This window comes from Actinia tenebrosa, unplaced genomic scaffold (assembly GCF_029948245.1).
Source record: "Actinia tenebrosa isolate PJP-AT-01 unplaced genomic scaffold, QUT_ActTen_1.0 PGA_scaffold0__85_contigs__length_37466705, whole genome shotgun sequence".
Classification (NCBI taxonomy): Eukaryota; Metazoa; Cnidaria; class Anthozoa; order Actiniaria; family Actiniidae; genus Actinia; species Actinia tenebrosa.
The window spans coordinates 1,405,301-1,688,614 of NW_028292569.1; the positions used below are offsets into that span (position 1 = coordinate 1,405,301).

The 283,314-nt window shown below is 37.4% G+C and overlaps 30 protein-coding genes, 1 long non-coding RNA gene and 1 pseudogene across 43 annotated transcripts; 17 read left to right on the forward strand and 15 right to left on the reverse strand.

Annotated features, from left to right (window-relative positions):
- Positions 1–959: 959 nt before the first annotated feature.
- LOC148913172 (phosphatidylinositol N-acetylglucosaminyltransferase subunit Y-like) lies at positions 960–2,808 on the reverse strand. The gene is made up of 3 exons (XM_089026155.1): positions 2,678–2,808; positions 1,703–1,880; positions 960–1,288 (listed from the first exon to the last, which is right to left on the reverse strand). The coding sequence occupies exons 1-2, from the start codon at positions 2,786–2,788 to the stop codon at positions 1,749–1,751; spliced, it is 243 nt and encodes an 80-aa protein (XP_088882281.1). The 5' UTR covers positions 2,789–2,808; the 3' UTR covers positions 960–1,288; positions 1,703–1,748.
- Positions 2,809–2,890: 82 nt separating this feature from the next.
- On the forward strand, positions 2,891–17,640 carry LOC116302052 (adenylosuccinate lyase). The gene is made up of 13 exons (XM_089026156.1): positions 2,891–3,046; positions 3,574–3,777; positions 4,317–4,361; positions 4,442–4,521; positions 4,946–5,117; positions 5,396–5,533; positions 5,700–5,769; positions 5,853–6,000; positions 6,355–6,445; positions 6,930–7,019; positions 7,328–7,504; positions 7,928–8,029; positions 17,499–17,640. The coding sequence occupies exons 1-12, from the start codon at positions 2,897–2,899 to the stop codon at positions 8,012–8,014; spliced, it is 1,452 nt and encodes a 483-aa protein (XP_088882282.1). The 5' UTR covers positions 2,891–2,896; the 3' UTR covers positions 8,015–8,029; positions 17,499–17,640.
- LOC116302053 (neo-calmodulin) lies at positions 8,361–12,458 on the reverse strand. Its single transcript, XM_031711250.2, has 2 exons — positions 11,637–12,458; positions 8,361–9,473 (listed from the first exon to the last, which is right to left on the reverse strand). Exons 1-2 carry the CDS (start codon positions 11,942–11,944, stop codon positions 9,200–9,202), a joined length of 582 nt encoding a protein of 193 aa, XP_031567110.1. The 5' UTR covers positions 11,945–12,458; the 3' UTR covers positions 8,361–9,199.
- On the forward strand, positions 15,267–18,048 carry LOC116305988 (neo-calmodulin). Its single transcript, XM_031716009.2, has 2 exons — positions 15,267–15,856; positions 17,499–18,048. The coding sequence occupies exons 1-2, from the start codon at positions 15,573–15,575 to the stop codon at positions 17,728–17,730; spliced, it is 516 nt and encodes a 171-aa protein (XP_031571869.1). The 5' UTR covers positions 15,267–15,572; the 3' UTR covers positions 17,731–18,048.
- Positions 18,049–18,838: 790 nt separating this feature from the next.
- Positions 18,839–20,321, reverse strand: LOC148913173 (uncharacterized). Its single transcript, XM_089026157.1, has 2 exons — positions 20,230–20,321; positions 18,839–20,108 (listed from the first exon to the last, which is right to left on the reverse strand). The coding sequence occupies exon 2, from the start codon at positions 20,091–20,093 to the stop codon at positions 19,404–19,406; it is 690 nt and encodes a 229-aa protein (XP_088882283.1). The 5' UTR covers positions 20,094–20,108; positions 20,230–20,321; the 3' UTR covers positions 18,839–19,403.
- Positions 18,839–23,531, reverse strand: LOC116305984 (uncharacterized). The gene is made up of 6 exons (XM_031716004.2): positions 23,283–23,531; positions 22,797–22,907; positions 22,312–22,381; positions 21,793–21,925; positions 21,221–21,329; positions 18,839–21,149 (listed from the first exon to the last, which is right to left on the reverse strand). The coding sequence occupies exons 1-6, from the start codon at positions 23,418–23,420 to the stop codon at positions 21,006–21,008; spliced, it is 705 nt and encodes a 234-aa protein (XP_031571864.1). The 5' UTR covers positions 23,421–23,531; the 3' UTR covers positions 18,839–21,005.
- An 810-nt stretch (positions 23,532–24,341) lies between these two features.
- LOC116305983 (uncharacterized) lies at positions 24,342–26,986 on the forward strand. The gene has a single exon (XM_031716003.2). The coding sequence runs from the start codon at positions 24,764–24,766 to the stop codon at positions 26,510–26,512; it is 1,749 nt and encodes a 582-aa protein (XP_031571863.2). The 5' UTR covers positions 24,342–24,763; the 3' UTR covers positions 26,513–26,986.
- Positions 26,987–27,136: 150 nt separating this feature from the next.
- Positions 27,137–37,642, reverse strand: LOC116305954 (glutamate receptor ionotropic, NMDA 2A). 3 transcript variants are annotated; one of them, XM_031715961.2, is made up of 14 exons: positions 37,376–37,632; positions 36,762–37,289; positions 34,510–34,900; positions 33,957–34,143; positions 33,361–33,701; positions 32,729–32,860; positions 31,825–32,003; positions 31,142–31,471; positions 30,642–30,796; positions 29,961–30,178; positions 29,370–29,572; positions 28,982–29,083; positions 28,594–28,658; positions 27,137–27,564 (listed from the first exon to the last, which is right to left on the reverse strand). In XM_031715961.2, exons 2-14 carry the CDS (start codon positions 37,221–37,223, stop codon positions 27,408–27,410), a joined length of 2,922 nt encoding a protein of 973 aa, XP_031571821.2. In that variant the 5' UTR covers positions 37,224–37,289; positions 37,376–37,632; the 3' UTR covers positions 27,137–27,407. The 3 variants fall into 3 exon arrangements, 2 of the variants coding, with proteins under 2 accessions (XP_031571821.2, XP_031571820.2); XM_031715960.2 differs by having other exon boundaries at positions 36,762–37,293; XR_004198211.2 differs by lacking the exon at positions 27,137–27,564 and having other exon boundaries at positions 28,595–28,658; positions 29,365–29,572; positions 36,762–37,293; positions 37,376–37,642.
- A 5,387-nt stretch (positions 37,643–43,029) lies between these two features.
- Positions 43,030–44,932, reverse strand: LOC116305955 (GPI-N-acetylgalactosamine transferase PGAP4-like). Its single transcript, XM_031715963.2, has one exon. It carries the CDS (start codon positions 44,910–44,912, stop codon positions 43,701–43,703), a length of 1,212 nt encoding a protein of 403 aa, XP_031571823.1. The 5' UTR covers positions 44,913–44,932; the 3' UTR covers positions 43,030–43,700.
- A 3,700-nt stretch (positions 44,933–48,632) lies between these two features.
- Positions 48,633–66,338, forward strand: LOC116305956 (uncharacterized). The gene is given in 11 exon segments (XM_031715964.2): positions 48,633–49,094; positions 58,581–58,853; positions 59,000–59,053; positions 60,734–60,826; positions 61,339–61,408; positions 62,589–62,706; positions 63,326–63,365; positions 64,195–64,232; positions 64,731–64,761; positions 64,889–64,939; positions 64,941–66,338. Coding segments are annotated over 11 exon segments (933 nt in total). The 5' UTR covers positions 48,633–48,983; the 3' UTR covers positions 64,995–66,338.
- Positions 66,339–68,336: 1,998 nt separating this feature from the next.
- Positions 68,337–72,978, forward strand: LOC116305975 (uncharacterized). Its single transcript, XM_089026158.1, has 4 exons — positions 68,337–69,039; positions 70,986–71,121; positions 71,549–71,678; positions 72,347–72,978. Exons 1-4 carry the CDS (start codon positions 68,429–68,431, stop codon positions 72,430–72,432), a joined length of 963 nt encoding a protein of 320 aa, XP_088882284.1. The 5' UTR covers positions 68,337–68,428; the 3' UTR covers positions 72,433–72,978.
- Positions 72,604–78,211, reverse strand: LOC116305977 (glucose-induced degradation protein 4 homolog). Its single transcript, XM_031715989.2, has 6 exons — positions 78,020–78,211; positions 77,834–77,893; positions 76,095–76,169; positions 75,635–75,667; positions 75,412–75,513; positions 72,604–74,088 (listed from the first exon to the last, which is right to left on the reverse strand). The coding sequence occupies exons 1-6, from the start codon at positions 78,161–78,163 to the stop codon at positions 73,894–73,896; spliced, it is 609 nt and encodes a 202-aa protein (XP_031571849.1). The 5' UTR covers positions 78,164–78,211; the 3' UTR covers positions 72,604–73,893.
- Positions 78,212–78,798: 587 nt separating this feature from the next.
- Positions 78,799–85,550, reverse strand: LOC116305980 (GTP-binding protein 1). The gene is made up of 12 exons (XM_031715999.2): positions 85,227–85,550; positions 83,965–84,159; positions 83,695–83,803; positions 83,383–83,563; positions 82,998–83,206; positions 82,816–82,859; positions 82,314–82,446; positions 81,636–81,837; positions 81,112–81,256; positions 80,505–80,687; positions 79,874–80,009; positions 78,799–79,487 (listed from the first exon to the last, which is right to left on the reverse strand). Exons 2-12 carry the CDS (start codon positions 84,142–84,144, stop codon positions 79,156–79,158), a joined length of 1,854 nt encoding a protein of 617 aa, XP_031571859.2. The 5' UTR covers positions 84,145–84,159; positions 85,227–85,550; the 3' UTR covers positions 78,799–79,155.
- Positions 85,551–85,670: 120 nt separating this feature from the next.
- LOC116305944 (josephin-1) lies at positions 85,671–88,600 on the forward strand. Its single transcript, XM_031715947.2, has 2 exons — positions 85,671–86,228; positions 86,682–88,600. The coding sequence occupies exons 1-2, from the start codon at positions 85,978–85,980 to the stop codon at positions 86,983–86,985; spliced, it is 555 nt and encodes a 184-aa protein (XP_031571807.2). The 5' UTR covers positions 85,671–85,977; the 3' UTR covers positions 86,986–88,600.
- A 102-nt stretch (positions 88,601–88,702) lies between these two features.
- LOC116305945 (kinesin-like protein KIF19) lies at positions 88,703–101,559 on the forward strand. Its single transcript, XM_031715949.2, has 20 exons — positions 88,703–89,134; positions 89,269–89,343; positions 90,966–91,076; positions 91,544–91,768; positions 92,354–92,476; positions 93,008–93,100; positions 93,891–93,998; positions 94,357–94,435; positions 94,719–94,777; positions 95,072–95,194; positions 95,728–95,875; positions 96,133–96,226; positions 96,800–96,877; positions 97,373–98,019; positions 98,217–98,356; positions 98,768–98,819; positions 98,933–99,074; positions 99,261–99,805; positions 100,117–100,368; positions 100,765–101,559. Exons 1-20 carry the CDS (start codon positions 89,096–89,098, stop codon positions 101,022–101,024), a joined length of 3,393 nt encoding a protein of 1,130 aa, XP_031571809.2. The 5' UTR covers positions 88,703–89,095; the 3' UTR covers positions 101,025–101,559.
- LOC116305970 (uncharacterized) lies at positions 101,406–107,789 on the reverse strand. The gene is made up of 8 exons (XM_089026159.1): positions 107,448–107,789; positions 106,184–106,582; positions 105,268–105,948; positions 103,673–104,389; positions 103,245–103,448; positions 102,677–103,144; positions 102,413–102,538; positions 101,406–102,252 (listed from the first exon to the last, which is right to left on the reverse strand). The coding sequence occupies exons 1-8, from the start codon at positions 107,662–107,664 to the stop codon at positions 101,825–101,827; spliced, it is 3,240 nt and encodes a 1,079-aa protein (XP_088882285.1). The 5' UTR covers positions 107,665–107,789; the 3' UTR covers positions 101,406–101,824.
- Positions 107,790–108,577: 788 nt separating this feature from the next.
- LOC116305971 (uncharacterized) lies at positions 108,578–129,299 on the reverse strand. The gene is made up of 18 exons (XM_089025978.1): positions 128,990–129,299; positions 127,289–127,690; positions 126,717–127,202; positions 125,822–126,520; positions 124,923–125,450; positions 124,651–124,854; positions 123,827–124,309; positions 123,454–123,570; positions 122,444–122,851; positions 116,323–116,396; positions 115,435–115,711; positions 113,431–113,829; positions 112,776–113,342; positions 112,007–112,534; positions 110,584–110,787; positions 109,959–110,444; positions 109,573–109,698; positions 108,578–109,151 (listed from the first exon to the last, which is right to left on the reverse strand). Exons 1-18 carry the CDS (start codon positions 129,204–129,206, stop codon positions 108,781–108,783), a joined length of 6,576 nt encoding a protein of 2,191 aa, XP_088882104.1. The 5' UTR covers positions 129,207–129,299; the 3' UTR covers positions 108,578–108,780.
- LOC116293770 (uncharacterized) lies at positions 115,855–118,159 on the forward strand. The gene is made up of 2 exons (XM_031701236.2): positions 115,855–116,254; positions 116,578–118,159. The coding sequence occupies exons 1-2, from the start codon at positions 116,040–116,042 to the stop codon at positions 116,993–116,995; spliced, it is 633 nt and encodes a 210-aa protein (XP_031557096.2). The 5' UTR covers positions 115,855–116,039; the 3' UTR covers positions 116,996–118,159.
- LOC148913174 (THAP domain-containing protein 2-like) lies at positions 118,019–120,893 on the reverse strand. Of its 2 annotated transcripts, none has more exons than XM_089026162.1 (2): positions 120,308–120,893; positions 118,019–119,897 (listed from the first exon to the last, which is right to left on the reverse strand). In XM_089026162.1, exons 1-2 carry the CDS (start codon positions 120,635–120,637, stop codon positions 119,646–119,648), a joined length of 582 nt encoding a protein of 193 aa, XP_088882288.1. In that variant the 5' UTR covers positions 120,638–120,893; the 3' UTR covers positions 118,019–119,645. The 2 variants fall into 2 exon arrangements, with proteins under 2 accessions (XP_088882288.1, XP_088882287.1); XM_089026161.1 differs by having other exon boundaries at positions 120,308–120,822.
- Positions 129,300–131,612: 2,313 nt separating the features above from the next.
- LOC116305953 (uncharacterized) lies at positions 131,613–161,034 on the forward strand. The gene is made up of 4 exons (XR_004198210.2): positions 131,613–131,711; positions 151,524–151,605; positions 152,141–152,254; positions 160,894–161,034. It is a non-coding gene; the product is annotated as an uncharacterized LOC116305953 (long non-coding RNA).
- Positions 146,654–148,124, forward strand: LOC116305952 (uncharacterized). The gene has a single exon (XM_031715959.2). It carries the CDS (start codon positions 146,851–146,853, stop codon positions 147,766–147,768), a length of 918 nt encoding a protein of 305 aa, XP_031571819.2. The 5' UTR covers positions 146,654–146,850; the 3' UTR covers positions 147,769–148,124.
- LOC116305951 (ras-related protein Rap-2a) lies at positions 160,244–174,466 on the reverse strand. Of its 2 annotated transcripts, none has more exons than XM_031715957.2 (5): positions 174,319–174,466; positions 169,850–170,372; positions 168,503–168,559; positions 161,794–161,867; positions 160,244–161,582 (listed from the first exon to the last, which is right to left on the reverse strand). In XM_031715957.2, exons 2-5 carry the CDS (start codon positions 170,211–170,213, stop codon positions 161,136–161,138), a joined length of 942 nt encoding a protein of 313 aa, XP_031571817.1. In that variant the 5' UTR covers positions 170,214–170,372; positions 174,319–174,466; the 3' UTR covers positions 160,244–161,135. The 2 variants fall into 2 exon arrangements, with proteins under 2 accessions (XP_031571817.1, XP_031571818.1); XM_031715958.2 differs by lacking the exon at positions 174,319–174,466 and adding an exon at positions 170,535–170,702.
- Positions 174,467–178,865: 4,399 nt separating this feature from the next.
- On the forward strand, positions 178,866–208,008 carry LOC116305947 (uncharacterized). 3 transcript variants are annotated; one of them, XM_031715951.2, is made up of 23 exons: positions 178,866–179,024; positions 179,141–179,307; positions 181,456–181,501; positions 181,584–181,681; positions 182,270–182,415; positions 182,813–182,908; positions 183,396–183,520; positions 183,971–184,079; positions 184,648–184,756; positions 185,302–185,402; positions 186,356–186,409; positions 186,545–186,608; positions 187,048–187,125; positions 188,181–189,461; positions 190,260–190,364; positions 199,182–199,234; positions 200,547–200,663; positions 201,014–201,112; positions 201,866–203,000; positions 204,524–204,793; positions 205,477–205,542; positions 205,818–205,926; positions 206,431–208,008. In XM_031715951.2, the coding sequence occupies exons 2-23, from the start codon at positions 179,214–179,216 to the stop codon at positions 206,534–206,536; spliced, it is 4,461 nt and encodes a 1,486-aa protein (XP_031571811.2). In that variant the 5' UTR covers positions 178,866–179,024; positions 179,141–179,213; the 3' UTR covers positions 206,537–208,008. The 3 variants fall into 3 exon arrangements, with proteins under 3 accessions (XP_031571811.2, XP_031571813.2, XP_031571812.2); XM_031715952.2 differs by having other exon boundaries at positions 178,869–178,988; XM_031715953.2 differs by lacking the exon at positions 204,524–204,793 and having other exon boundaries at positions 178,868–179,307.
- LOC116305948 (single-strand DNA endonuclease ASTE1) lies at positions 207,066–211,039 on the reverse strand. Its single transcript, XM_031715954.2, has 3 exons — positions 210,351–211,039; positions 208,756–210,017; positions 207,066–208,405 (listed from the first exon to the last, which is right to left on the reverse strand). The coding sequence occupies exons 1-3, from the start codon at positions 210,770–210,772 to the stop codon at positions 208,179–208,181; spliced, it is 1,911 nt and encodes a 636-aa protein (XP_031571814.2). The 5' UTR covers positions 210,773–211,039; the 3' UTR covers positions 207,066–208,178.
- Positions 211,040–211,092: 53 nt separating this feature from the next.
- Positions 211,093–215,930, forward strand: LOC116305950 (target of rapamycin complex subunit lst8). Its single transcript, XM_031715956.1, has 10 exons — positions 211,093–211,324; positions 211,577–211,628; positions 211,907–211,956; positions 213,011–213,123; positions 213,379–213,454; positions 213,537–213,611; positions 214,116–214,193; positions 214,280–214,404; positions 214,580–214,722; positions 215,551–215,930. Exons 1-10 carry the CDS (start codon positions 211,202–211,204, stop codon positions 215,667–215,669), a joined length of 954 nt encoding a protein of 317 aa, XP_031571816.1. The 5' UTR covers positions 211,093–211,201; the 3' UTR covers positions 215,670–215,930.
- Positions 215,931–216,332: 402 nt separating this feature from the next.
- On the forward strand, positions 216,333–230,033 carry LOC116305969 (exportin-6). Its single transcript, XM_031715982.2, has 23 exons — positions 216,333–216,631; positions 217,433–217,523; positions 217,925–218,037; positions 218,467–218,664; positions 219,059–219,332; positions 219,653–219,883; positions 219,965–220,136; positions 220,454–220,580; positions 221,106–221,227; positions 221,779–221,887; positions 222,369–222,461; positions 222,933–223,002; positions 223,538–223,700; positions 223,998–224,090; positions 224,716–224,866; positions 225,191–225,337; positions 225,585–225,659; positions 225,995–226,268; positions 226,812–227,098; positions 227,490–227,645; positions 227,734–227,832; positions 228,407–228,637; positions 229,082–230,033. The coding sequence occupies exons 1-23, from the start codon at positions 216,629–216,631 to the stop codon at positions 229,181–229,183; spliced, it is 3,381 nt and encodes a 1,126-aa protein (XP_031571842.2). The 5' UTR covers positions 216,333–216,628; the 3' UTR covers positions 229,184–230,033.
- Positions 230,034–230,189: 156 nt separating this feature from the next.
- On the forward strand, positions 230,190–231,058 carry LOC148913175 (dynein light chain 2, cytoplasmic pseudogene; annotated as a pseudogene). Its single transcript, XR_016119090.1, has 2 exons — positions 230,190–230,309; positions 230,429–231,058. The product of XR_016119090.1 is annotated as a dynein light chain 2, cytoplasmic pseudogene (transcript).
- Positions 231,059–232,383: 1,325 nt separating this feature from the next.
- On the forward strand, positions 232,384–236,290 carry LOC116305972 (meiotic recombination protein DMC1 homolog). The gene is made up of 19 exons (XM_031715985.2): positions 232,384–232,443; positions 232,548–232,592; positions 232,716–232,766; positions 232,872–232,946; positions 233,059–233,079; positions 233,154–233,236; positions 233,341–233,354; positions 233,443–233,481; positions 233,569–233,610; positions 233,684–233,748; positions 233,838–233,845; positions 234,003–234,094; positions 234,181–234,254; positions 234,655–234,769; positions 234,892–234,923; positions 235,182–235,200; positions 235,340–235,349; positions 235,630–235,746; positions 236,179–236,290. The coding sequence occupies exons 1-19, from the start codon at positions 232,384–232,386 to the stop codon at positions 236,246–236,248; spliced, it is 1,032 nt and encodes a 343-aa protein (XP_031571845.2). The 3' UTR covers positions 236,249–236,290.
- Positions 236,291–236,562: 272 nt separating this feature from the next.
- Positions 236,563–283,082, reverse strand: LOC116305979 (QRFP-like peptide receptor). Of its 4 annotated transcripts, none has more exons than XM_031715994.2 (3): positions 282,882–283,082; positions 243,172–243,441; positions 236,563–238,162 (listed from the first exon to the last, which is right to left on the reverse strand). In XM_031715994.2, exon 3 carries the CDS (start codon positions 238,065–238,067, stop codon positions 237,012–237,014), a length of 1,056 nt encoding a protein of 351 aa, XP_031571854.1. In that variant the 5' UTR covers positions 238,068–238,162; positions 243,172–243,441; positions 282,882–283,082; the 3' UTR covers positions 236,563–237,011. The 4 variants fall into 4 exon arrangements, with proteins under 4 accessions (XP_031571854.1, XP_031571855.1, XP_031571853.1 ...); XM_031715995.2 differs by lacking the exon at positions 282,882–283,082 and adding an exon at positions 244,046–244,167; XM_031715993.2 differs by lacking the exons at positions 243,172–243,441; positions 282,882–283,082 and adding an exon at positions 241,581–241,648.
- On the forward strand, positions 246,185–248,503 carry LOC148913176 (uncharacterized). The gene is made up of 2 exons (XM_089027367.1): positions 246,185–247,784; positions 248,432–248,503. The coding sequence occupies exon 1, from the start codon at positions 246,187–246,189 to the stop codon at positions 247,453–247,455; it is 1,269 nt and encodes a 422-aa protein (XP_088883493.1). The 5' UTR covers positions 246,185–246,186; the 3' UTR covers positions 247,456–247,784; positions 248,432–248,503.
- On the reverse strand, positions 264,802–269,739 carry LOC116309044 (uncharacterized). Of its 3 annotated transcripts, none has more exons than XM_089026165.1 (6): positions 269,563–269,739; positions 269,262–269,407; positions 267,962–269,002; positions 266,873–267,866; positions 266,618–266,798; positions 264,802–266,539 (listed from the first exon to the last, which is right to left on the reverse strand). In XM_089026165.1, the coding sequence occupies exons 3-6, from the start codon at positions 268,955–268,957 to the stop codon at positions 265,828–265,830; spliced, it is 2,883 nt and encodes a 960-aa protein (XP_088882291.1). In that variant the 5' UTR covers positions 268,958–269,002; positions 269,262–269,407; positions 269,563–269,739; the 3' UTR covers positions 264,802–265,827. The 3 variants fall into 3 exon arrangements, with proteins under 3 accessions (XP_088882291.1, XP_088882289.1, XP_088882290.1); XM_089026163.1 differs by having other exon boundaries at positions 269,553–269,739; XM_089026164.1 differs by having other exon boundaries at positions 267,962–269,019; positions 269,553–269,739.
- LOC148913177 (uncharacterized) lies at positions 278,678–282,665 on the forward strand. The gene is made up of 2 exons (XM_089026166.1): positions 278,678–279,345; positions 280,714–282,665. The coding sequence occupies exons 1-2, from the start codon at positions 278,850–278,852 to the stop codon at positions 281,535–281,537; spliced, it is 1,320 nt and encodes a 439-aa protein (XP_088882292.1). The 5' UTR covers positions 278,678–278,849; the 3' UTR covers positions 281,538–282,665.
- Positions 283,083–283,314: the final 232 nt, after the last annotated feature.

The following is a 283,314-nucleotide window of genomic DNA, read 5'->3' on the forward strand; positions in this document are numbered from 1 at the left end:
CTCAAATCAACCAGCAAGTCTCCAAAAATTATCAAAGAGATCTACCCAAAAGTTTCAAACAGATTGAAAAAAAATTTTTTTAAAGTCTTTAGAATCGAAAATGCAATTAAAATATTTGAAAGAATAAGAAAGATTGTTAACAGCAGGATGTACAAGTTCCCACACTCCTCGTCTTTACTCCAGTTATCTGAATTCCCATTGATTCAGCTGAACAAGACCTTAACACCTACTTGGAAAAGAATGTTTGAAAAGTGTCCTTTTTGTATGAAATTCTTTTATAACTCTGTTGTATCCTTGCTACAGAAACATTTACCTTAAAAAGTCCAAATCCAATCTTTTGGCTTAGTCGCTAGTATTAGTGTGTTTGTATGATTTCTAAATTGATATCAAATTGTCTTTCATGATTGTAATATTTTAAATAAAGATTTAAAAAAGTAAATTCATAAATTGAATTTATCAAGTCTTTTCACATATTTTATGTCAAACTAGTGAAAGTTAATTAAAGTTATTGGGAATATTTTTTCTTTTTTCCCTTAAACTCCTCCAATCATTTAGGGTTGAAGCTCCAAAAAGTCAATAAGTCAAGTTTCTTTTTCATATTGTCAGATCAATACCCTGAAACAACTTTTGGACTGATCAAAAGGCATGGCTAACTTACAGATTGGACCCTGGAACAACCTTTATGGGCTGGTCAAAAAGGCAAAGCTAACATAAGCTAACTCACAGATCCAACCTTCAAACAACCTTTGGGCTGATCTAAGTCAGAGCACAAATAATTTGCAGATTGAACCCTGAAAAACCCTCTGAACTAATCAAAGTCAGGACATGGCTAATTCACAGGTTGAATTGGGATTTAACTTTATAGAATTTGTGGAGGGAGAAGCAGTGGAGAAATTTGATAAAAACCCTTGAATCATCAAAGATATATAGTGTCCAAAATACATATTTTTTATACCAAATGAAGTCCATACTAGATTTTTACTTCTTAATTATTTATGTATAATTTTATTTGTTTTACAAAATATTATGGAAGCATATGGAAGGTGGATTTTTTACAGTATTAAATCTTTTAAATCATATTTAAATTTTATCACGTATTTTGTACTATGTTCAAAAAGTATCAAATATCAAGGTATCATTTTTCACCATCCTTCATGTTTAGCTTAACTTGCTGCTTGTCTGTACAAACTTGTCATGTGATATCTTGGAACTTGGGTAAAGTTGCCCAGCAAATTATCATCATCGTTGATTCTCCAGTGGCTTGTAATGGCTCATTTTGTGCTGATGGCTTATGAATGAATAGCAATGAAAAACTCCAAGTGGTTTATAATTTGTTGAGATTACAAGCAAATATTTCTAACTTCCTAATAGCAGCAGTATTTTAGTTAATTGTATTCCGGCATTGAAAAAATTATATAGGTCAAGTCCAGGGGGCCTGGGGGGGGGGGACTCAAAGGTAAAAGTATCCTGTATGCTTGTTGTATCTTTTAGGGATAAAAATTAGCGATTTGGTATCTTTTATGGTGTTGACATTGAAATTTAGAATTTCAGCATTTCTTGTTTTTTTTTAGGGTATCTCTTAGGGGTTAAAAACTGTCCAACCACTCCCTTTTTAAAAGACTCTTGGGCTTTTAGGGGTATTAGAAAAAATACCCCTAAAAGCCCTTCAGGCCTTTAATTTTAACTACCTATAGCTACCTACCCAATAATTGCCTGTAGCCAGCTTCAGAAAGCTCCAGTCATTTGAGTTAGTTGTGGGTGAAAAATTTAAGTCCCATCCAGTTGAAATACATGAAAATGACGAAGATAGGAACCAAAACAGGAAGGATTAGCCCCATGTAACATGTCGAATACTGTTGAAGACATGCCTCTGGAAAATCCTGGTGTAAAATCATTCAATATCATTGAATAAGTTATCCATTGAATATCAGTAATTTAGCAATGCTCATCCCTAACCATCCCCCCTAAAAAACACTGGCCCTTTGCCTCCCCCCTCCTGTAACAAAAGTCAGTTCATTTAGGTCTGATAAACCATAGTTGATAGATATTAACTATTATTATCTATTATAAAATAACTGTTATAAGTCTCACATTCTGATTGGTTGGGAACGCATGCTTTATGAAAGCATGCAGCACGCATGCGCACTTTCAGTTGTGTCATTCCTATCCAAAAAAACGGTTATTGAAATTTTTATTTCATAAAAGAAATAAAAAACTTGCTTGCTGTGCTGTGTGCAGCTATAAAGCACTTGGGGATTGGAAGAACACTCAAGAAGTGTCCAGAAGCACCATTCCATTATGCGTCATGCTCCTCCTAACGCTTTTCTTGTGTTCTGCCAATCCCCATGTGCTTTATAACTGCACACAGCACGCGCGCACGTTTTCTATTTCTTCATTATCTATGGATAAACTATGACTATGTTGAATGAAATTGGATAGGAAAAGAGAACAAATGAAATGGAAAGGCAGAGCTAAATATTGGGATGATAAAGACAAAGATATGTAGAATGACACCATATTTAGTTATCAATGAATAGATTCAAGAGTTTTTTTTTTAATTGAAAAAAGAATTGAAACGAATTATTATTTTATTTTTGTAATAGTGGGTTTCCTGTGCATAAGGATTCTAATGTAAAAGCCTTGAAAATATATGCACTATCTTACAAGCAAAACTTACCGTAGACGTCAGAAATGAGTAACCAATCCCAGATAAGCAAAGAACAACGAAAAGAATCGATATAACAAGGATAAAATAAGCATAAAATGTTGAATCTCCAACCTTCGCCATTAAAATCACTTCCAACACCGCTGAACAATAAACCGCGGCTCATATCTTTATGATAGTTACTGCTGGATAACAGCTGTGCTGGCTCACGTTTGGCGCGATTTTTTCAAAATGGCGGCAAGTGCAGACTGTGTGCATGGAAAATATAGAAGTCCCCTTACTAGCCGATATGCCAGCCCAGAAATGGCATATAACTTCTCTGAAGACAAGAAATTTTCGACCTGGAGGACTTTGTGGCTTTATCTCGCTAAAGCTGAAAAGGTAAAAGTGGTTGGGTTGGAAATTGGGTTTGAGAGTGATCCACGTGACTGCGAATGGGGAGTTGCACTTTTGATTTTTCGAGCGTATTTTTGAGTTCAAAGTTTTTACGTGTTAGGACATTAGGTTTTTTAGTTGTTTGACGTATAGTTGAAAAATAAACCCTTTTTAACTTGGACGTATTAAAAGTTTTCCCATTTCGGACCATGTATCATTCTCTTCAGAATACGATTCTCTGTTTGAGTTGTAGTTGTTAAGCAAAGAAATGATACTCTATGGAATAAGGTCAATGATAAAGAGGTAAAGAGGTCAATGTTTCTTGTACTATCATTAGATTTAGGTCAGAATTTCAGTGGAGGGCAGAAGTTACATCGTCCTCCCTCTTTTTGCCCCCCTCCCCACTCCCTCCTCCCCCCTCAACTTTCAGGATTTCCAGGGTCCACACCTAATTGTCTTATCATGTACCCACCTACATGTTACCTCTGCCATCTCTACCAAGACTAAAACATGAGTTTTGTTTTGTTGTCTAGGAACTAGGATTAGACACTACTGAGGAGCAAATTACAGAAATGGAGGCCAACCTTAAGAACATAGATTATGAAATGGCCACAACTGAAGAGAAGAAACGTCGTCATGATGTCATGGCACATGTCCATACCTTTAGTGCTTGTTGCCCTAAAGCTGCTTCTATCATCCACCTGGGAGCTACGTCATGTTATGTTGGTGATAATACGGTATTGATAATGATGATAAGATAGTATGCCGTCATCACTAACATCATTACCATCTTCCATCACTATCATGTTCATCCATCAACATCATCTTTATCAACAACATTTTTGTCAATAGTAATATCATCATCATAACCAGCCAACAGCATCATCTCTATCTTCAGCACCACTAATATTAATAAATAATAATAATAAATTATATTTTATATAGCGCTAATTCCTTAAGTTCAACAGCGCTTTACAAACATTTAAGACTAAAAAATGTTTTAAAATTTAACGCTATCCTAATACTATAAGATATAAATGGGGGGTGTCTGCAAAAAATTCCTCCATGGGGGGGGGGGGGGGGTGGGTATAGATAATTTCTAAAATTCGTCACATCGTCATTATCCATTTTTTTTTTTATCATATCTGACATCATAGTCATGATCCACCATCATCATCATGTCCACCACATAGAGCTAATTAGTTGTTATCTAATTTTCATTTTACTCTACCTTCTTCTTTTATTATCGATATTTCATTTGTATTTATGCCCACAGGATCTCATAGTAATCAGGGATGCATTTGATATCCTGCTTCCTAAGGTAACCACTTCAATATTTATATTGGTTAATAAATATTTTATCAAGTCTCATAACTGAATGATTTATTCCATGACATTCAGCTTGCCAGGTGCATCAAGAGATTGTCAAATTTTGCTGAACAGAACAAGGCATTACCAACCCTTGGTTTTACACACTATCAGTAAGAAATATAAACTAGAAAATATCCCTTATTAGCCCTTCCAAGGTTGAGGGATAAAAACTGGGTCAAGTTGGCATTGCAGTGCATTGTGGGACTGCTTTGGGTGCCATATTGCCAATGCACTGCAATGCACTCCCTGTACCCCTTCCCTAGATCTGCCCTCATTACTTCCATGTTTAGATGAAAGAATATATTTTATAAGACTTTGAAATAGCATATCATCATATTTTCTATATTGATTGATATTTTGGTCGATTGATGTATTTCAGGCCAACACAGTTGACTCCCTGTATCCCTTCCCTAGATCTGCCCTTGTTACTTCCATGTTTAGATGAAAGAACATATTTTATAAGACTTTGAAGTAGCACTTCATCATATTTTCTATATTGATTGATATTTTGGTTGATTGATGTATGTATTTCAGGCCAGCGCAGTTGACTACGGTTGGTAAGAGAGCATGTCTGTGGATATCTGATCTTCTGATGGATCTAAGGAATATTCAAAGGGCAAAAGATGACCTGAGGTTTCGTGGGGTGAAGGGGACGACAGGCACTCAAGCTAGCTTCCTTAGCTTGTTTGATGGGGACCATGAAAAGGTGAGCTAGTGAATGAATGGATGGGTGGGAGAATGGTGTATGGATGGATGGATGGATGGATGGATGTATGGGTGAATGGATGGGTGAATGGATGGATGGATGGATGGGTGAATGGATGGATGGGTGAATGGATGGATGAATGGATGGATGGATGGATGGATGGATGGATGGATGGATGGGAGGATGAATGGATGGATGGATGAATGGGTAGATTGGTGAGTGGGTTGATGGACTATAAAATAAAAGCAAAAGAAGTCACATATTTATATCATACACAGGTAGAGAAGCTAGATATGCTGGTTACAAGTATGGCAGGTTTTAAATCAGCATATATAGTGACAGGTCAGACCTACAGTCGTAAGGTTGATCTGGACTGCCTCTCAGCACTCAGTAGCCTTGGTGCTTCTGTTCATAAGGTAAATAAACAAATAATATATGTTGGAATATACTTTACTATATAAACTACAGGGTTTTACAGAGATTTCGGCCACTGAGAAATATTGTATCTAAGCACACATAAATATAGTATATTTGTTCATCTCTGACATTTGCTTCATGCTCTTTGACTTTAATTTTCCTCAGATTTGTACAGACATCAGACTGTTGGCTAATCTGAAGGAGATCGAAGAACCTTTTGAGAAAGACCAAATAGGTACAGTAGGTGCAATAAAATTTAAAAGTTTGTGGTGACTAAAGATAAATAGTTTAAACAGTTTTTACCAATAATCTTTATAGGTTCTAGTGCTATGCCATATAAGCGTAATCCAATGAGAAGTGAGCGTTGTTGTAGCTTGGCCAGGCATTTGATGGTATTAGTGGGTGATGCACAGCAAACGGCAGCTTTGCAGTGGCTGGAGCGAACACTTGATGACAGTGCAAACAGGTATTTATCATCATCATCATCATCACCACCATCATCATCAGCATCGTTCTTATTTATAAATTCTCTTCTGGTTTTAATAACATGGTGCATTAGTGAAGTGTGGATGGCATAGTGGTAAAACCCTTGCCTTTCACATCTGAGGTCCAGGGTTCAAACATCAGTTCCTCATGTAAGCTGAGCTGGTTCTCTTTCAAACTCCAAGGGTTCTGATTCAAACTGATTAGAGCTGTGCTCTGGGACGTCATTCATGGACTGTATAGAGGCTGCCAGCTACAGTATGTTGAGCTGCAACACTGCTTTACTTGCGGTAGTGATAGGCCACAACAAGTTATTATTATTATATACATTCAACAGGCGTATCAGCTTAGCTGAAGCATTTTTGACCGCAGACATCTTGTTGAGTACCCTGCAAAACATTTCAGAAGGGCTGGTGGTATATCCAAAGGTTAGAACAATTTCACACCTAAACTTCAAACATTGCTGTGACTAGGTTGATTTGATATAGTACGGTACGCAATGTATACGGTACACTTGCAAGGGAGTGACAAGGACCGCAGAGCTAGGGGGCTGGGTGGCTATAGCCCCTCCAATGATGTTGCAAATGACCCTTAAAACATGGAAATCCCATTTCTAAGGGTCTTAATTTCAAAAATTTTTTGATCCCCATAGATGCTCCTGCCTTCAGTGGTTGTTAGCCCCTCCCCCCAATCAGAATTACGCTTCACGGTCCCTGAGTGACTAATTCCAATATGTTGACAATTCTGTAACACGACAGTGTTTTTTGTCCTTCCAAATATGAGAAATGACTAAAAAAAAAACAACAAATACTGAGACAATAATATGAGGAAAAAAGTGCTTTTTCTTTACATAGTCTATTTTTCTTTTTTCTTCATTTCTTGACATAATTACTTTTTGCTCTGTTTTGTTAGGTGATTAAGCGTCACATTATGCAGGAGTTGCCTTTTATGGCTTCAGAGAATGTCATCATGGCCATGGTCAAGATGGGAGGGAATAGACAGGTAACCCCTTAAATTTCAATAATTGAACAACTGTGGTAGTAATTACAAGATCCAATTTTCTTGGGAACTCGTAAAATATCAGCACAGGGCCCGTTTGTATGAAGGGTGGATAGCACTATCCGATGGATAAATCTTATCCAGTGAAAAAATTTATTGGATAACAGCATCAAATTATACACTGGATAAGGATTTATTCGTTAGATAGCACTATCCATCCTTCGTACAACCAGGCCCAGCTCTAAACCATTAAGAAGCTCTAAAAAATTGTACCAAGACCACAGGTAACCCAGTCAACTGATTTCTTTCAGGAGTGTCATGAAAAGATCCGAGTTCTGTCACAAGAAGCTGGTATGGTCGTCAAAGAAGAAGGCAAGGACAATGATTTGGTAGAGCGAATCAAATCATGTCACTATTTTGCTCCTATTCATAATCAACTTGAAAAACTACTTGATGCAAGCACCTTCATAGGCCGTGCACCAGAACAGGTATACATGTAACACAACTAATCTCCTCTCTACAGTACTTTACTTTACAATACCGAACCCTGAAACAACCTCTGGGCTGATCTAAGTCAAGGCACAGCTAACTCACAGATCTAACCCTGAAACAACCTCCAGGCTGATCTAAGTCAGGGCATGACTAACTCACAGATCAAACCCTGAAACAACCTCTGGGCTGATCTAAGTCAGAGCATGGCAAACTCACAGATTGTAACAACCTCTGGGCTGATCTAAGTCAGGGCATGGCTAACTCACAGATTAAATTGAAATTTATTGTGTTAGGGTGAGACCCCAGAGTTGAGAGGCAAGTTAACTACCACTACACTACCCTTGATTCCAAAAGTTTAAATAAATATTTTTTATTTAAACTTTTGGAATATGAATAAAGAAGTATACAATGGTTTCCAGGTTGATAGGTTTCTGCGCGAGGAGCTGACACCATCACTCAAACCTTATGAATCCCATCTTGGAGGTTCCTCGACCATAAATGTTTAGATACAACTGTCAACCGTAAGTAACACCCACTAGTAAATATACATTTCTATCTTAGTTTGTGTGGTCATTCTTGTCTGTTTCCTTTCTCTGCCTTATTTCAACTTGAAAACCTACAGTAGTTAGTAATGAGATGCACGATTGGTGTGCACCACTTATATCTCCTCTCACCAGGGTTAAATTCCCAGGCTTGCCGTGTCATGTGAGAAGAATCCACCTTTTTCACGTTAGCCATCATGTGTTATAAATATGTATTGGATTGTGTTATTGCCACCAAAAAGTTCTGACATTCTCAGATTTCGGATTTCCATGTCTTGACTATGAAGAAGTTGACTCTTCTACGCATAACTTTGATTAACATTGAAATTTATTGACAATACTTCTCAGACTTCTCACATATAGAACAAAAGTTTTTCCAATTTTTAGAACATTTATCTCTACTATTTACAATATGCAATTTTTTTTGAAATGAATATGCTTATCATTAAATAAGAAGATAAATTTATCGATTACAGTTGAATAATTATTTTTTGCTTTTTATTTTTTGCTTTTTTAGTCTTTTTTCGTTGTTGGAGATATTTCTGCCTCTCGCAGGGCAAATGTTATTTAATAACTATCTAACATTTTAAAAAATAATGGTGTACAGAACAGGAGTTGTAATAATAATCTGAGTCAGAATGAATATTTTCGTGGTAATCACGTATGACAATATCCCTTCATACAGTAGCTCAAGGATCGGTAGTTATGTGGTGCTAGCCAAGTCTGAATTAGACATTGCATGATGATAAATCACGTGACCTTGTATTTTTGTGCTGTCACGCAAGTATAATATTATCTAAACAACATAAAACCAAGAGAACATAAATAAGAGAGGGAAATTTCTTAATAACGCGCGCGCAATGGAAATTCCCGGTTGGGCTATTTTTAGTAACCGGATGCAGTTTAAATTTCGCCTTACCCTACTCCCGTGCGTCATCAACTTGCGCACGCGCACTCTTTCCGTTTCGCTTTTAGTGATCAAAACGATAAACGGAAAGAGCGCATGCGCGCAAGTTGATAACACACCCGGTAACTAAAAATAGCCCAACCGGGAATTTCCATTGCGCGCGCGTTATTAAGAAATTTCCCTCCCTTATTTATGCTCTCTTGATAAAACCTAGTATTGACGTTACTTAAATGAAAATTACGTTACTTGTGGTTCTCGAGAACTGCGTTACTTTCCTCCGCGTCTTCATGCTTTGTGTCGTCTTGGCTATCGTCTTGTCCGTTATCTTCTAGTTCTAACATGCTTGTCTTGATGAATGTTACGAACTCTTCCCAGCTTAGCTGGCCATCCTTGTTGACGTCGAACATGTCTATCAGTTCTTCTGCTTCGCTCTGCGAGAATTTCTCGCCTGTGTTACACACCACGTAACGCAACTCCTCAGGGGAGATGTAGCCACTTCCGTCACGGTCGAATTTCCTGTGATGGAAAGAAATGGCGCTAGAAAAATGACCACAGCAAATTCTATCCATCCACCTATCCTTCCTTCCGTTCGTCCATCCAATTATCCATTCATCCGTTCGTCCATTCATCTATCCTTTCACTGACTCATTCGTCCTTTCGCCCGTCCTTTTGCCCGTCCGTCCATCCGTTATTATTATTATTATCATCATTATCATTATTATGATATTATTAATTGACTAATAATCGAAATTTGAAACCCATTTGAACATTTTATGCTAATTTTCGCTCTATAAATGCACAGACTATTCCTAATTCCTTATTCCTACTTATCATAGGTATAAAATGTTTTATTATTATTATTATTATTATTATTATTATTATCAATATTATTATAATGATAATAAAACAATAAAAAATAGATTATGAACATAAAATAACAAATATATGTACAAATTACTTAATTATCGATGAAAACATTTGTAAAAAAAATTCATAGCTCAAAGCACAAATATATAGTTTTAATATAATATTATTAATATTATAATTATTTTAATTATTAATATTAATATTATTTTTATTTATTTTTTATTTAATATTATTATTACCATTATTATTATTATTACTACTATCATTATTATTAGTGTTAGTGTTAGTATTAGCATTAGGGTTAGGGTTAGTATTAGCATTAGCATCAGCATCAGCATCAGCATCAGCATTAGAATTAGTATTAGTATTAGTATTAGTATTAGTATTAGTATTAGTATTAGTATTAAGCCATCCCTTTATGTTCAGTCTGATTCCCTCAAGGACAAGCTCTTTTTGTAAAATGCAAAATTTCGTTTAGTTTATAAAAAGTCAAGATTTAGTTCCATTAAACACACTTGATAATGAGGTCAGCATGACCTCGAAACGTCGCGAATTACTGTCTGTATCGTTTCTTATATTATTGATCTCAAAATCCTTACTTATCAAGATATTGTTAGTATTATCATCATTATTATTATATAAACAGTTTGGATTGTCGAAAATTATTATGTATATTTTAGGCGGACGCAGCTCCTTCACTCGACAATTTCCTTTCCTTTTCTTTTTGTCATCGAGTGTTTTTTCAGCTTGCCTTTGGGCAGAATTACTATGGCACTTCCAGACTCGCACCCAGGTTTATTCCTTTTATTCTCGCCTTCAACCACAGCGAGTAAGAGACGCGTCTGGGTACGAGTCTGCTACCAACAATCTGTCTGTCTGTCTTTCACGATAGACTAATACATATATGTAGATACTTCAAACAAATAAATCCACTCCAAATGAAACAGACATGTTTCTTCTTCTCGCACCTGTCGTGGGAATGTCGGTTACCATAGCAACCTGACGGAACCTGATGCTGGACATCCTGTACATTAGCGCGGGCTTTGGCGGCCAAAGAATCGCCTCGAATTGAAATTCAAACAATATTAACGCTTTGAAAGCCGATGTTGTTATGAAACCTTTTATTATTTAAATAAGAGTTAATTTCTTTTTTTTTTTTTTGGACCTTGAGAATTATTTTGCATGAAACGCAAGGCTGTCTCGACAACTGAAAGCTCTTTGACAGTTTTTCTTTCACAATTTGTATCAAACTCTCTTGTAAATTCAACTTCTTATATATTTCAAACGCGCACCAGGTGTCTCAAAACCATTATTTCGTACCAAGGAAAAATAATAATCATGACCTTTGTTTCTTCTTAATAATAGCTTTCTTAATTTGGTCCACTTTACCATACACTACATCAAATAAAAAATAAGAGTCATACTTTTTTTTAACGTGAATGTGAAATCAAGAGCTTAGAAAGCTTTTGGAAAAAAATATTTAACTAATTTTCGTATGTACTATGTTTTTGAATTATTCAAGTGTCTTCATTGGTCTGCTTAATTTTACGACTTGGTGTGTCTAACTCTGTTTTCTCTTAAAACAGGTGTTTTGGGGTGGTAATTTAGTGTCTTTTTTCTCTGTTCTCATAAAATCTTTTACATCTTATTCTGGTCTTTCAATGTTCAATGACAATTTTGACCGAAAATGAAAACGAAAAGAAAAAACGTGCTGCCCAGAAGTTATGACATTTCACTACTGATTTTCGTGAGTAATTAAGAATGTTTACAAAACAACGGTAAAAAAAAAGAACTTGAATGAACTGAGCTTACTTGAAAGCCTTTCGCAAGGTTTCTTCATAGTCCTTTTCGCTCCCTTCTTCAAGGTAGGACATCATATCAACGAATTCATCGAAGTTGATTCCACTCTCATCTGTCTTATCAAAGTGCTGGAACAGCTCGTCTAGTTCGTCCTCTGTTGGATCTAGCCCAGCGGCTTGAGCGGCGGTTGAGAATTGAACGCAAGGGATTCTTCCTTTTAGATCGCTGTCCGCTCTCTGGAATGCTTTTCTCATCTTGTTGTTAGGTTCTTCAGTTTCCAAGCCATCTTTGGGCGAATCTGCCTCTATACTAGTAGCCATTTTTCTAACTTCAGTCTTCAACGCGCGAGCACTGACGTCTAGTATCGTCTGATTATCTTCAGGTCACATCAAATTGTATTGAATTACGAAAGTGTGTACAGCGTAGTCAAAAAGGAAGTTAATGATAACTCGAAATGCTTTTGTTGTTTTGATTCCGCTAGTCCAATCCTGTTCGACCGATATGATAATACTCCTCCGCAATTGAACAGGGCGAATATTTTGATCTACTAAATAAGCCTTCTAGCGTAACGAACCAACAATCCCTACTGGGTAGATGAAGGATTGACACGGCCAGGTATTTTTTCCTAGGGTGAATGTAAAGTACGAAAATCGAGGAAGCGTAGTATAGCGAAGGAAGATACTCGCTGAGTTTCTCATTTAATTCATTTTTTAGTGTGATTGTTTACTGTAAGTTGAGTATTAGTCGTTAAACATCGCGTGGTTTCTAGAACAAACTTTCTACTTTCTGGGTGTGGGGTACAATTTGCTCTAAATAAAAACTCGCTCCCAGCCAGACGCAGGAAGTACAAATTTGCATGTCCGCATAAGAGATTAACGTGTCAAGATATATTTTTTAGGGAATTTGGATCTTATTGAGCCAATAAAATGAGTTTTATAACATCATATTTAAAACAAAGCTAAGGACATATTTATTTAAACTTGTTTATCAATAATATATAGTTTTACTCTAGATGGCATTATGCTACTTATGTAAATTCATGTTTTGCGCTATTTCCATCTACTTTTTTTATGTATTTATATTGCTTTCCATATATTTCATTAGTTTTATTTTCTTTTTCTGCTTTTATAATTTTCACTTTTTATTGTAAAAAGCATTGAGTTTTAGAAATGCGTTTTTTCAAGAAATAAAGTTATTATTATTATTTTTTTAACATATATTACTCAGGATTAGTTTTTACTAAATAGATTTTATGGTTATGCATTAGTAGATATATTTTTATTATAGTATATTTTATTATAGTTTTTCTTTTTCTCTTTTTTTTATATTATAAATAGATATGTTTTTTATTGTAGGATATATGAAGAGATAATCTATACTTCGTATATATCTATATAGATACCAAATGCAATTGTTTTTTTTTTTCTAAAAAATTATTATTATTATTTATTTTTAAAAAACTTTAATTATTTTTGTATATTTAACAAATATGTTTTTATCGATAAATAAGTAATTTGTTCATATATTTGTTATCTTATATTCATAGTCTCTTTATTAACCTTATAATAAATATTATTATTATTATTATTATTTATTTTTAAAAAACTTTAATTATTTTTTATATTTTACAAATATGTTTTTATCGAGAAATAAGTAATTTGTACATATATTTGTTATTTTATATTCATAATCTCTTTATTAACGTTATTATAAATTTTATTATTATTATTATTATTATTATTATTATTATTATTATAATTATAGAATGAGAGTGGAGACACTATTTGGTTACTAGAAGGCATGTAGGCCCTAATGTCATCATCGATGATAGGAGAATAAAGCTCTGTGAGATGAGAGTCAGGTGCGAATAATAAGGAAGGGGAGAAGGTACGGGAGGAATGGATGGAATTAGAAGTGCGACCCGCAAAGTTTGATGTCTTATCCGCCGACTAGCATTTCAAAGACCGTCAATCAAAGAACCGAAATCAAAAACACGATATCTTGAAGGAGATTTGAGACTGAATTATGAAATAGTTGGGATACTACGCGCGCTATGATTGGTCCGCTACGCGTCGTGGTTTCCTTCGCTCCTCTCGTGTTCTCTCAACATCCCGCGTGTTTTGATCAGAGTATCAAACACGGAAAACTGTTTTTGATCTGTTAGTTAAAAACTTTAATCCTCTAAAATCTTTAATTCAGTCCAAAATCTCCATCATATTAAGGTGTTTTTTGTGTGTTTTTTGATTGACGCTCGTTCGATCATCGATCGTACGAACAACACTATTATTTAGTAGCACCAGTCATTTGTCATCTATATTTTCAATCGATTTCTCTCACTTTTTATTCCATTTGTTTCACTGTTTCTCATTTTATTTCACGTTTCTTTATCCATGCCTTTCCTTTATCTTTCATTTTCATTTCCGTTCCGCATGTATTCCCATTCGATTTCCTCTCCGGGGTGAATATAATTGAATGAATAAATGAGAGAATGAGAGAACTGGCGAGTGCAAAAGTAAAATTAAAATGAATAAAAGTATAAAGAAAAGAAGAAATAAAAACATAAATAGGCGAATGAATGAATATATAGATAAATAAATAAATGATATATGAATGAATGAATGAATGAATATATAAATAAGTAAATAAATGAATAAATAGATAAATAAATAAATGAATAAATAAATGAAGTAATGAAGTGGCTAAATGAAATGAAGTTATTCTATCTCTAGGGAATTTTCATTTATCTCAAGTATTTCACAATTCATGATCGAGCTCGACAGTAGAACAGATGGCATCATATCAGACACCAATACAAGATTTATAATTACAGCTACCATTATTCATTTGTCTTCTATTTGTTCTAAGTTTTTTTACTCAAAAACTTATAATCAGTATAATCAGTTTCTGTTGCCACGCGAGCGCACTTTCAAAAGCGGGTCAGTCAACTTTGTGTTAGAACTCTCTTCATGATAAGACCAAGTTTACTTGAGTTCGACACTTTTAGGATTAATTCGCTGCTATGGCGACTTTACTCACCCGAATATAAACAGCTTTTATTTGTTCAAGTCAAACTACCTAACTACGAAAAGCACCTGTCGCGATGAACAGCCAATAGCATCGAGAAAGTTCTGGTTTGCTACGAATTGCAAGACTTTCATTTGGTAAAAAATTACTGATAATAAAAATGAGAAGAAACAGATTGAAAATTAAAATAAAGAAAGAGAATGAAGGAGCGAAAGGTGCAGAAGCATCTTTAGAAGTGAAGAATAACTTGAAATTTCAAGACCAAAGAAAAGGAATCAATAATATTTTCAATTTTATCTGGAAGTTAGCAATCCGTCGTAGGCTGCAACTGTTTGTTTTTTAGTTTTCTATTCTAGATTCGCTGTTTGTTTATTTTAGACCCTTGAATGGAAACTATAGAGAAAATAAAAACAGTCTTAGTTTGTAAGGGGGAACAAACGAACAATAAAAAAAGACTATAAATTTGAAGTATTTTAACTGACTGTTCGCTGTTTAATTTATAAGTTCAAACCGATCCTCTTGTAGCTGCTCTTAGTGCAAAGAACCATGATACTGTTTCCATGGAGACGCATTTACGTTTGTAATTTCGAATTTTTATTATTGATCACTAACAAATTTGTGCTCCTGTAATCTTTCCTAGAAACTAGGGAGTATAATATATGATAATGTTTTCGTCACTTTAGATCATAAAATCACCTAAAGCGAACATTTGTTATGATATTGTCGACTAACCTTTTTGAGACGGCGTAAAACTTTTTCAGTTTTTCACGACCCGAACGATTTGTTGTCAAAGTAATTTCGTTTGAAAACGGTATCCAGAACGCTTTGAAACAAAACAATCCTTCCAGTTAGCCATCTGCACTAGAAGGGACTCTTCATAGTTGGGTAACACCTGTTTTGAAATCATTAGTTGTTCGGTTTAAGATGAGTCTTGAAGACACTATTTCTGCGACCGAGCTTCATGTTATGAAGACAGCGTTCGGCCTCTTCGATGGAAACGGTGATGGAAGGATCGATTTAATCGAGTTTGGCAGCGTTATTCGAGCTATTGGATTCAACGCGACCAACGAACAAATCTTATCTACCTTCAAACATTTCGATAAAAATGAAGATGGTGGGATAGACTTTGATGAATTTGTAGTCATGTCGAGAAACTTCGCCGGTTGCAGTCGAAACAAACTCGAAGAAAATCTTCGTCAAGCTTTCAGGTAAAATTTTTTTTCTTTAAACTTTACTGCGTGATCTTTTGAATTTGATATCTTACTTTATTTCCCTAAAAATTAGCCAGAAAAATGTTTATTTTGGCCGTTCGAGCTTGATATATTTTGACAGAACTTTAAAATAAATATACAGAAGAAACGACCAAAAGATGAAATCGAAAGCCTCCGTCATTTTGTTCAATATCAGAACAAATTTCTTTTTAAAGAAAATAACTGATAATTGCACACGGTTCTAATCGTTCTTAATTCCGTTAAGGTTTTATAAAGTAGTTATACTGGAAGTTGCTCCAAAAAATATATTATTTATTGCAAGTTTTAGTGCTCTAAAGTTGGTGCAAAAGTTGTTTTTTTATGTATAAGTAATGTTGAATTTTTGGCCCTTAGAAACGAGGGGCAAATGATCGAGTTCTGTACTTGAAATAATTCGTGTTGAAATATCTTACTGTCGTACTATTTATTTTATTTTATTTTATTTATTATTTATTATTTTTTAAAAAATATTTTGCCGTTTGGTTTTGCATCAATTTTGGACATCTATCTGCGACGGGGGAAACAAGAAATATATATATATATATATACATAACCTTTATCGGTTTCCTTTTCATTAAATGTGATTGAAGGATTGAAGTTATATTGATTCAGTTGGTTTTGAGATTTTTTATCTTTTTTCTATGAATTATAGTTTTATATAATGTTCATAAAACATGCCTCAGGAAAGAAAGAGGAAACACTAAAGAAAGAAAGGAAGGAAGGAAGAAAGAATGGAAGAAAGAAGGAAAGAAAGAAAGAATGAATGAGTGGAAGAATGGAAGAAAGAAAGAAATAAAGAAAAATAAAGAAGGAAAGAAGGATCGAAAGAAAGAAAGCAAGCAAGCAAGCAAGCAACAAAGCAAGCATGCATGCGCACAAGTGGGAAATGTTCCAGTGAAAATAATAGCCTTAGAATGAAAACTTTATAACATCCTCTTTTTCTGGGTTTTCTTTCGATTTTTCTTTCGATTTTAATTTTAAGATATCTACAGATCTTTAATACTTTTTCTCCATCAATATTTTTTGTCCAACAATAAGAATGATTTCATCAAATATTGACAACAAAGTAGATATTAGACGTTAGAACTCGTCACATGTTTTGAGTGCTCTATCAATCAATGGTCATAGGAATACAATATTTAGTTTTCTTAACGACTTTGACGAACGCTTAACACTCGTGGTTCAATATTACTAAGAATAAGAAATATAATAGAAGTATTCTTGGGTTGACAGGAGAGCGTTTCTTGCGCATTCATTTTCGTGCGTCTCTTTCTTTCTTAGTTAAGAGGCCTCTTAAGATCAAGCTTTTTTTATTGACCATTTCTTAAGGCAAGGCCTCCCACTGTCAACGCTCGACCAATCACAGCGGGCGAAACTCTATGTAAAGGCTTACCACCATCACGTGATGGCAGCCATGACAGGAGGCACAACGAAAAGAGTCTTTCGTATTCCCCTGGGAAACTGAATTCTTTCTCGTGTAGATCAGATTGGACCAGATTCAGTTGTTCCTGCCTCCTGTCATGGCTGCCGTCACGTGATAGTGCAAAGCCTCTATTCAAGTCTAAAATTGTTCTAATAATATATATTTGTAATATTTCAGAGTTTTCGATCGTAATGGAGATGGGTACATATCAGCTGACGAACTACGTTATGTCTTAACTACCATGGGTGAAAGATTGACCCCCAGCGAAGCAGAGGAGCTCATAGCAATGCTGGACCAAGATGGCGACGGTCGGTTGATGTACGAAGAGTTCGTAGTGATCGCTAAGAAGTCAATGAGCGAATGTATCAAGTCTTTATCTCGAAGGGGGGAGGAGTTAATTGTACCTTGAAATTATTGGGTTACCTGCAAGAGACCATGAAGGACAGACAGTCCTTCACGGTCTCTTGGATACCTTTGCTTTTTAGTGTTCGAGCGAGACTCGGCACTAATAGTTTAACACCGGAAACCGAGAGAAACTGGAGACCATTCTAGTACCATTACGCAGGCTGAGCTATTTCCACGTGATCTCATGCAAATTAGATCTGGGACTGGACTAGCTAAATTAGATTTTTTCCCCTCTATTTGCAAAGATGTTATTGATGTTTCTTTATAAGCGTTTCCTAATAATGTAAATTCTAAATAGCTATTAAAAAATACAAAAGGAAAATCGCTGGAAATGTAATAGCAATTCTTTGGGAATCAAGGCTGACGTAGCGGTAGTATACTCGCATCTTACCTCTGGGGTTTATGGTTCCATTTGGTAAGTCTCTCTCTTGATGCAAGATCTTTTCCTCCAGATTCTCTGATTTTCCTCCATTCGCAAAACCCAACGCGCTAAATTCCGAGTTCTGTGAAAAATCTGTGAGTTAGCCGTGCCCTGACTTTGATCGGCCCAGAGGTTGTTACAATCTGTGAGTTAGCCGTGTCCTGACTTAGATCAGCCCAGAGGTTGTTTCAGGGGTTGATCTGTGAGTTGACCATGCCCTGACTTTGATCAGCCCAGAGGTTGTTTCAGGGTTTGATCTGTGAGTTGGCCATGCCCAGACTTTGATCAGCCTAGAGGTTGTTTCAGGGTTTGATCTGTGAGTTAGCCGTGCCCTGACTTTAAATCAGCCTAGAGGTGACTCTACAGAAGTAGAATCGAAACCTGCAGCTTAGAGCATGCAAAACGTTTTGTCATGTCTTGAACACGTCTGTAACATGGCGGCGATGGGGATGAAAAGGCTTCCCATAAAGTACCCGCAGTACGCCATGCATAACATTGAAATGGCTTCGCATAGAGCGGTTTTTGTACACGGTATAACATTGCATAACATTGAAATGGCTTCCCATAGTTCGGTTTTTGTACACGGTATGGCATTGCGTAACATTGGGATGGCTTCCCATAGAGCGGTTTTCGCGTATGAGTGGGATCGGAAACGTACGGTACTGCATCGAAATGTAAAACCATAAAGCGGTTTTCATGAGTGGGAAACGTACGGGGATGTATTGAAGTGGCTTCTCATACAATTTCATCCAGAGCAATAGATTAAGGACAGCTGTTTAAATACCATCGATCCTACCTGTCCTAGAGCTAGAATTAAACAGTCCTACACTATCTATAAATTATCCGTTTCAGACAATAACGAAGGTCAATAGGATTAGTGCGTCGAGACGTGAGATTATCCTCCGAGGTTCGTTCTGTCAGTCATCATCAGTTATCTGACTACCTCTAAGCTGTTTCATCAATCATAGTGTATTCCTAACATTGTAACTTTTCGTATTGCTTATTCCGTGCTTCTACGAGTGTTTTTATTTGAAGGCTAATGAATATCGGTCAATCAGTTTTAAAATCGTCAAATAAATTTTGAATCGTTATATAAATTTCATATTTCAGCCATATTTACATTTTCATCATTACGACATTCTAAACTATAACAGCGAATAAAAATTATACTATCAACTTTTTCGTTAATACCATCTTTCCTATGCGGTACAATTTTTCTTTTTTGTACTGTTGGATTCCCCGCTTTTTCTTCCCAATTACTTCAAAACAGGTAACGGTGTTGGAGTACGATAGACTACAAGTCTATTTTCTTCTGTTCTAGGTAAAATTTCATAATGTTCCGCTATCGGTGGTAAAGAAGTTTTAAACGAAGCAGTTGGTTTCAAATTCTTTTTTCTTGAGTGTCCGCGTTCTTTTGTTCCCAATTTGAAATCCTTTTCGATTCGTTCTTGAGCGCTGGAATCTGCCTGTTTTGAAATATTTGGTAAAAAGTTATATTCTTTTTCGTTTAATGCTGTGTGTTCTTCTCTGGAGCTTTGTCCTTTTTTGTGAAGTTCTTTAGAGTTCGGTTTATTCGTCCTGTTTGAGCCACCTTTGTCACAAGTTTGATTACTTTTCGTAGAATAACTCTCATTTTGCTTGCATGAATTTTTTCCCAAAACTCGTTCTTGAAACCTTTCCTTTATAGTATGAAACCGACTAGATGTTCCTGTAATAAGAAGAGAACCGGTACTGGTAGTCCTTGAAGATTTTCTTCGAAATTTAAACTGTCTTTTGTTTCTCTCAATAAATGACGATGTTCGACGAAGTCTTTTAGCTTTTCCTTCGCTATTTTTTGTAGTTCTTGCAGGACTCAGGTCTTCTACTTCAAGTTCTAGTTCTTTCATTGTCAGTTCAACGTCAGAATCCCTTTCCGAATGAATTATAACTTGCCTCGTAAGCTCCATAAAGCTGTTTTCTTGCTGTCGGTTGCCGAAAAAATAAATTAGCACTGAAAATTATTAACATATGCATTCCAGAAATTGAAGAATTTTGCCCAAAAGGTAAGGGAAAAAGTCAAAATTTCAAAACTTTTGTCTATACCTTTAAGTTAAAGGACGAATAGCAAAAATTTCAAGAAAAGAGGAATAAAAAAACTATGTCTGTGTCGGGCCGAGCAAATGAATATAAGTTATCAGACGAATTATTTGTAAAGAAATTATTTCGTCTTGATTTATTCACTGACACTGCTAAACTAACAAGAGAAGGATAAGTCTCATTAATTTATTAATACATTAAGTCCGAAGATATTTAAAAAGTGGTTTTTTCTCCCACATCAAAGCAAGAATCCTGCAGGGCTTCCGAAATTATTTTTTTAAACCAATAAAAAAGCCGTCAGTTTTGAATGACTTTTGAACTCGTTCGAGATAAACTTGGTGAATTTTCGAATAGTTGAATAAAGGCTAATCTCCGGTCCTTTGAGCGAAGTTCACCAGGATTTATTTTACGCACACAATAAAATCCTTTGACGCTTTCGTCTTAAAAGTGTTAATCTTAATCTTTTTGTCGCGACAGGCAACAGCAGAACTGCTTCATTAAAGTTGAAAACCTTACGGTAACCCAATGGTAAAAAACCCAGCTTTTTTTCTAATTGTCCTGATTCTTTAGAATCGTACTTATAACTCTTTTTCATAGGCAAAAAAATTATTTGGTGCTAAAAGTTTTGAGAAAGAAAGTACCTTTGCCACAGAGTGTTGCACAAAAAAAAAAAAAAAGAAAAGAAAAAAAGAAAAAGTTTAACGATTTGCTGTGTTATTTTGTCATGGAGTTAGTAGAATCTTTCTGTTGTGCTGAAGTAATTTCTCGGAATATTGCCTTCCTTAATTATTCTCCTTGTTAGGCAGAGAGTTCTCTTTTATAGTAATGTTCTGAAGCTTTTCCATCGCTTTTCTTCCTTTTATTACTGCTCGAAAATGATTTTGAAGATCTGCAAAAGACGCTTCAATACCAACAAGGACATTTTCCTGCAAAAAACAGCAAAAAAGATTTTTCAATTTACTATTACTAATTGTCGAGGAAAATGTACTTTGCTTACCAGCTGTCCATCAGTTAAGGAGAATCTTTTGGCCCATTCAAGGTTTTCTAAATGTTCTGGTAAAGTTGCTAGACATGTTGCAATCCTTGGAAGTGATGAAGACACAGAGCTGGGAAAAAACAGGACCTTTAGCAGTATTTGCAGATTAGACGTTTCATTTGAGTGATGAAAGTGTCTGTGTTGGAACAGTTGATTATTGATATAAGGTTATAAAAGATGTTGTAGGACAACTTTTATCATTTCCCCTTTAAGTTTTCCTCTTTCTTCTCCTTCTGTTCTTGTGATATTACACTTCCCATTCATTTTCCCATCCATCCAGTAATTTAGAATTTAAATCCCTCTAGCTTTTTCATTTCCATCTTATTTTAATTCTTTGGTTTTCTATGATTTGGTAAATATTTTGGACCCTAGATGTTAACAATCTTCAATCTTTTCTTCACCACCTCCTTCCCCCAACAGAACAAGATTGGCTGCAATGAGGGGGGAGGCACTGAGAGGAGGGAGGGGGGGGGGGGGTGAGGAGTCAAACTAGTCAAACAAACTATCCAGACCGCACCCTACAGATCACTCACTAATGATATGCTGAATCCATCTCAAGATATTCCCCAATGAAAGGCTGTTGAAGTCTAGCAATAAGGTCATCCTTTTTCTCAACAATGGAGGATAAATGTGATGCCATCTTCTCCAGTTTATGTGCTCTTTGCCCTAAGAGTAAGATATCATAAAAACCGAATTTGATATTAAAATATAATATTTACGAAAATTATTAGGAACTATTAGTAAAATCATAACCAGTTACTAGCATGTTCTATAGCAGACAGTGGTCTTACTAATATCAGATTAAATTTTGATGGAATTCTTATGTACAGTTTGATTTTAGAAATATGAACCTTTCTTTAGTTAAATTCGAAATGCTCTTCATTACCAAGGAATGAAGCCTTCTGATTGGCTAAGAGCCATGTCATCTGAGAATGTGTTTTGTTTGCTTGAGTAATAATTAATATTTTATCTAAAACAATATGAGTGACTTCCCCTCCTACCTCTGTGGTTTTACGACACTAACAAGTACTTTTCATTACATCAGTTCATACCTAATGTATCAATGTCAGTCACGTCTTGCGTCTCAGCATTCCTGATTAGATTCTGGAGCTCTCGATTAACCTTTAAACAAACAAAAAATAATAAATAGATAAATGGGAATTTGCAGTGGTTACAAAAAAAATGGTAATTCCTCCATTGCAGTACATCAGAATGCAGCTCAATTTGGAAGACATAGCAACAGGTTATCATGGGATTGAAATTCTTTTGTTTTGTCCTCCAAAAAGACCTTTTGTTTTGTCCTCCAAATAGACTTTTCCTGAATTTGCTTGAGTGACCACAAAACAATGGCTTCAAGTTGAGGTTGGCCCTAACATTTTCATACATTTACTGTATTTTATCAAGTCCAACCATGGTTTTGGGTCACTCAAGTGAATTAGGAAAAGGACAATTGGATTTTAGAAAATGATTTCAAATGGCTAAACATCTTTTGAAAATTTGAGTGAGGATTTCATAAATCAATACAGGAACAATTTACCTTGTTTAGTGCATGTCCGAGTTTTGTAATATCCTTAAGAATTGTTATCATTTGTATTGATGTCGATGTCAGAGATGCTCGCCTTGTGATTTCTTCAGTTTCATCTGACCTCTGAACAAAATAGAATCAAAAGCAATGACTGTTATGCCTAGAAAATGTACATAGGTACCTCCCCCATGGATGGGGATTAGAATTTCTAAGGGGTGGGGAGGGTCTGAGGAGGGTATATTGTATAGTTCCAGAGAATATCAATACCTCCCCCATGTAGGGGGATTGGAATCCCCAAGGGGTGGGGAGGGTCTGAGGAAATATTTAAAATCTCAATCAAACAATATACAAGTTTTTGAATTTTTAAACATAAATCAATAACTTAGTTTTAACCGAAGCATTAAGAAAATAGATGCACATATTTTGAGAACCAAGTTTGGTCTGTAGATATATAGTTTTCCACCTGTTCCTATAAACCTATAAAAAGTATTTACTTACTCTTTCCAAGTGTCCTGTTCTCTCTGCTAAAGAAATAACTCTCTGCAAAGAACCAACATCAACGAAAGTTGAAGATGATGACCAAGGATTTGAACGCAAAGGACTCTCTGGATTCTCTAACAAAGATGATCTCAGCATCTTTATCTTATATTCTTCGTTCACATAAGATCTTAGTAAAATCGGTCAAAGATAAAACGATAAAATCTGCTTTTTAAAAGAGCTTATTTGAGTTTGGTTTTTCGTTTAACAGTTTTGCAGTTCCCGCGCTCTTGATTAAAAGTACTGGGGACTAGGAGCATAATAATAGATATATAGGGAGGGGAGAGTAGTATTTTGGCAACATTCTATATTTATTCATAAAATTTAGATTTTTCTTTGTCATAGAAAAGATAATCATATAAATTCATTAACTTAATGCATTACTCTTCTATTTCTGTTATTGATTGTAGGAAAAGCTTTTTTCTGTGATAACGTCGCGAATAATCGCGAATAATTCGTACGGGAGTGAAAAATGTTGGTAAATATTCGTTGCGAACAGACTCCCGTACGAATAACAATCGCGAATAATTTGTACGGGAGTGAAAAATGTTGGTAAATATTCGTTGAACAGACTCCCGAACGAATAACAATCGCGAATTATTCGTACGGGAGTTGTCAGAAATCCTATTGCGTGACATTTCCCGCCGTGACACAAGGGAGCACGTTAAAATTTTGATTGTGTTGCAGGCGTTCCTTGTAGTTCCTGTTTACGTGCGCGCGCTACACTTCATGGCAGGCGTTCCTTGCTTTAGTCGGGCTAGCGAATTTACTAGTATACTCCGGATCGGCCGAAACCAAAACACTACGAGGAACGCCTGTTACATGATGGATTGCGCGCGCTCGATAGATCAATAAAGAACAACAACTTTCTTTACATAAACAAAATTTTAATGTGCTCCCTTGCGTGACACTGACCTCAGACTACACGAAAAAAATTCTAACATACTGGTCAAATAAGTTTGAATCAAAATAACATCACTGACATAAATCTCCTAACTGGTCTAAACAGAAATATCGTTATTAAGTTGGAAAAGAATACAGAGTTCCCGAGAAAATCGACGAAATTTTTGACTCCCGTACGAATAGCAAAAACAAGTACGAGTGACGTACGAATAGCCACCAACCGCTGTTCAAGGGTACTTACTTTGATAAACAAAAGAAAATGGCGGACGAAAGGCGAAGAAAAATGGGTTGGACCGTGTATTAGCGATATTTTCTTGCAGTTCTCCTTGAACAGGGAACTAGTTTATCAACATATCGACGACATGGTTAACAGAGGATCTTTATGGATCGAAAATGTGTGGTATTTTACGTAAAGCAAGTATTTTGAACGAAGTAATCCAAGCTAGCTAAGTCAAGTTCACTTACAGAAACGTTTGTGTTACACAGAAAAAAGATGGTTTTCTTAAGAGCCGTTTGGTAGAGTATTAAAGAAAGACGAGATGGAAAGCAAAAGCTACTCAAGTAATTTACCAGATGAATTATGGTTGAAAATTTTCAAGAACTTCCATCCCATTTACGACAATATCTTTCATTTGGCCTTAGTTTGCCGGCAATGGCGAAATATTATTATAAAAGCGCCAGATCCTTGTCTCTGGGAAACGATCGAGCTGGCAAACATAAGAAATTGCTATCTTGATTCTCCTTTTCTTAGTAGATTTACATTCATTTTAACGAATTTTGGAAAATATGTCAAAGTTTTGAGGCTCCGTCGATGTCATTCTTACTTCACTGATGCTTTAAAGGGTCACGCCAGAAGGTTGTGTTCACTTCAGTTCTTAGAGATAAAAGGAACGAGCTGGAATAAGAAGATACTTAAAGAATTGTCCTGTTATAAGACACTGAAGAATATAGAAATCGAAGCAGCTGATGGTGATTTGGATAGAACATTCAGAGAACAAGACTTTTGTAGATTGATAGAGAACTTTCCCAGGCTTGATCAAATAAGCTTGCAGTACTCAACATTTAAACGAGAGACCTTAAGTTATATTCAAGACCTTGTAACATGCAGATATAGCAGTAGAATAACTGATTTGCAAATTGAGAGAGCTAAGATAGACCCTCTTGATTTGAATGAAGTTGTTCAGAACTTACAAGGGTTGAAGAGTTTTACCTATGGAAATGATCAAATCCATGGGCTGCCCTCAATTCAGTGCTTGGCCCTAGAGTCAAAGTCTATCAAGGAGATGAATCTCTTTCAAATAGGTGACCTTGCAGAGTTCAGATTTGATCTCCCACACTTGCAAAAACTCACTATAAATTTATCAACATCACTACAAACATTAACTGTTTATGCTCCATCGCTTAGGGTTCTAGACTTGGTTCATTGCTCTGAGCTGAGAAAACTTAGCAAAGTTTCTTCAACATCACTTCATGAGGTCAAAATACGTAGATGTTCGGCACTGAGTTCTTCTGAGCTGATTCGATTTCTTGTACAGAATCCTGACATTAAGAAACTAGATCTTGAAGTATGTTTTGCTAATTTAAGGCTGGACCAGAATTCAAACCCTTCACTTGAGATGTTATCTGTGTTTGACAGTGGGTGTGGTCTGATCTCTCTTGACATTCGGTGTCCAAAGCTTAGAGTACTGACATTTATGAAATCTTTGATCCACTCCTCACTGCTCAAGGTGGTTGCAATAAGATCAGAAGAAATGGACAGCATAGTCATAAGAAATGTTCCTCACTTACGAAAACTTATTTTAAATGCCAGCAAGGTTAAGCACCTAGAGTTGGATTTTGACAGAAGGGTTCGACAAATAAAGCCAGCAAGTTTTACGACAATTCATTTCCAGTCCAATTTAAGTATTGGTATGTTAGTGCTCAAGAAGTTGAATATACGGTCCATAGTTATTAACAAATGTTATGTGAAACAAGCTGTTATGGACTTGTGCAATCTTGATGCATCACTGACTGACATGCTTGACCATTTTTATGAAATTGAATCCCTGGCCCTACAGAACTGCCATGGTCCCTGTCAAATAACAGTGCAGAATGACTCACTCAAAGAATTACAAGTCAGTTCCTGTACGTCTGTGTTGATGGATCATATCAATGTACTGTGTCCATTGCTTGAACGGCTCTGTGTTCATGGAACTTCTATCTTACCCTCCAAGAAAGAAGTAGAAAGCACAGCAAAAGCTTTGAAGAAAGTTTGCCCACAACTGCTGGATGTTAACTTTTCTCATTAATTACAATTTGCATTACATGTACAGTTATGGTGTAATTTTGCTTTTTGAATAGACAATTATACTAGACTGCAATTAGACAAAATATGTACAAAATATTGATTAATTATTCTTGCAAATTAATTATTATTTACAAATTAATATAGTAATAATTCATGAATTAGGTTAATTGTAAATATGGCACAATAAAATTAAGGTAAATTTTCACAAATTTAATGGACCTTGATCTCATGCCTTCATGTTCCTTCCTGGCAGAATAGAACCCTCATCCAGTAACACTTGATTGTAAGGCTATGCAGGGAAAACTCTATTGTTCCAGTAAACATGGCTGCCACTTGAGAAAGGTCCATTGTCAGATATGACTAGTTTAATAAATTTGCAACAATTTTTGAATTGAATTTGAAAAAAAGCAATACACTCTGATCAAAATGGAAAATCAAATATTGCTATTGAATTAAAAGTTAATAAAAATTTAAATGAAGTAATTCTTTTTTCTGTAATAATCTTAGAATTCAAAACTTTTTATGTTTTTGTAACAGTAAGACTAACAGGCTTGGCTGACAGACAAACAGAAAGACAGGGAATAAGGGACAAGGAGAAAGATTTACAAAATACAGAACGAACTGATAAATCATCAAAACATTTTATTTGACAACCCTTTTTCCAATTTAGTATATTTTACTAACCATATAATCTCAAACCAAACTATCTAGTTATGTAAAATGAAAAAAACTAAATTTCATTTCATTCTAGTTTTATCATTACCAATAAACTCGATTGAATTTGATTAGCCCGAACTTTCGCGCCAAAACCGCGCGCGCGCTACATTGATACCATAAACGGTGGAGAGATTTCCACGTGACCATCTCACGCCCTACTTGCGGTACTATTGTCCCCGCTATACTACTGACTCTCTTTCTACTTTAGAATTCTTGAATTCTTCCAGTTTCATTGATTCAATGGCACTTTTGACTTCACTGAGAGTCAAACCCTCTAAAATGTCATCTTGGTTGCTGTCTGATCTACTGTTGTCGAAAGGTGTGAGGAAATGGCGACTGCAAAGAATCGAATATTATGTTATGAATGTTAATCCTTAATGCAGCTAACAAAACTGTAGCCCACCATAATAATAGTCAGAGGCAGCGCGCAATAGTACGGTGGTACTAGCCAATCAGAATACCGTGGAACTGAACTTATCAGATCCTTCCGTCCAGTTTCCCTCTCCAGGCTTGGGCAAATATTTTTCGCGCGGGGACTGAGAAACCCTTTAATTTGGGTATACAGTAATCTCATTGCCATATAAATTAAACATAAATTAGTACACACTATTTCTAAAGAGATAGCCATTGTAAGGGTTTCAATCCAATCCAATTAAAGCAAAAAATTTCTTAACTTGATAAAAAAATTAAAATTAAAATGAGAAAAAAGCAAAAGCACCGCAAAAGAAAAGGAAGAAAAAAGAAAAAGAAAAAAAAAGAAAAAAAAACGACTCCACTTTGCCATACCCCCGAGACATCCGCAGAGCTGAGGCGGCGTATGGACTTCGGACCTGACGGCGATTAAATCCTTCTGCCCTTGGGTGTACGAATTACGCAAGAAAATGTTCTAGCCGGAGCATCAGGGGAGAGACCAGCCGGCCCCCAGACCATATCGGCTGACCCCTTGCATCTCTGCAACGCACGGAATCGGTTGAAAAAACAATGTTAAAAAGTCTAGTCTATTCGGTGCATTGTTTTCACGGCTATTGTTATGCTGATTCACCTGGAACCGTGGTCCAGTGGAAAAACCTTTGGGCTTCCAAAACACTGAGTCAAGCCCGGTCGGGCAGGGTTAGTTCTTGGATGGGCCGCCAAAAACTTATACCTACTTAAATTTTATTTTTTATTTATTTATTATTATTATTTTTTAGACACAGGTATCGAAGTTTGATGTTTTAATTTTGCTCACTACTGTATTCACCATATATTTCGTAACCGATTCCTGTCCACTCAAAGGCTAAGCCCCAGTCTCCGAGCGACTGATTCTCACCACCCAGGTTACCATATTTCTTTTTGTCAAGGACATTTTATATAATTTATAAATACCGTGTGTCTAACATTGCTTGAACGTCCCGAAGCTCTTGAAGAGTCTCTTGTAATTCTTTCTCCACCTAAAAGTTATATATTATGAGGTATAATTTTAGACTTTAATTTAGAGTTTCTCGAGCTATGGTTGGTCGAGCAACCGGTGATTCTGAGACGATAATCACCGCTGGAGTAATGCTAAAAATATATTATAAAATGGCGGGAAATGAACACGTGACCTCATCCTCTTTAAGGCTTAAAATACGTTTTCCTTGAGAGAGAATTTATCCTTGGCGCAAAAGTATTATTGACGTCACGTTTACAAGATGGCGGGAAATGATCAGGTGAGTAGGCTTACCTTCCTTAGTGATGCTTATTAATAATTAATTCAAAGATCGTTTCCACTTGCCTTTGACAAAAATACTACTTGTTGATCTCTGTAGTAGTTATCATCTAAAAACTCTCTCACTTCGCCCACTTTCTTTTGTAGTTCGAGCCTTTCAGCCCCATTCTAGAAATCCAAGAATTACAAAATCATGAGACAAATTGTCTTTTGCATCGACTAAAAATATCAAAAATCAAAGCAGAGCTGTCACGCAGTGCTAAAACCATAACATTGATTTAGTTAGTCAATCACATCGCCATTGTTTACTTCCTTGTCCAATCAGAATACTATGACATGACCGTGTTACGACGGCCACGCTGCGTTTCTTCATAATCATACTCATGCCAAATTGGTTCCTTTAGAATCATAGAAAAGTCCTGGATTCGCCCCTGATACAAATCGCGCACCTTACCATAGGTGACCGTGTATTCATTCTTCTGTTCTCTGTCTTCTTCTGGAACATCCAGTAAAAGTTTTCTCCGATGAGCACCAAGAAAGACAAGCCAATACCAACAGCCAACAGGTAAAACACTCCTGACAGATTCACATAATCCAGTCGATCTATAGAAAAGGCTGCCTTGAAGCGGCCCGCTTTTGGCGTTTGTTTACAGGATCCTGTGAATTTGAAATAATAATGATTTTGGTCAGAGAAAAACTACAAGGACTGAGCGACCTTACGAAACATACAGCTTGAAACCAAGGGGGGCGTAGTGTCACTTGTCTCTCATCTCTGAGGTCTCTTGTTCGATTCGTAGACTCAAAAAATCACTTGTGAGTAGAGTTTGTTAAGTCGAACATTTGATTTGAAGATTTTTTTCCGGTTTTCCTCCCTCCGCAACATCTAATTCGATCTGAGATTTAGCTGTGTCCTGCCCAGAGGTTGTTTTTAGGTTTCGATAAAATTTCAAAAATTTTAGATTTTAATATTTTAATGTCAAAATGTAACGTTTATATTTGAAATTGCCTCGTGTGAATTCCAGGTTCCATTCAAAAATATCCCTACCTTCCTGCCATTTTTCAGCCATTTGTCTGTATTCTTCCGATGTCTGGTACTCCATAATCTTCTCGGACACCTTCTTCGTCCATTCAGATCCTTTACTAAAGACTGCAGCGAAGCCGTTCTTGTCGAACTGTTTCCCAACCGTCAGTAGGTTACATCTGCTGTCATTTGCAACGTATCGATCCAGGGTGACCGCTTCCCAAATAAATGCATCAATTTTACTGCAAAGAACAACCCACTTTGAATATTGACCATTTTAGAAACGAGTGATAAACTGGGGAGAGTGTCGTAGCGAAAAGGCGTTTGGAGTCGTTGCGCAGGACGCCTTTGTTTCATCTCGTTTCAAACGATTATCAGTGTAATATCAACAAATATGGCTATATTCAACTCTTTTATACCTAGATGCAATAATGAACAAGTAATATAAATATAAATTTTATACGATATTCCGTTGTAACAAGCCAAGACGGTTTTCGCGCGACTTACTCTCCCAAGTCTATCAATCGTTTCTAAAAATTCAGTTCTAATTTGCCTCTCAAAAAAAAAAAAAGATACAAAAATGATGGAAAAGGTTCTTGAAAATATATATATTCCTCACGCAAAATCCTGACTAGAACAACTTCTACTCATGAATGCACCACCACGTGATGATTGACGTCACAGTAACGCGTCAATATGACTTACCCGTCTTTTACAGCTTGCACACCATCGGACGAATGGTTGAATTGGTACTGTCTCATGTATTTGAAGATCCGTGGATAGTTCACTTTGAAGTAGTTCTCTACGCTTGTATCGCGGATGGTTGTGAACCTGAGAAGGCTTTTTGATGGGTTTTGAATCTACACACAATAAAGAAAAACATAGTACTAAATCAACTGTAGTGGCAGATCTGATATTTTTCAGTTTTTTTGGCCATGCAGTGTAGAGCTCTAGTGTAGTATAATATGTACTGAGTTTGACATCACTTCCTGTCATGTGCAGAAGGCTTATCAGCTCGATTACAAGTTTTTAACAGAATTCTTTTTGGCAGTAATTGCGAAGTGGTCAGTGCTTGACCACCATTTGGAACAATAATGAGATTTAAAAATAATAGTACTTTTTGGGATGTCTGTGTTTGCCGATAAGCACAGGCAGCCCAATGGAAAAAAGAGCGGTCAAATTTGAAATCCAATGTAAATACTCACGATTGAGTCATTGATGCTGTCTATGTAGTGTGCTTGTTCCTTCTGCACCATAAATGCTGCAAGATTTGCGGTATAAAGGGCGATCAACAGCAGGGACGAAAATGCCCAGGAGCTTAGAACCACCCTACTACTAACAAACCTCGGCACATGCGCATCAAGATTACCGCTGAACAATCTGGAATAGATGAGCCAGATAGACACATGAATGTCGAACTGACCAGCGAGGTGTTTGTGTTTTGAACGCTGAAGACCAGGATTTTTGGACTCAAAAATGAAGATTACGAACGCCACAAGGTAAAGAACTCCAAATATAAATAACCAGGATTCAAGCTGTGGGAAAAGTTTAGAGCATTGAGTGAATGTTGAGTGAATATTTTTGTATTTAATGGGGATTCCGTCCGTGTATCAATTTGTTATAAATTCGTATTATAAAATTATACACGATATGACTAAAAATAGCTTTAAAAAGCCTAAATAATTAAGTTTCTTTAGTATCTATAACCTCGTAAACTGTAAAACATCTTTGCTCTTTTCAGTCTTCAACTTAAAATTACTAGTTTATCAACTTTACAAAACTTTCGTTAACAAACAAAAAACAAGAGAGAAATGTTGTTTTGAGTGACTTGCCCCCTCCCCCAGAGGAAATTTTTAGACTAAAAAGATTAAAAGCCAATATATTAGACCTCAAAAGGTCTAAGGAATCCGTCTCCTTTGAAACTTCCCGGTCGCTTAGCAACCAGTATGGTAGATCCCGTATGTAGGAAGGGTTCTGTAAAGTCGATAACTTTGCTTCTTTCTTCGGTGATGCTGATGGACGACATTCCCATGTCTGCTTCTCCGTAGAGCACTGAACCTACTAAACCTGAAAGACAAAATAAGAGAATATTTGAATGCACTGAAAAAGCCTACTTTAAAAGTAATGCTTGTCAATCAAGATATACAGTAAAATAGTGTTCTTAAAAAGTGACGTCTGTCAAAAATGGAACGCACTTAAATGCCTATCATTTACAGGAACGTGATTGCTGCCTACTATGGAATGGAAGTAAATTATATTATTTAGGACTGACGGCTGTCAATCATGGAGTACGGTTGTTTTCATGGATTGAACAGTGATGTCTGTCAATAATAGAAATACACCGAAGTGGTGTACTTCAGAAGTGACGTCTGTCAGTCATAAAAGACACTTCAATGGCAACTTTTAGAATTGACATCTGTCAATTATGGAATACACAGAAATGGTATATAATTAGAACTTCTAATCATTTTGTCGTTCGAGCGGGATCCCTGCGATCTTAAACGTTTTGGGCTTCCTTTCTCAAAGGCCAGGTCTCTAAGCTAAATTCAAGATGGTGGACAATTTCGAGTGTTTCTTCACTACAATATCTGCAAGTTTTGATTCATATTTTCTTCATTTTAAAGCTTTAAATGGCGGACAAATCACCAAGAAGAAATCTATGTTTACTTCCAAATAAGGTAAGCTTTCCAAATATTGATATTTAGTTGATGTCTCACGTGAACGACAGTTTTAGTTGGGAAACGTTTGATGTTGAAAGTAAGGCACTGACACTGGCCTTAACTAGGTCCTACCTGTCCATTTTCCATGTTTAAAGGAACCCGCTCGACCTCCTTCAATAATACGAATGATAGGATCAAAATCAAGGTCTTGACTCAACATGTTGATCAGATCGATACACAGCCCGTAACAGCACCTTGGCACCTCTATAATATCAGAACAGAATGTTTCTTTAGTTAATATAGTTTCTTTATTAGTAGTTTCTTTATTTCATGTCAGCAATGAAGAAATTATGCAGGAAAAAGTGAAGACAGAGTTTGGGAAAATGTTTATTTCGCTGTAACCTTTTGTTGAATTGATCGCCCATAGCGCATTTTTTACTTGGTATGCAGCATGAAACAAAACCTTCACCATTCTTTTTTTTAATAGCTGTATTTGAATACGAGACTCAACCAATAAATCTTATTCCAAGGGGACAACTACACCCTGCAATCAGAGGATGGTGTGAATTCAATACACTGCTTTAGCTTTGATGTAATGTTTTCCCATTCCAGACCACGTGTCTGATTCTCTTGATAATAAGATTATTTGCTTGAGTTCGTATCCAGTTCATTTGTCTTCGTAGTGGTCTGAAATGGGGAACCGTGCCCAACTAAAATCATTTTAAAGCGCGTTCAATGCGATAATATCAAGTATATGCGTTCACCTTTATTTTCTTTGGTTACAAGTGTACATGTGATGCCCTGTTGACATTCTTCCGTCGAGTCACTCTCTTTAACGTATATTAATGGCGCCACCTCGTACATCACTACGCGCAGGCTCGCACGGGGAAGACCGCTGGGAGTATGTACAACATCACCAGGCCAAACTATTTGTTCTAAAGTCACGTGATCATTTTCCAGGAAGCCAACGTTTTGCCAGAATAACTTCTGGGTGTTTCTTTCTTTGCGGAGATTTAGGAAGGCGTACTTGGCGCCTGTTCGATGGCCCTCTTCGTCGAAAGATACTATCCCTGTTTTTCCTTTCAATGTAACGTTAATCATTTTCCTTGGGAGAAAAAATGGCATGCAATAAATAAGTAATGAAAGTAGAAGTAAAATTATACATATTTTTAATGCTTCGTCACTTCCAGTTGTCGTTATATTGGTTTTACCAAATATCTTCAAGTAATTGTCACGCGATGGTCTGCAAACATGATGTCATTAACTAATGATTACGTGTCGTTCCCCGCACTGATGTCATGAAGCTAAGTAATTGTCACGAGACGTTCCCCACACCCGAGGTCATCACGTGACATCTTACCGGTATAAAGGTGAAACTGAAGAAACTGTTGTGTTGTCACAATTTCCTTTTAATTTATTCATATTGGCTTCACTATCTGTCATGTGATTGATCCCAGAAGCAATCACGTTAATTGCGTCGGCTATGTGGTCAGCGGTCTTGTCTTTCATTACGTACTCGACCCCAATCAAACCAATGGGAAAAGATTCTATCAATGAAAAATAACCGTAAAGGAAAAAGCTTTTCCTTTATCTTTATTATGCTGCTGAACGACAACTTCTAAAGATTAATGAAATTATCATAAATATTTCAAATGTAAACAATTGAATGTTTATTATTATGATTGCCACTCACCTCGAGTCTTCACCACCCCGTTTATGATGATAACCACCGCAATCAGCACCATCATCGTCATTATTACCACTATCATTATCACTAATATCTTCATCACTATCATCATTATCATTATCATCAGCATCATCATTATCATCATCATCATCATCAACGTCGTCGTCGTCGTCATCATCATCATCACTGTCATCTCCATTATCATCAACTATAAAAAAGGTCATACCTGGTACATTTCCCCCGCGATTTTCCAAGATCATCTCTCCCACGATCCACGCATGCTTTTTGCTCGTAAGCCGCTGTCGGCTAGCAATTTCTAAAACACTTTCGGCACTCATACTACTGCAATAAAGAACGAAAACCATGGACTTCCCATACACCCTCTTCAGACCATCAGCAATGGTAACATTTGTCCCATCCAGTTCGATCACGTGATTAAGAGACAAATCTCTCTTTTTCATCCGTTCTTTTAGGTCCGCGACGAGAGAAGCAGTCGAAGGTTTTGTATCATGAATAAGGCAGATTAACTTCCATTGGAATTGAACGAAAAGTTCGATCACAGCGTCGTTCTGTAAGTATTTAGCAGGTGAAATATCTAAAAATGAGGTGGGTTCTTTCTGTGGTAAAATAAAATAAAAACGTTTTAATGGCTTAGTCCAGTGCGCACTGCATTGTGGGATATATATCCAAAAAGCGCGCCATTTTCTGAGGCATTAGATTTAAGACTTGTGACGCAAATGCTCTTGAAGCTTGGGGCTAAATTACGGAATTTTTAAAACGCACCCAAAAATTAGGGCGATTGATATCCCATAATGCATTGAGATTTAAGAATCGTAACGCGAATGCTCTTGAAAATTGGGGCTGAAAATTAGGGCGCAATATGGCGGAATCTCTAGATCACGCCCAAAAATAGAACGCTCCTCACGTTCCGCTCCTCCGCGGCTCAAAATAAGGGTGATTTTCGCGCTTCTTCGCTCAGACAGAGAATATGATTTTAATATTTTGGCTTTCTTCAATAAAATTCTCGATCTTGTGATTTAGTATTTTTGATAAACTGAAGCTAGAACCAGCAAAAAACCTTGAAATAATAAAACAAACATAAAAGCGAATTGGAGGCTCACAGTTTTAAAATTCCATACGAAATATCCACCGCAGATTCGACGGTGGAAATAATGTGCCATATCCGAAATGACGTTATTACTCCTCACAGTGTATAATTTAACTTTTTATCATTACTCAGTTTCATTAGAAACACCGACGCAGCTCACACTAGTTTCTAGCTAGTTATCTCTTCTTGTTACTCCTCAATTAACGATGAGCCTAATTATTTAGCAGATGAAGTTGAAATTGATCCAAAAAATATATATAATTGTTAAAAATTTTTTTGAATATCAATGCAGAAGAAAGCCAATCAGTAAAGACTAATTTGTTTAGAATAAAGCTAATGCAGGTATAAGGTTTTTTCATTAAAGCTTGTTGTATAAAATGTCTAGACAAGTACTATGTTATGGTTTCGATAATTTTTTTAAAATTTTTTTTACCCATTCTAATAAGATAATTTTTTTTGCCAATTCTAATACATATTTTTTGAATTTTCTTTTTTTTGGTAATTTTTTCTAAACTATAGCTTGATTCTAATGTCTCATTAAAACCATTCTAAAAATGGTTTTAATGAGACATTAGGATCAAGCTATAGTTTAGAAAAAAATACAAAAAAAATAAAAAAGAAAGAAAATTCAAAAAATATGTATTAGAATTGCACAATTTAGATAACTAAATTCTAAATTTTATTTCTAGATTTTGTCTTTCCTTCATTGTTTATATATTTAACAAATTATAACGAATGTTGTTCAACTTAACCTTCAGTAATCAGTAATTGTTTTGGCATGAAATTAAGATCCCAGTCAGTAACGGAGATGAATTAGAAACGAAGGTAAACAGTAGTTAGTAAGATAACTATATATTACTCGCTAAGACGTAAGCATTTAATCTATTAAGGTAGTCATCAGTATCAAGCTGTCTCTAGATAATTACCCAGTGAGTAAATCTTGCCTTTTTCCTTTTTTTCTTCCGGTTTCTCTTATTCTTCTAGATAAAAAAACGTTTAACCCTCCAAGGAATTGATAATTAAAATTAATCCCGATAAAAAATTTGGCGAAACATTTGGCGTTGTCAATTGAGCGAAAATTGTTATGAGCATAACGTAAAGTAAGTTAATTTTAACTTGAAAACACTACAATGTTTAGACTTAGAAGCATTATTAATGCATTAGATAAGTCTAACCGAGGTTTAACTGGTATTACGCTGAATGATTGATAAAGAATAGTATGCAGTAAAACCATTTCACTTTTCGTTTAATACGAGAAAGTATACAATTGAAATAATAAAAGCACTACACTTTAATGCGTTAGATGAGTGTGACCAAGGCTCAGTAATTATAAACGATTGATGATAAAAAATAATCTAGTCAAAACTTACTGGGAATATCAGAGAACGTTCGGTGCTTCGCCCCTTGACCATAACACCTGACCAACCAAGTAAACTGGCAAATGAAGTCATTTCTGAGCAAGGCTCCTCACAGATAAATGCTAATCCACTCACATCTTTACCAGTAAAATTACATATCGCCTGTAGAACGGCGTATGGATTGTTCTCCACGACTTTTGGTAGCATTTTAACGCTTTGTAAAATAGAATTCTGGAACAGCATTGCTTTCTCAAAATAAGGATACATTTCTTTCTCGATTAGTATTCCAATTTTACCATCATTTTGGACGCGTTTAGAAGTACTAGAGTTTCTCCACGTTGTTAGGGCAGATTTATTCAAGGCAATCTGGTTAGTTCCTGGAAGTTGTCTTCCTTTAGGCGAAGTTGTTATACCCAGGACGCAACGCTGTGCCGTAATTTGAAAAATGAGAAGAAGCAAAATGCCACAAACCATGATGGTGACTTTCCCGCTTGTTACTGACGAGCTGTGTGCTTTACCGGAGAATTACAAATTCCCTACCTGTCTAAAAACGATTGAAAAAACTCTTTTTAGTAACCTGCTGTTTGGATTAAAGAAAAAAAATATGAAAAGTAATTTTGACTAACCCAATTCACAAGTAAAAACAATTTTTTTTGACGACATGCAGAGACGGAGGCGATTCATTTTTACTCTTTCACCAAAAACCAAAACTCGTCGCTTCGATTCATCTTCTTCAGTTTGCTATACAAGAATTAACCACTTTTTTTCCAGATGTTGTTTCATTAAGCTCCTTTCTTCTACAAGGGCGACATTATTGAATTCCAAACTTCTTTTGAAAAAAATGCGATTTCAAATAAATTAGAATTTTAAATCCCTTCCACTTTATAGTTCAATTCACGCTGGTTTGGAGACTTAGGTTCTGGCTGTAAATTATTTCGTAAAATGTTGATTGATATTATGAACGCATACTAAAACGTCATTAAAAAAAGCCATTATTAATTATTCAATAAATAGTAATAAAGCCTTTGAATTGCGTTGTTGATAAGCTTTTTAAATAATCTTGTAATCTTGAGTCTAATGCATTATTAATTAATATTAGAGAGCGTTCTCTAAAATAGAAACGTGGAATTTGTCGAAAAGACTAATACTCCTGTTTCATACCGACCTATTTATTATAGAAAATTTTGTGAGAAATACTGAAATAAAATGCAGATCATTCGGCGACACGAACGATAAGACAATTGCCTCTTTCTGACCGGAAGATTTAAGTTTCAAATGGAAAGTCTTGTCAAAAGTACTAATCGCATTTCAAACTACAAGCTTAATCAGACTGACATGTCATTTTTGGATTCTTTTTGGAATTATTTCTGCGACCTTCAAAATGACTAGAAAACTAAATAACCAAAAGCTTTTTTCGTCTTTTTCGAATTATCACTTCCTAGTTGTAACTTTGAAACCTACGACTGGGAAGCACTGCTGCGAACAACTCTCTAAAACACACCTCTCTCCACCTCCCTCCCTTCAATCCAATGCTTCACAACTTGAAAGCCCCATTAAGAACACTCTTCGGAAAATTCAATTAGCCACTCAGGAAAGAACTCAGTCGACGTATTTCTAACATGGCGTCTATTTTGTTCCCTAACGTTCCACAATGCACTGATATGCCAACTCAAACCAGTTTTTTTCTAAACCTCACAATGGCTAGTAGTAACAAAAGGTCTGATGACATCACTGAAACATAATGGCGTCATTTGACAAAATTTATCATTTGTAATTAGGTACTAGTACATGTAAGTCGTTAACGTTAATTCATTTGCCATTGACAGTTTTATGTCTTATAGTGTCATTACGTTACTTGTATTGATCTTGGATTGCTCATGAATTTAAAAGAGTCCTTTATGGTTTTACTGATACCCTGAACAACTTCGGGGCTGATCCAAGTCCGAGCTTGGTTAACTCGCAGACCAAACCCTGAAACGACCTCTGGGGTGATCTAAGTTGTAGGGCATGGCAAACTCACAGATCGAACCCTGAAACAGCCTCTGGGCTGATCTAAGTCAGGGCATGGCTAACTCACAGATTGAATTAAAAATTGGCTTGTCGTGTGATATTCAAACTCCCAACGTCTTTGTTTGCCATTCTTTTCAACAGCTGTTATTCTTGGAATTTCATTTTTCCTCGCACCTTTTCGTCAATCTTAGCAACAATCGATTGATCTTTTGTTTTCGGACGTTTAACACCCTCTTTACTACACAGTTCTCGTATCTATTTACCTACCAGAATATAAGACTTAATTAAGCCTTCCTTGTACGAAAGAATATAGCAGACCTTGTTGACTGATCCTCACTGAGGCCAGAGAAAAATGCGAAAGAAGAATTCATCAATATATCTTGTTATAAAATGTTGCTTTCTAATCCGATCCATGACAACGTAATATATACGCTGTCGTTACAAGTTGAATTGTCAAATATAAAGTACAAACATTCAAGCTTATCTTTATATGTATATTGGAGTACGAAAGGTTGATCAGAAGACATTCATATGCCTTGCAATATATTTTTTCAACTCAGTTCTAAAGAAAGAGCTAAATCTTTACTTGACTAAAGTGCCCTGCAGTCCCTCCAAGGGTGGATCCAGGGTAGTTTACGTGATTTCCGTAAACTACTCAATTTTTTTCAAAGCTACACATTTCTTTCTAAATAATGACAAAATATGTGTATTACATTATTCTAGCAACTACTAGAAACGACTCACTTGGTTGTTTTTCAGTTAATTAATTAAAGAAAAGTCAAACAAAAATGAGTAATCTCGTCATTTCTGCCGATTTCTTACCGATTCCCGCAAAAAGTTTCGGGTTTCGGATATCTCCGTCGGTACGCATCGGAATGCTATCGGAAAACGATCGGAAAACAGCCTTTGTCAAATAGAGCCTCAGGGAGTGAGCGTGCGTAGTTGTAGAGCTAGGCCGGTGTGATAATCGTAAACTACTCAAAGACTTCTCTGATTGGCTGGAAACACATTGATTGTTTTGGAAACCACTCAAACCCTTTTCTGATTGGCTATCTACTTTGCAAACTACCTCATAAACTACCAGCAAAACTATAAAAAGCTAGGCCTACCCCCGTTGGGTCTCTTTCGTTCTTATGATTAGAGTCATAGACTTGCTGTAGTTTGAACGAAGGATTTTGAAGTAAAGAATATTCTACAATGCGTGGCGACCCGATTTGCAGGAGGGAGGACTGTTCTCCTTTCGACATTGGCTTGTACTTTAAAAGAAATTGGCTCTTCATCACCACAAGATAAGCTGGGGTTCATTGAGAATGTGTGGAAACCAGGTGAGATTTTTGATTTCCCAGTGTCAATAGAAAATAGAAAGCCTCGTAAGTTTGTCTTTGAATGGCTTAGAAGATATCCCTGGCTTGCATACTCTAAATATCTCGATGGAGCATTTTGTTTTCCGTGTGTTTTGTTTGGAGTAGAATCTGGTAGAAATGCTCATAAATTAGACAAGTTGTTGAAGTCACCACTCAAATGTTGGACTTCAGCGGCTTCGAGACTTACAAAACACGCCAGCGGTAAATGTGAGATGCACAATTTTGCTGTAATTGCCATGGATAACTTTTTGAAAACAATGAGGCAGCAAGCGGTCCCAGTAGATCAGCAGTTGAATAACATTATTCAACAGCAAATCGATAGAAATAGGACGGTCCTTAAGTCTTTGTTTGAAACGATAATTTTCTGTGGGCGAAACAACATAGCTCTCCGGGGTCAACGCGATGATGACCCAACAAATGCTAGTCTATCAGGAAATTTTCAGGTCCATTTCAACCCTCCGTAATCTTAAGAACTACTTAAGAAATACTATGGCCCAAGACAGAATGAATGAACTGGCACTGATGCATTCCCACAGAGACATGGACTTAGATCTTGAGGAAATAATAGATTTATTTGCTACTTTAAATCCTAGACGAATGAGAATGGAGAATATCTTACAGTAATATTTTATATAATATTTTTTTGACCACCAGTGCTCTTAGAGTACTTGTGAGTTATGTTCCATCTGGATTAATAATTATCTGATTTTTAATCCTTAAACTGATGGGGAACAGTACAGGAACAAGGTGGAATTTTTAAAAACTTATTCTTTTCTGAAATCTATAATATTATTCACTGGGTTTTAATTAAGCTTGAATGGTCTTTACATATTCTCAACTGAACTCAGCAATGAACTCATCTAGTGGAACACCTCAATCTAAATAAGGTAATGTATTCATTTTGTATAATTTGCTAGTACATGTATGATATTGTGACTGTATGTTCTCTATTTTTCATAAAGTATTCAATTTGCTGCCATGCCACTTTTCCTTTAATAGCATATATTTTGCATTGTACTTTTACATACTAATACTTTTGATGTCATTTTTTCACATGATGTCCTTTGATGTGCTAGATTCTTCAACTGAGATAAATCTGTACAAGGATCTTGACTGCAGACAGCATGGTATGCTAGATGTATCCTTTTAGGTAGTTTATAACTATTAGGGGTATGGTGGGTTGGGTATAAATTGATTGGTCTGTCAGAGTAAACTACTCATGTCCAAACCCTGGATCCACCCCTGCCCTCTACATTAATTATATATTTTGATCGTTTGATCAGTACTTGGTTTTCAGGCTTATCAGCTTTTAATCTAGTGATAATGATCGCGACTTACTATTTATTTTATAACACTTATACCAAGGCCGTCAAGTACTAACTCGTGTTATTCCTATTTTCAATAGAATATTTTCTTTCTCTTTCTGCCAAATCTTCAACAATTAAGAAATATGCTCGCCCACATCAATTTGCATTATTTTGTCTTATCACTTTTGCATTATGTTTGACACCGTAGCCGCGGTTTTTAACTACGAACTCATTAATAATCTAAAGTAAAAATAAAGTATTCCCGCTAAGTATTGACGCAAGGCCGAAATGGAACAAGAATGCCGAACTACCTGTTTTGCATTTCGGTATATTTGAAATACTATATATGTAAAATATTCGTTATTCCACCATGCTGCCGTGCTAACAATTTATATGTAAACCATTCGTTATTTAACCATTCTTTACGATTTTTTTAAAGGAAGAAACAGTATTTTTTAAATAAAATACATAGTAATTTTGTATGCTTTATATACTCACTAAGCGTGTGGGATTACCTCCGGAGATCTTGGCCGTATTCGTCAGAATAATATACTCCTATATATTCGTCCTTCCGCATTTGTGTCAATAAACACAAGGTTTAGATCCCATTACAAAGTTTTATCAGAATAAAATCAAATTTCAATTGAGGATATTATTTATACAGGTATCTAACAGCTTGTGGTTTTTGTAATTAGTCCCAATCGGTGCAAATAGCTTGTCAAGTTCGAAGACACTTGTCATAATGAACTGCGCATTCTCAAAAAATGGCAGGAAAGTTGCCTCCACTATCGGACGTTCCCTGACGTTTTCCCGGCGAACTGACTCAACAAAAACTAAATGCAATTGATTTAATTTGTAAAGAGTGTATATACTATGAATATTTTGTTAGCATAGTTATTTATACCAGTGTCGAGGTTGTTTCAGGGTTTGATGTGTGAGTTAGCCATGCCACCCTGACTTAGATCAGCCCAGAGGTTGTTTCAGGGTTTGATCTGTGAGTTAGCGACACCCTAACTTAGATCAGTCCAGAGGTTGTTTCAGGGTTCAATCTGTGAGTTTGCAGTACCCTGACTTAGATCAGCCAATTGTTTCAGGGTTTGATGTGTGTTAGCCATGCCCTAACTTAGATCAGCCTAGAGATTGTTTCAGGGTTTGATCTGTGAGTTAGCCATGCCCAGACTTAGATCAGCCCAGAGGTTGTTTCAGGGTTTGATCTGTGAGTTAGCCATGCCCTAACTTAGATCACTTCAGAGGTCGTTTCAGGGTTTGATCTGTGAGTTAGCCGTGCCCAGACTTAGATCAGCCCAGAGGTTGTTTCAGGGTTCGATCTGTGAGTTAGCCATGCCCTAACTTAGATCAGCCCAGAGGTTGTTTCAGGGTTCGATCTGCGAGTTAGCCATGCCCTAACTTAGATCAGCCCAGAGGTTGTTTCAGGGTTCGATCTGTGAGTTAGCCATGCCCTAACTTAGATCAGTTCAGAGGTCGTTTCAGGGTTTGATCTGTGAGTTAGCCATGCCCTGACTTAGATCAGCCCAGAGGTTGTTTCAGGGTTTGATCTGTGGGTGAGTCGTCACTGATTTTAGGGCTAATAGCTTTTTTTTTGTACGGTTGAATTGACAACTTTTAATACTAACATGGATTTTCGTAACATATAAGTATTTAGAATAAGATTAATGTTTAATAATGTCACATAGCTAATTTGATTTTTTGAATAATGAATATCATAACTAAACTTATTAAATTATATTATATATATCTTTGCAATATAATCTTTGAATACAAAAGCCTTACAATTCCACAGGAAGCCCAAACCTCTATGGCAGTCTTCTATAAAGTAAATCTATCATAATATCGGATTTACCATTTTCTGAACATATCTTCAATACAAATCAACAGGACTTCTACCATTTCTTAATATACACCATACCTGTGTGTGTACTTAATTTTTGTAGTTTTGATTGTGTTTTACTACATAATTTATATACACTTATTTCAATAAAGTTAGTCGCCTGAAAAGCTACAAAGCTAAGACCAATAAGGATTATGGGTAGTTACATTTTACATGTTTCAACCACTTTAATAACTGTCGATGGATTTTAGATCTTTTACCAGTTACAGTCTCACCTCTTCTGAGCATCCTCAAGCTGCAAATTGTATCAAAAGGTGACTAACTTTATTAAAATAATTATATATATATATGCATAATTATTAGGGTATATGATTTTCAACCACTGAGTTGAAATCTTTCCATATTGAATATGTTTGTCCTTTTATGAATCAAATAGCAAAGAAAACTCCTTCAAGTCTTTATCAGCCCCACCTAAGCTAGAATGGAATCCAATATGTGACACTAAATTAGGACTGGCTAGATACTTGACAAGGTGTTGAACTGCGACGAAATCATCAAGAGCAAAATCTAGAGGGTAGCTCTTCTTACACTTTTTCGACTCTAAGAATTCTATGATATCCTTGAGGTAAGCTCTTGGATATAACACACATGGAGTACAGCAACCAGGCGCTTGCGTAACTCTGTAGAACAATGGTGATATCTTTCCCAATTCTATTAAATGAGCTCGGCCAATGGTGTACGCTGCCATCATGCAGTATAAACCACAACTTATGAATAATAATATAATCATCACCATTTGACATTTGTACTTATAGATCCTGAGTCTTTTCAAGTTCAAAAATATGTACAAATATATCACTGTGGGAATAGCACCACCAAAAATAAATATAAGAATCAATTCTGGTATTTCTGTGTTGCCAAATCCTTGCCATTTTTCTGGGTAATACAACTTCAGAAAAGCCCAACCTGGCTTAGTCCTTAACCAAGATATTTTCCAGTTTATAAGAAATTTAAGCTTTTGAAGAAAATCTCTATCAGGCAGTGCGTCATCTTCGATAATAACTGTATAATCTGCGTTGAGGGAGGCGCCGATTTTTAATGCTAAAACATAATCTTGTTTTTCTTTTTCATGAACGTTATCAATCACAGAAATATTACTCCCTTTATGAGAAGTCCGGGTGCTGATGACTGTTAAATAGTTTTCTAGATATTCAGCATCTTTGTTAACAGAGGGATTTGTATCTGCGTTGAGTACAACAATTTTTGTTTTCCACTTCGTGTCTGTCTCGCCTCGTGTTTGACTCAATAAACGCGCAACGACTTGAAGAAGATAGTGCGGATTAGACTGTCGTCTAACGCTGACAACCACGAAAGCAATCCTAAGATTTTCTTCTATATAACGAGGTTCGTTCAAGGAAAAAACGCTCTGAGGCTGAGCTCGAAGATGAGAGAAAAAGTGAAAGGCTTCGACTGTTCTTCGCGAGTTGAAGTTTTCAAGCTTCTCCTTCGTGAGTTTCGAAGATCTGTAGTACTGAGAGAAACCAAGGTCCTGACAGAGCCAAGGTAAGATAATAGCGAACGTGATAATGCTCCATAAATAGAGAAAAAATAAAACATAGAAGAGAGAATGCATTTTCTACTACCAGTCGTCCACCATGTTGGATTCGTACCACAGGTAGACCAATATGGAGTTGTTTAGACCACAGGCAGCCCAAAAACATGCCAAGGAATGCGGTGTTAGCGAGTGCGCATTCATACTTTATTGACTGTAAAGATTAAAAAAGTGAAATTAAAGTGGCGCAAATGGTTTGTTTTGCTAGGAGAATATAAGTGATAGCCCAAAGGACACGCTTTAAGAGAGGGGAGGTTGTGAGTAAAGTAGGCTAGCTGGTAAAGGATAGCGTCAGGTTAGATGATGTTTACTAACGATATTCACTTATATCTTTCCCTTTGAGTAAGAAGAAAAACGATGAAAAGGACATTGCGCACAAAGTCAACGAAAAGGAAGAAAAAAGAAAGAAATCGAGTAAGAGAAAAACTACAATTACAAGAAGAATCAGAAAACGAAAGTAAAAGAAACAGAAGCAACAAAAACTAATGGCAAAATGACCAACGACAAGACAAGACAAAATGGCTTCAAAACCAAAGATAATGACTCAAGCTCATTAGTTCCATGAAGGCACCGCTGATCAGCTAGGCGCACTTCATCTTCATATTTATCTACTGCATAGCTCTACCGTATAGCTCTACCGCATGGCTTCCGTTTGTTAGTACATTGACTTTGTTTACTCTGATCATGAAGCAAGGTAATTATTATTTTATCTTTGCTTCAGCTCAGCGGGATAAACTACACGACGCTAAAGCATTACGTCCGAGAAGTTGCATAAATTAAACAGCTTAAATTTTAATTATTTGTGAGTTTTTAAATGATACCCCCCCTCTTTTCTCAGTGCTAACTCAGTTCTAGCGATGTATTCGTATGCTTCATAAACCTGTATAAATTTGAGAATAGATTAAGTTGATATCTGTATGTATGTGTATATGTATATACATGATGTTTACGTCCGTTTGCGTCCCACTTTTTTCTAGAATCAGTAGGGAGTTTTAGATTTACGTTCACGGCAAACGTGAAACGTTAGTTGACCAGTAAAAAATTATTTTAAATTACTGAAAAAGAATCGCAAAAATGTCCAAGTAGTAGAAAAACAAAAGAGTATTTGCGCTTAGTGAGAAGGTTTGTAAAAGGTAAAGTAAAATAAAGGAAAACGATGAAAACGTGCTCACGTTTGCCGTTTGCGGGGAGGAAGAAAAGGTCAATCTAAAACTCTCTAGTGGTCTAATACCCCCTGCAGCGAAAGGCATAATACAAATACCCTGGATTTGTTTTGCCTTCTTGTGCACATTTCTATATAAACAAATGAACAGCTCGGTTTGCGATGCGATTTCTCATGCAAAAAGGCGCCAATCGTGACGAAAATATCTCTTATCAGTAAGGTATTACCACTATGCTGAGAAAGACAGGTCTATGTTAACTTTTATCGCAAAGACTATTGAAGCTTAGCAAGGGGCAAGGTTTACTGATTGTGAGCATGAAGCGCGCTTCAATGAAGATTTTTTTCCACTCTACTTTTTGGCGGGAAATATGACGTCACGAAAGGGTAGGAAATCTCAGCCATCTGAAAAACTGACCATTAAGAACACCTCAACAAGAATGTGCTACTGCATTTATGAACATTTTGCCATTTTGTTAAATAAAATAGCAACAAAGATGACGTAACTTGCAATATAAATGCTGAAAAGAAGAATTTGTCCAGGATCATTTGACAAGTTTAATTTAGGGGAATAAAGAGCTTTAAAATAAATAAATTTTACTGTCATTTGTGATGGCGTTAGCTGTCAATACTCAAATTCATGTGGAACGTGAGTCACGAGTGTCTCACTCTTGTAAGGCGACAGACACCCCAGACAGATTTTTTTATTTTTCAAATGCAGATTCAAAATACCATATTGCGTTTGCATCACATCCTGACACGGTCTGAGTATTTCTTTTACTAACGTCAGACGAGATTTCCGGCAGAAACGAGAAAGAAAAGCAAAAACGATTTACGTTTTATTTACTTTATTTTGCGTAAGGGAGAGTTCATTTAATATGGGGGGGGGGGGGTGGGGGTATGAATATATGTGAGGGGGGGGGGGGGAGATTAAGATTTTTTGTGACATGAAAGGGGGGGGGGGGGCTCTAAAAAATTGTCATGCATTGAAAGGGGTTCTCAAATTGAATTAGAAAATTTTCATGGGTTATTTGGGAATTGGGGCTTCGAAAATTAGTCCTAAAGGGGGGACCTGTTTAAAATTAAGATTTTTGAGGAGAAATCTTTATCCCCCCCCCCCCCTCTCGACATATTAAATGAACTTTCCCTAAGAAGGTTGGCCAAAGAGATGTTTTAATTTTATGTATAGGTAAATTAAATTACTTCTTCTTAAGAGCCACTTCTTGTTATCGATATTAGAATCTGAAGATGAGTTAATTAAGTCTGCTCGCATTGCTACTTAGTACACTTCGATTTTATCAGTGAGTTTGGTTTTCAGTTGCACGCATATCAAGTTGACAAAATGCAGACCTACCCTACCACCCCTAGGAAGCTGGGAGCAAACACGAATGACGGCTTTCAAGTCAAAGTCAGAGCTCGAACAAGAGAAAAACCTTAAAACTCTAAGTTTTGACTCATTAGTATCAATAAAACGGCTATTTCCTAATCCAACTATAAAATAAATTAGATTCTAACCCGATTGCTAATGGCAATGCGGAAGAGATCGCTCGGCAGATATCTTGTTCTTTTCATACGATCCTTTTCATTATATTTACCCTAAATTGAAATCTTTTGTTTACATTTACCGACAAGAGTAAACAGCCTGTTAGTTTTTTTCCGCCTCTAAGAAAATATGACAAAAAAATAGATATTTTATTTTTTAAACTGACTCAGTGTGGTGTGTAGAATTTTGAAATGCAGATTTTTAGGCAATTCCGTAATAAATACAAACTAAAAATTAAGTTTTTAGTCTTTTTGTCGTAAAAAACGGGAATTTTTTTTCATTTCAGAAAAGACAAGCTTAGATGGAGCTTTTACAAGTGTGTGAGTGAGCGTAATTATCAATATTAATTTTTGCTCACCACCGTCATAGCAAAATTGGAAACTAAAGGATAAGTATTGGCTTTCTTCATTTGTTAGAGAACCTATTGAGTTTGCAAACGTCGTACCTTCTAGAGCGCACGGCGAGTCGTAGATTACTATCACTATTTATTCCCTTGTCTATCCTATATATCCGTCTATTCGTGAAAGTCTTACTTAGCGATTATCAAACTTGCGCACGATATGGGAACCTGAATTTGAAGTGTTCTTAGCATTAAATTACGTCGATCAAAACCGATAATAGTTGGTGTGCTTTAGATGAAGCTCTGTGAAGATGGAGCTAGAAAAGAAACGAGGAAAAAACTAGAAAAGGAAAAACGAAAGAAAATAAAGACCTTTTAATGAGGAACAAAAATATTGGTTTTGATCACCAAATTACTAACACTGTGTTACCAAGGAGACGTTTAACAGGATGTGCTCAACACACGACATTCATTTCCTCATTTTGAATTTGAATTTCAAAAATATCATAAGCACTGCTAATTTTGACAAAAAAATTCAAAATTTTTTGATCAATTAAATTACGTCTGCTAAGCTACATTTGTTTTTCCACTTGGCGCTATTTCCTTTATCTTTTTATTAATCAAATTGGAAAAGACAATATCTACTCGATAGAATGTCAACAACACATAGACTATTTCAAAACTTTTGCCAATAATTTAATAATTTCTATAGCTTTTTGTGCCGATGACAAGAGGAATATTCCAATTACTTCGTTATCAACCAATCTAATTTTTATTTTATCTTTGTTTTCGAGAAAGCTAAGGATTTTCTTTAGTTGATCTTAATTTTGTTGGTATTGTATTTAGACCAGCCGCCCTGATCATCCGGGCCTTATTCAGAAAAGATAATATGCACTGAATGAATTAGTCGTCGCTGATTGGCTGATCAATTGATTCTTTGTTTGTATTCATTTTGAAAGGTTTCCAGTCACGCGTTCCCGTTGACACTTCGCAAGATCAGATGCATCGCTAGCTACAGTTTATAGTAATTTCTTCGAAAGGGATTATTCAATGAGCGAAAAGATAGACGGAACTGAACCAGCCAAGACTAAAGATGCCGAAGAAAAAGAAAAGACTGAAAAGCCAGATGAGTCTAAGGAGAACAAGTTGGAGAAAGAAGAGGTTAGTGGGGACGTAAAATTCAACTCGAAAGCGCGCTCTTGTATTGTCTAGTGCTCGCGCCGTTCAAAATGCGGTCGAATGTTTTCTTTATCCAAGGCTGTGGCTAAAAGACTCACAGCTATTTGAATAAGAAATACAATTTCTTAGCTATTGAGGAGCCATTTTAAACCATACTTTGAAAATATTTGAAATAGTTTATTTACAAGAGTTTGGGAATGATAACATGTGTGAGCTTCGGCCTTGTTCTTCATTCTGCACTTCATATTATCAAATGATTGGCACGAGAAATGCTCTCTTTTCTGCTACAAGTGGGCCGTCGAGTCAGGAGTATTGATTTCATCTGGATTAAATGACTCATTTGATACAATATTTCCATAGTATGGCTAATAATCTGTCTCTCTCCCTCTTCAAGTACAAGGCATTTTATATAAGCACAAGATACAGCTAATTTTTCGAATTCTGATTAAGCTTTCTGTCGTCAAGGAGCGGGTTTTTTTTATTAAGATCCATCAACATGTGCTTTTCTTTTAATTCAAATCTTAGCAGTGGTAAAGTAGACTTGTATTTTTAATTTGCGTTGAAGTATTGTCTTTATTATTAAGATTCTCGCGTCATTTCCTCAAGTCGCGCCAAGATTTAGTTTGTCCAAACTTCATCGAGAAAGATCCAAAATCTTAACTTAGTAATACAGTTTGATATTTGTGGAATTTACTATGAATGAATACGGCTGTTTATAGGTACTTATACCACTATGATAAAGCCAGTCAAGCAATGAAAGAAGGCCAGTGAAGCTTTACTTGTTTTGAAGGGAAAACATCTTACACTGCACTCTATTGTATTCCGCGCGACATCCTCATTACCTCTAGATAATTGCCATTATCGCAATGAGTTAGTCTTTCAAGATCTTCCAACGATTCCAAAATCCCTAAGGATTTTAAAGGTTATCTCTCAGTCTACTCTTAAGTCATGCATCTCGGTATTTTCTAACGAAATACTTATATCTTAATTCTTGGGCTTAAATTCAATTATTTTTCAGGGCATTAATTGACATAACAAGCAAACTTTGTAAAATTTGCGCGAACTTATTCAAACCATTCTTCAACACACACACAAAAAAAAACAGCTTGGAATTTTTTTATGAGGCAATCGAAGTTTTTATCTTGATTGTCACTCAAGTTCTTCAAACGTCTTAAGGAAAAACACACGAAAATTTGTTTGAGCTAAGCGATATTCTTAGCTTAAGAATATTACACCAATTTGTTTTAAAACAAACACGTTTCGATTGCTCTCTACTAGTACAAGCTAAGGTTTATTAGGCTTTAACCCATAATGGTTATTCCGAAAATCTCACATCTGCTGGCAATTTTTCTTGAAGATATTTAAATATTAACCAATATAGTAGTAATAATTCAAAAGCAATTTCTTTCACCGAATAATGAAATTTATTTTTTCTCACAAATGGAATAATAAATGAATGAAACTTGTCGTTTTATTGTGTAGGACAATTTCTCTTTTCTTTCAACTTATCAATCACGTTTATGTCATGTTCTAGGGATTTCAATTGATCTTTTATCATTTTTGAAGTCAATGAAAACAATTATTTACCCGAAATATTTTACACTTGGGAATTGTTTGACCAAAAATAAATGGAAACATCTTTCTAAGGCGTTAAGTTTATTTTATATTTCAGTCGTTATTGCAAATCGAAATTCTGAAATATATTACGATTTGTGGTCGCGTATTTTTTTCGTTAATTAATGGAATATTTTATGTTTGCTATCTAGAAACCTCAGAATTTTCTTAATTCGCTGAGTTTTTCATTAGAATTGAAAATTTCAAACTCCACACTTAAGTGGAAAAATAGCCTTATTTTTTAACCAAAAAAATTTTTTTCTTACTTTTTGTAAAAGTTTTGAATTGTGTAAAGATTAGTGTTGACTACCTTTCAATTCTGTAGCCTTATTTTATGATTCTTGTTGTCACAGTAAAAGATATTCCCACATTTTGAAATGCTTATAAATAAAGTTTGAATTTATGTGTCATGTTGCTAAGAAAAAGCTATTAGTGGCATTGTATCTCATTATTATTGCTATAGTTTGACACAACACACAAGTATAACAAATAAAAGCCTAAAGAATAAATCTTTATAGTCTTAAATAAAAATATAAATGCTTCCTTGACTTAATATGCATTTATTTCAGAAAAAAATATCTAGCTTGATGTGCAAGGAGATGTATTGCCTACAAAATATAGATCAAATATATATATATATATATAATTATATAATTACTCTTCAAAATCTTTTTGCGCATATGAGCATATGCTTATGAAATATGCGCGTTATAAGTAATAAATTTATTATTATTATTATTATTGCAGCAATTCAACATGGAATTTGTTATTTATAAATAAATTGCAATGTTTTGCGGCATTCATTTTTTTGAAATAATATATCTGTAAAGATGTTCTGTAAAGTTATCTTTAAAGAAATGATTTAAGAAAACCAATGCATTTCTAACAGCTGAATTAGCTTTAATGACCAAATATTAAAAAAAATATATATATATACATAATCCTCTTAGTTATAATTATTATATTTCTAATAAATAAATGATATGTTTATAAAGTTTATATATTAGATTTATGTATTATTGAATAGAGAGGAAATCAAAATACTAAATAACTTTTAGAACTTATTGTCCTAGTTGACCTTTCTAATCTTAATGCCATCTTTCGAAACATATTTTAAATAATAATAGATTCATTCCTTGTTTCTTTACCCATGACAAACCTCTTCCTGCCTCAAGTAGGCTAAGAGTCAGTCAACATAGTTGTATTTCCTTTGGGTGGTTAGCTAGTTAAGAATTCAAATATCTCGAAGAAGGTTTATTTTTCTTTAACTGTATGAATATAAAATTTATTAACTTTCCGAAATATCCAGAGTCTACTCTGCATATATTATTACTACCAGAAAAGTGGTCACACAACAAGCCAACTGATAAGAACACAAACAACTCATTTATTTCAACCTAGCTAATACTTCACAATATTGAATGTCATTGAGTTGAAAAATGCAGAATGTACTTAAGGGATTCAATACTCTGTTAAAGAAAAAGTTTTTGAAACTTGATTTGAAATAGCTAATCGTAAAAGAGAAATCAGAGTTTGATCAGATGCAGGCATAACGTTTTTAACTAAGCTTCTTATTAAGTATACATTTGTTGTTATGATCTATACATGCATTTTATAGTATGTGGCTATTAGCTATTTATGGAATTTTTGTCGTGGTTGCACGACCAAGTATGACCTGAAACGTCTGCTGACGTAAACAGACAGAAGCCTGATAGTGCATATCTACCGTTAATCATTGTCAGCTTTAACAAGCTATCGAACTTTTTTTGTAAAATCTGTTTCATACTACACATCATAGACTGCAAATTGTACAAGGTTTTGGTATTATTTGGGCATACTGCTTTGAAAAATGCCATTGTAAACTCTTTTGACATCTCAAATATAAACGCTTTGCAAAAAGACTGTAAGTAAGTCAATTGTTTCAGAAGAAAAAGAAGTTCAAGTTAATAAAAAGAATCTTTTTGTTTTATTCTATGACTAAATACAGGCGTCTCAATTTTTCCCCCTCTTTTTCTCGACGTACCGACGAACAGATGGAATTCATGTTTAACGATATTTTAAAATTTTGTTGAATATTATATATTAGACATAATTATGCTCGAAACACAGATGGGCTCTCAAGAACCACAATCAAAATCGAAAGAGCAAATTTACGAAACGAAGAACCGCTTTTTCTTAATCGCGCATTCTAAAATCTTTCTTATCTTTACATACAACTTATTTTTGGATCATTAACTGGAGTCCTGGCTTATTTCTAGACTCCTACTTATTATCTTATCTCGTAACGACGATGATAATATCTAGTATATATTTAAGAATTTCCTGAAGTGCACCGAAAAGTATTTAACTTTACATTATTAATCTGTGGTTTTCGCTGATAAGCAATGCCTCTTAGGAGAACGTCAAAATCAATTTTTCGACTATATGTAACACATACCAAATGGATCAACCACCAAATGGATTAGTCTAATCCTGGAAAAAGAAAGAAAGAAAGAAAGAAGAAATCAAATGAATATCGGTAAAAATATAATTCTAAATTTGACCTTAATTATACGAATAATCAAACAGCAAAGCCCTGCATAAAAAATGGGCCGGCTTGAAAAAAAAGAAGAAAAAAATTAAGAACGTAACTTCAATGTTACGAATCCGCTTTTCAGTTCTGAAATTAGTTCGTAGCTTGTATTTTTTTTTTCTTGATAATTAATTTTAAAAACTGATATAAGCAATTTTATTACGGTCGAGATCTTTTAATTCTGTGCCTTTTGCCATTAATTTTAAACATGGCTTGCGTTTTTGTTTGGTTTTCAATCGTTCTCCGAAATTCTGAAACTTTCCAGATCGTTTAGCACAAATTTGTTGAACGCAGTCTCTCATATTAAGCATGCGCATAAGAAAATTTGCCTCTCTTAGATTCTAGATGTCACATGATAATTGGCACGAAAACAATGGGAAACCATTTCTCTGCGCTTTCCATCCACACGAAACTAGCTGTATCGGAAGCCATTTCAATGTTACGGCATGCAGTACCGTACGGCGTTTTCCTCTCTTCCGAAAACCGCTTTATGGGAAGCCATACATGGTAAGCCATTTAAGTGTTGCGGCATGTAGTACATATTATACAGTACGTTTCCAACTCATACGAAAACCGCTGTATGGGAAGCCATTTCAATGTTACGGCATGTAGTACCGTGTATACTATCAGTATGCAGTACGTTTCCCACAAAAGCCGCTCTATGGAAAGCCATTTCAATGTTAGGGCATGTCACGTGCACTCATACGAAAACCGTTCTACATCTGATTGTCTGTGATTTAAAAGCTTGCAAGGCTTTATGGTGTTCCGTGACCGTGTCAGTCACATGTCTCATTCTTACTGAACGTGCCATGCGCTGTGATTTGACTTACACGAAATCAACTGTATATTTATTTTTTGATCATAGTTGCTTAAAGTTTCTCAGTAGGACACCTTTATAAACCTCTAAATATAGTCGTTTGCCAGCATTGCTGTGGGCATTAGTCCTGCTGTGTGCTCTGTTTTACTCTTATTAAGTTGAAATGTCACCACGGTAGGTTTGCATGTACTGAGGACAGTCACATGATTAATGGTGGTCAGGTTAGCTCACGATAGCCATGTGGTTACATTCAACGACACTGAAATGGCTTTTCACAGAGTGTGAAACGATACGAAAAGCACATTAAACGGACATGCTGTAACACTGAAATGGCTTCCCATACAGCGGTTTTCGTTTGAGTGGGAAAAGTACGGTACTAGCAGCACACTAAACGGTGAGACATTCCATAACAGTGTAACATTGAAATGGCTTCCCATACAGCGGTTCTCGTTTGAGTGGGAAACGTACGGTACTAGCAGCACACTAAACGGTGAGACATTCCATAACATTATAATGGCTTCTCATACAACGGTTTTCTTATGAGTGGGAAACGTGCAGTATACTGACAGTTATATACGGTACGGCATGCCGTAACATTGAAATGGCCTTCCTATAGAGTACGAAGTGTACTGTTTTAATAGTACACAGTACAGAACAATTAGAAACCCATTAAGTGAAAATGCTAGTATAAAATAAATGGACCAATTTTGTTACAAAAGCTCGCCGATTGTAATTAGTGAAAACAACCTTTTATATCTTAGATACTTTTGTATTTATATTTCATTGTCTCATTCATAATAAGTTACTTTTCTGGAAACAAAGCTTCCAATTGACACGGAAAATAAGAAATAAGAAATAGCTCATTTTGTCAAAGAAATGATCATGTAGGCCTCTAAAACTTGTAGCGAGATATTTTTACTCTTTAAAAAAAGAACTACCATGTAGTATTTTACCACAAGTTCTATCACTGTAATATTGACAAGGAAATGTTTTTTTCTTAATTCCTTTACATCTCAATGTGAAAAATCACATTATCCATGGTCGGTTTTGAGAAGGTCGTATGGCTAGACTTTCGACCAATGGCTATAGATTTTATGTCAAATTGGTCAATTAATTCTCAGTGTTTAGGAAAGTATTGCCCACTAGAAATTCTCTATTAGATGCCAAAGGTGATGTCCTAATCAAGCTTTCGACACTTAAGGTATTATTCAAAGCCAAATGCTTTGTTTATCGTTAATGTTGATACATCTTCATGGGTATACATAATTAACTATCCTATCAATGATAGCGCCCCTAACACCAAACAATTTCTAGTGATTTTCGTGCAAGATTCTTAATAGGAAATAGTAAAAAACATTCCTAAATAGCGTATTTTGGGCAAGCGTGCCCTTAACCTGTGTCCGATTTCCTCATATCATCATTGGTGTCGAGTTTCTCATTAAGATCATATCACGACCAAGTGATTTAGTTTGGTATATGAGCTTTGCTTTCTTTGTGGACAATTCATCTCACTCACATTGGTCAAGTCTAAGGTCTTTGTTTCTCCCAATTGGTTCATGAAACTTCTCCACACAAAAGAAAAACACGATGTTTTGAAATACTAAAGAATGCCTGTCGCTATCACTCCTAGGATTCATTAGCCACGTATCTGTACGTATCTGATCCCAGACTGTTCACACCGCCCGGACAACGCTGTTTATTACAGCTACTTCTCTACGATAAGTGCTCGGCTCTTAGCTGATAAGAAAGATCTTATCTGAACTTGACAATGATGGACTATAGTCTCTATAGCTTTTTCGTAAGTACAAATACTATTACTCCGTTCCGTAATTCGACAAAGTTCGGGTTGAGCGTTTGAAAGATAGACGCGTTTTAAAGTTTATAACCTTGAAATGCTCAGTTCGAGTTTGGATTATGATTAAACGGATTTAAAGTTACACGGGCGTGGTGATCTGCCAAGGATTGACAAGTAAGATCTTGAACGTATAAATACCAAGTTAACATATCGTTCCTGAACATATAACTATATGGCGTCCGTTTTTAATTCACCAAAAACGTAACCTTGAACTAGGAATTCCTCTCAAGAATGTCCAGAAATTCAATCTATTGGAGCTCTGTCTGCTCTGTAAGAAGATAAGCTTGGGATTTAGGAAATAGCTTTTGACAGCGAAGTAGTTATTGATTGAATACGTAACCTGGTCTGTAAACACCTGACATAGACGCGCAGATAAATTTACATTAGGCTCACCTTAGTTTATAGATTATATTCTAATCTTGTGTCAGATCTTGGGTAGCAATTTTAGGGCCATTTTTTGCCATCATTTCGGGAAATCCCGCGGTATCGTTAATTTTTTTGTGTCAAAAAATTGAGAGTCGAGCGCCATCAAGTTCAAAGTTGTTTACAGCTTTGCTGTCATAAACCCTCGCATTTTTAAATCAACTTTGTTGTATCAAACTTTGAAAAAATATATAAACTTTTGAATCTCTTAGAACAATTTCATCTAACTTTATCTTAGAGTTCCTAGAAAGCTTAACCCGAAAACTAGGCAACTTAAGTTCCAAGAAAAATGATTATGTAATTTATTTTTTAGTAAATAATTATTATTTTAAGAAGGAGGATTTAGAGACCGCGCATCTCGTTAGGAAGCCAAATAAGTTACTCGCAAGCTGTTAAGTATTTGGGGTAAAAAAGCCCGTTTTTTAAATCTTTTTTAGCAGATAATAATTCAGAGATATTTCAGATATGTTATATTTCTACAGTTCGTTGAATTTTAGTTTGTAGGTCAATGTTTTTTCGAGAGTTTTGACATGAAATTGGTTTTCGTTGATCAGGATCCCATGAAAAATTAGCCAACTCTGAAAAACTTTTGTTACGCACGATAATTTTGTATGAATATATAAAAAAATGACCTTTGAAAAGTAAATGATATGATTCTTTTGGTGACGATATTCAGTTCTTTGAGCGTTTTAGACCTTGTATCAGAGAAAAAACAACCAAACGAACCAACTATCTTTGTGACCTTAATTACCAACACAGTTTCAATAATTAACAAACGTATAGGAAGATGTCATTATTGTCGGTCTTGATGAATATTTTATGATATGCAATGGTCGATATATACTGGTTTACGAGATATCCAAGCTTAGAAACCAAGAAATCACTTCTCAAACAAACTGAGCTACAATAGACAAACGCTATTTCATAAGTTCTTTGAGTATTTTCAAGAACTAATCGCCAGCGAAGATGGAGGTCGAGGTAAATGTGAAAATTGTTTTGTTTAATACTCATAAAGTTTATATTCTTTGAATTAGCATAATGGTGGTTAAGGATTATTCGAAAAAACTTTATCTGTTTTGTAATTCCAGATGTCGGTTGAAAATCTTTTTAACTCGATACAAATTTTTGATTTTCTTACCAAGAAAACTTCGGAAATCCCCTTCCAAAGTTATCTCTTCACTGAGTTATAAATGGCGTTCAACTTCTGTCGATCAAACTTAACTCAAACTTCAGTTTAGACGATACATGCTGTCTTTGAGTTTTATAACTGTAGTTTTGTTGTATTTTCTTTTCTTTTCTTTTCTTTCTAGAGACTTGGGGCATGAAGTTTTCGACAAATTAGTTAATTACTTAAACAAGTTGAATTCTAGGTCCTCTCAAATCAGCACTTACAATCATCAATTGATAGCACAACTCTTTTTTTAGCCTTAGTTAAGTTCTTATATTTTTATTTCAAAATTTAAGAGAAAACAACCTCTTGTTTTAGTCATTTATTACTTCCAACATCAGTATATTTGGTCTTTTGTTAACCTAACTTTACTTTAAAAGAGAAAAATAAATTTGACATTAGAACCTAAAAGTAAAAAAAAATTGGTTGCTAACTAGTAGTTATGTTGTGAAGAGAAACTGTCGTCTCCAAAGCATTTTTTACGATGCTTGAACAAGTCCATTAGGCGAACATTATTCTTTGGCAAATTTAATTAAGCCAGTTATTAAGCATTTATGAGCGACAATGTAAACACTCTAGGTGTTTCAACCGGCTAGATATTCTAGTCTCATGAACTCTTTAAATTAATAAGTGCGTGGATCTTTGTTTGAAAAAAAATTACAAACTCGAAGGGCGTGAATTTTTAAATCTCTGTTCTTTAAAAACAATACTTGAGATGCTTTACTAACTTATTAGTTGTTGAAACCCTCCTCTTCTACAGTATTTCATTTTAGTCCTAACTAACAGTAGTGCAGTTTCCAAAATGTCATTCAAAAGTGACTTTTCCATTACTCTATTGTGCTAAATTACTTTTAATAAATTATCTTAATTTGTATTTTAACCAACGCACTCAAGCAAGTGTCCTCCCTGAATAGAAATTTCCCAATTACTGACTTAGACTTTATGTTTGCTTTTACACTTTAAATAAAATGGAAGAACTTGTTGCAATGTTGTTAAGCGTTTTTTTTTATTACCTCTAGCCTTTGACGAATGGACTTCAATATTCACCACAGCAAGGAATGCAAACTTACAGTCCTGTATCTTCACAGCTACAGCCAATAGTCCAAGACGCAACACAACAACTTATACAACAACAACAACAACAGCAGCAGCAGCAGCGGCAGCAACAACAACAACAGGTTGCTGTAGCCGCTACTTCGCCCTCAGCGAGCGATGAAGCCGGACACAAACGACTCCATGTTACAAATATCCCGTTTAGATTCAGAGATAATGATCTCAAGCAAATGTTTGGGGTAAGAGTCAGTTTATTTTTTGAATACATGAGCAAATAAATAAATAGATTTTATTAAGCTTATAATGATATATAAAAATAAGATGTTAACAGGTTAGATCGTTACTCCGTTATGCTTGAAAAATAATTCCTTTTTTTTTCTTACAGCAATTTGGAACTGTTGTAGATGTTGAAATAATTTACAATGAACGGGGTTCCAAGGTATAGTATTGTTGTCTTAACATACGCTTGCACAATGATTCATAGCCCTAGCCTCTCAACTCTGGGTCTGGGGTTCCATTTCCAGACTCAGCATCACGTGTGAGTAGACGTTTGTAATGTCTCTCACTTGATTCAAGAATTTTTCTCTGGATTCTCCGGTTTTCCTCCCTCCACGAGACCAGCACACTGTGCCCTGACTTAGATCAGCCCAGAGGGTGTTTCAGGGTTTGATACAAGTTGAAGGGTTTTTTGAATATCATCGATGCAGTTCAATTTGGAGGACAATTAGATGAAGTTCCTTCCTGGGGACATCCTGCAAGGAATCTATATCTTAAGTTAAAGATTAAAACAAATTGCCTTGAAATATCGTAATTGAATCAAACTCTATTTCCTTCGATAGCGTGAGCCCATTTTTGGTCTTAGCCAAGCAAAGATTATCAGTCGTAAATTCGCTCGATAGTTTGAAAAATAGAGTCCTCATTACTAATAAATTCCCATTGAAACGCTTACAATCACCTTTCATACCCAGTGAATCTAAAAATTTGAATTTATTAACGAGACGTATTTGACTCATTAATATAAGAATAGAGGAATTCCATTGGTCGCATTCCCACGGTTGCAACGAGAAAACCAATTAAGTGTCAAAACCATTTAAGTGCTGCAGAGGAAGCTACACCCGCTACAGGCGATGATGTGAGGCGTTTCTCTCGTGCGTGCTTCAAACATACGCGATGAAATTTTCTATTTTTGCTCTGATTGAACTTATAACCTTATTTACGCGAATATCTTTCAGTCTTTGAGTGGTTTTCTGTTACGGGAAATCCACAATCTTGACCTAGACTTTTCGATCATGCAGTTCTATTTTTAAACAGAGACAAGACCGAAACGAGGAAGCAACTGACCTATCAAAGAAAAAACCGATAATTCTCGGCTTCGTTTTATTATTTTCGCTCCCTTTTTTTCGTCACCGTAAGAGAAATTAATATCAACTTTTTCACTCTTGGAATTTATGCGCAGGAAGTCGTGGTAGAACTTTTGAGTACCTTAGCTAAATAGTCATAGAATTTCGTGTCTTTTTCTTGTTGTCATTGACCCTTGTTTCCGCGCATCTAAGCACTTAAACGGGTGTCATATCCTTCATACAGTCGAACAATAGTCTTGCTTTTTGCTTTAAACATGCATTAGTGTTCATGCATTAAATTCAGCCTCAATTTTTCTCCATTTCAAATCATTTGGTTTCCTCCAAAATGCTTTACATGCTAAATTCCAATTCAGATGGAAGTTAGCAATGTCCTGCCTATGATCAGACCAGAGGCCTTCAAATCTTATCGATGCCATTGAAACAACGCTTTTTTAAGTTCTGGGTTTTTTCCTTATTCATTCAGCGTTCACCTCACTTTTCTCCACATTTTACATCATTAGGAAATAAAACCCTAATTACCTTAGGTACCACTTTTACGAGAATGCTTTTCGTACTTCATTTTGTTTGCCTCATTAACAGAGTCTTTAAGACTTCCAAAAATTTGATGAAGAAACAAACATTTGAAGAAGAAAAAGTATTCAAATAAAGAAACAAAAATGTGTTACGTGCTGTCGAAAACGCATTCTTTATTGCGCATGCGCAAACAACTATCAAGCGTCAAACGGAGTCTTTCAAAGTAAGTTGTTTGTGATCAACAGGGATTTGGATTTGTGACGTTCAGTAATGGTGAAGATGCAAACAGAGCGCGGGAAAAATTAAATGGGACGATCGTGGATGGCAGAAAAGTAGAGGTAACGACACTCGCCTCGATCTCTCTAATTGTTTGCTTTTTAACTAAATTCAAAAGATAGATTTTTCTTGGTATTGCGAGGGTTCAGAAATAGAAGGCAAGGAATTGATAAGGAGAACAAAAGAAATGGTTTGAAGGTATAGTTCTTCAAGATAACACTGAATAGAACTATGTATTTTGCAACAGCAAGAAAGACTCGAGTATAGCAATCTCTTGCATCGCAGAGCTGATTGCAAGACTGCATCGAATCCTGCAATACCAAGAAAGAGTTAGAAATGTAATCTTGTTGCTGTGTAAAACTCTTGAACATTATTCAGCAGTCAGTTAAGACTTAAAAACTCTAATGTTTTCTGTACTAATAAAGATATTTTGTTGTGCATCTATAGTCTGTCCACAGAGCTAGCAAAGCATACTGGAGTGTAGTCTGAATAATGAATGACCATATCGTTGCATGTTATGCAAGTTATGCATGTCTTGCTATTGACACTGAGCATTCTTAATTCAATCAAATAGGTCAACAATGCCACTCCTCGACCGCTTGCCAAAAAAAGCCCGTCTCCCACGCGAGGACCATATAGCAACGGTACTGCATGCCTTGTTCTTCTTTGTCTCCCTCTGTAGTTTGCCATCATTAACTATCATTGCTATCGTTACCTGTTAAATGCTATATTCTCTTTAGAGAATTTATCTTTAAATTCATGTTTTTAGGACAATTAATATAATTTTAGTTGTGTGTATGTGTGTTGCATGTATAGAACTTTCTAGTGATCGATCGCATGAGCAAAAATTTCTGCCACAAAAAAAGATGATAATGATGATGATGATGATGAAATACCCAATAGGAATACATAGAGCACTTGTTGAATTAGACTTGCATTATATACCATGTATTACATCAGGAGAAATCTAGAAGTAATCAGTGTTGAATGTGTCACGTAATCCATCGACATCGATGTAATGTCACGCATACTGTCAAAGTCGCACAAGTTCAAAATGTCACGCATATTTTTTAATGCATATTGCGACGAGAGAGCTAGACTACCAGACTGTTACAAATTTACAATTTTTTGTAGAGACGAAGTTAAGACTATATTGGCTTTTTTCAAGTTCAAACGACCTTGTAGTGCAAAGGATTGTGGGAGCTTTTTGATTTCGTCCTGCAAATGCATTCCCACAATCCCTTGCGCCACGAAGTCGTTATCAGTCCTCCTCTGAACTTGGGTAAGGTGAATTTTGCTCGCTTGTCGTTGCACCACTAAATATAAAAACCACACAGGAGTCGAGAAAATTTCGTTAATATAACACATCATAGCACCAACCAACCATATTAAAGAGATGGGGGCTTGCGCTTGCGTATTTAACTATGATGCCTCGTGAATCTCATATGATCAGCAGAAATCTTGGTTAGTACATCATGTAGATGAATATAGATAACCATATTCTGTGTTAATTCCTAAAAGAAGAAAGTTACATAAAGCAAGTTTTCGACAAAATGTTGAGCTAGGTTCGCAAAGCATTGTGGTTAAAGCACATCAGCCGCCGCCATCTTGGATCACCTTCATCAACACACCCGTAGACATTATCTGTTTCACATATGTCAAACACCGTGTGTGCCATGGCTAACCTCATATTCCTGTCACGATTGACCGCACAGGCGTCTTCAGCACTCGCTCAATCGTCGGGGAAGCAATTTCCCACCCGGCTGTGGCACTCTGGGTGTTGTACGTGCTCAGTTTGACTGATTATCGATTGATTTAATTCAGGTCTTTCACGTAGTGTGAGAGGAACGAGAAGAGGAATATTACCGATTACCAAGTTTACTACCAGGGCTATTCCTCAGTTAGCAATCCCTGCTGGGTATGAGGCGGCTGCTTATCCTGGGTAAGAGGATATTCTATTGATATATTTATATGTATTTATGATTAAAAAGCGAATGGTTACTACTGAGGTGAGCGAGACGCGTTCTTTTGGAGCCAAATAGCAAAATATCAAGTGCGACCAAAATTTATTGAATGCGTATTGGAGATATAAAACCGCGTTCTTTGGGAGAGGTGATATTTTCATCAGCAGAAAAAGTGACTTTTCGTGAATACCAAGTAGATTTACTCTAGTAACTTTCCAATCATTTTCTTAATTGGACAGGTCTTGTTGATATTGGATTAATTAGGCAGCTATATAATTAATACGTAATGGGATTTCATGCTCCTCAATCAAGAAATGATTAGACTCAAAAAATTCCTCTAACTGCCAAATTGGAATCGGCCTACGGCCTCATCCAATTTTGTCAGTCCTCGGAATTTTCCTCGTCCAATTATTTCTTAATTGGACAGCATGGAGTCCTATTACATACACTAATTCGACGAAATTTCGTCACAAGTTTCGTGCAGCAGTGACACAAATGAAAAAAAATTTGGAGTATTAATCTCAGCTAAATAAAAAATCGTGAAATTGTCGTTTTTATGTCCTGTCCTGAGTAGCTAAATTTGGCTTTTTTTTGTAGTTTATACGAAGCATACGCCGATCAGTTATGGCAGACAGCGGTAAGTACTGCAGTGTATAATGTTACCGTTGCCGTGCGTTCAGGGTTCTAAGGGCATCGCATAGTGAAAGATATTTAGATTTTATTCCCGCCAGTAAATGATAGAAATAAAGCAGGTCAGGTTACTATAAGCTAAGGGATGGACCATTAGATAGTCGTGGGAATTACAGGAATTTATGTTGCACGATATATATTTTTTGTAAAGACTTTTGAACGCAATTTTGTTTGTGTTTGCTCGATATTTCTTTTCTGAAAGAAGAGGTTGCGCGATATTTTTTTCGCGATATTTTTTTTGGTAGTGATTGCTCGATATTTTTGGGGTATTTGCCCAACCCCACCCCCCTCAATTATCTAATGGTCCGTCCCTAAGCTTACACCTTAAACATTCAACTACTCCTACCTTAGCTGGCGTGCAGCCGAACGTAATTGTGGTTAAGTAAACCAGACTGTATGCAGGCTACTCCTTTCTCTTTGGGGCAGTATACAAGCTAGAACTTCGAAGCGAATTCAAGAATTTGAATGATTAATTACAAAAATGTATGTGGAAGAAACCAAAAATGCTTCGGGCCGGTCATTTTGTCACATTTTGATAGTACATGCACACGATTTTCGTTTTTGCGCACGCCCGACTTATTTAACCGTCTTCTCTGGAAATATTCTTCCTGTCATTTTTTTTTCAATTTCCTGATAATCTTAATTTTATGCTTAATTTCTGAATCGATTATAAGAGTTAAGCCTTTTAGGAACTCAATGTTATAAGGTTATTCAGCGTTGTTCACTCGAACTTTGCTATTGTCTTTCCTCACGAATGTTATCTTTACGTCACGTAGGCTTATCTCAGAAGACCCACCTGCGCCGCTTACCCAAGGTAAGTGTTAGTAAGACCACCTTTATCCTTGATAACCTGCATAATCCGTACATATGCCTCTGTAATTCGACCATTTGTTCCTAAGAAACCTTCATTGTTATACGACCACACCCTTACCCTAAGTAACCTCCAAATCTGTACAGACACACTTGTGGAATACGACCACCTTTACTAAAGAGAGTATGGAGGAAGCTTTTCAAACTCTCTTGCATTACCTTAAGAACCCTTTCATAATCCGCACAGATACCTTTATAATTCGACCATTCATCCTAAAAAAACCGTTATAATTCATATAGGCATCTTTGGATTATAGGACCACCCTTACCCTAAGTAACCTTCAGATCCGTACAGACACGCTTGTGGAAAACGACCACTTTTACGCCCTCCATAATCCGAACAAACTCTTGTGAAATACGACCACTAAAGATCAAGATCTGCAATTTCAGTATTAACTGTCTGACACCTTTTTGACTAAAATCTGTTATTTTCCCCCCTCAGTTATGAAATCGCATACACGACAGGATATCCGGTAAGTCGACTGATAACTAAACATGGGATCCCTGTGTGCAAGTAGTTTGAGGGAGGACTGGAGCACTTCAACCTCTAGTACGCCTCAAAATTTTAGACTCATGTTTTTAAATTTTCTTTGCCTCTAGGCAACAGCAGCATACGCCGCTACTCCAGCAGCCTACAGAACACCGATAGCATGCCCCTCCCCCCTCAGTAGCCTACACTACAGGATTCAGATATGCTCCTTACTGATTGATATAGACAGACAGACAAACACACACACGATAACTCACTCATCCATTCAGCAATCCTACGTAATTTTAAATAGACTAACGTTTGAAAAATATCATATGTATCTATATTTACGGTAGGTTTGTGGATCAAACAGAAATGAGCCCGCGAAGAAAGGGCGTGCGTCGTTGCGCCGTCCCTTCGTTAGCAAAGCTCGCTCTCTAAAGCCTGGTTCTCCCTAGCATCGGAATCGCAAGCAACGGACGCAGACTCAGTAGTGTATGCTGCTCATTAACAGTGCTTTTCTTTTTTAACATGTGATACTTAGTCTCCGATTCCGATTCCCACGCTAGTGTGAAACCATGCTTAATATTCTATTGAAGAAGGAAGTTTTTTAAAAAAATATCTTGATTATTATTATCGTACTAAATTTTTTATTGTGCATTTCGGGGGATTCCTTTCTCTCTTTCTCTCTCGGAGTGTGATTCATGACCATAATGACATAACTGTATAAGCCTCGCATAACATAGTAATACAACAGAGCATAAATAAGAAAGGGAAACTTCTTAATAACGCGCGCGCCATGTAAATTCCCGGTTGGGCTATTTTTAGAAACCGGATGGAGTTTAAATTTCGCCTTACCCTACTCCCGTGCGTAATCAACTTGCTCGCGCGCGCTCTTTCCGTTTGTTGTTTTGAACGTCGTTTTGCACCTGCTCGTTTTGATCACTAGAAACGAAACGGAAAGAGCGAAATTTAAACTGCATCCGGTTACTAAAGGAAGCCCAACCAGGAATTTACATGGCGCGCTCTTTATTAAGAAGTTTCCCTTTCTTATTTATGCTCTCTTGAGTAATACCATTTCTTAGCACGTCTATAGAGGTAGTATAGATTCAATGTATAGGCCCATTTTCTTCTTCCCTTATGAAGTCTTGATACAACTAGCAGGATCCTTATGTCTTAGCCTGTCTCCGAGGAGAGAAAATGATTCTAGTAGTAGTGGATTAAAGCCACGAGAAGACACCAGTTTTTAACGCTCTACTTTCTTTAGCACCCTTTCTTAATTCTTGTCAATATTGGCGCAAGAAAATACAAACTGGGTTTATCTCCCAAAATAAAATCAAAGTTATAATATCGCGCACAAATATGCGAAGCAAAAAAATGTCTGTTCTGTTTCAATTATTGAGCTACATGTGTGTACCTCTTTAAATTTCATTTTTAGAAAATATTCATTAAATTCTATATAAAATTAGCCTGTCGACTCGGACCACTAGTTACTATCGTGTAAAGAAATTTTTAGTGTCTATATTCGAACTTAAAGTAAAATATATGTAAAAGCCACTTAGTGGCCAAAGTTTCATCTGATTAATTTTTGAATTTACTGATCACAGGAACAATAACCTGCTTAAACTACACAACGGTTTAATGTTAGCGCATGTGTGTGGCTCTTAAGGCACGGACGAAGGTTACCCTTTAGAAAAAATTTCGAAGATAGCACATTGTAATACATTCTAAAAGTGTTTGGGATTCAGCTCTTTATTTTCTTAATTTACTTAAACATTTTCAAAAATCTTATGACACCATATAATTCAGTCTCACATCTTTTAAACCCTTAGTGCATATTCAGTTTCAACCAATAATATTTGGAGTTTGGGATACCTGTGCTGGTGGAAGCCCACGCATGCGCTGACTTGCACCAAACTGTAATCTTTTAGTCAGAGATCTCGACTAATATTCTATTCAGTACCTTGACTTTTGATGTGTAGAGGATTTCGAAGTATTTGAATTTTTCAATATGAACCATTTGTAATTAGTTCTTTCTTATTATTAATGAAATCTGTAATAATAATAATAATATATCCTGTAAAAATGGAATATATTACCAAAAATGGCCAAAAACAAATAAATGTCCTGAGAAAATAAAAATCGTTTTTATCAGCGCGCATGCGCTACTAATTCTCCACCTTTTAACACAGGAAGTCCACGTTTTCCCTTTTAAAATTAAAGTTGTACAGTACGGTTACCCTTATTGGCTTCCGCTTTCACATAATCAAAAAGCGATAATGGTTATGAATTTTAGCTATTTACTTTGCTTGAAGGTTAAAACCTTTTGTATATCATAGGACTATACGTTTCCTACCAATTTGATATTGCCACGTACTTTTTTTCTTCCATATTTTTTCTTGCACAGCGCCATTATAACACAGGAGCCCCAAGCGTAGATTTTTCAAAACAATTTTAATAAAAATTCTTGATAAATTTCTCAGTCAAATTTTTAAATACAAATTGTAAGAACAATCTTTCCACTTAGGCTTAGCTTCAAGTTTTTTGAATTTCCGGGACTGAGCAAAAAGCATTAATTCTGTGAATAGAAAATTGAAATGAATATTGCATAGAATAATAATGACAACTGAGATATCAATCTTACGATACCAGTATCCATACAATTGATGGGTGTTATTTTTGAACGCTAAAAGAAGCGTGATACGTGCGCTTCGTCTTGTGCTCTAAGCAGCTGTTGACAACTTAGTACTTTTTTTAGCCAATTCACCAATATATTACATAATTAAAACTTCTGACTGACTTATAGAGGCAATTTCTTTAAGTATAATTGTAATTTAAGAGACATGGGAATAGTTTGTCGTCTGGGAGGGGGGGGGGGGGGGTGGTTCGCAATCTGACAACTGGAGGGGCCATAGCCTGCGTAGCCAGGCGTTCTTTGTGGGTTTTGGGGGGGCCAAGCCAAGGGCTAGAGGGGCCAGCTAAATATTGACAGGTATCAAAAGAAGGGGATGCATACAGTACCATCCTTTAGTAAGGGAGCGTCATAGAAAGGAAGCAAAAAGTGGGAGTTAATCGTAATGATTTGACAACAAAAATCCTCTCCCCTCCCACTCCAAACAACAAACAATGACCGGTGCCTAATGTCTGTTTCTGGAAGATGTGTTGGCGGCAGTAAAACTCTTTAGGAAATGAACAGAAAATGATAGGAAATAAGCAGCTAGTGTTGGATTCGGTTGCTCATAAAAACCGTACATTAGAGCTCTGGATAATTTCGTAATTATCAACACCAAGATTTTTAGACCGCTAATTGAAAGAAAAGTCGAAAAGGAAATTCGTGGAAATGAGAAAATATTAAATGACGTCTCAATAAAGCGGCACTGAAAAAGAAGATAAAATGAGAGTGGAGCTCGAGAATGAAAAAAAGAAACGAAGAAAAAGAAAACTGAAAAGAAGGAAGGAAGGAAGAAAAATGATGAAAGAAAGAAGTAAATATTAAAATAGAAGGAAAGAAAGGAAGAAAGGGAACAAGAATCAGCCACTCCCCCCTCCCCATAGTCACCGATTGTCCCACTAGACTCCAGTTCCCATGTGTGTTTTATGCAGTTGACAAGACTGTTTACGAAAGGAACTACAAGAAATCCGTCTCGTAACTGTATTGAATACAAGAAAAAATGTCTTCTAAACCAAGTCAGGAGTTAGTCAGTCTTTTCAAGGAACTCAGAGAAAAAGCTCAAAAATCTGGCGTCAGTACAGAAGACATAAAGAACGAGTTCAAAAGAGGTGTTAAAAGTCGACCAAGAAAGACAAGCTCCAAAATAACCCTCTTTATAGTGTTCTTCATTATTCCTGTAGCTCTTGGTATTGGAGGTTATTTTTCTTCTCGATACCTCATGGATCTTTGGAAGGATGATTTATGCCTCTTAAATGTTAATGAAATTTTCAACGAGGTCGCTCGAAAGCCAACAAACTGTTCACTAATGTGCGAAGGACAAACAGAAGTTCCTCGACTTTCTGGACTTACAAGGCACAATTTTATCGAAAATTACGCTTACAATGGTCGCCCTTTAGTCGTTACTGATGCAGCTAAGAACTGGTCAGCTCTAGAAGTCTTCAACTTTTCGTTTTTTAAGCAACTTTACGATAGGAATAATGGGTCGTACGAAGTTAATGAAGAAGAATGCCAATTCTTTCCGTACAAAACCAATTTCAGTTCACTTCGCGAAGCCTTTAATATGCCCAAAGAGAGAGCTGAACTTAAAACTGAGCCTTGGTACTTTGGATGGTAAGTATTAAGAACCTTAAAGCTTACTTTATTTATTTTGACCACCCATATTTTATTTTTTTATGATAAATAATTTTGTTAAAAGAAAAAACGTACGATCCAAGGTATATCAGCTGCTATCATCAGCTGTTCTTTTAAATATATTTTATCTCGTGTTTTTATCTCTGTCATATTAATTGGTATCTTTTTAATATCTAGATACATATTTATATTCCTTTAGGTTTAAATATTTAAAGCTTACAGATGTATATTATATTTTACCTTAAAATTAGGGTCGCAAACATCGGAGAATATTTTACATTTGAAGTTTTTTGAAAACCATTTATTTGCTTAATATTTTTGATCATTAGCTGAATTTTTCTTTCAAATTCTACTCAAATTTTAGTCAAGCTTTTTCTCGTTATGACTTGTTTTTTCCTTGGTTTTGAAAAGTATCTCCACCTCCTTGAAAGCTTAGACTACGTGTATGCTCAAAAAAGAGTATATAATAATAATTGACACCTCAATATTCCTTAAGTTTTACTGTTGTTAATGATCATTCAATACTTGAACAGATGTTGCGTTTCGTCTTCATAATACAACCTACAGAAAACTTGACACCGTATGAAACATTATTCATTTATTTTCTTTCTTTTTGTTCTTTTTTTTCCAGTAAATTATTTTAGAAATCAAAAAAAGCATTTTTTTTTGACAAATCTTCGCTTGCTTTATTTTTTTTACATCTTACATTGTATTGTAAACAAAAATACTTTGATTTTTATTTTAGAAAGGCTTAGTAATGGATATCCTTTTTGTGTGGTATCATGCAGCTTAATTGTCAATAGAGCAAGAAGCATGAAAGCATGAGAGATATTAAGAAGGAAAACAAAAGGATTTGCTGATGAAACATCCATAAAGCAATTATAGAATGAGACCCATTAATTTGCATGAAAACTTTAGCCAAAACCATATGGTAATAATGTTTCTGGTATATTCAGGTGAATTTTCAATGCCGTTGTCTTTTAGTTTTAAAGGAAACTTTCTTTGATTTTTCCCCCCTGAAAGTCTTTATCTGGTATGCCAAACGCTTTCTTATGATCATGAAGTGGATGAGAAAGTGAATAAAGAGAGTGAATATTAATTATCTTTACCATAAAACTTATCGAACCCCAAAACAACCTCTGGCATAGGCTGATCAAAGTCAAGGCACAGCTAAACCCACAGATCAAATTTAGTACGTTGTTTTCCCGGGGGGGGGGGGGGTACTCCGCCAGAATTTGGGTAGGGGTGTTCCGCTGGGATTCTCAAAGGGGTACCCTGTTTATGACAAAAAAACTCGAATTTGTAGACCCTGTTTATGACAAAAGATATAATTTATTGCACTGAGTTCCTGTTTCAATTATCATGTCATCTCGCGTATCGTTTTTTTAAGACCATAATAACCAGTTTCGGTCAATACAAAAGTAGAAACCCTGAATATGACAGGAAACTCAGGAAAAACTTGGAACTTGAGTGAAATTGCATACCCTGTTTATGACAAGAAGCTTGAAAAACCATACCCTGTTCAGCGGATCATCCCCGTATAGTCCATATATGGGAGTACCCCCCCCCCCCCCGGGTTGTTTTGCGGGGAAAAGAAATTTTAATGGCAGAGAAACCAAAGAAAAACCCTTGAATCAAGGAAGAGACCATTTTTAGTTTTTAAAATACTGATGGCAAGGTGTAATAGCAATCTCTGCTGGGCATCGTTATAAGTCTGATGCTTCTGACATTCCTTTCTGACATTATGGACAGAGTTACTAAAGACTTATCTACATAGCAAGCAGAATATGCTATCAGCATGACATCCTCACAAAAACTGCTGAGTTATCATGTGAATGGTGTACGATAGGTGACGTTAAAAGTATGGAAGTCAGATATAAATGGCATAAATTACCATTTTGTAACTCTCATTTTTATTTTCCTAGGAGTAATTGTGACCCAGTCGTTAGAGAAAAGTTACGTGAACATTATCAGTTACCATACTTCCTGCCATTGGACACCGAGACAAGTCAACAAGATTGGTTGTTTATGGGAGGACCTGGTCTTGGGGCTCAGATACATGTAAGTGATTTATAGATGATGGGTAGCATTCATATAGGGAGAGGCACTGAGATGGATTGGGTGTCTAGCCACCCCTGTTAGAGCTAAATGGATGAAAAATCTAAAAAGGAAACTATATTGGCTTGTACCAATAATTTCATTGATACTCTGATCAATCTTTGGGCTGATCATGGGGGGGGGGGGGGGGGGAGGTTAAATGCTATCATGCATGTCTTGTGCTATCATGCATGTCTTGTCTTGAAATTTGAAATTCTACAAGGAGGGGGGGGGGGGGGGGCAAAAAAAGAACAACATTACAGAGTTTGTACTGTATGGGAGTAGGGGGAGTCCTTTTACAAATATCCATGGTGGAGTATGGATATTTTCTGGAACTACACAATGTAAATTTTATTATTTCATTTATTGCACTGTTTTTATTTATATCAAGATTGATAGTGTCGAGCGTCCCTCTTGGCAAGCACAACTGTCAGGGACTAAAGTATGGACTCTCATCCCACCACCAGAATGTGAACATGTCTGTTCTACCCTCAAGGCTCAAGTTAACAAAGGAGAAGTCAGTAAGTATATAGGGTGTCAGGCTGTAACACTTGCCCTTCACCACTATGAGTTCTACTGGTGGGGATGTGATTTTGATTCCTGTGGACATCAGTGACCTTACCATGGCAGTTGACGTGTTCTTCCCTTCCTAGTTGCTATGAGGGTTTTTTGTCATCTAGGACATTCCCAAAATATACTTCCTCAGTAAAAATCAACTTGCCAGTGATAGTTGTGTACTTAGATTATTTAATGTACTCGGTACAGACCATTTTCTTATGGTTGCGTGTGCATCCAAATTTTAAGGGAACTTGACGGGCCATGATACCAGAACAGGAGCTTGTAATGAGAATTACCATACATTTCTATGAACTTTTTTTCAATAAGAATTCATAAAATTGATTTTTCTCCTTTTTAAATGTAAACCTGGCTTCTCAATTTTATGGAATTTGCATTTTTCAGTTTCGTGGCCTGTCAAGTTGGATGCACACACAATCTTGAAAAAACGGTCTATTGAGTGTGGAGTGTCCCCTGAGACTTGAAATGTTATTGGATTTTAGCAAATATTGTAGGATGGGGGTTAAATATTTTGTCAAGCTTTTTTCACAGTAGTTCCTGTCCTGTTGCTATTTTTGGCAACTGTGTAGGTTAATATTAATGTCTTTTATTGATATATCCTTTGCTGTTCTAGTCATCGTCGACACAAACCAATGGTTCCATAAGACAGAGGTTCTTCCTGGAGACATTAGCATAACAATAGGAGCAGAGTTTGATTAAACTACATCAAAATTAATGCTAGATTTAGGGATCGCTGATGGAGGTCAAAACGATGGTCCATGGTAGATATAGTTTTTACTGCAGTGGATTTGGTCTATCACTGTCTACTAACATACCACAAGAAACCAACACAATGTTTCCAGAAAAGTACCAAAGGCATTCAAAAAAAGATTAAATACGAAGTATTTTATTAATAATGATAATAATATTAATGGTAGTAGCTTAGCCTGTCATTTTATGCAAAGAAAATTTAAAGCTATGAACTTATAATATACCAGTAGTCCTATTAATATACCATACACCCAACATAAATTAATATAAACATAGATTTGAAATGTTGCTATAGCAACAGTAACTATGGCAACATCAAGCAAGGCAACTAGATAGAAGACCAGTGATATTGCTACTATTTTTGATGCTGTTTCTGATTGTTATTAGCTTGACTTGATGTAAGGAGCCTACGTGTAGATGGAATAAAACCCCAGTCAGAAATAAAAGCAGGTTCAACTGCACACAGATTAGAGATTAAAAAAATTAAACAACGAATCTCATATCACTGATTGTTAAACTTTGAAGGCATTGAACAATACTGTCTTTGGCACCAATAGCGCAGCGCACTGATTCTAAAAATAGCTTAAAGATTCGGACAAACATTGCATTCTGTTTAACCGCTACAAGGATTATACGAACCGATTTTATTATTTTTACTTAAAGTTACAATAATAACCCATGTAAACTAAGATCAACTGCAATCAGCTGTGAAAGTTATCTGCTGAAAGTAAACTTGTAAGTTTGTTTGTCTGAATTTTGCCTTTGTCTTCGTTTTTATGACGTTGGTTGTGCTGCGCTATTACTGATCAAGTAATGCCTAACGCCATGACCCTAAGGAGTTGACATCTGTGTAGAAGGCTGAAATAACTCTATATTAGGCATCCACAAATGGGTGTCTGCATATCATCTTTTAAGAAAACAATACATTTACAATTCCATTTTTCTATATTTTCAATCATCATCTATCTTGGCTTTTTACAATACATTATTCATAATTTCAAGAAATTTAGGATACGGTTCTGAATTTAGTAAATCATTTGTCTTCCCTAAAGTAAGATTAATTATTACTATGTACATTGGCTTAAATTATGACACCCCTTCCAAACTGCTACGCACACTGGTGTCAGACATTTTCTGAATTAGACAAACAAGGTGCATTGTGGTCTAGCTGGGGTGCGATCCACATTAGAAGTCATGATGAAAAGAACATGTTTGCACTCAAGCTATACCACAATGCACCTTGTTCATCTATCTCAGACGATGCCTATGATGTCCTTCATTTTGTAGGCATGTTACTGTCTAATAAGAACTGCCGGCACATACTAATTCACCACTATAAAATATCTCTCAACAAAGAAAGTCCTTCATTTCATAGCTTTGACATTATACTTGGCAAATGATGTGTCACTGTTATCGGAATTCATAAATAGGTTGGCTGTGATCTGGAATGTGTGTAAGGTTGAGTGACTGGAACCACTCTGAGCTTCGATGATAATAGTATCCTTCGATGGTTGCAGTTGATTTTTGTAAACAAATATAGTAGAAGCCTGCAAAAGAGGCACCGCTGATGTCTCTGATCTTGTGGTCAGGGACTAAGAACTGTTCCTAGGATTTGAAATAATTACAAGGTGAGTCTACATATTTTAGAGCCTAAAACACTGGAGATGTCTGCAGCAGAAACAACAACAACAGCAGCAAACAGCAACAACAACAACAGCAGCAAACATAGCAACAACAACAACAGCAAAAGAAGCAACAACAGCAGCAAACATAACAACAACAACAACAGCAGCAAACAGCAACTACAACAACAGCAGTAGCAAACAGCAACTTCAAAAGAAGCAACGACAACTATGACAGCAGCAAGTACATCAACAACTACAATAGCAGCAACGGCAGCAGTGACAAGAGCAGCAACAACTGCATCAACAACACAAAATCATGTATTTTAGCATACAACATAGCACAGCAGCAAACAGCAACTACAAAGGAAGCAACAGCAGCAGCAAGTATATCAACAACTACAACAGCAACAACTGCAACAACAACAACAAAATCATGTATTTTATCATACTAGAAGATAATATAGGTAAGTTGTAGTGCTTGGGAACGAGGTTATTCCAGGCGAAAGCCCTTGGAATTAAATTCGGAAAAATTAATTTCCAACCTCGCTGGGATTCGAACCCACGACCTTCGGAAATGTACTACCGATGCTCTACCAGCTGAGCTAGAGGTCAGACTGAGAGCAGGCCGGGGTGAAATAGATGTTAGGTCGCGGTAATTATGATGCAAAGATGAGAGTATGTGGACCGCGTGGCACTAATGAAATAGTAGAAGATAATATAGGTAAGTTGTAGTGCTTGGGAACGAGGTTATTCCAGGTGAAAGCCCTTGGAATTAAATTCGGAAAAATTAATTTCCGACCTCGCTGGGACTCGAACCCACGACCTTCGGAAATGTACTACCGATGCTCTACCAGCTGAGCTAGAGGTCAGACTGAGAGCAGGCCGGGGTGAAATAGATGTTAGGTCGCGGTAATTATGATGCAAAGATGAGAGTATGTGGACCGCGTGGCACTAATGAAATAGTAGAAGATAATATAGGTAAGTTGTAGTGCTTGGGAACGAGGTTATTCCAGGCGAAAGCCCTTGGAATTAAATTCGGAAAAATTAATTTCCGACCTCGCTGGGAAGGTCCGAAGGTCGTGGGTTCGAATCCCAGCGAGGTCGGAAATTAATTTTTCCGAATTTAATTCCAAGGGCTTTCGCCTGGAAAACCTCGTTCCCAAGCACTACAACTTACCTATATTATCTTCTACTATTTCATTAGTGCCACGCGGTCCACATTCTCTCATATTTTATCATACAGCATCATTATCAATTAACAGTAACCTATCGGTACTTATCCATAACACTAGGTTATACTTACTTTCCATCTCATAAAGACGAAATCTATATTATCCAGCTGAGAATAGTCAAAGCTGTCCGAGTTGAAAGTTTTTGCAAATTGATAAAAAGCCAGGAATTTTCCCTGTCAATGAACAAAATATCTATCATAAGGGGGAAAACAACAAACAGCTTCAATGACACAATTTGGGGTTAGCATGCCACAAGGGTCTAAGTTGGGATCCACTGGATTCATTAAATTTTACCCAATGTTTTCTGTCCACATCTTCATCAGCATCCTTATGATTGAAAAGAAAAAGATAAATTCATTAATAAGAATTGATAATAACTAGAGGTTCCCACTATTGGGGACTGTAGGTGTGTTGAATACATCAGGTGAAACTTATAAACACGGCGTAAAAAAACTTTACAACTGTACTACTAATGAATCTAAAATACACCTTTCATATTTTTTCCACTTATTTTACATGATTCAAAAGATAATAATGAAGTTTCTCCAAAAATCTATTGTAGACTGAAATCCATATATCTGTGAAATAGAATGAAAACTAAATAGCACTTAACACATCTATTTCTTTTGTTTTCAAATTATTGTTTCATTGGTGCTATTTTGTACTAATTAGTTAGTACTATTTCATGGATATATGTTTGGCACTCTTTACGGTACTCAAATTTAGAAGTCTTGCAGTGTTTGTTGCAACCTACCCATTTCCTTGTCAGGAAAGGATGTTTCCTTCCTATAACTTCTCCATCAAAATATGTCGTCAATGTAGGAAATTCCTGTGTGAAACATCAAAGAGAAATTTGGGCTGGTTAAACGAAATTGTCAAATGGTTGAAAAGAAAGTTGATCCTTTATTAGTTATATTCCATTTCATTGTTCGATATCTGTGATTTTATGCCAGAGTCTGAGTCTAAGCAAACATGACAAAGAAAATGTGTAACTTTCTGCAAAAAAGTTTCACCATTACAAAACTGGTTGCTATGAGACATGGAAGTTAGGCTGCATTCATAATGTATGGCAGAGGGGGGGGGGGGGGGGGGGGGGGTGGGGGCAGGTGAAATTGAGGGGCGATTGGGAAAATTTTGGTGGGAAAAAGGGGGGGATGGGCAAATTTTTATCAAATTTTCACCTGCCCCTCCCCCTTGCCATACACTATGAATGCAGCCTTACTTCCTTCAGCTTTAAATTAGTTAATATATTAATTAATAATTTGTATCGTAATGTTCAAAATATAAAATGATTAACAGTTCTAGCAATTAGCGAGACTAATATGACAGATTAAAAAATTTGGTAAAAAATGATACAAAATTTATCTTCAACAAATCTTGCTTTCTAATTGGTTTAGGTATGTGCATCATAATGACACACAACATGTTTGCACATTTTTTCTGTTGTTTAACTTATTCCCATTCATTTCCTTTCCATTTCTTTCTTCTCTCTTTACTCATTTTTTGAAAAGGTATGATTTTGAAATATATATGAATTTGTGAAGAAAATTAATGCATACCAGTGAAGGTTTGTGGAATTCCAAAGTGCTTGTATTGTTGAAGTTGCAATTATTTATATATTTAAATATTCTGAAGTTGGATATTGAGGCAAATCCTGAGTAAACACACAGTGACTGTTATTCAAGGAACACTGTGCTATTTCACAACTCTAAAAACTATTTTGGGTAATAAGGATTTTGATAGAGTGCACGCACTAAATCCGTGAACATTAATTAGTACTAATTAGTACTATTTCATACAGAATCCTTTCTTTTCTATTGTTTAATTATCACTATTTAGTACTAAAAGTTAGTATTTGTTTCATGGGTTTAGTGCGTGATTAAGATTAAAAAAGATTAAAGATTAAGATTAAAGATTAAGATTAAACAAGATAAAGAATAAGGAATCTTTCTCACACTATATAAACATATAAAAAAAACTTTTATATTTATTGTCTATCTATTTATGTTTACATCATTGAATCAATATTTTTGATCACTAATGAAATACTGGAATTTTCCCTCCAAAAACCATTAACGTATCTTACAAACTTCTAGAGGTTTCCAAAACATTTTTCAAATTTTTGTGATTAAATAAACATAAATTATTTGAAGTACAAGTCAATCATTTCCCATTAAAAGAAAATGAAAATTATAAATCATAGTAAGCTTATATTCAAAAACTTAACGTTAATATAATTTTTGTACAAATCTTAATTTGTACTTAAATTTATAGTACAAAACTACGAGTTTATTTAATATTATTTATGAACTATTAGAACTTTATGTATATAAAACGAACCTGGATAAAACTATTTGAAATTTAGGTTTTGTCACTAAATTAATCTTTAGTTTACAGACGTGAATTTATTTAAAAACTTTTAATTTTTACTAAAATAAGACTCAGGCTTTGACAAATTGTACTCTTTTTCGTTTAAGATCAAATTCACCTCACCTCTGTTAACTCTTTTATCTTTAGATATCCACAGAGGAAGGCATTCTCGTCGTCCACATGCTGTATAAATGTATAAATTATGTTGCTCATGATATATTCGTGAAGTTTGAAAGTTTGCTAGTGAAAAAATACTTTGGGAAGAAGTTAAAGATGACAGAAGTCAAACAAGACACGACCCACACGAACCTGTAATACAACTTCTACATCGTAACGATTTCCTTTACTTTTTTGATGTCCTTGGAATCTAGAACCACTGTAGAGTAAGGATTGAGCAAGACCGGGTTGTTTAGTGCTGGGAGGAAGAGGATTTGCAGCCACTTTTCCCGGCATTTTTTCGTCTTCCTTCGCAGTTTTTACAACAAATCTTTTGAAAGAACCTCCTCCTCTAGGGATTATGGGTAATGCTATTTGACACGTGACCTGGAGAAGACGTCACGCGATGCAACCACAGGACACCCAATCTCGATATGGTCATCGTTTCTCTTCTCTTTTATTCAATTTATTTTTCTTTCCTTAATTCGTGATGTATTCTGATTGACTTCCTATTCATCTACTTCCTTTTTCCTTTCATCTTTTATTACTTTCCTCTCTTCCTTTCCGCCTTTCTTATCTTTCAATTCTTTTCTTTTCTCTTTCTCTTCTTTTTTCTTTCTTTCTCTTATACATGCACTTCTTTCTTTGACCAAAAAATTTAAGTAAAACAAAATAAACGCAATACCGAGAATACTGTGCACATTTGGGTTGAGTATCAACCTGAATAAGCACATTCTATGGGCATTACGCATATTGTTTTACCTTTTCTTTTTCAAATTCACCTCACACACTACACGCAGGAACATAAAAGAACAACTCAGCATGCTAAAATGATAAAATAAATAAGATTCCTGTTTTTTATCTATCTATTGTCTTTTTACAAGGCGTAGGTCTTCAATAAAAGAATAAAAACCAAGAAACAATGCAAAATATGCAGTTTAGTACTATCATTTATTTCATTTTTCTTGGTTTCTCCTGTTTCTTCTCTCTTCTCTATCATACATTCAATAAAACAACTTTCGTTTAAAAACGCACATTCAGCTTTCAGCATAATACCTTGCGTGCGAGATATCATGTTCTTGATGTTAAAAATCCTTCAATAATACTTTACGATGTCATATACTTATAAGTTCTCCATTGCGTGATAACTACTTAAGCCAAGTCGATCTTATCCGAATGAGAAACTTTCAACCTTTCCTACTTCGTTTCTAACTCAACAGTTTTTGCGTTCTAGGGGTGTTAACGTATATAACTTATTCCACTCAAGTACGTTCCCCTGTATTTTTATGCTAACTTGTGGTTGTAGACGCATGCTTCGTATGAGTCGTACCGCTGACTTCTTCTTTCCCTCTATCACGTGAACCATGAGTATGAGCTCTCCCAGTCCCCCGGTGCTTAATTTTTCCAGCGACCTGTGGGGGTGGGTGTGCGTCAGGGTCTGTTCTAAGTATGGTCCCAACAGCTTTTGTTCTTCCTTCTCTAAAAATCATTCGGGTGTTTAGCTTTAGGTATTCTGGGTGTTTGATGAAACGGAATGTTACTGTCGCTTTGTCGCCGGTTCGCAAATGAGGTTGGCTCATCCTGATGATGGTTGCCGTTTGACGTAGACTGCCACAGTGAACTGGGAACGAGAAATGAGAACGAGGTCAAGGTCAAGAGCTAAAATCTATCATGCAAGGCTTACTAGAGAATGATGATGATGGTGATGATGATGATGATGAAGATGCGCATCATTATCATCTCTTATCTCCATCATCAATGTCATCATCATTGATATCAAAGTCGTCATCGCCATCAACATCGACAACATTATTATCATCATAATCGTCATCATCAATTTTAATATCTATATCTTCATTGTGGTCATCATCATCATCATAATCATCGTTACCGTTTGTTTCATCTTTGTAAATCAATGTGGTCATCATCATCATCATCACCACTGTCATCATCTAATCATGAATGTTACCACCACCCCTACCACCATCATTATCTGACATCACTTACTCATTGCTTGGTATTTACAGCTGATTGTAGTTGGATGGTGAAGAACCAGCACCTCTGCCTGAAACTCCCAACACGACTGAGGTTTGAGCCGCTTATCGACCATCACCATGCCCTTGCGAATCTGCGATCGCTTGATCTTCAATCAGAAAAAGGAAATGTTTCCAACTTAGACAAAGTTTACAAGGATAGGATACGTATTTGGTTTGGTTTCGAAATCTTCTGGATCCATGGCTTTGATATATACAAATCAGGGAATCAAGGATAGCGTAGCGATAGTGCACTTTCTTCTCACCTCTGTGCGATTCCTGGAACCCACATTAACCTGAGTATCAGGCTCTTTTTTTCCCCTTCTAACACGCTAAATGCAAATTCACTCTGTGAGTTAGCCGTGCCCTGACTTAGATCAGCACAGAGGTTGTTTCAGGGTTCAATCTGTGAGTTAGCCATGCCCTGACTTAGATCAGCCCAGAGGTTGTTTCAGGGTTCGATCTGTGAGTTAGCTGTGCCCTGACTTTGATCAACCCAGAGGTTGTTTCAGGGTTCAATCTGTGAGTTAGCCATGCCCTGGCTTAGATAAGCCAAGAGGTTGTTGAAGCCTCGTATCTTTCAACAATGTTTGAAAACAACTGACCTTTTTCAAAGAGAACGAAGCCGTCTGCCCTCCGCGGACCTCTTTCACTGGCATTCGTTTTCTGTGGATGCTCCTGATAGCAATAGGTTGAAACTGACCAAGAGGGTCTGGGCCTAGGAGCATTGTGTCGTTCAACCGGATGATCCCTTGCATACATGTCCCTGATATCACGGTCCCTACGCCCTGTAAACAGAGGGCAGTGTTAATAAACTTGGGCGTAATGTTTACCCATTTCAGACCACGTGTCATTCTCTCAGGAATAAAATTCTTTCTTTGAGTTGTATCCATTTTCATGTGTCTTCTCGTGCGCAACCGTTAAACAAAGAAATGATACTCTAGGGAATGACACGTGGTCTAAATTAGGAAAATATTATGTCAAGGAAAATATTATGTCAAGGAAAAGAAGTATCTTTGGCTGCCATATTGGAATAAAAGATAAGAAACGGTTACTCGTGAAAACATAAAAATTCAAAAAAAAAAAAAAAAAATTCGTTGGATGTTGGATGTTACGAAAAAAAACCAATGATATTCAAGAAGGCGACTACGACAATAACGACAGTAAAACAAAAAAATTCAATAAAAATAAGATTAAACAACGTAGTCTTACTGGAACAGAGTAGGTATCATCTATCTGGAATTCTGCTGGCTCTTCGTCACGACTTTCTGTTCTGACGCTCAGCAGGTTCATAAACATCTTCAACAAGTCAAGATTTTCTCCTGTGACGTTTGAAACTTGGAAGATAGGACAAACCCTACGATAGGAAAGACAAAAATGACTAGCGATTAATTTAACGTAAAGTACAGACAGTAAACGGTACGCTATGGCGTAACATTAAATTGGCTTTTCATACAGCGGTTTACAGTACTGTCTGTACACGGTACGACATGCCGTTACATTAAAATGGCTTCCCATACAACGGTTTTCGTACGAGTGGAAAACTTAACACTCATAAAATGGATCTCCATCGTCTTCCAGTAATTCATCCAATCACGACGCGTATTCACGGTTACGGTAAGATGGCGTACGACTTTGCTTCATCGTTTCCCACTCATACGAAAACCACTGTATAAAATGAATGTTTGACCAATACATTGGTCTATTAAACATGACTAAGTAGAATCCACACATACTTTTCTGACATGAAATTCGTTGCTGATACAACCACATCATCGCTGTTTTGCACTATAACGGGTATCTTACGACAACCAGGGGATTTTAGAATTCTTGACAAGAGTTTCATTGTTTCTTGTAGCACATTTGGTGGACACATGTCTATTTTGGTCACAACAACGAATACTGGTACGTTTAGAGCTAAAGCAAGACCGAGATGTTCTGTGAAGAAAAGGGCAGAATTGTAAACATTCCTTTAAGGTGAGTTCTAAGAAAACTAATAACTGAGGAAGCGTGAAAGCAACTACGAAGGAGAAATGAAAAGAAGGAAAGAGAAGAGAGCAAGGGAGAGAAAAAAAAGGAGATGATGAAAGCAGGGAAAAAAACAAGGGAGAAAGAGAGGAAGGAAGGAAACGAAGGAAGGAATGAAGGAAGAAATGAAGGAAGGAACGTAAGAAAGAATATAGGAAGGAACGAAGGTAGGAACGAAGGAAGGGACAAGTAAGGAACGAAGTAAGGAACGAAGGAACAAAGGCAGGAAGGAAGACAAAGGAAGACTGAAGGAAGACAGAATCTATGTAGACACACAGGGAGTGATTAAAAAAAGAAATAAAAAGTGTACGCAATTTTTGAAGGAAAACTGATAATGACTGATGACAATGTTCTCTCATATTTAGTGACAGCTCTACAAACTCTACCTTTAGTCATTCCAATGATTCCAGCATTGGACCCAACCATAAGCATTGCAAAATCTGGTACATGACCAGTCATGCCGAATATTGTTGTTTTTAGGTACTTCTCATGACCAGCAAGATCAATAAATGTTATAACCTGTGCAAGGATGCATGACTAACAGGTTAGTAAAATCGATTACTTTAAACATTTTATTAGACAATACTTTTGAGGAGAATAGTTAAGGAAATCAAGGATAAAAAATAGGTAATCGGGTCCTTTCCTTTGATTCAAGGGTGTTTGTCCAGGTTCTCTCAGGGGTTGTTTCAAGGGAGTTGATAAAGACAAACAAAAGAAAGGATAGATGGATTACTTTAAGGGACGTTGGATGGAATGGGACTTGATGAATGAAGGATTGCATCAATTGTTTGAGGGTAAGAGAAAGAAAGAATGGAGGGAAAAAAGAATAAACAGGAGAGAATGGAAAATGAAGGCATGATTTATTGTTGAGATATAAATATCTTTTACCTTTGAAGATTTCTTACAGATTCTTAACCAATCTTGTCCACCTCCTTCAAGATACAAAAGTCTGATTAATATCAAGATTAAGGTACTCTATATCATTTCTATTAATAATAATTTCTAGTAATAATTATTAATAGTAAGAAAAACAAAATCTTGGCATCTGAGGTGAGTGATTATTAACTCACCATGTACTTCTGGTTTATTCATAACGTTTCCCTCTCCATCGAAGCCTAGAATATCATTCCCAACACTACTGGTTCTTCCTGATTCCATTTCATGTTTGTGACGGAATAACCTCTGCCGAGCCATGCCACGCCCATTGTCTAATTCACCATGGGTTAGTACACCCAGTAACGTACTCTTTCCTGCATCAACATTGCCAACCACTGCCACTCTAAAATAAATGTCAATTATCAATAGGTATGTAGTTCCAGAAAATATCCATACTTCTCTCATGGAGGAGGGTTGGAATTTCTATGGGGTGGGGATTAAGGTTTGAGCGGTGTATATTGTGTCATTCCAGAAAATATCTATATTTCCCATTCATTCTTTCAACCATTTTTCATTTACCTGACTTCCATAAAGTCATTCTCTTCCAATTTTTTCCTTATTAAAAACTCTCCCACTATTCCTTGTTCAGCACTTTTCTCTCTTAGTAGGACCATATCAGCATTGCAGCACTGTGCTAGAGTCTTGAGTGTTGCTACAGATGCTTCATAATCCTCTTTATTAAGACCACTGCTTGTTCCATCTTCAAACAAAAGGAAAATTAATTTGGTTCATTTATGACATATGTGATACTAATCTTTCATTAGTTTGATTGCAAACTACCAAAAAAAAACTGGAATATTTTACACTATTTAATTTTCTGTAAATTCCTACCTCCTGCTCCAACTTCGAAGATTGTCTCTCCATGTCCATTGTCTAGTCTTTGATTTAGTTTCTTTAACAACTGATCAAACTGTATTTCATCTGGAGAAACAAGTGCCAACTAAAAGGAAATAAGTAGTAGTAGTACTTAATGTGAATACTTTTTTACAAAATAAGATATATCTAGTAGGAACTAGTATTAAATTATCAATAATAATAGTAGGAGATGTACTAGTAGTAGTTATAATGACAAGTGACAGTAATAAACTTTTTTTTGCCTACCCTTGGATCGTGAAGATCATTAACACCATTAGTTTCTTCATCATAAAATATTCCTTGGTCAGAATCAGGAGCAAAGAGATTGGAAGCTCCATTTTGTAAGTGATTGAGTTCATTCTTTTCTGGTAGTACCCCAGAGGAGAGTTTTTCTTGCACGTTGATGGATTCTGCTGCGGCACTCATTTTTGCTATTTATTCCTTGAAAATGATAAAGAAAATATAAGTTAGCTAACTAGTTTTGACTACAAAGTCTCTGAAGAGAGGAAAATGCAATTATGAAACAAGTGCTTTAAATCATAAAAAAGATATGAAGGAAAAATTAAAAGACTAAAATTGACCCATGGCTGATGCAATATGCAGTAAAAACATTAAGAAAAAAATCATGATTAGAAAACACATTAAATAATAGCTTTAAGTCAAAAAACAATTTTTCCACTAAATACTAGCTGTTTCTTTTCTACCTGATAAATTTTAGGATTTTTTAGGAAAACTAGATTCCAGTAGTCATTATCTTGAAGCGAGGATATTTGATCTACGCTCAGTTGTTATTAGATCCTAATGCTGAACTTCTTAAGAGACTATGAAATTTAAAGACTAGATGTCACAAAAATTTTAAATGGTTGCATCATCTGACAGAAGAGAAAGACTGGGAATAGTTAGAATTTATTTACATTTTAAATTAAAATTTACATATGTGGCCAACCATAAACAATTTTTTACACGTTTTTTTGTCAAAGATAACAAAAGTGGTTTCCAATAATGATGGTTTGATTACATTATTTTACATCAATAATTTGGGAATCATTTTGAATTCTTTCAACTTTCTTAAATCATGATATATATTTTAACTTTTCATATAGCCTTACAGGAAATTATTTCTAGGTTCAAGCAAGATACATTTTAAGATAAAATAACGGAGTTACCGTAGTTCTATAGAATAAATCCCGATTTGTATCTCCACGTAAAATTTTCTGTTTATTTGTCCAGGATTTTCAGAAAAAGAGTTTTTTGAAAAGAACTTTTTGTTTTACATTATATTTATAAACAGTGTTATAAGACAACAACATTTAGGACTTAGGGATTGGTTTTAATACAAAGATTAGCTTGATAACGTTAACGTTTATGTAAAATAAATCATGAAGAAAAGAGTAAACTTTATATTTGCATTTAAATCAAGTAGCCTACGTGGTGTTTTCAAGAACACCGGGCATAATGGCACATTTACCACGCCTAAGAAACTAAAAAATACACCATAGCAAACCTACCTCAGTAAAAACCCTTTCCATAGAACAGAAAGCAAGATCGGAATGGATATCGTAGAGAAATATGGAGAAAAACTGCACAAAAGGAGCAAAAAATGATAACAAATCCCTTCAGCGTTAAAATTTTTGAAGCGATCTTGAGTGTTTTTGGGACAAAATCTCCTCTCCACGCAATCCTCCTGACGAGATCTCGAGGTCCTGGTTAGATACTGGGATAGTTAGGTGTCCTGTGATGTAAGATCCGAATCAAAACAATAACAGATCGTGGATTTACGAGGAATATTTAGTTGTTTCATCAGCAGCGGCCTTGATGTTCCTTTGGGTAACGCGCAGGTCTGATCCTGGAGACTGGGAATAATAAATCTCTTGTACCCAGTACTATACTTAAACCAACATTCCTCTTATCACTTATTTAACTCAAGAAAAAAATCTTCAAACCTCCTTCTTAGATATCATTTTATCTATTAATACTATAATTCTAATTTAAAGTAATTTTTTGGTGAAATAATTCAATAATTTGTTTTCATAAGTGCTCGGTCAAGCTTGACCGAGTCCTTGAGGACTAGTTTTATGAACAGCGGATTTCTTTACCAGCAAAACAAAATGGCAGTAGGTTTGTATAAAATTGTTCAAACTCTTATCCCCTTTCTATTATTTTTATACGAACAGAAGCCATTGAAAAGCGTAGAAAACTGCAAAAGTAGCTAGATGAATCCTTGCTTTTGCAAACTTGGTGGTCTAAGATAGACTCAAGATGGCGGAACAAAAAATTTATCACGAAAAACAAAGCAGGATGATGTGTGCTGTTCATGCTCTGAATAACCTTCTTCAGGACCCGAGCGCCTTCACTAAGGCATCTATGGACAATATCTGCTACAATTTGAGTCCTGATACTTATATTAATCCTCATAAGAATCCTCTAGGTTTGGGGAACTACGATGTGAACGTCCTGATGGCAGCTTTGTCTTTGAAAGACTATGAAACTATTTGGTTTGATAAGAGAATGTAAGTATCCCCCTCCCACCCCCCCCTCCCGGAATTCCTTACCATTTCGTTTGAAGGGAGGAGGACTGGTTGAGGGGAAAGAGGGCTGAAATACAGATTAAGGACTGTGCACAAACCTAAAAAGTGAGGGGAGTGTAGTTGGGGGGGGGGGGGGAGCTAAGATTGGAAAATATAAGAAACTAATATGGGAAAAAGTGGGAAGCTAAATTTGGAAAATATGAAAGACTAGTATAGGAAAAGTGTAAAGGGGTGGAGGGGGGAGAGACTATAGCATGGTTAACTTACAGATTAATTTGGAATTTAGTGTGTTGGGTTTTGTGGAGGGAGGAAAAAAAAAGAACCAACAGAAAAACCCTCGAATCAAATGAGAGTCAAGGAATTGAACCCTAGAGGTAAGAGGCAATACTGCTTTATCACCATTGATTTCTATATTTCATTTCTGTTTTATTTTAGATCTCCTAACTTACTATACTTTGAAAAAATCTTTGGGTTTATAATAAACAAGCCATTCAGCATGAACATAGTTGGTATGAGTCTGCCGATCAAAAGGCCTCACTGGTTTGCTGTTAGAAAAATAAGTAAAATATTTTATAATCTGGACTCCAAACTTTCTGAGCCAAGTGAAATCGGTCAAGAGGACAGTGATATTGAGAAGTTTTTAGCATCACAAATACAGGATAATTCACAAACAGAAATTTTTATTGTTGTGGAGAAAGAAATTTATGAAAGCAAAGGTTGGAAAAAGAGTGAAAGTTAAAACATTGGAGTTGAAAATCCTATATTTTCTTGGCTGTACAATATAGGGTGTTTGCATGATGGCATCATATTGACTCTCACTACCATAACTCTTAGCACATTTCCTTTCTTATTTAAATCTTTATTTCCCTCATGAGAATAGTAAGACAGTTGGTGCTAATAGATGACTTGAAATAGGCAGCTAGGGTCAAAATGAACATCAGGAATGAAAAGAGTACTTTGATATTATTAGGGTGGCAGAGTTTAAGCTCATAACAAATGAAAAAGGAGAAATAATATTTCAAACACGTGAGAGAGTTCTTCCTTCGATTTCCAAACACTGAAAAGTGAGTTGAAAAAAATGAGGTGCATGAATATTTCTTGGAGAAAATCAAAGAAAAAGTTTATGAAATTTAATGCAAATTAAGAACACATTTCCAAACCACCGTCACAGTAGTGATTTGCTTTGTTTTCTCCGTCATTAAATATTCATGAGTTTTAGAATTGGCATTCAATATAAAATCAATTATTTTATGAGGATTTGTATCGGGAAAATATGCTCTTTGGAATCCATCACATTTCCCCATACAAATCCTTATAAATATTTAGAAGAAGATAACTAGCTAAAAACTATTGTCAGCTGTGTCAATGTTTCTAATGAAACAGTAATGATGAAAGGGTAAATTTTACACCTTGAAAAGATGAAAAATGCTTACTGACTGTTTCGGACTCTAGTCCTTCGTCGCAGTAAATATTTGATATTTTTATATTTAATGCCATTATTTTATTCTATAGTCAAAATTAAGAGCTGCCTGAAACTTCCCTCTCTTACTAATGTTGACCTGCTTTTTTATTTCTAAAGTTTGTTTTCACACAACTGCTCACTTTAATGGACGTAGGGTCACATGACCTGTTAATGCAAGTCGTCTATTAAACTGAACAAAAGAAAGCATGCGAGGGGGTCTGGAAGTGGAGGTCAATGATGCCATCATGCAAATGGCCTGTTCTCTAAATTGTCATGGAATGTTGCTTTTTTTTGCCCATTCTCTAAAAATGGTCTGAAATGTGGTCTGAAATATGAACACATCACACCAAATTGATTTGGTTCATTTATAAACGAAATTTTAGCTCCAGAGTGCTAGTGGGTGACATCATTTGGTCTAATAACACAGGGAAACCATGAAAAGTGATTCTAACATTTTAAACTCAGTAAACACTTATATAAATATAATACAAAGTTAAATATAATACAAAGTTATACATAATGCAGAAATTTTTTTTAATTTTTAATTTTCGCTACGTGTCGTGGTTTCCTACGCTCCTCTCATGTTCTCTCAACATCCCGCATGTTTTGATCAGAGTATCAAACACATTTTGTTTCATAAAATAACAAACTCGCGAAAAGATTGAAAAAAAACAAATTTAAGTAAATTCCTTCTACATGCCGTCTTATTCAAACTGACCAATGAGCGCGCGCTATAGATTAAAACTCTGAAAGTTGCAATACTCGCGCACGCTAAAATTACGATAGTGTTTTGATACTCTCATCAAATGTGGTTTTCGACCAATCATAGCGCACGTAGTATCCCAATTATTTTATAATTGGTATTAAAGTATAAAAGAAATTTATTATCCAATTTTCCTTGTCCAAAGTTTGAAAAAAAAAGGGATTATGAATGCTTTTAAAAAATCTTGATTTTAATTATAAAAGCATATTTAGAGGAAATAAAACTTTAAAAGATTCGAATCTAGAAATTTCTTTGATGTTTGAGCGATTTGGGAGTTTGTTTAGCTGGTTGCTATGACAACGTGGCTGCGGGAGATCGCTCGGTAGACATGCGTGGATGGAAGGTTTGATCGCTCAAGGTGCCGTACTCCAGATTACTATATTCTTCAAAGGAAATAATTATCACATAAGAACGTTGACTTTCCTTCTCCAAGACACAATGTAGGCAATGGTTCTATTGTCCTGAGCGTACTTTATTCGATTTTAGCCAGCAAAAATGGCGTCCAAGCTCAAAAAAACGACGACGAAGTCGAAACTCCTTCACAAGTTGTTGCCAACTTCTCGATACCGTGCTGCTAAAAACACGATCTCCTCTTAGCTTACCTTAAATACTTCACACTCTACTATGCCGTTTAAAGAAACTACACATACTCAAAACCTAGTGGTAAGTTAAGAAAATTTATTCCGCTCACTTGTTTTGCTAAACTTCGACCTTAAAAATCGCGATTTGAACTTGAATTTCATTTGAAAACCAAAACAACGTCTTGTTTTTAATTCTGGATCTTTCTGTTTTGTTAGGTTGCCCTGAGAGTCAGACCTTTAAGTTCTTCAGAGCTCGGAGAACCAGAAATTATTCATGTACTCGATGAAAACGTAAGTAAAATTTTAATTTTTTTGCCAAAATGATATCAGTTTACCAACATTAAATTACACAAAGTTAAACTTTTAAACTTCGACATCATAAATCTTCCTTAAAAAAACCTCTAAAAATCGTTCTAATCCTGAGTCTTCTAATATTACGTGCAAAATAACCCCTTAATTTTTGAAAGACAATAATGAAAAAATACTATAAGTCCTGCTTTGTTTAGTTTTTAGCAAGTCTAAAGAGCTGTATATATTTCAAGGCATATTCATTACTAGACATTATTCTGCTTATAGTCTATTAGCAAAGGTTTTATTTTTCGGTGTAGCTGAAGTGTTTTCAGGCTATTTTTTACTATAATTAACCATTATTACTTGTTTGATCTAGTAGCGGTATCTTTTAGCATTGCAAGGTTGATAATTTTGTTTTGTTTCCTTAAAATGGCCTGAAAAAATTAACAACTTGGATACTTATTGTCAATATTTTTTTGAAATTATCTATTGTTTTGGTTTCCTAAGATATTGTGTTCTAACGATATTCATAATGACGAAGGCATTTCTTAGCAACTTCTGCTACTATTCATTATTTCAGATGCTTATTTGAATTCCTTGTCAACTTATTTTTAAAGTGTTTTCCAAGTATTCCTGCCAGCATTCATTGAAATATTAATATTTTCAAAATATGATCATTAGAATTCCTCAGTCTTTGAATAATTATGTAAGGATTAGATATGCATGATTTATGCTTTAAATTTTTTCAATCTCTTAGAATGAGTGCGGCAAATTTGTTCCAATGTTTGGCAAAGGTTTTGAAGCCCCTCTGAATAACGAGGGCATTACGCCCACCCATCTCCCCCCCCCCAATTAAAATCTGTATACTAAATGTATATTATGAGTATAGCTACCTGTTTTGTTATGCTTAAAAATATTTTTAGTGCCAAAAGAAACATTAGCATTTGTGTTTATCAAAATACCAATCCAAATGAGCTGATTTTGCAGCAAAAATTTTCATTCTTTCCATTATTATGTTAATTTGTAAGCCTTGTTTATGTTTTAAGCTATTTAATATTTTAGTAGGTAAAAGTAGGCCTCAGGGGTGGAAAACATAAAAGCAAAATAATATTTCTAAATGCAAAAGAAAATATCTCTGAACCAGTTACTAGCTTGGATAAGTAAATAACTTATCTACTATTATCATAAATTGTTATAAGTTGTAACTTATGGATATGACGTGTACTGCAACAAAAAGGTTTTCCTCCCTCCATTAAACACAATGTCTGAGGTGATTGTTTTTATGTGGTGAAAACCTCGTAGAAGAGCCCCTTACATGAGGGTGCGACAGTTGTAAAGGTACTATAAAATGGTACTTGAGGCAGGACCTGAGAAGCAAAGTTTTCTTTAAAAAATTCAAATTTTTTTTCAATCCTGAATAACTTCTAGGATGATGATACGTAGCAGTTATTAGTTTGGAACTGAGTTGGTGTGTTGAATACATCAAGTAAATAAAAAGTGTTGAAGTGTCCTTTATTCAGTGTTGAAATGTCCTTCTTATTTCCTTGCTGTATAACCTCTTGGTTGGTCATGGATGTACAAGTAACTCATAGATTGAACTGGAATTATTTTTGTCCTATTAGTTGGTGGTGTTACGAGACCCATATGAGGATCAAGATGACATTCTCAGGGCAAACCGTTCAAGAGAGAAACAGTATGTTTTTGACCATGCTTTTGGACCAAACGCTAGCCAGGTTCGTAAACAATTCTTCTCATACATACTGTGCCAGTATTAACATTTATTTATGATCATTACAAGGTATGATCAAGTTAGGATTCTTAAAAACAAACCCTTATCAGACCCTCCACATCCCTTGGAAATTACTATCCCCAATCATGGAGAGCTATGGATTTTATCTGATAATATAATATATACAAAATATCTTCTCACCCCAACCCTGGGGAATTCCAATCCCCTCCATGGGAGAGGTATATACATTGTGCGGTACTACATAATGTACACTTCTCAGACCAGCCCAAACCTTGAGAAATTCCAATCCCCCTTCATAATGGAGGTATAAACATTTTCTGGAACTACATACATTAGCTTATTGTAAATAATTTGTATTGATATTGATATTTGCATGTAAGCATGAATATTAGTATTTGCTATACCTTTATTAAAACTTTTAAAACCTAAACTTTTTCATCTTTTCCAAAGGTTGATGTGTTCAGTGTGACAACAAAGCCACTGATACACAACGTCGTATCAGGGTATAATGCCACAGTGTTCGCATATGGGGCCACTGGTGCTGGGAAGACCTATACTATGCTGGGAAATGACAGGAAACTTGGAATCATGGGATTGACACTTAATGATCTTTTTGCCGAGATGGAAATGATGAAAGAGGATGTGAAATATAAAGTCACAATGTCTTATCTTGAGGTATCTTTTCTCCTATGTGTATTACTGCTAATGGTTTTTTTATTGGTAAAAGATTGCTGCTTGTTTTATAAGGCTATTAGTATAAACATGGTAGCTAGTGAACCTGTGGCACTTATTCTGTTATTGAATTGGAACTTGGTAGTGTTTTATTCAATTGTGGAGGGAGGGAATTTCGAGAACCCAGAAAACTTTTTTTTAATTCAAGGGCTTTTCTTCATGAACTCCAGTTTTCCTTCCCCATCAAAATCTAACATTCCATGTTCCAATTCGATCTGCGAGTTAGCTGTGTCCAGACTTAGATCAGCCTAGAGGTTATTTCAGGGTTTGATCTGTGAGTTAGATGTCCTCTGACTTAGGTCAGCTCAGAGGTTGTTCCAGGGTTTGATCTGTGAGTCAGCTATGCCCTGACTTTGGTTGGCTCAGAGATTGTTTTAGAGATTGATAGAATTTGAAGGGTTTTTATTTTTTGAGGTTTGATTGACCCTATAACGAGTAATAAATTGCCAAGTAGAAGCCCATTGGTAGCATGATTCAACAAGTTTTTTTAAACTTCAAAGCAAATGTTTGACAATTTATTTCTCTTAGATTTATAACGAAATGATTCAAGATCTTCTGAACCCTTCCACTGGAATCCTTGAGCTGAGAGAAGATGCAAAAGGTGTCAATGTTACTGGTCTATCTGAAGTTGAGGCTAAAACCACAAGTGAGGTATGAGTCATAATATTTCTTATAATACTTCATATTTAAGTAATGAGATTCAAGTGAGTATGAATCTGAAAAAATCCATGCTAAAGTTGCATGCAAATGAGGAAAATTCTGTATCTGATTTAAGGTAGAGCCTAAATAGCAAGCAGTTTATTCAAATTCAAATAATATCAAAATATCAAATGATAATAGAATAAGATAAATTTTCTGAATTCATTACATAAGTGCTATATATCAAGGGCGATTCCAGGGAGGGCAATTTTTTAAAATCATTTTCCATTGTGCTGAGGGAAGAAACTCAATTAGCCTCCCCTAAACTCAATTAGCCCCCCCCCCTAAATTTTTTCTGGATCCGCCCTCGTATATATAGGTTCTCCCATCTGATTTACAGACTCCTCCTGGGTGACCGATTTCTATTCTGTTTTTCCTCATGAATTATTCACAATTTGACAAGAAACCTTGGATATCTTAGATCAGGCAGTACTTTTATGGACCAGTTATTTCTACTAATCTTTATTCTATACTTTATTTCAGGTTATGGGGATGTTATTGATGGGCAATAAGCAGAGAACATCAGAACCAACAGCAGCCAATAAGACTTCTTCCAGATCACATGCTATTCTACAGGTGTGTATCTACCTTTCTTGCAGGCAATGCACTGACCAAGGGAACCACACTTGCTACTTAAAACAAGTGTGTGTGTCTGCTCAGCAGATAGCACACTCACCAACCAAGCCATATTTGCTTCTTAAAACAAGTGCGTGTGGTCACTGAGGATCAAACTATGGACCTCTTGCTTAGCAGGCAGCACACTAACCAACCAATCCACATTTGCTTCTTAAGACAATGTGAGGTCACTGAGGATCAAACTATGGACCTCTTGCTTGGCAAGCAGCACACTAACCAACCAATCCACATTTGCTTCTTAAGACAATGTGAGGTCACTGAGGATCAAACTATGGACCACGTGCTTAGTACAGTAGGCAGCTTACTAACTAAACAAGTAGTCACTGAGGATCAAACTATGGACCACTTGCTTAGTACGGTATGCAGCTTACTAAGTAAACAAGCACCACTTGCTCCTTAAAACAAGTGTGTAATGTCACTGAGGATCAAACTATGGACCTCTTGCTTTGGGGCTTTCATTTATTAGTGCATTGGAGGGGGGAGGAGGGTCGACAAAATCACATGAAAAGCTTTACAAACATAAACACCCTCTCCATGTAGAGGCAACAATTGCATAACCCCACATTTACCAAAATAACGTTACCCCCTACAATTTTGTTGACTTCCCATGTCTTAATAGATGAAAGCCCCCTTAGCGAGCAGCAGACATAGCCCTTGCCTGAGACGTTTTCAAGAACTAAATCTAATATTGTATCACATTTGAATACTTATTTTAATTCATATTTTTCAGGTTACTGTAAAACAAAAAAGTAGAGTTGAAAATGTGATTCAGGAAGTAAAAGTTGGCAAGCTGTTCATGATTGACTTGGCAGGATCTGAGAGGGCAGCACAAACCAAGGTAGGAAAATTTACATGCTGATAAAATAGTGGGAAATTAAAGAAATACTTAAGCAAAAATAATAATGAAAAGGTTTGAAATACTCCTTGAATGTTGAGAATTTTAAGCCATTTTAAACTGTGGAATATTGCACATATGCAATAAATGGGAAATTTAAAAAAACTTAAGCAAAAATTATATTCCTTGAATTTTGAGATTTTTTTGCCATAGAAATATCGTGGAATATTGCACATATACCCTGACATATTCTTAAGTTTGTACTATTTTGGTGCTGTAGGATTAATTTCTGAATCAATGCATAGTCTTATAATAATACTAATAAAATTTCGAACTCTTTTTTCCTCATTTTGTTGAACAGAATCGTGGCAAGAGAATGATAGAGGGAGCACACATTAACAGGTCTTTGCTGGCACTTGGCAATTGCATCAATGCACTGAGTAAGTAAAGATAATGATACTTCATAACTCACTAACTTCTGTCAGAAGTTGGAAGTATTTTTAATAAGTGCTTCTATAAGTGCTATTAAGCTTTAGCAGTTGTATCACAGCGTGGAACAGAGCTAGGCTCCAAACTACGTGAAAGCCCAAAGATCAAATTGGAATTTAGGAGTTGATTTTTGAGAGGGGAAGAAAACTGAAGAACTCTGAGAAAACCCTCAAAACACAAGAGAGAACCAACAAACAACACGGACTAGTAACATTGGTGTTGTTTTTCCTGTAGGTGAAAACAGAGGACATTACGTGAACTTCAGAGACAGTAAACTGACAAGACTTCTAAAGGTAAAAACAGTTTGGCCAATGGATGATGAACCTCAAAAAAAGAAAGTTTGGGAAGATTAAAAGATAGAAAAGAAGAAAAGAGAAAAAATAGATTTATAGAAAGAGATAAAAAGGAAAATTGAGAAATGCAGCGAAAGAGTGAATGAGTGGGCACATTTAGGAAATAGCTGACTGACTGAATGAATGGTTGAATATAAAAAAAAAGAGTAAATGGAAACGATGACACTTGACAGTCGCATGTTAACTTTTTTTGCTTGTTACCCAAATTTATGAGTTTTTTTCTCAATTTTTCAGGATTCACTTGGTGGAAATTGCAAAACAGTAATGATTGCACATGTTAGCCCAGCAGGCAAAGGCTTTGAAGAGAGCAGGAACACGTTGTTATACGCGGATAGAGCAAAGAACATCAAGACTACCGTGAGTCTTATGTACTGTTGGATGTCGACACAAGAATTTACCACATAACAACATGCACACCACATTACACCACATTACACCACACTGCACCACACCACACCATGCCACATCACACCACCCACAGGACACTACACTATACCGCACCACATCAGACTACACCACATTACACCACATCTCACCACACTACACACATCACACTACACCATCCCACATACCATAACACCACCCACACTTTACCATACCACATCATACGACACCATAACACGCCACACTGATTACCAGCACTACAACATACTACACCATGCTACACCCTTACACCATACTACACCATACTACACCGACACACCATGCTACAGTATTACAGTACACTACATAATATGGTCTTTTATTTTGACTTGTATTTTTGTGGTGATGATGGTGGTGGTGATGTTAATGATGAAGATAATGATAATGAACAAAATGATGGTGGCAGTAGGCGATGGTGGTGATGGTAACCGTGTTGTAAAGCTCCATCTTTCTGAATTTTTCCACAGATTAAAAAGAATCAGTTCAACGTATCTTACCACATCGCTCAGTACACCAATATTATTACCGATCTTCGTAAAGAAATCTTCCGCCTCAAGACCAAGATCGCTGAACAATCTGTGTCAGAGATCGATTCAAATAAAACAACTCTTGAAGGCAATATAAACAGAATATTTTGAATAAATGAACTTCTTGTAAATCAAGGATTATTATAGCGTTAGCGTACTTGCCTCTCACCTCGCATGTGATTAGAGTTTGTTAGGTCTCTCGTGGCATTGATTCGATGGGTTTTCCCCAGGTTCGCCCGTTTCCTCCACGCAAAAAAAACCCAACGCTAAATTCCAATTCCATTAATCAGCCTAGAGTTTGGTCAAAGCTTTTTTAATCGATAATCAATGGTCATGTTTTTTCAGAGCCTTCAGAGCATTCCAAACACAAAGACCACACAGAAATGAATAGAATACGCAATCAGCTCGTCAGTACCTTCCGTGAACAGATGGAAATCAGGTAGGCCTTTAATTTATCTTTTTGGCGATAGACGTCACGCCGTAAACACTTTGTTGGATTGTGTTACGGTCACCAAAAAGTTCAGACATTGTTGGATTTCCATATACAAATTCACTGAGTTTGAAGAGAAAATTTAGATAGATTTCTTTAGTTAGCTATCTTAACAGCAACAAGAAAAGTTTCAATCAAGTTAGAAAAATGATATTTTACTTGTATTCAGAGAACTAACTAAACATTAACCAAGTAAATAGTTCATTTAGAGTCAGTACATTTGTACGGAAATCCGAGAACAATGTCCGAACTTCTTGGTGACCGTAACACAATCCAACACAATTTATACCACGTGACGGCTAGCGCCGAAAAGGTGAATTTGAGTGTGTATCGTCATGTTCATCATGTGTCAGATCAGGTTGACGACCGAATCCTTGGCTAGTATAGATAGAGGCAAGGAATGCAAACAAAAGAGTTGTGAGAGAGAAGCCATTCCTTTTGAGAGGAGAAAAATAAGAGAACAGATATCTATTTTCTTTCTTTCCCTTACATCTTTTTATTGTACAATATCACTTTTTTCAGACACAAGTTAATGGAGCTGGAAGACATGGCGATGCAGATTGCTCTAGACACTAATCGATACATGCTGGTGATTGACGAGTAAGTACATGAGATTGACTAGCATGATGAGATGGATAGATGAATTCAAATGAGAGAATAATGGGATGATGAATAAATGGATGGATGAATGGATGGGAGGACGGATGGATGAAGGATAAGTTAGTGGATTGATGGACGGATGCAGGTGAGGATCGATAGATGCATGAATGGATTCAGGGATGGATATTAAAATGAATGAATAGATGAATGGAGAGAGGGAGAGAGGGACAAATGAATGGACAGATAGATGGATCAATCAACGGTTGAATGGATGAATGACTCAAAGAGTGAATAAAACAAATATATGGATGAATGAATGAATAAATGAATCACTTAGCAAATTAAATATACATTTATTAAAGCAAAAAGGAAAAGAAATAAGGGGTAGAATAAATAAAAGAGATTAAACAGAAGAATACAGAAAGAAAAGAGAAGTAAAAAAGTTTTGGCCAAAATTATTTTCCAGTTGTAGTAATTTGTTTCTTCTTGCTGTAGATGGGAACAAGAGAAGGTAAGACGAGCCGCAAAAAACGCAGAAATGGAAAAAGAACGTAACGAGAAGGAATCAGAACAAACAGACCGCCATGTTTATCGCGACCACGACTCCAACACACTAGTAGATAAAAATGGAAAACCAGCATGGGAAGACAAAGACGATGATGAGGATGACACGAATGAAGACTTGAGCGATAGATCAAACAGTTATGAAGACGTTGAAAATAAAGATCTCGACAGGGAGAAGGATAAAAAGATTCAAGTCGTAGTCCAAGAATCAGAGCCGTTCTCAATGGCTGAACCGGAAGATGTAACTTTTGCTCGAGAAGAAATAAATAACTTGATCGCAGAGGAGAAAAAAGTCTCCGAAATGAAGACTGCGCTTCAAAGCAAGCTTCAGCAAACTCGTAAGGAAGTGGAAAGGCTAGACGAACAACTTCCAAAGAAAATAAGCAGCGAAGAAAACAGAGAAATTTTGAGTTTAATTTGTAAAGTTCATGAACTGGAAATAACAAATGCTGAGCTACAGAGCCAGGCGCTTTTGAGAGAGAATATTCTACGCTACAAAGATTTAGAAGTGAGCAAATATGAGTCAAGGCAAAAGTTATGTGATGAGATAATACAAATGCAACGAGCAGTTATCACTGGTAAGTTCTAGAAACGTCATTGTCTCATGATTGGGTGTTTTGTTTTTGGCGGGAAATAATGAGGGTCCCGTATGTCCCGCAAGCGGTTGCATTTTTCGTTACCACTTATTTCTGTTACCAGGGTTAGAAAGAGAAATATTGGGCTAAAATTAATATCTAATATAAAATCTTTTGGCTTTTTTCCCTAAACGCACAAGTCAATTGCCCAACAGAACTGGAAGGATTGTACGAGGTTTATCTTCAACAGTCTTCTGAAACAGATGAACGAGACAGTCTCAACTCTTCTGGACCTGAATCCACTACATCGAGTGCTGGTCCACAAATCAGTGTAAATCGGGTAAGACAAAGGAAAAAATTCGCGCAGCATTTGTTTTTGTTATTTGGAAGGTTCTTTGTGCATTTTTCATTAAAAAATGAGCATTAATGATGAAGTGTTCGGTTTACCCTCGTCTTCAAACCATTCTGTTTTTGTTATCGTTTTTGTTTCATCTTTGCAAACTTTCATAATATCATGGTATAAGCTTCGTTAATACAAGCTAACATATGCAGTATGGACATTGATAACACAGCGCATGTCTAAAACACTTGTTTAAGCCCGCGTTACCTCATTCTGAAGCGCTTGAATGCGAGGCTACGCAGGCAGAACCTATTGTTCAAGCCAAGGTGTCTGACGCGTGTGAAAAGGGCCATAGATCGCATCAATAGATATTGTATATATTTGTTAAATTTATTCTTTTGTTTTGTGTAGGCAGCAGTTCTTGCTGGAATTAATCGTCGGATGACGTCACGCGAGAATCTCTGTGAGTAGAACCCTTAACTTATTTTCCTCATAACACACGTATTCAAACAAACACTTCGACACTTTCCATGTAAAGTCAACCTTATTTTTTCCTCTATTGCATTTTTCTTCCAGTCACATTTACGAGCAAGCTTTCTCCCTTGACGGAAGAGACGCCGTCCCGATTGGTGTCGTTGCAAAACTCACCAAAAAAGACATCGCGACCAACACCCTCGACTTACAACACTTTCATGGAAAACGCTCTTGCCGAATCGAGGTAAGCTTGATATCGAGCTGTGTACTTCGTTTAAAGAGACCTAAATTTTTGGCCCTTCGTTAAGTACATTTCTCAGGAAAGTCTAAGTTTGAAAATCGGATTTACATATTTTTAATTTGTATACGAGCATGCGCAGACGTTCTTAAAGTCCATTTGTTGACTCGTATGGTTGATTTTTCCAAACAGCCCCACATCTCCTGTGCATACTCCAAAATACCGATCACATATCTCATCGCCCGATGACATCAGTATTCGAAGTTCTTTGTTCCTGACCACGCCCAAGAAACCTAACAACGATACCGAGAACCACGCCCCATTGACACCAGTCTTCTCAAAGACACAGAAATTCACCGACCTCTCTACCCGTCGGCGCATCATGATGGAGAATGGTTTAGTCTCTAGTGGTAGCCTTCGCGAAGATCTTGCGTCTTCCAAGATGTCGTCTTTGGTGTCTGTACGAGAGAAGGAACGTGATAGACCCATGGCGTCCGTCTCGGATACTAGCCTTGAAGTTAACAGCAATAAACAAGCAGTCAATCCTTCTTTAAGTCTTGGGGATCTCTCGTTGATCGATAAGAAGTCTTCTGATCAAGTTTCTGTGGATTCGGTGCCAGTTACCCGTAGAAGAATCGCCAAGAAGGGGAAAAGTGAACAAGGAAAGATATCGATTCCAACAAGACCGACCAAAAGACAAAGATCAGCCTCTCTCGATGATGCCAAGGTTCACAGAGGTAAGACTATTTAGTACCAAGTCCACTCTCGGTTTTTGCTGGCTGCGTGAACTGGGTTAAACTTATTGTACTGCGCTTGCGCTAATTGACAAGCCAGTAGTTTTAAAACGTTCAACGTTTTTAAACTTTCTTGAGAATGGACTATTCTTATTTCTAAAATAAATGCCGGCTTCTTTCCAAATATCTTTATTTTGTTTTATAAAAAAATCAAAAAATCTCCGCTTTATAAGCCTCCGATACAATTCTTTCTCCGGAATATCTTTGTATGATGAAGGCCTTATTTTTAAATCCTACTTCCTCAATCCGTTCAGTAAAACCAAGAAGAACACGCAAAAGCCAGCAAGAAGCATCAAAGCTACACCGCCCCAAACACCAGTTCCCAAGCAAGATCCGTGAACGAGTAAGCCTGGGACTTGAGGCCTCGAGTCTCGCAGGGAACCCCAACAGTAAAAGATCTAACATCCCGAAGGCACCTGTACATTTCAACGACATCCCACGAGGGGTTGCTCGAAGCAAGGATCAAACCAAACAGTCCCGCATCCAAAGCAATGACGTTCAAGATGGTATGCAATGCATGATTCTTTACTTTACTTTTCCAGGGCAGGTTTCATTCTTGGCCTTGATATTGAGTAACATAAAATTACACGACTCTGATCATAGGCACAATCTTACGTGACATACTACCAAAACTGCATGGACACTTTCTACTTTGCATGGATAATTACTAGAAATGAATTATAAATTTAGCTAATATGAAGCTTTGCATAAGATCACGTGTTAACTTGCTAAGTCACAAGACCAACATACCAGGGCTTTTTTCCGGAAATAAGCATTCGGCCACTATAGCGCATGGGGCAAGAACATGTGATATGTACCTAAACATCACGTGACCCTACGCATCACGTGACTGGAAGACCAATAGTAAGCAATTATTCTTAACTCGATATTTTCAATAACAGGTGAGCTCCAAACTTTTGTCAGCAATGTCACCCCCACTTCTTCAGTGCGACAAATCGGGACACCACCCGGCAAGGGACTCACAATTCAGAGGAGATATTGCGCACCATCAGATATCACGGGATCAGATTCGAACCAGTCTACACCGAGGGTAAAACCCCGAAAGCAGCAATCTTTGGGAAATCCTCCAGTGGACGCGTTATCTGTGAGTGGCGTTGCTATGCGACCGACTAAACCATATGCGGGGATACGTAGATTCTGAGAGTTATCGTGAAATATTCTCGAAAAGAGAACTATGGCCCTGGAGGAAGACTGGAATGAGTTCCAGTCTGCGATATTGTCCTTCGGCATAGCCCAACAGAGAGAAATATCCCTAAGTGCATGCAGTATTTATCTTATTTCTAAGAAATCTGAAACACCATACGTCAAAGAGAATCCATCATCTTGGAACGTTTACCTCAGGATAATAGTGCGCATATTTTACCAGAGAATCATGTTGCATGATCATGAGTTGAAACTACATCTGAGAACAGCAGAAAATCATGTGCCAAAAATGTAATAACAATGTAAAATTATAAAATATATAGATCTCCGGATTAAATGGCATGAATCTGTTTGCACAGTTAATCGAGTTATAATAACCTTTTAAGTTCTTGCCTCGACTTTTATTGACTGTAATTTATCAAAATAGTATCGTATATACGGTATATCACTTCATGGTGAACCTTTTCCGTGAAAAGGCACATCATGACGAGTGCTCATTTATTATGATGAATTAAAGGAGCAAATAAGTCGTACATTTGGTTTGTAATCATTTTCGAGAGATTGTCGTAACGAAAGGCAAAATATATTGAGCACTAGATCTTTTTAGCTTGGTATGCAAATTGCCCATTTCAGATCACATGACCTTCCCGTGAGAATTGTTCTTTTATGATGAACATGTTAAAATATGAACACGTGAAACAATCAACTCCCAAAGTTGGCATCACATTGAATGTGGAATGTGCACAACAAACAATGAAACTAAAAAGGTCTATAGGAATGGAAAAATTCACTTTCAGTTTACATTCTACCTTTGAGAAGTACATTTGTTAAGTTACATTTAGCTTTGTCCAAAGGCAGTGTGATCTGGCCTTTTTTTCTCTTAATAGATATCTCGGCTTTTTCTGTCGTCTTGAATGTAACCTGTAGCTGTCTTTTACCGTCTTGCACTTTGGTAAACAACCTGACGTTTTCTATGTTTTCTTCTCGTTCATCAATTTGATCGGCAATGGATTTCTTAACATCGTCTGAACTTAAGGTGCACTCCTCTGCCGGTGCATCATGGAAAAGAATTTCAACGTCCACACAAATTTTTGATGGGGTTTCCGGTCTGTGAGTGGATAGCTGGATAATCTGTCCCCCAGGTCCAGGTGTTCCATCACTCCCTCTATCTCCTTTTGGTCCTATAGGCCCGGTTTCTCCTCTATCTCCCTTAGAACCTCTCCATCCTGTAAAGCAAATAAATTTAGCGAATTGGTTTGGGAATCAAAGTTCATTCCTGGACCCGGTATTACAACTGAGAGGAAATTGTTACAAGTCTCCTCCTTGATCTCGGAGTTCAAATGTTTGGTCTGGCCAATGGTTGTTTCAGGGTTCGATAAAGTTTACCTTTAGCTCCCTTCAGTCCTCGCGGTCCAGGTTCTCCCATCAGACCTGGTGATCCAGGATTCCCCTTTGTTCCTTGATTTCCTTTTAGTCCTCTTATTCCTCTTGGACCCATATCTCCTTGGTCGCCTGTAACATTGAACGGAAGACCAAGAGCTAGTTTTCTATTCTTTTAGCGAAACCCTCTGTTCTTCATCGTATGAGATTGTTCTCTAAGAAAATTCTTCGATTAATGTTTCCTATCAAGAGAATATTTTGTTTGCTTACCTGTTGCTCCTTTTCTTCCTTCCACTCCTACGTTTCCTTGGATACCTCTATTACCTTGAATCCCTTTGTCCCCTCTGTTTCCTTTTGGGCCTTCAGGTCCTCTTTCACCTTTATTACCTATAGGACCTCTAGAGCCAATCTCGCCTTTTTGTCCGATTGGACCTATTGGACCGATTGGACCAATTCTTCCTGTGTTCCCGGTTTGCCCTCGAGGTCCCAAAGGACCTCGATATCCAATTGGTCCTTTGTCTCCTTTTATTCCTGTTTCTCCTTTATCTCCCTTTGTTCCTTCAGGACCAATGGGACCAGCGTTTCCTTGTTCACCTTTCTTACCTGAAGAACCTTTTGGTCCTACCCCTCCTTGTGGTCCCTTAGGACCTGTATTTCCGGTATGACCTTGCTTGCCCTTGGTTCCTTGTGGCCCTCGAAGACCCCTTGATCCACTCGCTCCTTGGTTACCCTTTTCACCTAAACAGTAATGTGGCATTTAGTAATCACAAGCCCCTTGAATTATAATATGAATATTTAATAAATGTACTGGAAATGGATAAACAAATTTTAGTGTAACCTTTCGTTCCAGGATTTCCATCAGTGCCTCTTGATCCTACTTGCCCTTCTTGTCCTTTTGATCCTGCTTCTCCTTTTATTCCTTTCTCTCCCGTGGCTCCTGCTACTCCATCTGCTCCAGGAGTTCCTTTCTCTCCTTTGGTACTTTCTCCAGTTTCACCCTTTGTTCCTTGGACTCCTTTGTCTCCCTTGGGTCCACTTCTTCCTAAAATCATAGAGTTAACGTTAAAAAAGGTAATGTATCAATTGAGGGCTTTGTAATTTGCAGTTTGAGGAACGCAAGTCTTCGAAATTACTAGGGAGATGAACAAATGACAGAAAAGAAGATGCGTTAATGTAAATAAATTCGTAAATACAGAATGAATCGTGGTCTGGATTGGGAAAACATACGTCCCCGCCCAAAGTATAAAACAAGTGCAAGGCTCGTACCTCTTAGCCCAGTGTCTCCACTTATGCCTTTGTCACCTTTATCGCCAGTAACTCCTTGGATACCAGCGGGACCTCTGTTCCCTTGTAAGCCTTTTTCTCCCTTTGGTCCAGTAGCTCCTAAGATACCTGGATTTCCAGGATCACCAACAGGTCCTCTTATTCCTGGCTCTCCTGGTTCTCCCTTCTTACCGTCGGCTGCATTAACTCCATCGCTCCCTTTAATACCAGTCTTACCAGTGTCTCCTTTAGGTCCTCTTTGCCCTTTGTCTCCTTGGACGCCTTTGGCACCAACGGCACCAATGTCGCCAGTATTTCCTTTATTCCCTTTTGGACCACTTTCTCCAATCAGTCCTTTTTCCCCTGTGTTTCCTTTTATGCCTTGAGGACCTTTGGCACCAACCTCTCCTTTTTGACCTTGGATTCCCTGATGCCCTCGTAGTCCTTCGAGACCCGTTGGTCCTTGGATGCCGTTTGAACCTTTATCACCTTTTATCCCTGTTTCACCTTGATGACCTGTCAAACCTCGTGGCCCTAGATCGCCTTTAGGGCCTACCGGACCTTCCTGCCCTTTAGCCCCAGGGTCTCCTCTGATTCCCTTTTCTCCTCTGTATCCTTGCTGGCCAACTGCACCAATTTCGCCTTTGTCTCCTTTTAGTCCAACTCCAGTTTTTCCTTTTATTCCTCTGATTCCAGGAAGCCCTCTTCCTCCAATATTCCCTGAAATTATGGATGTTTTGTAGTGAATAAAAGTAGATCAGAAACTCAGAAGATCAGAAAATTAGAAAAAATTAACTGTATTTACAAAAATTTATACAAAATAGTGGTTGTAACACTGATATTATTTGCCATTTTCCAATTGTGCCCCTACTTTGGGCAATCGTCTTTATTCTATTACAACAATTTTTTTAACATGGACGAAGACCTAAAGGCAGATATATAACTTGACCTTTTTCTCCTACATCTCCCTTTATTTCTTGTTTTCCAACTTGGCCTTTCATTCCTTTTGGGCCTGTGTCTCCCGCCTTGAAGTCCTTGCTCTCCTAGATTGCCCTTTATGCCTTTAGGACCAGTGTTTCCTTTATTTCCTTTTGGACCACCTTCTCCAGTCACTCCTTTCTCGCCTGTATTTCCTTTTATTCCTTGGGGCCCTTTGGCACCAACCTCTCCTTTCAGACCTTGGATTCCCTGATGCCCTCGCAGTCCTTCGAGGCCAGGGGGTCCTTGAATGCCGTTTGAACCTTTATCACCTTTGACGCCTGGACCACCTTGATGACCCATTATCCCTCGCGGTCCTAGATCTCCTTTAGGTCCTTGTTTGCACTTTTCGCCTTTAAGTCCTTTATCTCCTCTTAATCCTTTATCTCCTTTACCTCCCTGTGGTCCAACTGCACCGGCACTGCCTTTGTCTCCTTTGGCACCAGCTCCCTTCTCTCCTTGTGTTCCTTTTTCTCCAGGGTTCCCTCGCGGTCCCATTATACCTGATTTATATTGGTATACAGTATGGCATCTATTCTATACATACTTATATTTCACTGGGAAATTTGATTTGAGTGAATATTGAAATTGATATTGATCAATAGGGATTATGAACTTACCTTTTTCCCCTCTTTCACCTGTTCCCTGTTGCCCTCGTTCACCCTTTGCACCCTGTTTTCCCTGTTGACCTCTTCGACCTATGTTCCCTTGTAACCCCTTTTCTCCTTTCGGTCCAGGAGCTCCTAAGATACCAGGATTACCAGGATCCCCCACAGGTCCTCTTATTCCGTGTTCTCCTTGTTCTCCCTTCGTACCGTCGGCTCCATTAACTCCATCGCTTCCTTTGGTACCAGTTTTACCAGTGTCTCCTTTAGGACCTCTTTGCCCTTGGTTTCCTTGGATACCTTTAGGACCAACGGGACCGATGACGCCGATATTGCCTTTGTCACCTTTTGGACCTGTCTCACCAGTTAGACCTCGCTTACCCAAATCTCCTTTTGCTCCCTGGGATCCTGATGGACCGATGTTCCCCTTTGCACCAACTGGTCCCTGATGCCCTCGTAGTCCTTCTGTTCCTCGAGGGCCCTGAGTTCCTTCAAGACCTTTATCCCCTTTCAATCCTGGTACTCCTTGTTGACCTGTTAACCCTCTTGGGCCTTGATCACCCCTGAGACCTTTTTCTCCTGTTCTTCCTAAATTTCCTTGTAGGCCTTTCAGTCCTTGTTGGCCTGTTGGTCCTATTTGTCCCTTTTCGCCTTTGATTCCTATTTCTCCTTTGTTTCCCTTGGAACCAGTCTCGCCTGAAAACAGAATCAATTATTGACTTATCAAGTTTGCTTGGGTCAAGTATCTGTGTGTGTAACATATAACGCCAAACCACGAAAATTCTTCCGCGCCACAGGCTAAAAATGTCCTAAGATATATGAAGAATTTTCACGATGCATTAGTATGTTTGTGTAAGTATATAGTTGTTTCTTTTCGAGAGGTAATGAGTTTAAAAGTTTAACGTTCTTGTACAATGCAATTAAATCAAACCTTTAGCTCCAGTTCTTCCAGTGGGTCCTTTTCCCCCCACAACTCCAGCAGGTCCAGTGTCCCCTTTATCTCCTTTCCCTCCTGTTTCCCCAACAATTCCTCGTTGTCCTGTTAGTCCTCTTGGTCCGACCTTTCCTGGTTCTCCTTGGATGCCCTTTTCACCTCGATTCCCAGGTGCTCCAGGTCTTCCCACAGCCCCTGGTATACCCACAGGCCCAGGCTCTCCTGCACCTGGAGGTCCTCTTGGACCCATACTTCCTGGCATTCCACTTTGGCCTGGGGGACCTGGAGGGCACTTTTCGGTGCAAAAATTATCGGTTTTCAAATTAATGATTTTCAAGAAGTCATCAGCATTGCGTTTTGAACGTGCGAGCTGCTTGACATGGATTAGCAATTCATCTGTGAATGAAAAATGTAAAAATATATAACATACTATCTTCCTTATAATCATCATTATCGTCGTCATTGTCGTTGTCATCATCATCATTGTCGCTCTTCACGCTAGAAGTCGCATAAGGATTTATCATTTATATATAACAAATAGGGTTTTATTATGTGAACATTCTTGAGGGCACTGAAATAATATTAAACATTATAACATGCATAATATGTGTCATCGAGTATGGCTAACAAATCGCGCCATGAAGAGCAGATGTAGTCGCAGGCATGTCATACTGTTTAATATCATTTCAGTACCCTTAAAAATGCTTGTGGGATATCCGCTTTGAAGGTTTCAAGTTTTCAATCAGAAATTGTCGGTTATATTTTCACCACTGTGAGTCCAACGGGTCGGGTCGCTGGTTCGAGCCCTGCAGTCGCCACATGTGAATCGAGTTTGTTTGATGTGTTGTTCTCTCCTATGCTACGTGGGTTTTCTCCGGGTTCTCCGTTTTTCTCCCTCCGTAAAAAATAAACATGTGAGTTGAGCGTTGTGTGCATAGAGTATTAAATGTAGTGGTAGTGCGTGTGAGCGGAAAGTGTCCCCAATTAGTGCGAAAGCGCTAGAACGACTAGACACTTAAATAAAAGTGATTTATTTTATGTATTTTAATACGGCCTTATGCGCCTTCTGACGTTCTGACGTTCTGATGATGATGATTTCCGATATAAGTTCGTTTCGAACATGGAAAATTTCGTTATGTTACTATGGTAAGGATTAGACTGGACTATGTAATGATTAAATTGGAATATATATTTTTAGTACTACTTCCTAAGAGATCTTGACTAGGGCAGGTCAAGACGTAACCAGACGAGATAGTCTTACCTCTATTAAGTTTCGCCTCCCAAAGAGTTTTTAGATCCTTCTCCACATCCTCAAAATTTAAACCGTTGTTGTGTTGGACAGTTTCAAACCTGATTAGTAAAGCCAAACTGCTCAGCAATGCTACACTGGATAGAACGATGGCTGACTTAGAAGATGTGTTTTGTCTCGAGGGAGAGGAGGTTGAGCTCTCATTACCCGAAGATTTCTTCTCTGACATTTTGAGGTTCTATTTCCGCCTTTCGTGATAGCGAAATCGGTTCGACTTCAATTCTAAGATACCGTATGTTTTTCAGAGATTTGCATTGGGATTAGAGACCAAAGATCTTGCATCAAAAGTCAAGCAAATGTTCCTGTGATATTTGAAACAGACGATATTTGAAACAGTCGAGTGACCTCCGTTTAGCATTGAGTAAATCTGCTTACAGTAACCTTGACTTGAATGCATGTAGTGCTATTTAATACCGACATCTATTGTCAAAAGAGAATACGAATTTCTTCATTCTTGGTTCAGGTAAATATCTGACAAATTCGGTTTTACATCAGATGGAACTGAGCTTGAATAAAATAACTTTAAATATGCCCAACAATTTTTAGAGCCGTTTCACAGTTTGCAATTTTTTGCTGATATAATAAATGTGTGTTTTCTGATTTTAAACCTTTTTTTGTTCTTCGTAAAATTCTCCTCGACTTTCCAACATCAGAAGTAATTTTTGCATCTCAGTGAGGAAACTCTAACCATGAACACTTTGTGCTTTTTTACTACTTTTTTTAACATGCATCCCTGGAGCGAATCATTTAGAAATGACTTGTCTTTTGATCGCATAGCATATTTGAGCTCAATCCAACTCTTTTAGAGGGTTTGAGGCAGTAAAAAGCCCAGAAAATAAAAATCTGAATAAAGTCAAGTCTTCATGGTTCGAGTGTCTTCACTGTAATACATATAATTATGGCAATTTCGGGAACCATGTTAAGAATGCACTCCCTCCTAATAAGTTGACCTCGATCTTTAAAGGAATTATGGGTCAAATATTAGGTAGCCTATAAATAAGCTTGACAAAATAAGACTTACAAGAAACTATCGAAAAGCAAACAAACAAACACCGACTCACTGCACTCTTCCTAGATTGAAATTTTCCATTTTTTTCTTTTATTTCTCTTTCTTCTTTTTTCTTTCTTTCGATTTCTGGATTATTTTGAGGAGTTTAATCTAATCTAATAATCTGTCAGAATTATTGAATATGATTGGTCGTCCTTGGCCTTGAAAGTCGATGATGTTACGAGTCCTCGTTAAAGGATGTTGTTTCGTTGCATGTTGCTTCATCCAATGGAAGCTTTATCTGCCCTTGGTTTTTTCTGATTTTTTTTCTATTGGCTGGGTCGTATTGAACCTGACCATCAACTGCTTCTTATTATCTTTTACTTTTACCTTCACCTCAACATTTTCAAAATAATAAATCGCTCTACCTAATTGCTTTGCAAAAGACGCCCTGACCGTTTCTTTACTCAAGGTACAGCCTTCTTTGGGCGCTTCATTGAAGAGAATTTCTACGCCGACGCAAATTTCGTCCCTTGGCTTAACTTGGCTTGAAGTTGTGTAATTCCTTATGACGCTTGTTATTACTGTAGTGTACCCGGGGTCACCCTTGGTTCCTTTTAGCCCTTGAGGACCGGGCATTCCTTTCTCACCTAGTGGTCCTAAAGCTCCTGTGGAATTAAAGGATAAAATCACAGGGTTATGTCTATAATTTTGTCCAAATACGACCAAGAAGACATTGACTTCAAAGGTATAGTTTTAGTGAACATCATTTAAATGGGCTCATGTTTATCATTTTCTGTAAGTTTTCGATTGAATTCCAACAAAACTTGATTCCCTTGAGTTTGGACCCGTGGTCTCGTTTTGTTGCATGTAATTGCTATTTATTGTTTATATACACTTCACATTCTTTATCTTTTGACTGGAATCACGAGATTGAAAATAACATAAGAGGAAAGAAAAGAAAATTGAAAAAAAAACAAACAAAAACATAGAAGGGAAATAAATACAAACAGAATACTTCTAAAACATCACAAGTGATGAATTGTGGCATAGGGTTGCTTTCTTAAAAATGCACATTTGGTAGCATACCTCTTTCACCCTTCAGTCCTCGTGTACCCGGTTCTCCCATTGCGCCAGGTAGTCCAGGGATTCCTATAGGTCCGTCTTTTCCTGGCAATCCTCTTATTCCAGGAAGACCTATATCTCCTTGTTCACCTATACCAGGACAACATGACTCGTTTATTATCTTAATTTGGATAGTTTTGTAGATGCTAACCAACGGTGATTATAATTTAATGTACGAGGGGATTGAAACCGCAAAAGCAAAATTCCCTTTCCTCCTTTCCCTTCAGGTTTTTATTTTATATAAACTATTTTTGCCAAAGAGTCGACATGCCTGGGAAATACAATTGTGGGACTCTCATTTATCTTTTGCTCAGCTGACAATGTATGGTACTGATGTACTGTCTTCCTACCTTTTATTCCAATAGGTCCTATCGTCCCTTTTTCTCCTACTCGTCCTTTTCCACCCTTTTCACCTTTAAGGCCTGGATTTCCTTGGATTCCTTGTTGACCTCTTTGACCTTTATCTCCTCTAATACCTTTCGCACCAAGAGGACCTGAAGGACCAACATCTCCCTTGTCTCCTGTCGGACCATAAGGACCTATTGGACCGACCTTTCCTGTTTTACCAGTTTTGCCTCTGGGACCTTGCGGACCTTGGAATCCAACTGGTCCTTTTTCTCCTTTACCTCCTATTTCGCCTTTATTTCCCTTTGTTCCTTGAGGACCAATTTGGCCCTTGACTCCTTGTTCGCCTTTGGTTCCGGTAGAACCTTTTGGTCCTACCTCTCCAGACGGTCCCTTAGGACCGGTGTTTCCGGTATCGCCTTGCACGCCCTTGATTCCTTGTAGACCTGGTACGCCCTTTGGTCCAGATTTTCCTTCGCTACCCTTTTCTCCTAGAAAATTCAGAATGACAAAATATAGGCTTGATCAAAGGGGGAGGGGTTGACAACCGGTTGCCTTATTTGAATGTTCAAAAAATGTGTTAGTGGTAAGCAAATTGTGAAAATTTGTGTATTTATGAACTTAGTATACCTTTTGAACCGTGTGCTCCATCTCCGCCTCTTGGTCCTACTGGTCCCTCTTGTCCTTTTGGTCCTGTTTCTCCTTTACGTCCCTTCTCTCCTATAGCCCCAGGCAGTCCATCCGTTCCTGCGATTCCTTTATCTCCTTTGATGCCAACTCCAGTTTCTCCTTTCGTTCCTTTGAATCCTCCGTCTCCCTTGACTCCAGCTCTCCCTATCAAATGTTAATTTTATGGATATTTTAAGATGTCAGAGAATACAATATATATGGAATAATCCTTGAGAACTAGTAAGTAAGAGTTAGTTACCGAGAACGGAGGTAATAAGCCATATACATCCCGAGGGCCGCAGGCCCGAGGGATGTATATGGCTTATTGCCGACGTTCGAGGTAACTAACTATTTTAGTTATCAATTAAGAAGGTTTTCTATAATATTCTGATGTTAGACTTTTAAGATAATGAAAATAAAAAGAATTAAAAAAAATATTCGTGGTTCAGTTGGAAGTTTAGAATGTATACAAAAGGGGTAAACATTTCCCGCTTTGTTTTTATATTTCCCTTGTTGTCTATAGAGCATGAACAATGTGAGTTGATTATAAAGGGATTTACTAATGCCCTCTAGTCCCTACAGAGGTAATGTGGCACATAGTTTTAATGTTCTGGAAATCTATGATGCTAATTAAACAAAAGTGCAGATGATAATAGAAAACCATAGATTTTAGGGTTTCGTAATCACATGTGGCTGTATGGCAATGGAGTTGGAACGAACCGGGCATAGAGATGAAAAAAGCCTTCAAAAATACCAAAGGCCAAGTGTAAGTGTCAAGGCAGCGATTTCCAAGTGCTTTGACAGTGGAGGTAAGCCTTTCAATGAATGTACCACATCTAGGCAAAAAGACCTAACGAAGATCTCGATAATGGCGGCCAGGAAAACAAGAAGAAATGTAGTGAAAAGGATGAGCAAAACCCAGTTTGTAAGAATTATTATTTTAAAAACTGTGTTGTAAACTTTAACACATAAACTATGAGCACTAGCAACGATTTGATAATGTAATGTTTAGAAAACATATCTCTATAGTTTTTTTGAATGTAAACATTAATTAGATTAGTTCTGTAGAATAGTATTACTTTAATAGTAATAGTATTACTTAGTTTACTCGTCAGGCAGCAGGGAAAGCGGGGCTGATATGAATTAATCTGATTGGCTCATTATAAATTCAAGGTCAATATATAGTTATAAACCGGGTTTATAACTATATATTGACCTTCGATTCATAATGAACCAATCAGATTAATTCATATCAGCCCCGCTCTTCCCTGCTGCATTTCAATTCCCTCCCCGGGCTTTAAGTTTGTCCATTGTTTATGAGGGTTGTAATAAAAATAAAGCCTTATGAATAACAAAGAAAACCGTGTCAATTGATAACTAATACCTTTTTCTCCTTTTTCTCCTGTATTTCCCTTTAGTCCTTGATCTCCTTGCTGACCATCGTATCCCTTATCTCCTTTTGGACCTCTGTCGCCCTGTACTCCTTTCTCTCCCGTGTCTCCTATAGTTCCTTTGCCCCCTTTCAGACCTCTTTCCCCTTGTAATCCTCTGTCCCCCGTATCTCCTTTCTGTCCTTGTGGTCCGGTAGAACCAGAATCTCCCTTGTCACCTTGACGTCCTTCTTGACCTTGTGGTCCTTCTGTCCCTTGTATTCCTTTGGTGCCATTTGTACCTTTTTCGCCTTTATACCCAGGTTGACCTCGTTGGCCTTGAAACCCTCGCGGTCCTAGATCTCCTTTAGAACCTAGAGGCCCCTCTTTTCCCCTTGTTCCAACTTCTCCTTTGATTCCTTTTTCTCCTCTGTCTCCTTGTGGCCCGTGTACACCAAGTTCGCCTTTGTCTCCTTTGATACTAGCTCCAGATAACCCCTTTTCTCCCTTGATTCCAATTTCTCCCTTAAAGCCAATGCTACCTAAAAACATGAAATACTCAACTTGTAAGTACACGCAAATGCACAGTCCCAAAAACATTCCTTTTTTAGTTGTACTGTCGTATCCTCCCCCACCTCCTCTTCAACCTCTAACCACCTAATTCCACCTCTACAGGTCAATTAACACTGTGCAAGTTTATGAAATATATTTAGGTTGATAAATAGAACAATTTCAATAGATATATTGATCAACCTAAATAAATATAAATAAAAATAAATTTACCTTTTTGCCCCTTAGTTCCCGTTAATCCTTTTTCTCCTGGTGTCCCTTTTTTGCCATTTTCTCCTTTGTATCCTTTTGGACCTTTATTTCCCGGTAAACCTTTTCCCCCTGTGTCTCCGGTTTTTCCTTTATCTCCCTTTGGACCTGAATCTCCGCCTGGTCCTCTATCACCTTGTTCTCCTTTTCGTCCCCGGGCTCCAACAGAACCAGTGTCCCCTTTTGGACCCCTGTCTCCCTGTGATCCTTTATTGCCTGTTATTCCCACATCTCCTTGTGGTCCAGTAGAGCCAATTTCCCCTTTTGCACCCTCCGGACCTTGTTGGCCCCGAGGTCCTTCTGATCCTCGTAGACCTTGAGTCCCGTTGACGCCTTTTTCGCCTTTGAAACCTTGTTCTCCCTGATTACCTTTCACCCCTCTCGGTCCATGATCGCCCTTTAGACCTTTTTCTCCTGTTTTTCCTATTTTTCCTTGCTGGCCTCTTAGTCCTTGTATTCCTGTTGGTCCTATTTGTCCCTTCTCGCCTTTGATTCCTATTTCGCCCGTAATTCCTTTGGGACCCATCTCACCTATACTTCAGAAAAACTGATAGTAAATTACGTTGTTTTAAATTCAAATATCAACTATTTTCTACTTAAAATCAAAATTTATCCAAACCTTTAGGTCCTGTTTTTCCAGTCGGTCCTCTTCCCCCCACATCTCCAGCAGGTCCAGTATCACCTTTATCTCCTTTCCCTCCTGTTTCCCCAACAATTCCTCGTTTTCCACTTAGTCCTCTTGGTCCGACCTTTCCTGGTTCTCCTTGGATGCCCTTTTCACCTCGATTCCCAGGTGCTCCAGGTCTTCCCACTGCTCCTGGTACACCAACGGGACCCGGATCTCCCGCACCTCTAGGTCCTCTTGGGCCCATGTAACCAGGCATTCCTCTTAGCCCTGGTGGGCCAGGTGGGCACGTCTGTTGGCAGAAATTCTCACTTTTTAAGGATGTGATTTTTAAAAAGTCTTCGGCATTACGTTTGGACCTTGCAAGCTTTCTTACGTGAATTAGTAAATCGTCTATAAAGACAAATCAAGAAGTCAAGTTTAATTGCCTTCATTTCTCTTGAATCTTGTTGCAAATTTTATCGTGTAGACATGGCTGCAACATCGCTATTGTAATAATTTGAAATCGTTAGCCAATTAGATTGTAATAAAACGAAAACCGCTGACCAATAGTCTTAATATAGCAGGCGTATCGCAGGAACACACCATATATTAGAACGATGCTGCGTAATTTTGTGGCAGGCAAGTTGTGTTACCCCCAATTCAAATTTATTGCTTTATTTTGCTATGTACGCTATATAAATATAGTTATTATTATTATTATTATCATTATTATTATTATTGTTATTATTATTATCAGCAGTAAACACGTTTGAATGCTAATTAGGTAAGCTAGATAGGGCGTAATTTCGTAACCTACCAGCATGACAGGATTAATAATATATACAATCACTTAAAACCAATTATTAATGTTCTTAAGATGCAGTTTAAATACTTGGAATGTTTGAAATGTCCTTAAGATGTGATTAATTTAAATGTTCTTGCAATGTTCACTGTGCAGCTTAATACCGCTTTCTGCATTCTAAGTAATACATCTTTGTATCTTGCTCCAAAGATATTCTTCATCTCAGGCTCCATCTCTTTAGACCATCCTCCAAGAGCGTCCAAAATGAGGTTCACTTGCAAGATCGTGTATCCTGGGTGTTGTTTTGTGAGCTCAAGTCGAAGTGCTCCATACTTCTTCGTCTTCTCTTTGTCTTTCTTTTCTCGGTTGTTAACCCACGGACAGCTCATTTCCACCATGAGTACTTTCTTGTTATTGTGGTATTATTATTGGTATTGTTATTATTATTATTATTATTATTATTATTATTATTTTACAGCATGTTTTTCCACTTAAAAATCCTAAAGGGAGGTTTAGTGGTCTTCTTGCTTTAGTGATACTTGATATCTCTGTATGTGGTCACTGAATTTTCCTCGAATATTTGAAATTAAGCAAGAGAAATGGCAGTTATACATGTTCGTTAGAGTCTTCCTTATCTTCCATGCCGTAAATTGATAGACATTCGAAATCAAGTTCAATAGTTTTAAACGAAAAATATGAATTGTCTCCAGAATAGAAGAAGGTTATTGTGCCTTAACCCCCAAAATAGCCCAAATATTTGTAACTCGATATTACATCGTGACGAACAGATTACTTTAACGCACATATGTCAATACTTGGTTGGAAAGATATGAATCGACCTTGACGCAAGCAAATCAGATAGCCAAATCAATTCGAATTACGAAATCTACGAATAACTGAAACAAACACACATATTTCTAACCCAATCCATCAGTTCTAGCGCACTTGGCCAAACGGTATTTTACAATAACTTTGATTAATGTATCCTGACCCTTTTCGCCACTCATACAAACTGTTTGTTGCCTCACATGACTGACAAGTAGGGGGAAAACTGAAGAAATGTCGGCGCAGCTGAAGTTGGAAAAACAAAGGTTCACGATTTAGGTTCATAATAACATGCAGGAATATTTGACGCGTACGTCAGCATGAAATATCTTTTAAAAGTGACTAAAATAGTCAAGATATGAAAATATTAAATAGTCGGGTATAGTTACCTCTATTGAGTTTCTGCAATCGAATTCTGTTGAGTTCATTTTCCAAGTTCTCAAAATACAAACCATTACTACGTTGAACGGTTTCGAGTCTGACTAGCAGAGCCAAACAACCCAACAATGTTAAACCAGAAACAACGATGCCTGACTTTGACGAACTTCCTTGTTTTGAGGGAGAGGAAGTGGTATGCTTAGTTCCTGAAGGGCTTTGTTGCGACATGGCGTAATGTTTTTCCTTCCGACAAGCAATTGATCTAATCTCGCCAGCAACGCATTGTTTCTAACCTCTTATATACTTAAAGGACAACTGACCCTCCAAAATGACCCATTTTTAAGAGGAACTACATCATTTGAGAAGTCCAAAAATCCAGTTTTTAAAGGGGATAGAGCATCCATTTTTCTAAAACAATTTTTTGAAAACATCGCATATATCGCTCTGGTGGCCGCCATCTTGCGCTTTTATCGCGGGCTCAGAAAAATAGCGTAATGACGTCACAACGTCACAAGAGTTCAAGCTTCCAGTTGTTTGCCTGACTTCTTCCTCAGTTTCTTATACGTTTTACTCAATATTTTGCGAAAAAATACAACTTGGTCATCAAATTAAAGGCATGTCAGAATCTAATTCTTCTTCCGAAGGCTCGGACAGCTCGGGAGACGATTTCGCTCAAGAATTTTTCGGAATGGACGACGAATTTGGTTTACGGCCATATCAGTTTGAACCAGAAATAGAAATCTCCTCAGATGAAGAGTTCAGAGAAGGATCTGACAGTGACATTATTGAAGACGATGAACAAGAGAACAATCGACTTACAAATTCAGATTGGTAAGTCGTACTTCTGTCTTATCACAAAACTGAACTACATATCCATTTTATATAAAATCGTATCTTGCCACTCGTGTTCTTGCAATCTGTTCTTTAGATATTGGTATGCATGAATCCAGTTTGCAACCAAAAGCAATACCAACTTTCACAATTTTAATTAAAAACATGTTTAAAAACATCGCTTGATAGTCAATAAGTTATATACTGCAGGATATAGATACAGGGATATAGTTGTGTCACAAGTTGTGTATGTATATTCTCACTTGGGACAATCGTTGATAATGTTCAAAGATACTAAGAATTGTTTTATTTCTGTTAAATAGGTGTACCTGTGGTAGCTGCCAAATTATGGATTCAATATCTGAATGCATTTGTTGCCAAGAAATCGAAAAAGTGGTTGCAACATGCCAGTTTGTTGTTGAAGATGGAGATGCTGATGAACCACCACCATGCATTACTCAACATCCTGGATTCTTACCTGTTTGTGCCAATAAGTATGTTCTTCGAACCGCATGGGCTCAGTACAAACAGCAGTACAGTAATGCATATGAAGGCCCAGAGCACAAGCAGTACAGACACATTGCATATAGGCAACTAGCAAGATGGTGCTGGGGAGTTCTTGGAAAGGAAGTTCAGGTTGTTCTGCCCTCTTGTGCTGTCATGTGCATCAGAGCACACTTCCCTCCCCCTGGACTAGAGGAGGACTTTGAATTTGAAGGTTTTCACTATGCAGATGATTAGCTTGGCCTAAAGTTACATGGAGTTATTATATACATTTTATTTATTCCTTACTTCATTTCATATACACAGAGTGGATTTTTTTCTATCAGGATTTCTGAATTGATAAATTGAAAAGGAAAACATGGAAAGGCTGAGACCAAAATGTATAAGAGTAGTCATGAATTTATTTTTAGATGAAGTACATATAGAAAGTTGTTTATATAAATGTTTTGTAGGTTTTGCATATTTTATTATTTAAAAACAACTACACCTAGACAAAATATCCAGCTGAATAGAGAACCTAGTGTACAAAGCACTAGTGGACAAAATCATGAGCTAACCAAGCAAATTTTGCAGTTATACTAGACATGGATAACCAATATTTCCTGGGCACCAATTTGTCTGAAAACAAGGCTAGTCAGTATTGTTTATAAAGAATTTGCCTTGAAGTAGCATGCTATAATGGATTCAAAAATTGTGCTAAATGAAAAAAATATTCTCTTGGTGATAGAATCCCACCCCATCTTAGAATCTTGGTACTGACTAGTCTCATTGTCAGACAAATTGGCACTAGGAAATCTTGGCATCCAGGCTTGTCAGCCATTTATGGTTCATATTTTTTTTTCCCAGGCAAATAGGCCCTTTGCAGCTCAGTAATCATGCACTGATTAATTCACTGAGCAAATGAATGAACATCTTGATTCCCATGAGTGAAAGCGAAAGTCACTATTCAGCTGGAATTTTTTCTATACTACATTCATACTGGGAGAGACCCCATATATAATGGAGCGTAGATAGTTAAAGAAAAGACCTCTTTTAAGATTTCATTTAAAAGTCAATTCGTTTCCTAAGTGGTAATGATATTTTAATAAAATTTTCATCTGAACATCTAAAAACTGCAAACTTATCTACCACTTTAATCAGGTCCCCTTCACATTAATTACATATTTTGTTTATAGCAGTTTTACTGGGTCTGTCAAGTACCTTCCCATTTGTAGAAGCATTGTAATTATTACCAGTAATGAACACAGCTGTTCAAAGATGAGGGGGATTGGGACGACAGGCTTACTTGACAGTTCTTTCAAAACAGCTATTCACTAGAGTACAATCACTAAAAGAGTGCCAATGATGCTTTGCATTATTTTCTACTAAATAGTGTTAATTAAAAATAGGAAATGGTTAGAATTAGCATCACTTAACACTACACATTTTAGTGTTTGTAGTCTCTACTACATTCCATTTAAATTAATTACCTAGAAAATCTTGACCGGTGTCGTTCAATCAATTCCTGTTTGTCTGGGGCAGGAACACTAGCAATGTTTCTTGGTAATTCGACCTCTTCAATTGGGTCAACCCCTGCAGCCTCCATGCCACCCTCACAAATTTCAAGTACTTTCAGTTGTAGCTCAGGGAGGAAAGCATAGCTTTTTCTTTGTAAGACTGGCTTAACAACCCAGCGCTTGTGCATCTTAGGGAAGCACTTGCGATAACGAGCTTCTCCACTCCTTGGGCCTTTTTGAACAATTGCGGGTTAGGGGAGGATGGGCACACTTTTTGAATACCTCTGCATCCTTCCAGGAATGCTTGTTCACGCAATGGTGAACAACAGATTTCCACTTCTCTCTCAAAAGTTGTACATCCCCATTACATGTAGCAGCACACCACCAAAGATGGTTTGAAATGGATTGTATCCAGGGTGCCAGCTCTTGGTTTTTCTTCAATTTTGCTTTCTTGTTCAGCTTTTTTACAATTGACTTGGAAAGATGCCACACATCATACTGGTGTTTGATGTGGCTAAAATCTTTTGCCATAGTGCTGGTGATGGATGTGTGTCTGTCAGTTGTGATACATTTTATACTGACCATGTCTTCTAAAGTGTTCAAACACCTTAGAAACCCCTCTTTCTCCATAGCATTGGAGCTGGTTACTTCAGAGACTTGAACAATGCTGAAGGTGGCAATTTTCCCTGTGCTTGTCTCCATCATAGTATATGTGCCATATTTAGCACTATGGCCAGGACTGTCACTTCGGCCATCACCATTGAGATTTACTATGTCCTTATTTGACAGCTCTTCAATTACAGCAGCCTCCTCTCTCTTCCAAGCATCATTAACAACAGGAAATAGGTAACGTTCCTGATGTCTGTAAAAGACCCTCTCACTCAGAAATTTTAGGCCAAGACAGGATGCAAAGTTTTGAAGTCTGGTAAAAGTATTACCAGTAAATAATATTGATGAGGAAATCAACAAGTTCCCAATAGCTAAGCGATTTAACATTGGCTGTGAGTACCATGTCAAAGCATGTTTCATACATGTAGTTGTCACAATAAGTAGGCTGCCTTGACATACAAAGTTGACATCAGCGACAGGTGCTCCACAGCTTCTACAAAACTTGAATAACTGCTGCAAACAAGAGTTAAATACCAAATATTTAGGTTCTTTGATATGGTTTTCAAGAGTTTTATTGCAGTCTTTGTTTTCTGGCTCTAATTCACTGTCCGTTGTTGAAACTGTCTCTTGCGATGAAACAATGAAACCATCATCATCGTCACTTAGTGGGAGTCCCTCTTCCTCTGAAAATGAAGACTTTTCTGACTTTTGTGGAGACACTGTTGGCATTGACTTTACTGGTGAGGGGTGATAGCTAGTACTGTAGCTGTGGTCGTGGAAGCTCACACTGAGTATTTCATCTCTACTGATGTTTGGTGAAGGGGAGGGATTGTAAACTGTTGTTGTGTCGGCATCTTTATAGTATCCAGGCTCTGTCTGTGAGTTGATGCAGTGGATGTTACAACATATCTACAACCAAGGCAACACTGAACACCAATCTCCTTACAAAGTGGTTCAGGAGAGAACTCTGGTGTTTCCATACTTGGTGGATCTTCACACGAGGGATTTATTGTGGCACATAGCTGCTCCACATTCTTTGAAAATACAAAAATAAACAATGTTTTCAACAATACTATAAACCATTCTTCGAGGCCTACTTTACCTTAAATAATACAAAATAAACATATTAACCAACAATGCTATAAATTATTCTTCCGTGGTCATTTATCCAAGCAAATTTGGAATATTACGGCAACATTGTTATGGTTTACGAATAAATATCAAATGTAAACTAAACACGTGCAAATAACCATTTTGAAAATTTCAAGTATCGATCAAATATTACTAGCTATACTTATGATTTTAAGCAACATTTCATCTATGAAAGCATAAATAGCTAATGATTGATGACTCGCTTCGGTATGCATTAATAAGTCTTTTTCATGAGTGATTATTTCGAAAAACAATGTAAACTATGTTATGTATAAATGACATGTTATCTCACCTCTTCGTTTTGTTTGCGTTTGAGCCGGTTCTCTGATGTAGTTCTTCTTTTAGCTGGCTTGCAAAAATTGAATACTGACGGAACAGCATCGCTCTTTAATCTCCTCTTCCTTTTTATCCCGGTTAACTGCTCCATCAGATCCACTTCAAAGCATGAATCCTCGAAGTGATCGCTGCAAACGTAGCAGTTCTTCAAAGGCGGCAGGTTCTCTCTCTTTATCCGCGCTATCCATGCCTTCTGAAGAGCTATTTTGTTAGGAATTTTGTGGTAGCTAACAGACTCAGTTTTGGAACAATGGTTGGTGCATTCTGGCACACAACAATGGCCCATCTGGATTAAGAAACTTACTCTAACTTAGACTATTAAAAGATCGACTAGCACTCGAAATATACAAACTCAACAAGTTTGGAATGCAAGCTTCACGTTGTGACGTCACGGCATTAATGCGGTAATTTATTGCGGGCTCAAATATGGCGCTCTTCTATTGCTATTTTTCGCGAATTGATTATTTCTTTTCGGCGACATAGAAGCTGTATCAGAGTTCAAAGTTGAATTTATGTGATCTATGTACGTTGTAGTTTTATATGAAAAACGGCAATTTTTGGGGTCAGTTGTCCTTTAAACAGAGCCTGCGTAACCAGGCTCTTTGGACACGGGAACTAGCTGCTATTACAATTGCGCCCGCGTCTCAGCGGTATTCTAAATAAGCGTACATCAAAGTGAGACGATGTGGTCAAGCTTGTGCATAGTACATTTCAAGAGACTGTGATATATTTCTTCACAGGTATTTTACCCTTTTCCCTTATGAATGATGGTAAAAAAAATTCCATTCTTCGGTCGTAAGAAGCAAAGCTCAATTTTACAACTGCAATAGCCACGGGTCACTTTTCAATTTTTTTAAAGAATATACATTTTTACTTTCATAGGATAGACAATAATTTTTACTAAAACATCAAATTGAAGTAATTTTATTCGAAAATATTGAAGGCGCTGTTGCACATGTTCTCATATTATATATACATAAGGATAACGAGGCAAATATTCAAACGATTAAAAGCGCACCAAAAACACGATTTCTCTAAATTTAAACCAAAGCTTTCTCTTACTATTAAGCAACAAACAACAATTACGGAGACTTTCTGTAGAATTTGAAGTTGTTTTTGAGAGCATATTTTCAAGCTATATATGGAAATTTTCTTTCGATTGCTTTGCCTCAATTCTAGAGAGTTGGGCTAACATGAAATTATATCAAAAATGCCCTTGTATTTCCAAGATACAAAAAATCACATACTGATTCACATACTAAGATTAGATTATATTCCCTAATGTTTGGTTATAAGTATTAAAGTATATATATATATAAGTATTAAATTATTATTATTACATGTTACCAAACCTCTTTCGCTAACTGTCGAAAGAGGGGGTGTGGGACTAAATACAATATCATGTTCTGTTAAATTGAAAATGGCGTCTAACCAGGTTTTGGCAAGAGTTACCATGTCATATTACAGAGCTCTTTGTAATGATATACAGTACGAGTGACCGACTTCCAAGCATTTTTAGCTTTCTAGTTATTTTTGGAAGTTGGTACCCCTTAATCTGTCTAACATATGGTAAGAATGTATCAAATTAGAAAATAATGTATTTAATGGGTACAAATAAAGTTCTTCTTCATAATGCATACAATATTTAAACTTGAGGAGTAGCCGTATAGAACACGGCCATTCATATTGTTTATATTACTTAACAAACGTCTAGGCTAGTTTCTTTGTGTTTCACTAAAACTTTCAAGATTATAAAGTAAATATGCCCAAAAAATCTATATCGATAAAACTCTTCACGGTCATGATTTCTGTTTCGTTTCCTTATGAATTATTCATAAGTTTGTCCAATAAAATAAACGATTCTTCCAGATCTCTCTCGGTGAATGTTTGGCCGATAGGAGTCTGGTTAACCGAGACTACGGGAGATTATGATTGGTTAAGATAAGCCGTACATTTTTTGACCGTCGACAACGAAGGGACTAGTCTTATCCATAGATATAGAGGGGCCCTTTGTAACGTACTTCGTTATTACCATTGTACTGTCAATAGCTGGATTTCATTATAGCCGTTCATTTCCAATCCATTTAGTCGCAGATTCCCAATGGTAGCTTGATCTTTTCGCTTGACTTTTCTTTGTTTTGTATTTCCTTTTGTACTTCTCTTGTCGTGCGGAATGTCACAACCAGCTTTCGTTTGCCTTTGTCAGGTATAATATTCATCTTTAGTTGTTTGATGTGTCCTTCTTTAGCATGAAGTTGCTCTGCTAATGACTTTTGAACTATAATTGTGCTATTTAATGTGCAGTTGTCTGCAGGCGCTTCACTGAAGATGATCTCAACATCTATGCAGATATCTGGAGTTGGTTGTATCACTTGCTCATCGTTTGGTGGAGAGGTTGTTTCGAAACGTTCAACAATAAGGGTCTTCCCGGTGTCTCCTTTGTCTCCTTTTGGTCCTGGAGGACCGCCTTTCCCTGAATCACCTATCGGACCTCTGGATCCTGTATAGTAAAAACACTATACGTCAGGGCCGTAACCAGAACCTTTACAGGGAGGGTGCACATGGAATAAAATCGGACCATTGATCGTTTTTTTTATTACAAACTCAGTGGCGTAACTAGGGATCTTGCAGGGAGGTGAACAGGCAATAATTTGCAGAACCAAAAAGAAAAAAAAAGGTAACCAAAAGGAGGCAGAACCAAAAATAAAGGAGATGGATGAGCGGACCTTAAGCTTTTATGGGGGGTGCACGTGCACCCTGTGCTCCCCCTAGTTACGGCCTCGTACGTCAAGAAAACTTAACTCCAGTTTAATCAACCAAGCCCATGTAAAACAATTTTTAAGATTCTCTACGTCATGTTACTGGTGACGTTGGGAGTTAATTGGAGTTTAGCGTCGTGGGTACGTTTTGTGGACGGACAAAAACTGGGGAAAACTGTGAGTATGATCGAGACGCCCTACTCACGTTTGAAGCCAAGTCTAAGAAGTAAACTTGAAAACCCGGGCAATAAAGGCGACGAGAGAAGCATCCAGACCCGATCTTGCATCAAATCCTAGTTTGTGGATGTGATGTGAGCATTTAATATATTTGAATGCCTCGTACCTTTCATGCCCTTGAGGCCACGCACTCCGGGCTCGCCATGTTCACCCGGTGGCCCTATATTGCCTCGTATTCCACGGCTTCCTTTAGTTCCTCTTGGACCCATATCTCCATGCTCCCCTACGAAGTCAATGAATATTAAGTGAACTGAGTGGTATATTTTGATATTAAGCTTAGAAAACACTTATGTTGTCCCATCCTCTTTCCTAGTTCCCACATTTCTTTTGGTCTTCGCAAAGAAACGAAAGCTTCGGGTAAAGTCACCTTTACGGAACCAGTTTTTTTCTGGTTCCTGAGTTAGCTTCCTGGCGAAGACGCTTGGGATCTGGGAACACTGAATGATGTGTACCCTATATTCCAGAAAGAAACAAAATACCTTTCATTCCTTGGATTCCCATATTGCCTTTTTCTCCAATGCCTCCTTTGACTCCTTGCACACCTTGAATTCCCTTATCCCCTTGAGCTCCTCGGTCACCTTTAACACCTCTAGGTCCTGTTTTACCTCGTTTACCGACAGGACCTCTTGCACCAATTTCTCCTTTTTCTCCCATTGAGCCTTTGGGCCCTAGTGGACCAGTTTTTCCGGTTTTACCTGTTTGGCCTATGGGTCCTTGAGGACCTTGACCTCCGATTGGTCCTTTGTCTCCTTTCATTCCTACTTCTCCTTTATCTCCCTTTCCTTCAGGACCAATGGGACCAATGTCGCCTTGTTCACCTTTCTGACCAGAAGAACCTTTTGGTCCCACCACTCCTTGGGACCCTTTAATACCTATTTTCCCGGTTTCGCCTTGCTCGCCCTTTATTCCTTGCGGCCCTTGTAGACCCTGGGATCCAGTGTCTCCTTGGTTACCCTTTTCTCCTATAATGTTTAAAGATTTAAAATATCGTTTATTTAGACTCAACTGCTGAATACTCGAGTTTCGAGCTGTCTGTTGCTCAGGGTTAGCCTCCTTTTGGTGTAATATATTCAGGTTTTTCAAAGTGTTTGAATTGTTGAATTGATGTGCATTCTTTACTTTACCATTGTTATTTGTGAATATTCATACTATTGGTACGAGGTTAACCCTGAGTAAATGAGTCTGTAATCAAGGAACACAGCTGTAATTTGAAACTTGAAAAAATAAAAAAGTTCTGTTATTTGCACAATGCTGATCTAAACTTTTTTACAGATAGTTGTGTGTTGAAGTATTGGATGCTCACCCTTTGACCCGTGTGTTCCATCGACGCCTCTTGGTCCTGCTGGCCCTTCTTGTCCTTTTGGCCCTGTTTCTCCTTTTATTCCTTTTTCTCCTGTGGCTCCTGCTACTCCATTTGCTCCAGGGGTTCCCTTCTCTCCTTTGATGCTGACTCCGGTTTCTCCTTTACTTCCTTTGGTTCCAACGTTTCCTTTTAGTCCATTGTTTCCTGGAAAACGTTAAATGGTTCATCTCACTATACTTGCTATTCCAATGAATGACATTTGTTCCGCTTACCTTTTTCTCCTCTCTCTCCTGTGTTTCCTCTTTGTCCTTGATTTCCTTGTTTACCCTCTTGTCCTTTATCTCCTTTTGGACCTCTTTCTCCGACCACTCCTTTTCTTCCCAAGTCTCCTACATTTCCTTTATCGCCTTTCTCACCTCTGTCCCCTTGCAGTCCTTTGTCACCTGTTTCTCCTTTGTACCCTTGTTGACCAGTGGAACCATTATTCCCCTTCTCGCCCTGTGGACCCTGTTGACCGCGTGGCCCTTCAAGCCCCTGCACACCTTGAGTCCCATTGGAGCCTTTTTCACCTTTAGTTCCTTGTTTTCCTTTCTCACCCCTTAACCCTCGTGGTCCTAGATCTCCTTTAGGACCAACCTTGCCGTCTTGTCCCTTAGCTCCAGTCTCTCCTCTTATTCCTTTCTCTCCTCTATTCCCTTGTGGTCCACCTGCACCAACTTCTCCTTTGTCTCCTTTGATACTAGCTCCAACGTCACCTTTTATTCCTTTAGATCCAGTTACACCTGTTGATCCGACACTTCCTGAAAGCAATAAAAGAATGAGATCTTAAGGTTAGTCTGTGAGCCAAGGTTGTATTATTTGATCTGCCACGTCAACTCATGTCATTGCCTTGAGAATAAAATGCTTTGTTTAAGTTCTGTCTATATTCATGTGTCTTCCCATGAACGACCATTAACAAGGAAATATTAATACCCCATACAGAGTTTGACACATAGTCGGAAAAAGGAAAATATATTTTGGCCCAAGAGGTATATATTCAAAGGATTTGGTTGCAGTAATTCTTCTGTATAAACATGGTGGTAGTGGCCAAAATCACCAAGAAAAGAATCCAATATTATTTTTAGTCACTAAAACAATTGATTTTTTTAATAAAAGCTCAACACTATTTCACCTTTTTCTCCTTTCTCTCCTCTGTTTCCTCTTTGTCCTTGATCTCCTTGTTTACCCTCTTGTCCTTTAATTCCTTTTAGACCTCTATCGCCCTGTGGTCCTTTGCTTCCGATGTCTCCCACATTTCCTTTATCGCCTTTCTGACCTCTGTCCCCTTGCAGTCCTCTGTCACCTATTTCGCCTTTCTCTCCTGTGTTTCCTCTTTGTCCTTGATCTCCTTGTTTACCCTCTTGTCCTTTATCTCCTTTTGGACCTCTTTCTCCGACCATTCCTTTGCTTCCGATGTCTCCTACATTTCCTTTATCGCCTTTCTCACCTCTGTCCCCTTGCAGTCCTTTGTCACCTGTTTCTCCTTTGTACCCTTGTTGACCAGTGGAACCATTATTCCCCTTCTCGCCCTGTGGACCCTGTTGACCGCGTGGCCCTTCAAGCCCCTGCACACCTTGAGTCCCATTGGAGCCTTTTTCACCTTTAGTTCCTTGTTTTCCTTTCTCACCCCTTAACCCTCGTGGTCCTAGATCTCCTTTAGGACCAACCTTGCCGTCTTGTCCCTTAGCTCCAGTCTCTCCTCTTATTCCTTTCTCTCCTCTATTCCCTTGTGGTCCACCTGCGCCAACATCTCCTTTGTCTCCTTTGATACTAGCTCCAACGTCACCTTTTATTCCTTTAGATCCAGTTACACCTGTTGATCCGACAGTTCCTGAAAGCAAAGAATGAGGTCTTTAGGTTAGTCTCTGTAACAGGGGCTATATTATCATTTGATCAAGAGCAAAATGCTTGGTCTGTTTACATTCAATTGTCTTCTCATGCACTACTTTTAAATAAACAAATAAAACTCTAGGATTATTTTAAGTAATACAATAAATTATTTTTTAAGAGCTCAGCACCATTTCTACCTTTTTCTCCTTTCTCTCCTGTGTTTCCTCTTTGCCCCTGATCTCCTTGTTTTCCCTCTTGTCCCTTATCTCCTTTTGGACCTCTTTCCCCAACCACTCCTTTTGTTCCTAAGTCTCCAACATTTCCTTTATCGCCTTTTAGACCTCTGTCCCCTTGCAGTCCTCTGTCCCCTGTTTCTCCTTTCTGTCCTTGTTGACCGGTGGAACCGTTATTCCCCTTTTCGCCTTGTGTACCTTGTTGACCTTTTGGTCCTTCTGATCCTCGCAGTCCTTTAGTACCGTTGACACCTTTTTCACCTTGGAGGCCCTCTTTTCCCCTGTCACCTTTCACCCCTCTCGGTCCTTGGTCGCCCTTTAAACCTTTTTCTCCGGTTTTTCCCGTTTTTCCTTGGTCGCCTTTCAGTCCTTGTTGGCCTGTTGGTCCTATTTGTCCCTTTTCGCCTTTGATTCCTATTTCTCCTGTATTGCCTTTGGGACCCATCTCACCTATAAAACACAAGGATTGATCAAAATTATACTTTGTTTGGAAACTCAGCGCTGCTTTTCTTAATGAAACTAAGCGTAATCCAAACCTTTAGGTCCAGTTTTTCCGGTTGGCCCGCTCTCCCCGACATTTCCGACAGGTCCAAGATCGCCTTTATCTCCTTTCAATCCTGTCTCCCCAACAAATCCTCGTTTTCCTCTTACGCCTCTGGGGCCAACCTTTCCTGGTTCTCCTTGGATGCCCTTTTCACCTCGTTCTCCAGGTGCTCCAGCTCTTCCCACAATTCCTGGTACACCAACGGGACCCGGATCTCCTATACCCCTTGGCCCTCTTGGGCCCATGAGTCCAGATGTTCCTTTTTTCCCCGGGGGACCTTGTGGACATGGATTCTTGCAATCACTCGCCTCGGTTTTGATTGATGTCATTCTCAAGAAGGCATCGTTGTTACGTTTAGAGCGAAAAAGTTTCTTTAAATTGTGCATCAAATCATCTGAAAAAAAGGTGTTCATGTAATTAGCTATTGAAAACCTTTTAAGAAAGAAAAGGGATCGGGTGGAAAGAAGGAAAGGAAAAAGATAAAATAGGAAAGGAAGGAAAATAAAAACGAAGGATAAAAAAGAAAGTGAAAAGAAAATAGGAAGAAAAAGGAAAAGACGAATTAAATAAACATCCAGGTACTGCTTAAATAATATTAATTACTTACCTTTTAAATTAGTTTTTACTTAGAAGTTTATATATTGATATTACTATATATTTTATACATTTATGTCATTATATACTATACTATACTATGTTATATTTCTATTCATGTAAATTTATCATTTTTACGCGACTTGAATTTGTGAAAGGCCCATTGGCCCTCTTCTTCGGTCGTTTCATACAAGGCTCGTAATTTACCTATTACGCGTGTATTTATATAATTTTATCATTGTAATTTCTATTTGTGCAATTTATTCAATTTAATGATTTGGTTAATTTCTGCGCATATGAACATATCCACATGAAATATGCGCATTATAAATATTAAATTATTATTAATTTTTAATTCGAGCCATTTTTTTTTCTTTTTTGCTTGTTATTGTTTTGTTTTGTTTTGTCTTTGTCTTTTATGTTTCGTTTGTCCGCATATAGTAATTTGAGCTCAGCAAGCTAAGAGACCCCGAGTCAGCGCAACGGGAGAATTCTTTCAACATCATTCTCTAGACACGTAATTCGAATACTCTGTTGAGTGACTAAGGTATATCTAATTTAAGAAACTTGAGTTAAGTTAAATGCCCATACATTAAATGTTGGAAAAAAATCAAGGAAGTACTCTGTCAGATTTCCGCTCCGATCTTTCAGACAAATGTGTGTATGCAGGCTTAAAACAGCGCTTATTTTGCAAATATGGGCAAAATCTCCTGTTTGTCATGAGGTGCACTTATTTACCTTTTAACTTGAATAAATTGAATACTTAATTATCGTCCGTCTTCTGTTTAAATATTATTTTTTCTGGCTAAAGTCACAAGATTTTTGAAGATTGTTTATTCAACTACACTTCAATGCATATCATTTTGAGGTATTAGAAATAAATTTCAAAAGTTGCAGTATACATATTTGAAGTCCATACTCCTGGAAATCTATCGATGACTTGTATTGATATGGTACCTTCATAAACCTTGACCTACTTTTTTTCCCTGATTATGCTCCAGATGAAATTACCAGCAAACGGAGTCGTTATTAACGTTTACTTAGCGAAGGAGCTTGAGAACAAACTACCCATTTGAACAATTAAACCAGTTTTTTTTACCTTTGTCAAGCTTTTTCCACCAAAGGTCTTTGATATCCTTTTCAAGTTTTTCAAAATACAAATTATTGTTTTTCTGGACAGTTTCAAGTCTGATAAGCAACGCCAAACAACCCAATAACGCTATGCTGGCAAGTACCAAGGGTGGCTTAGACGAAATTTGGTGCCTTCTAACGGAGGGCTCAGAGGGAATCGTAGCTGACCTGTTTTCTTCCGACATTTTTAGCAGGCGAATCTCGTGAAGAAGTGATTCGAAGAGTCTGATTCTGTTTGTTAACGTTAAGTTGTTATGACTAGTTTTATACTTAATAGTTTGCGCATGTCAAAACATTTTGCTGGAGTTCTGCCTTTACTTGTAGCACCTTTGCCCCTCTCCAGGATATCTGACATTTGTTTCATTATTGTGAGGTTATCAAGATCACTCTGGACAGAAGAAAGAAAAGAAAGGACAGGAAAGCAAAGGAAACGAAAAGAAGTGAAAGAAAATGAAACATTTCTGGCTTTTTTCATCTTGCAAATGAAAATACTGATGTACGTCCTGCGGTCTTTTCACCAGGAAGAAAGATCCTCAGCAGCGGCAAGCCTTTTTCAGTTCCTGTGTGATCAATGAATTATATCCAGCCTCAGGAGAAATACTTTCTTGGTCGTCTATACTTTCTTTTTCTTTGAGCAGAGCTTTTCTCATCCCGTCAACACTATCACCGTTATCGTTATCACCTTTCTCTTTTATACCCTCCACATTCCTCATACCTTTATTAACTCTTTTACTTCCAAACACTCATACTCCATAGTCACCCATACGTACTCCTTAACATTTTACCCTCGCACCAAAAAACCTTTTCCCCTCCTCTCCTACCTTGCTTGGGCCCGAATACTTGTGTTTTACACAGTATTCTCAGATTTTTTCGAGATTCTATGATGTAAAATTAATAGTTTGAAACCAAGAGTATAGCATAGTGCTTGCCGTGACTGCTATACGACAGCCGATTTTACTCTGCCTCATCCCGAGGGGGAAATAAATTTGCCCACTATTCTAATAAATTACTGGACACCGGCTTTAGCTATAATTATGATCGTTGCTTGGAGGCCAATTAGAAGAAAAGCATTTCGTTTTATGCAGTTCAAGCGAACGTCCTCAAGTTTTAAGAGATGTCGAGAGCTAAAACAATAGAGCAGTTGATTTAGTTGTGTAATGTATTAAGTGTTGCGTAGTACATGGTAGGAAGTTTTTAGATGGGCGAGGAGCCAAAACCAGAGATATCGGGTATATACGTATAGAGAAAATGTTACTTAGTGGCCGTTGGGTCGATCAATACTCCATTTTACAGTTTTGTTCGGTAACCACTGGCGAATAATAGTTGCAAGTCGAGGTTGGAGTTTCCACGTCTAGCAAAGCTATACTTTTTATCTTGCGCGGTAACTTCAATTTGGGCTTGGAACTATTATTCGTGGTCACCGAATTAACGGGACTGTAAAATGGCGGAGTAATAGGCTTAGACTATAAGTTCTGGGGTAACCGACCATCACTACCACTACCACCCACTTACCCGTACCATTAAAAATCCAACTACAATAGCAAACTCTAAACAACCCCACTACTACCAGCAACCATAAATAATTGTTTTGACCCCTTGGTAGTAGTTGGAGTTTCAGTGGAAGAATGTCTACAATGAATAGTCTGGCGGTGACTTGAAGTCGCGTACGGTACACGATGATCCGGATTAAGGTAAGAATTAAAGTATCACTACTTTAAACCATCCAATGGCATACTGTAATACTTATTGCAATTGGCTACTGCAATGAAAAAGATTAAAGTAAAGATGATATTTTTGGTGCATATTCTTGACTGAATTGTTTGATGATAATTGGGTTTCCTGTGTTATTACGAAAACCAAGTGTAACAGTGGTCATCGTCATATTTTTAGTCATCAATTTCGATTTTTTTTTACCGAAGCTGTAAGAGGGAAGATAGAAATAAAGTCCTAATACATTACTGAATCAGTTAAAAAAAAAAAAAAAAAAAACACTCTAAAATCAAATTCACTAAAGTTTAATAGCATCCATTATATATTTCAGGTTAGATGTCAGGAACAAATATTTTCTTTTGTAATAATAATCTATTGTATTTTGTATGCATTATATTTAGAGTAGGATTGATGACAGAAATAAAGTCGCTTAAAATATATTTTTTGTCTTCAACGTTCCTCGTAGTTTTAAACTGTTGCCCTGGTTTACTTGATTAGAAACAGTGAACTGAACGTTAAAAATACCAAGCAACACTCAACGATCATAAACATTATTTATGAGTGAATGTTTAACAGGTTTAAAGAATAAGAAATACTTAATTACAGTAAACCTTCAAAGATCTTAGACTGTAGGAGGTTACAATAATTTAAAAGAAAAAAGAATAGAAGAAAAATAGTATTCAGAATGTTATATAGAAGTTATATTTTAGGATTTGGAGTTTTGTGTGCGATGCATGATGGATATTCAAACGCGTCTGCCAATTATTTCGCGCTCTTTTTTATGGCGCGAAAAGTGTGCGGTGCTTGGCGACCGTGCCAGCCGCCAACTTCTCTATAAAGAATGTAGCTTGAACTTTTTGGACCATTTGCTTTCTGTGCTCCGTTGAGCAAAGACGTTGACTTGAGTTTGGCAAATTTTTACCATGTTTTATCCTCTTTGCAAGGTCATAAAGAAGACCAACAAGATGACTTCGATTGAGGTAAGTTTTTATGGATTTAAAGTGTTGTTTTTCGGACAAATTCCTTTGAAATTAAGACTCGGGGGTAATTTTCGAATAGGTCACTTCAAAACGATCATTCTCTTGAATTTCTAACTTTACTAGAAATAAAATAACTGGTAAGATTTTGTCTTTTCTAGTTTAAATATATTTGCATTTATTCAAAGCTGCATCTATGCTTGGCATTATATGCAATTTAGATCTAGGTGATGTCGTAGTTTTTTAAAAACGTTTCTCTATAAACTTAAATTAGTTCTACAAAAATAATATTTTCAAGGTCAAAGTTAGATTATTTTGAGTTAAAGAGTATTATATTTATCAAATCCATGTGTTGACATAAATTCCATTATATTAACCGATTTATTTTACTAATTTTGAAATTTTCTTCGAAAAGAGTATGATTAAGGAAAAAATTCCTGTTCAAGTACAAATAAGAACTCGAATTCCAACGCCAACAAGCTATAAAACAGTACACGAAATTTTTCTAAACTTCTATAGTTGTTCATACTATATTTCATAGTTTTGAATCAACGCTTGTTTCAAAGTTTATTTCAAAGAATATAAAGAGTTTCTGATACTCAAGTTTGTAAATAACCGAGCTTGGCAATACATTCTCTTCCCTACACTCTAAGGTTTCTATAGTTACCGAGTGACTCCGCCAAAAAGAGTACTGGTACTGCTTGGTTGTTATGGTACTGAAGTTAGTAAAGGAAGCATTGCTTGTTCTCAAAGAGCTAGTTCACTGAGTCTTTTATTTTAGGCACAAAAAGATCATCATTAATCGGTTTTAACTGCATTATAAAAAAATTTTTTTTCAAAGTTTCTAGAACCATTACACTTGTATTTAATAGAACAATATTAAAATGTAAATCGTATTACCATAAAATTTCTTTCAAGAACTACTAGCTTACTCAACCACTTAACATTTCTTTCAATACACTTTGAGTGTAGTTTTCCCCCCTTTTGTATGTAAGTAAGTGCAGGTTTTAAAGGATTCAATTTAGCTATAAGTAGCTTTTGGTCTCCGATCCCCCTTAGAAATTCTTACTGTCGTCACGCAATCCTCGCTCCCCAGTGAGCTTTTCGTGACGACACTAAGAACGGCTTTGAGGAAGACAACTTTCATATACCATCTCTTTACCTGACTTGTAAAGCATTGTCTATAAATGATGATGCTGAAATGAAATGTATAGTATTGATGAGTTGCAAGCATTCAAAAGAGAGCCAAAAGGCAAAAACATGGCGGCTATTGTGCTAGTGAGGAATCTTTTGTTAAATGGCACTAACATGGCTGCGATGACGTAGCGTGCAATCGAAGGATAAAGGTTGTTACTTCATGAATCTCAGTACCAGCATGCCTTCAAATAAAAGACAAAAACTGCCATTATTCTCAGTCATTTGAACAAAAAAAGCGGAAGTGACGTCAGTGAAATTTTTTAAAAAGTGAAACCGTTCTTCCCTTAAATTTAGGATATAAGTTGAATTGTATTCCCAGTGTTTATTTCTTTCTGACAATACTTAATAATAATTTTGTAATTAAGTCGCAACAAAGGTAATTAATGCTTAATGCTTGCAACATTCCCTCTCTCCACCATTAGCTGTTAATAGGCCAGGGGACCGTCATCAAATCTTGTATCTTTTGTCAAACTTCTTGTCTATGGATTCTTCGACATATATTTCATAAGATATTATGCCATAGAATTAATTGCACTTGGGTTTTTCAGTCGTGTTTATGTTTTCATACAGTGTACTCACCGGATGATCATACAAACATATAATTAACTGTGTGCATAGCCTAATATTAGTAATAGTGTTTCGGCATCTTTAGAGGTTTTTAAATGACCTCGAAACAAATCCCTTGATGATGATGGCATGATAGATAACAACATATTAATAATCAATAATGAAGTAAGATGATGATGGTGGATATTATGATGAAGATGATGTTGGAAATGGCGATGATGATGGAGATGATGACGGTGGTGATGATAGTGTTGTCTTGATGATGGTGAGGATGATGATAGTGATGATGAATTACGCTATTGATAAGTAGGTGTTTGTGAAATCAAATGATGATGATGATGATAATAATAATAATAATGATATTAATATTATTATTATTAATGATAATAATACAAGTAATCAATAGCGAACACTGAATAGATATTAATATCGATATCAAAAATGACAAGACTGATGTATGCTTGGCTGTGTTTTTGGATATAAATCATCCGGCTTTATTCGTTTTATATAATTTAATTTTATATGTTTGTTAAAAGCTATTTGTTCCTTTTTTGTAAGTTCATTGTTTACTTATTGACAGCAGCTAAATTTCTTGCTTTCTTATTTTTGAGAAATGTAGCGCATTCCTAGAATGACCGAGAATATATTCATTATAATTTATAATTTTTCTAGAAAACATTATTCAATCCCCAACTTCAAAGTGCGCAGTTCGAGTATCTGAGAGCTTGCGTCAGTGTCATAATCACCATAAGTAGCAAGTTTCCCGCATAATCGTAATACCCAACATCTACATCAATAATCATAATAAATATATATTCATATTTGTAAGTCGGTCAAGTAGGCAACTTTTTTTGTGATAAAAAATATAATTATTTCACTCAAATTTTGCTCAAATACGTGCTTTTCCCCTATTTCTATTCTCTATTTTCATTCTCGTTTTATTTCCATCCTCCCTCTCATGGGTTTCAAAGAGGTGAGTTTTTCTTTCATAACAATAACAATATGGATTAGAATCCTATCTTTGAAACCATGGCTCAGTTGTGATTGTTTTCTAGATATCAGAACAGAAATTACAATTTTCATTCAAAACAGCTTAATAAATGTTGCATATTAGATATTAGAATCTTTTCATCAAAATGGAAAATGAAAAACTGAAAATGGCGTAAATGGAAAATTGAATTTGACCCTACTAATGTGATTAAATTCATTAACAGAGACAAAAAAGAAATCCCGCGGTTTCAACCACACCTAGCTTGATTTTTAAATAAAATATCCGAAAACTAAAATCCTATATTCACGCGAAAAGCTTAATTGAAAAACAATTTTTTACAATTTTTTCATTTCCCTAATTACCGAACTAAATTCGAACTCGCATGTTTAGACCCTATATAAACATCTTGCTTTACGCAGACTAATTCTTTTTAAATTCAAGTGCTACTAAACAAAGTACGTCCTGTTTTGAATAGTAATTCGTATTTACTTGGAGTTTAAAGTAATTTTAATCCAACCTTTGATCAATAAGTAATTTCGAGTTGTTTTCGTATTTGAACAGCTTGGATATTCAACGTCTCGCAGTTTAATTGATTGCATTGGCGAACGATAGTGTTGTCATGGCAATTTCCTCCTCCTTCTACCATCAACATGGCAACCGGTAGTTCTCAAAGAGAATTTTCTATAATGAATCAAAGCTAGTCGCCCAAGTGTTGTCAAAGAGAATCAATAGACATCCCTCGTCTATCTTCTTTAATTTTTTTATTCATCCATGCGTTTGGTCTTTGTGGTTAAAACCTACCGGTTCTAGAGATCCCTTGTTTTCGAATCAAAAACTTTCATGCAGCCAAAACAATACAATTATGTTAAGTGCTATTCTAAGCTCCTCAAGTACAATTTCAAGAATCTTTTGTATCGCCGAAAAAGCAATTGGTCTCAACAATAAGATAAAATAATAATAATAATAAAACGGGTTTAACCCCCGACGGTCTGGTTTTTGTATCTAGCCTCTTCACTGGCTCTTTTTCTTTCTTCTTTGTATTAAGGCCTTGAACTAGGTATTTGAAAAGGCTTCCTATAAATAGATAGTTTGTCAGTCTTATTCTGTTAAATAATGTTGCCCGGCTTTTAAGAGATATTTTTCAAGCTATACGGTCCTCAATCTAAATACAGCCACAAGCAACACAAGATAACTATTGAAAAAGAACAAGTCATCAATGGTTCATTTTCCTTTGAAGAAAAGTACAGTCATTGATAACGTTCTGCTACTTTAAACCCATCAAATATCACTTTATCAAAGAGAAAACACACAGAATAAAAGGTTAATAGATAAGTTATACATACGCAGCATTCAAACACAAACGTGGCATATTCTTACCGACTACTTTAACATCACTTAAAGGCAGTAATAAATCAAGCTCCTCGGAGAACTTCAAAATGAAAAAGAAAAAACTATATATCACAATGAAACCCTAGAAAACAAGCATTATAATCTAGAAGATTAGCTCTAAGTGACAAAGACTTCAAATGACTGTTTTTGGAGTACTGATCTCTAATGACTGTTCATTTTTTGAATGATGTGTCTTTTACATGCGTTGAAGTATTGGGCTAAAAGGCTAGTTGTTTTATTTTTTCTTCTTCGAAATCTTCCTTGTATCGCGACCAGTATTTGGTTTTCAAACCTCATTTTGCGTTCATCGATTTGGATACTTTTTCATTTATCTATGTATCTATGAAGGACTCTTATTTTTATCTGGAAAATTCCTTATCATAGACTCTTATTTTTAACGGCTTCAGTTGAATTTGCGTTCACCCTTTTTGATATACTGAAATAGTGACGCAGTCAGTTTTGCGGGCCGCGGTTTATCTTAACAAGGTCCAAGGATCAAGGCGCAGCGATGAAAATTGTTCTCCAAAAGTACTGTTCATCCGCTGGCTTTGACGAAGATGCGAAGATGCTTTCACATATCTGATCATAATAAGATTGAAAAGCATGAGCAACAAGCCTCGGGGAATATGCAAATATGATAGTGATTTGAATGGCTTTCTTCTCGCTCCTTCCTTCCTTCCTTCCTTCCTTCCTTCCTTCCTTCCTTCCTTCCTTCCTTCCTTCCTTCCTTCCTTCCTCCCTTCCGCTCCTTCCTTCACTCATTCCCTTCCCATATTCCTTATAACGTCCAACTGTCCTTCCTTCTTTCCTTACTCGTCCCTCCTAGCCTCCCTCCTTTTATTTTTCATTTTAGTCCATCTTCTTATTCGCCCTTTTTCTTTTGTGCAGTCAACAAAGCCCCATCCTATTTGAACACACTGCCTTTTTAAGATCTTATCTTTAAAATATATCAGAACAATTCTACCTGCTACATGCATGTGTTAATGATTGAAGTATTATCAACTAATAATACCAAGAACTAATTGTAAAAGTAAATTGGCTTCGCAAAATAATGATAACGTGTATAAGGAACCGAGAAAGAAAATAAACATAGCATGAACTTCTAGTAATGTTTGTTGTAAGTCTTCCTGGATCGAGTAGAAGTCACTCGTCAAACTTGTTTAAAGATTTTCGCAAAACTTGTCAAACTTGTTTTCACGAAATCTGTCTCCACAAAACTTGTTTCCACAAAACTTGTCAAACTTGTTTAACGAATGACGTCAAAAATGATCCAGACTCAAGTTTTTACCATAACTTGGAAATTTCTCGCGCGCTTATTGGCTTAGAACCATTTTCGATTAGAGGCTAGACCTGCTTGTGCTTACGACATCCGTCAGGCGCACTGAGCGACCGCGAGTGGTTTCACTGCAAAGTTTGGATCATTTTTGACGTCATTTCATGTTCGGTTACGGTACAGACCCATAGAAAACTGACTTGGATTTGATTTTTACCATAACAAAGTCGAAAAAATTGAACAAAAAGACAAGTAAATAGTTTGAAAAAGCCGTTTCATCCGCTCGCTCAGTGCGCGTGACGGATTTCGTAAGCACAAGCAGGTCTAGCCTCTAATCGACAATGGTTCTAAGCCAACCAGCGCGCGAGAAATTTCCAAGTTATGGTAAAAAGCTATATTGATGTTTCGGATGTTAGTTATTCGTCAGAGTAAAAGCAAGACAGGCATTTTTATCAAATTTTGATTTTATTCAACATAAAATCTACCATTTTTCATTTTTCGGTTCACTGGTCAAATACAAAGCATTCAACCGAGGTTCAAATTTGAATCATGATCTTTTGAAACTACCTCACAGCCTCTTCTGAGTGCTTTGTTGACCGGAGAACCGATGTATGGAAAATGGTGAATTAATTAAGTCAGTGACGTTAGTCGCGGTTCGACGCTATTATCATGATCAACACACGTTATTCTCCAGTCACCAATGATTTATAATTCACAGCATGAAATAATCCAAATAACGGAAAAACCCAAAACAAAATCAATGAATTTTCATTGTCCATGAATTAAGTAAACTCACTCTAACCGACAATATTTCGAGGTTCTTTTTATGGGTTGTTATACCCTGAACTTCATCTAATGTTTCAAACCCTCTAAGAATGAAGCATTGACTTCAAATACATCGTGTGATCAAAAAATAATAATGATAAAAAAATAAATTAATTAATTAATTAAAAAAAAAAAAAAATCCAATCGATTGCCTCAAGGGATGATTTACAGTATGAATTTTAAAAAAGTGACAAAATACTTAAAATATTCATGGATGGAGTATCCTTACAGGAAGCCATATTTTAATATATATAATGTCTTGATGCGAACGGGTAGTTTCTTTTTGTTACCAGTCATGACACAACCGAAATAACGTGGAGTATTCAAAACAATATTAAACAAAATCTTTCTTTTTTATTCTAGGGGAACTAATTCATGAGAGTTTGTTTGCGGCCACATTATTGTATATATTGTCGATTAGGTACCTGCCACCTAGGGCGAATTGGTGTATACCCCTCGAGCAAGTATTGGCTACTAAACTAGATAACATCTCTCAAAAATAAATATATTTATTAGGAAATCAATAACAGGGAGTGCGGAGAAAGGGGACTATAGTTGACCCACCCCCACGTTTTTATCGGCTTGACCATGAGGTACCAGTCAAAGAAAAATAAACAAATCTTCTTTGGTTTTGCTGCATTACCACTACATTACCAGTGATTTATCACATAGATAAGATATATCCCACGTTGAGCAAATAGACCAGGTATGTTATTTACCTCTGACAATAAAAAAAAATTATTTACTTTTCCAGTGATTGATATTTCATTGTTCTATTTTCACGTTCACAAGGAAAAGGGAGAATCGAATATTGTAATTTAAATAAACTTTTTATTGATCTGGTCTTATTTTTGTCGCGACCATTTAGTAACATAGGACTCCCTGTTCTCAGGAATACCTTTTTTCCTGCATTTAAAACAGTTCAAGTACATATAAGGTACTCTTCCAGAATCGAAAACCATTCCTATAAGATGATTCGCATCTGGAATTATCTGGAACGCTGAAATTCAGTACAGTTATTTACTTCTTTTATAGAAAACGTTTCCTAAAATGCAAAATTTTATACCAAAAGCAGGCAGTTAAGTAATAACGTTTTTTCGCCCAAAGGAAAAAAACAGAAGCAAAATTTAAGCAAACATGATCTGGTCCTATTAGACTTTAATTTGTTTTAAAGGCAAGTTTACCAAATGTCTGTTTATTGATCAGAAATAATGCTGTTAGATATTGGTCTTGTCTAGTGCTGATAACACCAGTCAGCCACCAGCTAGGAGCTAGGACCAGTCAACTGCTATGCACACTGATAAGCCATATATAGGTTATATTGGCTGATTGTAGTGACTATTAAATGTCAATTTACTTTCTGCTGCAGGTACTAGTAAACAAGTCCACGTTTTGACACGTTTTGTAGAAATGTATTACATGGATAATCCTGGCCAGGCCCTTATAGCCTCAGTTTAGTGATTCTGCATTGCGAAATTTATCTTACATGAAAAATTAATTCACGTTTGTTGTCGATTCAGGATGTTTTTGGTGATCGGCTGCTTTGAACGATCTCTGTTGGGGTTGGTACTAGCCATTTGCTAAAAAAAAAAAACAATAGGAGGGGCTAGGTTATTGTTTTTCTGTTTTTATCCAACTCTCTTTATCAGTGATTTTCTTTTTAACAAAAGACTTACTATCGAGCACTTATCCAAAGTACATGTATTTTCACAATATAGATTGAGTAAAAGGGCAATGTCTTCCTATCATATATTAATCTTTTTTTAACACAAGGTATAAACTGTCAACGTTAATCACAAAGGATTTGTAAAATGTTTGTAAGCAATAAAACATATATAGAATATACAATATCATATAGAAAGGTAGAAGACAGATATATACAATGATATTCTTGCACTAGGCTCACCACTCTAATCTTTATGCCGAAAAACTATGTTGCATTAACATCAATGTTGCAGCTATTCAAAGTGTTTTTCAGGAATAGAACTGAGAATGATATCCCCTTCTCACACTTGAATGCCATGCAGATTGCAATAAACATACCACAATAAGTCTTCCTGTACTAAACAGCTGTAAACGGCTTGATATGTATGCTGTATTACCATATCACTGTTGTAGACATTCAAAAGATCTCTTAAAGATATTTTTTAGCTTTTTAATATTTCGTATATATCATAAGACTTTTTAGATCACTCTTTTATATTTTATATCTTTACATTTTTCTTATCTTATCGTATTTAATTTATCTTTTTATCCATGTTTTTGTTTATTCATATTTCTTTAATTGTATTATCGTAAAATTAGTCGTTGTATATTCTTATTTAGGGCACTACTGAAAACCACGCTTAGTGAGTAGGTTTCCCTCATTAAAGATTATCAACAGAAAAGAAATTCAAGTTACTCATCCAAGAACATTAATAATATGTATAACTGCAAACTACCTGTAGCATAACAAATGACATCCGTATCAGTTGAAATATTTGTTAGCTCTTTTTCGATAAATTGTGTGATGTTCTGCATTATTCCAAGAGTTAACTTATCGAAGAAAAACATACACCTATTTCAATAAACGTTATCATCGAAAAAACCGGGCAATAGGCGATAGGTCAATCCGCCGACATGGAAGGGTTTCGTTGAATACAAGGACATTCATCAGTCTCAACAATAAGGTCCATGTTCTTGACGAAGATAAAAAGCAGAAACACAAATATTTTCAGTTATTCTTGGATCTTAGAATGACCTATCTCCTTTCGCTTTTCGCCTATCGCCTATTGCCTATCGCCTTTGGCGATGGCAACGTTTTTTGAAATAGGTGTATGTAACTACTACAAGCTACCTGTAGCATAACAAATGACATTTTATTAGTTGGAATGCTGTCATATCTTTTTCAATAATTGTTTGATGTCCTGCATTATTCAAAGAGCTAGCTTATCATAGAATGATATATGCACTCTTCTAAATGCTGTCGTGTAACAGGAGATATTTGTGTCAGGAAATATTGTCATCTCTTTTTTCTTTAGAATGACAGATACAGTACTAAATTATTACATCTCAGTCAGTCGAGAGTCCAGTGCCGGTGCTCATTGTTATCAGGACCCGCTTCCAATATATAACGACTTTAAATTCAAAAGTAGCACATTCATTTTGACATTAACACACTTATCTTCGGTATATTAAACCTTATTTAATGTCTCGGAAGGATAATTTATTTTCGTAGCTTTGTATATCGAGTTTTTGAGAAAAGTTATTATTCTTGAGATATAGCAAATTATAGTGTTATGGGATTGTCAAATGGTCAAAAGTCTTTAATTTAAACCATTACTGCTTTCCCTCCCTCCCTCCCTCCCTCCTTGCTTGCTTGCTTGCTTGCTTGCTTGCTTGCTTGCTTGCTTGCTTGCTTGCTTGCTTGCTTGCTTGCTTGCTTGCTTGCTTGCTTGCTTGCTTGCTTCCTTCCTTCCTTCCTTCCTTCCTTCCTTCCTTCCTTCATTCCTCCCTTCCTTCCTTCCTTCCGTCCTCCTTTCCTCCTTAATTAAGTTAAGCACTTTGTACTATTGCTTGCTTGCTTGCTTGCTTGCTTGCTTGCTTGCTTGCTTGCTTGCTTGCTTGCTTGCTTGCTTGCTTGCTTGCTTGCTTGCTTCCTTCCTTCCGTCCTCCCTTCCTCCTTAATTAAGTTAAACACTTTGTACTATTTATGAATTTTTCTTTGTGATTTGACGATGTTGTAGATATAGCTGACTGCAAAAGTATCACGAGTTTTAAACTGATTCTGTAGTTTCTTTCTTAATGTGACAAATGTGTAGGTATCAATTAGGATACGATGCAATTTCAAAGCTTTTTCTTATTTATAAGTCTTCAGTTATTCCATGAATTTGTAAATTGAAAAATATGAAATGGCTTCCCAAAATCCTGATATTTAGAATTCTCTTTCTGGGGTAGAAACAGAATCATCGACAATCAGGAATCGGCCGAATAACGTTTTTGAAATGGAAAGGAATCATGAATCTTTGCGTTAGAAATCTAAGAACCATGAAATTTGAATTAATGATTATGCGAAATCATAAATAACGCATAAAATTTCATAAGGAATCATGAAGAAGGGTTGAAAAAAGTATAGAAATGAGAAGAAAGAAATAAAAATGAAAAATGGGAATATGATCTAAAGACTTCCTTTCGTGCTCCAAAAATACATAACGTGTTGTAGAGAGTCACGGATCTGTGTGTGTCATCGACGCATTTTAGTGTTATGAAGGCTATAAACTCTAAATGACATGATCAATGACTCTTGCTCGAAATTTTGTCAGGTCTTCGTGGGAGGATAAGTTGGTCATGACGTAAAATAAATGTCATGTGTTTTCACTTCCTGGCCAATGGGAAAAACCATTGCCTTTTTTATCTTCAGGACCCCGTTTTAGTTATAAACTGTTTATTTATTATTATTTTTTGGTTTCACTAAAAAAAATCAAGACTTTAAGTAGAGATTGCGCTTCATGCGTATCAATGTGCTTTTAGGGAGAATTTGTGTCAGTTTTTTAATTTCTAAGCGTTATGGCTTTCCCCAAAACTCTCAATGTGAAAACACCATCCTCAACCCAGGAGTAAGATTCTGTCGCTCGTTTCTTGCTACATGAAAAAAAAAATTTTTCCCAAAAATTTAAATATGCTGAAACAATATCAACTCGCTTAAGTAAACCTTTTCAGTTTCTTTGTCAGTATTTCTCATTCAAAAATCAAACGTTCCAAAAAATATATTTTAACCTAGTTGAATTTCCTTCATTTTAGCTTAATTATTATCTTTCTCAATTCGATTTTTTCTTAATTAATTAATTTGTTTATATTGTCACGTGTCAGCTATTCAGTGTATTCCTACCACGACGTACTGATTAGCGCGGTAATACAATACTTAGTTTCAAGGTCGCCTTGAAGAGAGCAGAAAGACCTATAGATACTTAGACATAGTAACTAACATAAAATATCAGATTTCTGTACTTTTAAGCATTTACCTTGATGCCTCAAAATAGAAGTTCTAAGAGAGACTTTTTGACATCAGTAGGACTTTGAACTGAAAAATAGTTAATTAGTAATATGCTTTTCATCCTGGAAGAGAGCAGAAATAGCTAGACAGTAACTGATACTGAGCATATATCACACTTCTGGACTAACTTTGCTTTACCATGAGAGTTCTAAAAGAGTTTTTTTGGCATCAGTAAGATTTTGGACACAAAAACTAGTTAATAAGTACTATGCTTTTCATCCTCCTGGAAGAGAGCAGAAATAGCTAGACAGTAACTGATACTGAGCATATATTACACTTCTGGACTCGCTTCTCTTTACCACGCTACCTTAACTAGAGTTCTAAGAGAGATTTTCGTTGGCATCAGTAAGACTTTGAAATGAAAAAATAGTTAATAAGTAATATGATTTTCGATTGTTGTGGTATTTTGTTAAAAAAAAGTCGCATTCAACAGAGAATAATAGAATAAGTTATTTAAAACTATTTGATGGACGTAAAATTTTTGTTAGAAAAAAATTAGAAAAACTAGAATGTTTGATGTCAAAAATAAAAGATCGAGACTTTAAATCCAAAATCAAATGTTTAACTTCTTCCATCTTTTCTTTTAGTCGTTCCTTTCTGGTTTTTTTTTTTTGTTTTTTTTTTGTTTTTTTTGTTTTGTTTTTTTTTGTTTTTTGTTTTTCAAGAATATACAAAAAAAAAGATATATATAGTACTGAGGGGAAAAAAAATCTAAGACACGTTTTTTTTAGGAACTGAGTAATTCCCATATATTATGAAGCTATAAAAACTGCCTGACTTCAAGATAGTTCATATTTCGGCACTGTCCTCATACTGAATAGTGTTTATAATCAGATTATAGATAACAAAACAGACATCTAAATTGCTCACTACAATTTCATAATGAAGAACCATCAGCAGCCCCCTATCTCAGTCTAACGATAAGTGATTTTTAAAAGTTATTTTATTTTACGAGGCATTTTAACGATAAATCTAATCGAAAAAAGTAAAACAATATGCTCAGAAACCACGAGGGAAAAAATGGCTTTTTTATTATCATAATTTACCCTTTCAATAAATACCTGTTTTTCAATTCTTTTCATTCATTAGTCTTTTGTTAAAAGAAGATATTCTATCGGGGATTCTAAAATAACCGGCAACACCAGCTTGATTTTAGCCCATATTATGATCTCTTGTTATTTTTTAGCTATCATTCTAGAATCTTTGATATATTTTTTTGTCTTTTTCATTCAAAGCAAAACAAAATCCTCTCAGAAACACTCCAATTTAAACCTATTTAATTTAAAGTTCAGAATTGGTTATCCCCAAACCGTTACCGTAGCAACACGGCTCTTTTCCTCGCAAAAATTTTCTTTAGTTCGCAAACAAAACTGCGACGTTGGCGATCATCGTAAGACAAAAATTAAATAAAAAGCTTTCGTGTCGACTTTAATATTCATCCCTCGACAGCGCGGCTTCAAAAGCCATGTTAAAAATACTGGAGAAGTTTTGGACGTAGAATTAGAACCGTTATAAGTGTGTAAAATCCCTTTAATCTTCAAAGCCATTCGTACATCAACTTCCCGCACACGTGTGGTAGGTGTAAATTGGCTTTGTCTTGGCTCCGTTCTCGCTCTTTCCTTAAACATTTTATTCTAGCTATTGCCCTTTATTGTGAGACCTTGGTGTTTTTTTGACTGGTCTTGATTTGTCAAACGCAAACGCTGTCAAGACCATGCATCACTACTTCATTCTTCTCTATATATTGTTTCGCAATATATTACTTTTTCGGTCTCAGTTTTTTCTTCTTCATTTATTCACTTATATGAAGTCTACGACTTTGCAAATTATTTAATTTAAAATCAGAGCTCAGTCTTTGGTAATCAAATTTCTCTTAAATTGATTCTGAATTCCTGTAAATAAGTTGCCTAATCGCTAACTTTTGCCGTTTAATGCATTCACAGTCATTTCCTAATTAAAAAAAAGTTTAATTCATTCAAAGTTATTTTTTCAAATATTTTGAATGTTATTTTTGTGGTTACTTGTACAAAATACTTTCAACTGCTCATTTCAAACCTTAGACTTCAAACTAAAATAATAAAAAAGCGCTAAAAGGGATGCCTTGGCATCAATAATATACATATATAACTAATATGCTAATGTAATTTTTGACTGTATTTTGTCTTCAGATTTCAGTTCAAATTTGCTCAAATGAAACTGTATAACTGAATGTTTTTCTTAAGCGAATTTGAAGCTCATTTTCTCTCGGTTTAGAGGTCCTTAATGTAAACGTGTAATAATCAAAATGAATAAATATTAGACTATGTTATTCAGCACAACAATCCATTCACTAGATATTCAAAATGAAAGAAAATGTTGAAATCAAAATAAAATGAATAGTGATATTTAATTTTATTCCACATTTAATAAAAATAGTTTGAATATGCCACTTCACGTCTTTTGTTATAGCATTTCCTCATTTAGTTATTTGCACTGATAGCCATTCTATTTTCCATAGCCTTGCATAGCTGTATATTAACACAATAATGGTAAAGTACTCATCCGCTAACAAATATGCGACTGACAGCTTAGTAAAAAACCAATTTACTGCAAAATGACTAAGAGCAAATAAAAATAGCTTTCCCTCTTGCACACAACATCAAAGGACTGCAAGGTTTTTTTTTCGTCTTTTTGTCTTTTACGAGAAAGTAGATTTCGTTCAAATTTCAGTGCTAAAGCACATGGGATAACAAAGGCTCTAGGTAAACAATCAAAATATCATTCTTTTAACCGACAAACAAAAAAATTATTTTATTACATGGTTAAGAAGGATCTAATAAGAAAATAAAGATAAAATCATATACAACGAAGGAAATACCAAAATCCTGGTCATCCAATTCACAAAATCTTCATCGAATTCCGTACATATTGTTTTTCTTATTTCAACTGAAGAAGCTGCAATCTTAGTCATTTTCTTTCGTTTTTCCGCCCTCTTTTTTATGTGTTAATTTTTAAATGGTAATGAATCTTTAGATAAATAAAGTCAGGTCAGTTTTGGTTTGACGGCTTCACATTTGTATCTTGACTAAATAACGGGACTGATGGCCGGGAGTTTTCTAAATCAGACCGTTTTCGAATTCAATATAGAAATACATCGGTATCTTGAAATGAATAATTTTTTTTTCAAATCAAGTGTATTAAGGGAATTCTCCACTCGAATGGCCCGCTCTGCAAGGTTTATTGCTCACTTTTTAGTGCTTATTGGTGCTTATTAAGACCTACAAAGAAACCAAACAATAGAAAGAGTTTTTTGAGTTTTCAGTGTTGATATGCGGGTAATAAATGCGGGGCTTTTCGTTCAATGGGGAGAAATTTGATTCGACCAAGATTATTTTACCCATTGGGAATGGTAAATACTACATTACAAGGTTACTAGACGTTCACTTTCTCCAGAATTGTTTGAACAGCCAGGGGAAAAACGTATTTAACCAAAGTTGAGCGAGAAAATATCCAATACATTGTAATAAAAACAATAAGACAATAAGATGATACATTGCTTAAGGACCTTTTAGCCTAGAAGCACGCCTTCAAACAACCAATCGACTGATGTGAACTGATCTGAGACCATTTTCCCTCATGAATATGCAATGAGCCACGCACCTGCAAGACAATCAAATGAGCGTCATTTATGAAAGAACTAACAAACGGATACTGGCTTAGTAAATAAGGCTTGGGCATAAATAGCGTGTGATCGTACTCTCCTACTCACTAATCGCACCAAGTCCGTTCAATAATCATCATCATCACTCGTAGTTCCAAACTCGTCCTCAGTATCGCTACGCAAAGATAACTTTATAGAAAAGAGAGATTTAGTTTTTCAAGGCTGAAAATGACAAGTCAGGGTAAAAGTAACGGTGAACGGCTTCAATTGTCGAGTGAAATTCGAAGTGGTCCCGCCCGTAGAGATGATCCTCTAAGTACGGGAAGTCTTCTTCTGAATTTTATGAACCAAGCATCGGGAAACGTCAAGAACGCACTAGAAAAACCAGCAAACTTCAAAAGGAATATCAATCATAGAAGATACCTTCAGAAGCAGCTTAGAAATTACTCTAAGAGAAAAGGAGATAACACACAGTCCAAGAAATCCTCACCCATGAAGCACAAGACAGCACAGCAAAACGGTGGTGGAAGACAAAATTACAAATCTCAGAATATCGGTTATGTGAAGAGTCTTCAGAGTTGGTCAAACGAGATGGCGGCGCATAAAAGTAATGCAGAAAAAGAGCGTAACGCACTGAAGGAGAGGAATTTACCTGCTTCTTTCTGGCAAGAACCTGTTATGGCTTCGTTTCCACAAGACTTTAATAACGGGTACTCTTACCACCAGTATGAAGCAAGAACTGGCGAAGAATGTTCTCAAAATCCAAACGAAATTCAAGCATTTCTTGACGGATGGAATGGTTACGAAGCGCGTGGGGAATTCTCCCCCGAGTCTACAGTAGATTCAATTCCATCGATTTCATCCGAAGATGCTTCTTTGGAAGAATTCATGACATGTGAAGAACTCACAAGAAATCTCGATATTAAAGACTTATATGTACCCGAGATGTACTCTGCGGACAGACTGTTAAACGACGTTCAAGAAACATTGTACGCGGGGCAGATTTCTCCTTCTCAATATTATCTACCGTCTCCAGCGCCCTATAGCGACCAAGGATATTTTAATTTCTCGTTAGACCTCGACTCACAGGGTTTACCGCCAATTGCTATGGCTTTCCTAAACCAGAACTCTTTATCGAGTTGCTGAAACTATAGAGTAAAATAGAGCTATATATACATATATTTATTCATACAATATTATTGAAAATAAGAAAATAATTATGAAAAATGTTTTCGCACCTTGAAAGAAAATTAATTTAAGGTTTACTTCCTACCTGAGCGACCAGCCCGCGAGAATGGCGAAAAAAATCGAGGTTATCCCAGAACTTACAATTTATTGTGAATCAAAGGGGTTTAACACCACTTTTTTGTGTTTTTTATTTTATTTGAAAATTTGTTAAAGTCAGTAGCAGTAGCTAATATTAATAGATGCTGATATGTGGGGAAAAAAACTTAGTATTTTGAATAAATAAAAAAAAGTTTCTTATAACTAATTTATGGTGATGTTTGCGTTATCTTGCTATGTTTGACTTAGCTTAGTTTCCTTTAGAATTTGAATCTAGTTTTATCCTTAGATTTTCTTAGATTTTAAAATGTTCATTACTAATGCTAGCACCAATATAACTGCGATCAAATTTGGTTTTAAAATCAATTTAAAGTCAAAAAACGAAAGACAAACATTTTTTGCGAAGACTTTTCGATATCACCGAAAACCCAAATATTCACAAACCACCACGTACGCTCATTCTTTAGTTATGATTAATCGCGAAAGTGAATGAAGTTTAAATGACGTTTGAAGAAGAAGCTACGAAGCATTATTCTATATTAGTACTTTGAATCATTGTTCTGCGTAATACGAGGTTTGATTGTCCTTTAATATCGAATTCACAGCTCTTTCTCGCCTAGCGGGCATGACACTACAATTAGTGATTAACGTCAAAAAAGACAGGCAAAAAAATTGATTTCGCTTCAAAGATAGTTCGAGCTAAGATGGCAAATGGCTCTGAATTAATGGCAATTTTACCACCTTAAGTCTCAATAACTTAGGACAACGGCTGTTATATAAATAAATTTGGTAAAAATATCAATTTCGTAATGTTTTGTTAGTTCATGTCTAAATGACAAAATGATCTTCTAAATTCTTCACTAAATGATATTTTTTTCATAGGATTTAATTTTTTTTGTTGCGTTGGTTGGTCTGATGCCTGCCTTGTTCCTGATTTGTTTACATTCTAAGGCTATTAAAAAGCAACTTATTCATACCATGATGGTTTATAAGAATAAGTGTGTGAAGGCACAATACTTCAGTCATCAGAACTGAAGATACTCGAAATGAACACAGCAAAATAATCATTAGGAAATGTAATTTCTTAAGAAGTGAGCTTAAACACGTTTAAAGACTTGAATTCTTTCTAGTCATTTCTTTGCTCTTTGAGTACCTTTTTTCACTGAAGTGCTTCTAACTACTTTTAAAGCAATTCATGCTCAAAGAATATGTTATTCCACTCTTTCTTTTCACTTCTCTTCTTTCGGGGGGATTTTCTTGACAAAAACCATCACAAACACTAAAAAGAATTTTCCCACTTGGAAGAAGGGAAGCCTAGCTGTCTACAAAGTGTTTACTTAACTCTATGCCTGATCATGCAGGATTTTCAGTATTTAAGATCAACCTTTGGATATTATCATAATTATATTCAAAAAAGGGCACTAAAAACAATAACCTTGCCATTTTGTAATGTCTAATTTTAAACTAAATACTGAACTTTGATTTTGGTTTTATTATCTCGGCGTTAATAAACACAAGTAGGAACAAAATTACGAAAGATGAATTAAAAAGATTCTCGAAATTTTAAATAATTGAAATTGGAAAATAAAATCAATTTCTAGCTTTGGTATTTTCTTTAGTTTTTACTAAGCGTGATCAGTTCTAATGTTTGGCTCGTTTGCCACCAGCTAATACTGCCTCGAGGCAAGGATGAGTCAAACAAAGCAACAATATCATCTCCGTCTTGCATCATACTTCCTCGATAATGATTTTACACCATGAGTGTGAACAGGTCTCCACAAGGCTGAATACCCTAAGTTATGAGTCTCAATTCATTATTCAGCTTTACAACACCCCTATACACGTGCGGCGAGCCTTTTCACCGGAATAATCACTAGTATGAACGTGTACGACACATTGCACAACGAACGAACCATCAGATATTCTTATAGCAGGGATTATTATACAAAGAGTCTTCTTGTCAGCCTACAAAAAATATCAGCAGCAAAATTGAAGTGGTGATAAAATTTTAAAAATATCCCCCCCCCCCCCTCCCTATTCATTCAAATCGTCCTGCCGAGTCTAACCGAGACATTAAAGAGAAGCTGAGACAACTGGAGAAATGCGGAGACGTCTTAGGAAATAGTCACGCCCATCTATTTCTTTATCGAACCTCTCAGTCTTATCTCGTAAAGCTTTAAGTGGCTCAATGTGCGTTTTTATCAAAGCGAATAGCAGTCGAACCGTTGAGTGCTCTTTGCAGTATAAATAACCTGTATCTAAATGAGGTGCTGTGATCACACGATCTCTGATCAGCCATTTAGATATCAGTCTGGATTTGAAAAGGGTTCCACGTGGATACATGGTGAGAGACACGTGTCGGGCCCCGATGCTCTTCTTCTGGTTAACTACGCTCGTACTGCGCACGCTCAAGAAAATGTGCCGATCTTGGCCTAATCTAGATATCTTTCAACAAAGGAAATCCTTAAGATCGCTATTGCGTATAAAACCGAGAAAAAGAAGCTTAAATCTCATTAAGTAAAAGTGTATGCATTTATATTAAATACTCGAAAGAAAAAATACTCTTCGTTTACTTATTTCTTTGGGAATATACTCTGCAAATGTTCCTTTTTTGAAACTATATTCCCAAAGAAATTAGTGAACGAAATAAATAACTCCTGTAAAAACAAAATTTCAGACATACACTAATACTTTTTCAAGCATAAAAATAAATAAATAAATAATGACTTGGGCAATTAGCGGGAAAACTCAAGAGTTCTTTTTGATCAGAGTGTAATTTTTTATTAGATTATTTTGCAAGGCTTTCGTTTTGACAACTGACAATTTCAAGCCCGAAACTGAGCCTTAAAACAATATGGCTTTTAATATCCTATGATTAGTGTTTGAATAACTGCGTTTAAATCTCCTTTTTTTCTTTACTGTAAATCTTTTATTACAAACTTAGTTAGTTTTCAAAATCTCAAATAAATCTTGAAATGAATTCAAATTATTCTTCCTTAAACACTGTCAATCTTGTTTTCAATGAATGAAAACTTAAAAAAACATTTGCTCACAACTGAGCGATGAAAAACAAAAGGGTATTTTAGGACTTTAACGAACCGTTTCCTTTTGGCTATAGATTAGTGAAAGACTGAAAAATGCCGCTTTAATCTGCGTAAAGGAAAAAAATTATTTCTAATCATTTCTTGAGCAAAAAAAAAAATATATATATATATATATATATCGACTTTGTTTGTTATCAGTGATGAGTGATTGCCGGGAAAACTGGGTTTTAGTTACTAGTCATTTTAAATCGGATAGAAATCCCTTCAATTTCTCCCATCTCATCCACTCATTTATTTATTTCCATCTATCTATCCATCCATCCATCCCTCCCTCCCTCCCTCCTTCCTCCCAGTCCCTCTCTCCCTCCCTCTCTCTCCCTCCCTCTCTCCCTCCCTCTCTCTCTCCCTCTCTCTCTCCCTCTCTCTCTCCCTCCCTCCCTCCCTCCATTTTTCTGATTTGTTCTCATTCATTCATCCATTCCCATTCCATTCCAACCAGTTATCCAGCCATTATCCATTTTGCTAGCTTTACCTAATGACCATTAATAACCATATTTTTTATTTTCTCGTTAGCCATATAGGTGAAGAAGATGGTCAAGGGTTTTGCCTTTCCATGTTATACTACTGAACATGATATCTGGATGAGGTTCGTTAGGTAAGTCGATGGCAGAAATAAAGGCAATACTCAGCCGTTAGACAAATTAATACTTGTTTTAGAAAGCATGACCGGCATGACGGGTGAGAGGGCTCGCCTCTCACTAATGCGACCCAGGTTCGATCCTCCCACTCGTGGTATGTGAGTCAGTACAGTTGCTGGTCCTGTCATTTCAATGGTTTCCCCCGAGTTCTCCAATTTTCCTCCCTCTGTAAAATCACCTTATAAATTCTAATTCGATCTAGAAGGGCCTAGATAAAATAATACTGTGTAATTCTAGAAACCTACCAAATATCTTTTTAAATGCGTAATTTTTTTTAGATTTTAATTGTGAAGTTTTTTAGTTTTTTTTTTTTTTACTACTAATGACTTTACTTTAAACCTTCATGTCAAAGAAGAACGCAAGTATTTCATTTGTCAGATCGTAAATTGATATTTGATTGTGCTTTTATATCAGTACACTAACAACGGACTGGTCTTTTCCAAGTCAATTACCGTTGATATTCAATACCATCAATATCATCATGATCTCCAGGTACTGCGGGGCCGACGCGCCTGAAATTTCAATCCAAGCCGATCGCAGGGTTTAAAAGTTTATAATAGCTTCAAAGCAAACAGCACAGGATAAACAAGCTACACCGTACCTAGGGTGAGTTTTAAGTACGATTTATTTAGTAATTAATTTTATTAAATATCAAAAATTATTATCTCTTACAATGTAGTAATATACAAAACATTTTCACTTAATGCCTTGCAAAAGCCATGGTCTAGCTGATAACTCAAGTTGTAATATAAAATTTACAACAAGTTTAGTTTAGTTAAATACTCCGGGCTTTCGTTTCGTTTCGTTTCTCCCTCCGCAAAACCTAGTTTCAAGGTTCAATCTGTGAGTTAGCCGTGCCCTGCTTATAACAGCCCAGAGGTTGTTCCAGGGTACCGAATATGTGAGTTAGCCGTGCCCTGACTTAGATCAGCCCCGATGTTGTTTCAGGGTTCCATCTGTGAGTTAGCCGTGCCCTGACTTAGATCAGCCCAGAGGTTGTTTCAGGGTTCTATCTGTGAGTTAGCCGTGCCCTGACTTAGATCAGCCCCGAGGTTGTTTCAGGGTTCTATCTGTGAGTTAGCCGTGCCCTGACTTAGATCAGCCCAGAGGGTGTTTCAGGGTTGTATAAAATTTTATGTTTCTTAATCTAAAGGTTGTGACAGTTTTTCGCAATTTCAGTTGACAAAGGAGACAATATTCTCTTAATTAAGTACTTTTCGCTCAAATTAAACTGTATGGATTGATATTTGTCTCTTTTCCATATACATTGTCCATGTCGGTATGTTTTGCGATGAACAGACAATTGGATCAATTTGTTGGGATTTAAGAAAAAAACATGTCGCGAGACCCGCCAAAACGTGTGGGTTTGAGAGACTGCAAAAGACGGTGTTGGCCACTCGTCGTTGCCTCGGTAGATACTTAGCAAACAATTAACATTCATAATCCTTTGCGTAATTAACAACCACAGGAACTCAAAAAACTCAGGAACAACCTCGTAACAAAAACTAAGAACACGAGTTTTAGTGGCTATTTTACTTTTTGCAGATGTGCATTTGGGATATTTTTTTAAAATCAAACCAATACATGAATAGAATATACAATATACCAATACAGAAATGCAATTTCTGCTTATTCACTTGGATCAGGGAAGAGATCAGGGACGTGATTGTATTATCTATATGTCTCGAGTTCCTGGCATTATCTACTAGATGGCCTTCGTCATCAAAATAGCCCACTTTTCATCACATAAAAGATGAAAGTAAACAAACCTTCAAAGATCTAGAAAGGCAATATATGACAAAACTTTTCGTACTTAAATGCGCCATATTTGTATGGAAACCAAGAAGAAATGTTGAATGGTTTTTTAACGAAGTTTTATGATAATAATAATAATAATAATAATAATGGCCATTCTTATATAGCGCATTACATAATCTCAATATACTTTACAATGATTATTTTCGGGGACTTGACGGACTGAGCTATTAGGGCGCAAATTGAAGCCCATGCAATTTACAATCATGGGTGTTTGTTAGAAACTGATGCCCCCAAGGCAAGGCTGTTGTACCGGGCGACGATCCCATGCTCTTTCACGAAGAATACAACATCCATATTATTCATATGCGGTTAGAGTGTGTAAGCAGACGGGACCTCCGGTATTTACGTCCTTTTCCGAGAAGACGTGAAGTTCTAACCATTTATAGATAGAGAAAGAAAGGCAGCAACTTCTAAGTTAAATTTAAAGACCCTGAGTGCTGGTCCTTTCGGGGTTCGAACCCGCGTCCAAATGAGCCAACCGGTTGTTGGTTTTATCTTATTTCGTTAAATATTTCTCCTTTCATTGAGGGTTTAGACTGACATTTTGTGAAGTCCTATATGTGCCTCAAAATTGGAGGTAGGATGGAACGTTAGCCTAAAAAAATAGAATTCCTTCTAGAAACTTTGCTTATCTCGTTTTGGTTTGATAAAGCCTGAGATGATGAAACATCAAGAAAACAAACAAACAAACGACGAAATAAACTAATAGATAAAACAAGTTTGCTGCACTCGTTAACAATCTAAGTTATACATGAATACAAGTGTTTTAAATGACACCTTTTGATGTCCCTGTATGTACCATGGTGCAACCATGGATTGGAAAGCCACAGACAACGGGGTTATGAAGGAAAGTTTCCAAAAAGATGTACTATCAGAAAAACACAAAGTAAAGAAGAAGGAGAAGGAGAAGAAGAAGTAGAAGAAGAAGAAGAAGAAGAAGAAGAAGAAGAAGAAGAAGAAGGAAAAAGAAAACCAAGGAAAAGGAAAACCAAGGAAAATAGAAGACACCTCAGTATTCTGGTGTGCAATACTTGTAAAAACCCGATACTTCACTACAATGGCGAGGGCGTGACGCTTTAACCAACGGCGTCCAATGAACACGTATTGTATCATCATGGAATATGCTGTACGCATTAATACAATTGCGTTTATATCAGTATACATCTTGCAGGTAACATTGAACATTGCGTACAAAAGTTGCGGAGATGGACACATGATGCAGTTCCACCTGTCGTATTGACTGATGCATGGATGATTCGCAATATTGTGCCTAATTACTGCACCGTTCCTATACTTAAGTAGCCATTAAATTTAATTGTCTACAACCAAAACATACCGGTGCATGTCATTTCGTTTATAAATCAGTGACTGACAATAAATAGATATTGCTTTGAATATTTGAAGTGCTTGCTAATTAAGGTTACCTGTCTTGGTAAACTTTTTTTCACCAGTCGCTGGAGAAACCATGGAATAGATACAAAATTTTAAGCCTTACTTTCATGTTAAACCAACGGAAAGTTCTCTCAAAGATTCCGAGAGCCTAAGAAGTGATTCTTTATACAAGACCCAAGGTGTCGTCTGTGAATCCCTGGCCAAAGAATAGACCTTCAAACCGACAAAACTAAGTAAATCCAACCTTTAAAACATCAGAACAAAAGCGACTTACTATTACAAGACTCTCACAAGCAATTAACAAAAAATCTATCTAAAAAAACCTGGGCTCCCACGTGTGTGACCTGTTCTGGGATGATTAGTATCAGTCTGACAACAAGGATAAAGTGGAAATGAATTTCTCATTTGTACTGACAAAAAATATACTCTAACTTTGTGTTTGTTTTTGTCAATTTTAATTTCTATTTGCACGTCGTAGTTTTCAATAGAAAAAATCCTCAATTGTCTTAGCTTTTTATTCTTAATCCTACTTGAATAGTGAGTCTACTTTGAGTGATCCTTTAGAACAGATCTATAAGCCGATGCATTAGAGCTTTTATTAAAACGTTAGATTAAATAGAACAAGTTTTCAAAGACAAAAAAAGTTTTTCCAATCGTCTCTAGATTTTGATTAAAAGCGAGTGCTTTGAAAAGAACACGTTTTTCTCGTTTAAACAAAAAATATATTTTAAGCTATTTATAACTCATAGACAGTTTAAAATAGTAGGAATACATAGATATCATATCTGTAAACACATGGACTTATCTATTGTTGCGAGTTTTAACCATTTTCAATGTTGTACAACTAAGCTATACTGACGAGTTTTCAGTCATTTATTCCGTCATGTTGCAACTCCAACTTGAACGCTCCATGGGAAATTTCCACTTAGCTTCCAATGTTTTGTTCTTTTATTGAGCATTCGTGAAAAAAATTCCAATTCACTGTAAAGTGTTGTGCAGACCCCTAGCTTTTGCAAACTGAGTTATGCATCTTCTCTTGTCGACCACAAAAGGTGAAGAAACAAATGAATGATTATATTCAAATACGTCATTCTACCATAGAACAAGGTATAAATGATTCATCGCATCTAAACGATGCAACACGACAATTTGATATAAATGCCATTGCACATAAATTGCTTTTGATCTAAACTAGCTGCATTAAAATGCCTTCTGATGACATTGCATTCAAATGGAGTGCACACATGCACACACTCACGGCAGACCCACCCCCCGACTTCAGAGGTGAGAGTAGAGTGTGTGCACTTCTGCAGTTACTACGATGAAAGCTTATTTTGTCGTAGCTTGATTTGAGTTACGTATGAAACGAAATCTAATCCCCCACTTTAAATGTGCTCGGGTCTCCCTCGAGTTCTATAGACGGGGTTGGATTTTTGGATTCGTGTGAATGTGAATAGAGTTTATTAGTAGGCCTCTCCCTTAATTCAAAGATCATTGTTCGGGTTCTCCAGTTTTCCTCCCTCCACAAAAACCAATTCAATTCGTTCATCCCCTTTTTAATCTGAGTTAGCCATGCCCTGACTTAGATCGGCCAAGAGGTTATCAGCGTTTAATCTGTGAGTTAGCCATGCACTGACTTAGATCAGCCAAGAGGTTGTCAGCGTTCAATCTGTGAGTTAGCCGTGCCCTGACTTAGATCAACCCAGAGGTTGTTTCAGGGTTTGATCTGTGAGTTAGCCATGCCCTGACTTAGATCAGCCCAGAGGGTGTTTCATTGTTCAATCTGTGAGTTAGCCGTGCCCTGACTTAGATCAACCCAGAGGTTGTTTCAGGGTTCAATCTGTGAGTTAGCCATGCCCTGACTTAGATCAGCCATGAGTTTGTTTCTGCAGGATTTGATAAAATTGTCATGTTGATATAAACAGTTCCGTAAACATAAACCCCCCTACTTTAAACAGGATAAAATAAAGTAAACATATCGTTATAAATCAAAATGTTAGCCAGATAGAGTTTCATTAGTACTGAGTATTATATTCATTATTCATAAATTGCAATCTCTATTTCTATTGTTTGCAGTAAAGCGAACACCTTGTTTTCTAATTAAAAAATCTAATTCAATTCAATCTAAAAGCCTCGATCGATACACTTCGATGACTATTGTCGGTTTTTTAACTTACATTATTCGAGGAGTTTTTTCTCCGCGGGGTTCTCAGGTTTTTAGTCCTCCTTCCGCAAAACCTATAACAAGCTAATCTCAATTCAATCTGTGAGTTAGCCGTGCCTTGTTAGTCTAAAAGGTTGTTTCAAAGTTCATTAAGATTCGAAAGAATGCATAATGTAGGATGAGCTCACAAAAATGGTCCATATCCTGTTTGTGGCTGTTATTAGAAAACCATTCAACAATGCTGTGTAAATTGTTCATTGATGAGCTGCAAAGCCAAGTGTTTGAGTAAACGTTTTCAAATTCAAGGAAAAGCTATCGGAGTACTGAGATTCCTTTTCAATGTATCATCAAACTGAACAAAATCAATTCCGTTTATTCGGAAACCCTTTTACTGCACAACCGTGAAGCCTTTCGATGTTTCAGTCGGATACAAACATTTTGCAGTGTATTTGAAAACCCAACTAAGTGTACTATAGGAAACCATTGCAGTGCAACTTTAGGAAACCTTTCCTATGCACGAGAAAACCAGTGAAATGTAATAGTAAACCCTTGCAGTGCTTTAGTTGAAACCGCTTTAAAAGGAAGAGAAAATTTTGCATTCAGATCATTTTTTATGAAATGAGTTCATAATACTTAATATAATTCAGCTTGTACCACTTGGGGTTTAACCGTACCGCAGCCCTCCTACAGCGAGAACATTTTGCCTTTTACAATTAATATATCCATGACATTTCATAAAAATGTTTCGGTTTCATTCAAACTGACTTGGCAATTAATAAAGGTTGAAGATAGGATATCATAGCACCCCACCTTGTCAGAAACTATAAACAACAGCGCTTAATGGTCCGAAGCCCATCTAGCAATTTTGTTGATTGCTCTAGTTGACGCCCACCTCCCTGGCTATTTCAATTGCCTTTTTAAAATTACTTATGATTTTAGCATATTTACACGTGTTCTGGGGGCTTTTATGTTAGAGGACTTCATGTAGCGGTGACACACGGCGGGGCGGGCCCCCCTCATGTGCACTGCTTGATAGAGAGCTACTAAAGGATCGTACGTACGATATGAATAACGCGCGCTTTTATTTCTCAGTGGGAAAGTTTGCAAGAATAGCCGCGATCATCTGATCATATTGTGCCTGGTGCGACTGCGCACAGGGTATGGAAACCAAGATGAATTTTTGCATCTTGTTAACGGGAACATGAATTTGTCTTTGCTGATAAAATTTTTCCATGAAAACAGAAAACTTTACAAGCGAAACTGTTTTTAAATTGGCACGTGTTTTTATGCTATAGGACCTGGACTATCAAATGGTTTACGTACTATGAAATGCCTTCGCTGTTTTCTCTCAAAGGTTTCCGCTAGTCACTTTATTCCTTTTGTTGTTAGGTTTAGATGAAAAGCCATTTGAGTGCCACCATAGTTAATAGAGGCCCTTTCTCGACGCCCTTTTATACAGCTTATCATCGGTATCATAAACAATCGACTTTTTCACGCACCACGGGATAAAATAAATCCTAAGTAAAAATAATGATAGATATATCTTTTTTCAAAAGATTTCGGAAACCATTTGAGTGCAAAAACAATTGGGAAGCCATTTAATTGCAGCTCGTTCGCACGTGCTTTCAAATTAATTTAAGTAACGGATTGGCTACTTTATTGCTAAGATCAAAAGCGTTAATGTTTTCTCGAGCTGTTGACATTTAAGCTCATCACTAACAGACAGTTCTCAGGAGTTTATTGGTGAACAAAAGAATCGACAATACCAAGTTATAGTCAGTTTCCATCACTATCTTTTTTTTTATAGTGTTTACTGACTCATATAATTGTCAACTCTTGATCTCCTCTTCAACACATGGCGTTTTAGCAACCTTCAACCCCCCTCCTTTTCTTTATCCAGGCATATACTCCTGTCACCAGTGCAATGAATTAAATTTCCCTTGAAATATATGAGATTTTTTGAGAAGCGGAAAACAACCTACAAATGGCTTTCCGTTTTCAAGCATTTTGATTTGCTGGTGAGCATTTTTTACACTTTTTGATTGGTTCGCAGTGGAAAGCCATTTTAGTGTCAAAAAATGATATTTCGTTGTTTTTATCCCGGCTTTATCATAAAAAAAACTTTGGTAAGCTTGGATTTGATTTGATTTTCAATTTGAAAAGTCACTTTTCTTTGTGAAACCAAGGATCAAAAATCTAATAAAAATAAATAAACAAATAAAAAATAAAAAATCGATTAGAAATGTCTATATTTCTCTCCCGCATAAATTCTCCTCATACTGATCTGTTGTTACAGTACGTTATTTACTCTTCAATCCGTCGCTTACACTTTCCCACCATTGTTTGGTGTCACTGCTCATGCAAACAGTCGTCAAAAACCAACTCCTGATCAAAAAGGGAACGAACAAAGATATTATATTGCTTAGTGAATTGTTCCTTTGTTAATGAGTCAGACTAATAAACGTGTGCGAATTAAGGAGCTGCCACTCATTGTCTTAGTGAAATCAATCGAGAAATATCAGACGACTTTTTTTTGGGAAAAAATCCCTACTGAGGAAGTCTGAGTCATTTTGACTTTTTTTACGTGTGCAAAATATATTAATAAAAAAAAAAAAATGCGTAGGATACACAAAGTATCGAGTGGAATTCTGTCTTTTAAAAGTACAAATAAGGAAGCCTTTCTAATGTCATTTACAAGCATTTGAAAGGCTTTCTACAGGTCATATTGATGCTGTTAATATTGGTTGGAAGCCTTTTTAGCGTTTCTCAAAAACACCGGATTGGTTTTAATGTGGCCTATGGAGTTCAAAAAACTTAATAATGTCACTTTTAAAAATGCACTTGAAAGGGATCTCTACGTCATTTAAACGCGAGTTCGGAACTATTCGGAAAAATTAGGACAAAAAGACCTTTTCAACGTAATTTATATGGTCTATATTGTCTTTCAAAAATATTGAAATTATCTGTTTTTTCAAGAGAGTTTCCACATGGCAAATATGCCGACTCCTCAACCAGCCCCATGATTCAGCGCGCGTCATACTCGTTACCAGTTTTCCACGCAACCTTGGAAAGGCCAATAGACTCATTTTGTTACCCTACCATCATTAACTTTACATTTCCTCGGAATTAATATTTGTTTCATATTAAATAAGCTCTTTATGTGCTTAGTCTTGTGTCGAAACTTTAATTTACTTGAATTAAATGTACCACTTACACAAATATATATGCGATTCGATTTCTTTTACTCTTTTAACTTACACAGGGTAATGTTTAGAACTATCTACAGCCTTTTCTAATTCTACAAACCATTTAAACGGTTTATCACAACTTGAATGGTTTTTGTTTTTGTCCATTTTCCTGGAAGAATATTTTACATCTTAAGTTTAACTTTAAATTTCAGTTTTAGAAGACAGTGGTCGCCTGTCCATACCGGTCATGAGTTGGCCGTATTATTCATACCGTCCCGGCAGTTTCTAGAGACCTTTATCAAATTCGTAAAAAAATTTCCGATGTTCTATGTAACTAGGAATTCATTTACCGACGCAAGGTTAGCCTCGTTTTATCGTAGAACATTAATGTGTTGGAATATTGTGGATGTCTGTTGAATTTCAAATTCAGTGTTTGTGTCGCGGTTGTGCCTTCTTTACTTTACCTTTGGCATTTCAATATTTTGACATTGATTCGAGGCTAACCCTGAGTAAATGAATCTGTAGACAAGGAACACAGCGGTATTTTACAAACTTTCGAAAAAGGTCTGTTTGAGTGATAGGCCATAGGCCAATATCTAACTACGGTCTAAATATTTATCACCTCTTAAATGTCGGCTACAACTCGTTTGCTTTGACTGAGAGAATTTCCCCCTTTTTTATAGAAACTTGGATTAACTACCACACGTCATTTTTGGTGCCACATGTTTACCATGGCAACAGTGACGTCAACCATTGTGATGCTTTTCCTTGTGAATAATTCAAAGTGGCTTCATTGTTAATCACAGCAATCATTAAGTTGACGTCAGCGAAGATGGAGAGCAATGACGTCAAAGAAGTTATAATGATGATGTCACGGTCAAAGATGACGTCATCTGAATGACGAAACGACGGTGTTGGTCTGACTTCAGGACGGTAAACTGGCTCGTCTGGACGACATTCTTCCAGCGGGATGAAACAACTGTTTAACAGAGTTCAAGAAACCGTTATGTGGACCAGCAGGTGACGCCTGACTCTTCTTAGATTCTCTATTCGATGCTTTAGTGAACCTTACTTGGAACACCATGTTATAGAACACTACGTGAACATTACGATTCGTGAGGGCGGACGTCTCGTAGTGAGAACAGCCGTACTCTGAAGCCACTTCGCGGGCCTCGTTCTTCGACACTGATCGTCCTCTTCTTGAATCTCGTTTGTTCCCAACCAGGACAATAGGTACCTGGCAAATGTCATCGGTTCGTCGCACTTCTTTGATCAGCTTGATCAACTGGCGCGCTACTTCGAAGCTATAATAGTCTGTTATCGAGTATACAACGATGAAACCGTCACCTTCTTGAATGTACGATGCTTGACCCTGGGAGGGAAATCAACCATATGTTATAAAACCATTTTGTGCATGCTCGAAATTCAATGGCAACCGTTGCCTTTTCCAAAAACTACGTGCCTTTAGGTCTCTTCCAAGACTTATCTTGATGGATGTGTCTGTATTTCATCTCGATTCTTTACGGCTTCTGAATTAAACTTATTTATAACTAAATATTCTAGTTTTTATGCATTATACTTACATTTCCAGCGGTATCTAAAATAGCTAAAGACACTGAGTTTTCTCCAATGTGTAATTCTTTTTCATATGTCATTTCTGGAAAAGAAAAAATAGAATAATTTAGACACAAAATTTAAAACCTTTTACTAGAATTTTTTCAATCACCTCACATGACAATGACAATAATTTATTTAGTACTAAGACTTGTTGCAGATTTGGAAACTTATCTAAGTACATGCTAACATATTTTGAATATCTTATTCCAAAAATTTTACTTCCTGAGTTCTTTGCTCTGGTGTTTAATTAATGTACAATTCTTTTCGTAGCCGTACTGTATCCCAACTGTATCCGTACTGTAGCCGTCATATATAAATACGCCGTTGTGATTGGATAACTGAATACTTGGAAAACAATAAGAAGATATTTAAATGTTACGATATGTACGACATTATTACGACATTACTTCGACATATATATCGCACGCGATTATCGTTGACTTATCCCTACGACAAACTAACGACTACGTACGTGACACTTGGAATATATCGTGATCTTGGCTATGGCTTTCTCGCAGTATTAATCAGATTAACGCTAAGTAAGGTCGTTTGTCTAAGAAGGGTCGTGCGCAACAGACTTCAACTCTCCTGAGGGCTAACATCTGTGTCTTATAGTTGTGTGATAATGATTCAACCGCCGAGTAAATCTGAAGTAGAAATCTGAGACCGAAAGGAATTGTGGGTTGTTAGTTGTAAATTGTTTGTGGTTTTAATAAGAATTTCGCAAAAAGTTAATATCTTGATATACTAACTTTGAGCGATGACCTGCGCTGGCAAACTATCTTGGTAAGTGTATATTAATTTTTTAACGAGAAAACACTCGGTCCCCCCCAATTCCAATCGGTCTCAGATTTCTGATTTCAGATATCCAACCGACAACGATTTTTGAAATAGGTGTGTATATATCTGGTGGGATGGCTTTGTTCATATTAACCTTCGTAACTTAAAGACGCATTACTCAAATCGAGAAATATATTACGATTGAACTATTTATTTCTTGTAGCATCAGTACTGAAATTATCGCCGAAGGGTTCATGTGCAATTAAATGGTCGAGAGGTGTATAGTGATTTGAGATAACCTAGCTTGTAGAGAACTGCTGAGAACTGAATTAAAAACGCCGGACAGGTTATTTTAGTTTATTATGAACTAATGATACCTAATAATACAACAGAATTTAGAAACAGATTAAGACCATAAGCTTGTATCATTTTTCCTTCTTAATCTTTCAGACCAATAACGATAGCCTTCCACTCCCGGGTCAATGTGCGGTTTATATCACATCAACCACAGATTTCCGTAATTCCCACTAACGTATTAAAAATGAACACCTAAGGACAAGATCGAGACGCTAACACTTGAATATCGCTGGATAACACTGTTATCTCTAGTGTTCATTGTATCTACTATCTCTCATCTTAGAAAACCCTTGCGAAAACGACGTAAATTTAGACGTATTTAGATTTTGTACACGATCATTGCATTTTAATAGTACATTCATAAACAAGAAACAAAATAACTTGGGAGTTTTGAGCGATAGGATTTTGAAAACAGATTGTTAACGATTCTTAGGCAAGCTTCAGTAGAATATTTTTATGTTTTTGGGCAAGCGCATTGTGCGCTTTTCGTTCGTACCCCTGAGGTCCCAGTTTCTATTCTTGGACTTTGCATCTCATGTTAGTAGATTAGTTTATTAGGTCTCTCCCATGATTCGAGGGGTTTTCTTCGGGTTCTCCGGTTTTCCTCCCTCCGCAAAACGTAACACGTTTGTAACGTAACACAATGTTGTTTTAGGATATCATGAATACAAATTTGAATGAGAATCGGAAGAGGAAGATTGGGACGGTTCCTGTGTTATCTTCCCAATCGACAGGAAGGTAATGCAATGAATATTTCTGTCACATGCGCACCCTTGTCAGTCGGCTCTGTTCGATAGCACATGTAAACTGGAAGTGGTCACAGACCGATTTTCTCACAATTTTTTCGAAGCTGTTTAAAACACATAAAGAAAGTCGGAGAATACATGTGTTAAAAATAGGACCTACTCAGGCGGTATTCTGGAAATAGTCCGCGACCCGACCATAAAATAAAACTGATTGTATCTATAGCCTTAAATGAAAAGTCTTACAGATTTTATTTTGGACTCTAAGCTGTTTAAACTGAACGCAAAGAGAGTCAAAGATAAATTGTGTAAAAAAAACCCAAACAAACAACAACAACAACAACAACAACAAAAACAAAAACAAAAACAAAAAAACACAAAAAAACACACACAAAAAAGCCACACACACACAGAGAAAAAAAAAAAAAACAAAAAAAAAACACCAAAAACCAAAAACAAAACAAAACAAAACAAACAAAAAAACAAAAAAAAACCAAAAAAAAACAAACAACGACAACAACAACAACAACAAACAAACAAACAAACCAGATGTCCCTTACCAGACAGTAACCTAGTAGTCACGTATCTATAGTCTTAAATTTAAACTCTTACAGATTTCTTTTTGGACCCTAAGGTGTTTTAAAAACGCAAAAAGTGTCATAGAAAATGTGTTTAAAGAACAGACCTCAACCAGACAGTACCCTGGTAGTCACGTCACGCAATTATTCAATAAAACAAGAAACTGATCGTATCTATCTTTAAATAGAAAGCCTTACAGATTTCTTTTTGGACCCTAAGATGTTTTAAAAACGCAAAAAGGGTCAAAGAAAATGTGTTTAAAGAACAGACCTCAACCAGACAGTACCCTGGTAGTCACGTCACGCAATTATTCAATAAAACAAGAAACTGATCGTATCTATCTTTAAATAGAAAGCCTTACAGATTTCTTTTTGGACCCTAAGATGTTTTAAAAACGCAAAAAGGGTCAAAGAAAATGTGTTTAAAGAACAGACCTCAACCAGAGAGTAACCTGGTAGTCACGTCACGCAATTATTCAATAAAACAAGAAACTGATCGTATCTATCTTTAAATAGAAAGCCTTACAGATTTCTTTTTGGACCCTAAGCTGTTTTAAAAACGCAAAAAGGGTCATAGAAAATGTGTTTAAAGAACAGACCTCAACCAGAGAGTAACCTGGTAGTCACGTGACCCAATTATTCAATAAAACAAGTAACTGATCGTATCTATCTTTAAATAGAAAGCCTTACAGATTTCTTTTTGGACCCTAAGCTGTTTTAAAAACGCAAAAAGGGTCATAGAAAATGTGTTTAAAGAACAGACCTCAACCAGAGAGTAACCTGGTAGTCACGTGACCCAATTATTCAATAAAACAAGTAACTGATCGTATCTATCTTTAAATAGAAAGCCTTACAGATTTCTTTTTGGACCCTAAGATGTTTTAAAAACGCAAAAAGGGTCAAAGAAAATGTGTTTAAAGAACAGACCTCAACCAGACAGTAACCTGGTAGTCACGTGACCCAATTATTCAATAAAACAAGTAACTGATCGTATCTATCTTTAAATAGAAAGCCTTACAGATTTCTTTTTGGACCCTAAGCTGTTTTAAAAACGCAAAAAGGGTCAAAGAAAATGTGTTTAAAGAACAGACCTCAACCAGAGAGTAACCTGGTAGTCACGTGACCCAATTATTCAATAAAACAAGTAACTGATCGTATCTATCTTTAAATAGAAAGCCTTACAGATTTCTTTTTGGACCCTAAGCTGTTTTAAAAACGCAAAAAGGGTCAAAGAAAATGTGTTTAAAGAACAGACCTCAACCAGAGAGTAACCTGGTAGTCACGTGACCCAATTATTCAATAAAACAAGTAACTGATCGTATCTATCTTTAAATAGAAAGCCTTACAGATTTCTTTTTGGACCCTAAGATGTTTAATTTAATTATATAAAACCCAAAAAGGGTCAAAGAAACTTTATGTGGTAGTCGCGCCGACCCAATTACTTAATTTAACTGATCGTATCTTCGTCTCACAATGTCCTCTGGGCTCTGGAGTTCTTTCAAAAAATACGAAAAAGGCGAATGAAAACGAATCTCAGATACTAAAAGAAGTATCCTCCAGAAACTTAGACACCAATAATTAAAAGTAAGCATGAGTCAGAACGAAGACGCAAACAAACTGGATGAATCGACGAAAATTTTCACCATCAAAAAAAGACCAAAGGGCATGCTAAACGTGGAGCATCATGACAGATCGCAAAACTACAGAGTGTAAGCTATTACGACACAGAGGTTACGCAAAGCACTAATTGATCTTAGCAAAACAATCTGGGAGATTTGTAAGGCTGTTTCCATTTATATTGGCCGTTATCCAGGGCTTGGGCCTTGTGGGGTGCTGCTTTACCGACTTGTCAAAGGATATTTATTATCTTGACTTATATGTCATGATTATGGAAGCATGGCCGGCTTTTTTCACCTAATCTTTTTAGCGTACTGGGAATAGGTCTCCTCCGAGGCTTTCTGTTTTCATATCTGTCCTTTTATTATCTCTCTCTCTTCCTTTCCTTTCCTTTCCTTTCCTTTCCTTTCCTTTCTTAATTATAGTTCGTGCTTTATTTTCAGACTAGACACTAGAAAAAAATCTTAGTTGAAAACACACACTTATAGAGGCACTTTTGTGGTTAAAATCCTTCATTCAACAGCCGGCACTCTTTCTAATTATAATGTTGTTTTTTTTAATATGTGCGATACACGATTTGACCCGGACTTGTTTACACATCAATCTTTCCTTCATGCACGTTTGAGAAGAAGAAAAATCCAAATATGTTTTCAACCAATTTTCGAGCAAGCGTTAGTCAAGGGAAGAAAGGGAAAAAGAAAAGAATAGAGAGAGAAAAAAGAAATTCATCGCTGAAGAAATAATCAGTTTAATCAATTCAAAAGTCCCCTTCACAGTTCCCAGCGCCATCTTGAAAGGTAGCCGTGCCTTTGCATCGAAGCGAGACGAATGGTGTGCTTGCAATGATCGATAGACATGTGAATAATTGTTCCAAGGTGTTAAAAAAGGTCTCTATCATTGCAAGCTCACCATTCGTCTCGCTTCGATGCAAAGGCACGGCTACCTTTCAAGATGGCGCCGGGAACGGTGAAAGGGACTATTCGTCTCGTTTTACCGTCTTATTTCTTTGAAATTCAAAACCATACTTAAATTTTCTCGATCGCATTAAAGGGAAATATATTGTCCAGCAGTACTTTAGGAAGGAAGGAAATAGGGATTATTTAACCGGCCAATGTACTTTATAAATATGATCCACATTTTGCCGTATTGATTTACATATGAACGAGACACATCCTTATAATTAAATGTTGTCACAAAACAAAATTTATGAAAGTCGAAGCGCTCTCGTTACGTGTAATACTGTCTACGCCCGCATAGTTTAACACGTTGTAGTAAAAAAAACTACACTACATTATTTTGTTTGGGTAAAAATACCAGGGGGAAGGGGGGGGGGATACGGGGTGAAGTAAAACATCGGGCATGCTCGTTGGAAATTTCAAAAATACCTCTAAAAGATCCCAGAAATTTTTGTTTTTTAAAGGGCGTGGTCGGACGATACCAAATCGATGACCTATATCCCTAAGAGATAAGATGAGAAGTTCCCTGAAGTTCCTCCCTCCCCCTCCCCATCCCCCTCCCCCTCCCCCTCCCCCTCCCCCTCCCCCTCCCCCTCCCCCTCCCCCTCCCTAAAACAAAGTTCCTACCTCCTCCTTTACCGGAGTAATCTAAAGAACTGTGTTGGCTAAAACATTGAACCTAAGGTTTGGACAGTGTTGTAAAAAGAATATAATAAAAAAAGTTCTGAACGCTTTATATTCTGTTTTCTTTTGTCCGAATGTGATTTAGGACCCGATATTAAATAATCTGAAGTTGACATTCGATCCTGACATAAGGCGGGCAGACTTCCGAGATGTCGTTTAGACTCGACAAACATCACGCCAAACGAAAATCAAATTGCATTGACAACAGAAAACAAGACCTTGAGCACAACTTAAATACGTTAACTTTTAAATATTCTACTTTAAATAGTCAGTCTGGTCCGAGTACAAAATATATACCACCCACTCCTAAAGATAGATAAAATGCAATGTCCATGCTGAGTCCTAATTAGAAGGCGGGGGCTTTGATTCCAATAAGTGGCTCGCAAGAAAAAATATTTTTCAGAAATTATTTTTAATTGAATAAATTAATTATGCCTGTTAATTGACTATTCATTATTGGCTTTTATCTGCAAGGATTGTTGATAAGGTGTAAAGGGTTTTAATAAGCATTGATTAATGTTTTAAAAAATTAAGGAAATTAATTATTCTGAACATTACATAGTGAAGAAGATGGTGATAATTGAGATGACGATGATGGAAATTATGGTGATGATGATAACTACGTTGATGATGATGGTGTTGATGGTGATAATTGAGATGATGATGATGGAAATGATGGTGATGATGATAACTACGTTGATGATGATGGTGTTGATGGTGATAATTGAGATGATGATGATGGAAATGATGGTGATGATGATAACTGTGTTGATGATGATGGTGATGATGGTGATGATGATGATGATGTTAGGGATTGTGGTAATGGTGATGATGGTGATTGCGAATATAGTTGATGATGGTAATAATCGTGTTGATGATGTTGGTAATGATGATTGATGATGGTGATGCGGCCAACGATTATGATGGTGACGATAATGATAATAACACTACAATACTCACCTAATGTTGGATCATACTCGTGCAAGAATCGTCCAGTGACATATCGCACGACGAGTGCTGTAAAAATAGCAATAAACGTCAGTCATACTAATCCATGGCTAAAGTAATTGAGTTAAAACTAGTGCCTATTCAAACAATGCGAGTCGAGTTTCTTAGTCTCTCATTCAAAAGAGTTTGACTTCACGACATGAATAGAAAAGCTTTTTGAAGCTCATCTACTCCGGGTTTAATTAGTAAATAGACCAAAAATCAAAAATCCATTTTTTACTCAAGATAAACTCGAAAAACAATGCAATTAAACAAAGATTAAAAAGACGAATTTACGTACAATTTTAGGATTTTTTGTCTTTTCCTTTTTTATGACAAAAAAACTTGACAACTTGATGTAGAATTAAGAGTTGATTCCTAAACTGACTGGTAAGATAAAGACCATACGGAATGAAAAGAGCATTGCGATCTGATAAAACGCGGGTAAGAGTAGCCTTCAAATGAAGAGTCACTCACTACGTCGGTACAACTGAGTCAACTTCAACATATTAACTCTAATTGCTTAGAGTTTACAGGGATTTGATTACAGGAAAGAGTAAAAGAGGAAAGAGAATGGAGCTATAAAAAAATGACAGGGTTTTTCATCTTGGCTCGATGTATGTTGACATTCACTGCGACCATACTTAGATAATTACCAAGAACTCTTCATTCAAGTTCTCGTGATAATATAGTAAACGTGTTAATTGAACACGCCGCTGTCATTGTCACTTATTACTGTACTTAACAGCTCGTACGAAAAGTACATGATTCGCGATAAGAAAAAAATTGAAACGAGAGAAGTGATTAGCTCGAGTTATCAGGGAGTTTTTGAATCTAAATGCAAAGTATGCTAGATGAGGAAAACAACTCACTTGTAATATCAGTGATGATATTTACGCATTTTCACCTTTAAACGAGAGACCTTTGAAACAATTACTCTTCAATTATCTCTAGCTTTTAGGTGAGGTAGTTCGACCTTTTGAATTGAATAGATTTTTTTAGTTCAGGTTTTCAAACCAATTAACCATTTAAAAAATGTTAGTGTCAAATGTTTTGTAGCCGTGAGCGAATGTTGATAAATCGTGCGAATCGAAACGATCTTTCACGTTGACCTAAAACTGGAGCATATAAGAAATCTTAGGGACGACCTATCGAGATTTAGACTCGAATAACTTTAGGTATGCGTATTCTAATTGCTTCTTAATGCACAAAGTACGATCTATAGTCATTATTAGAGACAAAATGTATTGTCAACTGAAGGCTACCGTTTTCCGGTTCTTTGACAGAGTTCTTCTAACAATAAAAATGTTGAATGCTTACCTGTTTTGCCAACGCCTCCAACACCAAGTACCACTAAAGAATACTGTTCCAACGGATTGCTTGAGGAATCCTTGGGCTTAGAGGCGATTGCGAGACTAGGTCGTCTCTTAGACGCGTCGAAAGAACACCGCAATGGAATACTACCACTACCATGTGGTTGGACAACTGTACTCACACTATTACTTCTTTGCGTTCTATCATGACTTGATTTTTCTTTTGTACCGTTGGTAGAGAGACTACTATGTCGTCTTGATAGAGACAGGGTGTTTTGAGGGAAGCCGCTGATGTGTTGCTGCTGCTGTTGTTCTCTCATGACTGAAGCACTGAAGAAGCGATTTGTCGCCTCGGGATCTCTTCTCGACATTGAGATCAATGTTAGTTGGCGTTAAATATTACTTCGGCCTCGGGTCATCGTCATATGATATGAAAATTAAGCTCCTCGGACGGCAAGTGGTTGCAATAAATACGTACTGTTTACCGTATTCAATTCAAGCTTTGACACACGATCTACGATATCTGATTCCTAGGATGAAAATTAAATGAGTGAAGATCGAGGTTTTCGCTACATGCGCTGCGACTGAGTTGACTGTCAGCCTTGATCAACCAATGAGAGCTAAATGATGTTTACAGAGTCAAACTACATCAAACCATGGCAATCTATAGTAAGATCAAACAAACAAAATACCCCATGAAATCAATCCATCCTTCCAGGGTCTCGAACCCGACCAAATCCGCCAAGACACCCTGACTTTTAAAACCATCACGAATCATTAATTTCTTTGATCAAAGTATTATTAACAGAAAACGCCCAGGGGTCATCGAAATGGCTGGAGACTACATGGCTACGAGCTATTTAAACAAAACTCTTTATATTTTCCTTGCAACATCCGGCCTCCATGACAATCGCGCTGTACAGACCATGAACTAATGGAATCCTTCATATTCGTGTCGGCAGGGTTTGAACCGAATTTTTTTCTTTTGACAGCTCGAAAAAAGTCAAAAGTAATTCAGTCCGATATCGCAAGTCGGGCTCTTTATAGCCCTTGTTGTGTGTTGATTTTATCTAAATATTCCTTAAAACATAATAGCTAATTATAAAACTCTCCTTTTGTCGGCATAGTCAAACTATTAGTACATCGCACAACATTTACGTAAGGTTGACTTCATTCGAAATTTTCTATTTTTATTTCATATTTCACCTTGTGTTTCAATTTCTAGCCCATACTTAATTTTTGAAACTCATTTCTAAACTTCCAAAATAAAAAAAAAAAAAAAAAAAAAAAAAGTCACAATTTAAATGTACATCGTAAACTCTTTGTACACAATTAATTCTTTTACGACTTTAATTTCATTAGCACTAAATTTGCAATTAATTATCACCTAGATTTGATTACCGATAAGAGAATTTGAGCAAACGTGGTAGCCAAGTCACGAACATCCACACTCCATCCAGGTAAAAATAATTATCTATAAGATCAATGTAAAATTAGACGCGCGCGTACAAGATCTTAAAAAACTTTTTAGCGCACTCATTTATTTCGCTGACCTCTCAGCCATAAGTGGTTGTCAATTTTACCGGAATTCTCTAGCTGTAGTAATCCCTGCTTATAAATACAAGACAAAAAAAGTAAAATGTTGTACTTTCGCTTTTATTATGTACTCGATATTTTTGTTTACGGTTTTAATATTGTAGCTAACTTTTCATTATTCTTTAAAAATTGGTCCATTCGATATAACGTAATCTTCTTCGCGACTTTAACCTTACCGATGATATGTCACTGTTAGAGAACAGCCGGATAACTTGGTACTGCATAGAATATTTCCTGAGCAATGCTTTGTAGGCACGAGAGAAACGTATTGTTGTTAGACGAAGGATTCACAGCTCCTTCGTGTCCTGCGCCATGGCTCCTTGGCTAACTTAGCCAATCGATGAAAGAATCGTTCGCCATCGGCGTGCCTGCGGTTACCGTTGGCTCTTTAGCTTATGTGTTTGAAGATCTCTTAATTATTATAGTGAATTTAGTTTGAGGATGTAAGACAAACCGAACAAATCATATAAACAAATACCATCACTAAACAACAAAAGTAGTAGAACCATCAATATCATCATCGTCATGTTCCTCTCCAACAAACCGCAGCAACAATAATTAACAAAACCACATTTGAAAAGTCAGTCTAAGACTTTTCTGAAATTTACCGCAGAGGCCAATCTCGTTTACCGCACTTACGCGAAGCATGCTATAAAACTAGTTCATACATATGACTAGTATCGTTTTACGCCTAAAATGTCGAGGTTATATATGTGTCTCAAGGTTATCCGAGGTATATTAAATAGCGATGAAGATATATAAAGCCTTGGGTAACAAGTTATAAGTTAAACAGGCATGACAAAAACCGAGAGCAAAAAGTAGCTGGAGTATCATGGATTGCACTGCAAAAGTATCTTAGATTGTCATTGATGACTGCGCATGCATAATGACTGGCCGCGCGTCCAGCGGATTATTAGAGATTATTAGAGAGTAAAGAGGGTATTTTTTTAAGGCAAACCAACTCTAGGGTGTCAGAGGGCAGCCAAGCTGACAAGAGGATACCTCTAATGCTATTCATTTTGGGGTACACGGGAATACACACGGATAGATCACAGACAGATGGTCATGACTAATAAACTAAACAAAGTGTGATGAACGTACTAATGATACGTGGGCATATATGTGCGCTACGTGAGGGCCACGTGTTAAATAACTCTCTGGGTTAATTGTGTCACCCTCCTTAAATAAAGTTTATTGTATTGTATTGTATTGTACGTGCGTGTGTCAACTGCCTAAACTTGGTTTTTAGTAGGGATTGATGACGATAGTAAAGATAGTGTTTCTTCCAAATTCCACCTCCGTCAGACTCCATTACTTTCTACCTGACACACATACACACACACACACACACACACACACACACACACACACACACACACACACACACACACACACACACACACATTCATCCATCCATCCATTTTCATTTCCTTCCCTTAATTTCCTCTATCACTCGCTGGCTTGCTTCCAGACGCTATTGACCTGCACTAGTTATAACCGCGGCCTTTCCCTGAATCTTATCGATAACCTAAGTACCAGTTAATGTGTTTATGTGTGAGTTTAGCGACGTCATTTGGTTGGGTGTTATCGATACTTTTGAGTCGCTACAGGTCAAGAAATGGGCTGGGCATAATAGACTTGATGACCTCTCTAAGTATTCTAGACCATGAAACCAACTAATGATCGATCGAGCAAAAGTTGTAGGAAAAATATACATCAATATTTATCTAAGCCAATGTTTATATATCGTTAGTGTAATCTTCCAATTATCGAGTTACCGAATACAACTGTCCTTCAAAACTACACACAACCAAGTACTCGATCTGTCTTATATATAGACCCCTTGCATGTGACGTCAAGGCAGCTCTATTTGGAGGACAAAACAAAAGAATTTCAATCTCATGAGAATTGGAAACCTATTGTTATGTCCCTCCAAATTGAGCTGCATTTGGACGTACTGCCGGCAAGGGGTCTATTGTCAGTACCTGTTGATGCAACTATTTGGTACCATTTCCAGGAAGATAACCATACTTTGATATGGCAATGTGCCAGTAAATGACGGACGTCATGATATAAACAAAACTCCTCAACCGAAACTCCGGGCCGAAACTTCCGATGAAACTATCATCATAGACATTGCAAATACCATTTCCAGGAAGATACGCACACTTCAATATTTCAATATACCAGTAAATGTAATGATATCAATTAAGCATAATACCTGAACTAAGCTTCGCATTTGTTTATGTTATTATTGGTAAATCTTTAGTACTCTGCATAGTATCTTGATTAAATCTCGCGCGCGACACGTATTGAGTGTAAAACTGCGAAGAATCAAGCTCAAGTTTCTAAGAGTCTAAAGGTTTTAAATGTTGAAAATCATTATTTCGAATCATGGAAACACGCTAAGATTAGATCTATAGTATGAGTAATCATTTTATTCCGGCTTCTGCGCAAGGAAAAGAAAAAAATATGCGCAAAAATGCATTAAATATGTTGAAGAAACGTGGCGTTATCTTACTACTGATGCAGTACCAGAATTCAATTTAGTCATTCGTAATACCTTTTTTGATTTTCTCTAGTTTACAGATGTATGCTGTTTTAACAAGCGATATTGTTGACTCTGATATAATGGTAGAATGTAGACCAGTAGAATGAGTCAGTCTTGGCTAACCCTCTTAGAGCATCCTCAATCTTTCTTCAACCCAGACTACAACTTCAGACTTAATGTTATTTTTTTGGTTTTTGCTTTCACAATCAACATTTTTTGAGTTAGCAATTTTGTTTCTTTGATAGAAACCAAAGCTGCCAATTGCAAGGTTACAGAACTGAAGTCAAAAGACACTTAGTAAAAGTCTTCATAAAATTCGATTCACAAACCTTTGAAGCTGCACTGAGTTCTTTCGTAATACCAGCCCCACTGATGTTCACTGTGGAGATTAAATCTATCGGAATTCGTTTCCGCGACGTACAGAATGATTGATATATTTTCCCAGGAACTCTGACTGGTCAGGGGCTACAGTCTCTTCTGTTTTGGTCAGGTTCTGGTCTGTCAGTTAATCAAGATATCTTAAGGTTTCTTGCGATGATATCATAAGCTAATTATAGCCAAAGCAATAAATTACTATAAAAATTCATAAACAAACTAAAGTTACATTTCACCCCCCTCCCCTCCCCTATCCCTCACCCCCACCAAAGGGCACTAACGGGGGAGGTGTACGATCCTAAGCTCTGTATGTGAGTATATTTATTATCTATATTTTTGTACTGCGGTTGTAAGGTATCAAATTGAGTCGCTCCTCGCAGTATATCAAGCAACTTATGCAGCTGCAAATTAAATTCTAAGCTCTGTTCGGTGGCTCTTCAAATAATTTTAGAGGCCAATGACCTTAAGGATTGTTTCCACGCACGCTTACCATAGGTCCTCGTGAATAATAAATTAATTTCGCTTCCTTCACTTTCGCTCTCACGACAAAAACCGTGTCTATTCGCCATGTTGGCTCTATTGATTAGTAAACACAACCCATTGGCTTCAGTACCTTTACCTCTCATCTCTTCCATTCAAAAACCCCTCCCCACCCCACCCCCCTCTTCTACCACAACTCCATCCCCCTGGTCACGTAACTCATACCTAACCCAAATGACTTTTAAAAAAAGCTCTATCAAAAAACAATATTTTTTCTACAACACGAGTTTACCTCGCTAAATGCTTATAAAAACGAACAGGTATTCAACGTCTGTTATTCATAATCATGTGCGTGCGTGTTATCTAATACCTGATGTCCTGAATGTATAGTATACACTATTGTCAAATGTCATCGATTGTTATCTTAGTCCTTAATACAATCAATCTTAAAATCCCTAATGTAAATTATTATTTTTGTCGCCTAAATAATTCTAGCTTCTAATTCTAAATTCTAACAAACACGCCCTCAAAAGCGGAGTCGCTTTAATCTGAAAACAAAAACGTCATTGGAATAAATGTATAAAACTCATCATTATGTCATTGTTATCAAGCGCGTATTATTAGCAACGTCATTTTTTCATTTGGTGGTCTTGACATCCGTAACTTCAAGAGGAAAAGTGACAGCTCAGTTTTGAAAATTTTCTCGTTTTTGATACGATAATTGACAAACATTCTTTCTTAGATCATCTGGATAATGTTTAGTATATTTGATTGATTATTTATTATATCTGCGTGACCCACGGTAGTTGTTTGTTGGTTCTAATATGGTAGCGCTTAAAATCCGATTTTGTCGAGAAATTATTACTTATTATTATTAATTTATTACTCACTTGTTTATGTTTTCTGATCCTAAGTGCGCATGCGCGTTTTGATTCTTTTTTTTAGCCCCGCTTTCCGATATATTGATTGCATAAAAAGTTCAACTAAGGGCAGTCGGAACCATGAACTGCATGCACTAGCTGGAGAGCCATAAGTGTCAACGTATACACGGCGGGATATAATTCTAATCGCTGTCGAAATACTCACGCAATCGGATCAAAAAGGAAAAAAGTAAACTTATTCAATAAAAAGATATAACTAGCTAAAAACTAGTGTGAGCTGCGTCGGTGTTTCTAATGAAACAGTAATGATAAAAAGGTAAATGATACACCGTGAAAAGATGAAAAAACTTACTGACGTTTCGGACGCTAGTCCTTCGTCGGAGTAAAAGAGAAAGAAGTGGTAGAAAGGAGTGTATATATGATAGAATAAGACAAAAGAAACCAATGAGAGCAAGGTAGGCAAGGAAACAAAAACAAACAATCAAAAGACAAAAGAAAAGGTTAGTTGAAAATAAAGCGTTCATTAATCCCGTTGGGACTAAGAGTGCCCAATAGGTGAATAAGCCGCATTTCTTTGGTCTTGCGACAATCATTGTTGCCGTTAAGCAAAGAAAGACCGAAAACAATGAAGTCAGAAAGAGAATGGTTAGCTAGATTAAAATGGCGGGAAACTGGTTTGGTGGGATCGTTATTGCGAATATCATAAAGATGATTGCAAATGCGATCACCAAGACGGCGGCCAGTCTCGCCCACATACAAAAGATTACAGCGGGTACATTTAATACAATATACAACATTAGAAGTGGTACAAACAAAATGGTCAGTGATTTTAACAGTTGATTTAGGACCGACAACAGAAGTGTGAGATGCAATGTTGAATTTGCAAAGTTAAAGAGGGGTTTTGGATAAATTTGTGCCCATAAAGTTTCCCACAAACCTAAAGATCATCTGTCTTTACTTATCGAAAACACAAACGCTGAATTCGGACTCCAAACCCAAACCGCAGTAAGAAAAAAAGGTTTGATGACAGACAGAGATGCTTCGATTCTTGCTCCGGTGCGGTTTATTAAATCCCCTTTGCCTTTTTGTGATTCTTTCATGATGGACTAAGGCCCCGTCCACGCGTATCCGGAAATTTTTGCATCCGCAAAATTTCTTTTGCGGATACGGGTTGCGTCCGCACGTGTCCGGAAATTTTCGTATCCGTATCCGGAAATTTTTGAAAACGGTCTCCAGAGTGGAAATTTTCGAATACGCTCCGAATACGGATACGTGTGGACGGTCGTATCCGCAAATTTTCGAATACGCTGACGTAAACACGATTTTGCGCATGTCCAATAAGAAAAACTATCCGTCAAAGAGACTAGGCACTAGCGTGCATCAGGGCGGATCAAAACAATTGCCGGATACGTGTAGACAGTGAAAACGATTCGAAAACGAAAAAAAAAAGAGAGAAAAATTGCGGATACAAAAATTTCCGGATACGTGTGGACGGGGCCTAAAAGTCAATACAAGCGTCAAAAATGAAAAGTATTGGTGCTAGTTTTTCAAAACGCATCCCACATGGAAAGGACTGATCGATGGTACCTAGACATCAGCGACAAGGGCTTCATATTAGGTCTGCTGGTCATAGCAAGGGGTTAATCATCTATGGTCTAGGGGCCGACTAACCTCTCCCTTAGGCTTCTGCCGAGCTTCCTGATCAGGCTGTAATTCCTCCCGGGGATAGCGGTGTTGGGGTCGAAATCTCTGGCATAGCCGTAAATGCTTCGCGCTGCCATACGACGCTTCAGCATTCGGGTCTGGGAGTATGGTCTTCGGTTATTTTTATTAGTTAAGAAAAATGAAAATGTAATACCCAAAAGATGAACGTTAGTACATAAGGGACATGCAGCAAGTTAGACGAATTGCTATATAAGAAACAAGTTGCTGCATGTTAACGAAAAGCATTTCGCACGCAGTCAGTTGCCGATTGGTTTAGGTCTTTCTACTGATACGGCGGCCATACTTGACTTAATCAAGATAGGATACATTTTTTTAGTGTGGACTGTGGATATTTTACGTGGAGAATGCCAAGAAAAGGGATAAGACTAGTCAAATGAAATCATTCTTTCCTGTGAAACATTCCATTATCTTTTGACTAACATCGCAAACTTCTTCAGCTGCCTAAGCCTCTGTACCCGATACAGGCAACCCAGTGAACGCCTATAGGGCGTGGCGTATTGTTCTCAACTAAATCGATTTAAAGCACTTCTATTTTTGTAAAGAAATTTCAATAGATTTCAATTTGACGTGTTTGTCTTTTCTCGGTACACAACACGAACTACTTCATTATTTTCTTCGTGGCACTTAGCAGAACGTTTATCTTATGATGAAATACCCGGCAGTTTTTTAATTTCTCAACTAATACATGGTTTCCTTTGCACTTGTTTTGTACACTTGTGCGCAAGGATGTCTGGTCAAACCATTAATCTCTTCCGATCCATTTCTTCTGTAGTTCATAAGCCTCGGGGGGTCATGTCTATCGTTACATCCGTTTGTCTGTCCGTAAATCTGTCGGTCTTTTATGTCGGCTCATTATTCTGTCTGTCTGTCTGTTTATCTGTCTGTCTATCTGTCTGTTGTCGGTTCCTGGCGTTTGTAACTCGTTTGATTAGTATCCATAAATTTAATTTTTCATCTTTCTCAAAGACGCCATTTTTACCCATTTTGCATGACAGACTTTCTCATTATTCGTTAGCTGGCGCTATCTTTGAAGAACGATTAATATTCTCATCACATATTGCTTTCTTTCCACTGGCTTAGTTTTCCAAAATAGGCTATATGAACCAAAACACCGGAAGTGACGGTGAACCGCTCCGGAAATAACAAACTCCCTTCAAATAAACCTCCTTCCGCTTGCATGTACTTTTGTCAGAATACCTCTTAATAAAAACGGCTCTAAATCTAATCATCATAGCCAAAATATTAATAAATGTATTATGTAGTAATCCTTAGGACATATATTTGAAGGCTATATAATAAGAATAGGGATTTATTTAAAATTTTGACAGATAGAGATCTAGAGTTGCTGTTCAATGAGCCCTTCAAACCGGACATGACGTACGATCTGTAAAATCCGAATTGGGCCCGACATGATTTCAGTCTAATCGATGGAATGTCGTAGAACTGCCGTAGAACTCGTGTTTACACTACAAGCAAGGAACTTATATGTTGTGCAAATGGCCATCAATATTTAGAAATAATTGAACATCATTGGAGCGGTAATCCTTAAATTAACTTCCTCATGGCAAACCAGAGTAAATAAGCTTGATTTTGAGCGAATTCCAGCAACATCGCGTGAATTCTACCTCCAAAATGAATTAATTATTCAAACTGGTTAATTCTTAGTAATATAAAATTTCCATTTGCCAAGGAGAACAAGGTTTTACATCGTATTCAAGCTTCAAAACCTTCGTATTCCTGGCCTAAAAGTAGGACATTTCAGTATGGGAAAAGATCTTGATCTTCTTCATGCCGTAAAGAATAACGATGTTGGAACTGTTAGAAAAATTCTCAGCAAGATTTTCTCAAGTAAATCAAGTAAGTCAAGAGAGATGAAGCCTTATTCTAACTATTCTACCTGAAATTCCACAATCCTAGCTTTTTATTTATATATTTAATAGCCTAATATCTGTTTTAGGAGAATTTGGGGTTGGAATTAGTTATGATTTATAAATAAATCAGTGCAAAATGAGCAGTTCATAAATATTTGATTTAAGCGGGTTCAAGTCCATGATTCATTAATAAACTTGTACCTATAAGTCTTTTATGTTTTAAAAAAACTTCAATCAATCCTTATTAGGAATCTAAAAATACTATAACTTGACAGGCTCATGTCCGGTTTACCTTCTGTGTCAGCTTCAGAAACCAAATTTTAAATCCAAATGAATGTCACATTTGATCAAAGTGAAAGATAGATTCAAGATTCGTGCCATGATCAGCTACCTAGCTGTACAAGCAATTGTAAATAATCTATATATTATAATATTATATTAGCGGAAACCATACTACAAAAGTTCCTACCAGTATCCTAAACTAATGTATAACCTCTTAACCTGTCTAAGAAATCTTTCTGTAGTTGAATTTTAGGGGATAAAAGAGAAACAAGATTTCTATTTCTAGGAATTATTTCCTTGAACACGAAATGTTGCGCTAAAAGCTAAAAGTATTTGACAAATAGCCTCAGGGAATGATTTTGTAATTTTGTAGACACAATTTATCAAATTTATATTTTTTTATTGAATAGTCTTAACCACATTTTACAATGAGTGTTTTTTGGTGACTTTTGAGTTTTAGATTTCCCTTGACATTCCTGTCATAAGGTTCAGCTTGAAGTTTATACCAAAATATTTATCAATGTATATTTTTCCTTTTCATTTAGGATTAGTTTAAATAATTTTTGGCCGTGAGGGAACTTATTCCCTCAAAACTTTAAAACACATTTCGCTAATGGTACTTTACGCTAAAAGCCAAATGGACTGTAGATATAACAATATTGAAGCATGATTTATATTGGTCTAACTTAAATATGTTTTGGTAATGTGCTGTCGCATGTGACAAAAAATTTTTACTCAATTTTCAAAATGGAAAAACTTAATAATTATTCATGTTTTGGCCTTGTTTTCTTTTGTTATCTTGAACCCATATTAAATTCAAGAATAATATGTCTAATAGCCATTTTTAATCCTTTAATTCTGTGTTTTTTAAAGCTTTTAAGCCTCTAAAACGATTACTACCGCAAGAGATATGATATGCTAAAAACAGATTAAAACCATTCTATTACCATATAAGATATGGCTGTTTTTCTTCCTCTCCTATTCCCAAATTGTTTCATGGAAAATTTTATGGTATTCAAGTAGTATTTAAATATTTATTATTATTATACTAATAAACACATTGTAATTCATTTATTTATTATTATTATTATTATCATTGTTATTATTATTATCTTTTGTTTTTATGATTAATCGACATACAATTTCCATGATATGATCTAATCATATAGTTTATATGTAATTCTTAGAAATATTAATGGGCCCTTCTCAAAATTATACAGAATGCGAGGATATGGAAATGCAAAAAAAAAAAAATGCACAAATTCCATCCAAAAAAGTGTTATTTTTTTCATCTTTTACTGTTATCCTTGCATCTTGAGAAAAATGTTCATTGCCAGTATGTGTTGATATTGTGATATTATAATAATGACATATTATTGCTGTTGCTATAAACTTAAACAATTGTTAGAGGTATATGTGGTTAGGACTATGCTAACAAGGTTACAGTAACCAGAGTTGATGTTATTGTGAAGAAATTTCACATTTCTCAATCCAAAAATCTGGCTGAACAGTTGAAATTATAGTAGAATGATTTTAATTTCAATGACTGAAAAACTGCTTGAGCTGTAGAAATGTCAAAACTTAATCCCTAACTTCCTAATATTTTCATCCCTCTCCAAAGTTCATCATTTGAATTTTCATGAATTTTTGTCTACATAAAAAAAATCAGCTTAGATATGCTGTTATATAAAATTTTTCAGTATTAACGACGAAATGTGAATATGTTACCAAAAACACATCTGTCATCACTTGCAGACATATGTACTAAGCTTTGCAATTCAAACCATGTTTAGTATGTTTGTAATTTCATAACCCTCTACTTCCATGCCTTAATAAGATTATTTTTCTTCAGAAAAAGCAGCAAAGAAATTTAATATAAATATACAAGATGAAGATGGGTGAGTAACAAACTGGATGGCTTTAGAAAACTGGAATAAATTAGCAGGATTGATCAGTAATATGATAATGATTTATTTGTAGATTCACTGCCCTACATCATGCAGCCCTCAAAGGTAATACAGATGTTACAATGGCACTTCTGGACGTACAATGCAATGTTAATGCAAGAGATAAAAAAGGTTTGTAGGATTGCCATTTGTGATTATAATTATTTTTTTTAAATTGATTTTTATAACGATATTCATTGTTGATTGTTGCATCATCTTGAATATTAATATCAGCATCATCAGGTCATCATATAACTGCCATTTTCTTTATTATCATTATTATCATTACTATCAAGCTGGCATATGATTTATCATACCTGCCATACATTATTACTATAACACTTTTGCTATTACCAAGCACCTCATTTTTGTCATCATCATCATTATGATAATCATCACCATCATTTTAATCAACACCTCCACCATTATCATTATCACCACCACCACCATCATCATAATCACTATCATCACAACCAACACCATCATTATCACCATTATCATCTGACATTGTCATCATCATTAATTCCATCATCATTATCATTATCATTATCACCATCATAATCATTATCATCATCATCACCATCATTACCTCCATCATTATCATTTTCACCATCTTTATCACTACCACTACCACCATTATCATCATTATCATCATCATCCCATTATCACTATCAAAAAATATAATAATAAAAATATTGAAAGGCTAAAGCTTTTGTTCAGGCATGGCACCACTTCACCTTGCCAGCTGGGCAGGAAAAACAGAAATAGCCAAACTACTGGTGTATGCAAGGGCTTGTGTTAATACGTGTGCCGACAGTGGAGACACTCCCCTTCATCTAGCATGTCAACACTGTAATGTAGGAGTGGTGAGTTAACCCTTACATCATGATATACGTCATTCCCTTGAGTATTATTTCTGTCTTTGTTCTTTATTTGTACTTTACACTATCACTGCCGTCCCTTAAACCGCAAGAACAATAGATTTTGTAAAACACTGAAGATGTCTAAACGTAAAGAACCAAATTTGCCAACATAAATTTATGGTCACATGCTGGTAGTTTTCTTACTAGCCTCCTTGATTATTATCACCAACATGGCCACGATTTCTTGGTCTATAAATTCTCTTGGTATGGGAACGGTTGCAAACCATAAATTAATCATTTCAAAAACCCTCAACATATTCTTTTGGGGGACAATTTTCAGTCATTTATTAAAAGTTTTTAAAACTTTTCTCTCCATATTTTTTTCTTTTTGATAATCAAGGTTGAAGTATTACTAGAGTCTAATGTAGACTCTACAGTTGTAAATAAAAATGGAGAATCTGCTTTGGATTTGGCATGTAGATTTGGACACTGTCAGGTAGGAAGAATCTTGGATTGCAATGCATTGTGGGGCATCCTGGGGGGCAAATATAGAGCTAATGTGAGGCTTGATGATAAGCCAAAGTAGGCATATTGATCACCTTTACCCAGGAAAGAAGGACAAACAAATAAAACCCTGCATATTATTCTCTTTTTTTCCAAGTAGTGCTTTAATACATGTTCTATCTCACTCTTTGGTTTCTAAGGCTGCGTTCATTTAGGGGGGATCGGGAAAATTTTGGTAGCAAAAGGGAGGGAGGGGGTGGGCATATTTTTATCAGAAAAATGGGGGGTGGATGCACAACCCTTGGAAGAAGCTACAAGCCTTGCTTCAGAGGAATCATATTTTTTTTGCATGACTTTAAGGGGGGGTGTTAAGAATTATTCTGGACATTTCAAATTTTCACCTGCACCCCCCCCCCCCCCCCCCAATCTGTCATACATTATGAATGCAGCCTAACTATTATTTATTCTATTCTTTTCAGGTTGTGGAGATGTTATTAAAAAGTAAAGACTGTAAAAAACTGCTTTTGCTGTACGAACAAAACCCAAAGACTGCCGATCCTCCCTTGCATATTGCTTGTAAAACAGGACGAGAAGAAATTGTAGTGTAAGCTAATCTTATGTTAGGTTCTTCTGTTAGTCGATTTCATTATTCGCAGTGCGAATTTCTATGTTCAATGTTCTATTCTTCTTTGGCCAACTAGAATTGACTTTCTAACCACAAGATAGCGAAAAGATAACAATAACGCTTTTGATTGGCTATTGAACATTCTTGAAATATTCTAGGTGCCCACAGTTTTTTGATTCGCATTGTAAGTTATCTGTAAGTTGTAAAGTAGGTGTTGGCTGGGTGTTGGAAGGTTATTAGGACGTGGGTAGGTTGGTCTTTGTTCCATCCTCCTTCCATCTTCAGTTCACCTTCCTTCTACCATTTCTCCACCTTCATTCACCCTTCTCCCACCTTCCCTTCCCTCCACTATCCACCCTCCCTCTTCCTCTTCACCACAAGGAATAAATTAGACAGTTTTTTAGAACCATTTCCTTTTATTTTGAATAGGATGCTTCTTGATTATGGTGCAGACATTAATCAGAAAGGAGCAAACGGAACCCCCTTACACGAGGCATCCCTGTACGGCAAGACAGATGTTGTTAAAATACTTCTAGATGTAAGTATACTTCAGCTTCTCCTTTCTAACTATGTTGGGTATTTGTTTAGTAGATATATAGCGAAACTTCATGTTTACTAGCAAAACCATCGTAATGTTCCAAATGGTCAGATCCGGCAAACATTTACTTGCAAATGTTTGTTATTACTGTAGATTTCGTTTCAACTAGCAAAGTCAAGAAAAGAAATGGCACTTTATAACAAGCCATGATATAACCCAGCCTCTGATTGGTTAATTAGCATGTGTGAGCGTGCGTCCAGAAATGGATGGTGCATGCTGACATGATTGAGTAGCCCACACTAATTAATGAAGAATTCATTAGAACAAAATTTGATTTTTTTTTGATAAACAAATATTTTTTACGGTTTTGCTATGTTATAAAAGCAACTGTGCATATATCCTGTTGTGGATGCACTTGGGAGGTAGGAAGCATGAAAGAAGCATAAGAGTTGTATGAGGCATAGCCGATAACTGGATATATGCATGCTAAGCATTGACCATTCCTTAATTAATAGTTGCTAATGCTTGTTTTGAGGCCTGGGATAAACGTTTTGTTTTTATAAACCAGAGTGGTGCTGAGGTAAACATATCCAACGATGAAGGACACCTACCCTTAGACCTTGTTATGCAATTCACAAGTTCTAAAGCATCACAGGAGATCAAGGATCTTCTAAGAGGTATTGTATTGTATTCTTCTCACACAAATTAGTTAAAAATCAGGAGTGCCTGTGATAGAGGGGAACTGTGACTCAAAATTTCAGATCTGGTCTTCAGAGATTCTGTATTCTATTTTACAGGTTTCAGTTGCATTAGACATCCTCACCTAGACCTTGGGAGTTTGTTGATGTTTTCCCATTTCAGACCATGTGTCATTTCCTTGAGTATCATTTCTTTTCCTAATGTTAGGACATAAGAGGAAAGACACATGAATATGAAAATGACTTAAAAAAGGATATTATGTATTTCCAAGAGAATGACAAGTGATCTGAAATGGAAAAACATTATGCCCAAGGTAAAGAGGGATATTGAAATAAATTGATGGTTTTCACGGCGGCCATGTTGGAGGAACTTAACAAACGAATTGTCAATGAATTATTTTGTTATATCCAACATGGCCACAGTGTCTTTTGTTATTTAATTCTCTTGGGAATGGTTGAAAACCATCAATACAGTTTTCATTCATGCTTGTCTTTGATTTTTTCCCCTATGTTTTTTAACCCAGATGCATCTAAGACTAAGATAGTTATGGCAAAAGCCTTACATGACTATCAAAACATCTACGACCCTACCTGTCTGGCATTTAAGACTGGTGACGTCATTGAGGTAAGACATACTATTGGTTTTTTACAAAAGATTCTTTCTATGCAGCACTAAAAATAGAATAAGAAGAACCTTTGATAAAGATTTGTCTGACATTTTCCTTATTTCTGTGAAATTTGAAAGTATCTTTTTACCTTGGGTGTAATGTTTTCAGACCACGTGTTATTCCCTAGAGTATCATTTCTTTATTTAACGGTTGTACATGAGAATATATCTCTTTACCTTGGGTGTAATGTTTTCCCATTTCAGACCACGTGTTATTCCCTAGAGTATCATTTCTTTGTTTAATGGTTGTACATGAGAATATATCTCTTTACCTTGGGTGTAATGTTTTCCCATTTCAGACCACCTGTCATTCCCTAGAGTATCATTTCTTTATTTAATGGTTGTACATGAGAATATATCTCTTTACCTTGGGTGTAATGTTTTCAGACCACATGTCATTCCCTAGAGTATCATTTTTTTATTTAATGGTTGTACATGAGAATATATCTCTTTACCTTGAGTGTAATGGTTTTCCATTTCAGACCACATGTTATTCCCTAGAGTATCATTTCTTTATTTAATGGTTGTACATGAGAATATATCTCTTTACCTTGGGTGTAATGTTTTCCCATTTCAGACCATGTGTCATTCCCTAGAGTATCATTTCTTTATTTAATGGTTGTACATGAGAATATATCTCTTTACCTTGGGTGTAACGTTTTCCCATTTCAGACCACATGTTATTCCCTAGAGTATCATTTCTTTGTTTAACAGTTGTACATGAGAAGACACATGAATATGAATACAACTCAAACAAACAATCTTATTGTCAAAAGAATAACACATGGTCTAAAATGAGAAAGCATTACGCTCATGGTATAAAGGGGTCCATTTGATAAGCGAGGCATAGTGTGGCTCCACACTGCACTTCTCACGTCCTTTCAATAATACCCCATGTGTTTTTCCACCAGATATTGGAGCAGAATGAAAGTGGAAGATGGAAAGGAAAGGTCACAATTGGCAAGGTAAGAAGACAGCCTTTACGAAATTCACTTGATGACAGGAAAATGGAGGTTGAAAGACTAAATTGTTTGCCAAGATGTGAAGTGTTTCCTTGTGTCTTTATTTGTGTATTGATATTGTTCATTGTTTGTTTTTAGAGGGAACTAGTTGGATATTTTCCATCTACTATGGTCAAGATTATAAGTGGCAGGAAATCATTTGGTGAGTAGTGTATGCAGTGAGTGCATGGAAACAATTCCTTCCTCAACATCATTGTCATCGGCATCATCACCATGACCATGACCATGACCATTTCCACTTTCATCTCCATTCCCATCATCATGACCATCATGGCCATCATCATCATGACCATCATCATTTATCATCATCATTACCACCATCATCATCATCCATCATCATTGCCATCATCATCACCTTCATTATCATCATCACCATCATCATCGCCATCATCATCACCTACATTTTTATCATCACCACCATCATCCATCAACATCATCATCATTCATCATCATCATCACCAGCAATCATTTATCATCCATCATCATCATTTATCAATCATCATCATTATCTTTATCAGACTCCAATCATCAGGTTTGTTGTAATCTGTCAATAACTTGTTTTCATTGTACTGATGTAACAGTTTCTGGAAAGACAATGTCAATGAAGAATGCTGGGATCTTACCAGTCGGCAAATATGAGGTGGTAGCACTGCCTTCAGGTATGTGATACTTGGATCAGAAAATCGTTACCAACAACTGAGACGGAAAATTTATGATGACGGCGAGTGTGTTGTTATTGATCATGATGGATGTGGGGATGATGATACATTATTATGATGGTGATGGTGATTTTGATGATGAACATACTACTTGAATTGTGGATGATGATGATAGATAGATTGTGATGGTGATGGTGATGATGATGATGATGGTGGTGGTGATGATGATGGTGATGGTGATGATGATGGCGATGATGATGATGGTGAACTACTTGAATTGTGGATGATAATGATAGATAGATGGTCATGGTGATGATGATGATGGTGATGATCGTGATGATGATGGCGATGATGATGATGATGATGATGATGGTGGTGATGGTGATGGTGATGATGATGGCGATGATGATGGTGATGATGATGGGGATGGGGATGATGGTGATGATGATGGCGACGGATGATGGTGACAATATTGTAGTAATGATTATAAAAAGATGATGATAATGATGGTGATAATGATGATACATGATGATGATAGATGTGGCAGTCGCGGTGATGATGATGATAATGATGGTGATAATGATAATACATGATGATGATAGATGTGGTAGTCGCGGTGATGATGGTGATGATGATGATACATGATGATGATAGATGTGGTAGTCGCGGTGATGATGGTGATGATGATGATACATGATGATGATAGATGTGGTAGTCGCGGTGATGATGGTGATGATGATAGATGTGGTAGTCGCGGTGATGATGGTGATAATGATGATACATGATGATGATAGATGTGGTAGTCGCGGTGATGATGATGATAATGATGGTGATAATGATGATACATGATGATGATAGATGTGGTAGTCGCGGTGATGATGGTGATAATGATGATACATGATGATGATAGATGTGGTAGTCGCGGTGATGATGGTGTTGGTCGAAGCAATGCTGTGGAGTAAAGTTAACAATGATAATGTAATAATGATGTTATTTATCATGAAATAAATAATAAGCAATAAATTAAATATTATTACTAATACATTATCTTACAGGCTCAGGTCAGTCCTCACCAGTTCGTGGTCGTCCACGTCTTAGCAGCTTTCATCAAAACGGTAGATCGACACCATCACCTCCCGTATCCCCCGAAAAAGAATCTCGCCAACCACCAGACCTCCAACAACCAGCACTGAAGGAAAACCGTCCCAATCCATTAGCAAACGGACTCGAAGAAAGTAAACTATTCAACAAAAACAAAGAATTCCTTAAGTATGTTGAAGTATCGATGGAAAACACCTCGTCTCCACCGACGTCTCCTGGTTCTTCCAACGGATCTCGAACGCAGTACGCCGAGGTGGTGCTACATTCGCCAGTCAATGGAGCAAATGAGGACGAGAAACCGCCGTCATTACCACGAAAAGTCTACAAGCAAGAAAACGAAAATGAACAAGGAATGGAAAAGGAAAGGGAGGAAAGTATTTGGGTGAAGAATTCGTCAGATCATCCTGAGCTGCCAAGCAAAGCTAACTCGGTGGTCAAAGATACAACTACAACAACAGACACTGAAATGACGACAGACCCAGATTTAAACGAACCAGAAGAAAATGAAATGAAAAATGAGAATGAGAATGAGGATGAAAATGGGATGGAAAGTGAAATAAAAGAGGATGAATCCGAGAATGAAGGAGACTTGTTGTTAACTCATAACGCGTCCAGCGAATTAGAACAGGCGATTCAGAATCTAGATTCAAACAGACCGAGAACACCTGAAAAACCAAGGAAAAATTATGAAGACATGAGCTTAGATTCACCGGACAAAGAAGCTCTTCCTGAAAGAAAGGTTCAAAAAGTTGTTCAATTATCGCCCAGGAAACTCAAGTTTGAGGAACAAGGGTCTCCTTCCACAGATCGGAGACAGATTCTGGCTTACGAAAACGTTGAGCTAAACAAACACAGACCGAAAGACGCTGCAGTCATGACTATGTTTATCAAAGACATCGATCAAGAAATGGACCCAGATTATGTGGTCCTTAATAAGGGGGTCTCTCCTGACCCTCGTGATATGGCACCTAATAAAAAGCACCGCTACGAAAATGTCCCTCAGGGATTTGAATCTAGGGAAAGGACAGAAAAGAATTGGGCGGAGCAGAACTGCGAGGAAATGGACAGCGTAGAAAATGAAAGTAAATATTACGAAGATATGGCTGGAGCTCGTGTTACTGAGAAGAAAGGGGCAAAAGAATTTCAAACTACTCCAGGATATGTACTCCTGCAAGCGGGAAAGAGTTCTTTGTCCACAACAGATTCGTACGAAAATATTGTTATTAATCCAGGAGGTATGGTAGCTTAGAAATAGGATAGAGGTTTTGCACCATCACGTTCCCATATCCACAATACAGCTTGGGCTACCTGTGGTGAGATGGCAGAACAATAGAATCACTTTGCTCTTGGGAATTGAATTCTTTCTCATGTGAGACGATGTATCGTTCTTGCCATCTAACATGGCTGCCGTCACATGATGGTGCAAAATCTCTATTGAGTAAAGTAAAGCTACTTAAAATGTCAGAGAGATATATAGGATGCAAGGACAAAGAGTGATGTAGTGGAAGTGCACTCACCTCTCACCTCTGGGGTCTAGGGTTCAATTCCTGGACTCGCCTTCACATTGGAGTAGAGTTTGCCTGTCTCTCACTTGATTTGTGGGGTTTTCGAAAAGTCTTTGATCTTACAACATTTTCTTGCATACACTAGACCCAACCACTGTTTCCAGTCCCATTTCAGACCACGTGTCATACCCTTGAGTATCATTTCTTTGTTTAACGGTTGCGCATGAGAATATACATGGATATGGATAAAAGTCAAACAAAGAAATGGTACTCAAGAGAATGACACGTCTGAAATGGAAAATCATTACACCCAAGATAAAGAGGTCAATCAATCATTCAATCAATCTTTATTTTTAGTACCAAAATTCAGTAAAATTACATTTGCTAAACGACAAAAATACTGTAATAGCCATAGGCTAAACGAGACAGTTGGCAAATTATATAATTACATTAACATATGTTTTGGTCAATAGAAGTATATAAAGAAAGAAAAGGTCTTTGTTTCATTGATGATGATGATTGTTTCAGGTGCAGAGAGCTCAGCTGGTTCAAGTGGGTCAGCGGAATACATGTCCATGAAAGATGGCGTCTACAACGGATCAAACCGAGACTACATTAACATCCATCTACCAGGTAGACAACTAGACTAAAATATGAATTAAAGTTCCGATTCCCAGGGTGCTTACCATTTAAACCAAACCAAACCAACCGGTTGGAAATTCATTTGCTAATGATAAAAGAAAAGAGCGGGAAACTTTGACTTTCGAAAAATGGTACACGCGTCTACCGAAAGAACCGAAAAGAGCGGGAAAAGTGGATTACCTCAATCGGAAGATCGAGTTTTCCGGAACTTTCCGATCGGAATGATACATACCGTTTGTTTTCCAACCTGAATTTCCGTTTTTTCCGGGTAAATGGTAAGCACCCTTGCACTCGGCGTTGTATGTGAGTAGGGTTTGTTAGGGCTATCCATGGACATTGATTTGAGGATATTTCTCTGGGTTCTCTGGTTTTCCTCCTCCCTCTGTATGCAAGACGAGCTAAATTTCCATCTGTGAATGAAATCTAATAAATGAGACTTTTTTAGTTTTCTCCCATTCCATTCCCATTCATCCATCCATCCACCCACCCATCCATCCATCCATCCATCCATCCATCCATCCCATCCCATCCCATCCCATCCCATCCCATCCCATCCATCCATCCATCCATCCATCCATTCATCCATCTATCCGGGCCTCCCTCTGTCTCCGTGTCAGTGTTTCAGATCTGTCTGCTCATGCATTGTGTTCTAGGTCTGGAGGGCTTTCAATGTTCGCGTAATGAGTGAATAGATCATTGCCAAACTTCCTAAACTTGATAACTAGTCTGCTTTCCATTCATCAAATAGGAAAAAAAAAAAAAGACCTCATAATATCCTCGACTGAGTTGCCTGGGGCGAGGATTATTATCGATTGACGTCATTCGTTAGATTCGTGGAGTTGTTGATTGATGCCCGGCCCAGTAATTTGAATGACCACAATCATAGTACTCTGTCTTACAAGGGGGATAATAGATTCATGCAAGTCTATATGGTCAATATAATCATATGTATAGAGAGATTAGGCTAAGTTTATTGAACCTCTCCGTCATCTATGCTATGTGAGTCGGCACTCAACGAACTAGGGGTCGTGTTAAGGTTTGTGCACGAGAGCCATTTTATACTCACAAGAATGTCTAATGTGTTATTGGTAGAAAAGTAATAATACTTAAGGGAATGTCACGTGGGCTCAATTGGGAAGCAATAAGCCCAACTTAAAAACGCCTTTAATTAGCGCTCAAAAATGCTTTATTTCAAAAAGTCTTAGAATGACCACAAGCAAAGAAAAAATTGTTTTGTTTCGTGAGTCGATGTTTTGTGTCATAGGATACGTCTTGTTAAAAATATTTACATTAAGCCTGATCACGAGAATATAATCTCCAGGACCTATAGTATCGGATACTCATACTGGGATAATATTCAACCCCCTGGGGGAAAGGGACAGGGAGGGATGCCAGAGTCTACTATGGGGGGAGAGGTAGACCCGAAGTTGGAAAATGCGGCAGCGTAGATTTACAATGATCTAGTAAATGTTTAAGTCCCGAGGTTGTTTATAGGATAGGGAATGTATAATAAACACTTACAGATCGATTAAACAATCCAATAGTCCCCTTCACAGTTCCCTGCGCCATCTTGAAAGGTAGCCGTGCCTTTGCATCGAAGCGAGACGAACGGTGAGCTTGCAATGATAAAGACATGCGAATAATTGTCCAAGGTGTTAGAAAAGGTCTCTATCATTGCAAGCTCACCGTTCGTCTCCGTTTGATGCAAAGGCACGGCTACCTTTCAAAATGGCCCCGGGAACTGTGAAGGGGACTATTTGACAGCCCAAGAATAATAGCTCTTGAGGGTGCATAATTGGCCCCTGGGGAAGGGGTGTGCACATTACTTCACTACCCCTTCCTCGCATTATGTCAATAGTTCCACCATCCACCAACGCCAAACCCAGGCGACGAAGGATTTGCGGTTTAAAAAGAACTCGAATTTCTTCGATAAGACAAAAACATTGTTTTTTCCCTCAAGCAGTTGATTCAGCCATCTTCTGAAGTGGGTTGATAAAACGACCTTGTCATAGTACGTCTGGCATTGTGTCTACTACCTGTTAGGATTTCATTCTAAGCTCATTAACCGGGATATAATTGCCAGATGATGGGCGAATTTGATCGTATCTCACGACCAATCATGAGAGTTCCATCCCTCTTGTTGATTATAGCCAGTAGTGATGCTGAATCGTAAGCTTGGATTGATTCCGGCGTAACGTGCTGAGAACTCGGGTTTTCTCTCTCCAACCGCAAACGGTGTGAAAAACAAAACATAGGAGCTTAGAAAGTTCGAAAACGAGGAAACGCAGGGATGGATTATAACGTTGAAGAGGTAGACGACATTGATGTTATTGTCGAAGACACGAACGTACAAATGGAACTAGAGAATAAGTTGGTGTCTGACTTGATGAAATCGCTTGAATACGAACACCAGCAAGAAGGTAATGAAGAATTATTGCAAGATGGAAAAGAGGAAGCAAAAAATGTGCCAAATTATGGACAAGAACATGCAAACTTTTGCGATTTGTCAAAATCATGTGGAAGAGATTTAGGTGGATCGGAATACCATGGAATTCCATTGATTGTCATCGAAACAGAAGATGAATGGAGAAGACGAGAGTGTAACGAAAAAACACTTGAACCACGCGACAAGACTTCGCCTGGGGAAACAACTCTCCAGGGAAAACAGAACTTGAAGCAAGAAGATTTAGAATTTGAGATCAACATGGAACAATTCCAGAAAGAATTGTCTGATGTTGTGAAAGACGACTCTAATACTCAAGCAAAGAACAAAGACATTTTTTCAAGTATTTTGGAAGAATTACAATCCAACATAGAAGAGGCTGCATTTGTGTCTCTTAGTGAAGAAAGTACTGAAGAAAGCGAGAGAGAATTCAACACTGTACTACGTGCTGGTGATGAGGGTCAGCGTTGTAGCACGAAAAGTGAAATGGAGATAAGAAGTATGACCAGCCAGGGATATGTTCTTGACATGCCTTATAACATGTCTGTTGATGTGCAGGAATTTGGCCTGGATTATTCAGAATCCTTGCCTACTATTAAGAAGAACTCTGTCCCAGATAGTCCAATGTTGATAGATTCAACAAAACGACCTGAACTCGTGCATGATGATGAAGAACAATCTCAAAAATCAACTTCAAAAACCCTTGGTGACGCTGAGCTGATCCCGGAAAATCTCTCTAAACACGAAAGTGCAAATCTCAAAGACCTCGTTAATCAGACCACGCAGTTGTCAAATAAACCAGAATGTTTTGAGGAAACAAAAAACACCACTCTTGATCCCCAAGGTCAGGATGATGAAATTTCGTCCATTTCGGGTGACTTTTTCGAAATTAAAAATGCAGATGACGTCACCCCTTGTGGAATCCAAGAGGGGGGTTCTATTTGCGAATTACCACACACCCCTAACTGTGACATTGAGAAAACCAACATAAAATTCCAAGAACATGTTATGGAGAATGCCGATCTGCTCACTGGCAGTTTGAGTGGGATAGTGAGTAGAAATGACATTGATCATGAATTTGGTGTTGACCTTCAAGCTGAAGAAGGATTTAAGTTACCAGTCGTCATTAGTAATGAAGGCGATGACAGGACGAGGAGTGACCTCGTGAGTGATCTGAAGATATTAGCAGCTGGAGTAGATGATGATAAATCGGGAGACAGAATGGCACGAAAAGTTGAACGTTACGAAAACAGCATTTATACCGCGAGACAGAAAACGATGGATATCGAGACAACGAAAGTCGTAGAGAATAATGACATTGAATGGGACGACAGATCGGAAATGAAAGAACATGTTGAGGTAGTTACAGATTCTTTTAAACTGGAGGAGAAAAATTTGATTTCTTTCGATGATGATGATGATAATGATGTGTTAGTCGCTGCCCATGGATTGCCTCTAGCAATAGGTACGCCAGTGAGTGAAAAAGAAGAAAATGGTCCAAATATGGGACACTCTATCGATCTACTAACTGAAAACCGTGTTGAAGATAGTGGAGACGGTGGTGATGTACGAAGCAAAAAAATCAAAACAAACTTTGTGTTAGAGAAGGACATTTTGTTGGAGGAAAATGAAAGTGGATGGAATTCGCAAGTAAATGAAATGGAAAATGGGAAAAGAGAAGATGAGATAGATGTTAAAAGAGATCTCTCGTCTGTTCCGGTGATAGGAACACTGGTCGAGATTTCGCCACAGTGCAGAGACAAACAAGTTTGTCCCGAGACAGCGGGAATCCCGCCAGGACCATTCGAGAACACTGATGTTATTATAAACTCTTGCAAAGATCAAATTCTCTGTGAGTCTTCAACTTGTAGAAACATGTACGCGAGTGAACAAGAAATAACGAATATTACCAGCAAGGTTGATAATGTTGGAGACGAAAAACGAAAAAAAGGAAGGAAGGAAGAAGAAAGTATGAAAGAAAACGAGAAAGTAAAGTCTAATAATGCTGTTTTGTCGTGTGGAGAAGACGCTAAAAATACCTGTGGCTTGAAGGCCGACGCAGGAAATGATTCGAAAGCACAAAGTCACGAAATTCAAACGATGGATGAAAATAACTGCTATCAGAAAGACGAAGAAGTTGTAGGAAAGAAAATAGACTCTAATGTATGTAGTTCCACGAAGAGACAAAGAGAGCAAGACACTGACATTGACATTGAAGTAGGTTTGAAGAAGCTAAAAATAAATGACACGTTGGAGGAAAGACGTTCAACAAACGAACAGCATGATATTGGAGACTCACAAGAATCTCAAAATAGCTCGTTCAGGTATAATAAAGAGGAGAAACGTCAAGGAATAGAGATCGTAGAATGTGAAAAGAACGTACAAATGGTAGAAAAGGAATGCTATTACAGCAGTGAGGAAAATGTAGCATCTCAAGAGACTTGCTTAGCGGAAAAAGTTTTATTTTCTTCGCAGGAACTTGATTCACAAGACGAGCAAGATAAACGAAATGTTTTGGTAAAATTAGAAGAGAATTGTGAGCTTGAGTGTGAAGACGGAACTTCTGAGTGTGCCTCCGGAATTGAGATGTCGGTGGTCGAAATTGTACCAGTTGTGCCAGACAAATGGAACGATGAATTGGTTGCTTGTGACAGTAAAAATAATGATGCTGAAATACAACATTCTCTGCCTTGTTGCTATGGTGATGCTACCTCTACAGAAAACAAGGTCAATGAAAATATTCCCGAAGAATATGATTCAGAAAAGTTGGTTCTGGATGAAGAAACTGAGGCGGGAAATGTTGGTAAAGTTGAAAAAGATGTGACGAATTTTCAAGAGGAAATAAAACAATTTGAGTTGAAAGTTGGAGAAGATTGGACTGTAACAAAAAGGGCTGATGGAACGTGTGCTGTCGGCGAAGATAGTGTTGCCGTTTTATCGGAACATCTTAACGAGCTTTTAATTGACAAAGAAGAAAAACAAACTGATACTGAAAATACTTTGGGTGAAGAACCGTTGGTAAAAATAGCAACGGATTCAAGATGCTATGATGAAGTCACGCAAGACGAGGGCACAAGAGTAACGCAAGGCATAGGACAGGAAAAGCAAATTCCTTCAGAGTGCCTGGCAATAGGACAGGAAGTGGACGGGGGTGTAACGCAAGGAGAGTCAGATTTGAAACAAGATGCTGTTGTAAAAGCAACGCAAGGCATAGGAAAGGAAGACCAAATCCATTCAGAAGGTCAGACCAAAGAAACGGAAGAGGGAGATGCAACACAAGAAGAGGAAAGTGTAACGCAAGGAGAGCCAGATGTGAAGCGAGATACTGCTGTAAAAGTAACGCAAGGTGTAGGACTTGAAGACCAAATCCATTCAGAAGGTCAGACTAAAGAAACGAAAGAGGGGGATGCAACACAAGAAGAGAAAAGTGTAACGCAAGATTTAGACAAAGATGTGACAAGGGTAACGCAAGATACAGAAAAGAAACTGGAACTGGAAGATTGTGTGACTCAAGGGTTAGAGAGGAGAGTAACGCAAGAAGTTAAGGATGTTGGCCAGGAAAATGGGGAAGAACCAGTGCAAAAAGTGTTAAAAGAGAATGAATTGAATAAAGACAGGGACATAACGCAAGAAACAGAAGAAAGAGTAACGCAACAAGCAAAAAAGGAAGCAAGGCAAGACGCCTCACGTGTCGAAACGTCAAACCAAGTTGTAACACAAGTCGAGCAAAGTGTCATGCAAGGCGTAACGCGTGAAACAGCTCCTTCCAAAGATGTTGCACTTGAAATGGAGAAGAGAATAGCGGAACAAGTACTGCGAGACGAAAAACATATAGAAGAAGAAATGCTGGAAGAAAAACAAAAGGAGAAAACCAAGGGACAAGTAACGCAACGCGAAGACCTCGCGCAACACGTCAAGCAAGAGGTAACGCAAGAATACAAAGATGACTTAAAAGAACTCAAAATAGAGAAAGAGATAACGCAAGAAGAGAAACGAGTAAAGCTACTAGAAGAAAACGTAACAGATGATTTCGAAGGTGCAACCGGAGATGTCAATGCAATACGGCAACTAATACGAGAAGTAATGCAATCTGAAATAGAAGGGTGTGTAACGCAAGAAGCAGAAAAGAATGCAAAGGAAGAAGTCGATGGCGTTATAAAACAAACACAAAAAGAGAAGGATAGAAAACAAGAAGAAGAAGAAGAAAAAGTAACAATGAAGAAAGGGTTTGAGGAGAAAACCCGGGAAGTTACAAGACAAGAACGAGAGTGTGAACCCTTGGAAAGGAGAAATGAGACAGTGAATCAGTTTTCAACAGACAAACAGCAAGAAGAAGAATTGAAAGACTATAAGAAGATAGCAAGAGACTCAGGGATCAGTGTTAATTCTCAGGGAAATTGGATTGAAGGTGCTGAACCAAAAGACAAATCTTGTGAGACAGTTAGAAAATGTGAAAATGAAAATGAAATGGCTTGTTCGCAAGAAACAGAGGAAGATGAAGACAAACAAAACCGAATCCGTTCATTTGAAATGCTAGTTCATTTAGAGACGATAATAAAAGAGCTGGAGATGTATCGCTCCGAGCAAAAAAAATTACGAGATTCATTTAAAACTTGTATGAACGAAGTTATGATAAATTTAAGTTCCATGACCAAGGCTGTGCAAGTGATGGAAACACGATTGAACCAAAAAATCAAAGACGCTCATGAGGAACTCAAGAAGTGCTATGAGAACCTAGAAGGAAACAGAGCTACTGTACTTTCAATGGATACTCTTCTGAGAAGCTATACTGCAACACAGAACCAGTTTGGTGACTTAAGACAGAGAGTCAAAGACTTAGAAATCATTTGTACGGCTTTGAATGTAACCGAAATGCAAGATAAGCTATCAAACCAAGTGTCAGCCGAGATTGATACGATGGATAAAAGAGTACGGTTCACCGAGAACGATATCAGTGATTTGAAACTGCGGGTAACTGAGCTTGAAGCGGAGTGTTCTTCGTTGAGAAAACTATCACCAAGCGAGAAACAACAGGAAATCCAGGTTTGGAAAAAAGAACTGAAATTTGGTAGAGTCAACTCAAGAATAAAAAATTCACAAGGAAGAATGAGAGGGGATTTGAATGAAGAAGCGTCACTCAGTAGGAGTTCGCCCGTAATAGGACCTGGTCAGCGGTATTGTGGACTGTATTCGGAGGAAGTTTGAACTGGCTATTTAACGTTTCGTTTTTTCGAAGACATTAGTTTGGAAGCGTTCTGATGAAGAAATATTTTTGGCGGGAAATTGAAAAGGCGTTTATATTTTGCTGGTTTTCAAAGACGCCATGTTGCGGGTTGAATATAAAAGTATTTGTCAGTCATTGGCGTTTTGTTAAATCATCCAACATGGCGGCCATGTCATGGAGGTATGACTGCAAACCAGCAACACTTCCTTTGAATACTTATTTTAAGTTGAAATTTTTGAAACTTCACTTGAAACTGTAATATAAATGAAAGCGTTAAAGCAAAACTCATTTATAAAGTCAAACATAAAAGTATGTAGTTAGAATATAAATAAGCTACCAGTTCAATGGATATATCTAGAAAATCCATACTTCGCAATTTAATGTATATAAGTTACATCAATAAAGATTTTATTTACTTTCAACTTTCTGTTCTTGTACCTTGCTACCAGGCAGAAAACCTTCCATGGGGGGATGGATGGGGCGGGTTTTGAGTCTATTGTCACTCCCCCACCCACCTACCCTTGGTGACGACTTACAGTCATTTTTAATATAGGTTTTCCCAACTGACTATCTTTGTCATGATTTTCATGCCATGCCAGGAGACATTCACTACAATTATACCAGATAAATTTTCCTTTAATTTTTTTTGTCAGCGTGATTGCGATTTGTTTGTTACTTCAGTCCTCCAGGATATTTTCGTGTTGTCCTGCATCGTTCAACATGGTATAACATGCCATTCTCAGTGTGATATTGGGTAGATTACTGTGAAAAGCTCAGTACCGTAAGCGTGACGTGCCGTGACCGTGTTGCTTTCTAGAATTTTAATTGGCTGATTTTTTTCACGCGCAATGTGATTGGTCTGGCATTGCCTTGACCTTGGCGTGACCGTGTCCGCGCCGTGTTCATACCGTGTTCCGGGTATTTGATTGGATGGAGAGTAAATTCTCGTGCAGTGTGATTGGTCTGGCGTATCCCTTGCCATGTCATGGCCGTGTTCGTGCCGTGAATTTTTCACAGTCATACGAAAACTGCACTAGTATCACCCGCAAGGCGAATCTTCTCTTTGGCTCACGAACAGACCAATTCGCCTACTCACCATTATTCCATTCATTTGACTAAAAAATCTTGTCTTCTGTTTTAGCTTCAACAGAGTTGGGTGCTCCCGCTTTACCAGAGGCACACAGTGGACTAACGGTAAGACATTTCTATTCATACACTATAAGAATTAAGGTTAATATTGAACGTTAATATTGAATATCTCGTCGTCTTTGGTCCAAAATTTGGATTTATAACAATGCTCTCCCTACTCGGAACCGTTTTTTTCGTACTTTACTTAAAACTGTCAGACCGAAATGGTTTATTGAACGAAGGGTTGTCGCTATTTCAGCGCAAATGAAAATACCCCAATTAAGATTTGCGCTATACAAATTCAATAGATTATTATTATTAAATTACTATTTGTCTTTCTTCTTGATTTTATTTAAACGTTTGGTCGGAATCCTATAATAGTCATGAAATTTACGTAGCACACATTTTACTGACGAAGGTTGACGAAGGTATCCCGACCCAAACGTTTGAATAAATCAAGAAGAAAAAAAACAATCAAACGGCCCTTTATTCTATATAACTATTCGATACCTCCTATTTAATCACGTCTAAAAATAAATCCTTTGAGGTGAACATAATGTTCCCTACATTTTCGATGGATATTCTTGCTCGAGTTCTACTATCCATATTAGCATTGTTCGTAGTGCTGACACTAGAGAAGAAAATAATACTCAAGGGAATAATATGTGGTTGAAATGAAAAAACTTTTAGGGGTTAAGGGATTAATTTGTTTTACGAGAGAAGTCAAAACATTTATTCAAAATTTTTTGACCCTCTGAGGTCAAGCTATTCGCTTGGTTCGACGCTTATGCCTTGGTTTCACGGCTAACTCACAGAATGACTTAAAATTGAGCGTGTTAGTTTTTGCGGAGAGAGGAAAAGCAGAGTATCGATGTATCGATGTATGCCGAATCTGGGATCAAACCTGAGACCCCCGAGGTGATAGGCGAGTGCAGTTCCTTCATTCATGCCATCCTTCATTCCCAAGAATTTGTGCGAATTGCTTATAATCAATCACGTGACTTTTTTGGAGTTGACTGGGGGGCAAACAAGCGGTTGACTGGGGGGCAACTAGCGGATGCTAAGTCAAAACATATCAAAATAAGTCTTCAAACTATTGTATTTGACTATTTTCACGACATCAAACCAGAAAACAAGAGATCAAAACAACCTTCAGGATTCTACAAGCCATCATAAAAGAACTATTATCGGAAGTGGCGTCTATTGATAGCAACCTATACACGGTAACAACGGATAAACGGATTCCATCTGTGTTTATGCGTTGAAGTATTTGACTTTATCCTCACCTTCTTTTATGACTACTTCAACGTAATAGCATGATAGCCAGCCAAGTTAATTATGCATACTATATGCTAATTTATTATAATTTATTCCTCAGATGAACGATTACAACTCTCTCTACGACTGGCTCGAATCATGTAAACTAGTTATTTACATCGATAACTTCGTGCAAGGTGGTTTTGATATGACGTGTATGGCGGGTTTAACAGCAGAGGTGAGAACAAAACATTTCTATCAAAATTTAGACTAGAACCGTTTTCCCCTGCCAACGAGTGAGACTCGGGTGAACGGTTTTTGTATGAGTGGGAAACGATAGGGCAGATTCGTGGCCTTACTGTAGCTTCACCATAACCGTAACTTAGTGTTGTCACTGGATGAATTTTGAATGACAATGGAAAGCCATTACAATGTTACGGCATGCAGAAAACAGCTTTATTACACGCACGTTTCGTAGTCGCTTACTCCTAAGGGGCTACCTGTGGAAGACAGGAAAAGACCTTTACAGCTACCTGTGGAACACAGGAAGCCCAGAGGAGATATAAAAGGTATATTGTTTTTTTCCAGGACCTCACAGCGATCAACATCACTAAAACTGGACACAGGAAGAAACTGTTGTCGGAATCCAGCAAGCTGAATAGCGATTATTTGCCCCACGAACGGCCTGTAAGTGTGGGATCCCTGTGTTATTGGAATGGATTTTCTATGACACAGACTTGATCATGACATGTCATTCTGTACAGTGCCGTGTCATGATTTTTACAGTCATACAAAATGTATTCTAAAAGACCTTTGCAGCTTGGGTGTTAGGCTGATGTTTTCCAATTGCGAACCACGTGTCATTCCCTTGAGAATACGATTCTTCGTTTGAGATGTATCCAATTCATGTGTTTTCTCATGTACGACCATTAAACAAAGAAATTATAACCTTGGGAATGACACGTGGTGTGAAATGGGAAAACATTACTTATTTGACTCAGTTTGAGGTAACATTCGCCCATGTCATACCTCGTGTCACCCCTCCCACCTCGAGAAAAAATCTATAGTCACATCTCCAACGTTATCTTGGTAAAAAAAACACACTCAAGGGAAGAACACTCGGTCTGGAAAGGGGGAAAAGATGAATGTAAGGTTTGTTGCTCCAACTTACTGAGTACTAGCCATTCCGAGGTCGAAAAGAGTTTCGAATCGAGTTGGTGTTGCAGTGCATTGTGGGACTGTTTTAAGGGTCATATTCCAAGATGGCGTCTATTTCGACTCCTAAAACAGTCCCACAATGCACTGCAATGCCAACTCGACCCAGTCTTTTTTTAACTTTGGAATGGCTAATTGGTTGTCGGGATGTTTCAGAATACAGTTAGTACGATTAACAGGTGCCATCACATCGATATTTAGTTTTTTATCGTTTGACGTCTTTAGGGAGACATTATGACGTGGCTTCGTCTGATTCACCTTGATCAATACACATCACAGTTCATAGACAACGGTTTTGATGACATGGATTTTGTACAAGACATCACCATTGAAGACTTAGTATTAATAGGAATCACGAAACCTGGTCATCAAAGAAAAATATGGATGGCTGTAAAGGCGTTGGGACTTATTGGTAAAGAGGAGGACTGTGAGGGAGCCCAAAAAAGGGTTTCTTACGCTGACAAAGTTGAGGGGTACTTAGAAACAGATCTTGATATGGTTGAGGAAAAGATTATGAAAAAGAGGGAAGGAATGGAAGTACTGAGCACGGATATTGATAGTGCATTGTCAAGGCTGCCGGCAGACGGAGCAAGTGATGTTGCTGTTGCTTTTGAAGACATGAGTACAGAACGTGAACGCTCCGATGAAACAAGTGAAGGAAACTCGACAAAAACTTTAGACAGAGAAATGGCGTCGCTACAGATCGACTCGCTCAACGAAACACGAGGAAGCACCCCACATCTCGACTTAATACTTGACTCACTCGATAAGGATTCCACTTCTTCCCCTGAGAGAAAGAGCCAAACGCCGCCGAGTCAACTTACGGAAAAACGATCAAGCGGTCCTTTTCAGATCTCATTTTCTCGTCGCTCAGGGAGTTCATCTAAGGACAGAATTTCTGCGGATTTAGGGATGCGGTCGCGAAGCCCCTTTGAAGATCAACCTGAAGTCAGCGCTGAGAAGAATGACGCTGGAAATAACAAGGAATCGCCTTCAAAGACTGTTGAGTCAGACTTTGGGAGAACCGTGGTTGGTCTCCAGCAAAAAAACAGCGAGAAACCTGACGTCTCGAAGTCACGACCTCGCCATAATTCGATGGAGAGTATACCCATTGTTACTGTGAGTGAATCATCGAGTTTGGATCAACGCACACGTGGAACATCGTTTGACTCCAAGACAGCAAAGAAACGACCTCCGCCAGCTGTGAAACCCAAAACCCCCAAGAAACCGCCACCCATCGCACCCAAACCTACTGGGTCCCCAGCCAAGACAAGGGCGGATCAACACGTGATAAACAAAGAATCATCATTGGTTAAAGACAGTGCGCAGCCTGGTATAACAGACACCAAAAATACTGAACGTAAGTCGGGTTGATAGATATAAGTACTTTGGGTTGTTACGCTATCCCATCTCCTTAGCCCACCATTAATTGACCCCGTTAGTAATCCACGCCCTCCCCCTTGTGCGTAAAAGTACGTCACTGTGTGTCCCCTCCCCCTCCCCCTCCCCCCCGCAATTTATGTATCATTTCTGGTCTGTAATAGACCGTTTTCTCAAGTTTGCGTGCGCATCCAAATTGACGGGCTACAAAACTGAAAAACGCAAATTCAGTAAAATTGAAAAGACAGTTTTATATTTAAAGAGGAGAATAATCGATTTTATGAATTCTTATCGAAAACGAAATCATAGCAATGCATGACAATACTCGCGTTCTGGTATCGTGGCCCGTCAAGTTCCTTAAATTTGGATGCGCACGCAACCTTGAGAAAACGGTCAATTGCATGAGGAACATTCTAGACTATGCTTACTCTTCAGATTATTGAATAATGTTTGCATGTGTATTTGATGTAACTACATTTCTCGTTTTTTGTAATTTGCTGCTATATTTGACGTTGAACCTGGCATGTTTGAAAGTGCATATTGGCCACAAAGGTCTCCCAGAAACTGAATCTCACTGACCACATAATTTCGAATATACATTTTTGGTACACTATCTATTATTATCTGTTCGTGAAGTCCTTCGTATATAACTTCGTTGGTACAAATTGTTTTTCATATATGATATCTTTGGTCCATAATATCTTTGCTACATAATCTATCTGGTCCATAATATGTTTGGTACATAATCTATCTGGTCCATAATATGTTTGGTACATAATCTATCTGGTCCACAATATGTTTGGTACATAATCTATCTGGTACAGTGTCCTCTTTGGTACATAATTATATATGTTCGTGAAGTCCTTGCTATATAACTTTGTTGCTACATATCTCTTTTATACATGATATCTTTGGTCCATAATATCTTTGGTACATAATCTATCTGGTCCATAATATGTTTGGTACATAATCTATCTGGTCCATGATGTCTTTGGTACATAATCTATGTGGTCCATAATATCTTTGGTACTTAACCTATCTGGTACATAATCGATCTGGTACATAAATACATCTCATCTCTTGGAACAAATATTTTTGGTGCATATAATGATTAGTGCATGATTGTCACTGGTACATAATCTCCGTGGTGCATAATCTTGTTGGTACATAACCACGTTAGTACCTCTGATATAATACACTAACCTTCATCACTCACTTTGACTTTCTTTATACTCAGTGACGTAAATTAACTATATGTGACGTCAGTATTTGTTCGAGGCCTGCTTAGAAGTCACACTCAGTGTTTTCACCTTACCCCATTTTCATCAGTGCTCCGTTTTAAGAGTATTTAAGACCATAACATGAGGGTCGGATTACAGACCACGCTCTTACCACACAAGGTACTACCAACCATTAGGACCTTACGACATGGCTGTTTAACAAGGTTGCTTAATGTGTAACCTGCCCAAACGAGGCAAGCTATCTAACTTACCTTGTGTCTAGGACGCGTCCATAATAGTCCGGGCTCAAGTCCCAGAAAGACGCCCCCACCCACCCTCCCTAAAACACGTCACGGGAGTGTACGCTCACAGAGTGCAAGTAGTGACGATTCAATTGAGGCAGTCCTCGAAGACTTGGAAAAACGAAAGCTCTACGATGGTCGTCGGAAGTCATTCGAGAAGCTGAAACGAAGATTCACCGATCCCTGTTCGGATACCTTTGGTTTTGAAGATGATAGTAATGAATTTAGGACGAGATGCGAGAGTCAACCAGGTAAAAGCAACCAAGTGACTCAGTTGTTAAGAAGTTAGTTTTTGATACCAATATAATGGACGCATAATCCTGCTCTAGCACCAATATTGTCTGTCCTCGGAGAGTTGTCTTTGTAAAATACCTGTTACACATGATGTTGCGAATGATATGGTCGTTACCATGACTACGTTGTTCTTTGACCATGTAGAATATTTGTTGCTATGAATGTACATCTAGAATGCTTGTTGCTATGGAGTGCCCATCTGCGAATGAGTCGTTACCATGACTAAGTTGTTCTTTGACCATGTAGAGTATCTGTTGCTATGAGTATGCCCATCTGCGAATGATATGGTCGTTACCACGTGTAAGTTGTTCTTTGTCCGTGTAGAATACCTGTTGCTGTGTGTCCATCCAGAGTGACTGATACCTCATTCAGTCTTATTGTAATACATCCACTTAGACTCGTTTTTGTTATGGAGTGGCCATCTTCATATGAAGTGCTCGTTTCCAACTCCAACCTTTTGCTTTGTCTACAAAGAATGTCTTGTTTTTTCCCCGCTATTTCTTTCTCCTTTTAGTTACACACTTCAAATTCATTAATTTTTTTTTGAGTAATTCCTTACCCATTACTAAATGCTTTCGGGGATAAGAATCAGGAACAAAGATCCACCGTCATGTCTATTCACTTGATGCTTTGTTCATAGGTCTTCAGGAACGAATCAAAGATGTCTTCAGAAGACCCTCACCGGAGAGTGTTCTTGTTGATCAAGGTTGGTATTTTTCTTGTTATGCTAGTGATGAGAACTGAATCAAGTAGAAAGAGAAAAAGTAGAAATAAAGACTCTGAGGAGTTTTTCGAAGTGAAAAATTGAAAAGAAAATGGAAGAAAGGAATAGGAAAAAGGAGCTGGAGAAATGGAAAAAGGGTGCGCAATGGAAGAGAAAAAGGAAGGATGGAAGGAAAAAGGGAAGGGGAAAAGGGAGAGGAGAAAATATGAAGAGCAACTTTGACAGATTCTTCTACTTTTTATCTGATCTTCAAACAGATCAACTCAAACCCCACCATCAAGACATCACTATGACTACCAACACCTCCACTACCGCAACTAGTAAAGATGACGTAGATACAGATGAAGAGTTATTGAAAGATCAACAGTAAGAATTGTGGCTTCAAGATTTTTGTATGACAAGCCCTCCCATTAATTTCAGCGCACTGTTTTTTTACGATTAAGAATAAAATGGAACTCCCGTTATTGTAATCATTGCGATTTTGTGCAAACAATTATTCCTTTGCACGTCCTTGACCAAAGACCATACGCACGGAAACATGCAGATTTTCCATCCATGTATGAGACATCTAGCTGGGCAACAATTTCTTGTTTCTGTAATTATTGCGGCTTTGCGCAAAAAAAGTATTCCTCTGCTTGCCTTTGACCAAAGATTTTTGTATACATCTATGAGACGCCTAGTTTGGCAACAAATTCTTGTTTCTGTAATTATTGTGACTTTGCGCAAAAAAGTATTCCTCTGGGCGCCTTTGCCCAAAGACTCCAAGAGACCTTGATCGCAGAAAACGCGCAAGTTTTTGTATCCTTGAATAAGCTGGGCAACTCATTCTCGTAGTCCAGTTGAACCAATTTTGTTTGTTTTACCTCTCAGGTACACAGAGGATTTAATGAAAGATATCAACAGCATGTTGTCAGACTTCTCCACAGAAATTGAAACAATGTTCGACGACCAGCCTGATAAATCGACGTCCGTGTGAAGTCACATGTTGCGGGGTAAATAGTATCGACAGGATAGACTTCTACCAAATAAGCTAGCTGTAATATAAAATTGAGAAAAATCTTTTCTTTCATGACTTAAAATAAGAACTTCCAAAGAGACTAGTCAATGACTTGGGAGTACCCCATTGGACAGTTAGCATTGAGTCATGTGACTTAGGAGTAAACCAGGCAACTTAGCAATGCGTCACGTGACTTGGAAATATCACTTAACATTAAGACTGCAAAGGATCGAGATACCATAGTAGGTAAAATGCCATGAAGATTGCATCATTGGGCATTTTAAAGGGTTATCAATAAATTCTAGACTACATCATAGTTAACATAGACTAAAAACGAAATATTTTGACCCTTAAATTACCGTATAATTTGTATTTGCTGCAGTGTCAGCCAATCGGCTTGCCTCAATATTTAATATTTGTGGAGGGGTGGGGTTGGGAGGGGGTGATGCATTAAGAATATTTTAATATTAAAATAGCATGATAATTTATAAAAATTCAATGCCAAAGCTTTACTTAAGAATGTTTATTTAGTGTGGATCTATAAATACCTCATTTATCAACATTTATTTTCATTGATGTACACGCTTTCCTTGTTAAAAGTAAATGAGTGTGCATTTCTAATTTCCTGCGATACTTTTGGTTTCCAAAAACGAGTAACTCAGTTTCGAAGGTCAAACAGTTTTTAACCCGTGGATACGCGAAAAATAGAAACGAGTTATCTTAGTTTTGTTTGGCTTCCAAAATTAAATTCTACCAAAATCCTTCATTTACTGGTGCTGACCAAAAGCAACTCAGGCTTTGAAACAGAACTCTTGTTTAACTATGCAAATAATTTTTCAAATACAAGCAGAAACGTTTCCTAATGCATATTAATAAGGCTTAAAGGCGCAGTTTAAAGTCTGTAAAGGAATGACACTTCAATGCAAGTATGCATAATAGCTCATCAGTTATTTGACAAGAACATTAGTTCTTTGTAAATGTAAATTCAATAACTAATGGGCTATTTTTTACTTAAATGTTTACAAAACGCACTGACTAGCCCCACTCTTCTAGTAAGTTGTAGAGGAAAGACTGGAACCGAAAGATAAAGGTTATGGTCATTCTCAAACCCAGACCCTACTCATTTCTGTGAATCATTCTTGCAGTTAGTACTTCATGTAAGACTACCTAAAATAGCACAATTGGATTATTAATTATTGATTATAACGTCCTGAAACCCTAATCCAAACCCTAACACTAACACTAACCCCCAAAAAATCTAACCCTAAACTTTATTGTGGAATAGTGCCATATCATGTAGTCTTACATGAAGTACTACTAAGGCAATTATTACATATTATTTTTTTACAGTAAAAAGAAAAAATAATGTTAACATAAAGTTACAAAGTCCTTATTAGTTTAATCTTTAATAAGAATACAAAGTGAATAAAATGTATTTTTTTTCATAGTAATTTAGATGTTACCTTTTATAGTTTATTTGACCGCTGAAGATCAAGAATAGTCTTAAGACGAATTTGCCCTGCAAGGAATTGTGAGGCCGAAGTTAAGCGAGAGGAATTTAGTTACCAGTTTTGCTATTACTTTAAAAAGTGTGTGTTGGTTGGAGTTCAGTGTTTTTTTTTTAGGATTCATCTTCAGATTCATCATCACAAAGCAGAGCAAATGGATTCCCGTGCAAGACTTTAGGTGTTTTCTTGTCTTGTTTTTTGGCAGACTGCTTGCTTGGTTCAACACTTAGCTCTTTGTTCCTCTCCTCTTTGGCCATATACATCTCCAGTCCATCTGTAACAGCTGTATGAAGCTGCTTAAAGATATCTGGTGTCTTTAAAAATGATTCTGCTTTTTTACCTATAAAAAGTAAATTTGAATGAGACCTACTTTTAAAACTTGCATTCTTTCACTATTGCATGTGAGGGCCTCTGCTCAGAAACCCAGGGGTATACTGGAGGGGTGATGAGTTGGTAACATCAGACCAATCCAGATCAATGAATCGATATGAATAATGATATTATAATACTAATGCAATTAATTGGTGGGATTGGGCAGAGATGGGGTCCGTAATAATTGAGATAGGGGCTGGAAGAGGTGACTAAATACAACTATAATTTATGTAGATATCTCTAGCTCTGAAGGGTTGTACAAGTGAGGTTGGAGTTAAGATCTTCCCCAGCCACAATCTCCAGTCAAGGCATACTAACCTTGCTTTATCTTCTGGACCATTTTTTGAGCTGTAACTCCATTATACAAGTTAGATATCCTGGGTTCAACAAAAGGGTCCAGGAGGATTCGATTCAATGATATTGACTGCATCATCACAGTCTGCCACTGTGCAAAGCTGTGCTGGCAATCAATATCAATATCAGATCTCAAGAGCTTCTTACGATCACTAGACTTTGATGATGGTTTTCTATCTTCTCTCTCAGCAAGCAGTTTTAAATGTACTAGTAACAATGCTTGAACCCATATTTGGTTAACACCAGGTTTGGCTTTGGAGATCCAGTAGCGCACTGTCGCTGCAAACAACTTGAAACTCTCTGGTAACGACTTAATAAGTGCTGTGTCTGCCTTCAGGACTACTAACAACACTTGCTGCCTTTTGCTAGTCTCTGTTTCTTGCAAGTCATCTAACTTTGGGAGTTCCCCATATCCATGGATGGGTTCCCAAAGGGGTTGTACGAGAGATTTCTTCACACTTCTTCTATTCCTTGACCATTCTTTGACTTCACTTTTTTTCTTGGATTCTTGGCCTTCCGTTGGTTTCATGATGATGGCATAGATAATACGCCTTAACTCACATGAACAATCGTGTGCTGAGCACTCGGTGGATTTCTCTACTTGAACATGAAGGAAATGTCTCCCAGAAGTAAGGACGCCCATACATTTGACCGGAAACATGCCCTTTCGATATCTTTCCATGACCAAGGAAGGAATATCTTCCTGATTCAGTGTCTTTAATGATGTGTGTATTTCTCCCAATTCAAAATATTCGTTCAACGTCCAGTCACATGTTTCGTACTCTTTGATTGATTCTTCTAAAGCAGATCTTAGTGTTGTTCTTTGGTTTTCGCCTGGTATCATTGCTAGTGCATATTCCAAGGCTGCTTCAACATTATTTAAAGTAAAGAATAATTCAGCTATGGTTAATATTTTCGTACTACATCGGTGGTTCCCTCCATTACCTTGAAAAAGTGCTCTCTCAAAAGGAGCAAGTGTGCACTCTTGGATGAAGTCATTTCCCACTAATGAAGCAATAAGTGGAAGAAATTCTGATCTGATCTCCAAATGATTTGCCAAGCGTTGGCGCTTATAAAGTTGTCCAGTTATAGACTCTCCCTTCCAGTCCAATGAATAGAGAGGAATATAGCCCCCTGGGAGATCAAAGATGAAGTAGTCGCTGTCATTGCTGATTACAGGGCAGTTCCAGTGATTGGCTAGTGAAGCTACTTCCTGATCTGCCTCGCTGTATGTGGGGAAAAAAGTTTGGTTTAGCAATAATCAAAAAGAATGTCACGTGATCATCTCCTGCCATATTGGATGACACTTTTTTGAAACTTTTAGCTATACTTGCATAGCCCTGCTCATCCAATCAAAATGCAGTACTGTGAGTTGAATAGTGATTATTTTCACCATCATTAAGAATTTGCACTTTGATTCCCAATATGACGTCACTTACTATCTTACAAAGCAGGAAATATGTTATGTATGTAACTAGTAGTATATACAGCAAATGACAGGCTATATATTATGCACATCACGTGATTTGAGGTATATTGATCTTACATGTAGGACCTACCAATCACAGATCACAAAAGGTATTCCAAGTTTCCCTAATTCTTGAATGAACACTGCTTTAGACATTATCGGTAGTAGAGAATACTCCCCCCCTCCATAACCCGTAGATATCCAATAGCTTGATTCGATGTCCTTCTCAAACCGCTTCTTTATCCTTTCCAGCTTTTTATCCCTAGCAACGGTGGGCCCGTCTATTATAACATACGGTTTGACTCCATTAGATGCCAATGCCTCGAAGAAGTTCGATAAAACCTCGGCTAGTTGGTCGTAGTTTCCGCCATGTTGATAATCAACCCCTTCACTTAGGTACAGATGCCACAGCAGAGAGCTGCCATCTATGATGAGTTTCGTCCCTTTCAGCTGTGTTTTGGTCCATAATCTTCCAACTGATTTCGCATACGAAGACAATCCGCGGATTCCCATCGCTTTCTTTATACTTTTAGGACAAATTTACCTATTTCTATTACTCGATTCTGTTTCGAATTCGTTTGTTTACGTTCATGCCATTAATTAAGTCAACCACCGTGTCAACCCTCGGCCGACCTGGGTCGACCTGGGCACATATTCGATTTGTACAAAAAAAATTATTTTGAAAATTCCTAAAAACCTAATATAAAAATGAAGTATAATTCTGAATAGAATTACTCACATTTTCATTACAAAAGCAACAAAAATGCGAGGAAAAAAGACAAAAATAAATTAATTTGAAACTGTGTTGTTAAGTAAAAACCTGGTTACCTAGTTAGATACCAGATCACGACCGAGAGTCAAGATGGAGGTCGACTGACGGATCAAAAGACTGGCTTTTAGCAATGATTAACCGCGAATGATACCAGATATTCTACCATAATCATGTCTGGTGGTAATGGGAATAGCGAGGCTGTTATCTTGGCTACGGCTGGGTACGATCATACTATACGTTTCTGGCAAGCACACAGTGGAATATGTTGTCGAACTGCTCAACACCCAGATTCGATATCCTTTGAATATCTTTAAGCGTATATCACGACATTGTCGCCAAAGGGAGTATATAAACTGATAGGAATACAAAAGTAGCGACAAAAACATCATATTGATTATAGATTTTATAAGACTTTTCATCTAAGATTGTTTATATAACCATGCAAGATGGTACCACAGGTAGCCCAATATTGTTTTTCCAAGATACTTGGAATTTATCTCTTTTAAACAATATTTTATTGTTATCGAGCCTTAATGGGTTTTTACCAGGTGAATGCTATGGAAATTACACCAGACCGCCAGTCATTGGCTGCGGCAGGTAAGAGTCCATGAATATATTTTAATATATTATTATTATTATTTTTTTTAAATATATTATGCTGTATGTACCTGTATATTGGTTATTAAAATAGCCAATATACAGGTACATACTGCATACATACATGTAATGTACCATGTTGTTATTTAAAATAGACCTTTATATTTGGGTGTAATTTTTTCTCAGTTTCAATTTAACTTATTCCTTGAGTAGCTGAATACTCTCTCTACATTTATAATCCGATAACTTGAAATGAACAAAGCATGGTTGTTTTTCAGGGTATCAACACATTAGGATGTACGATATCAGCTCGGCAAACCCAAACCCAGTAAGTCATAGATTGAAATCTTATTTTATATTATTTTTTGTCTTTCGGTATCCTTATGCTGCAGCCAAAATGGTTACAGCATAAGAAAGTTCCATAGTCTTTGCAAAGCTTCCAGTTTAATTTGTTTGCAGTACTATAGCTTGCAACTTGGTTGTTGAGACTGTTTGGGTGGCCTTGCAGAATTACCAAGCATTTGCCATAATGGTTACAACTGTAAATCTTACAAGGGGTATTTTCAGTTGCTGTCACCCTTTGCCAGTCTCAAAAAGGGATAATGTTCTCTGATCCATGGAGACCACAGCAAGCCCAAGAGCACTCTGAGAGGGCCTGGGGGGGGGGGGGGGGGGGGGGGGGACTCCGGGAAAAAAGTACCGGGGATGTAAAAATTCACGATTTGGTATCTTTTAGGGTGTTAAATGCGAATTTTTGAAAATCAGCATTTTCTGGTATCTCTTAGGGTGTCGGAAAAGGAGGGAAGCACGCATCGATATGGCTTATCTTAGGCGCTTTTTATATAAAATTTAATATTATTTGTTGTGGTATCTCTTAGGGGTTAAAAATCATTCAGCCACGCACTTTTTTAAAGACTTCCGGTATCTTTTAGGGGTCGGCATCTTTTTGAAAATTTCTGACGAGGGAGGGGGGACTACGGGGAAAAAGTATCAGGGATGCTTGTCGTATCTCTTAGTGGTAAAAATTCTTTATTTGGTATGTTTTAGGGTGTTAAATGCAAATTTTTGAAAATCAGCATTTTCTGGTATCTCTTAGGTTTACGGAAAAGGAGGGAAGCGCGCATCGATATGGCTTATCCTAGGAGCTTTTTATATAAAATTTAATATTATTTGCTGTGGTTTCTCTTAGGGGTTAAAAATCATTCAGTCACCCACTTTTTTTAAAGACTTCTGATATCTTTTAGGGGTCTTTTTGAAAATTTTCAATGAGCATCCCCGGTACTTTTTTCCCGGAGTCCCCTCCCCCCCCGGGTGAGAGGGGTATTCCACAGACCTACTCTTTAAACATGTTTTATTAAGTAATATGGAACAAACCTCTACAGGTTGTGAACTATGATGGAGTCTCCAAGAATGTGACAGCGGTTGGTTTCCACGAAGATGGTAAATGGATGTTTACAGGAGGAGAAGATTCCTCAGCAAGAATATGGGATCTAAGGTACAGAAAATTATAGCCAATTCATAATCTGTCTGTCATTTCTTTGAATTCAAGTTTCTAATTCTCTGTTGCTTAAGGTTACACTCTATTTTGTCTAGAATATTTACATTTTTTAGTGAAGGTGTCTTTTAGTCAAGGTCTTAATTATTGGTATTTGTGAATTTTTTGATGTGGAAATATGGCTAACCCGGACTACTTATTTAAATCAATGTCGAACATGGCTTTGAAGAATGTCTATTATCATTATTGTTTCAGGTCGCGCAATCTTCAGTGTCAAAGAGTTTTTCAAGTCAATGCTCCAGTAAATTGTGTTTGTCTTCATCCGAACCAGGTACAAGGTTATAACACTACAAATCTTTCAATATATATAAAAAAATGTATTTGTCTAGCATTTTTTCTGTATTTTCTTTTAGGGGGAGCTTATTGTTGGAGATCAAAGTGGAGCCATTCACATGTGGGATTTGAGGACAGATCACAATGAACAGTTGGTATGTACTTCACCTCTTATTCCATTCTAAATAGATACGTGTAACATGTACACCCTACATTAACCTATACTACACTATGGTATTTTACATCCCAAATTAATAGTCACCACTGGCACACCTATACTATACTATACTATATGTCACTATTAGTATACCATATATTACAGTATACTAAAATACAGCACACAACTTTCACTATATCACACTATGCCATACATCTTCAGCTCACCATATAGCAATTAGTAAACTACACCACACCATATCATGTTATGCCATACCACACTATACTACACCACACTACATTACATACACCATACCATATACTAAATTACATCACACAACACTATGTCACACCACACCATAGCATTCAACATGACCCCACGTCATGGCATGCCCCATCAAACCACTTCATGCCATACCACATACGCCACACCTCACCACATGTCCATACAGCACTACACCTTCAGGCTGCACTACATTAAATATAGTATTTGCCTTTGATAGATTCCAGATGAAAATGCTTCAGTCTTGTCAATAAGTATTGATAGAGAAGCTTCATATATGGCAGCAGTAAACAACAAGGTAATATTTAATGCTGAATATCCTGGCTTGTTAATACTCAATACTGATGAGATGATACATGATACAATATCTTTGCTATCAATCAGGGTAATTGCTATGTTTGGAGTCTGTCTGGTGGAACGAATGAAGATCCAACAGTACTTCATCCCAAGACGAAGATTGAATCACATGAAAGATATGCTTTGAAATGTCAGTTCAGTCCTGACTCATGGTAAGAAATACATGTATGGATATTAATTACTTTGGATGTCCATCCATTCATTTTTGCATCCATCCATCCATCCATCCACTCATCCATCCATCGACCCATTCATCCATTCATTCATCTGTCCACCCTCTCATTCACTATCCATTAAATCTTGTTGCCTCTTTTCTTCTATTCCTAGTCTACTAGCCACTACCTCAGCTGACCAGTCCGTCAAGATATGGCAAACAGCTGACTTTTCTCTCAAAACCACTCTCCAAGATGCCACACAAAGATGGGTTTGGGACTGTGCCTTCTCTGAAGACTCCCAATATCTTGTCACAGGTAAGCTTTCATGGTGAAGGTGGTGGTGCTGTAGTACAGTGATTCAAAATGCAATTAATACAAGTGAATTTTGTATCAAAATAAGTGTGAAATGCCACAGCAACACTGTATGGCATTCACATTCTTAAACAAATTACAGCCCGTTACTTTATATTTGACCAATTGAAAATACTTGGACTCAGCAAAGTCTTGCCGTAGCGTGGTACACACTGGTCTATCACCAGGGATGGTTTGAAGGTGCAAAACAACCTTTATAGCTCCCTCTCCCTCTTTTCAATTTTACTTCAACTATAAAATGTGAAGAAAGAATGTTTGACAATGGCAGCATGGGTAGCATGGGTGGCGTTCACGGCTAACGCGTCGTCTTTCACCGCTGTGAGTCCAACGGGTCGGGTCGCTGGTTCGAGCCCTGCGGTCGCCACATGTGAATTGAGTTTGTTTGATGTGTTGTTCTCTCCTATGCTACGAGGGTTTTCTCCGGGTTCTCCGGTTTCCTCCCTCCATAAAAATCAACATGTGAGTTGAGCGTTGTGTGCATAGAATATTAAATGTAGTGGTAGTGCGTGTGAGTGAAAAGTGTCCCCAATTAGTGCGAAAGCGCTAGAACGACTAGACACTTAAATAAATAAAAAAAAAAAAAAAAAAAAGTGGCAAATATGAGCCCCCATATTTTTGGAAGTCTGGATCGTTGATTATGGGCCTGTACTTATACAGTGTCATTTAATTATTCCATACAACAGGCCTGTCACTAGAGGTGGTCCGATGGTTTTAACGCACACTCTATTAGTCATTCTTATTTTATTTATCATTTTTGTCATTATTTTGTAGCTTCTTCAGACAACATTGCTCGCTTATGGAACATTGATGCTGGAGAGGTGGTACGAGAATACAAAGGTCATCAGAAAGCAGTTATAAGCCTTGCCTTTAGAGATGCACAAGTCAACTAAAGCCAAATATTGTAACCTTGCAAATTAATTCATGTAATGTTTTGATTTTCACTTCAGACCATGTCATTCCCTAAAGCATCATATAAACTCGAAAATTAGCTAAGAAATTCCTTTTTCCCCCGGCTACAGATGATTGTACAGGCTTAGCATTGTTTTTGAGTATTTTTAACCTTTGAAAATATATAATGTGATTAAGAAATATGGTATTAAAAAGAGAAGAACATTTGTGTACACTGAATAAATGAATACATTTGAATATCATTTTGCAGTTGTTTTTGGTTGAAATAGTGAGGTCAGGACCTGTGATCAGGGGAATCTTTTAACCTTCCTAAACTATGTTATATGAACATCCATTTTGGCAATTTAATACAAAACTTTTCTTTTCTTACAGTGCTAAAAAAATTTTTTTTTAATGTTTTGTTTTCTGTCAACCTGGAATTACCTTGCGTTTCCACTTATCTCCCCCACCCCCCACTCCCTCCCTAGCCATATCCACCATTCAAAATCAGTAAAATATTATCCATATGTCACCTTAACTTCCTCACAAACTCTCTCTCAAAGTATTTGAATGATACACCCACCCTCCCCTCCCTAAAGGTTATTCTTGGGTGGGACACGGGGCAGCGGTCTAGTGCATGAGAGCCTGGTTCTAATGTAGGTCTGTCAATATGGCGACGTACAGTAAGGAAAAGGCTCATAAAAGATGAGAAAATTCACTCCAATTTCTCTAGTTTTACTCACATTTCTTAAACAATTCTAACACACAGCACAGCTCTATAGAAAAACCTACTGTAGAGCTGAAGTAGTTTTCTTTGAAACATTTTCCTTTCGGCAAAACTTTCATTTTTTTCGTGTTGAGGAAGACAAGAAAGGTTTTGTTCGTTGACCTGGAAATGCTGTCGTGACGAAAATTTGAGAAAAAAATTTCAAAGGAAACTAGAAACCAAGAAGTCCATAAAATGGTAAGTTGTTCTTAACGTAGAAGACAAATTCTTACGTCTATTTGAGCTGCCTTAACTCCAAAAAATATTCATAACCCGTCGCTCCCCAAATGTAGTAGTTCAAAATCTTTCTACATCTTTTGCAAAAGTCACCCAAAAAACTGAACTATTTAGTTACATTTAAGCTATAATTGTATAGATTCCTATAATTTGAATCTCTAAGTAAGGGGTATTGAGCTCTATTTCCGACCACTATTCAGGTTAATGTCATCTATTGATAATTTCTGTGAACAAAGGAAGCCTTTTGTGTATAAAGACGATCATATTTCTTACTTGGAAGAAAAACTTTACCATACGATACGATATAAAGAACAGTTTTTTATTGTTTATATGTCCTAGATTCTGTTAGATAAAGTACAACTGGGGAAAGGAGGGGGGGAGAGGAAATGAAAAAAGCATCTACTTTTGTAGATTGTCGATGAGGTCACATTCCATTGGTCTTTAAATCTGTGTCACGGCTGGCCATTATTTGCAGTACGTGCTGCAATCTGATTACTTTTTGGAAACAAAAGAACATTTACCATGCATATTGAAACAAATTTCTGGAGCTGAGACCTTGCCCAGATCCGCCCTTGTAATGTGTCTATTGATGGGTCGCAAGCATTCCCTAGAGAATCAAAAGACAAAAACACTGGCGGCCATTGTGGTGTAGTTAACAATGGATGGTAATGAGAAATCTTTTGTTAAATGGCACCAACATGGCCGCGATGATGTAACATGCAATCGAAGAATATTTCACAGCATTGTATACTTATCTTTTAGGCTTCAGATAGTGCATCACTTCACTCTCTTGAAGCACTAATGAATGAATTCTTCAGTGGGACAACTGGCAATCAAAGGAAAAGAGAAATAGGTTGGTTGTCAATCCTATAAGTTTATTGAACAATCCTTTATCAAATGACACCATAACTGCAGTTTTAACCCAGTCAGATGCGGCCTGCACTTTTACGTGTACAAGATTATATTTTTTCAAATAATTGTAAAATACAGCTGAGTTTCTTGATAACAGACCTATTTGCTCAAAGTTAGTCTTATTGTAGTGTCAAAAGATTCACAATTTATACCATTGGTAAAGTAAAGAATGCACAACTTCAGCAATACAAACACTTTGAAATTCCACAGACATTCACTAGAACTTGAATGTTTTATGTAAAATTTGCCTTACCCTGAGCACAGAGATTTGGAAACTGGATTTATTGATATATTATGAGTGTTTTATTCATGTTGGGTTTCCTGTGTCTTTTTCTATGTTAGAACAAGTGCTTCATAATTTTGGTCAGCAGTCTGGAGCATGGCACCACTGTGTATATTTCATGGGTCATAGTAGTAATCACTATGTACTCATGTATGCAATATCTGTCTTTGAGGTAACTATGCTAATGTGTGGTGTATGGTGTGATAGCGATTTGAACTTACTGCATATTGGTGAAGCTATATAATTACTCTCTATAAAGAATGTCAGGCATTTTCTGAAATCACTTTCAGTGTCTACTTTTTTTATAACTGCCACCCAGTTATCTCAGTTGGTAATTAGAACCTCCCATTATTATATACCTTGATCATATAAAATAGAGCGTTCCCATGAGGGCATCAACCCATTTGGCTACCACTATCAAAATGTTTTGCAAATTTCCTTAATCTTATTTAAATTTGTATATAGTAAGACTGTCGTAGTGAATGATGCCATAATGCATTTCATCGTAAAGCACAATTTGATTACTGTATGTGTACAATATATAATATATACCATGCCGTTAAAAGTGTATTGATCACCTGATGACTTATTTTATACTCAGAATCTGATCAACAAGCAGTGGCTGGGAATACAATCATCAGACAAGACTGAAATACGGAATTTCCTTAACCAATATTTATTGACGCACCACAAAGCACTGCCCTCATTTGTGAGGAATAAACTTGTCAAAGTTATAGTGGATGTTGGGAGAATTGACTGGCCACACTTCCATTATAATTTTTTCACCAACATCATAGAGGTATATTACATAATTTTATTATAGCATTTTTAAAGCTCAAGTTACTAAAATTCTAAATATTCTAAACGATCTATCAATCAACTGAATGAATTTTGCACCAGGGCAGATCCAGGAATTTGTTAGAGGGTGACATCCCAAATGAAGAAATGTATAAAGTGATTTTATACATTGAATATGTTTCTTTTGCTTCAAAATTAAAAGCGTAAATAAGAGTAATAATTACAACATTACAGAGGTGTCAATGCACTACTGAACCTGCCCCTGCTTGCGAATCAATTTCTGTTGCTTGAATCTAGTATATGAATAATCTTATGAATTCATAATTATACAGTTTGTCCCAGATATTCAGAATTCAGAGATCATTAACTACAGTAATAATCAATTTGTTTTCCAGCTTATCCAACAACCTTCAACCACCACCCTTGGCCTTATTATGCTACATACAACGTCAGAAGAAATGGCCTCACCCCGAGAAGACCTCAGTATTGCACGCCGAAATGAACTACATAGACTTTTGCTCAATCAAGTGCCTGGGGTACTAACACTTATTGGGCAACTCTTGGAGAGGATTTTAGAGAAACACAGACGAGTGACAACGACTGTGACACCCCCACCATCACCTACCCATGGTATATCCACTGGTCGCAGCGCCAGCCCAATTATTACAGGTAAGTAACCTACGGTAATTCCTACATTCTCAATACACCATGTTTTAATAGTAATTGTTGCTTATTAAGATGATATGCCCCTCTTTAGTTTGGGCGTAATGTTTTTCCATTTCAGACCACGTGTCACTCTCTTGTGAATATGGGTTTTTGTTTGAGTCGTATCCATATTAACATGTCTTCTCTTAAACAAAGAAATGATACTCTAGGGAATGACATGTTGTATGACATGGGTAGGCATTATACCCAAGCCAAAGAGGTGTATTTTATTTTGAACTGACAAGCTACTGAACACATTTCAATGGGAATTCTTTTACATATAGGTAGGCTACTCAACCAGTCTCCAAAGTTGCTGCAATCTTTACCGGCACTGGATCCCGAGTCAGAAGAGATCAGTAGCCTTGCACTGAAGTGTTTGAGTCACTTGTTTAGCTGGATACCTTTGTCGAGCACCATCACGCCACAGTTGCTGGGTACAGTGTTTTATTTCGCAGAGTTTGGTTGTTGTGCTTTGTCTGGCTCTAATGGCAGTATTGTAGGAAATCCTCAACTTGGTAGGTATACAGAAATGCTAGTTCCTCTCTTAAGTTAAATTAATCCCTCAAAATTATTAATATTTCATTATCTTTTTGCAGGTGTACTTGCAATGACTTGCATTAATGAACTGCTCTCCAAGAACTGTGTTCCTGCAGAGTTTGAGGAATTCCTTCTCAAGCTGTTCCAGCAGACGTTTCAACTATTACAAAGAATAACTAAAGAGGGTGGAGTTCAATCTATTGACAGTGATCTGTCTGAATTGGATGAGAGGTAAATGGTATTTGATAACACAGATTATATGACTGTAATACTGTATATACTTGATTAACTGATTTTGAACTGACCGACCTAACCTACAGTCCTGACAAGTTGACTTACTGACTGACCGACTGACCGACTGACCGACTGACCGACTGACCGACTGACCGACTGACCGACTGACAGACTGATCCACCCACTGATCCACCCACTGATCCACCCACTGATCCACCAACCGACTGACCAACTTACCTGAATGACTCATGAACTCACTCACCTACCTGTTATACTGTATTGACGTTCACATACTTCTTGATTCTCCTCTTTAGCTACATAAGCAAGTTCACTGAATTTCTTTGTATGTTTGTGAGCATTCACCTCAGGAGATTTGAAAACAGTTCTCACTTTCCAGTTCTTGAATTGCTCACACTACTGTTCAAATACACCTTTAAACAGGTGAGTAATTAGCATAATAATAAGAATGTTCACTTACTGAGAATATAAAATTATAAGTTTTTGGCATGTACAAAACCCTGACAAAATAATGACCTCAGCCTGTTTTATGAAACTTCAAATGTTCTTGACCCAATGAAATTTGGCAAGCAGCACTAGAAATACCAGTAACACTCATATGGCATGGCAGTCATTTCACTATTCTATTAGAAATCTAGAAATTTTGATTTCTATGGAACAGGAAAAACCAGATAATCAAGAGAAAATTATATAAAAGTACAGCAGAGAACCAACAACCAGTGGCTAGTAAGAGAACAAGACACTTAGTGTCGTGCACTGCTATTGACTACCTTGAGCCATACTTTGGTCTTGGACCTATCAATAGGCCTGTTTACTGGTTCTCTTCTGTGCTTCAAGATAATAATACTCAAGGGAATGCCACATGGTCTGAATTGGGAAAAGATCATACTGAAGCTAAAATGATCTATTAATGAATACTTATGTATTATTGTTCTTTGAATCTCGCAGCCTGACAATGAAGGACTGTTCTCTTGTCTTGATATTTGGGCTGTATTCTTGGATTACTTGACATCTAAGGTATCAAATGCTCGTAGTGACAAATTAGCAGAAGCAGAGGCTACTGTATCAAGGTATAGACTTTAATTACCTGTATATTAAGTAACACCATGGCTATGAGGGATATCAGTGATTACTGTAAATGTCCCAAGGCCAAGGGATGATTAGTGGAAGTAATCAAATCCTCCAAGGCCAAGGGCCGAACAGCTGTAAAATTATTTCCTGTACATACGTATTACAATAACCTGTACTACATGCATAGATTTTACTGATTTTGATGGCCATGAGTTTAGAAGTGTTCAACTGTTTGTTTTACCCTGGCTCATAAAATTATATGTTGAACTACTCGGAATATCATGTCTCACTGTCGATCCAATCAGAATGCTGAAACATAACATGCTGCAGCAAACATTGTACTGAACATTTATCTATCAAATAATTTTGTTGCTAAGCTATTCAAGGGTGTAGCCAAAATTTTTCCTTTGGGGAGTGGAGGGTGGGGGGTGGGGAACTAATTTTCGGAACATCATAGATGTTTAAGTTTCTACAGCATAAAGATGGGGGGTCACCTTGGCCCCCTGGCTACGCCAAGGGCTGTCATTCATGTTTTTGTTTTTTCTTCTAGATACAAAGAGGTTCTCATGCTCCTCCTGAATGAGCTCATCAAGAAGATCCAGTTTCATCATAACCCAACATTTCTTGAAGAACTAGATGATCAAGTTGTGGACGACAACGTAAGGAAATATTATATCAATAAGCCCTAAGGGGTTAGAGCAGGGACTGCAGAGGGGAGGGGCTGGGGAGAGGGGGTATAGCCTGCCACTTTTTCCCTTTTGCATACTAGTTTCTTATATTTCCATTCTTAGCTCCCATAATGGTATAATGAGCAGTACAGTAAGTAAGTTAGCCCACTAACCTCCCCCAACTGTCCATTACGCCAAATACGCTTTGAAATCTCTTTCTTTAAAGAAACATTCAAATAATAAAAAAATAACTTAAAATTACTGATAATAAAGGATCAAAAATGTTATATAGGAGGTTTACAGGCATCTTGAGATAAAGTAGTGATTGTGCTACTTTGAGGTAACGATTCGACTTCTTTTAGTAGCGAGTGTGCAGTAGCGAAAGTGCAAGGTAGTGAATGGACCGTAATTCTTTTAGAATATGCTCCTTTATTTTTGTACAGTAAAATTAAAATATATTGTTTTTCTTTAGTCTGAGACAGAATGGCAAGCATACCAAAGAAATCTGTTGGAAATAATTTCAAAAATAGCAGAACTGCTGCCGTCAGAGGCCTTTTCTTTATTGGTGAGTTACACATCAAAGCCTAATTACTTTGCTCGAAATTTTGAATCAAAACTTGTGCATTGAATTTGTTTAGAACGTACATAATAATGAATAGTGTCAATCTGTTGTACTTTTAACTTTGATCATTCATCCAACCATTTAATCCACACCATCCTGTGCCATTTCTTCTATTTTTTTCTATTCAAATTATAATTTTCAATTCCATCCCCTTCCATTAATCCATTCACTGACCTATCCATCTTTTATCCCATTCATTCATTTATATTCTGGTGTACATTGTCAATTCATTTATCTTGAATCCACCCATCCTGCCCCATATACTGTATCACTTCATTCTTTCTGATCAAATCTAATCAAATCCCATTCTATTTATCAATCCATGTCCCATTTTGTCAATCAACTCCAATAAATCCATGCTATTCCTCCATTTCTAATTTTCATTGTATCATTAATCTGTATTTTTTATTTTAGTTCCCATTGTTCAATGAATATTCAAAAGTTTACCATAGCCTTGAACCACACATAACAAAAACACCTCAAGGTAAGATAATTCCTAAAAATTAAAAATTATTATACTCACTGCAGTAGGAATAATAATAGAGCTTTCCTGAATTCGCTTGGATGACCACGAGACAATGGTTTGAAGTGGAGACTGAACTTGATTCTTTTATTCATCAAGTTCAACCTCGACTTGAAACCATTGTTTCGTGGTCATCCAAGTGAATTTGGGATAGGTCTATTATCAAAACAGTTGTAATTTTTTCCTAAAGAAACACTTTGGAATTTTATCAATACCCTAAGATACATTAGCCTATACGTTGATATAGTCTGTCATGACTTGTGTTGCTAACTCACAGATCAAATTGGAATTTAGCTTGTTAGGTTTTGAGGAGGAAGGAAAACCCTGAGAAAAACCTTTATTCAAGGTAGAGGCCTAACCGTACTCTACTCTCATGAGATGGTGAGTCCAGGAATTGAACCTGAGGCCCCAGTGGTAAGAGTTAAGCGTGCTACTGCTACACCACTCTTGATTCCCATTTTCATTCACTGAAGTGAATCTTTCTTTTTTATAACAGGTGTACATCTGAACATTAGCAGTGAGAGTGAATTTCGTCAGTTACACTGGACGCTCAGGGATCTTTCCACACTGGAGAGAGCTTTAGGGAGACTAGTTGACCACTTTATAGGAGAAGTGAATTTTTCAAATAGATTTAGTGATGGAGAAGCTATTGTAGAGAGGTAAGTTAAAAGTTACACTTTGCTTTCTGGACGTACTGATTGATAGACAGGCACATGACCAGACTGATGATAGAAGGATGGAAAGACATACAGTATATTGTTTGACTGACTGACCAAATGATGAATGGATGGATTGGCTTGGATATGGACAGCCTGATGGGTGGATTGCAAAGAAATGGGGATTAGCTTAATTACCCATAAGTGGAGTGATTGCCCAACTGACCGACTTTAGTGTTAGCATTTTTTCATTGGAGATGAGAATACCTACATTCTAATGATGTTTTTTTTATGTCACAGGCTCTGTCGTATTGCTTTGTTTAGTACTCAATCCAAGATATATTGCTGTCATGTGTCTATGCAGTCAGTACTGAATCAAGATTTGATTGAAGTGTGAGTAAAGATTTGAACAGGATGATGCAGATGATGATGATGACGATGATGATGGTGATGATGGATGATGATGGATGATGATAGCGATTAGGGCTCTGTTGTAGGATTGGGAAGATGATAATGACAGTGATGATCATGATTATGATAGTGGTAGGGGATTAATGATGGTGATGACAGTGAGGATGATGGCATAAGATGGTCTTGGTGATGACAGTGATGATGATGGTGTACATGGTTGTGATGGCATGATGATGATGGTGTTGTTGAGGATCATGATGATGGTGTACATGTTAGATGGTGATGATGGTGATGATGATGATGGTGTACATGTTAGATGGTGATGATGATGATGATGATGGTGTACATATTAGATGGTGATGATGGTGATGATGATGGTGTACATGTTAGAGGTGATGATGGTGATGATGTTGGTGTTGTCGATGATGGTGATGGTGATGACAGTGATGATGATGGTGATGACATTGATGATGATGGTGTACATGTTAGATGGTGATGATGGCATGATGATGATGCTGTTTTTGAGGATCATGATGATGGTGATGACAGTGATGATGATGGTGTATCTTTACCTGCTAGAGTATTAACAAAGTTCGTTTCCTTTTAGCCATGCTCAGAGTCTAGCATCCTTACAGGCCTACTGCCACTGGTTGTCACAGTTCTACATTGAAAGCCACAGACAACAACAACACCAGAACAAATTTGCAACACTTGTATCATCTGCAGTAGATGCTTTGATACCTCTTCTGGATAAAGATGTAAGTCGAATATCTTCAAGGAAACATATAATTTGTTAAGTCTAGTTAGAGTGTATTTCATATCCTGTATAAACATAACTAATTATAGATTTATAATTTAGCTTGGGTGTAGTGATTTCCCATTTGAGACCATGTGTTCATCTATTGCACAACTGCTAAACAAAGGGAATGACATGTGGACTGAAATGGGAAAGTGTTATAATGTTAATTTTAATGAAATGAATGCAAAAAATGAAGAAAAGAAAATTTCTGAGTCTGAAGTTGTTAAATTTAACCAACATGGTGGTAATTAAAGCCACTAATAAAAGAGTTGTTATGCCACAGGTATCCCATCGTGTCATGCTACCAGCCTGCCATCTTCTGAACTCCCTCACCTCTACTGTAAGACCATCGTTCTTGACTTCACTAGACAAGATACAGACGCTCTTTCACACTGTGAGCACTGGAGGTCTAGCTGGCCTTCCCCTTGAGGTAAGGACTCAAACAAAATGTGTGTTTTTTAATGGAATGGAAAGGAAAGGGAAGAAAAGACAAAGAGATTGAACAGTGAGATAGGTAAACAAATACAAGAAAAGAAAAGAGAAAGGGATAAAAATGAGTATAAAAAGTAATAAAAATGCAATTGAGAAAAAAAGTGAAAGAAAAGAAAAAAGCCCACCCCATCCAACCTGAGACACCAGAATTCCTACATTTAATACAATTTGTTATGTACTTTCAGGTACAGACTTTGGTTTATAGGTCTTTATCCAATGCTTTGGTTCTTCCGTGGCCCTTGATGTCCGATAATGAACAGGTTAGTTGCTATTCTTGGGAATCGATGGTACACATAGCAGTCATGTAGGTTGATGATATCAAATGGGTTCTGAGAATTCCTCATTCACTTGTGGCTGTTTCATTGTTATTTATATCTCAAGCGATTTTGGACATCTAGTTGCACACCAAGAATTGTGTTTTCTACTTTCATTTTTTCTTCATTTGTTTTGAATACTGTTGTTGTTGTATTTCTTACCCATTTTTTATCACAAGAGTGGGTTTGCTAAAGTATTTCTATACCACTCAGTATCAGTCTTCCCAATACCTTACCATAGCACAGGAAGCCCAATCAGAGGACTATTTGTTTCTTTACAGGAATGGGAAATGAGGTCTCAGAACCACAAGAATCTAATCAAAGGGCTGTGTCGTCACTATAAAGAGCTCATAGAAATACCAAGGTTCTCTGACAACAAGCAACTGCAAGATAATGCCAAGAGCACCCTACAGTTTACCCTACACATTCTTCATGATATTGTACTGTCTGTATCTGATGTTCAAGTGACGAAAACCAAGGTTATTTTGTGTCAGTCAATACAAGAGGATATCCAAATGACTCTGACGGTATTTCCTGTATATGCTCATCAACCAGGTATTATATATTGTATCTATTCCTTTTAGACTATTCTTTCCTTTTATCCCTTTTGGCTATTCTTAAACACTTCAATCCCTTTCCCCTCAAGGGCAAATCCATCGGGTACCCCCATCAGGGTTTTAAAATAAGAATACAAAGTAATGCAAAGTCAAGAAAGAAGAGTCAATAGACTGGCTGTCATGGTAACAGCCACCCCCTTGAAAACATCCTGGATGTGCCATCATAGGTGCCATTGCAATAGAAAGCTTGTTATCTATTTAAAATGTTGTTTCAAGATTCATTTCAACATCGATGACTGCAGAACATGGAAGACTGTGCTTCAAATGTAGCAAGGGACACTCATTAGTTAAAGCGCTTTCCTGTTGTTAATATTCAATTTTTAATGTCATTTTATTCAAGGGACCGTCGTAATTAGGGGAATCTGTGACGGTGTCCCTTACCTCTAATCTGCTTGTAATTTGTTTTTTTTTATTGTTCACTATGATTTTATGTGAGGTAAAAGCTAAATAAATTTCCATTCGATTTCATTTTCAATTTCAGATGCAATCGATGCCATTTTAAGCTTTCTTCTTGCACTGTTTGAGAGCCTAAAAATCCAGATTGGATCCAACATGACGGAGCAAATCGTGCATCACCTCATGTCCATATTCACCCGGGAACAGCTGAGCGAAACCATCTTACATGAGAGTAGTACTGGGTCCAAGGTTGTTGAGAAATTCCTGAAGATCTTACAGTTATTAATCCAGGCTCCCGCCGCTTCGTTTAAAGCTTTTTTACCTGGCATTATATCCCTGTGCATGGAGCAGCTCTATCCAATACTGGCCGAGGTAAAGTCAGAGAAAAACTGGTGACGAACTCGCTTCGCGTTGAATTGTGGAGGTGAATTGTTAGGGTCTCAAAACAGAATTCCATCTCCAAAATTCTCTGCGGTAAAGTTTCGTTACCAGGCCTTCTCTTAAACGTCAGTAATGGGAAGTTGTTTGATGATTGAGGGGTAAAGTAAAGAAAGAGGGTAAAAAAGGAGAAGGGAAGGGGTCTTTTGACGACAACCGCATGCTAGACACTATCGTGGGCCCGTTCATTTTTCTTTTCTTTTTTTTATTATTATTATTATCTTTTTTTGGGGGGGGGGGGGGGGGGGGGGGGGGGGAGAGTAAACATATATAAACTTTTATATATAGTTAATAAGTATCATAGTTGGTATCATATTTTCTTCAGAGTTCGTCATCGCCTGACATCAAGACCGAGTTCTTCGAATTGTTGCATCAGTTACTTCTTCATAACTGGCGGTATTTCTTTCGTTCCTCTTTACTCGCTCAAATGTCTGGACACGAGAATGTTGAAAACCAACCACAGTTTATTTCGATGTTACAGGTGGGTACTTCATGTGTTGTCATTTGGTTTTGCTGCTGTTGTTTTTAATATAAGATAAGATTTTTGTTTTCAAAACGTTCTTCTATAGGCTTTTGGACAGTCGTTTCTTCAGCCGGATATCGCAATCTTCAAACAAAACCTGGAAATACTCGAAAATTTAAATTCAAAATGTAAACTTTATCAGAAGGTAAGAAGACAGTAATGAATGGTATCTATTTTAATAGACCTTTACTGAGATAGCGAACATGGTGCATTGTGGTCTAGCATCGGTAGAAACACCCTGCCGTTCTCTATCTTGGTCATCATGCCTTTCTATCAATATGGCGTCATTCGTACCCAAGCTAGACCACAATGCATCGTGCTTATCAAACTCAGGAAAGATCTGTGAGCACTCTGATTGATGACCGGTCATCTCGGGTGTTGTAATTTGCGTGACAGATGTCGTGGTGTACCTTGAACGTGACAATGATAAAACCAGGGACCAGTTGTTCAAAGCCCGATTAGTGCTAATCCCGGGTTAACTCTTAATAAGACCTATAGAGTTAATCCTGGATTAGCGCTAATTCAGCTTTGAACAACCCGGCCCAGCATTCTCATTAGATAAGCAGTAGCATCGCGTGCTGTGATTGGCTCTACAGATGTCATAAATACTGCACGGTAACCTTAACGGCGCGAGTTAACCATTCCAAATAATTTTGTGTTGCATTAAATATTTCTACTACTAATCTGCAAAACAATATATATACTTTTTCTGTTTACAGGATATTTTCCGCGATCATATGCTTCTCCAGTTCATTAACGTTTTATTCCAAGCGTTGGTTTACCGGTCACATGACTTGTTGCAAGAAGAGATAACTATTACTATTTACAATATGGCGTCGGTGGATTTCGACAAGTTTTATTCGTCGTTTTTAACAGAATTTCTCAAAGGATCTGAAGGATTGACGGAAAACCAAAAATCAGAACTGAGCAGTCATTTTAAACTTGATAAGGTAGGTACTAGGGTAGTACATACGGTACAAGAGTGCCGTGTCTTGTCCGGCGCTTCCTTGGCGTCATATCTACAAGCAAAAACCACGCACGCACTCGGATTGGCTCAGCAAAGGTCCTCTATCGAGGGTTTAGGTGTGACGTCAATCGTATGGAAAAAAGAATTCCGGGTCAAAAACGAAAAGCAGTTCTATAAAGATTTTTCTTATTTTTTCTTCGTGACATGAAGTTAAATCAAGGAGAGCATTTTCCGATTTATTTTAGCGTTTTTGTGAGCATTTGGACCCGGAAATATGTCACAACTTAAAAGCCCTATTCTATACCGTCACTGTGCCTTTTATCGCGTATGATTTCCCCACATGCTGTAAGGCTCTGTTACTGATAAGTGTTTAAAATCGTAAAATCTGAAATAACTTATCATTCGTGTCTCTCTCTCCATTTCACAGGACCTACCGTCATTTACCCAGAACATCCATCGATTCGTTGGAGATCTACGGTATTATCGTCTATGTAACAGTAGCCTGCCTCCTGGGACTGTTAAATTCTAGCTATATTATACTATCCGCATGGGGTATTTATCTAGTCTCCTTATTCATGTCGGACGAGAGCCTCTTGGTCCCTGTTTCTGGGCGACGCTAACAAATGACAGTTCAGTGTTGAGAAATTTACAAGTCCAGAACTAGATTTAATTGCACGCGCAATTTTAAGCGAACATTAACGTTTCTAGAGCCTGCGTTTATTGTGGTCATCAGCGAATAACGTTGGCGCTGACCAGAAAGAAACGCAGGCTCAAGGAATTAAAACGAGGTGGTTACGCGGTCTTGGTAATATATAGAGCCATATTTTGCGGTTTTGTTGGGTTTTGAATAGCTTTACATGCTAGTGGTTTTTGAGGAGCATAGAGATGTGCGCAGCTTTGTTCTTGTTAGTTGCTCCTCTTCCTTCTTTCCGTCTTCCTTCGTTGTTTACTTCGTTACTTCCTTATGTTTTCTCTCTCTCTCTCTCTCTCTCTCTCTCATCTTTCTTTTTTGCTTTTATTTCTCTTTCTTACTTTTAATATAAGCTTACCAAAATGAAAATCAAAAATATGGGGTTAAAAAAATTTAGCCTTTCAAATGTTGCAATATATCAAATATGAATTGATATTATATTTTTCTGTTCAAATTGATATATTAAGGACACCTTTGTTGACCGAAGTCACTCGAATGAAGTGACGTCAAAGATACAAATTACGTCATAATGATGATATTCACGGAATACCCGAGACCCCGGATGTATGTTGTGGGTCTTGGTGAATAGAGTATTTTTATCGTTCTTTTATATTTATAATATGATACAAAATTGTACTCTCCTATTGAAGATTATTATATTAATAAAGTGTTGAAATTAATGCTGAAATATACTGGATATTTTATTCCTAAGATCAGCTTCGGCACTGGAATTTTATGATATTACAGCATCATCAATTCTGTATCAATATTTTGAAACCTTTATTGATATAGGATGCCGTAATATTTTACGGAAGGTAGCCTATCGTAGCTTGGCTACGCCTCCCTGCAACCAATCAATAATACATATCTAATACCCGGTGGCAATATTGCTCTCTGAGGATACAAACTATAACACAAGCCTCTAGTACAAGAATTCTCAACGAAAATACGCTCAGAATCGAAGGTAGGTAGGGTTGTTATTCAAGGTCACTTTGTATTAGAATGTTGAATAAAAAAAAGAACAGAAAATGCGAGAAAAAAAATTTTAACGGGTTCCTGACGCGGAGTCTTTTCCCGATACAGATGACTGAAAGAAAAGCGGTTATCAAGAATGCAGACATGTCGGAAGACATGCAAGCTGATGCTGTCGAGATCGCAACCCAAGCATTAGAGAAACACAACGTTGAGAAGGATATTGCTGCTTTTATCAAGAAAGAATTCGACAAAAAACATAACCCAACATGGCACTGCATTGTCGGGAGAAACTTTGGTTCTTTTGTCACTCACGAGACGCGACATTTTATTTATTTTTATCTTGGTCAAGTTGCCGTGCTTTTATTCAAATCTGGATGAGAACAATACCAATACGGTTTCAAAATTTAGAACATTTCGTGACAATAGTTGCGAACAAGAAACTGCAAAATTGGCTATTTGCGAATAAAACTAATTTAATTAAATTCCAAGCTTCGCTTCTCTTAAAGAAATAACAATTTTCAATTCTTTACTGGGTAATATTTATCTTATTCGGCCAAACTTTTTAGCTCCAAATAAGACTGCTTTTAACATATTTTAAGTTATACTATACTCTATGTTAACGTTGATTCATCTTTTCAATATTTTAGCGGCATTTGCACTGTAAGTCATAAAATTATAAAGAACAAAAATGTAAATAAGTTTAATTTGACTTCAAAATAAATTCTATATGAAACCGCCTATTTCGTATACTTACTTAATAATTGTAGTAATATAACTTTGAAGAATTACTGATTCGTATGCTCAAACTGCCTAAAAAGTTGTCCCGGAAAATTGCTGACTAATATAACTACTCTTGACGACTATGTGATAAATTTTTTAAAATATATTATTGTTTACTAAAGCGCAGCGGTTAGTTATGGCTCAGTTGGTACAATTCTTGTCGACCATATAACTGTTAACAGAAGATGCAGTTGAATAAGTCATTCTGTATGATCACATTTTGTGGAACCGAAGTGGTTTACTTGAAACGCGGACGTGACTTTTTGCTACTTGCTCAATAAATGTACGTGCCGGCAGTGATTTTTTTTGAAAAGAGACGAAATGTTATGCATATTACGAAATTGAAAAACTTCCGGGAGGAATAAGATTTTAAGGAGTTAAACGAAAAACAAAAAAGCAAATTAAAGTACTAAAGAAGTAAAAAAAAGGAAATGAGAGAAGAGAAGTTGAAGGGAGGAAGGAGAAAAGAAAGACGACAGGCTGCCAAATTAATTTCAATGGACTAGTCGGAGACTATAACAGCCGTAGCGAGTTCACGTCAAGCTTAGAAAAATAGAGAAAAACATTCAAAAATGCATGAAAGAGAGAGAAAAGAAAAAGCAAAATTGCTTCGATTTGAAACATGCGGTCGCTATCCTTGCCCTCCCCTCCCCTCTTGTTTCTCGACGAACAGTGGCGGGAAAATATTAGACGCGTGCGCCTCTTTTGGCGGGAGAAAAGTAACGAAAACAAATTTGGTTGAAAAAGGATTCATTTGACGAAATGATAAAAACGATAAATAAAGAAACGACGAAAAACAAGGAAAAGTTTTATTTACAGGGTATTTTCTTATTTTATACTCTTACTGAACACATGCTTTTCATTTAAGAATATTAATTCTTTGTTGTGTGCAAACTATTTTGTTTAGGAAAGAGAAAAAGTTGGTATTAAAACTCAGTATCGGGATAGTTGACCACCATCAAAAGCTTTAAAGAATTAAAATTGTCAGAAGTACAAGCTATTTATAAGGTAAGTCCGTTTAGAATATTGCCAATAATCATTTAAAAGTTTATTTTCTTCTAGGATAAGCTATTTTGGGGGAAAATAATGTTTATGAGCTTTATACTTCAGTATACTACCTAATTCTCACCGGAAAAAAAAAAAATGCTTTTATGATGTGACAATTTAAATTTATCGTAAAATATTAAACATTAAGCTTAAATTGAATAACATTCGTTTTGATTTGAAGTAAAATACAGCTATACGTTTAAAAATATTTTTTAAATGCAGATATTTTGTTCAAGATGATGGAAGAATGTAATGACCAAGTTGTTGATGGACAAGAATTTTGTGATCAGGAAGATGTGAGAAAATAAAACCGATGTTGCTATTCTCTCTTGTTTGGCTTCTCTTTTAAAACTTTCAAAAGAAAAAGAATGTTTACCTAATGAAAGTTTTATTTTTATAGGAATCATTTTATCAAGATATTGAGCTGCTGCAAAACCATGGAATTGTAAGTTTGTGGTTATAATAAAGTTATTAATTAAATAAACTATCTAATTATTGTAAAAATTATAAATTTGTATAGGTAAACTTGAAGATTTGACGTAAACGTTTTCGTTCTTTTGCTCCATAGAACGTTGCTGATATTAAAAAACTTAAGACCGCTGGAATTTGTACTATCAAGGTATAGATGAATACATTTAATTCCAGTCAATATTACAGTTAGTCAGTGGATATTACTCATTGAATATTACTTTTTTACTGGTTGACTAAATTCTTGCTCTAAAAGGGGGTACAAATGACAACGAAGAAGAAGTTATGTCAGATAAAAGGCATTTCTGAAGCAAAAATGGAGAAAATTAAAGTAAGATATGGGAAAGTTAATAACATTTTGACAAGTAACACATGTCTTCACTCATTCATTCTATTCCATTTATACATTCCATTCATACATTCCTCTCATTTTCCTTCCTTAGGAAGCAGCTGGCAAGCTATGTGTAAGTACGATTCATATATTCAAATAATAAAAATAAATTGAATCGATAATAATATTTAATAATTGTCCTTTCAGAACAGTGGATTTGTGACAGCACTAGAGTACAGTGATGTGAGAAAAATGGTTTTCAAGGTCTCCACTGGCAGTACAGAATTGGAGTGAGTTAAAAACATAATTCAAAGCAAAAAAAATACAAAACTTTAAAAATGTTGATACTTCCTTTTCTTTTGTTTTAATTTTGTCACATGACCTGTGAAAACAGCAAACTTTTAGGAGGTATGTGCTTTTTTTCTGTTTTATATGCTTTCATTTATTTTTGGTCTTTCTTTATTCTGTTCTTCGTTTTTTTTTTTTTTTGCTACAGGTGGAATAGAAAGTATGTCAATTACAGAAATCTTTGGAGGTAATACTATATTATATTATCAAAGCCATAAACAACTCTTTCAATATTTATAAATTAATAAAAACGTTTCTTTTATTTTTGTTATAGAATTTAGAACAGGAAAGACACAGCTTTCACACACCCTTTGCGGTAAGTGCAACTTCAGGTCAAAACGATTGGTTTTTAGCCTTGTTTGTTATAAGATTCCTTGATTTTTTCGCAGTCACAGCTCAACTCCCTGGACCAGGAGGCTATACTGGTGGTAAAGTGATATTCATTGATACAGAAGTAAGTAATTTTTTTCATTTAAGCAATAAAAATCAGTCTAAACTATATACTAAAATCATTTCTCTTTTCTTTTTTCTGTTTATTTTCAGAATACATTGTATCCTTTTAAAAGACCATATTTTCATATCTATTTATACGTATACAAATAACTATGTAATTTTAAAAGATCGATGAGTATAAGAGGCTAGCGCTGTCGTTTCTTTTTACTAGTTTTATATTTTATACATTATCGTATTTCTTAACAATTATTCAAGCCGTCCAGATCGTTTGCGTGATATAGCCGATAGATTCAATCTGGACCAGAATGCAATGTTGGACAATGTTCTTTACTGCCGAGCATATACAAGTTAGTAACGGTCTAAGTTGCGTTTATGAATAATAAGGAATCGGGGAGTATTTTGATTGTTAAACGGAAAGCCTTATCTCTAACAGGTGAACACCAATCTGAGCTTCTAGATAGTGTTGCTGCTAAGTTTCACGAAGAAATAGGAGTCTTCAAACTTCTGGTAAGTCTGGAGCAATAGAGGTTTAATTTTGCACCACCACGTCCATTAACAGCTTGAGCTGCCTGTGCTCATGATCAGATGGCAGAACAATAAAATCTCTCTGCTCTTGGGGATTGAATTATTTCTTATGATAAAAGATTGTATTGTTCCTGCCACCTAACATGGCTAACGTCACGTGGTGATGCAAATTAAACCTCTAAAACGATAGTTCATGTCAGGCTATGATGTTGGAGTATATATGACTGGGAAACTATATTTCCACATCGAAACAAATTCATTGATTCAAAGTTGGGACATTAAATGACAAAAATGAAAAGAACTTTCAAGCTCAGTTCCATAAGGCAAAGAAAAGGGTCCCAGCTATCATAACTTTTTGTTTATTCTTATTTCTTATTTGCAGATTATAGACTCTATGATGGCGCTGTTCAGGGTTGACTTCTCTGGTAGAGGAGAACTAGCAGATAGGCAACAGAAGCTTGCGCAAATGCTTTCAAAGCTACAGAAACTTTCTGAAGGTCAGTATACTGTATCTGGACTTCTGGCCATGAAAAATATTGATAAAACTTTTAGCTATAATGTTGCTCAGGACAGGAATGACTGATACTAAATTACTTACTACCTTATTATCATCCTACAGAGTTTAATGTGGCTGTGTTTATTACGAACCAGGTTAGTCTACTTAATTTTAACAAAATCACTGCGTCACTTACTACCTTACCTAGAGGGTCTGAATCAGGGACTGTGAGAGTTCATTCCTCCACCACCACCCCAATCCCCACCCCCTACTATCTTACTACCACACCACCAAATAATTCAAAACGGTTACAACAAGATATGTCCTGATCATAATATAAGAATCAGTTTTGTCCGACATTCTTTAGACTTATTGTTGCTCATTTTTTTAACCTTGACTTTTGCATCAAAAAGATGACAGCTGATCCTGGAGGTAAGTTTCAAATTTAATTTAATAAAAGATTATATGTTGTCGTTACTTTATATTTAACTAGATTTGTACCTTTTTAGCAGCATAACTAACAGTTTATTTATTTTTTCTCTTTTTCCCCTTTACGTCATGTTACGAATAGCAACCATGAGGTAATTCAAAAACATTAAATTAACTTTATCTGCAAGTGATATGCTACATAGGGTTACGTTTTCTCTTCATTCATCCAACGCGGCGTTTGTTTACCATTGGGGAACACTTCCCACTGATCTCAACAAGTTATCCCTCCCTCCATCCTCTCATCCTCCAAAAACATATGCACAAAACTGAACTGCAAATGAGAAGGGGGTCACAGACACTCTTGGACTCCGTAGTAACACCCCATTGCATATGCCTATCCTTAACACGTGCGTACGTTTCGTCTTAAATCAGTTTCCAAGCCGATCCTAAGAAGCCTATTGGTGGTCATATTCTAGCTCATGCATCTACAACACGAATAAGTTTAAGAAAAGGAAGAGGAGAGAACAGGATCGCAAAGATCTATGACAGGTATGAAACGACTAATAATATACTAATAATACTTATGCCCTTGACTGCAGACGAACTTAAACGAAGCGCTTGGGCAGACAACAACCGCACTTGAACATTTGTGGGGAAATAAAGACTTTTTCAAGCTATACGATCATACAAACCGGAGAACACCTTTTTTGGATTTGTAAATTATATGAAAAAGTAGAAAAAAGTAACCTCAAAATCCAAGTTATTTTAAATGTGAACACGCCGGCCAACCTCAGATGCAGGCGCGCACACATAATACATCGATAACTGAAGAAATGAAGACTGATTGAGATTCGCTGATTTATTTGATTCTATACAGTCTCTTTTATTAAGAGGTCGTGACGCGCGTAACTGCTTTTCAGTACTATTCAAAATCTTAGACAATTCCATAATGTATCATCATTCTTTTGTCTTTTTTTTCAGTCCTGATTTACCGGAGAATGAAACTACTTTTGCGGTCACACCAGGAGGGATTGCTGATTCCAAGGAGTAAAGATGAACCGCAAGTAACACCATTAGTCTTCGTTTGTATCTCATGGCGGCCATGTTGGCGGTATCTAAGAAAATATTCCACCAACATGGTTGCCACATCTTGGGTCAGTTCTGACTCTCTTCTTAATGTCTGCATTTGAACTATTACTATTGATTCCAGGTTTATCCAATATTGACGCGAATGTATTCATTTTACAAAGTGTATGGCTTTAAAACTCTTTTGTACATTTTTCCTTTGTGTAACTTCTACAATAAGGGATATCACACAGTCTTGCTACTATTTCGAAAAAGGTAACTATTCTCATGGATTGCCTTATAAGTGAAATACTGACGTTGGTTTTCGGTTCCCAAAATATGATAGTATTATGGTTATTATAAAAATAATTTCATACTGACTTGATACACTTGATACACAAGTCACTATTTTTCATGTAGTACTGATTTACGTCATAATGTATTATAAAGAAACTTTTTTACCTGAAATTTTTTGAAATTTTAGGATTTTTATTATCGATCTGATTAGTGCAAATAATTCTTTATAGCTTATATCTACAATTGCATGTAGTGCACTATGTCAATAATAACCACTATATGAAGTTGCTATATCTGCAATGTGATCTGTGTATTCGGCTCTACTAAGAACTTAATTTTTTTTTTGTAATCTTGATTTTGGAACAATTCAATCTTATTATTTACACGTGCTACAGTTCATCGCTGACTTCAAGCTTCGATGAAAATGTTTTCAAACATTGGTCTTCAAATGCTCATCCTTCTTTTTTGAGACACGTTTGACTTCTTTTATTGTAACTTTGTAACTCTATGTTTTGATCAGCCACAAATGCCTTATTAACATGTGGTTGGTTTAAGGCAACAGAGTGTTGAGTATATGTATCATTGACTGGAAGCACAACTAGACGACACTGGCAGCAGAATATATAACTCTTCAAACGCTTTCTAAACTCTTTACTCTGTAGCGCATACGCGTATGGATTTACCGCTGAGTTAAATACCACAAGTATCGCAGTCACAGCACCAATAACCTGTCCGACTTGGAAAGCCTTGCTCCAAAATACAAGGACAAATACACAAAGCGTTGGCATCCATCCAATTATGTAGATGACGCTTATTACGATTAACATCTTTGTGACACTTTTGCGGTATCTGAGAGCCGCTTGCTGCGCAAGCTCAGGGTCTCTTTTGGACTGAAACCATAATGTATGGACAATCCTTGAATAAAAGAACACCATCAGGCTAATTGGTATGATACCCACCACAAACAGCCAAAACATGCTGTAAGCCTTTGGTAGCCACGGGAACGGCCATTTTTGGAAACAGCCTTGCCTAGTTATGTAATAGTCATAGCCTATGAACTCCGGTACACATATTATCATAGACATAATCCACGAAGCAACCGAGAACCACACTGCTTTTCTTTTAGTAATCCTTTTATGGATGTCATACGGGTTTACTATTGCTGAATATCGCTCGTATGATAAAGATACAAGGCAGAACACTGAAGCAAGACCACCAACCCATGTCAAGTTTCCAGATGTTATAAAAGTACATAGATATTTTCCAAAATCCCCTGTTGGATGTGATATCAGTTCCGTCAATATGTACTTTGATGTCATTCCTATGGCAACCGTAATGTCACACAGGGCTAAATTGACCAGAATAAGGTTCATAGCAGTGCGCATGCTCGGGTTACGCAGCACTACTAAACAAACCAGTATGTTTCCAAAGACATCCGCAACCACGAATAAACTCAAGATGGTGAGGACTGTTATCCGAGCAGACGGGGAATTAGCATAGATAGACATTGGTAATTCTGTCAAGGATTATATGTTTATCTAATGTTGTTAGGTTTGATCCACGGCTCCCTTTAAATTTTATCTTCGCTATGATGCCAGGTTCCCTAAATGAAAAAGAAAGAAAAAAAGAGATAAGATTATCAATGTTAATAAATTTGTCTTTCGTAGGGTTGCAGTGAGCGAAACTTATTGATCAAAATACTCCATTTTGAAAACTAAAAGGAAGCGGAATTTCGCAATAGACTGGTTAATAGCAAAAGTACTGTTATTGGTCTGTGTTTTTTCTGTGTTTGTTGATTCGCCTTGCAGTTATCAAATCAGTGTCATGACGATGAAAAATGTCACGAAATGTTCATTTAAAAAACTGAAATCCTTCAAGCTTTAGTTATTTTAGTGAACTTCATTACCTCGGAGAGAGAGCCGGCCGTTCGTTATTTGATTAAATCATCACACCGTAATTAGTTCAAGTGCAATTTTTCTGAATACCGTTTCAGTAAAAACTTGAACTACTTGAAGCCGGATTGATTCAAAGAATGTAAAATTCTACCAGACTAGCAAGCGCATGATAATAATTCAGAGGTTTACTGAATTATATATCGCTGCACTAGCATGCTCTGTTTTTATTTTTAGTTATTGTTATGCGTCGATTTAAGAAACCCATTGAGATTGTGACATTTCAGACCACTAAGAGTGAAACGCAGAATTTTGGTAAAAAGAAATTAGTGTAAAAATTGAAAGGTTGTGATAACGTGCTGTGCGAAAAGTCATTATCACCACTGACTTTTGCAACATCAGGTTTTTTTTTTCGTTTTTTTTGTTTTTTTTGTTTCAGTTAAATAAACTTTCATATTTTGTCATGCTAAAGGCTTCGTCTTCATTTCTTTCACTTTTATTTTGTCTTTTGTCTTAAGAGGGGTAGTAAGTAAATATCACCTGAGGGGTGCAAAATGCGAAAAATCGAAATCGCTAAAAGTTTGTTAGAATATAAGCCTTAGTGAGCTATAACTGTTGTATAAGTTTCACTTCGATCGGATAAATATTTTAGGAGAACTGCGCCGAAATCCATTTTTCGGGATTATTTTCGGTTCAGTCTTCACGCGATTTCACCTCATCCAAAAAAACCTAAAAAAACACAAAATTTTACTTTCTTTGACAAACGATATAGTTTTGTGATTGTGGAATATTAATCCTCATTTAGATGGATTTATTTAGTATTTTGCATAAGATGAAAATATTTTATCGATTTTTACATTATTTTCATTATTTTGAGCAATTTTTCTTATCCTATATTGCAAGGGTATAATATCTCCAATGGTCGATTTACACGAATTAACTACTATAGGGGCAACTAGCATTGTATGCTTAATCTTCACTTAAACTTGGGGGCACCCGAAAATTCGAATTATGGCATGACGAAATGTAACCCCTATTTACTATGGCGCGCCAAACTAGACAAAAATACTTCTTCAAGAAATATAAGACTAGTTGTGAGAAATATAAGACTTGTTGCCGAAATATATGACTTGTTGTCGGAAATACAAGACTTGTTGCCGAAATATATGACTTGTTGTTGAAATATATGACTTCATTGGCGCCTGCATGCAGTCTTCGATCAGCGGCACTACAAATGGCGAGCCTGCGATAATGCGGGTTAGCGGGTACTCGAATATATGACTGGTTTTTTGCTCTTTGGTTCATCACCATCATCATGACTCCCATCATCACTGCTACCTGTGTCGTCATCAATTTCTATTTCCCCAGCCTTGTACCATCTTTTAAAGCCTCCGTCATGCAAAATATCTTTCTTAGCTCTTATGTAAACTGGCCCTTGCTTGGATACTGAATATTTCACAAGCTTACCAGTGAATGGACCATTGGGCACTGATATTATTTTGTTCCCAATGGCCCTGACAAACTCGTATCTTGGTTCTTGAATGCTGAGAAGGGCAGACTCGAATAGTTCATCAATTGTGTTTTTAACCTCTTCTTCAGACATATCATCTGCTATTTGTATCGCACTTTTTGCATAGTCTTTGGAATACAACGATTCTCTAAATAGGCCTCGAGGTACTTCCTGTACTTTAGGACTTGGAAGCAGAAAGATGACTTTTAGTACTGTCTTTCTTTCTTGAATCTTGGTTCCTGAATATTTCACTGCTTTCTTCTTCCCTTTTTTCACATCATATTTTGCTCTAGGATTAAAAGATCTCCCTGTACTAGTGGAAGTTATCGGCCATTCAATGATCGTCTCGGAGGTCTGTCCCCTGACACTAGGATACAGGCCACGCAAAGCAGACTCTGTACTTTCTCTATCTGACTCTGGAGAAATTCTTTTTGGAACATCAGAATTACTTGTATTACTGTTTTTTTCAATAAGGGAATTTACTACTTCCATAAGTTTGTTTACAATGGGTTCCGCCATGTTTTTGCGATGGCAAAGAAAGATGAAAGGAAAGAAAAGACGGGAAAATCCTTATTAGTGCCAGTATCTCTTTTCCAATGTGGAATATCCGCTGGTCAAGATAGTGCAGGCTAAGTATTATATTTCCCCCCGACTGAAGTATCATATTTTGAGAGAAAAGTAAGTCGTATTTTCGGATTTCAAGTATTATTTTTAGAATGTTTAAATCAACGTTTATATATACCGTAAGAAGTATTATATATTTCAATCAATGTTTATATATCGTAAGAAGTATTATATATTTCGATCAATGTTTGACTATTCCATTAGAAGTAGTATATATTTTAAACAATGTTTATCTATGTGTAGAAAGTCTTACAAATTATACATGGAAGTATTTTTGTCTAGTTTGGCGCGCCATAATTTACCCACAAAATAATGACAACTAAGTCGCTAGCGGTCACGCTTTATGCGGAAGGAAAATTATTTGGTCCATTAAACCGCTTATTAATAGGCAAAAAACTCAATGGAGTAAAAGGTAAAACCTTTATTGACATTCTGATAAAGTTTTAAAATATTTGCAGTGATATTTTCCATCGTTTTAAGACAAGCATGCTGAGTATTATTGTTGTGTCACTCCATACTAAAGGTTCCATCAGTGATTTTCGGTAATTTTCGGTATATATTGGCTTTATAAAGCTTCAATCACGATTTAACAACCTTACTTTACAGTATGAACACCTTTTACCTTATTATACTTGATTTGTAGAGAATCAACACGTTGAAGATAGTATAGACTGCAAAGAGTTTGACTGTTGAGTTATATTCGCATATTTGCCATAGCAAATATTTTAAAACATATGGCAAATATCTTAACTTTAACTTCAAAACTTCAGAGTTTTCTTTGGTTTTCGACGTTCTCAAGGCTTACCTTAGACTTTTTTTTGTCCTCAGATATTAAATCTTTCTATTCAGTTGTCTTTAATATATAGTCCATGTTCTTTTCTTTCACTCTCCTATGTTTAAATTCTTTCTTTTTACACGGTTCCTTTGCCTCGTCTTTCTTCCAACGTTCTCGACGAAAAACCTTAGCCGTAATGTTTACTCTCATGCAGTCTCACCTGTTATTCAGCATTCAGAAGACAAGCGCATTACCAACTGACTTTCCCTTCAAACAATCATGTGTAATATCATATCATAGTTCCGAATCGTAATTTCCTCATAAGGTTTATACAACCAATTAAATTGGCCCTGTATAAATACTCGACTGATCGAGTCTTGACAGATTCCTACCTTTAGTTGTGAGAACACTCATTGTCAGAGTGTGCATAGGAGGTCCTCTTAACAAGATATAATCATTTTCGTTATGATAGCTTTATTTTTTCTACCGATGTGGGTAATTTTTTAATGACGTCCCAAACGTTTCATCGCTGGACAGCTGGCAACGGTTTCCTGGCAACAACACTCATCCTTCAAAATAAGTTCCTTAAAATACAGTTTTTATGAAAATTGCAAGTTATCGATTATTAAAAAAAATTGCTATTGCTATAAAACATGATTCTGCAATGTATTGCCGGAATATCCCCGCACTAAACACTTATGTTGAAATTGGTAAAATGAGTTTTCCTCAGCTAAGATTGATTGGTATCTTATACTGATCCGCCTTTGTAAATTTTTTTTTTTTTTTTTCTGGACAGCTATCTTCGATTTCTTTTACTCTGATAACTGGTCTTACAAAAGATAAAGAAAGTTCAATGTCAAATTCACGAGTTTCGGTTCGTCTAGACAATAATTATAATGATAATCGTCTTTGGATCTCAGCATTCTACTTAACTATTTATATATACAACATTTCGTTTTAAATTTCCAAGACCTGCGTTCTTACTTGCAATTAGCATAGGAAATAAACTTGTGTGCACAAATGAAAACAATGGTTGCATCGTTTCAATCACATAGCAATGTACTTTTAAAAACTTCAAACTTCATTTTCATTTTGTTCTACTTTAGAAAATATAAGTAATGGACATTAATTTCACACTTAAATCTCTTAAATTTGGTAGCATTATCATAAATTCAAAGTCAAGGTCTTCCCTCTTTGTCAAATGGAAGTAATCAAAACGCATATAATTAAATATAGTAAGTGGAATGCTGCAATGTACTCTAATTTGAAATATGCGCGGATGAGTCAAAGCCGTTAGAGGAGAATCTCAAAACAAAAACAAACAAAAATCACGAACAAGCGATCTTAATTTCTTTCTTGGTGGCTTAGAAACCTCTCTGAAATCTTAGATTCGAGTTTAGTCAAATAATGTTAACTTGCTTTCTGAACAAAGCAAATAAATAAAAACCTGACACTCGTGTTCTAGCTAAAAGGCTAGAAAGAAAAAGAAAAGAAAAGGAACAGAAAAAACGGAATCTAAAGGAATGGAAAGGAGAAGAAATGAAGGGACACGAAAAGAAAAGAAAAAAATGAAAGGAGAAGACAGAAAAAAAGGGGGGAGGGAGAAAGAAGAAGAAAAAAAAGACAAAAATATTTGCAAAGGCTTAACATAATAGACCTCACTGTATACTAATAGAAAATTGGGATCTTCCATTTAAATTATGTCAGAAGATATTTAGACATATGCAATTGAATGAAACGATATTTCAGAATACTCACTACAAGAAGTACTATAAGAAATCTTATGTGTTGTGACATAGTGATATACTTACGATTATCGTTGTTTAAGTTGCTTTTCTTTGCTGGCTAGCGCCTATGCAGATATCCATTCAATCCGGAGTATCCACTGACAAGAGAAGAACCTTTTCAGTATTCGATTATTTCCTCAAATTAAAACTCAATTTTTGGCTTCAATTGTCATTATTTGAATTGCCAACAGAACAATAATGACTGGTTTTCGTTTTTCAAGAAAATGTGTAGAAATCAGTGTTGCTCTATTTTGCTTGAAGCCAAAAGAGTCTCAGACTTCGTCCTTGATAGCTCTAGAAGTTAACGAAAGAAGCCCAATCAATATACGGACTAAGTGGCTGTTAATAGTTCACAGTTCTTATAGCCACCTTGAAGTAAATATGAATATATGAATATTTCATGTACTTCTTTAAGTATCTTCGTTCATGTTATTCTTAAGGCCGGTTTAGACGGTACGATTTTCGCCTACAACTATTGTATACAACACGCTCGCATCTGTCGTAGGCGAGTTGTGGGCTTGATTTACACGCTACGACTCGAGTTGTAGGATGGCGCAAACATGTTGTATACGATAGTCGTAGGCGAAAATCGTACCGTCTAAGCCGGTCTTAATTAGGGTCTCCAAAATTCGCAGGCTAAAAAGAGCATGTTAAAATTAGTGGAAAACTACAAAGTTTGAATTTGAAGTAAGTAAGCTCAAAGCTCGCAAAGATATATTTTTTCAGTTTTAAATCGAAATTTTGTATAAAAAAACATTCATTGTAAGCAAAAGATGCCCTACCACCAAAGGTTCTTACAAAATTCAAATGAATCATATTTTCGCGAATTTTGAATGCTTATTTCTTTTCTCTTTCCTGTTATGATAATTATTTTTCAGGTCTATTTATTTCGAAATACCTGATAAGAGCTCATTTACTTTATCCCTCCTATTATTTGACCGCTTTATTGGTTCTTACGCTGAACTTTTCAAGATCTTTTTCCTTTGTTCTTTGCTTTTCCTTGATTCCTTTCTTCCTTTCTTTATTAAAATCCAAGATTCCAATTCAATCTGTGCAACAAACCAATCCAATCCTTGCTTAGTATCCCCCACAGCCGCTTTCAGTGTTTGCTGTTCAGGGATCCGAAATAAGAAAAAGTGAAAAATTAAATCGCATCATTGAAATTACTGTTGACACCTTGCATAGAAATTATCGGTATTCATCTTTTATTCTTATGAAATCGAAATATCCGGACATAAAATGAGAGGTAATATTCTTAACAGACAATATGCGAGTGTACAATGGATATTTTCCAAATATTGTATGGCATTAATCCAGGCTTAAAATTAATAAAATACTAGTTTATCTGATCTAGTAGTATAGGGAATGGGGGTTCTAGCGCAGTGACCACACGAGGATTTTCCGTTTAAAGTCACTAACCCGTGTTTGCGTAGCCCTCATTCCCTATGAGACCCCCAGGATTACCCGTGGGGGTAACAGCGCACTCGAAATATGTTAGTTTACGCCAGGATTACCCGTGAGGGCAACAGCGCAATCTCAACACGGGGTAAGACCCGCGTCAAAAATCCACCTACGGACGACCCCCCACTCCAAGTGTGGTTGAGGGCAACAGCGCACTTAAATATGTTAGTCTATATATGGAGTGCGAAGAATGTAAGAAGTTCGTTAACGACTTTTGCATAATTTGTCTAAGACCTAAAGTTATCGTACCTAAGCCAGAACCCTTTTGGTGTTGTGGTAAGAAAATGCAAATAGAAGACGACACGTCAGCACAGTGTTACGAGTGTGGTAAGAATATTCGTAATGCCGTACCAAATGCTACCAGAGAGCAGTATTACGCCAATGGAGGTCGTAAGAAAACGCCATATAAGAGATTAAAATACTTCAGGGACTGGATGAGTCATATCCAAGGTTTACATCCGGTATATTTAAGCGACGAAGTAAAGAAGAAAATCATAGACCACTTAGAAGAGCCAACCCCACAAAGTCTACGAAAGACATTGAAAAAATTAAAGCTAGGGAAATATTACAAAGCTATTCCCTATCTTTTGTCTGAAATTACCGGTAGGCGTATTCCTGATGTCCCAGATATGCAAAGGGCCGAGTGGATGTTTTGTCAGCTGGATAAGGATATTCCTTATTACCCCGACGTAATTTACGAAATATTCCAGCAAATAGACCCCAACCACCCGCTGTTAGAATGGATTCCGAGAAGATGAAATGTGCAGCCGAAATCCCCCTACGTTCTTTTCAAAGCAGATGTCTACTGAGCGAGTTTTCTTTGGAGCTCCTCTTTTGCCTTCTGATAGATCTGTTTGCGAGATTCCTCGGAAAGATCTTTCACGATGGTTTTTTTATTGCCCGACTTTAATTCGCCGTATTTCTTTTCCTCCGCGAGGATCAAAGAAAACTCCGCGTCGTCTATGCGGCGGTCCCGCAGAGCCTGAGACACCAAGTCGGCGATGGTGTTAGCCTTTGCTCTTGCTAGGGCTATGTGTGTGTCGTGCTTGGATATCTTACCGGACAATTGCTTCATAATGCCTGTCGTAACAGCGGAAACAATGCCGCAGACAGCTCCAACGCTGGCCAAAGGAACGCCAACGACTATTCCAGGTCCGGTAAGCGAAGTAGCAACGCCAGTGCCTGTTAACGCCACAGACATGGAGCCGGAAGTTATCGCGATTTTATGTAGTATGCTTCGGGCTCTGGCGTACTTTTTCCTGACCCCTTCGTAGTGTTTCGCTTGCCCTTCCAAGTAAGCCAGGATTAAGTTTGCTTTGTTGAGCCTAAAGTTTTCAGCGTTTAATTCGTTAGGACCTGTATCCTTAGTGGGAACATCTGGGTACAACTGAGGTGCTGAAGGTATAACATCCATTATATATACTAATGTACGACGCTTTTGGGGATGATATTGAGGAGCAGCCACATCACGACAACCGGGATTATGCCAACTGGGGAGCATTTAGGAAGATGTTTCCGCATGCAGACCCTAGTAAGTTCGAAAGAAGACCCGATGGGATTTACTATAACGGCGAAAGAATGTACAGCAATGCGGACTTGGAGCCAAAGAACCCAAAACCCGAGCATAAAGAAAGGCAGCCTAATTTTCCAGAGAATTTATTACCGGCAACGGAGGATTACCCATTTTACGATAACAAAGGTGGCGCAAATGACTTTGCTAAGATGGTTACCTCCTTAGAAATCCCCGTGGGCCCTACGACTTTCAAAATAAAAGTCAGAGACATCTTTAGAGAAACTGCCATGAAACATACCTCAGGGAAAGAATCCAGAGAATGGTTATCAGGTCCCAACATGCGGTATTGGCCGCAGCAGTTAAACTTTGCTGTCTGGGCTGCTACTAAAGGATGCGGTATAGCCGCGGACATGTTCCATATTCCTTTCCTGCGATTTCATGTTGCTTTTACTATTCGTAGGATATTGTTTGAGTTAGGAGCGCCGCTTCCTAGTGACACTATCTTTAAGCCGAAGGATAACAAATATGACAAAGTCGCATGGGAGCGATTAAGGAATGAGTTTAAGCTTACCAACCCTGATTTTCGCAACAAAGAGGGTGCCGCCCATGGTTTAGGAGAGACTTACACCTATGCTTCGTATGTTGGCGCCAGCATAGAAACGCCGGGTATGGGGTATCCTAGCAGATGGGAATTCTCCGACTTAGGGGGTAAAGCGTCAAAAGGTGACTTGATTTACTTCATAGAAAGCAAAGAGAAATATCCTTGGGCGCCTTTCTTTGCCGCAAAGGGCATTGGTCTAAAGAATCTCGCAAGGATTAATCGAAGCATCGAAGCCTTTGTTTACTGCATTCTAGGGGCCCAGGTTAGCACTCGCAGCCCCATCGTAGATGCCTCCGGGGCGTCGCAGGAAACCCAACAAGTATTCCTCGTCCTCTTTGAAAGCGCTGTTATTGAGAATGTGATTTCTAAGTCAGTTCAAAGATATCAACTTGCGGTGCAGCAGTCTAAAGCGCGGCTGGATTACGCCCTATCACCGGGTTGTTGGCTAATGCCAAGTAATTTGGTCATCAACGCCGATTCCGTCGTGGGTTATAACAACAAGCTTCAACGAGCTACTAAGGACATGAAGTTTGGGGTGAACGACGTGAACTCTGACACTCTCAGGAACATTCCTCACTTCGTAGAGAAGCCAAAGAAGACGCACGTAGAAACCCCATCGAAGAAGCCACCAAAGAAACCAGTAAGAAAGGTTACCGAGAAATATGACCATGACTTATTAAAAGCCGGCTTAGCCGCCGCAAGCGTTGGTCTGAGTTATTATATATGGCGATGAACAACCCCTACGTAGCTGGAGTAGATTGTGTTTATACGACTTACACAGGCGAGAAAAAATACACCCAGGCGTCTTGGGTGGACGTTGAGGGTATGTCAGTGAATTTAAACTACTCAGGAAAGAAGTTGATAATATGCAGTATTTGCATTGGTACGGCGAGTGATGCAAACGTAGGATTTCGTTTCTGTGACGATAATGGAGTATTACAGCCCATGCGCACGAAGACAAACAACAGAGAGCCCGTACATTTCTCAGTAGAACCGACCGACACCAGCACCGAAAATCTCTCGGTTTGGACTTTACACATGGTTACCGATTGCCACGGGAAGGTAAAGTTGCAAATACGCGTAGATGACACGGCGTCGGCTACGGTAAATAGCATAGAAGATCAGAGGGATCAGCCTTATAATCACGCAACCATTAGCACTCTTACGGTGTTAAGCCTCTAAGATGACGCCTTTTATGCCTAGAATATATGAACCCACACATAAAGGAATATTGGTTTCTTCATGACTTAGAGGAGAGAAAGTACAAAAATGATAATTGGTACGACGCCGGATTGTGGGTAAAGGTTGGGGGCTTAGGAATGATAATATGTACTATTAGCATTAACACGGGGTGGAGTTGTAATGCCGGCTTTAGAATCGTAGACGAGACCAATACCCCATTGGCGCCTTATAGGACAAAAGGTAATAGGCATTCAGTCCATTTTTCGTCGGAACCCAATCCATTTAGCGAAGAAGATCTAACGCCCATAACTTTTCATATGATAGCTAATTGTCAATATGCAAAGCTTCAGGTTCGCCCCAGCGATGCCGCCAACTCTGGCGCCAACCCCGGTAACCTCCGAATAAATGGTAAGTTTGAAACGGCTGTAGACGCTGCTTGGTGTCATAAGGCCATTAGCACCATGAGCGTCTTACCTTTAACACCAAATTATCAGCCCGGGGCTAATACCATATTTACTTATCCCCAGCCGAGAATGCCCAGGGCCCCCAATGAGAAGGACAAGAAACCATCTAAGAAGGCGGCGCCTGTCGGATAGGAGTTACCTCTTCATCTTCTTCAGGAGTACCACTCCTATAGCGACGACCAAGATCCAAATGTTATTCCCCACGAACTTTAACAGTTCGCCGCCGGCCCTAAGTGCCAAGGAAACAACCGAACCCAGCAGCCCAGGAAGGCCGGCTGCCATCTTTTTTCCCAAGTCCGTCAGCCCACTGCCTAATTTCTTTACGCCCGCGCCCGTAGCCTTAAGCGCGGATAGGATGACTCCTACTACGCTCGAAATAGCAACCGCAAATGCCAGTGGAACGCCATACTTCACCAGAGCTCTTTTTACCTTTTCCTTGGTGGTAAGGCCCAACTCCCTTTCCAGGTTGTCCTTTTGCGCCTGTAATTCCGCGACTCTTTCCTGAAGGGTTTCTACTTCCTTTTGGGCAGCCTCCCTTTCCTCTTCGGGACGAGTTAGGTCCGCAATTATTTCCTGCTTTTCGGATATGTTTTTTTCCAGGTCTTCGATGGCCTGAGTTTTTTGCTGGATTTGCTCTTCTTTAATATTGATTTCAGCAACTAACTGCCGCCGCTCCACCAAAGAACCCTCTATGGTGGTTTGTAATTTCCTAACTTCCTCCTGACTCATGTTTAGGTCCTGCAGAGCAAGGCGAAAAGCCTGTCGAGCTGTATCCCTTTCATCTAAAGCCTTTTCGGCTTCTCGTTTAATTTGCAGTATGCTTTCGTCTTTACTTTGACCCAGCCGCAACAATTGTTTTTTATAGCTTGACTCCCTTTCCTTTAGCGTTTTTTCTAACGCCGCCGTCGGAGCATGTGATTTCTTAGCCTCCTCCAACTCCCTTTCTGCTTTATCCCGATCACGTAAAGCCTGATCTAAGTGTTTCGTCATTTCTTCCATTCTTACGTCTCGTTGACTAAACTTCTTCTCAGCATTAGCAAGTAGTCGACTTTGCTTTTCGTACGCCGCCTCTTTTTCTTCCAGCGCCTTTTGCAGTTCGATAGCGCGCCTTTCTAGCGCAACCTTTTCATTCAGGGTTTGCAACCTTTCTAACATGCTTCTAGTAGCACGCTGAAAGCCTCTTAATCTTGAGACGTCGCCCCTAACGTCGCCCTCCTCATCAAAGAGGGGTTGCGGTTTTGTCCAGCGGTCTTTGTCGGGAAATCTTAAGTCTTGGACGCTTATGAGGACTTTGTTTCCCTTTTCCGTAAGCTTTACGTCGTCAGCATCAAAGTTGTCGTAGCGCTGCGTTAGCTCTTGCATTGCCCACTCTACGGTTTCCCGCGCGGCTGCTTCGTCTGTGTTTTGAAGTTCCAAGTACTCGGGGACGGGGCTGCCGCGGTTCCTTGATTGCCACATGCGATTCAAGGCTGCCTTGAAGCTTTTCCACCTATTGCCATACTTGCTTATCAAGGCTATGTTGTAGACTAGGGGCTTGGTATCCGCGTCCTTAATCCATGCATCGTATTCTTCATCGTTAATATCGACTTGGCCTTCTTCGGTAAGGGGGTCAAAATCCGTTCCTTCTACTTCCATTATATATGATAAGCTCAAAGTTAAATCCCAACGTATTACCTAAGCAGGTTGGCGGGCTGAAAGCAGAACGCACCTTTCACCGGGTCACGTTCACACCATCCAGCGCGAAGCCAGGAGAAACCTTGTACGTGGGCGTGCCCCGTCTAACGGATAACCTAGTCTTAGTTCCCGGCACCCTGGCGCTAAGGTTTGACCTAGCGGTGCAGTCTGACCCCACAGACGAAAGAATTATCGTTAACAACGTGGGTCGCAACATTGTTTCTAAGATGCGCGTAAAGTTCGCCGGGGAATCCTTGCTGGACTTAAATAGGTACGATCTGTATACCACGTACAAAGACTTATGGTTGACGGCCTTTGACCGCGCGCAAAGGATAGAACAAGGAATTGGTAGTGTCATTTTACGTAAGGTCCGCACACCTACGAAAACGCAACCTACTGACGGCAGCGGAGAAACCGCAGTGGCAGACGCAAAGCGAATAAAGACCGCCTATGGTAGCAAGTATGTCATACCATTAGACTTTGAAGTGATTACGAATCACGGTGTGTATTACCCAAGACAGCTTGCCGAACTGCAGTTTGAAGTAACTTTAGCAGATGCTAATAACATCATTGGTGGGCTAAGCACTGCACTTACCACAACAACCCCATACTCTATTACCAACTTAGAGCTACAGTACGAAACGGTGTACAGCGAAGAGCTGGCCCGTAGCGCTGGCATGGAATACAGCTCCGGGAAGGCATTCTTATACGACCACGTAGTAATGTATAAGACGTTTAGCTTCTTGGATAAGACGGATGAGGTTATCAACCAAAGCATTAACCTCCCGCGAAGAAGTCTCACGGGGCTGATGTTGGTGTTTGCCAAACCCTATGAGGCTGGTAAGCGCAACTCCGAAGACTTTCACAACCCCAACATTACTAACGTCGGCGTGAATATCAACGGAGTCCCAAACAAGGTTTACTCCCAGGGAATAAAGCCTGCAGACGTGTACAGGGAGGCAATGCGCAAGTTTGGCGACCAAATTAGCCCTGAGGAATTCTTTAAGGATAAGTATGCGTTATGGATTGACATGCGCACCATTAACGACGAAGACCTGCATGGTCAGGGCTTACGTCTAGTAAATACGCAGGATGGCATAACATTGGAGATCAAGCGCACCAAGAACACCGATGCCGGCGACGGCGACAAAATAAACTGCTACGTCTTCGTCGTGTCTGACGCGCAGTTAAGCGTAGAAATGAACCAATTGAAAAGCGTTGCCTACTAGGACGGCTGAGGAATGAAGTCGTCAATGTTAAAATATTTCTTAAATATACAATGCTTCGCGTATTTGAAAGCAACGGTACGAAACTGCAAGTCGTGCAAGGCGATAAATTGTACTTCAAAGCAAAGGAAGTAGCGGCCGCATTGGGCTACGAACGCCCAAAAGATGCAATTAAGGTGCACGTTCGCGATAAATACAAGGTAAGGCTTAGCGAACTTAGAATGGAGGTGAATCGCCTCCCTTCCAATTCACACCCACATTCCCTGTATGTGAACGAATCCGGATTGTATCAGTTGATATTCTCCTCGAAGATGGCAAAGGCAGAAGAATTCCAAGATTGGGTCCTCGAAGAAGTCCTACCCGCGTTGAGAAAGACGGGTAAATATGCGATGAACAAGCGCTTCGACGGCCCAAACAAGTTAGTATTTAAGATCGAAAATGAAGCCGACCTACACGCGAAGGTAGTCGACTACATACGTAGGTTTTACCCCGATTTCATCATAGCGCCGGGTCTTGGCGAGCTTCAAGATTCAGACAGCAAGCGAATAACCTGCTGGCGAAAAGGCTACCAAGCCGGTCAACCCGACCTCTTAATCCTAAATGCGCATAAGAAATACCGCGGGTTGTGTATTGAGTTGAAAACCCCAAAAGGAAACGGCGTCTTATCCGCGAAGCAATCCAAAAAAATTGCGCAGCTTGATGTAAATGGTTACCTAACTATGGTTAGCAATGATTACGACATTATCTGCCGTGCCCTGATGGATTACGCGGATGGCATTCGTATTCCCTGTAAGGGCTGTGTAAAGCGGTTCAAATCCTACGACACTTTGAAAACGCACCTAAAGATATTCCATAGGTATAATGAAGCTCAACTTAATTCATTGGCGTGATCTTGTCCACGGTAAAGCATACGAAATAAAAAATTACGTCGTCTTCGAAGACATCGACCGTTTACGGTTAGTCCTCAAAGACTTAGAAGGCAAGGAATATTCCCTTTGGGCGCCGGATTGCGTGCGGTACGTAATTCAGGGCGAGGAATTCACCCACTTACGCAGCTATGGCAAGGTAAATGGCCGATGGAAGTTTGACATTGAAAGAACAGTCACTCCATCTCCTCTTTGTAGTTAAGCGCCCGCTGCTCCGCGGAGCACCAATGCCCCACAAAGGATCCTTCGGAGAATACCCTGTCGCAATGAAGGCAGGTGTATTTTTTACGCGGCGGCTTACAAGGGGTAATGCAGTCGGCAGGTAGTTCGCAAGTAATACAGTCCATATATTGAAAGGGTGATTAGGAATCCTCCTAAGAAGGCGGCTGCGTAGGCTAGCATATACCTTTAAAAGGGGTCCTTATTTTTATTTATTATTATTAGATTATGCAAGCGCCCTTAAAAGGGGTCTTTATTTTTATTTATTATTATTAAATATCCTTAATTCATTATTATCGAATATTCTTAATAATAATAAATAAAAATAAGAATGGGATTTGAGACTCTTTGCGCAAACCCTACTTTACTATCTTAGGTCCTTTCTAACTTCTACGGGCTTTCCTTGCCGCCTCATTGCCGGCATGCCAGGCCTCAAAGCGATCTAAGTACTCCTTAAAGCCGCCTTGACCGTCGTAGAGGCACTGCCAAACATGTTGGTCACTTCTTTGACAGCCGCAACGCTCGCAGGTTGCCTCCCAATATTCCCTATCTTCCCACCTTACGCCTTCGACGCAGTCAAACTCCGCAAAGCGCTGGTCAATTTCCTTCTTCCGGCGCGTTAACTTCCTTTGGGTTTCCTTTGGGCAACATCGTGCAGCAACGTCGCCGTGCTCCTCGCATGCTACGCCCAGCAGATCGTAATTACCGTAGCATCTATGTCGATGCCATTCGTCGTTCTTGTCCTCCTCGCATCGCTCACATACGTTCTTTAGGCAAACGCGGTTATCCACGTGGTAATCCAACATTTGCGCGCTGCTAAAGAGTCGATTACACTCCTTACAACGCCTTTCGCGTGCCTTCTTAGCGCACACCTTCTTTTCCAGGTGGTATTTTAACATTTGCTTGCTGCTGAACTCCTTGTTACACCGCTCACACTCCATATATAATAAGGATTTAATAACCCTTATATGGGATACCGCATAAAGTCCTTAATGGACTCTTTTGCCCCGGATACTATTTCAAAGAGTGTCTCAGAATGTTGACATTGTTAAGGATGCCTGGAAACTATTTCAAAGAGTGTCTCAGAATGTTAACAATAAGGTTAAATCTTTGTTAAGTATATGTGGAAAGCCCGTAAGGATTAGTAGGCGGCTTAAAATAGTAAAGTTGGGTTTGTGCAAAGAGTCTCAAATCCCATTCTTATTTTTATTTATTATTATTAAGAATAATTAGGGATATTTAATAATAATAATAAATAAAAATAACAACCCCTTTGAAGGGCACGTCTTAACAAAGATTTAACCTAAACGTCAACATTCTGAGACACTCTTTGGAATAGTTTCCACATATACTTAACAAAGATTTAACCTTATTGTTAACATTCTACAGGGGATATCGCATAAAGTCCTTAATGCTTTCTTTTGCCCAACCGGCCATCGTCAAAAGCGCACCAAACCTTTCCGCGCGCTTCAGGCTGCACATTTCATCATACAATTCCTGCACGCGCTCCTTTAACCGATCGATCTCCTCCCTTTGCATTTCTATGGTGTCTCTTTTATCTTTTGCGTCGGCGGCAATCCTTCTTACTGCTTCCACTGGGTCCATCGTATATATAATGGATCCGAACCATATTCCCTGCAATGCTCTGATAGTAGGACCCACCGGCTGCGGAAAGACCCAATTCGTAGTGGAGCAGCTATTAGGACCCTTTAGATACCGCTTCGACTACATAGTGTTATTATGTCCCACCTATGTGAATAACCGCACCTGGACGGGCATAGGAGTGAACGATGACGACTTCTTTGTGGATATCTTAGACCCTAACGAGTTATCCAGCCATTTGAAGTTCTGGCACAAGCAATTCCCTAAAGATACGCAGACACTCCTCATATTGGATGACATTGCCTGCGGGGACGACGTAAAAAGACGCACTTCGGAGTTGGTGAAGCTTGCCTTCAGCGGTAGGCATGACAATATCAGCGTTTGGTTGCTTTCCCAGCAGCTTACCAGCGTCTCTAAGCCCTTCAGGGAAAACATAGGTTCACTTGTCGTATTTTATACTCCGAGCCGGAGTGACCTGGAAACCATCTTAAGCGACTATGGGGGTGAGATATCCAAGGAACAGTTGCATGAATACATGCGGCATTTAAAAACGCACCAACATTCCAAGATGATCTTCTCTTTGAGGTTTCCGTATTCCATTAACATATATGGACATTGAGCAGTTGATAGATGAAGTCCCCACGCAGCTAGATGAAAGTAACCTCAAGGAACAACTTAACATCCTTGTGTCTTCTGGGAAGTGCAAAGAAATGATAGGCAAGGAACTTACCCATGAGCAGGTTAATAAGTTGTCAGAAGATGAAGTCAAGAAGTTCCATAAGAGGTACGAGGCTGCCCTTGCAAGTAAGACCACGGACGCCGTAGCAGACTCCGCTATCCGACTTGCGACTAAATTGCTTGGACTTGCGCTGCCTATAGACGGCGTGGAGCAACTACAGAAGGACATAAGAGATGACTATGTTATCGCCCAAGAACTTAAGATAACCTGCGGGTGGTTGTCTTTGAAGTGCGGTAAGTTAATGGCAGTCGCCTCTGCGGCTTTGCACGTAGCTCAGCATGTCGACTTGAAGGAACTTGCGGGCACCTTTGGTGCCTCTTGGAAGGACTTCAAGAAGGACAGAGAAGTCGAAAAGGTCTTCCAGGCAGCACTTACTGAGGTACCTGATCAAGTCGCCTCAAGTACTTAGTCAAGTCGTTGTCAAGTACTTAGTCAAGTCACCTCAAGTACTTAGTCAAGTCGTCCTTAAGTACTTAGTCAAGTACTTAGTCAAGTCATTGTCAAGTCATTCTCAAGTACTTATCAAGTCGTCCTTAAGTACTTAGCCAAGTCGTCCTTAAGTCATTGTCAAGTACTTAGTCAAGTCATTGTCAAGTCATCCTTAAGTCATTCTCAAGTACTTATCAAGTCCTTCAAGTCCTTAGATATAAATGAGCGAACCAGAGTCGAAGGTAGAGCAGCCCGAGCAAAAGATTACCAAGGCTAAATCTCCAGGCAGAGTCGCTGCCGGAAAGAAGCTCGCGGAGATGAACAGGAAGAACAAAGCAAAGAAAGAGGAAAAGGTGGAGGAAAAAGAAGAGGGATCCTTTTGGAATCCCGGCTACGTCATTGGCGCGATAGGAGTCGCTATAGCAGCAGGCAGCCTCTACTTACAATGGCGGGCTACGAAGCCAAAAGTAAAGTGGGAGGCCGCAACATATCACGCGCCCGTGGAGGTTAGAAAAAGTAAGATCCCTGAAATGGAATAACCTTCTCGCTTTGTAATATAATGTCGACCGCGTTGTTGAAAACTGTTGAAGAAGCAGCTATTATTACTTCCATCGTTGCGGGTATTGGTTGGGTGGGTAAGAAAGTGCTCAAAGAAGACTTTACTGAAGACCCAAGCAAGAGCTTCGCTAATTTTGCTAAAATGACCGCTGCCGTAGGCGGGGCTATCATGCTAAAGGATTACCTACGGAAGGAAAAGTACCTGCCTAACATATAATGGTTAGCTTAGTCGCAGGTGGAGTTATTGCAGCTTTAGCATTTACAGGGGCTAATTATGGTGGTAGATATCTGGATAAATTAGTTAGCGGTGATAGAAACGCAGAATCTAACGCTGAGAGGAAGAGGCACGACTTAGCGCTGGAGAAATATCAGCGGGACGTGGCAGCTTGGAATGAAAAAAGACAAGCCTACAGGGATTGGTTGGACAAGAACTACCAAGACAAAATGCAAGCAGACAAGAACTTCGAAAATACAGACTACGCCTTTAGACTTTATGCACAGGCGCACCCCGACTTTAGGTTAAGAAAGCCTCAGTTTAAGAATTACTACCAGCCTTCTAAGAAACAAAAAGACAATGAATTGGTCTTTGTAGGAGTCGCAGGGCTGGCGGGAGGCGTAGCTTTGGCGTATCTAATATAATGATCGTCTTTTTGGAAAGCGACAAGAATAACTTTACCACTTATCTGAATCCCCCCATCCGCGCGGAAAGGGTTCGGCTGGTTAGTTGTTCTTTGTACAATTCTTGGTATAATTTAATTAATGGCTTTGTCATCGGAACTTCCGGCACCAAACCAAAAATACCAGATTCCCATTACACCCCCATAACACTGGCTAAGGAGCTAGCAAAGCATGGATATACTCTTACCACAGGATTACCCCATGAAATGAAATTCAAGAAAAATAGTGGAAGCGCTAATTTAAAGGGCAGTTCATTGGTAGAACTCCTGGGCCTTACTAGTACCACGATAAATAGCGGCAGTACATATGATGTGAAATGGAAAGTCGCATCCTCTTACGAAGTCTATTGCGACTTGGTCCATAGTTACAACAATGGAGAAAAGTCTTCTCTTATGTCCAAGTTTCTGCCCAAAGGTAATCCATTTGACCCAGTAGAATACACCCCCATTTCTTTGAGCTATGACTTGTCTAATTTGGTAGAAAGCATAAACATCACCATTAAAGTGGACGGAAAGACGGTGGATTTTAACGGACGCAAGATCAATCTCGTTTTGGAATTCATATAATGGGCCGCGTAGAGGACAAACTCAAAAGGATTTACTATGGGCCTGAAGGCTATTGGAAAGGAGCGTCGGCCATCAAGAAACTCGCGACCGCGGCCAGGGTATCAGAAGAAACGGCTAAGAACTGGTTGAAAAAACAAACCATCTGGCAGGTTTATCTTCCCGTGCCGAAGTACATTCCCAGGCCCAGCTTTACCGTAAATGCCCCCAATGAAGTTCATCAGGCGGATTTGCTTTTCTTACCACATGACAAGGTGAGAAAGAAGACCTATAGATACGCTTTGACCGTAGTGGATATCGCAAGCAGATATAAGGACGCCGAACCCATAACCAGCAAGGATTCTGGGGAAGTCGCAGAAGCCCTAGGTAGGATTTATAAGCGCGTCTTGAAATGGCCCAAGCTGCTGCAAGTGGATGCGGGGACAGAGTTTATGGGCGTGGTTACTAAGACCCTGAAAGACCACAGCACTAAGATTAGGAGAGCCGAAGCTGAGTACCACAGGGGTCAGAGCATCGTCGAAAGATTTAATAAGACCCTGGCTGAGCGTCTCTTTGGGTACCAGTATTGGAAAGAGCTGGAAGATCCCTCCAAACGCAACAGGGAATGGACTCAGAGGCTCCCCCAGGTCGTCGCGGCTTTGAACAACGAGGCAGCCAGGGCTACGGGAATGAAACCCAGGGATGCCATAAAAAAGAAACACGTGGAACACAAGTCCTACGTCAGAAGTTCGAGGGCGGTCTTCCCCCATGAAAAAAAATTAGGTAATGTCACAGTCCGATATCTCTACGGACCGGGTGAATTAGAAGGAGGATCCAAAAGAGCTACGGATCCTAATTGGTCTTTGGAAACTTACCAGATCCGAAGCGTAATAGCTAAGAAGGGTCAGCCCATCTTGTATTATCTTCACGATGGCCCCACACGTGGGTTCGTCATGGAAGAACTGCTTATCGTGTGATGTCCGAATGCTATCGTATGCACTCCGTCATCACACATCCATCGCTTACCGTCAAATGCAGACAGTGACACCTTCTCCTGCGTGACGTTATGTATCTGATGACCATAGCTGCGCAGGCTGTTCATCTTATGCCGCTGTTCCTTGCGTGTTCGTAATACGTTGAGGTAGGACTCGTGCGTAATGTCCTTCTTAACCACGTACTTTTTTACGCCTTTAGCTTTCTTTTCTACGCCGTCTAACTTTAGCACGCTGTACATCTTTGGTTTCAGACCCACGTACTCTACTATGGGTTTTCCTAACATTTCGTCTTTCATCTTCCCAATTACCTTCTTATTCTTCGCAGAGTAAAGGAAGTGCTCCTTCGGGTAACCGCTGGTGTCGTACTCGTCTATGTCGGGGAGGCAGTCTTTGTAAACGTCTTCCGTTTGCATTTCTAGAATTAGGGAGTCGGTGTCTGTGTACAGGAGGCGACAGCGGTCTCCGTACTTTGGCTTAAGCTTATCGTAGTAGAACTCGTACATAAGCAGCTTCGATAGATCCAGCACCGTAAAGCCTGTGTAAACGGGCTTGTTTAGTAAGAGGTTTGCCCTTTTCATGTGAATCACGTAGAAGTTCAGCATTTCTACGTATCTAACGAAGCCTGGCTGTGACACGTATGCTTCTGCTTCCTCTTTGGTGCTGACTATTTTTACGCTTACGCGCTTGCGGATGTTCTCCATTGTCTTTCCGAACACGCTGTTGTTCATCAGTTTGAAGAGGTTTTTCTCGAAGTCATTTTTCGCTGCGGTACGCTTTTGCGTGTTAAAGTCAATGTAGGGGCGCATCCAGGGTTCCTGCGTGAATTTTAGGACTCTGTGGATCTTCTCTACGCGCATTCCGTGTCGCACGTAGAACTGCAGGTTGCGGTAATGTACCACATACTTCTTCTTATCCATCAGGTTCATAGTTAGTTTCCTGTACGGTTTGTAACCAGGGCACATTTGCTTTTGCAGCGGACTTAGCTGCTTAAATGGTATCTCTATCGCTTCTGGTGCTAAGGGGAACTCATTGTGTTCGTCGTGCAGGCGCTCTGGGTACTCCAGATCCACTTCTAAGACGTAACCCTTGTCTTCCTCCTTTCCTACCTGCATGTAGAAGTCTATCGGCTTCACTGGATCCCATTCGAAGTCTCTCACAGGTAGGTACTGTGACATTGCCCAACCATAAAGGTTATTCGCATCCAGGTAGTAAATGTATGTGGTTGGTTTCTCTGGGTCGTGCTCTACTAAGGGGTTGTTTGCGCGGGCGTAACGTCGGCTGGGTCCGCATACGCCGCCACGAATACCGTCTTCCATAAACCGATACATGTCGTACTCCGTTAGGAGATCCAACTGCGCATTTGTCTTCTTTAACAAAGCACTCCAGCTGAGCCCAGGAGCCGTGTAGAAATTAGCGGGATCCAATCCGTAATATTCCATAGCCATCTTTCTGAAGCTTTGGAAAACATCTGCGAGCAGCACTACGTCAGACCTTAGGTAGATGTCGTGGTAGTCCCCCATGTTCTCACAGGAGTACTTTTCCCACACGTCTAACGCATGCTGGTACTCCTCATCCTTTATACCGGACTCGTTTAGGGTGCTGTAGAAGCGATCTTTGGGTGGTAGGGACTCTTTGAATCGATCCCAGGAATCCATGTATTCGTATGGGTAGACTCCTTTCCTTTCCGCGCCATATTGACTGGAAATGGGAAAGTTGGTGTTATACTTTACGAGGTTTGCTAAGGAGTCCGCCATAAACTGCTGCGAATCTAAGAACTTTAGCTTACCCACAGTTACGGACATGTAGCGCTCTTTGTTGTTGGGTATGCATTTGACGTCGGAGCCGTCTGTTCCTTGTAGTAGCAAATGGGAGTCGTAACCGCGGAGGTTGTGAAAGAACACCGGAATCTCCATGTCTGGATTTACTTTGAAGTTTATATTGCATTTCCAATGAGCCGCTCCTCTGTATTTACCCGTGATGTGGCAGTGATCCCTAACCTTATCCACATAGAAATCCTCAACAAATGCTTTGTGGCAGTGAATGCAGTGCGTGGAGGGCTTTCCCGGCTTCTCACCTTTCTTAGCATACTTCCCGCATTTAAAATGAGCTTCTCCTAGATACTTTCCATCTTCATCCCACGCTTTCTTGGCTCGTCTTCCAAACTGAAGAAGCGTATGTTGGCAAATGTGGCATTTTTTTGCCTTGTTAAAAGCCTCCTGGTTCTCTTTGGTAAATTCCATCTTCTTTGGACGTCTTAATTGTTCTCTAATCTCCCCCTCCTCTTCTCGTAATGCTTCTAGAAACTCATTAGCTGCGTTCTTACCTCGGTAAATCACAGGAGGGTTTGCTTTACCGTCTGATCTGACTACTATGTAACCAAAGGAGCAGATCTCGTGTAATCCTACCTTATTCGTAGCACCACGTTTCTGCTCTTCCTTAGTTATCAACGCTTCGAAGTCTGCATATATCACGTAAGGCACTTGCATCTGCTTTTGATGGTCTGCGTATGAAAGCTCTTTGTTGGTGGGTATCTGGATCCGTTGCGCCACTTCTTCGACTCCGCGGCAGATCTCATCGTGTTTCTTTAGGGTATTTAAGGATGTAAATGACAGCAAGCAGCAGTCGCAGAAGTACTTTTTGCCTTTGTGCTTAGTATGTCTGTAGAATAGTCTGCTAATGTGTTTAACCCATGAGTAGTGTCCGCCGTGGTAGAATAAATGTACGCGCTCTCCTTTACTTTTTGACAGAACTAACGGTACTATCGTCTGCTCTCTGACTCCGTAAACGTTAATTGCTAGATCGTTTATTTCCTCAAATATGGGGATGTCTATCAACTGCATGGGAAATTCCACACCATCCCACTCTAAATCATCTGTGGGATACTTACTTGTCCTACAGGGATCCTTCTCTGCTGGATACAGTGCAGACCTGATTGCCCACATAAAGCATCGATTGTCTTCATTCTTCACGTTTACAATAGCCTTCTTCCTTTCTACCCACGTTGGTAGCGGTACGTAACTCCCCCCTCGTATGGGTACGTACCTGGCTATACTTATCTCTATTCCTTCAACCTCCTCTACTGTCCAACCCGATCCTTCTTTCGTGTAGTTAGACAGCGACTCCATTATTGCTTCTAAGGCTTCACTGAGTGACCTATCCAGATTCGTGGATTCTAATATCACTAACGACTTTGATCGCAACATTGCTGTCGTCATTACCTCGTCTTTTGACAAACTTACTTCTACCATTATGCTCGCTTTCAGGGCTCCTAATTCTTCTATACCTTTTCGGAGAGTCCTTTTAACCTTCCTTTCTGACTGACGCCAAAACTGTCTAACGTCAATCTCACCGTTACCGGGTATTGACACCGTGCTGAAGTTGCTTTGGGATTCCATCTATATAATAGGAAATATTTTATACCTAATACCAAGCACTTTTTAGGTCGTCGTAGTCGTACTCACAGTCCTGACAATGCCAAAACAATTTAACCTTAGTCTCAAACTTCTTACCACATCCACAATCATAACTGCTCATACACTTCGTCTTCATTTTCAAATGCTTTTTCAAATCCGCTTCTTTCTTAAAAGTTCTCTTACATTCTTCGCACTCCATATATAGACTAACATATTTAAGTGCGCTGTTGCCCTCAACCACACTTGGAGTGGGGGGGTCGTCCGTAGGTGGATTTTTGACACGGATCTTGCCCGTGTTGAGATTGCGCTGTTGCCCTCACGGGTAATCCTGGCGTAAACTAACATATTTCGAGTGCGCTGTTACCCCCACGGGTAATCCTGGGGGTCTCATAGGGAATGAGGGCTACGCAAACACGGGTTAGTGACTTTAAACGGAAAATCCTCGTGTGGTCACTGCGCTAGAACCCCCATTCCCTATACTACTGATCTGATGTAGACCAAACTGCTCCATATCATGGGCACCTTTTAAAAACAACTTTCTTTCCGGCATGATCCCAAAAAAAGGAAATAAAGTGATAACTTTTTTAACGAGACCAATGTGGTACAATTAAGTAGATGCGCAGATTGGATTTGTAAATAGCCTTTATTTGCATTCTGCTCATTTCTTTGAATTTTTAAAATAAATCGGCTTGATTGGGGTTTTCTTAATCAGTGATAGATTGTGGCAATTCTACTTTCTCGTAAAATCCTGAATTTAGAATCTAAAAATCACAATAAATTCAGGTTTTACAGTTTATTTTCTTTCTTTTAACATCAATAATCCTAACCTTTTCATAGATTTCAAGAATAAATTCAAATGATCAGAAAAGGTACCTTTTTAGTTGATAAAAAGGTAGAAAATTTAGTATTTTCATCTATGAATGGATGTGATGAAATTTCCCAGCTTTTTTCAAGTTTCACCCTTTAAAGAAAATTCGAAAAGCAGATAAAAAGATACCTTTTTTGCCGGAGTTTTGCAAGCTGAAAAACGCAAATACCAAAAGGTACCTTTTTCTATCGCGACCTAGTCACTGTAGTATTAAAAATCAATTTTAATTGAAAAAGCAATGCCAAATAATGTCATCACATGTTTATTTCCCTTCGATTTCATAAATAGACGTATGTTTCTTGCTGAAAAGCTTCTAATGACCTCTGGAAAGGATTGCTTATAGGATTGGCTTATTTGTTGGTATGAGTAGTTTGCATCCAGATATATTTTGAATTGCTCAAGGTTGGCTTCCTAAACCTCCATTTTTAATTTCAGCATATACTAGTAGTTTCCTGCGCAACACCAAACAAACGACCTTATTAAGTTTGAATATAGAATTGTGTCATAAATAATTAGCAGTAGTCACGTGACGTTTAAGGGGGGAAACTACAATTTGGAATTGGCATGAAACTGTTAGCCAATAGTAATATCAGGTTAGAAATAAATATGTGATAGCGTCATTTGGCATTGCTTTTTCAATTATATTGCACTCAATAATTATGTAGTAAGTGACCAGTGCGTTAGGAAAAGGTACCTTTTGGTACTTGCGTTTTTAATTTCAGCTCGCAAAACCCCCCCCCCCCCCCCCAAAAGATACCTTTTTATCTGCTTTTCGAATTTTCTTCAAAGAGCGAAACTTGAGAAAAGATTGGAAATTTCATCACATCCATTAAATAGATAAAACACTAAAGTTCCTACCTTTTTATTAAATAAAAAGGTACCTTTTCTAATCATATAAATTTATTCTTAAAATCTATAATCTAAAAAATTTTTTGTAAAAGCTGAAATTATTGTGATTTTTAGATACTAAATTTAGGATTTTACAATAAAGTAGAATTGCCACAATCTATCACTGATTTTTCTTGCCGTTAATTTCTCATGGATCATGGCTAGATCGGAAAAAGTATATAGAGAGCGTTTGGAGAGCGTCGGGCCTCGCATATACTAAATCTTTTGAGCTAAACCACCTCAAACAATTCTCAAATTATACATGATGTTAATACCAAGTGTGCTCAAAATGGTTCAGTAGGACAAAAAGAAAAGGCAAAAAAAGAAGAAATATAGAAAAAGAAAATAAAGAGAAAATGAATAAAAACATGAACTGATAAGGCAGTCACCAGTGCAGCCAAAACGTCAAGCTCTTAACTGTAATAATATTTCCTAGCGTGAAAATCTCAAAATGTCATGTTTTAGCACGCGATGATTTACGTCTCAAAAAGTGTGAGCATAATAGAAAAAGGCAAAAGAAAATAAAAAGAACTGAATTGATTTCATGAACGAGGACACTGTGAATATTTAATAGGTTACTCTTAATTCAGCTGGCAGTGAACTAAAATTGGCAAAGGTACAAATAAGATATGGTTGGCAGGTTGTGTTAAATGTCCCTACTAAGATACAATCACAGCCAAAATAGAATTATGACTGATCAACTGCGTTAGTCAACGGGTGCAAAAGACGATGACACGGAACGGCTCGGAAATGATTAGGCAGTATTCTCATTGTTACTTAATAGAAACTCAATGTGATTTCAGGTGCATGCTCGTTTCTAATCTACCCTCACGTAGAGAAAAAATACAATCAAATACTTTAAACACAAGGCTTTTGGGAAACATTTTAATTCTAGGAAATTCCGGGACACTGACATAAAAAATTCAAAATCGAGTAAAAATGTAGCCTTGGTTTACTATACTCTTTTTTCGTTGGGTCGACATAAGTTTGAGCAAAAATTCCGCAGTGTATACGTAGAGTTTGTGGCATTTTACAAACAACACATATTTTATAGCATGACTCCAGTTTTTCTCTTAAAATCGGCTTTGAAGTGTACTAAATTTTGCACTTACCTTTGGAGAAAAGACTCTGGCACAAAAGAAATCGTCAGCGTAGTAAATAAGGCCGTGTAAACAAGAAGGTTAAACTTTTCAAAACGTTTTTCAAGATATTATAAAAACCATACGAAGTAATCTAGGCCTTATCCCCTGATAACAGTGGACCAAGGTGAGAGCGCTTTGGAACTCCAAGGTGGTTAAAACTCTTTCCGGTAAGAAATCTAGGATTTTGCTTTTGTTTTTCTCGAGTTTTAAGAGCGACTGTCTGTAAAAATCGAGAATGGTCGGACAACTGTGAAAAATTCAATTTCTCCATACTTTGCCCAAAAGACCCTTATGGTAAACTATTTTCGAAAATAGCATTAAAAAGTTTGGCCGATTTTTATTTTTGGCGAAATTGAGAAAAGTTGAAATTCCCGTACGACGGCGTCTGGCGGCCTTCCAAATGGGTGGAAAATGAAGCATTTTTGATGATCGCTCACGACCTGACGAAAGGCCGTTGGAAACTGAAAATCCCACAACTGATTTACCTATGTTTAAGCTATCAACACATATAATTTGAGCTATAAAAACGTTTTATTTATTTTTATTTTCTTACTATGCTGAGGGCAGTTCGGAGCCGCTAGAGAAAACATTGTATTAAGGGCAAATTCAATGCAATAATTCTCCAATGCGCTATACAGTTTTACAGAAAAAATAATTTTCCCTTGAAGCCCAACTATCATAGTTAGTCACCACAAAATTTCTAACTTGGCCCGCTAAAAGCCTTACTTCTAGAGAAAGAGTTCTAAGCACTACTTTGACCTATTGTAACACAATCTCGCACTTGAGCGTTACCGAGATGATAGGCCTTAGCGGCTTCTAAAAAAATGTTCTGTGCTTATAGATGACTGTCGTATTAATTTTTGCTTGCTATTCGACAGCAGAGGTATACGTTTTATAATATTAAGATGATAATATCCGAGAATCTAGGTACTGACCTGCAACAATGGACTACAAGTTACATTCCTACAGTAACGCAATCCAATAACAACAAAGGCCTAATTGATAATTTTGCAGAAAACCAATTCAAAAGAGGAAATATTGAAACAAAACTGAATACAGCGAGGTATTTAACTCTGCATATTTGTAATTTGAAACAAATGAACGATTTTAATCGATATTAACGGCAATAATACGTGACAGCCGTTACTTGATAAATGCCGCTGCTGTCTTCAACCAACCTAACAATATTGTCTTTATTTACGAAATTGAAATTCAAAATTATATGAACATGATACATACTGCATTTATCAATAATAAAGGCCAAATGCGATTACTAATATTTTCAAACAAATTTTAAATTAATTGTAAATTTAGTCAGTACGGCTACTGACCTTTGTTTAGCCGTTTGTTAGCTGTTTGTAATCAGTTCCTTAATATCCGTCCCGATTAGTAGATGTGTTATTTGTTTAGCTAATCTTCGAATTCCTATATTATTGTGACAGAGTTAATATTCACGATCAATTTAGCGAAAAACAACCGTGGCTAACAATAATAACAAAGAAAACCGGTGGGGGTGTTGGAGGAGGCGGAAGGTTTGGGGTTAGGGAGAATCTTCAATGTTTATAAAGTAGAACACTGGCAGGTTGCTACCATTTCTTTCAAAAGGGCAACATAGGGCGCTTTCTTTCGGCTGTCCTTTGGATCAGTGAGGTGCAAGTCAAAGTTGTTGCAAATTAATTTCAGAACCGGTAGCTTTAATTTATATAGAGAATCGTCCTTCACCATCGCGCATACGTCGTACTGCTCGTACGCAATGGGATGCCCAATTTGAAAAGATGACAGTATGACTTGTTGGGCGTTGCTGAAGTTGGTCTCCTCTTGAGCAGCAAGAATATCAGCCTCTGAGGAACTCTTTTGCTTCGCTGCTTGTCTGGAGAAAAACGCCTTAATTTGCTGTGCGGTCAAGAATTCTGATACTCTAAACATCCTCCTTCCGTCTGTTCCCACACATTTCCTCATTTCTTTTGACACCGCTTCTGCACTGACCTTATGTCCAGAAGACACACCGACTTTGAACTTTGCAAAGAGAAAAGACCTTTGTTTCTCGTTAAATCGATAAGATTTGGTTGCTTTCTTCAGCGACCATCCCTCTTCAAGTACGGGGTGATTAGCATCCTCCTTATCAGACAAGGTAGGCGTAAGCGTTGGGATGACTCCAACTCCCTCTTCTAAACGTAATGCGTACTTTGTCTTTGCTAAATCTAACAAAGACTGCCTTTCAACCATTTTCTCGCACTTTTCCAGGGATAGGTGACGCTCAAGATTAGAGTACCTGTCATGAAGAGATAATTATGCACCATAAGTTGACGGGTAAAATGAATAAACCGTGAAGCAATTCCTTATAACAAACCTTTGGAAGACTTTTACGCAGCCATCCTCTGGACACGAATACAGGTTGCTTGCTGTTTCTTGTTGTGGGTCAGAAGTGCTTTCTTCAGTCGTTGTAGGCTTGATCGTCTTAGTAGTTCTCACAGCCATTGTTCTAAAGTCTCCTGGGGAGAATTGCGCGTCGAGCCACTGGTAACTGTAATCTATAAATTGTAAAAGAACGAGAAATAAATCGCACACCTTATGCTATAAGTGTAAATCTAAACTATTTTATTACCTTTCCTCAATTGTTTCATTACTACTTTGCCACTGCCAATGCCATACGCTCTCCACGCGAAAAGCTTTCCGTTACGGAACTCGTAATTGTTCAACGTACTAATTCCTGGAATTTTGTGTTCCACGAGGTTGGACTCGTCGACTCTGTCAACTGCAACAACTCTTACTCCAGCAATTCCACCATGTGACAACAGCGCGTCTTTCATCTCCTGGGTTGTTGTAACATCATGTCCCTCGTTGATGTATAATCGAATATGGGACTTGGCGGTCGCAGCCAACCTGTCGGCAGCTCCCTTCCCACCTTGTGGGTCGCTGAAATCGATACCTTGTATTTTGATGCCAGTAGCTTTTTCGATGGTAGGGCAGGAGAGGATCGTAGTGGCGGAGTGGTAGCACCCCGCATTATCTTGACGAAAATAGGCTTTGTTAATCTCGGGGTGCTCGTTCTTTAAGGTCTGGAGAACGTGCTTCATTATGACGACAATAGCAGGGCTGTCCTGGCTGCAAGACTGAATTAGGTGGATGAACGCTTGCCACTGTAGCTCACCTTGTTCTCGGCGATAGACAACGGATATATGCCATGATATCCCCCTTTTCCCGAACCAATCGCTTTGTGATTCTCGATACATATGGGGGATGAACTTCATGGCCCAGTCATTAATTATGAGTACGGTGCTATTGTTGATGGTGTCTAAGATGTCATGTCGTGCTTGGTCTTGACGCACTGACCTTAGCTGGTGGCACTTCCAGGACTGTATTGCATGTTTGGCTGTACCGTGGATGTACAATGCCTCGTCTAACTCGTCGTTGCTTGGAAACGAAACTTCTCTTATTAGTCCTTCTATGCCCTTGATTACACTATCCAGAGCTTCACAATGCTCACAACTCTCGTCATGCTTGTGTTTGCATCGTTTTCGCAGGGTTTTGTCGAAAGGATCGCTTGTAGCATATACGCTGCAATGGTCAGCGATCTGGGATTCCTCGCTGACATGTACCTACGATTTTTAAACAAAGGAAAAAAACACTTGAATAAATAATGTTTTATAAAGGTAGATTTTAAACTTTCAAATAGCAGAAAGTAATCACATACCTTGTAATCCCCTTTAAGGTATAATTTTCCTGCTTTCAAAGCTTCTCTCGATTTTGCTATTTTCTCCTCATCGCAACCAAGGGAAGAAATCATGTCTAAAAGATCAAGAAGGTCTTCAAATGCTTTACCACCTTGTGCGGCAAAATTATCAAGTCCTTGTAATGACTTTCGTACAGAGGCGCTGCATTCATTAAGAATCCGAAGCAATGTTCGGTCACTTAGGGGTACAAAGCTCTTTTCTTCACAATACAGCTTATACTGGTTAACGATCCTTTGGGGCACCATGGTTCTGATGACATTGGGTACGGGAATGATTTGGCCTGAGGACAACTTCAAATGTGTTTCTCCAAATGGGAGATCCTGCACTAGGTGTGGACTTGTAACATAACAAAGAAAATGGTCCAACTGTTGTTTGTCTATGCGCAGCCGTGGAGCGTCCTTTTTTGGCACCGGTGCTGCTCTACCATACTGTTGTCGATGTAAATTCGCGCTGGTGTAGCGGTATTGTGTTAATCCTGGAATATACTGCAACAATTCTTGAAAGCTTGCGACACCTGTCATTATGGACAACACCTGTCTGCGCGTATCCCAACTGGTGGCGTTTTTATAGGATTCAGCTAAAGCTTCCAAATAGCTATTATTAGCGGCAGACGAACCAGTTGAAGTCGCTCCTAAAACATTGTAAATGTTCGAGGACTTTTGAAGTTCCTCCCACAAATTGATGGCAGCTCCAGGGTAAATGACATGGAGGACAGAAGAAACTATTTCTGCTGACCGTTGAACATAACGTTGTCTTGTTCTCTCACTTGCTTGATCCCACTGAAGCCAAGGTCTCTCAATTGGTTGTAACTTACACTCCTCAAGAAAAGCATTCAGTCTAAATCTTTGGCCAAGCTCATGATATCCTCTAGATGGGGTACTTTCGGAAGATGTTGTGCTGGTGGTTTCACCTGGCGACAGAAAATAGCTTTCATCTTTAAGCTCAAGCTTCTCCATTTTCTTCGCTAGCTCGTCGCATGAAGAAGCCTGTTTATCGCTCCCCTGCAAAAAAGGTACAACTGTAAGTAATTTGAAATAGCATTAAATCCACTGGCGTAGGGAGGGGGCATGGGAGGCCCGTGCCCCCCGCCAAAAAAAAAGTTTGCTTTCGGCACCAAAATTTAATTAATTCATGCGGGATTCCTGTGGATTTGGCGGGAAAATGGTACATACACGCCCCCCCCCCACCCCCCTCCTCATAATCCCAACCTCGCTATGTCCCTGATTAAATCATATATTTCATACGACAAAATACGCATACCTGTTGCACGCTTTCTTCTCCACTACTTTCTTGGTTATCGAAGCCCTCAGTTGCGTCATCCACATGGGATGTTCCTTTGCGAGCAGTTGTGTCAACGAAATCCTTCACTTTATCGGCAAGTTGCTCTTTGCATCTTTTACAAATTACTGTTGATAATAATCAAAAATAATATATATAAACGACCCGACTTTGTCAAATGTAGACAATAGACGGAATTGCTGACTAGCAATGCATTATGGGTGTTATAGTCATTCTGATAATACTAAAAAAGTATGCATATTTATAACTCACGTGTTCCTACTGGGATCAATGTTTTCGTTATGAAGAAGATGTACTGTGACTCATTGCTGTTAACACTACGATCTCCTTTTGCAGAGGACTTGTGAGAAGCTACCTCACTTGGAATGGGACACCTCACTTTCCCGCATTTCCAATGAGCACCACAGGCATCCCGGTGGTGTGGACAAATAGTCAAAGACAGATTTGAATCATCTGATTGAAAAACTCCTTCAATTAAAATTAAACACGATTAAAGGTTAGCTTTTGGGGTTGCCGTAGAGTTTCCATGCTAATAGCGTCTCCCGTGGATGAACTCTGCTAGCAGGGAACCGGAAAGTATGAAAGTTATGAAAGAAACAACATCAGTTACCTGCTCTTGCAAGTAGAAGTGTTTGTTCGTCTTTAACAAAATCATCAGCCACTAATTTACAGGTCTTGAGGTGCTGCGTTATGTCTTTGTCACACTCACTCAAAGCAATACACTGTATATTGTCGGTATTCCTCCAGCTTGCTCCACAAGGTGTAGGATCTTGAAGCAAGAGAGAATAACCGCACGAAGCCATTTCACCAACGCAGCAACCAGCTAGCTCGACATCGCGCAATGGTAAGAAAGTTCCCTATTTCACAATATTTGTGGAATGGAGCCGTCAAACATAACACGCGTTTATTTCTTACGACACAAACGAAGCCGCTCGTCTAGACAACTAGCAAGCTTCACGCCTTGGACAATGCAGTAATGACTATAAGATCACACATAACATAAGATATAAAGCTTGTTTAGTAAATATAAATGTGAACAACGTAAATAGTTTCATCGTAACAAACAGCTGTCATTTTTACTCACATTGGATATGGCCTTTGTTATCTATAAATGCAGTATCAATTTTATATAATTTTGAGTTTCAGTTTTGTTTCAATATTTCCTCTTTTGAATTGGTTTTCTGCAAAATTATCATATTAGGCCTTTGTTGTTATTGGATTGCGTTACTGTAGGAATGTAACTTGTAGTCCATTGTTGCAGGTCAGTACCTAGATTCTCGGATATTATCATCTTAATATTATAAAACGTATACCTCTGCTGTCGAATAACAAGCAAAAATTAATACGACAGTCATCTATAAGCACAGAACATTTTTTTAGAAGCCGCTAAGGCCTATCATCTCGGTAACGCTCAAGTGCGAGATTGTGTTACAATAGGTCAAAGTAGTGCTTAGAACTCTTTCTCTAGAAGTAAGGCTTTTAGCGGGCCAAGTTAGAAATTTTGTGGTGACTAACTATGATAGTTGGGCTTCAAGGGAAAATTATTTTTTCTGTAAAACTGTATAGCGCATTGGAGAATTATTGCATTGAATTTGCCCTTAATACAATGTTTTCTCTAGCGGCTCCGAACTGCCCTCAGCATAGTAAGAAAATAAAAATAAATAAAACGTTTTTATAGCTCAAATTATATGTGTTGATAGCTTAAACATAGGTAAATCAGTTGTGGGATTTTCAGTTTCCAACGGCCTTTCGTCAGGTCGTGAGCGATCATCAAAAATGCTTCATTTTCCACCCATTTGGAAGGCCGCCAGACGCCGTCGTACGGGAATTTCAACTTTTCTCAATTTCGCCAAAAATAAAAATCGGCCAAACTTTTTAATGCTATTTTCGAAAATAGTTTACCATAAGGGTCTTTTGGGCAAAGTATGGAGAAATTGAATTTTTCACAGTTGTCCGACCATTCTCGATTTTTACAGACAGTCGCTCTTAATTAATTAATTTTTGTTTCCCGACGACAGATGTTTCATTAGACTTTTTGAGAGAGAAGATTTAGCGAAAAAGATAAGCTGCTGTTTTAATTTTTTAAATTGATTGCTTTTGTACAAATATTTCATTTATTTTTCAAATAATAACTCTACCTGAGAAACTAGCAATTCTTTTAGGATACTATCTGAAAAAGAACTAATAAAGTATCAGAAGATCATCAGACGATCAAACAAGGTTAAGGTAGAAAATAAATCAATTCGGGGAATAGAATGTTTTAAGTGAGTTTTTGGTTTTCATTCATTATATGAAAAAGGAAGGATGGATAGGAAGACGGTAGGAAGAAAGAAAAAAAGAAAGGAAAGCGAAAAAAGGAAAGGAAAGGAAAGGAAAGAATGCAAAGCAAAGCGAGAAAAGAAAGAGAAGGGAAGGGAAGGGGAGAGGAGAGGAGAGGAGAGGAGAGGAGAGGAGAGGAGAGGAGAGGAGAGGAGAGAAAAGGAATGAAAACATTTTTTCACAGTCTAACTCTAATTATACTCAACTGACCATCCTTCATATCTTCCTTTCATTATATTGCCTTTATTGATACTTATAATTGGAATTTTTCTCGGTAGTCGCTTGTCACACGATGCCTAATAACTCGTTATACATGTTACCCAAGATAAAAATTACACCCTTTTCTTAACATGTTATTCTTTCATAATCGATCCAGTTCAGTTAGAATTCATAACTTTGTGCAAATTAAAATTCTAATATTTTAAGATTTCTCGTTTGTATCTTAACGTTTGTACGTTGAAAGTTATAGTATAAATTGTGAAAAAAGTTACATTAGGAAGGAAGGAAGGAAGCTTCTTTATTTTGCCACGGTAAAAACATCAGTCGATTGCCTAAAAATATTTAAAAGTAAAGATTTACGATTAAAAAGCTAGTTACTGTTTTACATGTTTGCCGTGGAGCCCTTAGTTACAACTTTTCTTACTGTACAAACTATCAATTTCCGTTTTAAATTTTCGTACTGACTTGACCTCTTTTATATTTAACGGTAGGTCATTCCACAATTTTGCCCCACTACAGCTGAATGATCGTTTTAGATATTCAGTGTGTGGCTTAGGTATTGACAGTTTATGATCATGATTTCGAAGGTTGTATTTAGTATGGTAGTCGGAGAAAAGGTTTTGTAAGTAAACTGGTGTACGTCCCTGCATCGTCTTAAACATTAGTAGGGCTTTTTGTTTTTTACGACGAACTGCAAGTGTATCCCAGTTTAATTGGTCAAGGAGATGGCTAGATCTTATGTCATAGTTAGATCTTGTGATAACTCTAGCCGCTCGATTTTGACGCTTTTGTAGTTGAACACATAGTTTATCACTTAATCCATCCCAAACTGCACTACAATAGTCCAGTTTGGGTAGAATTAAGGCTTCGTAGATTTGGATGGCACTATCGGTCGAAATAAATGGGCGAACACGTTTTAGAGCCCCTATACTTGAAGAGATTTTCTTCGAAATGTTGTTAACATGTTCTGACCAATTAAGGTTTTTATCGATAGTGACACCCAAAGATTTGGTGTGATCAACTTGTTTAACGCTAGCTCCATTAATCGCAATATTAATAGTGGAATCGCATTGCGTGTGAACTTTTGGCGGGACCCAATAATCATAAATTCCGTTTTCGCTGCATTCAAGCTTAGCTTATTTGCTAACAACCACTGATGTATATTAGTGAGTTCAGTGTTGATGCTTGGTTCCAAGTCTCCTACATTTTTACCATGAACGCTGATGCTGGTATCATCAGCAAACATTCTTGTTATGGCTTGCGCCAAACAATTTGGTAAGTCATTAATATACAGGAGAAATAAAAGTGGGCCTAAATTACTGCCTTGTGGTACACCGCAGCTCACAATACAAGGCTCAGACAGACTTCCGTTAACACTGCACAGCTGAGACCTCGTCAGTAAATAAGAACGGAACCACTTGAGTGAGCCTTCATCTACACCATAATTCGATAGTTTGGACAAAAGAATTTCATGATCTATGGTGTCGAAGGCTTTTTGGAGGTCTATGAAGATTACTCCGTTAAGTAGTCCCTTGTCTATATTAACTGACCATTCGTTCGTTGCTTCGAGCAACGCGGTGACAGTGCTGTGCAGGGAGCGAAAGCCTGACTGGCATTCCGTCAATAACTGGTTTTCATTCAAATAATCGTATAGTTGATCATAAACGATCTTCTCAAATATCTTTGAAGCAGTGGGAATGACCGAGATTGGGCGATAATTGTTTAGGTCAGTTTTCTCCCCTTTTTTAAATATAGGCGTTACTTTCGCTATTTTCCACTCCCTAGGAAAAATGCCCATTTTAATAGATTGTCGACAAATCACAGTGAGAGATGGTCCCACTATAGAGGCGGACATTTTTAGCAATTTGTTGGGTATGTTATCTAAGCCTGCAGCTTTCTTTTCCTTTATACTTCCTAACAAGTCGCAAACAGTTTGCTCACTTGGAGGTTGGATAGCGAAAGTTTTACCAGTTGTAGGTTTCAGAAATGATTCACGAAACATGAACACGAAATCCAATCCCTGCGGCTAAATATGAATTATTCGATCAGTTAACCTGAACTATTCGAATTTTCTGATTATTCGATTTTTAACCTGAACTATTCGATTTTTCTGATTATTCGATTTTTAACCTGAACTATTCGATTTTTAACCTGAACTATTCGAATTTTGACCTGAACTATTCGAATTTTAACCTGAACTATTCGAATTTTAACCTGAACTATTCGAATTTTAACCTGAACTATTCGATTTTTAACCTGAACTATTCGAATTTTCTGATTATTCGATTTTTAGCCTGAACTATTCGATTTTTCTGATTTTTCGATTTTTAACCTGAACTATTCGATTTTTCTGATTTTTCGATTTTTAACCTGAACTATTCGATTTTTCTGATTTTTCGATTTTTCAGTAAGTAGGTCACGCCTAGATTTTGTCGGAAACGCTCCCATGGATCTTGCATGAGAAACCATGCATATTATTAATTGCTTTTCTTATTATCATTACCTAAATCCCCTGTCTCTTTACAATACAATACAATACAATACAATACAATACTATTATGTCGTGTTCCCACTTTTTGTCCCGCGATTTTGTATAAGGTTAAATCGTTATATCCTTTGTATTTTTGACTCATTCTTCATGGAATTACACCAAAAGCTGCCTCTTATTCTCGGGCATCTTGTCTATTTTTTAATTTGTTTTTGTCCATCGGCAAATACGATTTTTCTTCGAAAACGCGCGTCTGAGGGGATTCTTCCCGAAGTGTGGGATAAAATTCGAATTTTTATCGAAAATTCCCGAAACTTTACAGGATTAATCTAGACCTAGTCCAGCTCTTTTCCACCCAATACAATGAGTTACACAGTTAATGTAAGCCGAGGGACATTTCCCAACAACATTTTGGAGAAAGTCTTGATGATGTCTAACACTTTCACAAGACCTGATGCGAACCCTAAGTTTTGAAATGAAGTAAAAAAAGTTCAAACTCCATAAAAACTGGTTAATTCGATAAATATGACAATTCTTTTGCCTCTATTCCAATGGTTAGGTCTCTTTCATGCTCTGCCGAAAGAATCAGCGTGTTGGAGCAAGGATTTTAAGAATTATTTGCGTTTTTCTGCCGAAGGCCCTCGGAGACATGAAAACGGGAAATGTCCCTTAGTGACATTTTTGACTATAACTTTTACAAACCAAAAACAAAGTGCATTCGGGTTTCAGAGCGAATGTTTTAGCACACGAAGAATGATATGATGGCAGTAAATTTCCCATTAAAATCTTTAAATCAGTTTTAGAATTTTTTTCCCGATTGCGCGATGGGACAATTCCCGTTTGCTTTGAAATTGGATATTTATTCGAAAAATATATTTTTTAGAAAGCAAACTTCACATATAAGTAGATATTAGTGTTTACCTACGGTTTCTGTGGAAATTTTTGAGAAAATAGAAGAAACACAAAAGGCGCTATCCTTTGATTTCGCTAGGTGCTGGTTGCCATGGTAACCAGAAAAAGGGAGGGGTAGGGCAATTTTTATCTGGATATTATTTCTATCATTTAGGTCTATCTTTGTGTTTGTTTTCTTCTTTTCTAGCTTCAATTTTAGGATTTTAGGAATTTTTTAAGTTGCATGAATTTTGGGTTTGGAGTAGGTAGGTACTTAAGTATGGTTGCGGGTGACCATTGATTGACAACCTAAATCTAAATGAAAATGACCAATAGTTGGTAAACATAAAGTTCCAGTAATGAAAACTAGTTTGTTTCAATTTTCTTAGTGTCTTATCGGCTGTTAAGGGTTACCTAGGGTGCTTAATGTTGTCATAGCAACGGTAGTTGTAACATAAAATTGTAACATATTTGACTTTATTACGTTACCTAGATGATATTTTGATAACAAGTTTTACGAAAAACCCACGATAAGTATAGTTAAAATAGAGAAAATTGACTCAATTTTGGTGTTCATTCCGGACAATCCAGATTGTCTGGACGTCCATTCCATCGAGCTACTGATTTTCGGTGCCTGTCAGTATGCTATTGTAGGCATCGCGTTTAACAATCTAACCGGCTCATGTGTATGATACTGCATAAAGCAGTATCCTTATTTATGAATAGCATTATTTTTGTAAACTTGTTGCATTTATTTTGAGATTTTCTTCGCAGTAATTCGGCGATAGTTATATGCAGCAATTGGACTTTCCGAAAAAAAGGGAATCTATACTAATTTTCTAGTTCCCAGAACTAACTTACAAGTAAATAGAGTTGAAGCCTAATATATACTTGGTGCCTTTTCATTCATTATGATTTAGATTTGAGAATCTAGCGAGCTTGGACAATCGAGGTCGGTGCTTGCCTTTCCCTATCAACACATACTAGACTATCGAATAAAACCCCGCACTTGTAAACCAAACCATGAAGTTTTCAGGAAGTTTAATTAGAGTTTAAGAGAAAAGAAGAAGCTGATCCAGCAAATGATTTGATTGGTCTCGCTTGATGCTAGTAATCTGCAGGTGTTATATCCCTCAGGGGATGATTAGAATGCGTGATTATATCATAGGGTACATACCTTTTAGCTTCAAAGCTTGGTACTTTCAAATGCTCAAAAGACATTGAAACAGGGTGCATACTATGGCAATTCCTAATACTACTTAATAATTCTTTATTGACTGCTATTCATGAAACAGTGGAACTGAAAATTCTTGCCGCTTGATCACGTCAAAAATAGCATTTAACCGAAAGAAAACGGCATTTAACTAGAAGGGCGTGTCGTCCTCCCGTGATGTTTTGCGAGTGAATAAACATACCCACTTAACGAATACTGAAATTTACGCTTATTTATAGTAAAAGTAATTTTGGCTTGCATTGACCGTGGTAACTGAATATATATATAGATATATTCCCTTATTTATCGAATAAATTAAGAACGGCTACTGAAAATGTTATTAATAGCTAAAGGTGCAGGATCTTTGCCGTTTGTTTGTTCTGCTTTTTCCCAGTCCACCGTCAACTTGAGCTTTGGGATCTTATTCCTCTCTTAGATTGGCAATATTGAATCACCGCTTTGTATATAAGACTTATTGGAACAAAACTAAGGACACGTCCTTTCAAACTAATGTCATATCTTACGGTAACCTGGAGTTGTGCCTTCTTTTCAGCATTGTTATCACGGTCAGTCAAGTCAACGAATAAAAATACAAGGAACTGCATGATGTCGTTATTTCTTTCATTGGTTTGCATAGAAAGATAGAACGCCAATATCATCAATATAATATAAAAACAAATAACAGAACGGGAGATAAGGAAAGTATTTTCTACAGGCCACCTCCTAGTCTTGGTAGTTAGTTAGATCTTCCCGGTAATCCAATAGCATATAGGAAAGTGCAAAAAACATTCAACATATGTTTGAAATATTAATATTAGATGAACAGGTTTGCTAATTATAATTGAAAGAACAAGTAACGACAAAAGGTTTTAAAAGGTTTTAAGGTTTTTTTTCTAAATACTCTATTTGCTAAGCCAATCTTTCGAAAAGTAATGCCATAAGTGAAAGGGCAAAAAATAGAAATTAAGTTCTAATCCGATAAAAAAAATTGTTTAGTACATTGATTATTAGTAAGATATGCTAAAAAAATAATAAATAACGACTAAACAATGGTTTTTATAATTAAAAATGCAAATTAATCATCAGGAGAAATTTCCCTGTCACAGGAGAGAAATCCCATTTGAGGGACATTTCCCGGAGAAATTTCCCTGTCCCGTGGGAAAATTCCCACTTTGGGGACATTTCCCGGGGAAAAATCCCGGTTTCATGGGAAAATTCCCGGTCGGGGGAAAATTCCCACTTGGATGGACCCCAAAGTGGGAAATTTCCCGGGAAATGTCCCCTCCGGCGGGACATTTCCCGTAGACATATTACAATACAATACAATACAATACAACCTTTATTTACTCATATTCAGTGAATAACAAAGCTCTGAAGTCAAAGAATAGTGCGTTTAAAAATCCTGATAAAAAACTGCTGAAAAATTATAAGAAAATATTCATTGATGGGGTGTTTTTGTTTTAATATTGAGAAGATTTGTAGAACATAGATCACAATGAACGAAAAACAAGTGCTCGCTTGAAACCATTTTGCAGTAGGGTCTCTTTTTGGTTCATTCTAGTTAATGCATATTAGTTAATATAAAGAGATTTATAGAACAACAGGAGTTAATAATGCGGGGATCATATAGTAAATGGCGCGGAATCGTTGGGAAACCTATTGTTCTAGGAAATTGTTCGACTTTATCCATTGTTATATGACGTTGACCGTGCACAGAGAAGAAAAAAGGTTCTGCACTTTGTTTATACTATTAGGGAATATAGAATTTTTTCCCTAAAAAAATCGTTTTAAAATAATAAGAAAATCAGTATTGTCAGTCATACTTGTTTTGGTTCATTGTGCACGGTCAGTATCACATGATGGTACGGTTTAACATCAAAAGCAAAACAATGCCTTTATTCTATGGAGTTTCTAAGCCATTCCGCTCTACTAACTATGCGCGGATGTATGTGTAGTTCAACCTTCAACGTCCTTCCAAACAATTACAAACTCACAGTTGAGATCAGTACTCCTAAAGATAACCTTAAAAACTTTATTCTTTTTACATTTTTTACAGTTTGTATTTATATAAATTTCATATTATTTCCGATATTTTCTGAATTAATATATTCATAATTATCTCTCCAGGGACCACTATGATGGTCACAGACCGGAAAGCACTCTTAATTATTTTTTTTAAAACAATCTTTCCTATTACGTGAACTGAAACCAGGAGATTAACATAAGCTAGTATTCAGACAACATACATATACTAAAAGCGATTCGGAGTTTTTTCAATATTATTAAGAATTTCGCGCTTTGCTATACCTTGCATATATTTCTGTTATCCTAGCAACGCATTTTGCTCAAAAGCACGAAGTAAGCACGATCGACCTAGTGTGTCTAGAGAAAGGTAAAAAATAAATATTCATCAACCAAGATGGATGCCAAGAAAGCGCTCGAAGAAACCTCAAAGGAAGAAGAAGAAGAAGAAGAAGAACCTTTGAAGCAAGCGGAGAAGACTGATATCATAGGGTTTCTATGTATCGCAGTCCTCACGTACATTATTTACTCTTCAGTACTTATCTCAGCACAAGACATCCTCGCTTCGACTGGTATTCCATCAACCTCGATAATCCTGTGTTTCAACACTCCATATTTCATCATGACCCTACTTCTTCCTTATTACATCGATAAGCTGTCCCTGATGAACAAAGCTATAGCCTCTTCTGTTCTTTTTGGTGCCGGACTACTACTAATAACACTTATACCTAATCCTGGTCTACGACTTATAGGAGTCGTTGTGTCTTCTCTGGGAATGGGTACTGCTGAGATTGGTTTTCTATCTGCAACGTCCTTGCATCAAGAATTAACAGTACATTCTTTCACTTCTGGGACTGGTATTGGATCTGTCATTGGTACAAGTTATATCTCAGGTAATTATAGAATGATTTTGAATGATCTTTTCTCTGACTTTATTGAGCTTAGTAGGATATTATAATTAGTGGACTGGAAGTGTTCTTTTGGTGTGGATATATGATTAACATTGGCATACTAGCAGCAGCACATGCTAATAAGTGTATGAGTATCGCACTGGTGTCGGCCAGAGATCCCCGCAGCGTGCTGGGAGAGGGGGGAATCTCTCTAGCTTGATCACCCAGGAAAAAAGTCTTACTTGCTTTGGGTTTTATGGTACAGAATCATGTATTGTCATAAGGATTCCCTGTTATCTCGATATAGAACTGAATAATCTTTAATTTTTCTCTCTCATTCTCGATTTTTTTTGTATCTAACAATAAATAAAATTGGACCATAAGTTTTAAGGGGGCTAGTTAATCCCCAATCCTTCGGCTTCTTAGGGACCGTTCATTATTTAACTGGGGGAGGGGGCTGGGTTAGAAATTGGAAAAGGCGAAGCTCCCTCCCCCAGTCAAATAATGAACGGTCCCTTATGTAATACTTCGTTTCAATAGATGATGTATTCGAATATAAATTATAATATTACTTTTTTCGAACACTTAGCAAAGAAATATAGTGTTTTTAAAAACACTATGAATCTGATATAACTGATAATAATCTAATATAATTACAGAAATGTTGCCTGTTAGAACTAAAATACTAATGATCTGATATAATTACAGAAATGTTGCCTGTTAGAACTAAAACACTTTCTATTGTTTAATTGGCACTATTTACTACTAAATAGTGCAAAGTGTTGCACACTTTTAGTGTTTGTACTCTACAATCGTAATGACTTTATAGGTATAAAAGTGTATAAATATACAATTATGACCAGACTACTATATCAGAATCAAACAGTTATATTATGAATGCAAATAAAGATCAATTGGCCAAATCTGCATAACGGAACGTCTAGACAACACTTTTGAACATAACAGATCAGTACGGTAATCTAAATTCGTCGTCGGCTTTAATAGTTTTAATCGTACTACATACGGCAGTAGCTCAGCTTAGTAAACCTACGAAATTTAGCCACGAATTATCCGTGTGAAAAAGGAGGGATAAACATTAAAAAAATCAGTGAGATTGGGGTAGATGTGTAGCAATAGTAACCAAGCATGAGTTAAAGAACAATATCGATAAATTTAGTTATGAAATTATGAATCATTAATGAGAAGAAAAAAAAGGAAAAAAGAAAAAAACGACAGAAATCACCCATTCACCACAGGAAAAGTGGGATACAATATCTTCCTTATTTGCATTCAACTTTAACAAGAAGTTCCTCTATCAAACTCACTCTAATCATAACTGATAATGATGACATTTTATTTTTGTTTGTTTAGGTATGACGACTTTATTTTGCGTCAATCCTAAAACTACCTTGCAGATCTTGTTAGTTATCCTACCACTCATCCCAATAATAGCCTGGGTAATAACAAGAAGGCACGCCCCTGGACGAGGCGCGGCCACTGCACGTGGAAATGACGTAAAGTTTACGCGTATTGGCGAAGAGACGCAAGATCAAGATATGCATATTCATTTGACCTGGAAAGAAAAGTTTCTAGCAGCCAAAAATAACCTGTTCTTGGCTGTACTTCTATTTATTGGACTGTTTTCCGACTACCTCATAATGCAAGGTGTCGTCACTACCATTGCATTTGAGAATTCACCATTCGATCCCCGCAATCATTTCCAGTATTACACACTGTCGTTTTGGCTAGGGGAAATTATTGGCCGCTCATATGGACTCGTTATACTGTCTTTCAAGCCATCCTGCACTGTTGTAACAGAGAAGACCTGGATTCTAACAACGATCATTGCTTGCAACCTGATGTTATTAATCTTCGAAAGCTGGTATCGATTTATGCCGAATTTCTGGTTCATCATAGTTTTAGTCATTATTACAGGGATGGCAGAAGGAGCACTCTACCTCAACACCTTTGCAGTGGCGGGAATGGATAACCACGCGCGCTATAAAGAATTTTCCCGCGCTTTTTTGACTGCGGCGTTGCAAGGTGGCATCGTTACGGCTGGTTTAATGGGTCTCGTGGTTGAATCCCAACTGCAAGAACACTGCCGCACTGTTCTCAATCAGGGTGAACATTGCTTCACGCGCTTAGCTCATGGACAATGGAATTCTACATCATCCTGTTTAACAAAGAACTAAAGCGCGACATGACTGATTATTGCGCAGCAACACATTGTCAGAATTGAAGAGTTGTTCAACTACCGAGTATAAGAGCGCCGCTTTTATTATGAGTGGTAAACTTATTGTACTAGCTTACAAACATGAACACCTAATGACATGTCGTAAGATGGAAATGGCTTGCCATTTTCTACCTTTAATTCAAACGCGTATTTACGGCTACGATAAAGACTGCGCCGATACGGTACGGCTACGAATTTATCGTATAGCAATCAGTAGAAACCGCGCTATGCTTAAGTCTCTTATTATACTAACTCTTGTATCATTTTTTCATATTTATCAATTTTTGAATATTGAGTATATTAATATATTTTTGGCCGAGTATGGTGGGTTTGAAATGGAAGCTACTTATTTTACTTAGTAAAAATAATATGAGTCTTTTGTATCGCATTGAGTTATTTGTAAACTAACGCGCACTTCATATATCGTGATTTCACATTTGTACTCACATTGGTACATAATAAGGCACCATTGTTATCACTATCACTGTTATATTTTATCAGAATTTTCCCGCTGAGTTGACTTTCAGTACGAACTCAAGGTCAACCAATCAGAATTGAGGATTTAACATTGAATTTTGATCAGCATTTCCTATGATTCAGCCACGACAACCTATTAAATACGAGTTATTCCTTCTTTTAATTGATCGTAAACTCTAGTCAAACTTATGGCTAAACTTTATTCAAATTAACAATAAAAGTCCACATATTGTAGACTCAGAACTGAAATGCTTGGAAAATGCTAACTAACAATAGTTGACCCACAATTCCTTTCAGGGAACGTGATCAGCTCGTTTGGATCATAATTATTTCTAAGAAATTCCCATTTACTTTGTACTACACAATTTCTTATCAAAATTCAAGTTTACTAAGCGTGTAGCTATGAATAGAGGATATATAGTTAGATGTTCTTTAATATTCCATTTTATAGTTCTGTTCAGTGACTGTGGATAATAGTTCCAAGTCGAGGCTGGCGTTTCCCGATAGCAAAACTAATATTATACTCTTAATCATGTGCAGCAACTCTAACCTTGGCTTGGACATATTATTCTTGGTTACTCAGTGAATGGAAATGTAAAATGGAGTATTATCTTAGCTTGCGATCACTTTTCATTTATGCTACAGTTTCTTAATTTGTTTCCTAATCATGAAACACATATGATAAGATTTGAACGTACATGTAAATGAGAAGTTTGCACCTCTAGCATTACATTTTAGATATTAATTCAATACAAGAGAATATTAAGTACTTCATATTCTCTTGTTCAATACCAATAAGATATCATCATTCGAAAGAGCATCTTACCTCAAATAGTAAAAGTTGAAAGTTTGAGATTGAAATTCCGTAAGTGAACAAAGGTATTGAAGCCTAACAATTGCACATTTCCGTATGGATTCAAACGTCTACGTTGTTGCGCATGTGACCGGCTTATATACTTATCTAGCTTAGCCTTTTTAGCCTTTTTAGCTTAGCAAACAATATAATTGATCAAGCAAAAAAATTATCGTACTCATATATACATATATGTATGAGTTTTTTGGTATCCTTAAATATCTACAGTCAGTGAGATCCTTTGTAAGAAGTGAAACGTCTACAGACAATCTTTCGTTGGAACCATTTTTCTTTTTAACTCTTGCTTTCCTTTTTGTCTCTTTCTCAGGTTCCTTGCGCTTCGCTTTGTTGCTTTCTTGTGTATAAATACTCGATAATTTAAAAGGTGGTAAGATTTTAGCTAGGG

Bases quoted from the DNA above. Each gene is read 5' to 3' on its own strand.
- LOC148913172 (XM_089026155.1), bottom strand. From the start codon at position 2,788: ATGGCGAAGGTTGGAGATTCAACATTTTATGCTTATTTTATCCTTGTT. The intron at 1,881-2,677 runs GTAAGTTTTGCT...ATTTTACACCAG, and splicing joins ACTCATTTCTGACGTCTACG to GATTTTCCAGAGGCATGTCT.
- LOC116302052 (XM_089026156.1), top strand. From the start codon at position 2,897: ATGGCGGCAAGTGCAGACTGTGTGCATGGAAAATATAGAAGTCCCCTT. The intron at 3,047-3,573 runs GTAAAAGTGGTT...TTTGTTGTCTAG, and splicing joins ATCTCGCTAAAGCTGAAAAG to GAACTAGGATTAGACACTAC. The intron at 7,505-7,927 runs GTATACATGTAA...AATGGTTTCCAG, and splicing joins TAGGCCGTGCACCAGAACAG to GTTGATAGGTTTCTGCGCGA.
- LOC116302053 (XM_031711250.2), bottom strand. From the start codon at position 11,944: ATGGCTACTAGTATAGAGGCAGATTCGCCCAAAGATGGCTTGGAAACT. The intron at 9,474-11,636 runs GTAAGCTCAGTT...TTTCCATCACAG, and splicing joins ACCTTGCGAAAGGCTTTCAA to GAAATTCGACCGTGACGGAA.
- LOC116305988 (XM_031716009.2), top strand. From the start codon at position 15,573: ATGAGTCTTGAAGACACTATTTCTGCGACCGAGCTTCATGTTATGAAG. The intron at 15,857-17,498 runs GTAAAATTTTTT...GTAATATTTCAG, and splicing joins AATCTTCGTCAAGCTTTCAG to AGTTTTCGATCGTAATGGAG.
- LOC148913173 (XM_089026157.1), bottom strand. From the start codon at position 20,093: ATGGAGCTTACGAGGCAAGTTATAATTCATTCGGAAAGGGATTCTGAC.
- LOC116305984 (XM_031716004.2), bottom strand. From the start codon at position 23,420: ATGCTGAGATCATCTTTGTTAGAGAATCCAGAGAGTCCTTTGCGTTCA. The intron at 22,382-22,796 runs GTAAATTGTTCC...GTTTGTTTAAAG, and splicing joins TCGGACATGCACTAAACAAG to GTTAATCGAGAGCTCCAGAA. The intron at 21,926-22,311 runs GTATGAACTGAT...TCTTACTCTTAG, and splicing joins GACTGACATTGATACATTAG to GGCAAAGAGCACATAAACTG.
- LOC116305983 (XM_031716003.2), top strand. From the start codon at position 24,764: ATGGAAAGCAAAAGCTACTCAAGTAATTTACCAGATGAATTATGGTTG.
- LOC116305954 (XM_031715961.2), bottom strand. From the start codon at position 37,223: ATGGTTTGTGGCATTTTGCTTCTTCTCATTTTTCAAATTACGGCACAG. The intron at 30,179-30,641 runs GTAAGTCATATT...TGTTCTTTGCAG, and splicing joins GTGCAAGCTGTAAAAGACGG to TAAAATTGATGCATTTATTT. The intron at 28,659-28,981 runs GCAAGTGGAAAC...TATAACTTTTAG, and splicing joins AAGTAGTATTTTTGTCAAAG to GTGGAGAAAGAATTACAAGA.
- LOC116305955 (XM_031715963.2), bottom strand. From the start codon at position 44,912: ATGCATTCTCTCTTCTATGTTTTATTTTTTCTCTATTTATGGAGCATT.
- LOC116305975 (XM_089026158.1), top strand. From the start codon at position 68,429: ATGTCTTCTAAACCAAGTCAGGAGTTAGTCAGTCTTTTCAAGGAACTC. The intron at 69,040-70,985 runs GTAAGTATTAAG...TTATTTTCCTAG, and splicing joins GAGCCTTGGTACTTTGGATG to GAGTAATTGTGACCCAGTCG. The intron at 71,679-72,346 runs GTAAGTATATAG...TTGCTGTTCTAG, and splicing joins AGTTAACAAAGGAGAAGTCA to TCATCGTCGACACAAACCAA.
- LOC116305977 (XM_031715989.2), bottom strand. From the start codon at position 78,163: ATGCCGGGAAAAGTGGCTGCAAATCCTCTTCCTCCCAGCACTAAACAA. The intron at 76,170-77,833 runs GTGAGGTGAATT...TGTTTCACACAG, and splicing joins AGATAAAAGAGTTAACAGAG to GAATTTCCTACATTGACGAC. The intron at 75,514-75,634 runs GTAAAATTTAAT...GTTCATTGACAG, and splicing joins ATGTGGACAGAAAACATTGG to GGAAAATTCCTGGCTTTTTA.
- LOC116305980 (XM_031715999.2), bottom strand. From the start codon at position 84,144: ATGAGTGCCGCAGCAGAATCCATCAACGTGCAAGAAAAACTCTCCTCT. The intron at 80,010-80,504 runs GTCAGTTGTTTT...TTCTGATTGAAG, and splicing joins CTTCGTTCTCTTTGAAAAAG to ATCAAGCGATCGCAGATTCG. The intron at 79,488-79,873 runs GTAAGTGATGTC...TCTCGTTCCCAG, and splicing joins CTGTAAATACCAAGCAATGA to TTCACTGTGGCAGTCTACGT.
- LOC116305944 (XM_031715947.2), top strand. From the start codon at position 85,978: ATGGCGGAACAAAAAATTTATCACGAAAAACAAAGCAGGATGATGTGT. The intron at 86,229-86,681 runs GTAAGTATCCCC...GTTTTATTTTAG, and splicing joins ATTTGGTTTGATAAGAGAAT to ATCTCCTAACTTACTATACT.
- LOC116305945 (XM_031715949.2), top strand. From the start codon at position 89,096: ATGCCGTTTAAAGAAACTACACATACTCAAAACCTAGTG. The intron at 98,820-98,932 runs GTGAGTAGAACC...TTTTTCTTCCAG, and splicing joins GACGTCACGCGAGAATCTCT to TCACATTTACGAGCAAGCTT. The intron at 99,075-99,260 runs GTAAGCTTGATA...TTTTCCAAACAG, and splicing joins AACGCTCTTGCCGAATCGAG to CCCCACATCTCCTGTGCATA.
- LOC116305970 (XM_089026159.1), bottom strand. From the start codon at position 107,664: ATGTCAGAGAAGAAATCTTCGGGTAATGAGAGCTCAACCTCCTCTCCC. The intron at 103,145-103,244 runs GTTACACTAAAA...ATTACTGTTTAG, and splicing joins TGGAAATCCTGGAACGAAAG to GTGAAAAGGGTAACCAAGGA. The intron at 102,539-102,676 runs GTAAGCAAACAA...TCAATGTTACAG, and splicing joins AGGAAGAAAAGGAGCAACAG to GCGACCAAGGAGATATGGGT.
- LOC116293770 (XM_031701236.2), top strand. From the start codon at position 116,040: ATGTCAGAATCTAATTCTTCTTCCGAAGGCTCGGACAGCTCGGGAGAC. The intron at 116,255-116,577 runs GTAAGTCGTACT...TCTGTTAAATAG, and splicing joins CGACTTACAAATTCAGATTG to GTGTACCTGTGGTAGCTGCC.
- LOC148913174 (XM_089026161.1), bottom strand. From the start codon at position 119,592: ATGCCAACAGTGTCTCCACAAAAGTCAGAAAAGTCTTCATTTTCAGAG.
- LOC116305971 (XM_089025978.1), bottom strand. From the start codon at position 129,206: ATGTCGGAAGAAAACAGGTCAGCTACGATTCCCTCTGAGCCCTCCGTT. The intron at 127,691-128,989 runs GTAAAAAAAACT...CCTTTTTTTCAG, and splicing joins GTGGAAAAAGCTTGACAAAG to ATGATTTGATGCACAATTTA. The intron at 124,855-124,922 runs GTAAGCGGAACA...AACGTTTTCCAG, and splicing joins AGGAGAGAGAGGAGAAAAAG to GAAACAATGGACTAAAAGGA.
- LOC116305952 (XM_031715959.2), top strand. From the start codon at position 146,851: ATGACAAGTCAGGGTAAAAGTAACGGTGAACGGCTTCAATTGTCGAGT.
- LOC116305951 (XM_031715957.2), bottom strand. From the start codon at position 170,213: ATGTCGAGAAGAGATCCCGAGGCGACAAATCGCTTCTTCAGTGCTTCA. The intron at 168,560-169,849 runs GTAAGCATTCAA...CTATTTTTACAG, and splicing joins TGGAGGCGTTGGCAAAACAG to CACTCGTCGTGCGATATGTC. The intron at 161,868-168,502 runs GTGAGTATTGTA...TTTCTTTTCCAG, and splicing joins CGAGTATGATCCAACATTAG to AAATGACATATGAAAAAGAA.
- LOC116305947 (XM_031715951.2), top strand. From the start codon at position 179,214: ATGGGAAAAGATCTTGATCTTCTTCATGCCGTAAAGAATAACGATGTT. The intron at 186,410-186,544 runs GTAAGAAGACAG...GTTTGTTTTTAG, and splicing joins GAAAGGTCACAATTGGCAAG to AGGGAACTAGTTGGATATTT. The intron at 199,235-200,546 runs GTAAGACATTTC...TTTATTCCTCAG, and splicing joins AGGCACACAGTGGACTAACG to ATGAACGATTACAACTCTCT.
- LOC116305948 (XM_031715954.2), bottom strand. From the start codon at position 210,772: ATGGGAATCCGCGGATTGTCTTCGTATGCGAAATCAGTTGGAAGATTA. The intron at 210,018-210,350 runs GTAGGTCCTACA...CCCCACATACAG, and splicing joins CCTTTTGTGATCTGTGATTG to CGAGGCAGATCAGGAAGTAG. The intron at 208,406-208,755 runs GTTAGTATGCCT...TACTTTTTATAG, and splicing joins GGTCCAGAAGATAAAGCAAG to GTAAAAAAGCAGAATCATTT.
- LOC116305950 (XM_031715956.1), top strand. From the start codon at position 211,202: ATGTCTGGTGGTAATGGGAATAGCGAGGCTGTTATCTTGGCTACGGCT. The intron at 211,325-211,576 runs ATATCCTTTGAA...ATGGGTTTTTAC, and splicing joins CTGCTCAACACCCAGATTCG to CAGGTGAATGCTATGGAAAT. The intron at 213,124-213,378 runs GTACAGAAAATT...TTATTGTTTCAG, and splicing joins GCAAGAATATGGGATCTAAG to GTCGCGCAATCTTCAGTGTC.
- LOC116305969 (XM_031715982.2), top strand. The intron at 220,137-220,453 runs GTAAATGGTATT...TCTCCTCTTTAG, and splicing joins CTGTCTGAATTGGATGAGAG to CTACATAAGCAAGTTCACTG. The intron at 223,701-223,997 runs GTAAGTTAAAAG...TTTATGTCACAG, and splicing joins GGAGAAGCTATTGTAGAGAG to GCTCTGTCGTATTGCTTTGT.
- LOC116305972 (XM_031715985.2), top strand. From the start codon at position 232,384: ATGATGGAAGAATGTAATGACCAAGTTGTTGATGGACAAGAATTTTGT. The intron at 232,444-232,547 runs GTGAGAAAATAA...TTATTTTTATAG, and splicing joins AATTTTGTGATCAGGAAGAT to GAATCATTTTATCAAGATAT. The intron at 233,482-233,568 runs GTAATACTATAT...TTTTTGTTATAG, and splicing joins AATTACAGAAATCTTTGGAG to AATTTAGAACAGGAAAGACA.
- LOC116305979 (XM_031715994.2), bottom strand. From the start codon at position 238,067: ATGTCTATCTATGCTAATTCCCCGTCTGCTCGGATAACAGTCCTCACC.
- LOC148913176 (XM_089027367.1), top strand. From the start codon at position 246,187: ATGTACAGCAATGCGGACTTGGAGCCAAAGAACCCAAAACCCGAGCAT.
- LOC116309044 (XM_089026165.1), bottom strand. From the start codon at position 268,957: ATGGAGAAGCTTGAGCTTAAAGATGAAAGCTATTTTCTGTCGCCAGGT. The intron at 267,867-267,961 runs GTATGTGATTAC...TAAAAATCGTAG, and splicing joins ACCTTAAAGGGGATTACAAG to GTACATGTCAGCGAGGAATC. The intron at 266,540-266,617 runs GTTTGTTATAAG...TCTTCATGACAG, and splicing joins TGCGTAAAAGTCTTCCAAAG to GTACTCTAATCTTGAGCGTC.
- LOC148913177 (XM_089026166.1), top strand. From the start codon at position 278,850: ATGGATGCCAAGAAAGCGCTCGAAGAAACCTCAAAGGAAGAAGAAGAA. The intron at 279,346-280,713 runs GTAATTATAGAA...TTGTTTGTTTAG, and splicing joins TGGTACAAGTTATATCTCAG to GTATGACGACTTTATTTTGC.